The sequence below is a fragment of the Gopherus flavomarginatus genome, chromosome 6 (assembly GCF_025201925.1).
Source record: "Gopherus flavomarginatus isolate rGopFla2 chromosome 6, rGopFla2.mat.asm, whole genome shotgun sequence".
In the NCBI taxonomy this organism is placed as follows: Eukaryota; Metazoa; Chordata; order Testudines; family Testudinidae; genus Gopherus; species Gopherus flavomarginatus.
This window is the reverse complement of record NC_066622.1, coordinates 5410112-5694446: the sequence shown is the minus strand read 5'-3', so window position 1 is coordinate 5694446 and position 284335 is coordinate 5410112. Positions and strand designations below refer to the sequence as shown.

At 43.9% G+C, this 284335-nt stretch overlaps 2 protein-coding genes across 4 annotated transcripts; both read right to left on the bottom strand.

Annotated features, from left to right (window-relative positions):
- Positions 1-52502: 52502 nt before the first annotated feature.
- SNTN (sentan, cilia apical structure protein) lies at positions 52503-58857 on the bottom strand. Its single transcript, XM_050957607.1, has 4 exons — positions 58705-58857; positions 57375-57409; positions 56289-56428; positions 52503-52765 (listed from the first exon to the last, which is right to left on the bottom strand). The coding sequence occupies exons 1-4, from the start codon at positions 58812-58814 to the stop codon at positions 52607-52609; spliced, it is 444 nt and encodes a 147-aa protein (XP_050813564.1). The 5' UTR covers positions 58815-58857; the 3' UTR covers positions 52503-52606.
- A 14129-nt stretch (positions 58858-72986) lies between these two features.
- SYNPR (synaptoporin) lies at positions 72987-255327 on the bottom strand. Of its 3 annotated transcripts, XM_050957535.1 has the most exons (7): positions 255134-255327; positions 254970-255035; positions 161326-161426; positions 118833-118958; positions 90733-90931; positions 76352-76543; positions 72987-74845 (listed from the first exon to the last, which is right to left on the bottom strand). In XM_050957535.1, the coding sequence occupies exons 1-7, from the start codon at positions 255149-255151 to the stop codon at positions 74561-74563; spliced, it is 987 nt and encodes a 328-aa protein (XP_050813492.1). In that variant the 5' UTR covers positions 255152-255327; the 3' UTR covers positions 72987-74560. The 3 variants fall into 3 exon arrangements, with proteins under 3 accessions (XP_050813492.1, XP_050813490.1, XP_050813491.1); XM_050957533.1 differs by lacking the exon at positions 161326-161426 and having other exon boundaries at positions 118833-118957; positions 255134-255323; XM_050957534.1 differs by lacking the exons at positions 161326-161426; positions 254970-255035; positions 255134-255327 and adding an exon at positions 147400-147678 and having other exon boundaries at positions 118833-118957.
- Between the last annotated feature and the right edge of the window lie 29008 nt (positions 255328-284335).

Below are 284335 nucleotides of genomic sequence, written 5' to 3'. Positions count from 1 at the left end.
GTTCAGTTTTTTAATTCTCAAACTATGGTCCTTTGCAGCAGACCTCACTTGAGCAAATTCCTAAACTATGGGACTAAGTAAGGAAGGTCTCCAGGATTAACATCCTAAAATAGAGTGATGTGCTATTCAATGCGAACATCAGCCTCTGGGCCAGCGTGAACACCACATTTCATGAAACTATGGAAAAAACAAACAAAAGCCAAATCAAATCAAATGCGTCATGACTGATTTCATAGAATACAAATTCATGTCTTAGTACAGGCCACTTTGATTAGCTGCTGAAAGTATGGCTTGAGTCCTGCCACTTTGCAAAGAAGGATGGCAACGAAAGAGAAGCAGGGGGCCTGTTTGTGATCCTATACACTTGTACATGGAGAGTGTATTAGAAAAACCTGGTCTTAGCAGAGCTACTAATGACAAAGAAACCTGTAATACAGTTGTGTACAGTGTATTTGTTACAACAGATCTGTGGGTTTGGGGATTTTATTTTTTGGACCTTTAACTAATTATGATTTGAGGAGACGCTGCTAAAGACAGCTAAAGCATTATTAGGCTAAGTAGGCAGGGTTGTGAATTTAAATCACGCATAAGTTCCACCTCCTGAGTCAGCAAATTTTATCTGCTTGTTTTCATAAGCACAAAACAATGACAAAGAACTTGATTCTCTGCTCACTTACATCAGGGCAAGACAGGAAAAGCCCATGTAATTCCAGTGGCTTCAATAGAATAAACAGTCAGTGTAAACAAGAGGAGAGCCAGACCCCACGACCCAAACTCCAGATGCAAGAAATTCGCAGGACTTTAGAAAGCAGCCAGCAGTTCTGAAGTGCAAGAACTGGCTTGAAAAATCCAATGTATGTACTAATGTATAGGGCATGTATTCCCTAAAAGAAGTCCCAGTCCATGCCAGGTGGCACCGTATCACCGATTACATAATCCAAACCTTCAGGGTTTGTTGTGTTCTTTAGTGTTACTTTTAGAATAGCAATAATGACCTCACCCAAGGCCAATCCACAGGGACAAATGGCCAACTAATGAATCAATTAATGAGCTAGTAGGATTACCAGCTCCTCTCAGGCCACGTCTATACTACAAAATTACGTGCACCAAACTTACATTGGCATTCAGCCACCACAGTTATTAAATCGCTTGTGTCTGTGCACACTTGGCTCCCTGTGTTGGCAGTGCGAGTCCTCACCAGGACCGCTTGTACTGATTGTAGTGTCAGTAGTGGGGCCTTGTGCAACAGCTCCTGAAAGCCGGTTACAGTCAAAGCAAACAATGCCATGTCTACATGGATACTGCATTGACCTGTGACTCTAAGCCGCTCGGGGAGGCAGTGTTATTAGGTCAGCGTAGAGAGAAGCTTATGTTGGTGGGAGCCAAATGTAAGTGAAGACACTTCCATAGCGAGGCTGACCAAACGGTGTAGTGTAGACCAGGCCGCAGTCAGTGATTAATTCCCAGAAGTACTACTTCCTTCTGCAAAACCCTGGGAAATATTCTCAGTTTGATCTTCAGGAAAATCAGTCTGCAATTATGACGTGATTAAGGGCCCTCTAGCAATGAAGACATGTGACTAAGAACCAGTTTTTACCTCACACCTCTTCCCTGTGCTCTCTCCATTTCCTATGACCATGTCTACACTAGAAACTAGCACCTCTAACTATATTGCTCTATCGTTCTGTAGCTATTCATGGAAGGGAAGAGAATAAGCTATATGGTACACAGCATCTTTTTCTCAGTAAAACTGTGCCCACACTTGGAGTTCTATTGTCTACCTGTAACAATAAAAAAGTCACATCCCTAACTGAAATTGTTATTTCAGTACAAAAACTGCAAGCAAGCAAGGTTAACAATGTTTTAAAATTCTATTCACCTACTCTATTTTAAAACTCATCTGTACCACAGAAACCAGCCTGTTGGCTGAATCCTAAAGTGATTTACTGCGTATACAATAATCACGGTGAATGGCATGCAATAAACATCTTGTCAGAGGTTTCTTCGGTGAGAACTGATGGATTGAATTAAACAGAAGACAAAACTAGTAATTGAGGCTGAACCTAGTAGTAAAGGGTACCACTGATGTATGGGGGTTGCATAAACAGCTAGTGAAGAAGGAAGCAGGAGCAGATTTACCATGAAACAAACCATGTGGTGGCACGGGGCCCCCAAAATGCAGGACAAATCTCATCTGACAAGCTGCCCCCAAGTCCTGGCTGATGGCACAGCAGGACTCAGACACACAGGCTGCCTACATAATCTGGCTGGTGGCCCCACACCGCTCCCAGAAGTGGCTGGCTGCTGACACATCTGTGCGTGCCCCTGGCGGAGGGGTGGGGGAGGCGGCTCTGCATGCTGCCCCTGCCCTGGGCAGTGCACAGAGACCTGCTGCCCCCCTCCCACCAAGGGGTGCACAGAGACGTGCCAGCAGCCGGGAGCAGCCAGCATGTCCCTGTGGCCCCTGGGTGTGTGTGTGTGTCTCCGCACACTGCCCCGAGTGCCAATTCCGCAGTTCCCATTGGATAGGAACTGTGGCCAATGGGAGCTGTGGGGGTGGTGCCTGTGGAGACCCCCTAGCACCCCACCCAGGAGCCACTGTCAGAGGGGTACGTGTGCCGGTCACTTTGGGAGCCGGGCCCCCGACTCCCTCCCACACCCCAAGACCCATAGCCTGCACCCAGAACCCAAATTCTCTCTCAGAGCCTGATCCCCGCACTCCCTCCTGCACCCCAACCCCCTGCCCCAATCAAGGTACCTCACTTTATTTTAAGTTACTTCCCATTACTTATAATATAGGAGGAGGATGAAGAAAAAAAAAAGAGTGAAAAACAGGGGAGAGCTAAGAGAGACTGCTCTTTTTCTTGGCCGGGTCCTGAGAGGGGCCCCCAAAAATGAAGCTGTGCACAGGGCCCCACTAACTCTAAATCCGCCACTGGAAGGAAGAGTGAAAAGATTACGGAACACAACCCAGTATAAAAACCCAACCAACTCCACACCCTGACGGACAGAAAAAGGAATGGTGTGGCAGGAACACAGTTTTCGTAGACTGTAAAGACAGAAGGGACCATTACATGACCTCTGAGCTCAACAGTGCAGCAGGTAAAAAGTAGCACAATATTTCTCAAGTGCATAATGGCCAAGGGGAAGGGACAGTGGAAATTGATGGAGGTGGGGTGGGAGGATCTGTTGGGACCTCTCCTGGCTCCTGCTGGCGGCTTCTGAGCTAACGTTAGAGCTGCGTCATCATGTGTATCTGTGCGAGATGTGGTTCTGGTGCAGGAGTTGGCTAATGCCATGCTCCCGGCAGTATGTACTGGCAATGGACTAACCATGACATTTGCACAGAGCAATGGGCTGGAGAATAAGGTGCTTTTGGAGCAGTAAGAGGGCAGGGGCAAAAGTCTTAAACATTTTTCAAATGAGCTTTTTCCCAGTTCTGGAAAAACCTAAGTGAAAGGAGACAAATAAGAAGGATATTTACTGTCTGAACTGATTCATCCCATGCAATGACTTATGGATGGAAACGTTGGCCAAGATTAAGAAAAGGAAACCTAAAGTTAGAGGTACCTACATAATTTGCCCAAGTAATGAACACATCGTAGCTTTCAGTGGACACTGTTTGGTTTTCAGCACTTTTGAAAAGTTATGTAGGTCCCTTATGGGCTAGGTGCTCAAAAGGATTCCCCCCTCACACACACACACACACACACACACACACACTACTCCTCACAACTTCTTGTCAGCTGCTGCAAACGGACCATTTTGATTACCACTACAAACAGTTTCTCTGTCCTGCTGGTAATAGCTCAACTTAACTGATCACTCTCGTTAGCGTGTGTATGGTAACACCCATTGTTTCATGTTCTCTGTGTATATATATCTTCCTACTGTACTTTTCACTGCATGCATCCGATGAAGTGGGCTGTAGCTCACGAAAGCTCATGCTGAAATAAAATTTGTTAGTCTCTAAGATGCTACAAGTACTCCTGTTCTTTTTGTGGATACAGACTAACACGGCTGCTACTCTGAAACCTGATCCTAACTTTAGGCTCCCTTTTTAAAGATCTTGGCCCAATGTTTAAGGTGCACTTTCACTTCAGGAAAGCCAGCATTAAACTCATGCTCTAGTTTGCTGCAATTTGTCCCCATAAAATTGCTAAATAGTTGTATTTGGCGGCTGTAGGTTTTCTAGCATTGCTTAATTTAACTAGAGCAAATCCTCGGCCTCTGGCAGAAAATGCACCAGAGCATACAGGAGTTAACACCACAATTGTTTAGCCGGAGAGATGCTCATTGTTAATAGTAACCCAGTAGTATATCCATTTATTGGAATTCCCAAAGCTACAAATCAATGGGAAGCATGTATGGGTGTGACATGTATATCCTGGGTACTATGTCATGTTGCTCTTGCTTAAAAAATAGCTCAATAACTACGTTGCACTTAGAGCTGGAGAAATTTATTTTTTTTTTTGGCCAATGGTTTATTTGCTGTAAGTTGCTCTTTGAGGTCAACCAAAACTGTTTGCAAACATGGATTGAATTCAGCGGACTGAATTCAGCAGATTTCCCCCCCCCTTTTTGGCAGAAATTTTCAGAAAAAAGTCAAACACATTTGTATTGACATTTTCAAGAAGTGAACTATTTTGACTTGTTTCAAAATGATGTTTTATTTAAAATTTAGCTCGATTTAACAAAAAAAAAAAGCAATAAAAGCCACCTACAAACAGAAGAGTCAGCTTTTGTTTCAATGAGAAAAAAAAAGTTTAAAAAGTTCATTTCAGCTTAACCCAAAATGATTTTTTTCCTGGATTTTTTGGTTTGACCAGCAAACACACAGAGCAATGATTCATCAAGCTCTACTCGTACCATAAGTTCAGGTCAACCCTGACGCATGATTTAAATGGCCAAGGAAGCAAAATAAAGTATTTTAGGGTCACCAGGTTCCAAACCTGCAATCAAAGGAGCACCTATCAGAATGAATACAAGAACATGCATCTTCTGCTGTCATGTTTCCTTTATCATCTCGGTAGCCACTAATACTCTGTGACATCAGTAATGATACATGAACACACCAAATGGTCACTAAATATACGCTGTTGGGAGAAACTGAGTAGATTTCATATAAATCAATTGCACAAAGAAAATAGAGCTAAAGAAAGTGAGCAAATAACCCCTGTAACTATTTATCTTGACATTTCAAGATGAGTTAGAAAGTTAATTTACCTTCCTATTTTTGTGTTATCCTATCATTATCCATTGTTAAGTTTCCTTCCTTTGCTTGTTTGCTTTACAATTACTCATCCAACTGAGGAGGGGGAATTGGGCAGCCAGTCAAGCGAGAGAATAGCAATTTCACAGAGAAACAACAGTAATGGACTGAAATGAACTGATTATATAGATACATCAATGTAAATGAGACAAGAAACAGTCCAGTTATATAATCTTCAAATTGCTACCTGTCTGTTGCTCTGACTGAGATGAGCCACGTACGTTGTACTGAAAATACAGAACGAGAAAATGAACTGAAGAAGCCCATTTTGGATCCAATCCTGTTCCTATTAATTTCAATGGCAAAACTTTCATTGAATTAAAAAGAAGCAGGTCCTTTGTGTTCGCTCTAGTACTGTAGACCACACTGGCCATGGACTCAAGCCAAATAAAAGGTGAAGGAAAGCTCTTAGTTTTCTGTATATGGAATTTCAAAATATAATTTCCCTGTCTTTCCTGTAAGGTTAGGTAGAAATGCAGGAGGTCAAGATTTTAAAGAAGTACTCATAGCGCAAAATACATTACTTGATTTTAGTGTTCTTATATTATACCTCTTCACTCTTGGCCAGTTAATCACCCTAACTGGATTTTGAAACAAATTGTCCTTTATCTTTCACCAGCACTAGATGTGACTACTCAGGGAAGTTCAGCTTCTTGGACAATCTTTGTTCAGATTGTCAATGTCGACCTGACCAAAGTATGAAGAACTTACATGTAACGTTTAATAGGTGTGCATAATGTGGTTGCAATGAGCTTGATTCTGATCTCACAAATCAACGATGTTCACTGGCTCTCAGAGTCCAACAATAATTTGTTTGGAATAAGCAAACACACAGCAAGTTTGTTCCTTACCTGAAAACTGGTGTTCTGCAAAGGACTCCCCCAGTCAGGAATGTTGGGCTGCTTCACTGCTTACCTTTGACTCAGGTTATTCATCCAATCAATCCTTCTGAAGTTTTGGCACCCAGCATCACCATAGCCTTGATCATACTTCCCTATCCTTTAGAGGGCAAAGTTGGAGATGCTTTCCCCATAAGGAGTGTGTACGGGGGTGGGGGTTGGGGATGATGCAGATGCTTAGTTATTTAGATGCTTGCTGTTATCTTCTGGCTCCACAGTTTATATTTGGGTCTCTGCAGACTCTGGAATGAATGCTGGAGCTGACAAGAGACTGTGCATTGACCCCAGGACTAGGATGAAGGCTAAGAAGAGTAGAGGTTTCACTACACCACTAGGGAACTTCTTTTGTTCCTGATGGCTTTAACTAGGGCACTGCTGTAGAGTCTCTCTCTCTCTTCCTCCCTCCACTGATGGAAGTAGCAACAAGGCATGACTTGGTCTGGAAGTCAGTTTCTCTTGTTTGAAGTCAATGTCTCACAACATGCAAGGTTATTACTCAGGGGACAAGATGCTGCATTTGCTCTGATTTCTTGCATCAAAACAAACCAGGCATCACCCATAGGGTCTGAGAAATATTCTCTCTCTGACTCTTTGGGCATATTCCCTTGCATGTCCTTGGCAAGCCAAACACCTGGGGCAGTGCAATTCTGGCTGTTGCAGAGCTATATGCCATGTGTTTCAACACAAGCTGACAACTCCTTGAACAATTGGCTCCACATTGCACTCATGCATCTAAGGCATATTGTCCTTTAGAACATGTGGCTCCTGGTCAGTCCCAGGGAGCACGCCCCATAGTCTTGAGGCTAATCACGTCATTCTCATCAATCCCTGATGGTCTCTTCAATATCCAGATCAGTTTTAACACAGCCTCCCTCTACCTCCAAGGAGCTGGAGAAACCCCTGGTCCTTCTCTAGGGACCATGGCCAGCTGCTGGGAAGAACAGAGGGGCAAGTGACTTTCTCCAGTGGAGAGTAATCTTTCCATAGGAGTGCTCCATGAAAGTTCTGTATGCAAGGAAATGGGCAGGGAGCGAGGGGAAACAGGAGAGAGGTGCTGGTACAGGAGATGGGATAGCAGTGACCATGCAACAGCTGTGTGCCTCTACCAAGGTCTGTGCCCAGGAGAAGGAGTCTGGCTGGACAGCTAGAAGGGGCTGGGAGCCCATCACATGCTTACTGTGGTGTCACTTGGATGCTGGTTTTATTTCACACCAAGTGCCTGACCAGAGAAGCACAATTGATTTTTGGCATCAAGATGGGCAGAAAATGCTGGCAGATGATGGCAGTTTTAGCAGGGATTGGTCCTACTTTGAGAAGGTGTCATAAACAGATAGTTAAGGGTTAATGTCTCTTTTACCTATTAAGGGTTAACAAACAGGGAACCCAACACCTGACCAGAGGACCAATCAGGAAACAGATACTTTCAAATCTTGGTGGAGGGAAGCCTTTGTTTGTGTTTTTTGGGTTTGGCTTTGTTCTCTCTGGGATCTGAGAGTAACCAAACATGCTACAGTCTCTTATATATTTAGAATAGTGAGTATTAGTATAACAGGCAGTTATAGACTTTTTAATTGGTTTTCTTTATTTGCAAATGTGTATCTGGCTGGTAGAGTTTTAATGTGTATTTGGCTGAAAGTATTTTAAATTGTATTTTTGCTGGAGGAGGCTTTTTCTCCAATTTCTATAAGCTGACAGACCCTGTAACTTTTACCATCTAAATTACAGAGACACCTGTTACTTTTTCCTTCCTTTTTATTAAAAGTTTTGCTTTTAAGACCTGTCTGATTTTTTCCCCTTGTTGAGGCTTAAGGGAATTGAGTCTGTACTTAACAGGGAAGGAGAAGGGAGGGGAGAAGGGTAGAATCCCTTTGTTTTAGATTCACGGAACATGAATCTGTCTCTCTCTCCAGGAGACCTAATTTCTCTGTGTTGTGATTCAAGGAGTTTGAATCACAGTAATCTTCCAGGGTAACCCAGGGAGGGGAAGGCTGGGAAAGGCAACGGTGAGGAAAGGGATTTACTTTCCTTGTGTTAAGATCCAGGGGGTCTGGGTCTTGGGGGTCCCCAGGGAAGGTTTTGGGGGGACCAGAGTGTATCAGGCACTGGAATTCCTAATTGGTGGCAGCTTATCAGATCTAAGCAGATAATTAAGCTTAGAGGAATTCATGCTGGTACCCCAACTTTTGGACTCTACGGTTCAAATTGGGGAAAGATACTATGACAGAAGGGGGCTGGACTAGATACCTCCCATGGTCTCTTCCAACCCTGATATTCTATGATTCTATTTTGCTGCTTCCGCCAGCTGGGCCTTCTCTCTTCTCCTTCGGGCCTTGAGAACAGCTACAGCTCTAAAACAAAGCCCTGCAGTGGGCGAGCCAGCTGGAGGCACAGCTCTGAGTGCTGGAAGGAAATGCTGGTAGGGTCCTAGGCCACAGATGGACCCACCTGTTACCCAGATTGTGGAGGTCCTGTGCCCAATTACCATGCTAACCCTCCTCAATTGATGGCAATCGGTATAGCTGGTTCAGTGAGGCTACGACAGGTTGCATCAGCTGAGGATGTAGTTCATTTATTTTCAAAGTAAACCCAATAGCTATACAAGTCTAGGAACTCTGGGCTGGTATTGCAATTGGATAGGCTATCTGACAAGAGGCACTGAAAGATGCTAATGAATCTAGCCCTGTCCATCTCCTTTAATTTAGCTCATTGGCTGGACCCTATCACACTGATTTCCATTAGGCAACTCTAAATCTCTTTGCTGAAACACATGCTTTCTACTGTCCACTGCTGACCTGGCCACTCCATTCTGCACCTGCACCAGTGTAGGATCACATGCTCCATTCTGGCAGCTCTTCCCTGGCTCCTTGACACTACTTCTCAGAGAAGCCACAGACCAAAGATCCTCTCTACTCTCTCAACCCTTCCCAAACCACGACCACCTGCACCCAGCACTTTTCCCCCCACACAGCTCCCTGCTGGCCCATTAATTGGCAGTCACGCAGAGGTATACTACATGAATCTTAGTCATGGAGTAGTTTTTATGAAGCAACGCTGCTAGATCTATAGAGAAGGTATTGTCTGTCTGTGCAGTAAGTGCACCTTATTAAAAATGGATCATATTGATAGCTTATAGCATTTTCATCTTCTCTGTTTTTAAATATACACTAAGTGCCTGATCCTGCCATCAATCCACACTCAGTGCTTCTGTAGTCCTGAGCAGGAATTGCAACTGGGCACACAGGGTACGTCTACACTACGGGATTATTCTGATTTTACATAAACCGGTTTTGTAAAACAGATTTTATAAAGTCAAGTGCACGTGGCCACACTAAGCACATTAATTTGGTGGTGTGCGTCCCTGGTCTGAGGCTAGCGTTGATTTCCGGAGCGTTGCACTGTGGGTAGCTATTCCGTAGCTATCCCATAGTTCCCGCAGTGTCCCCCGCCCATTGGAATTCTGGGTTGAGATCCCAGTGCCTGATGGGGCAAAAATCGTTGTTGGGGGTGGTTCTGGGTAAATGTCGTCACTCATTCCTTCCTCTGGGAAAGCAACGGCAGACAATCATTTCATGCCCTTTTCCCCTGGATTGCCCTGGCAGATGCCATAGCACAGCAACCATGGAGCCTGTTCAGCTTTTTTTTTTTTTTTTTTTTTTTTTTTTTTTTTTTTTTTTACTGTCACTGTATGTGTATTGGATGCCGCTGACAGAGGCGGTATTGCAGTGCTACACAGCAGCATTCGTTTGCCTTTGCATGCTAGCAGAGAAGGTTATCAGTCGTTCTGTACTGTCTGCTGCGCCATTGTAAATTGGCAATGAGATGACCGTTATCTGTCATTCTGTACCGTCTGCTGCTGTCATGGGTGCCCCTGGCTAAGGTCGGCCGGGGGCGCAAAGACAAAAATGGGAATGACTCCCCGAGTCAATCCCTCCTTTATGGTATCTAAAAATAGAGTCAGTCCTGCCTAGAATATGGGGCAAGTGTACTAGAGAACCAGTGTATCAGAGAGTACAGCCGCTCCGTGTCAGATCCTGCAGAAATGATGAGCTACATGCCATTCCCGGGGGGTGCCCTCCTCCCCCAACCTTCCTGGGCTACCATGGCAGTGTCCCCCCCATTTGTGTGATGAAGTAATAAAGAATGCAGGAATAAGAAACACTGACTTGTTACTGAGATAAAATGAGGGGGAGGCAGCCTCCAGCTGCTATGATAGTCCAGGCAGTACAGAATCTTTTCTTTACACATGAAAGGGAGGGGGCTGATGGAGCTCAGCCCCCAGTTGCTATGATGAGGACGGTTACCAGCCGTTCTGTACCATCTACTGGGAATGACCGGGAATCATTCCTATTTTTACCCAGGCGCCCCCGGCCGGCCTCACCTGAGGCCAGCCAAGAGCACTCACGGGCTCATGACCAGGACAGCTATCAATCCTACTGCACTGTACCGTCTGACACCGGGGAGGGGAGAAGAGAGGATGCTACTGTTTACTGCTTCAGCACCGTGTCTGCCAGCAGCATGCAGTATACATAGGGTGACATATACAAAAGTCAAAAAACTATTTGTCCCCCTTTTCTATCATGGAGTGGGAGGGGTGGTAAATTGACGAGATAGACCCTGAACCACCCCAGACAATGTGTTTGACCTTACAGGCATTGGGAGCTCAACCAAGAATGCAAATGCTTTTCGGAGACTGCGGGAACTGTGGGATAGCTGGAGTCCTCGGTACCCCCTCCCTCCCTCCATGAGCATCCATTTGATTCTTTGGCTTTCCATTATGCATGTCACGCAGCACTGTGCTGTGGACTCTGTATTATAGCCTGGAGATTTTTTCAAATACTTTGGCATTTTGTCTTCTGTAACGGAGCTCTGATAGAACAGATTTGTCTCCCCATACAGCGATCAGATCCAGTATCTCCCGTACAGACCATGCTGGAGCTCTTTTTGGATTTGGGACTGCATCGCCACCCGTGCTGATCAGAGCTCCAAGCTGGACAAACAGGAAATGAAATTCAAAAGTTCGTGGGGCTTTTCCTGTCTACCTGGCCACTGCATTCGAGTTCAGATTGCTGTCCAGAGCGGTCACAGTGGAGCACTGTGGGATACCGCCCGGAGGGCAATACCGTCAATTTGCGGCCATGCTAACCCTAATCCGATATGGTAACACCGATTTTAGTGCTACTCCTCTCAGGGAGGAGTACAGAAACCGATTTAAAGAGCCCTTTATATCGATATAAAGGGCCTCTTTGTGTGGATGGGTACAGAGTTAAATCGGTTTAACGCTGCTAAATCGGTTTAAATGTGTAGTGTAGACCAGGCCACAGGCAAGGATTTCAAGCATTGCTGCCTAGGCCTGGCAAGGAAATCCACAGATGGTCCTGCAGTATGATTGCACAATGGTGCATGGTTGATGTTACAGTATCTTCTCTTCCCATGCCTCCCTGTCTGCAAGTGATATACAGTGGGCCCTGACTTTCCTCCTGGAGGCCTTTCACAGCTAGGAAGAATCACACTGAAGCACTCCAGGAATTGAGAGAGAACGTGACACTGAATCCTCAACTGGGCCCACGTCATTTTTTACTGTAGTTGCTGAAGGTGGTATTGCAGAGGGTCTCCTTGCCACTAGTCATTTTTACAGCAACCACCCTGGAGCCAGAAGCAGCTGTTTTAAAGATAATTTACAGGAACTATTTTGAATGAGAAATTAAAATATACTGAAAGTGATGTTACTTTAATGCAGTGATTCTCGAACTTTTGCACTGGTGACCCCTTTCACATAGCAACCCTTTGAGTGCAACCCCTCCCCCCATAAATTAAAAACACTATTTTATATATTTAACACCATTATAAATGCTGGAAGTAAAGCGGGGTTTGGGGTGAGGCTGACTGCTCGTGACACCCCACATAATAACCTCATGACCCTCTGAGGGGTCCTGACCCTCAGTTTGAGAACCCCTGCATTAATGTGTTTGTACTTACAAAGTTTGATCCTGCAGTGAAATATTTGTTAAGAAATAGACTTGTGGCGGATAATGTCCTACTACTGCTGATATTTTTAAAATATGGATCATCAGTGCCTACCTCTTATAAAGCACTTATCAGTAGATTCCAATGCACGATACAAAGGAGGTCATCATCATCATCCCTGCTTTACAGATGTGGAAACTGAGGCTCAGAGAGGGGAAACCTGACTTGTTCAAGGTCATCCATCCGATCAGGAAGAACTGAGAAAGATGCAAGGTCTTCAGAGTCCTAGTCTAGTGCTCTGACCACTAGAACAAACAGCCTCCAAAGCATCCAAGTAATAGGGGCCAAATCTTGCAAGCAACCACCTCCTCATCCCCTGTGAGACTAGGGGCCAGGACTGTAGGATTTAAACCAACAAATTTAGGATTCTACCCTCCCCTTAATTTAGACAAAACAATAGAGAGATTAAAGAAAATCCTTCTAGCTGTTTTGCAATTTCCCCACAGGATAATGGAAGATGAATAGAATGTCGAATGAAAAAGAGAAACCCAGCTCTTATGCCAGTTTAACTCCACCGATGTCCATAGAGCTATCCTCATTGCCAGTGATGTGAGAAGAGAAGCTGATCCGTAACGTTTCTTGGGTCAGATCCTCGACTGGCCTCAAATGACTTCAGTGGAGCTATGCCAATTTGAACAAGATGGGTATCTGACCGTGCAGTTTCTTTCTTACTGAGAGAGATGTCGTATTTAACCAGAACCCATTGATTAATTGCTTAACCGTGCATTGTTTTAAGCACTGTGCATTTCTCTGGCAGGTAGACTGACGGGGAATGAAAAGATCAAAATCTCATTGAGAATATTTTTCTGTAGGATCTCCAAACAAAACAATTAGTCATGTTCTTCATCAGAAGGCTAAACAATGATATAGTAGTGAATGGTACTGCAGCATTGCCTATCATTAAGGAACTGTTTGCATTTTAATTATTAACGGCTATTGTCAGATGTTGATAATTCAGCTGTAAAACAAACATTAAAGCAAGTTTGGCAGTTAATTTTTCATAGAATCAGAGAAATACAGGGAAGGTACCTGAAGGAATTGTCTAGTTCAGTCCCCTGCTCTGAGGCAGGGTTAAGTATTATTCTAGACAAACACCTGTCAGGGAAGGTCTAACTTGTTCTTTAAAACCTCCAGTGACGGAGATTCCACAGCCTCCCCAGGTAATTTGTTCCAGTGCTTGTCTACAGTTAGGAAGTTTTTCCTAATGTCTGACTAAAATCTCCCTTATGACAATTTAAGCCCATTTTGTGTTTATGCGCATGCTTGTGGCTTGTGCCTGGCTTTTTATAAACTTTGGAGAAATTTAAACTAACCTCCCCAGTAAGCGTTTGGACAGAACATTAGTCTGAGGAGTAATGATTCAGAACAGTGTCTGTTTAAGTTTGCATGACTCCCTTGAAAAGAAGGTGAGTCCAGTTCCGCTCTCCGTTACAATGGTGCAAGTGAGAGGAGAATTGGTGCCAGTGCGACTCAGAGCTGATGCCAAATACAAGTGTCTGAAAATTACCTTAGTGTAAACCTGTGGTCCCCCCAACTGTGAGGCGCACCCCATTAGGGGGACATGGAGGAATGTTCGGGGGGGGGGCATGGCAGGGCACGGGCCAGCCCCATTTGTGGGCAGAAAGGGAGCACCACTCTGCTCCTAGCTCTCCCCCGGCCCTACTCACAGCTGTGGCCCTGTTCCTGGCCCTGTCTCCTGACCTGGCTCCTGTGGGGGGCCTGGACAGAGGTAAGGGGAGGCACAACATAAAAAGTTAAGGACCGCTGGTGTAAACCCCAAAACAGCAAGAAATTCAGCTAAGACTGAAAGTCGGCCCTGACTTTATGGGATGAATTTTCCTCTGACTGTGAGCACAGGGCAGCACAAAATCTGACCCTACAGTCTTCATTTATGGAATTAACACAGGAAAAAGTAAACAAATAAAAGGGTTGATCTACTAAAGCAGAAAATCCATACTAATCCTATGGCCTTCCCACTCGATTACAGTTGGCTAGGTTTCATTCTGAGCGGATCTGAACACTGGGCCACATTCTGCAATCTTTTACTCAGGTGAGTAGCCTGAAAGGAATTATGCATGGTCCAGGGTTGAAGGATTGGGCCCATAGGCCAATTACAAATCATGTAATATAAAAGCACTAGGTATCTCACCCACAAGATGGCGTTCAAGTTCATAGCATACATTCATCAACAATAGCTTTTGTTAAAGTTCTCTATAGAGCAGAGGTGGGCAAACTACGCCTGCGGGACTGTCCTGCCTGGCTCCTGAGCTCCTGGCCGGGGAGGCTACCCCGGCTCCTCCTCTGCTGTCCCCCTTCCCCAGCAGCCACATGGCTTGCACTTGCCCACCTCCTAGTCTTTCCAATAAACTTGTCCTGCTGCTCTGAACGGCATGGTAAGGGGGCAGGGAGTGTGTCTGTGGGGGGGTTGTGTAAGGGGCAGGAGGTCCCGGGGGCAGTCAGGGGACAGGGAGTGGTTGGATGGGGCGGAGGTTCAGGGGGGAGGTGAGGAGACAGTGAGCAGGGGGCGTTGGATGGGGGTGGGGTCCTGGAAGGGGATGGTCAGGGGAAACAGGGGAGGGTGTATGGGGGGTGGGGTCCCAGGAGGGGGTGGTCAGGGAACAAGGGGCAGGGGGGGGGGGTTGAATAGGGGGTGAGTTCTCAGGGGGGGCGGTTAGGGGCAGGGGATACTAGGAGGGTGTGGTCAGGGGACAAGGAGCAGGGGGATTTGGATGGGTAGGGGATTCTGAGGGAGGCAGTCAGGGGGCAGGCTGCTTGGGGAGTCACAGCCTTCCCTACCTGGCCCTCCAAACCGTTTCACAACCCCAGTGTGGCCCTCGGGCTAAAAAGTTTGCCCACCTCTGCTATAGAGCCTCAAATGGTAATCATGAATACTTAGTGCTTCTCTAGCATGTTACATCTTCAAAGCACTGAGCAAACTTAATTCAGGTAATATTTAGACCACTCAAGTCCCATAAATGTCACAAGTAACAGTGGAGATTTCATGTAGTTAGTTACTACGTTGAGATCTGAACAGATGGAATATATTCAAAGCTGTAATGTTGTTTAAAAACTAAAACAGTAAAAACTTTTGCTAATTCAATTATTCACTTTCTAGCACAAAATCCATAAAGCTTGTCACAAATGACTGGTATTGGATAACTCTTAAATCTGAATATTTGCAGAATCGAACCGTTGAATGACAAGAGTAAGCAAAGAAAGAATACTGATTTTTTAAAATGCATCTCTGCAGAGAATAAATCAATTTGGAATATTTGTTTGCCTAAATATTTACGTCCTCTAAGCATACTCTCTGCAATGCTACTAAGCATGCAAGGAGCAACAGCTAAGAAGAAAGAACTGACCTGCCTGTATAGTCAGTGACAGAGGACATTACTTACTCTCAAAGCAAGGTTTTATCCTAGCCTCATTTCCAGCAAGTCAGCTTGGGGTAGACCAGTGGTTCTCAACCTGAGGCCCACGGGCTGCTTGTGGCCCAATCAGCACAGAGCTGCAGCCCATGTGACATCCTCAGGGCCATACAGGTAGTATTGGATGCGGCCCACATAACACATTATGGGCCATATATGCAGCCCACAATGGCAAATAGGTTGAGAACCAGTGGGGTCAACACTGCATAGGTAGTTCTGTCCCTTTAAGCCTCCTTAGCTCAAGTTTAGGTTAAAAAGAAACAAAAATTGGTTGAGGCTCTGTATGAAAGGAGAGGCCAACACCTCTTTAGCTCACTTGCAAATCAAGCCACGTGTGACCAGACACTGGGACAACGGTTATTCATTTGCATTGAAGGCTGCAGAAAGATCATTTGCATTGTAAACCACAAGAGACTGCAAAATTAACACGGTTTCCTTACAAGCTCTAGTTTCAATCCAGCAAGACACCTTTAAAGAAAGGAGAGATCCCATTGGACTTTACTATATTAGGTATTTAGTGCTGCTCAGATTTAAATAAGAGTTCCCAGGACTAGCTGGCTTCACCCACAGCACTCTGGGTTTGTGCATTGGTCAGGGACTCCTCTCCCTCCACATGTGGGGAGAATTCTAGACAGGTCAAAGGCTTGTCTCAAAGCTTTTGTTCCATGGAAGCTAAGTAAGGGCAGGGAAAGGGATGCTAAATTCCCGTTAGAAATTATTGGGGAATAGGCTTCCAAATACACTAGATGCCTTTGGAAAAAACCTCACTCTCAGCTTGTAGGTGATAATACGCTGGTCTTCGTATCTACCATTGCGCATATACCCAATACTTTCCCTCAAATAAGTGATCCCATTGCAGAAATAATATCAAGGAGCAGACATGGAAGGATCTTGTTACTGTCAGCAGCCTGCTGCATAAGACACAAAGGAAGACATGTTTACTGCCCCAAGGAGTTTAACATCTATACAGTCTATTCTTCCTGCTGAACGAGAGCATAGAGGCCTAAAAGGTCACATGGACTGAAGGCCTGAACTAGAAATAGGTTTACAGTCTTATTACCCTGCATCTGGCCTGTGGGAAAACAGATCTTCAGCGTTGAGTGTACTGATTCCTGAACAATATACTGGAAGGAATCACTGACTGTTACTGGAGGTGGCATTTTCAGTCCTCACGTGGGCAATCCCACTGTGGAGTTCAGGGAGCCTGGGAGCAGCCTCTAGGATGGATAGCTCAGTGGTTTGAGCATTGGCCTGCTAAACCCCAGGGTTGTGAGTTCAATCCTTGAGGGGGCCATTTAGGGATCTGGGGCAAAAATCTGTCTGGGGATTGGTCCTACTTTGAGCAGCGGGTTGGACTAGATGACCTCCTGAGGTTCCTTCCAACCCTGATATTCTATGAGACATGTAAGGCCTTGATTGCTGGGAACCCCACTTCCAGGCACTGTTGACATTCACACTTGGCGATCACAGGGTGGTTGGCCAGCTCAGCAGTGACTGCAAGCCCCACTTAAGATCACTCGTTAATCTTGTGATCATTCATTCAAGTAGCTTCTTCAGCAATTCAGCTGCCTCCCAAACTCTACATTGCCTAGCAACCATGCCAGCCACACTGCAGATGTCAGAATGTAACTACCAGCAAAATTATTTGTATAAGATAAAAAATAAGGAAAAAGCTGTGGCTATAAACTCAAGTTCCCACCTCATTTTACAGAAACAGTGTCTGGAGTTTTAAAGGTATATAGATTGATTGCAGGATAGGTACCCAAGTGTTTCTGCTAACAGAGCTGCACAGGTAAACTTGCTCCCATACGGAGCTATGTTGACTTAAATGGGACCCCCTGCTTAAAACAAGGGATTCCCCATGCAGAGATGATTACAGGACCAAGGCCTTCAGTGCAAACTGGCATGGCCCCACTGGAATCATTAGAGCTACACTAATTTATACCCACTCAGAGTAGCCCCTCTACAGAAAATGGAATTGAACTATTCAATCAAGCAGCAAGGTGGCAGAATCTAGCCCATAACAACTAAAAACAAAGCTCTCACTACGGGACTAGTGACTGGTTCCAGCAATTTCCCCAACCCATCCCAAGGCTATTCCTTCTCCCAAGGAATTTTATGGGAAGGCAGAATTTCACCACTCTAACCCAGGCATCTGGAAGTATTTCACTCCATTTCCAGTTAAGTTACTTGGGGGGGAACGGGGGGAAGAGTCTGTCAGTAGATTGGTTTAACAGAACCAGCCACTCATCGACTAAATATTAAGACAGGTCCACCTTAAGGGCACTCATTTTGGTCTTGCTTATATGGGTGCCCCCCCTGGGGAGGTTAGCAGGGGCACTGGCACCCATACCAGAATCCAGCACTGGTAGATGCTGCATACTCACAGTGGGAGCTGAGAAGGCACCATACAGGAGCACAGAACTGGGTCCAAAGGTTTATTCCCCCTGACCCATGTGGGTATTTATAGAGTGCATCCTGGTATTAAGACCATCAGCCACTATCCAGTTTAACAAACTGGACACAATAACCACTAATATCATTTCTCATTGTCTGGAGCACTGGACTGGGTTGTATTCCTGGCTTAGCCACAGACCTTGGGCAATGTCCCTTCCTGGCCCCGCACCTCCATTGCTCCAGCTGTAAGGAATGGGTATAACAATACTGACTTCCTGTGTAAAGTATTTTGAGATCTACTGATAGGTATTAATAATTAGTTCTTAAGGAAAACAGAACTTTTTATTTCTACTTAGATCACCTGATCTGACCCCCTTATGCACTGAATCTGATCCCCTTATGCACGCGTAACATCTTGCTCCATGAATAGGTGCACTGAAGGTAGTAGGATTGTTTGTGCAACAAAGCACAAGTAAGGAAGGATTGAACAATCTTCTCCTGTATGAGTCAGCGTTAACCACTGATTTCTTATTACTGTACACAGCCAAGGGATTTTACACAAATCATTTCACAACACCACATTGCTACAGCATTTGCCACCAAGTTTAGTTTTTCATATTATTAGAACTTCTGCTGTTTTTAGTGAAGAATTTGCTTGCAGCTTAGAAACAGGGCCAGTGACCCTGATAACTAGATACGTGCTTTTAAAGGGTACATTTTATTAAATAATATATCATGCTATTTAACTCTCTGGAACGCAGTATTAACTTTGGAAAAAAAAACCCTTTTTTGGACATTAAGGAGTGTTTGTAATGCCTGTTTCTCCCCTAATTGTCTAGTACCACACCAGAGATATTACCAATGGGCCAAGAGTTTACTATTGAGGATGCTGAGGCACCTTTTGATCTGGATTGAAGAAAGAGAGAAAGAGGTAAGCGGAACTATGCTAGGTACAATATTGCTGGCCAAAGCCTTTTTTCCAGCTTCCTTCTCATACAGGAAAATGTCCACTGAATGAAAGCCTCAGGATTTGGGTCTGTGTGTCTATCATCTTTTCTAAAACGCCTTTTTGGACACACACTATGGTACTGGTACCACCAAGACATGGAAGGACACACTAATGGTCATACATTCTCACGCAAGTGGGCCCAGTGTAGGGCAGACAGTAGCAGAGAAATCATTTGGCAGGATGCCTCCCACAAAACTACTTCATACAGCCCATCTGTGGCTCAGGCCCAGAGCTTTTCTGCCCCACGTCATAGGTCAGTCAACGGCCCAGCCAGGTCATTCAGGGCAGGGGCAGCTCTACGTTTTTTGCTGCCTCAAGCATGGCAGGCAGGTGGCTTTTGGTGGCATGCTTGCGGGAGGTCTGCTGGTCATGCAAATTCGGCAGCTTGCCTGCGGGAGGTCCGCCAGTGCTGCGCCATTGGCGTCCCGCTGCTGAATTGCCGCCGAAGCCACGGGACCAACGGACCTCCCGCAGGCATGACACTGAAAGCCGCCTGCCTGCCGCCCTCACAGTGATCAGCAGGCCGCCCCCCATGGCTTGCCTCCCGGTTTGCTGTGCTGGTGCCTGGAGCTGCCCCTGGTTTAGGGGCAAAGGGATCACTCCAACACAGAAGGCCCTTTGTCTAGCCCAACATACATATAATACAATAACTATAAACACCCTTCCCCCATTTTTATGTTACACATGGATAGGGCCAGATCTTTAGAAATAGGATCATCTTTGCCCTACCTCTATGTCACCTTCTAGTGATGAACCACGCATTAAAACTCAAGGGTTTTTTGCAGCAAGTCCTCATCTAACAAGACTGTGAGACATTGTTCTGTCTTCCCAGCTACGATCTGGAATTTATTTAAGCTGCGCTGCAGTGGAATCTTCTTTTTGGGAAACAATTCCCCTCCCCATCACAGAAGGGCTTCATGTTAAGTGGAGAATCTCTATAAGCAGGTGGGTAATTTGCACATTGCAGTGCATGAAGTGATTCAGGACTTTCATTCTGCTTCACTCTAGGTGGATATCGCAAGATAGTAAAGAGATTAAATCTTTCCATGAAAGATTTAGCAAAAATTTCAGCTCTTCATCTCAAATTGGGACAGTCAAAGTTTTCAAACTCAAAAATATTTGTGTGATGGGAAATCCATTTCCCACCCAGCAATAGTGGCTTGGCAGAACAAAACGGCCATAGTGGATGGCAGCAATCCTACCTCTATTCTGGTAGAATTTGGAACTCAAACCTAGTAGAGATTAAAATACTCAGACAAAATTGTTCCCAGTGCCAATATATATACACTCAGTTTATGCATACCTACGAAAGTATCCATTCCAATGATAAGACAGTTACCTTTTCTGTAACTGGTGTTCTTTGAGATGTGTGGGTCATGTCCATTCCATATTAGGGGCGTGTGTGCTCACCACGTGCACTGGTGCTGGAAGTTTTTCCCTCAGCGGTATCCGTAGGGGACCAGCTCTGGCACCCCCTGCCGTGGTGCTCATATGATGTGGTATAAGCCTCAGTTCCTTCTTGCCTCTAGTGACAGTGCTTTGGCTAGCACTGACTCCCTCTCTGTTCTTGCCAACTTTGAAATCCTGTGAAAATAGTTATACATAGTTAGTAGTTTTCTTAAGTTACCCTTAGCAGTAGTTCTCAAACTTTTCGTTAGTCAAAAGTTACCCTTAGCAGTAGTTCTCAAAACTTTTCGGTCCCCAGGCTTTAAGCTTTGCAATCACTGCAAATAGCCTATGATCCACATATCAGCTGCCTCAGGTGCTTATGCAAGGGGCACATAAGCGACAAGTGCCGTATCTGCAAGTCCTTCAAACCTAGGGCAAAGAAGGAGCACAATATCCATTTAAGAGCGATCCTAAGGGAGTTGGTACTCACTCCGGCACCAGAGCTGCGGTGTTGTTTTGGACAACAATAAATTCACGTATGTTAATAACTACATTCAAAATAGAACAGCAGCTCTCCTAAGAGGTGTGTCACACTAACCTACTGTGCTGACTATGACACTTGGAGGGCTCACGTGTACGGGACTTCCTGTGTTGCTGGTCAAGTGGGTAGGAACACTAATGAGATCATCAGGTAAACGTTGTTTGCCATTTTATTTTTTATATTCAATTAGGAATGTTACTATTTTCCATTGAATAGCGTTTGGTAAGATTTGGCCAAAAATCTACCCTTTTGTTGCTCTTGGAAAGACTAGGTTATTTTACATCCTCATAATCCGTGTTGGACATTTGCTCCATACCAAATACTGCAGACAATGAACCTGGTTCTCCCCTAGGAACACTGGTGTAAGGTCCTAACGCTGCACAGAGCGTGTGCAGGTAGAGGCTGCCCTGAACTGAGACATCAGGGCTAGATGCTATACCAGGGGTGGGCAAACTTTTTGTCCTGAGGGCCACATCAGGGTTGCGCAACTGTATGGAGGGCGTGGTAGGGAAGGCTGTGCCTCCCCAAACAGCCTGGTCCCTGCTCCCTATCTATCCCCTCCCACTTCCCATCCCCCAACCGCTCCCCTCAGAACCCCCAACCCATCCAACCCCCCCCAGTCCTTGTCCCCTGATCACCCCCCTGAGACTCCCACTCCCTATCAACTACCCTCTGCTTCTCATGCCCTGACCACCCCCTCCTGGGACCCCTGCCCCTAACTGCTCCCTGGGATCCCACCCCCTTGTCCAACCCACTCTTCTTCCTGTCCCCTGACTGCCCTCCTGATCCCTGTCCACATCCCTAACCCCGACAGGTCCCCCGGGACTCTCACTCCCAACCCTCCCTGTTCCCCATCCCCTGACCGCCCCCCCACCCAGAACCTCTGCCCCATCCAACTGCCCCCTCCTCCCTGACTGCACCCCAGGAATCCCTGCTCCCTTACCCAACCACCCCACTCCTCGACCCCTTACCAGCCGCAGGCACTTAGCTTATAGCATTTTCATCTTCTCTGTTTTTAAATATACACTATCAATATGATCCATTTTTAATAAGGTGCACTTACTGCACAGACAGACAATACCTTCTCTATAGATCTAGCTGTGCTGCTTCATAAAAAATACTCTATGACTAAGATTCATGTAGTATACCTCTGCGTGACTGCCAGTTAGTGGGCCAGCAGGGAGCTGTGGGGGGGAAAAAAGTGCTGGGTGCAGGTGGTTGTGGTTTAGGAAGGGTTGAGAGAGTAGAGAGGATCTTTGGTCTGTGGTTTGTTTTCACTGAATGAGTTCACAACATCTTTACTCATCAGCTGAAACAAGCTCTGGCTAACTGGAGTGAGTCGGAAAAACATTGATAGAACAGTTTTCTTTTGTAAAATGCAGTTCCATCAAAATGGAAGTGCTTCACAAAATCATGTTAATTTCACTGAAATTTTGTTTTAGAAACAAAAAGGATGAAAAAGTTGAAACACCCCTGTGTCGGCTGGATCACAGAAACCCCTTGGGAACTGCCAACTAATGTGCCAAGACTACTTCTGCCCCTGCCTTCCTGCCCTGGCAGCTTAGGACTTCAGTGCCCTGCCTGGTTTGAGCCAGACCCGCTAGCCTGCATCAAATCCAGACCCACGGTCTGGGCCACGTCCCCTAACAGCTGTAGGCTTAACTGAAAGCAACTTACAGAAGTGTGTTCCTGTCTTTAACACTCTGATGCCCAACTCCCAATGGCGTCTAAACCCAGATAAGTCCATTTTACCCTGTATAAAGCTTATACAGGGTAAACTCATTGATTGTTCACCCTCTATAACACAGAGAGAGATGCACAGCTGTTTGCCCCCCTCAGGTATTGATATACATACTCTGGGTTAATTAATAAGTAAAAAGTGATTTTATTAAATACAGAAAGTAGGATTTAAGTAGTAACAGACAGAAAAAAGTGAATTACCAAGCAAAATAAAATAAAAACATGCCAATCTAAGCCTAATACAGTAATACAACTGAGTACAGATAAAATCTCACCCTCAGAGATGTTTCCATAAGTTTCTTCCACAGACTGGATGCCTTCCTAGGCTGGACATAATCCTTTCCCCTGATACAGTCCTTGTTACAGCTCAGGTGGTAGCTAGGGGATTCCTCATGATGGCTCCTCCCCTTTTGTTCTGTTCTGCCCATTTATATATCTTTTGCATAAGGCAGGAATCCTTTGTCCCTCTCTGGGTCCCCCCCTCCTTCTCAATGGAAAAGCACCAGGTTAAAGATGGATTCCAATTCAGGTGACATGATCACGTCACTGTAAGACTTCATTACCCACTTGCCAGCACACACGTATACAGGGAGACTTACAAGTAAAACAGAGCCATCTGCAGACAATTGTCCTGGTTAATGGGAGTCATCAAGATTCCAAACCACCGTTAATGGCCCACACTTTGCTTAATTACAATAGGCCCTCAGAGTTATATTTCATATTTCTAGTTTCAGATGCAAGAGTGGTACATTTATACAAATAGGATGACCACACTCAGTAAATTATAGGCTTTGTAATGATACCTTACAAGAGACCTTTTGCTTGAAGCATATTCCAGTTACATTATATTTAAACTCATTAGCATATTTTCATAAAATCATATAGAGTGCAATGTCACAGCCCCATTGCAAAGCTTTCAGAGCCTCAAGGTCTATTTTTTTCTTTCAAAATGGTTTTTGTTTAGGTGTTTTTTAAAGTTTGTATTATAATAAAATTAAAAAAGCTCAATTGAAAGGAGTTGTTTTGATTTTCATCATTGTTACTGTCAAAATAAAAAAACCACTGAGTTGATCTGAAATGAAATTGTTTGAAATGTTCTGTCACTGAGAATTTTGAAATTTTGGGGTTTCATTCTAAACTAGAACAAAACTGAATTTCAAGCTCTCAAAATACTCTAAGAAACAAAATTTCCAAAAATATTTTAGTTTTTTAAAGTAAGAATACACAATTGTCTTGTACGGTGTCTAGATAACGAAATAATTTTAAACAATTTATAATGATCTCAAATATTGAAAGTAATTTTCTCTGATGGAGTTTGACAGTGTTGTGGATCCAGAGTTGAAAAAAGCTTTTGAGTGAAAAAGAGTTCTTTAAATTGCAAATATTTTTTCAGAAGAGCAAATTTAACACACAAACTAAAGTTCCTTCACATTGTGCTGTAAATCACAAGGGAAGCATAATTCATTTACAATAGTTTTCAGCTAGAAAACTTGGCACTCTTTCAGCAAGTTTCATAATTGCTCTGTTTTAGACTTCATCTTGAAGATACTCAAGATAGCTTTTCGTTTTATTGAAAGGTTAATTTCACACCTACAGAAAAATTTCTGCTTCCCATTTGATTTAACAGGGTGTTAAATGTGAAAATTACATAGTCTCTGTGCAACGTTTGTTGCATTTTTAACCCTCGTTGCTTTTAGACTTCCGTAGGAGAACTGAGGAAGAGTAGGCAGTACTTATCATTATTGGCAACAAAGCTTGTTGCTCATATTTTGCAGTGAGAGAATGTTCCTATACAGTTTAATATTATTTCTTGATGGAAACTGCAAGATGATGTCAGTACATGATAATTACAGCACTGACAGTGCAGAGTTGTGGGTCTTAGTAACAGGCCAATGAAAAGTCCACAATACAAAGTGATGCTCATGCGAATCCAAGTGGTACAAAGAGGGAATGTGAATCCAAATTAGAACAGAATAGGCATGAGCAATTTCCCAAAATACCAGTACTAGCTGGCAATCGTTTTGGGGTTCACATCCTTTGGCAGTGTGAGGTATCAGAATGGATAGGGGTTCACTGGATTCATCTCAAGTGGTTCTCTCTCCAGGTCAGATCTAGGCACATTGGTGAGATGTGGAGTTTTTATACTACACTAGTTGTGCCTGCCATACATGTTACATGTGGTACTTGCCATTGGCAGGAGCAGAGCTGTCCAGAGGGGCAGGGAAGGGAGGGAAAAGGGGCAGGCTCCCCCATCTGACAGAGCTCCCAAATTGAGTGGCACTGTAACCCTGTGTGCTGGGTCACAAGGCCAGTCAATGAATTTCAGTCAGTCAGTCGGCCCCTCTGTCGCAGCCAGGGCAAACCCGGGTGGTGCCGTGCTAAGCGAAAGTGGTTCAGTTGTGCATGCCATGTGAAAAATGTCCAAGGGCGCCCTTGTCCCATGCAATCCCTGTCATGTGGATTTCTGTTATCAAACCTGTGAAGCCAGCACTTCCGTTAATTCTTATGGAAGGAGTTGTTGTTCCGGATGTTCTGCTATGTCTGAGGCAGGATTTTCCAACCCATGTCAAAGTGAGTGTGTGTCAGTGCATAGCTTTCTCCATGTGTCTACACAACCTCGGGTGTGTGGCAAAGATGCAGTCTTGCCACAGCACTATTCTTTCGGGTTATCGACGGAGTATTAGGACTTGCTGCTCCAACGTTGGAATCAAGATTTGTCAAGAAGTTTTCACCAGTCAAGACAACGCCGACTTGCTTCTGGGGAAGCAAGAGAATTTCATCCTTGCCTTCCTGGACTATGGAGTTGAACATCTCCAGGCAGAAGAACATGGTCCAGAACCTCAGAGCTGAGCCACTGTGATGGGGTCCACTCACTGAAGGTTTGGCACATCCTCCTGACCATTCTGGCAAATAGCTCAGCAAGTCAACGCCCTTCCTCGTGGTTGCCCCCATCAGTTTCTCCTCTGCAGCTCCTCTGATTCCAGGAACCAGTGTCCTCTTCATGACTCTGCCCTCCGGCCAGTCACTACTGTGGTTTCCCCTTCCAGGGGAGAGTGCATTAAGGTTCCTGCTCTTCAGCCACCTCAGGCAGTCCTCTAGGTTTTCCAGTCTCTTAATTCCCTCCTCCAGGGAGTTACTTTAGGCAACTCATCTCTGTAGCCCCCCACAAACACTCCTTCCTTCTCCCAGGGAGGGACTGCAGACTACTCCATGCCACCTCCTCTGCTTCCAATTTCCTGGCTTTTGCAGAAGCCTTGTCTGTCCTCTCTAATCAGGTGCTTCCAGCTAAAGCTCCCCTGTTTTCAGGCTACTTAGCTCTTTCAGGGGCAGTGTGGGAAGCACACCCCATCACAGCCACTGGAACCCCTGGTGCAGGTAAGGTCAAATACCGATGGAGAGCGAGAGCGTTGATGAGTTCATCTGTCTAGTCTGCAAGCAGAGTTCAAACAGTTGCAGCAAACTGGAAGGTCTCCAATGACTAGTTCTCGTTACCTTCTGCATAAAGTCCATGTCTCGCTTATGGACTTAAACATTTTGTGCTGAAACAGAGTTCGGGATTTATCAAACCTGTGTACTTCCTGTATTTCTATATGGGTCAGAAAGCTGGACCTTCTTGCCAGCAGACATGGAATGCTTCTAGCCGCTCCAAATGCCTGATCAGAGCCAAATCTTGAGCATAAAAGTGCATTTAAGTTTGATTCATTCAGGGATTGTTGCATTTCAGCCACAGTACCATCCTGCCCAGCTGCTTTACCACACTTGGTACTTTTTAGCACTCTTTCTAGTTCCTAAAGTGTAATATGGGGTGATTTTCCTTCTCTTCCAATTTTTCAGGAGAAATCAAAAAGTTCCTTCACACAGTCTATCCATCTTTCCAGGATGCTGTTTGGTTTTGTCACCTAAATGGCTAGAAGATGCAATGAAATGGAAGAATTTGAAGTCAGACAGAACCACAGAGAGATTCATTGCACCATAAAAAGAACCATGAGACAAATAAAGAAAAAATTCCCTGTATTAAAACTGACGATGGCAGAGAAGAGACTGGGTGGCTGAAAATGAGCCAGGAAAGTGAAAGGGTTAGAAACGAAGGAGAGAAGAAGAGCGGAGAACTAAATGGCAGAGGTCTGGGGGAAAGAGAGAGAAGGGGCGGGCAACTTGATAAAAAACCATAATGGTAAAGAACCAGGGACTTGTGTGGAAGTGAAACGAGAAGGAGCAAATGCCAAGAGCAAGGTGGGCTAAGATGGCAGACATGGACGGGTGGCTGAGGAAAGGGAAAGTGGAGGCAGCTGGTTAGATGAAGCAAATCACCTCTTGCTAGCTGGCTATTCAGTGAACAGCCAGCCACTGAATTCAACAACAGCCTCTGTGATTTCACTGGAAGAGGACGCTGGCTTGCCTTGGAGTGGCTGGTAGCAGAGGGATGATTTAATTGGCTTTATTTTGCTTACTGGTAAAACTAATAGCCAGATGAGTCAGGATAGGAGCCAGGGACATCTTGGGGCAGGAGGTGTTTATGCATGCAATGAAGGAGGGGGAGGGAGCATCTATGCCGTGTTCCTGCACTGCTAGGGGTGAGTTATGGATGTTGTTTCTTTGGGAATTAGCAAAAACTCCCTGTGTGGCTGTTACTATTTTCAAGTTACGCTGGAAATAGTCTGTGCTTATGCTATAAAAGAACAGTTTGGACACACCTGTGAGCTTTTACTGCTATTGGTGGGATTGCACTAATGTGAAACCATGTGTGAGGTCAGAACAAGGCCCATTCCATCTACAGCATTTTGTGATTCTTGAGCACAAGAAGTCTTCCTGAAGCACTGGGCAGCCCAACAGAAATGTTTCAGCTCCAAATTACCCAAATCCTTCCCCTAGTTCAAAAATTAACAACCTTTTCCCTCAAATACAGACACTCTACCATTGGGGCTGCCACAATTTTCATTCAAACTTTGCTGGGATTATGTTAACATGTCATGTTCAAACTGCTGCCGCTCTCTTTGTCACACATCCATAAAAGTGAAGTTTGAACATTGTTATTTTCATGAACAATTGATCCGGCTTTGCTATCTGGTGAAAACTGCTGCATAAAGGTACCCCATGTTAGTGCAAAAATAATTCATCCTGTAAAGTGCATAGAAACACTGGCTGTCTAGTTTGAGAGCTGATATTCAATCTAAAAATGCTTCGCTTTCCAGTATTAATCAATCACACTGCCTCATGCAGTCCTACAGGGACAAAGAAAATCAACAGCAGACAAGTTACTTTCAGTGACATGACACAACAGCCAAATGAGAGCTGTAATTTATTGACAGAACTTGTGTTCTTTTCAGAACAGATTACTGCTTCAAGGTGGGCAGCCGAGGATTTGATCCAGAATAGATGCTGGAGGACTAGACAAGTACAGACAGCCCAGCTCAATGATTTCAGGAGATAGTTTGACTCTTCTCCAATGACAAGGAGACGACTCATGCTAGTCTGCATGACACAGGCTCTGCCAACACAGCCATATCGGCAGACTCCCCAGTGTAGAGGCAGCATCTGCCGACAGGAGATTTTCTGACTGTGTCAGAAAACCACCTCCCCAAACGACGATAACTAAGCTGACAGAAGCACTGAGGGTTTTACTAACACAGCTCTGTCAGCTAGGGAGTGTGGGTTTTCCCACACTTCTGACTGATGCAGCGATGCTGCCAAGATTTGCAGACCTTGGGATATCTTAGGGCTTGCCTACACTAGAAGCACTGTGCCACTGTAGCGCGTCTGAGGGAGACACTCTATGCTGACGGGCAGGAGCTCCCCATTGGGGCATAACAAAACCACTTCCATGAGTGCCAGTAGCTATGTCAGAGGAAGCAGCTCTCCCACTGACACAGCACGTATGGTTTATTCACACTCCTAAGCAACATAAGCTGTAATATAGATATAGCTTAGATCAGGGGTCGGCAACCTTTCGGAAGTGGTGTACCAAGTCTTCATTTATTCACTCTAATTTAAGGTTTCGTGTGCCAGTGATACATTTTAATGTTTTTAGAAGGTCTCTTTCTATAAATCAATAATATATAACTAGACTATTGTTGTAGGTAAAGTAAATATGGTTTTTAAAATGTTTAAGCAGCTTTGTTTAAAACTAAATTAAAATGCAGAGCCCCCCAGACCAGTGGCCAGGACCCGGGCAGTGTGAGTGCCACTGAAAATCAGCTCGCGTGCCGCCTTCGGCACCTGTGCCATAGGTTGCCTACCCCTGGCTTAGATCCTCCCCATTTGGAAACAGCTGGCAAATGTATCTTAGAAGAGCAACTACTTACAGCCTGTTGAAAATAAGCTTCCTCTCTGAAAGCTATCAGCACTGCAAGACTCCTAGCAGAGACAGAGACTGAGCTTGGGAATTGTGCTTTTGGACAGCTGCCTGAGTGCTGAATAAAGGCTCCTGTAATTTGGCTGAGTTAATAAAAAGTTGAGGAAAGTTAAATCATCTCTCCAGGGTATTCTTACAGGAGACAAGCACAACAGGGTACCCTGGTGAATGTCGCAGGTGAAGCGCCATTACTCATCTAGGAGGCAGATAACCTTTATATTTCAGTCTGACATTCAGTCACTGACATTTTAGAATCATTGATACTTTTGACTTTTCACTGTGCATTTGCACACTGTTCTCCTCGTTTGGTGATATTCTAATTAAGAAAACTGCGACAAGCCACTAATGATGGCCATCACACATTTCGAATCAATCCTGTTCCACCTGTCAGCACGCAGTGTTGCAGCTTACATATCATGGAAAGGGCCCTGAGCCAGAGAAAGATACAGTATAGACTCCACTGACCTCCTGTCATTAAGCACAGCTAAAAAGTTCGCAGCAAGAACAATCAAATTCATTTGCCATCAGCCTCGTTTCAGAGCCTTTAGATTCTGATGTGGTTCAGTGGAGTCCCCCTCATCTGGTTTACCCCTAGCGATTAAGCACATAGTCATTGTGGAATCTACCATGCCCATTTCTCAAAAAAAAAAAAAAAAAAAAAAAAAAAAGTGTTACCTGCTGTAGAAATTATTGTAAATGTCTTTGGTACCAGGATGACATTATGCACAACAGATTTTTTGGCCTTTGGGTAACTAAGGACAAATGTTTTTGATATTTGTACAGGCTTGAAAGTTGAGACCTCTACATCACAGCATCGTCCATTTCAGCTAATAGGACAGGGAGCTGGTAAACTCCCTCAGGGAAAGAACAACCAGACTGGAGAGATTTTAATCACTGGAAACAAAATGGAGGAATTAACAATCATCCGGGGCAAACCTGCCTGAATAAGCCCAGATGTAGGAATTTGCAAGTATTGCTGAGGGATCACAGTTGAGGGAAGTTTATATATATTGTGATGGGGCAAGACCAGATGGCTACAGTAAAGTACTGAGAAACAGGTATGTTAGCCCCAGGCTAAACAAATCCCTAGTACCCTGGTAACCAAATGGCAGTTGCTCCAGGTTAATCAAGGCACCTGGGGCCAATTAAGATCTTTCTAGAAGACAGTGGAGATAGCTACTTTAATTAGAACACCTGCAGCCAATCAAGGCAGGCTAATCAGGGCACCTGGGTTTAAAAAGGAGCTCACTCCAGTCAGGCGGAGGTGGGGTGGGGAGCCAGAGGAGAAGGAGCATGTGTGAGGAGCTGGGAGCAAGAGGCGCAAGGAGCTGAGAGTGAGAGGCTGTGCTGCTGGAGGACTGAGGAGGACAAGCGTTATCAGACACCAGGAGGAAGGTCCTGTGGTGAGGATAAAGAAGGTGTTTCGAGGAGGACATGGGGAAGTAGCTCAGGGAGTTGTAGCTGTCATGCAGCTGTTACAGGAGGCATTATAGACAGCTGCGATCCACAGTGCCCTGGGCTGGAACCCGGAGTAGTGGGCGGGCCTGGGTTCCCCCCCAAAAACTTCCCAACTCCTGATCAGACACAGGAGGAGCTGACCCAGACTGTGGGTTCCACAAGAGGGGAAGATCACTAAGGTGAGCAAATCTGCCAATAAGTGCAGGACCCACCAAGGTAGAGGAAGAACTTTGTCACAACATATAATCTGTGGAGTTTATAAATTCCAAAAAGCCATAAAAGTTGGTGTCAATATAACAAGCTACTGACATGTGCCCAGAAGTTTTTATATCTATAGTCATAGCCTGTTTTTCCCCTAAATCTAAACTCTAATGTACAATTGTTGGTTGGCCATAAAGAGTGTAGGATGGCTGAGCACCTGTCTGTACTAACTTTTGACAGCAGATGTTTCAGCCTTTACACTGCATTAATACCCGTGATAATGTGGCTGTCAGGGTTGGAGACAGTTTTGTTGGCTAAACCCCATTAAACAGGATCTGGTGATTTCAGTGTCTCCAAATCAAAGGCCTCATACCCAACTCCACAGCGTCACCTCTACGGCCCAGAATGAACTAGTGTTGAGGCAATGGGTTCCTCACTAACCAAGGCTCCCATATGCCCCTGCCTCATGTAGAGCCTGACCTGGAAAGCCTCCATGAGTAGAAGAATGGTCTGGTCCCTGCCCCTTCACAATCTGTGTGACCTTGGGCATGTCATGTAGTCTGTCTCTGCCTCAGTTCCCCATCTATAAAGTGGGCACAACAACACTCCCCTAGTTCACAGGGGAGAGGATTGTGAAGTGCTCAGGTAATGAGAGCTAGATAAGTACTTAAGACAGAGGTACATGTAGGCAGGAGGAATGGTAGCACATGGTGGGTCATTCCTTCCTTTCCTTGCTGGGCAGGAGAGACACACAGTGCAGCTAGGCTATAGCAAAACTGCAGTCCCTACAATAACTTGCTTTACAAAGCTCGTATGTGGCCTGGCCTCAAGCTAAAAAAAAACTCTTCCCATCATTTAGAAATTCAAACAACTTTTTAAAGCAAAACCTTTAATGCACTCGATTTCATATTATACAAGAAGTGCAAGCTCCGAATGGCCTGGCCATGGGCAGTGCAGCATTGAAACTGGCATCTGCAGTGTCAAGAGAAGAGACGTGTCAGCTTGTAGCATCATTCACAGGTATCCAACTAAGTAGTAGATAGTCACACCAGGGAGTTAAGCTTTTAGCCATGCAAGGCCTGTGAATTACAACTTTTTGCAATCAGTGAATCTACCAAGATTATTCATGTTGTCTACAGAATATGCATGGTGCACAAAGGCAAATCAAACTATAACTACAGTATGATCTACGGGCTCATTCAGTTTTTCTTCAATCCTTGAACAGGTTACAATCAACACTGAAGAAAAGAATGATCGACCGCCAGCATGCAGGTCACCGGGGCCGGCTCCAGGCACCAGCCCAGCAAGCAGGTGCTTGGGGCAGCCAACGGAGAGGGGCAGCATGTCCGGCTTTTTGGTGGCGGGTCCCTCACTCCTTCTGGGAGCGAAGGATCAGCCGCCAAATTGCCGCCAAAGATTGAACCGGCGGGGGTTGTGCTGCAGATCATGATTGTGGCTTTTTCCCTGCCCCCTCCCCTTCTTATTGCTGCTTGGGGCACCAAAAATCCTGGAGCTGGCCCTGCAAGTCATCTATGGATAATGCAACTGTCGTCAACAAAAAGTTACTTTTGGGACAAACAGCAACACTTTTTGGCTTAGTTGCCATGACACAGACTCAAGTGACCCTGCAATATGGTTTGGGATAGTATCTGATAAAGGCTTTTTTATTTGCTGCAACTTGTGACTCAGCTACTGATTGCTTCTAAAGGAAGCAATTATACCTTTTCTATTTCAAATGGTAATGTTATGTTGCCTTTCAGAAAATTAAAGCACTGCAGATTACTCCATAGTAATAGTGCTAGTTCATTTCCTCTATATTATCTGTATTTATTGATGTTCCCTTTGCCAAGCATCTGAGGGCTTGTGCGTCGTTTATACATAGTTAACATTAATCAGTTCCCAATAGAAAGCCTTCAACAGGCAGCATTTGGAGATATTAGAGAGGACACCTTGTGGCAATCATGATATCTTCCCCAAGCCAATGTTTGATGTAAAAGACAAGGCGTGCTACAGTCTAATGGCAATGTGTGTTGCCAAGTATCACAAGTCTAAAGTACTAAACACACATCCCACAACCCAAACACATTCCTGGAGGTCCCCATCTCAGTTACAGGTAGGAAAATCCTTCCCAGACACCTTCCCTCACATAGCTGGAGGTACAGTGTCTGCAGGCTCCCCTTTTCCTTTATGGATTTCAAGTGATGTCAAGGAGTCTTTCCATGCACTTTTCTGGAAAAATTCCTGAGTTCTGGATGCAACACACAAATGCTTCTGCTTCATCCACAAGCTTCAAGGAGAGACAGAAAACAGGCAAAGGAAATGCACGCTAAACCTACCAATGATTATTTTATTGACTCCATCCTGTATGATGGACGTTGGCTTCACTCACACCTTTTATTGTCATCGACACCCGTGCAGAGGGGATGTAAAATGCTACAGCGGTAGAACGGTAGCACCGGCCATCCACTGCACAGTGGCTTAAGTGCCGGTGCAAGGTGCAGGGCAATGAAGAATCAGACTCTCTCGTTACTTAACAATCTTTAAAAGATTGTTTCTATACTGGATATTCACCAAATGAATTTTCAGATTTAGGGACTAAACAGAAAGTTTTAGACTTACAGGATATAGTGTATTGTGGACTTCAGGCTGCAGGAGACAAAAATACATCACAATATGCTGAAGAAAATTAAAGTTCTGAAGAGATTAATTTTTTCCCTTTTAGGCAACAGGAATGATCATTTTGCATTTGTCCCAGCTCAGGCTTCCAACACACCTCAGCTAATTGGAAAAAAACACTTAGCTGTGGAGCCAAGGCTGAATTCTAGCAGCGCTATCGCCTTGTGGTTAACATTGTTGATGACAACTTGTACAACATGACAGCTGTCCAGCCCCTGACAGGGGCTGTCTTTATGGACAGACGTGATTAGAACTACTACACTGCCTCTGCCAAGAACGAGTTTTGAAATAAGAGCTGGTGACACTTCATTGTAGTACAATAGCAACACTGGACTTCTGAAGGATTTGAAAGAAAAGTGACATTACCAAGGGGAAAATTGTTTGATGGGCTAAATATTCTTGAAAGGAGCAAGGAGTCCTGTGGCACCTTTAGACTAACAGACGCATTGGAGCATGAGCTTTCATGGGTGTATTCACCCATGAAAGCTCATGCTCCAATATGTCTGTCAGCCTATAAGGTACCACAGGACTCTTCGCTGCTCTTACAGATCCAGACTAACACGGTTACCCCTCTGATACTAAATATTCATAGGGCATGTCTACATGGCCCTGCAACGCAAAGGTGTAATTTTTAAGCACTCTAATTGATCCTTGTGGGCCCAGCTGGGGCACTTTAACAGAGCTCAGTTTCAAACAGTGCTACATTAAAGAGCACTAGGAAAGCTTTAGTGAACACCAACAAAGTCTACACAGACCAATTAGTGCCCAACATGGTAGAGCACTTACAAATCATCACCTCTGTAGTGTGCATTGTTGGTCTGTGTAGACAAGTCCTTTAGTCTCGAGTTATCAGACAGGGTATCATGGAGCAGAACAAGTTCCATAGCAAAGGCCCATTCAATGATGACTACGGAAGAGAGATGGAGTCACAGATTTAAAAAGACTGCATATGTTAAACATAATTATTTGTATTCTGATATTGCAGAGTGGCCTCAGCTCCATTGTGCTCAGCAAACCACACACACCTTGCCTAGAGGAGCTTACAGTTTAGGTACAAGAAAGTGTTTGCTGAAGATACCAGTGATCACAGAGAGTGAAATCCAACCCTGTGTAGTGCATCAGCACAAGGCCTAGACATATGAGGGGCGTACGTGGGTCTTTGGGGGTGCACAGACCTTGAAATTAATTGGCACAGAGGGTGCATTTCATACGTCAAAAAAAAACTGATTTGCTGCTCTGGATGTTGAATGCCTCAGGTACCACATCGAGCAGTTATGGGTTATGTACAGGGTGCTCCACTCACTTCTGAGCTGGCACCTCCTCCTGGTCACTCTGGGGATTAGCTCTCAAGGCCGACACCCCCGTCTGCAGTTTGCACACCATGACTCCAACTCTGGTCTGCAGCTTCTCTTGCTCCAGGACCCTCAGCGTCTCCTTTGTGACTTAGCCCTCCAGCTAGATGGCTCAGTGTCCCCCCTCCTGGGGTACAGTCCGTCACCAGTCCTAGGCAGTCATCCTGTTCACTGCCTCAGTTCTATGCCGTGCCCTCAGTGGCTGGTAGAGGGACTGGGCCCAACCTCTCCCCTGGGTTCCAGTCCAGCAACACTCAACCCAACAGTTCTGGGGCTTCTTCTCCTAGCCCTCACTGCTCCTTCCCTGGACTGCTTCTTCACTTCTGGTTCCTCTCCTGTCATGTGGCGTACCAGCTCAAACCTTCCTCCCTCTTCCCAGGAGCTGACTGCTGCCTGCCTTCCTGCAGCCTCTCCCAGCAGCCCATCTGTTGCCAGCTATCTGGCTTTATACAGGCCCCACCTGTTTCTGTACAGGTGAGCCTGTTCCTCTAACTGGGGCTCTCTTCTCAGCCTTGAATCTAATCAGGTTAATTGGCCCATCTGGCCTCCATTAACCTCATCACACCCACACACAGGGCCTAAGGGGTTAATACGGGCCTGAGAGGCCTGTTAGGGTACTGGACTGCACCTGGAGGGAGAGCCAAGCCTAAACAACAAGAAGCCCAGCTGAGCAGCAGTAGGCTGGATTATAAAATCAGGACGTTTGCAGCAGAAGGGAGCTCCAGGGAAACTGACTGCAGTCAGTCTGTGGAAGCAGAGAGAAGGGGAGGTGTCAGCCTAAGAGGAAATTAGCCCTGGAAAAAGGGTCAACCCCAGAGGAGTTGTGGGGAAAAGGAAGCCTGAGAGGATTAGGTAGGAAAAGCTCAGAGAAACAGCAGCAAGGGGGTAGGATTGGGACATGTTCTTGAGCACCCTTGTAGCAGGGTGCTGGTGCAAAGGCACTTAAGTAGCCCCTGCCCAGCCAGCCCCAATCAGGGGGAATAGATTGGGGCTGGGGAGAAGCCTGGTGCCTGGCCTTTAGAACTGGCTACACCTGTGGGCCTGAGGATTCAAGGGCTATAAAGGCTGGCTGGCAGCCAGAAGAAGGGGGAATGGCCAGAGGAAGGTCAGTCTCCAGACTGAGGGCAGACTGTTTAGGAGAGGAGATTATCAGGCCTGCAAGCTCTGTATATAGTATATCACTGGTGGTGGGAGAATATTGTGTAAATAAAGCCACGGGTGCTGCAGAACTAGAAGCTTCTCTGAGCTTTATTGGGGCAGCCAGTGCGTCCCAGGAAGAGGGGTGGGCAAAGGACTTGGCACAGCCCTCTATTAACTATTTACATAAAAACTTAAGTAATGCTAGGGAGTTGTCTAGACACACGTCTCATGTATCGATCACTCCTGTACACATTACATTTAACACCATACCAGGGCACTGGTTCAGTAATAACTCTGAGGGAAAAATGGCACCTGCTGAAACACCAAAGCCATGTATTGCAGTCTCTCCTTGGAGGTCTACTGCAAGAACTGATCAGGCCTGAGTCTAGTTAGCTGATGGGGGTTCTGAAGGACATACAGCCCAAGGTGACATGGCTGCCTGCACATTGAAGTAGCCTCATGGCAAAGATTTACTTCAAAGTCTGGATTATTTACCCTTCCAACGTGATCAGATCAAAAATAAAGATCTGAAATCAAGTCTGAGTGTTGTGGGGCGAAGTCTGTCATGTCTATGACAAAGATTTCTATGGATGATTTCTCTAGGTACGATTATTTACTGTAGTTGGGTATGTTGCACTACACTGTTTACATTAGAAACCTGCTCAGACTGAGCAGGGAGATTTTGACTGGACATTGAAAAGTCTAGTCACTGAGCATCACCTCCAAGTAGTAACTGGCTGTTCAGTTCTCAATTTGTAACATCTTTTTATTCACCACAGAAACGTTATACACGTTTACCCACTATGCATTTAGATTTATCTTTAAATGCTAAATTCATTATGTGGACAGCCAGGCATTTGCTGACAATATATTATTTTCAAATAATAGGAACACAGCAATACTGCGCTGTCGAACCGTCTTTCTAGAAATGCAATTGTCTTTGGATTACTGAATCTCAGTTTGCACTATTTAAGAACATTCTGATAAATAGTTAAATAGACAAATTGACATTTTCATTGCGTTCTTAATAGATCATCATCATCACCACTGATACACATTCCCAGAGGTACCTCAGGAAGCTGTCCCATGTAGTAACCAAAAGAGAGACCTCATTTCTTGATAAAATGAACTCATTTCACATTCATTCAACACTGACCACTAGTCCAAAGACAACACTCCTTTTACACTGAGTGCAGGAAATGAGATGGTAGATGGTCTGCAAGTTAACTCAGCATCCAAATAAGAGGAACTCAGCATTTTACTCAGCCCTAGGTCTGGTACTTTAAATTTGGCAACCTGGGATTTCCTTAAGGGAATACTGGGCTCTCAGGGCAAGCAAGTCACAAGAGGAGATTCTAGCTCAAAGCTATTTTTAGTTTTAGACCTGAGGACTACAGGCTTGATCCAAGCAAATATATTTTTAAACAACATAGGACTTGATTTTAGGGTATGTTGCAGGTCACACAATCTACTAAGAAATCTTCTCTGATGTAACATCAGTCAAAGAGTGTTAGGCTGGATCCTGAGTTAACTATTCATGCTGCCTCTGGAGCAGCCTGGGAAGGAGATGGACTTGCTGTTACAATCTTCCTGCTGCTTGAGGAGGGGATTTCTGCCTGGCTCAGCACATGACTGACGTGCTGGCACAGCTGGGCTGCCCAGATGTTGGGAGGGTAGAGCTGAGGCTCCGCCCTTTTTTCCCACCTATGCAAAGTGGTGGTGGTGGAAAACATTTCCTCTGCAGAGCCATCTTCCTCTCCCACAGGTGTATATTATATATTACAGCACATGACAAGATGGGAGTTGCCTTACCAAGTGGAGGGTCAGTGCTAACGAGGCCAATTCAAACTGGGTGGAGGTAGCCTACTCCCAACAGTTGACAAGAAGGGGTGAGTATCAACAGAAGGAACATGCGTCTGACGAAGTGGGTATTCATCCACGAAAGCTTATGCTCCAATGTATTTGTTAGTCTGTTAGGTGCCATAGGACTCTGTTGCTTTTAACATAGGGAAATTTACTTTTTGTAGTGACCCAGCCACCGCCAGTCTTTATTCAGGCCTAATTTGATGGTGTCAAGTTTGACAATTCTAGATCTACCGTTTCTGTTTTGAAGTTTTTTTGTTGAAGAATGGTCGTCACTTTTAAGTCTGTTATTGAGTGTCCAGGGAGACTGAAGTGCTCTCCTACTGTTTTTTCCCCTCTGTTGATACTTGCATCTTCTTGTCAACTGTTGGAAATGGGCCACATCCACCCTCATTAGCACTACAAAAAGCTATTTCCCCTTTGTTGATATTCATCCCTTCTTGTCAACAGTTGGGAGTAGGCTACATATACCCTGTTTGAATTGGCCTCATTAGCACTAACTCCCATCTTTTCATGTGCTGTAATATATATATACGTGCCTACTGTATTTTTCACTCCATGCATCTGATGAAGTGAGTTTTAGCCCACAAAAGCTTATGTCCAAATAAGTATTGCAGAGTTTTCCCAGCTCTCTCTCAGACATCAATATACATGAAGGGCTATAACAGGTTCTGAGTGCTTTGCTATGAGCCATGAATGGAGAGACAGTTTCAGAATAATTAGCATTTCATTTCCCGTGCAAGTTCTCTCTTTATTTTAAATACAAAGAACTGGCTTAACGTTCTGACACAAACTGACCAATGCTAGGCTGTTCAAAGTCAGAGCACATGGCCTCCTTAACGTTAACCTTCATGCTATGTTAGCAAAGTACGATTTAAAAGGCAGGGCACCAGCCTTTAGTCAAATGACTGAGCTTTTATCACACTGAGCATTTTTCAAATTTCAGTCATTTGCTCTGCATTGTGGAGCCCACTGACAACACACAGGTGACAAACGGTGACAGACAAAACGTGGTACTAGAGTGAGATGAAGTATGGACATAAGAAAGCCATGTAATGGAGGCCAGAGACAGACGGGCAGAATGGGTGGATGGTACTAGTGGAGTGATGCAGCTGTACAGTCCATCGCACAATGGCAATAGCACATAGGCACCTTTAAATGGTGTCCTTTCCAGGGAGATGGACAAGCTGAAAAACTGATAAAGATAAAGCCAGGAGTTAAAAACAAATACACTGGTCTGTGCTTCACGTCCTATGTTACATTTAAGAGTTGAAGTTCAAAACTAGCCACTCAGGATTTGTCTCAGACCGACACTGCCACAGGCTCCCTAGCATCTCAAAGGTATCATTTCCCTGACGATGGGCCGTCATCAGCTGGCATGGGTCCTGGAAGCTGTTAGGTTATTAAAGCCCCATTACAGCAGCTCACATTAACCTAATTAACCACAATTATGACCCCAGATACTTGCTTGATTAGACAGCAAAGCCAGTTTCTCACAATTTTTGAATTCATTCCTGGGCTGTCCACAGAACCCCCAACAGTTCACTCTTCGTGGAGAAAGAGAAACAGTTTGGTAAGTTCTGATAAGCCCACACCAAAGGTTCCCATTTTAGGTTTCTCATTTTTCCTGTAGGCAGAGGTGGGGCTTTAGTTTTATTTCCTCATAGCTTCAGGTTGCTGACTGCAGCCCCTCACACCCAACCTGAATCTACAGCCTTCAAGGCCAACATCCATGTCACACGAGTTATAATAGTGTCTCCTCTGTCATCGCAGCATTGGCATGACCGAAAATACAATCAGAAAGTTACACCGAACTACTTCAGGCAGCACACGGTCTATTCAGGTCGCCTGTGAGCACTCAGTTTGGTCAGACCAACATAGCAATGAGCAATGGGTCACATTTCATTCAAGAGAAGAGTAGAGAACAACATCCAGTCTTCTGACAGTGGCCAATGCCACGAGTTTCAGGGGAATGAACAGAACAGGCAGTCACTGAGTGATCCACCTCGTCATCCACTCCCAACTCCTGGCAGTCAGAAGCTAGGGACACCCAGAGCATGGGGTTACATGAATTGTACTACTGGCAGATGATTAGCATTAGAGAACTTGGAGAGAGAGAAGATATGCTTGCTACTCAATAAGCCCCATACCCATTGACTGTTGCATAAACAGCTCGTTAGGTCTGGTTAGGGTACAGCAGTCACACAGGGATATTTAGTATTCCCTGGATTCAGCAGTTGCTCATGTTATAACTTTTGACCGCAGGTGACTGAAGTCTTTTCTTTTGATGTTTCACTGGGATGTTCTGCCAGGTAGCTCTCCACCGCACTCCTTGGTGTCCTCACTCCAGACAAATTCTGGGAACACAACTGATAGGCAAAAGACAGTGGAGTCCCCTGTTAATATAGAAATGTGACTGCCAACCAAACCACAGAGCACATGACTTTCCCTAAGCATTCTGGAGACAGAGCATTCAGCCACACAGGGAGAAGCCGGCTTTCTTTTTAACATTGGTTTTGTAAGTGTAAAGTACTGATTAGGGCATGTCTACTGCTGCCTTCTACTGGATGGACTCGGAGCTGCTCTACTGTGTGTCAGCCCTTAAGTTAACACCAAGTCAATGTCCTTTTATTCAAGCAACAGACCTGTACTTTCAGAGCAGTGTGATCTGTATTGTCTCTTCTGAAGTGATGTGCAACATAGTGACAACCCAGAACTTGCAGGACACTATTTTTTGTTAATTCTTACAATGATAGTGTAATGGCTGCATTGTGTCCAGCATAGACAAAAAAGATTCTCATTTTTAGATGCTAGATATTCATCATGCACCAGGAAAGTGCAAAACTGGAGTGGCACAGACCCTTGCCCCAGGCTGCTTGCAGACTGCACTAGTAAGTAGAATGGTGTAGCCAAGCTGCTGTAGGAGAAAACATGACTATGTGGTGTGGAGGGGTTTAGGGGCCTCATCCTTCTTCTAACCTCCTCCCTTCAGCATGGCATGGACCTATAGGGTACTGGGAGTGAACAGTCCTTATGCTCAGAGACAGTGATTGTACATCGCCCTGGCACAGATGGGTGAGGGGCAGCAAAAAGCAACTGGCATCCTCCTCAACAGAGCTGCAATTCAGTCCATGGCTAATAACCGCTGATCATTTTCAGTTTCATGAGTATCTTGACGAGTCAGCGCTAGCCTGCAGAGATTCAGTGATGGGAAGATGCCTGTAAGATTTACATTGTCAGTGATCAGCAAACTAAAGTGTTCCTGTGTGTGCGCGCCTTAGCTACCGAATTGCCATTTATTACATCAGTTCATAAACGAAAGTGGTCCCTAGTAAGGCTCAAACACATCTAGCTGCAAGACACCATTAGCTATACATCATGACTTTCTTTTCATAGGTTTACATGATTGTCAGACAAGACAGTGCAGAGAGTGGCACAAAGACATTGTACTCAAATCCATTGGGCCAGTAAATCAGCACGGCTGCATCGCAGTAAGGAAGCATATTGCGTTACAGCAGCTGAGGACCTGGCCCATTGAGGGAGAGGGAAGTTCAGCGGTAAGCTGCACTTGAAGATGGGCTTTGTGAAGGGATAGAGGGTTGATGATATATAGAGGAGTGATAGAGAAAGGCTTCTCTAAAGAGCAGGTGCCGGGAAATATTTGTACAGCTTTAAGCTATTCTAGAACTGCTAACACAGTTTTCAGAGGGAGAGCCATGTTAGTCTGTATCAGCAAAAACAACGAGGAGTCTGTGGCACCTTAGAGGCTAACAAACGTATTTGGGCATAAGCTTTCGTGGGCTAGAACCCACTTCATCAGATGCATGGAGTGGAAAAGATAGTAGCAGGTATAAATACACAGCACATGAAAAGATGGGAGTTGCCTTACCAAGTGGGAGGTCAATCTAATGAGACAATTCAATTAACATTAGGATACCAAGAGAGGAAAAAAAATATCACTTTTGCAGTGGTAGTGTTCCTCCTACAAATTGGAGCAGGATCTGCAGTGGGGACAGCTCTCACCACAAGAGCTGTGAGATGCTGAGAGAATGGACTCAGAAGAAGAGGGCCAGTCTTAATGCGCTATTCACTGTATCTTAAAGGAGGATACCCAGCAATGTTTCACAGATACGAAGCACAAGAAGAGCAAGAGGCATTGCAGTTAAGGCGACATTCTTCCCTGAACCACTTCCCCCCACATTCCCCTTTAAAAACAAGTTCTAACAGTCCTGTAAACCAAGCGCAGCTACATGCTTTCCCATTGCACGGCAACCCTGGATGTCAAAGCTGATCCCTCGCAGGGTGCACCTCACCAGTGATTCACTAACTTTCCCTTCCTGGCTCAATGCCCTGGGACCTCTCTTTAGCCTCCCCTACCCCTTTGTCTAGAGCTATCACAAAACTCATTATTTTCCACTGGGAAACAAATAGAAGGAAGAATTGTATTGCAATGTTTTTCATTTAAAATTCATATTTTGATTTTTGAAAAATAACCTATTGAGTTTTAGTTACTGGATTTTTCCCTTCCCTCTTCCTTTGGCCCCAAGTTCAATAAAATGTATTAAGTCCAAGGTAAGGCAGGTTCTTCACTTTTCCCACCCTCTCGAACTTCTCCAACTCTTATAAAGTTACAGAGCAGCAAGAGGAAAGCAAAGTGTTGTGGTTCAAAAATTCCCATTGATAAATCGAGAAGTGACATTTTTCCCCTTAAAAGTGTCCTGATCAATGAAACTCCATCTATTGACATGAAAACTCGTTGACTGAACATTTTCAGCCACCTGTTCACTTGACCATTCCACTCAAGTCCATCACCTTGTGATAGTGGACAAGACTGCTGAGGCTGTGACCCATTGAGAAGGCTCTGATTTGAAAACATTCTCACCCTCTAAACCCTTCCTTTGACCGGAGCAAAGATGCTTCCTCAGACCAGGCAGTCTACCATACTCTTACTAGCATAAGAATCTAAAGCACTCATGTTTGGTTCTCTTTATCTTTCCAGGTAATTATACAAATCCCAAGTATCAGAGGGTAGCCGTGTTAGTCTGGATCTGTAAAAGCAGCAAAGAATCCTGTGGCACCTTATAGACGAACAGACGTTTTGGAGCATGAGCTTTCGTGGGTGAATACCCACTTCCTCAGATGCATGTAATGGAAATATCCAGGGGCAGGTATATATATGTGTGCTAGCAAGCAAGCTAGAGATAACGAGGTCAGTTCAATCAGGGAGGATGAGGCCCTGTTCTAGCAGTTGAGGTGTGAAAACCAAGAGAGGAGAAACTGGTTCTGTAATTGGCAAACCATTCACAGTCTACAAATCCCAGACCCCTCCCTGAAGAGTCATTAGCTAATTGCTAACATATCTTATTTTGGAGATGTGTGCTAAAGTGAGCTGAAAGCTGCATCATATGGGGTTGCTAGCAAATATTTGGCTCTCACAGTGTACACCTGTTACAGGTTGTCTCTTGGGAAGAACTGGATCATTTTTCTGCAGTCATAATCCTTCTCTTGATGCAGTTAAAATTCAGCTGCTTATTACAGACAAAATGGCAAAACAGCAAAACTAATTTCCAAAAAGGAACACTGCTGTTTTTATAGAGAAAACAAACATCTTTCTCTTACAATAAACTCACTATATTAAAGGAGGAGATATTGGGAGTGCCGGATAGGATGGAGAAATCATTCAAAAGGCACCTGCATGGGCTGGAAACTCTGATTTTTTAGTGAACTTTGTTTTTCAACTTTCTGGTACCAGCTGAGGGTATACAGAAATACTAAGATCTGAGCAAAGCTGATCTTATGGCATTTCCAGCTGGACCAACATCTAGTGCTAGAAGTCTCATGAGAGAAGCAACTCTTCAAAGATTTTCAGGCTAGAGCTGGAAGTCCTTGGAGACTTCAATGTTCCTGCAATGAGTCAATGACTCTTCAAGTTAGCCCAAGAACGGGTAGTTTCTGGCTCAACAGGTAAAGTTGGGCACAGTCTGGTCATGCCCTGGACATGGAAAATAGGGATGATACTGAGCATGATAACCATGTTATTTCCTTTGGTTTGAGGTCAGCAAGGCCCACTTTTGGTCCTGTTAGGCAGACCAACCATTTTATCGGTTCACCCTTTTATTCTGTCCAGAACTGTCAATACAATAGCTCTTAAACATACACACACTACTCCTAAGCAGTGAAATCCTGGTTCCAGTGACTTCAAAACTCCCATTGTTTTCACTAAAAAGCAACAAAGAGTCCTGTGGCACCTTATAGTCTGTTAGTCTTTAAGGTGCCACAGAACTTTTGCCTTTTTTTTTTTTTTTTTTTTTTAAAACACACACAGATCCAGACTAACACGGCCACCCCTCTGTTTTCACTGAGGCCAGGAATTCACCCAAGGTGGGTGACCCATGACAGGTGAACAATGAAGGAAGGAAGCTAAGGATCCAGTGCCAGACATTATGGGCTGAACTTGCCCTCATAGTGTATAGAATTTTGGAAGATTTATGCCAGATATTCTAGGGGCATACAGGGCAAAGCAGCCTTAATGGGCACTTATTAGAGTGGCTGGTCTCCTCACTTCTGGTCCGATTTCACTCTCATTTACACCAGTCCAAGCCAAGAGTAGAGCCACTGAATGCAGCAGCAAGCAAAGATGGATAAAAGCACTTTGGTTTACTGCTGTTACATGGATACTCAGAAGAAGCCAAAGATTTAAAATAATCTGAGAATTGTACTAAAAAAAAAAAAAAGCCTCCCCTAACTAAATGGGCTGATAATCACACCCACGCCTTCCCCTCCCATCACTTCCTTGATACCACAAACCTGGTTCCATTATCTTCCACACTAATGTCACTGAGAGCTTGGCCCTAGTGGTAGTACAATCATCTCTGTGTAGGTCACTCACATGGCCCTCCTCACCACAGCGTCAATAATTCAAAACAAACAGATCAAGTCCCAGATTTTGATCTGTGCAACTACCATGACAGCTGGACTCATCTGGGGCCATGCAGATCTTGAAGACCAGGATGTAGCCTGTGAGAGCTGGGAAACAAAACAGTCTCAACGAAGGGGTTCTGGCAATGGAACAACCTTCCAGAGATGATCAGATTGGATTAAACTGATCTCCTTTAGGAAACATTACAAAGCCTTCCTCTTCGAGAGAGCCTTTCCACCACAAGTGACCCACACAATTCAAACACTGCTTTATTCTTAGCCCCCAAACAACCTATTCCAAGCAGAGTTCTAGAAAGAAGAAATGCCCGAGATGCCTTTAAATCCACTTGGAACTTTGCTATTGATTTTACATGGAAGGCACTCAGCTACCATTGGCCGTTATCTCCATAGTACCTGTGTGAAGCAGAGAAACATTATACCCATTGTACAGATGGGGAACAGAGAGAGGCACAGGGCAGGTTAAGTGGCTTGCCCAAGGACACAGATGAAGTCTGTGACTGAGATGGGAACTGAACTAGAGAAGGGCACTAGATAGCTCTCTCTCCCTGGAGTTCGGCTCTGAGACGTGACCCTGTGGGAGGAGGGAGGAACTGTACTGCTGGAGAAACGGCAGTATAAATGCTATCAGGCACAAGGAAGGAGGTCCTGAGGTAAGGGTGATGTTGATGATGTGGGGCCTGCTGTGGGGAAGTGGCCCAGGGAATTGTACTTGTTCTGTTTCAAATAGTCCGCTACCAATAGCTGCTACTATTAGGGTCCCTGGGCTGGAGCCCAGAGTAGAGGTTGGGTGTGGGCTCACCCTCCCCTCCATTCTCCCCGATTAATCACAGAGACTGTGAGACAACTGAGACTGAGTGAGGGAGAGTTGCTTCTTCCCACTTCCCTTGCTGGCTTATGATAAAAATGGCTCAGTAGGCTGAGAGAGAGAAGAGAGAGAGAGAAGGGCTATGTGGAGGGTCACCGCGAGCTTCTGAGGCTAGTGAAATTTGCCAGGAAATGTGGGACCCACTGAGACAAGGTTGGAGTTTTGCCACACTACTTAGCCCCTCTGTAAGTCCAAATCACATGGTAGCCAGGATTGCAGCTGGTAGAGCTGCAAGGGTGAGCAGCCCATCAGGAAAGTGGTCCTGGCATCCTTCTCCCCAGGAAGAATGGGGTCCTCAGCATACACAGAGTGTGAGAGAGACTCAGAGGAAATAAACAGAAGAGCCTGGCTGTGGCTTGCCCTTTCCCCTGGCTGTAAGTGCAGGAGCCAGGCAGCTGCTCGCTGTCCTGGTGTGGTCAGAGGGAGAAGAGTGCAGAGGTGGGCCTAGCTGTCTCCCCTGCTTTCTAGAAGGTTCTTAATTAGCCCCAAGTGACTTGATTAACCTGCAGCAACTGCCATTTGGTTACCATGGTAACAGGGATTTGTTTTGTTTGGGGCTAACATACCTGTTTCTTTCTACTTCCCTATAGCCCTCTGGCCTTGCTCTGTCACAGTAGCCAGAAGACAGCCATGGGCTTGCAGGGAAAGCCCTGCACTAGGCCGATGCAGAGCTGCCTTCTGTTCTCAGCTCAGCTATAGAATCCCCAGGTGTATAGCTATACTATGGGGATGACAATCCTACCTTGCCTATTTAGATTGCAAACTTTTTGGGGGCAGAGACTGCCTCTCCTTATACACACACCAAACACGATGGGGCCCTGTCTCCTGTGGGAGCGCTAGACATGACTGCAATACACACCATAATGAGGATTAAAAGATACTCCCTTGGCCCTAAGAGGGTTTGTCTTCACTGGGAGGGAGCTGCCTGGCCTGGGTAGACAAACTCAGGCTAGTGTGTTGAAAATAGCAGTATGAATGGTGTGGGTCAGGCTCTGAGTCCACCCAACCCCATAGACTTGTGATGCAGCATCCCCACGGCTATATTTTAACACACTAGCTTCAGTCTGTCTATCCAGGCCTGGGGGGCTCGCTCCTAGCTGCCGTGCAGACATACCCCTAAGGTCTCAGCCTGATGGCTCATGTGTCTGACTGGCAGGTAAGACAGACAGGATGACTGATCTGGCTGGCAAGTGGCAGGCTGCTGCTTGTCTTTTCTGGAAGTGCACCCAGAGCCAAGACGATCAGCCCTTCTGGGGGTAAGGGACATCTGGAGAACCACGGAGAAGAGACAACTTTATGGCCGCACTGCAAACTGGGAGAGCTTATAGATGTAATTAGATTCAACACTAGCATTACCAGCAAGCCAGCAGTTCAGAAAGCACTAACAACCCCCTCTCTTATATAGTCAGCTGTCTTGGCTGGTCATGAAGCAGATTGACAGCTAGAGCTTTTTCAAGCCATCATTGCTGAGTGCACCTTTGGGGCTCACAACAGCCTCTAAAGCAAGGGTGGACAAACTATGGCCCGAGGGCCACGTCCAGACCATCAGATGTTTTAATCTGGATCCCTCAAGCTGGGGAGAGGGGCCTGGGGCTGGCTTTGCACAGCTCCTGGAAGGAGCAGCATGTCCCTCCTCTGGCTCCTACACATAGGAGCAGCTGGGGGCTCCGCATGCTGTCCCTGCCCCAAGCACCGCCCCCACAGCTCCCATTGGCTGGAACTGTGGCCAATGGGAGCTGCAGTGGCAGTGCCTGTGGACCGGGTAGCACACAGAGTCACCTGTCTGCACCTCCACATAGGAGCTGGAGAAGGGACATGCCGCTGCTTCCGGGAGATGCTTGAGGTAAGTGCCACCTGGAGCTTGATCCCCTGCCCCAGCGTGGAGCCCCCTCCTGCATCCTGAACTCCTCATTTCTGGCTCCAGCCCAGAGCCCTCACCCCCTGCCTGCACCCCAACCCCAATTTCATGAGCATTCATGGCCTGCCATACCAATTTCCATATTCAGATGTGGCCTTTAGTATAAGACTTTGGGAATACTGTAATTTCAGCACAAAATAGTAAGCTTATAAGACAATGGACTACCCATGCTGCCACCTGAGCTATTCAAATGCTCTTGAACAAAGTCCTTAAAATGAAGCCAGGGTTTAAATGCTGCCCACGTTGCTTGAAAATGTGAGCTGTAGCTGCACTGTCATCCTGCTCGTTGCACGACACGGCAGAAGATGGCCAGCTGTAGTCATCCCTGTTGAATTCATGCAGCAAGAAATGCACGTCTCAAGAAAACACAAGTGCAAGCTGTTATTGTGGGAGTGTGTGTGTGTGTGGTTTCTCTTTTGCAAAGAGCAAAGCATGCACTTGCAGCCCAGATGACTTTAGCAGTGTAAGGGGACTTAAACTGGGTCTACATTACATTTACACCTTCATCCATGTCCTTAGACTCTCTCGGAGTGGTATAAAGGAGAATCAGACTTCTGGTGTTTTATTAGGATGAATGAACATAAAGAAACTAATGACATGGGTTGCTCCTCAGCTGTCTTAGCTCTATTGACTTCAACAGAGCAATGACAATTTGCACCAGCTGAGGATTTGCTCCACTGGGTGAAATCCTGACCCCCACAGACATCAAATTCCCATTCACTTTGATGGGGCCAGGACTGTATGTAATCTTACTTGAATCTCAGAGAAAGAACTTCTGCTGTTTGGGTAAAATAAGACATTGGCATTACAACATCTCCCCAAAGATTAACCCTATTTGAAAAGTACTGCCTAAGGAATGCAGTTGACTGTGTTACAATAAGCTTCTCCAGCTGAAGAATTAAACTCAGGTAAAAGCGCCTCAGGTAACCACCCTGAGATATGCTAAAAATAAGCTGAGTTTTCCCTTGTGGCCACTGAAACACCTGGGCATTTTTTTAGCTACACTTACTGACCGAGACCCTGAGTCCTTTGTCATATGAAAATGTGAACAGAAAACTATTAAGAAGCAACGTTTGTAGGAGAAAGATGTCAGACAAGAAGTGCCTGCAGAATAATGCACGCCAGTGCCTGCATTTGTCTGGCTGAGTTTGGTGGAGAAAATAGAAATTCTATTTTCCTGGCAGCCAGCTGAACACCTGAAGTCTGTACTGTTACAGGGATTAGTATCTGCTGCTGTTACAGACTTAGCAATTTACAACAGCTCAGAAACCAGCTAGGTAATGAGGAGGGTGAGAATGGATGCTGTTCCATTGATCAAATATTAGTAAGTGGAAGATGAAGATTTGGGGCAGGAGGGGTGGAATTTTTAGCCTAGTCCTAACCTAACCCTTACCTTGAAAGTGCAAATAATTGCAGCTATAATTTAGACTTCTCGGGGCAGTACTTAGAATCAGATCCAACTCCCACTGATGTCAGTGCAAAGACTCCCGTTGGCTTCCTTGGGAACTGGATTGATCCCTTTAACCTTCCAATGTCCTAAAATTGTGGCTGCAGTTATTAACATCAGCAAAGTGCAGTTGCAAAAAAACAAAAACAAAAAAAAACAGGTCAGGTTTTAAACATCTGCTCAGAACGCTGCATGAGCCTCCTTTTACCCTAGTAGGTCTGGAGGGATTCTAGACTGATGTGATATTGACAAAGCAGAAGAAGCTGTAAATTACATCCACTCAGACCCTCTCTAGATTCCCTAGCACTTACTTGGGTTTACTTAGTTTAGAATAAATGTATGGGCTCTAATCCTCTGCCATGTGAAATCAATGGCAAGACTCCTATTGTCTTCAACAGGATCAAGACCAGATCTTAAATGAAACATGACAGGAGCCTTTTAAGCAAGATAAGCTTTTAAGCAGTCTCCCGAGGATCCAGCTTCATGCACTGTGTGTGTCAGGTCAGGCATCTAAGCTGTCAGACTGGAGTGCTCTGGGCAACCACAAAAAGTCCAATTTCACACAAGCACATCATCTAGAGCAAAGCTGCATATCTGCCCACGGCCCTAATTGTACTGGGAGTGTTAGCTCATATGGTCGGTGGGCATCACATATGAATGGACATAGTGGATCAGACCAATGGTCCATCTAGCCCAGTATCCTGTCTCCAACAGCAACTGGTACCAGAACTTCAGGGGACATGTACCACACAGGGCAGTTGGAGAGATCCACCCCTATCTTTCCCTTCTACTTTCTGGCAGTCAGAAGTTCAAGGTCACCCTGAGCATAGGATTGCATCTCTGACAACCTTAGGTAATAGCCAATGATGGACCTATCTGCCATGAGCTTACCTAATTCTTTTTTGAACCCAGTTATACTTTTGGCCTGCACAACATCCCCTGGCAATGAGTTCCACAGGTTAATTGTATGTTGTATGAAGAAGTACTTCCTCTAGTTTATATTAAACCCTCTGCCTATTAATTTCATCAGGTGACCCCTGGCTGTATTGTGGGAAAGGGCATCAGCCAGGACTTCAGTGCGGGATGCATAGAGCCAATCAATCACATGATAAGTCCCATTCTCTTCAGTAGAAAGGCCTTTATAAGTTATTAGCTCCACAAGCTTTCCCTTCATGCCCTGAATCCATCCTGACAGGCCAGCGGATAAACCACTGAACTGGGTTTATTCCCAGTTCTAGTCTTACCTGCTGAGCTTCGTTTCAAAATTAAACACTCTCATTTGCATTGTCTCTTTCAGCTCTGCCCCATGTTGCAAGAGCCCACACTCATGTGAGATCAGGATGCAGCCCTACCCCTCCTGAAATGACTGATCATAGCCCCTCTCCCCCGGCAGGCATCTTTCGTCTGCAGAAATGTCAGCTGTGAAAAATCCTGTTCTTTCAGTGACCTAAACCTAGTTCCTAAGATCATATTTTTTCTCCCTCTGTTAGAACCAAAGGTCATCAATGACTGTGCCAGTTTTTGCTCTTTTTCTGCCTAAAGAAAGTAAGACCAGGGCAAGGCTAAATCGTTATCTCTTGTCTCTTCCAGATCTGGAAAGAGAGAGGATTTGTTGGCTTTGTTACCAGAGTGCTCTTTTAAGGGTATGTCAAGATCTCATAGAGAAATCTCTTTTGTTTCCAATTCCTCCTTTAGAAACTTTCCCCATGTAAAAATTGGCCGTGGAACTGGAATTTGGATGTGTTTTCTGTACCCTACCAGGCTGTTTAAAAAGCTGTGGATTTTCTAAGGTGTGTGGGTGTTTTAATAGGCTATATATTGAGTGTGAACTAGAGCCTGAGCTGGTATGACTCAGCACAGAAACATCCTTATGTTGAGAATCTGGCTCTAATTAAGCACAGAGTTGGGTGGTTGCTGTCAGTTTCAATAGACAACCCTTTAAAGAAGCCCTCCCCCACTCACTTCTTGGGCAGTTCTTAGCATGGTCATTTTCAGATCATAAAGCAACTGATTTAAACTCAGTTATCATTCTTGAGCACATAACAACTGAGATGAGACAGAGCACACCGTGAAAAGTCAGGCTATCTGGGGTCCATTTAGGACATTAACCCTGTTTCACAGTGCACAATGGAATAGGTCACCTGACCTCTCCATGGGCTATTTTTCCCCACTGAAGATAAGAACATAAGAACAGCCGTACTGGCTCACACCAATGCTACATCTAGCCCTGCGTCCTGTCTGCCAGCAGACCAGTGCAGGATGCTTCAGAGGGAATGAACAGAGCAGGGCACTTATCAAATGATCCATCCTCTGTCATCCTGGATGGCTGAGGAACACTCAGAGCATGGGGTTGCATCCCTGACTATCTTGGCTAATAGCCATTGATGGAGCTATCCTCCATGAACTTATCTAGTTCTTTTCTGAACCTTCACAACATCCCCTGGCAACAAATTCCACTGGGTTGACTGTGTGTTGTAGGAAAAAGTACTTCCTGATGTTTATTTTAAATCTACTGTCTGTTAACGGCATTGGGTGACTGCTGGTGGTTCTGTTACGTGCAGAGGTAAATAACACTTCCTAATTCTCTTTCTCCACACCAGAGGTCCCCAACGCGGTGCCCACGGGTGCCCTGGCGCCTGCTGGGGCGTCTAAGTGTGCCCGCATAGTGGCTGGCAGATAAGCATCCGCTGAAATGCTGTCGACAAGCTGCGTCATCCAGAGGCATCACCGCTGATTTTTGGCAGTATTTCGGCGGCGACGCCTCTGCATGACGCTGCTTGTCGGCAGTATTTTGGCGGCGATGCCTATTGATGTTGCCTCTTGTCGGCGGCATTTCGGTGGATGCTCATCCACTGCCACAGTCCTTTGTGGCTTGTTGTCTGGTGCCTGCCAGACGAAAAAGGTTGGGGACCACTGCTCCACACCATTCGTGATTTTATAGACCTTTATCATATCCCCCCATTAGCTTCATTTCTAAGCCGAATAGTCCGTGTCTTTTTAATCTCCCCTCACGTGGAAGCTGTTCCATACCCCTAATCATTTCTGTTGCCCTCTGTACCTTTTCCTGTTCTAATATATTTATATATTTGAGGTGTGGCAACCAGAACTGTACATAGTATTCAAGGTCCAGGGGTACCATGGATTTACACAGTGACTTCATGAGAATTTCTGTTTTATTATCTACCCCTTTCCTAATGGTTCCTAACAGTTTGCTTTTTTGACTGCCGCTGAACAGTGAGTGGATGTTTTCAGGGAACTATCCGCAATGACACCAAGATCTCTTTTTTGAGTGGATAGTGCAGGTCCATTAATTCCAAGCCCTTTGATGGAAGGTGCTATGTATAAGTGCTAAGATTTTAGTCATTATTATTATTACATAAATGATCAAATGGAAATTCATTCTAGGCTTTTAGGAGTGGAAGGTTCTACCATGTGTAAGTTGTAGAGATAGTTGGAAAATTATGTTTTCTGTGAATTTTTGTTAAAGTAATTAAAAGATGTTGGGGGAAATTCTCAAGGAAATTTTCCATTTTTTAAACAAAAAAATTGAAAATGGGTCGTTTCCCCAAATCTGAAAAAATCATTATAGGTATTAGTGCATCCAAATATTTGCCATTTATTCCTGTTTTCCCACTTCTGGCTGCTCCTTCCCTTATGTACATAGTTCTTCCTTTCAGTCTCTGTGGGGAGGATGGCTCACTTCGTGGTTTTGAGATTTCTGATCTCCTGCAGGAGGTCTGACATCAGAGCGAGGCTGAGGAGCAAGATCATGAAATCTTCAAAATCAATTTTGTTATCTTTGTCCTCATCAAGGGCAGAAATGATTTCCTGGTATTTTGGTTTGCTTTCTTGGCCCTGTGGAGAATTTTAATAAAAAAGATTTAACACAAAATTCCTTTTTCTAACATCTTCTCAAAAATAGCAAAGTACTTGTGATGTAAATGTTGATATATTTTCCTGCTGGTATGACTCATCATAGAAACATCCTTATGTTGAGGATCTGGCCCTAACTAAGCACAGAGTTGGGTGGTTCGTGTCAGTTTCAATAGACAACCTTTTAAAGAAGGCCTCCCCCATCCACTTCTTGGGCAGTTGTTAGCATGGTCATTTTCAGATCATAAAGCAACTGATTTAAACTTGTTTATAATTCATGAGCACATAATAACTGAGATGAGATGGAGCACACCATGGAGAGTCAGGCTATCTGGGGTTCATCCATCCCTCCAGGTTCTTATAACTATACCTGTCACTGAAATTTCTGATTGTCTCACAGGAAATTAATACATTATAACGCCAGAAGGGACCATTGTGAACATCTAGTCTGACCTCCAGGGTAACACAGGCCACAGAACCTTCCTTAATTAATTTCTGTACACACTATAGCAGGTCTTTTAGAAAGACAGCCAATCTTGATTTTAAAATTTCCACTGATGCAGAATCCACTACAAAACTTGGGAAGTCGTCCAGGGGTTATTTACCCTCGTTGTTAATAATTTGCACCTTATTTCTAGTCTAAATTTGTCTAGCTTCAACAACCAACCACTGGATCTTCTTATACCTTTGTCTGCCAGATGGACAGGCTTGTATTGTCAAATTTCTGTTCTCCGTAAAGGTACTTATAAACTGCGATCAAGTCACACCGTAACCTTTTTCTTTGATAAGCTAAATAGATGGCGCTCCACCAGTCTTTCCTGATCTCTGTGGGACCCTATTTGAACTAGACCCCCCTCAGTTATTCCCCCATTACAATTAAATATTGAGGCATATCAGTTAGCCTGTTTTCAAGACGTTTAATGTGTCCCAGGTTGATTTTGTATTATTCTAATTTATTAATCAAAATGTTGAGTGGCACTAACTCAAATGCCTTACAGAAAACTAAGTACGGTAAAAGTTGTGTTATCTGGCACTTTACCGACCAGAAAGTTCTATAAACTGGCATTTCTGATCTTCATTGAAATATTGGTTTATAATCTAGTTGGTGCAGGGCCAGCAGGCTCCCTACCTGGCTCTGCGTGGCTCCCCTGAAGTGGCGATATGTCCCTGCTGCTCCTAGGCAGAGGAATGGCCATGAGGGGTTTGGGGTGAGGTGTGGGGCACAGGCTCTGGGAGGGAGTGTGGGTGTGGGAGGGGGCTTGGGGCAGGGGTTGGGGCATGGAAGGGGTTGCAGGGCTCGGGGCACAGGCTTGCGGTGCAGGAGGGGTTTCAGGGTGCCAGATCTGGGGGGCGCTCACCTCAGGTGGCTCCCCCCAAGTGGCGACATGTCCCTGCTGCTCCTGGGTGGAGGCACGGCTAGGTGGCTCTGCGCGCTGCCCCTGCCCCCCAGTGCCAGCTCTGCAGCTCCCATTGGCCAGGGACGGTGCCTCTGGGAGGAGACAGCACACACAGCTGCCTGTCGCACCTTCACCTACGATCAGCAGAGACATGTAGCCATTTGTGGGGAGCTACCTGAGGTGAGCACCACCTGGATCTGGCACCCTGAAACCTTTCTTGCACCTCAACTCTCTGCCCTGAGCCCCGCACCCCCTTCCACGCCCCAACTCCCTGCTCCGAGCCCCCTTCCACACCCAGACTCCCTCCCAGAGCTCATGCCCCACACTCCCTCCCACGCACTAACCCTGAGCCCCCTCCTGCACCCAAACTCCCTCCCTCTTCGTTAACCAGAGATTTTTACTTGCCAGCACCCCCATTCTCCCAACATGCCAGATACCAAAGCTTTTACTGTATATTACATCAAAGCTATTACTTTTATCAGCCAAACTTGTAATCTCATCCAAAAAATGTATCAAGTTAGTTTGATATGATCTATTTTTCATAAACCTGTGTTGATTGGCATTCATTATATTATTCTCCTTTAATTCTTTATTAATCAAGTCCTGTATCAGCCTTTTCATCATTTTGGCCAGGACTGATGTCAGACTGACAAGCCTTTTTAACCTCTTTAACTATTGGCACATTTGCTTTCTACTGGTCCTCTAGAACACTCCCATTGTCCATTGAAAAATTCACATTAACAGTCCAAAGAGCTCTGTGGCCAGCTCTTTTAAAACTCTGCGATGCAAATTAACTGGATCTGCTCATTTAAACATTTCTGACTTTAGTAGCTGCTGTTTAACATATTCCTGAGTTACTGTTAGATTTGAAAATATTTCATCATCATCATAGGATACGACTACATCAACCTGCCTATTCCTAAATACAAGATAGAAATATTTGCTGAACGCTTCTGCCTCTTCTGCATTATTATTGACAGTTCTACTATTTCTATCTAGGGATTTGCCAGTACCATTGTTAGGATTCTTTTGTTCCTAATATATTTAAAATATTCCTTTTTTTTTTGTCCTTAACTTTGCTGGCCAGGAGTGCTGGGGAAAATCCAATCTTTGTTTCCTAAGAATGGATAATTCCTAAGTAGTGCATGTTAGAGCAGCCTATTGGCTGCTCTAAATGGTGCTCAATACTGGCACCAAATGGAGAATCAAGAAGCTGTATCTGGCTCTCCAACAGCCTCTCTTCTCTTCTGCACTCAATGGAAGTTGTGTTCATCATGGAATCAGGCCCTATGTATTTAGAACCCATATGAAATAATATATTCTTCCCTTATTTCAAACTCCAATGCGTTCCTTTCCTTGTCTCATACTGTGTTTATATTCCAGACAGAGCTAGGAAGGTTGGGATGACAAGATCCCCTGTGGAGCTGTCACTAACACTCTCACAAAGAGGTGCTGATAACATGGTGCTTTCAGCTCTCTGGCTGCTAGAGACATCATTTATGCCTCTGCAATTTATCTGGCTTCAGCTGCCTTGGGGGTCCAAGTCTGATTCTCATGTCAGGTGTTTATGATGTAATGGCAGGTTCAGCATTAAACGCATGTGCATTTCTTCCTACCACAAATACACAGTATACAGTCTTTGTATGAGCCCTTGTAATTGTGGAAATGCAGGCAGATACATTAACAGTGGTTTCTCAAATTCTTGACCTGTGTTGCATACGGAGGTGGCTAGGAATACAGACAAGGAATCCATCAAGAATTTATTTACATAGTCATTAAAATCTCACTGGGGATTGGCAAGGCGACAATATGTATGTTGTATCTGCAGCCTCCAAAATACCTTCCCAGGCTGAGGAATAATTTGGTTAGTCATTAGGTGAAAGGCAGACATGGGGCAAGGGTTTGCACTGAAATGAGTTTGGGAATTGGATAGTTCAGTCTGTGCAATGCATGTTTCATACCTCCAAGTATGCAAGAAAGTCTGCTGCGACTGCATGAACAGTGCACAATGAAAACGTCTTGGGTGGCAATGACAAAAGGTGCTGACCCGTCCTAGAGGTGAACTAGCACGAGGCTTGGCTCTGGACACCCGCTCTACGTGCTCTTACCTGTATGAAATTCATAAACTGGGTTTGCAGCAGGGTTTTGGTTTCAGCTTTGCTGAGTTTGCCCTCGGGGTCAGCAGAGTTGTTGTAAACCAAGGCTGCGGTAGCAAATGCTTTCTCCAGGTCTGAGCCTTTCCCTAGAGCTACGGGAAGAAAGCGTTGCATACAAAGGTTTGCAATATTGTGGAAAACATTGCACTAGAAACAGCCCCAGTGTCAGGAATGAGGCCTGCAGCGGTGCCTGCCCAATCACAAGTGATGCTGAGCCACAGCTGGGTGACCTGATTGGCTAAGGCAGTCAGGTGGCTTGCTCTTACGCCCAGCAGCTGCTCAGTGCACACCTCTGTAGAGTCTTTGCCATCCTGTGTTTGCCTTACTCCAAGCTCTGCTCCTGCCCTGCCCCAGCCTTGTTCCACTCCTGTCCCAGCACTGCTCCCGCCTTCCCTGACACCACGTAGTCTGGGTCTGACCCTGATTCCTGGCTCCAACTCTGTCTCAACCCTGGGCTCCGATATTTGGACTCTGACTATGGTTCTGACTCTTGGTCTTGGTTCCTGGTTCTGACCAGCAGGCCTGACTCCAGCTCTGACTTGGTGTCAGCTGGTGTAAATCAGTGTAGCTCCCTTACAGTTAATAAACCTCTGAGGATCTGGCCCAGAATTTAGTACAAGCGAGGTACCAACGTGCACTATATGCTGGGCCCTGCCAGTAACTCAGTGCACCCTACCACTAAGAGTTCATGCCATGAATAAATACAAAACAAAAGCACCAACAAAAAGTGAGCCAGGTATAACCAACGCTGTGGGTCTAGCTCACTGGTTCTGTTAGTTCAAAAATGCAGTAGACTTAAACGTTAATCCCTCTAAAAGGGGCATCCCCGGGGAAAGCTGCTGTCTGCAGAAGCCCCGGCAGCGAAGGGCAGAGGACTCGCTCACAGCAATTCCCATTGTAGTTGCCATTGGCTGTGGCCTGAGCAGTGGGATTTGGGGGGTCTCCACTAAATTTCCATTATTTCCTGCTGTTGATGTTTTTGCCTTGAAAATCAGAACCCGAAAGGATTAAGAAAACACGTGGCGTAGGTCACCTTACCTTTCACAGAAGCCAGCTGCTTGGATATAGGTGTGCTAGTCACAAAAGGGAAGAAATGCAGTTATACTGGTGAGCCTTGTATGTCCAGTTCCTTCATAAACAAATCAACTCATTTGTATTCATTTTATTCCATTCCACAGAAATATTCCAGGGGGCTCCTCAAAGAGCAATGAGTTTCCTCCACAGTGGAAAGGTCAATATTCTTTACAAGCTACTATCACAAAATAATCCAGCAACAATGGACTTGTTCTGATGCTCAGGCTCAGCTTCCAGCCCACAGATTGTATGAAATATGAAAGAAGTGGAACTAACTGTAACACAGTGGCTCTCAACCTTTCCAGACTACTGTACCCCTTTCACCTGACCTAAAAACGACTTGCTTACAAAATCAGACATAAAAATACAAGTGTCACAGCTCACTGCTACTGAAAAATTGCTTATTCTCCTATTTGCCACGTAATTATAAAATACATCAATTGGAATATAAATATTGTACTTATATTTCAGTGGATAGTATTTAGAACAATATAGAGAAGTCATTATCTGTACGAAATTTTAATTTGTACTGACTTCACTAGTGCTTTTTAGGTAGCCTGTTGTAAAACTAGATAAATATATAGATGAGTTGATGTATCCAGAGCCGGCTCCAGGGTTTTTGCCCCCACAAGCAGCCAAAAAAAAAAAAAGCCGCGATCACGATCAGCTCTACTGCCGCCGCTTCGGTCTTCAGCGGCAATTTGGTGGCTGGTCCTTCCCTCCGACAGGGACTGAGGGACCCGCCGCTGAATTGCCGCCGAAGAGCCAGATGTGCCGCTCCTCACCATTGGCCACCCCAAGCATCTGCTTGCTGGGCTGGTGCCTAGAGCCGGCCCTGGGTGAATCCCCTGGAAAACCTCTGTGTACCCTCAAGGAAGCACATACCCCTGCTTGAGAACCGATGGATGCTCATTTAATATCATTTGTTTAATGACATTTTCAAAGCATGAAACTACTACAGGAATTGTAAATGCTCAAACTTGGTTTTGAGTGCACCCTGGAGAAATGCAGCAGGTCTGTGCATTTTCCACTCTCTACCATTCCCACTTCTGGAGTGCAGCATATGTGGTTTTTATTTTTACCAGAAGTCATTTTGGTGAGAAGGGCTCTTCCTACATTCTATTAAAATTTAAAGCATGATTACTTTTGCTAAAGTGCTGGAAACTAATTATAGACCAGCCATCATGCTGTGGAATCCATCTCCTGTGATGGATACAGACAAATCTGTCTGCATAATGAATTTTAAGACAAAATGTCAGATTATTAAAGAGTAAAGAACAAAACATTCACTTACCGTTTGGGCATGTTTGCAGTAGCTGAAGTTGTTTTTTGAGTCGAAGCAGCACCGAGTTGATTCACAGAATATAGTTTTGAGTTCTGAGTGCTAGAAGTGCAGCCACACATCCTTCACAATAGCCTTGTTGTTTATGATCTCTAAGCAACTCAAGTAATTGCAAACAGATGAATTCAAACTCCCTGTTGTGAAAGGGAAAGAGATCACAGCCTGGCTTCAGCATGCCCTATCAATAATGTAAATGCCACTTGCTGAACACGGAGATAGCTAAATAAATCAGTCTGGAGCAGCCTGGTTGAGAGGATGGAGAGGTATCGGAAGGTAGAAGTTGCTGTTTATTTTACGTAAGACTAAGAGGAAGTGAACTGGATTCAACTGGGGCCTGAACCATGGGAATCTTCCCATGGACTTTAAAGGCTTTTGATTCATTCTTTTAGTACTGACTACATCAGTATGAACTAGATGCCTTTTTGTTTGCGCCAGCAGGCTGTATCCGGGGGAGTTAGCGCACTCTGCAATTCACAACCCCCGTAGATCAGTCCACAGCACTGTGTAGACAAGCTGTAAGTGTTAAATGCCAGGCTTCAATTGGACCAGCTTAGCATGAGTTAACCTATACTGCTTTGTCTACACTAGAGATTAACCAGGTGTTAGCTAACACCTTGTAACAACACACTTTTAAATCCTAGCCAAGACAAGGCCACAGACTTTTCTGCAGCAGGTCTAATGTACAGGTGCCTTTTGAACACTTACAGCAAATGTGTGTGTAGGTGCTTGTCATGCCAAGGATCAGCACACACACACTCTCCAGGGATGATCAGACTCTTAGCTCTCCTCCTTCTTTGGGAAAAAGTTTCCAGGTGATCTGAAACTAACTGACCAACAAGCTCTCTGGAGCTATCCTGCGTGACAGACACCATGTCAATAGTTACTGTGCTAGCATGAAAAGGAATGAACTTGGCAGTTGTCAGCACACCTGCCATCTACTTGACGCGCCTCCTGACATCCTAAGTGCAGGTTTGACAGCATCGATTTACCACAAAGTGTTCCCTCCTCACACACGTGCCACTGAAACATCTTCCTGAAATCCTCTTGTTCTCCAGAATAAATTGGCACCTGACTGGTCTAGCCTTTTAAAGTAACAGTATTCATGGGAATGCAGTCCTTTGTGTTCTCAAGGAGCTGAGCAAACATTACCTGGTCAATGCTAACAGCACCTGCGAGGCAAGTAAGCAGGAATCATGGGCGTGATTCTCTGCTGCCTGCAGCAGACCCTGAACACAACACACAGCAGGAGGACCAACATGGCACCAGTTCTGACGTCTGGATTCTCTGGCCTAGTGCAGGTGAGAGCATCCTGGTGGCTGCTCCAACTTGCGCCAGCTGACAACAGTATCTAAGGGAGCATGCGCCCCTGAACAGCACGTTCCACCCATGCTTCCTCTCCATTTCCTGTCATGCCCCCGTGGTAGGGGCTGTGACACAAGTGGAGTAGATACTGTTAATTCTCCATCTGTGCCCACTAGGGTCTCCCCCCACACTGAGAGTACCCCCAGCAGGGAAACTAGGGCCGGACTCTGGCCTTTTGTGCACAGGAGACAGAATAGGTCAGAGAACCTCTTTCATTACCTCCATTTCCCAAACAAGGAAACCAAGCCATGGAACCGGTCAGCTGCACTTCTTATGGACACTGGATAATTTTCCTAGTGTGGACAAGGCTGGGGAGGTTAAGTAATTTGTCCAAGGGCACACAGTAAATCATTGTCATACACGGGATTAGACCACTTCCTAGGCCTGTCATAACATATTCCCAGATTTGGACTTTAGCGTCCAAAATATGGGTGTTAGCATGAAAACCTCCAAGCTTAGTTACCAGCTTGGACCTGGTAAAGCTGCCACCACCCAAAAAATTAGAGTGTTTTGGGGCACTCTGGTCCCCCCAACAATCTTCCCTGGGGACCCCAAGACCCAAATTCCTTGAGTCTTATAACAAAGGGGAATAAACCATTTCCCCCCCCTTCTCCCCTCCAGGTGTTCCCTCCCTGGGTTCCTGGAGAGATACACAGAAGCAAGCTCCGTGAATCTAAACAGAGGGATTCCACCCTCCCCGTTTCCAGTCCTGGAAAACAGAAGTACCGAGAGCTAATCTCTCTTCCCTCCTCACCCAGAGGGAATGCAAAGTCAGGCTAGTAAATCTAACACACACAGATTTCCCCCTGACTTCTTCCTCCCACCAATTCCCTGGTGAGCACAGACTCAATTCCCTGGAGTTCCCCACTAAAGAAAAACTCCAACAGGTCTTAAAAAGAAAGCTTTATGTAAAAAGAAAGAAAAATACATAAAAATGGTCTCTCTGTATTAAGGTGACAAATACAGGGTCAATTGCTTGAAAGAAATATGAATAAACAGCCTTATTCAAAAGAACACAATTCAAAACACTCCAGCAACTACACACATGTAAATACAAAATAAAAACCATATAAATCACTATCTTATCTTTTGTACTTACAACTGGGAAACAGAAGATTAGAAAAGCAGGAGGCAGAAAAATCCTCTCATAGCCAAGAGAGTACAGGCAGAAGACAAAGAACAAAGGACTCACACACAAACTTCCCTCCACCCAGATTTGAAAAAGTCTTGTTTCCTGATTGGTCCTCTGGTCAGGTGTTTCAGGTTACTCCTTTCCAAGTAAAGAACATTAACCCTTAGCTATCTGTTTATGACAAGGCCAGTGATCGTCCCCTAGAGCATGCGGCCTTTCTAATAACTTTTTCCACCCTGTAGTAGGAGGAGGTGTTCTGTCTTTTCTCAGGCTTCCAGCAAAATAGCATCCAAGAATAATCATTTCAACTGTGGTGGATGGTCTCTACTTCCAAAAAATCACAGAGCCACAGGACAGCTCAATCCCCACTCTGAGAATGCCTCTGAACTCTGTTGCGTCTCAGCAGGACAGTTGATATTTGAAAATACACTGGCACACATTACATATTTCTTCTCAAAATTCTCTGAAAATTGCTTTTCGCATGGCTCTGTCTGCTTTACCTATGAGCCTATAGGCTTATACCTGGAAGTCCTGTTGGTCCCTTTCCTCCCTAAGGCTGGACAGTGAATAGGATGGCTTCAACAATTTCCAACTCACTTTTCCTGCTAACAGATACAATACCAATGACAAAACTACCCAGAGTGAGACTTTATGGAACAGGACACTCAAAGGAGACTGCAACAGATGGCCTAGAGAATTAAAATGTTTTCCTCATTTAGTAGAAGCTAAATTACTGAAGGCTAATGACTAAGGATGTTCACCACCTTTCTGTTCTTGGAATTTAATTATCTTAAAAAGCCTGGGAAAAGAGAACCCCTAATTTTCCATCTAAGAGTGTCATTACTCTGAGCCTCTTTTGAAAGGTTTAAGTTGTCTTAGCTCTCCAGTGCATTCTTCGGGATTGGCTCATGAATAAAACAGAGCCGTAATTGCAGTGACGCAGCCAAAACACATATAATCAATGCTCATTATCCCATCAATTAACACACTAAAATTAAACAAGAGTTAGGGTTTAGTAATCTGCCATCAATTAAAAAAAAAAAATCTTTCTCATGGCGAAGTGATAAGTCGCTTTTTCATCTCCAGGACCATAAAACAAAGCATCAAATGTTTTACAGCTTAGTTAATGTGCAAGAATTTAAGAACATTTGGTCTTGGAGTCCAGGGCAAAAATGTGGATGGAAAAGGGAAACCTGATGCACGGATCTCAGCTGCAACAAGCATTGAGAGGTCTGGAGAGCAAAGGCAGCCCTCTGCATGCTAGCTTTTTGTAAGGTGTGGATTTGACTATATATACCTTGAGGACCCTCATGTGTATTACCTTGGCTCCCCAATCCTCAGGATGATCTGAACTCTAGCAGTGACTTTCTTGTCGGGTGAGAAATGAGTTGAAACAGACATGAGATATGTTATCTGGGTAGAAGGTATCAATAAGCATGTGCACCTTTTGAACAGGAGTCTTAGGGTGTAACTGACAGAGTAGCACAAAGGGTGAAATTCGCCCCTGTGCACAAGGCCTCCTACGCAACACCTCAAAACAGTGTTGAAGTTAGGGTTGCCAACCCTCCAGGATTGTCCTGCAGTCTTCAGGAATTAAAGATGAATCTTTAATTGAAGATTATGTCATGTGACGAAACCTCTAGGAATACGTCCAACGAAAACTGGCAATCCTAGTTGAAGTGGGATATAAAGGGCTAGCCCCTGCCTGGAGGTGAATTTCACCCCAGATGTGCAACAACAGACCCCCAGAACACAACTCTGATATGCACCACTTCTTGCTACTCATTCCCTGACCTGCACGGCTTCATGAAAAGGTTTTTTCATGACCTCTACTTGTCATACTTGCACATGCGAATGGGCTGTTCCCATAGGCTGATCATGCATTGACGTATGCTCCCAATGTACCCAGTGCAAACCATGCCACATGCAAACCAAAGAAAAAAAAGAAAAGCATGTAATAACTCCTGTGATTCTCCCTCTACTTCTCCTGCTTACTCACCTTCCTCTGTCTCAGAGCAAGCAGGGCCCAAGTGAGCAGTGTCAAAACGCTGCTTTCTACTTCCACTGGACCCCAAACCCGAGACTGATTCACCCACTGAACTCTGTTTTCCCCCATAATCACAGCCCCTCTCAAATTCAGGTAAAGTGTAGGGGGGAGGGGTGTGCACTCACCCACAGCTGCTGCCTCATTTGGCCTGGGAGGGCTTCTCCACCACCTGACACAGGCCAGTCAACATGGCACTGGCTTGCACATGACCTAATTGGCTCTGTATCAATCTGACAATGGATGATGCGGCACCAACCTCTGAGCTCACCTTTCCAGCGTATTTGGTCCATCTCTTCTACCATGCTGTCTCTAAAGGTAGCCAATGCCAGTCAGATGAAAAATCTCTATAATGCAGCAACTGTGCCACATTGTATTTGGGTGAAAAATCCATTCCTGCATGGCGCAAGCCATCAATTCATATTCTGCAGCATGAGATTTAATTACTCTTTGCATAGAGTAGCTGCAAATGTTGTTAGGGCTCATGGCACTTTCCACCTCTACTTAAAATTCAGCCAGAAGTAGCTGATATTTTGTAAACACATAGCTGAAACACACAGATAAACAACTGAAAGAGGGTGACTCTGTGCCCCAGGCATGAACTATCAGGTTTTTTTTCCATCTATCATGTCTGTGATTCTGTGCTAAGGATATATATATATATATATATAACACAAGATTTGTGTTTTCTCTTCAATATTTAAGTTTTCATATATATATATATATATATATATATATATATATATGAAAACTTAAATATTGAAGAGAAAACACAAATCTTTTTTAAATGATTAGATTTCACACTATTACGCAACTTTCTGTTCGAGTAGTATTTTGCTCAGGCTTTAAGCCCAGATATATATACACACACCCATACGGCAAGTAAGAATAGATTTGTGTACATATACACATTGTTCTGTTTTACATATCTATCTTGATTTCTAGCTAGAATGTGCAAATCATTCATTATTATCGACTGGACAAGTTTTAGCAGATTTCACATGCCCACAATGATGGATGCACAAACATGTGACTGTATAAATTATTCATACAATCATTTAAATTAATTGCAGCTGCAAAAGACCAGGCTATGAAGTTTCTTCTTGGCATTCTCCCAAAGGTGTTTCCTTTTTTATACACTAAAGCATTCCAAAGCTTCACGTTGGTTTACATTTCTAATACAATATGTACCATGTCATGAGATTACTGGGTTCTATGGCGATGGACTCAACAGTACCCATAAACATGCGTGGGCATGCCCAGGTCTGGGAGGGAGTATGTTAGGAGTGAAGACTAACAGCTTAGTAGATACCATTACAGCTACCACTAAAATGTAAAGCCCAAACAAGCATAATGGATTTGGCAGTTACTCTTTCCCTAATGCCTTCAGACTTTCCAGCCCTGACATCTCTTCAATTAAACCATTGTTGTGTAGTGTTATGGGAGCAGAAATGTTGCTAAATTGCACTCAAGAAGGTAATAAATATATTAGGTTTTTTGGTAAGGGGAAATTCTCATTCATTCTCATATGAACAAATGAATTCTATTAGTGTGAATGATTAAAAATGAATCATTGTAAAGAGTAGTTTGATTTTAATAATAATTGTGGCTATTTAAAATAATCTTCCTTCCTTTCACTACTAAAATAAATACAAGGATATAACATTATTTTGCTTAGGTCATCTCTTGGGTTGATGCTTGTAAATACTTATTTACAGGTGCCAAAGTTGATGTCTCTAATGTAGGTCCAAGTCTTCCTGAAGTTTGTGTAGTTTTCTAGATAGGGTGTCCAGGTGTCCAGTTTTCAACCGAAACACCAGTTTGAAAAGGGGCCCTGGAGGCTCCGGTCATCACTGCTGACCGGGCCATTAAATGTCCAGTTGGCGTGGGGCTGGCAGGCTCCCTACCTGACTTTGTGCAGCTCCCTGGAAACGGTGACATGTCCCTGTGTCCCCTAGGCAGAGGCATTGCCAGGAGTCCCCCTCGTGCTGCCCTCGCCCTGAGCGCCAGCTCCGCAGCTCTCATTGGGTGGGAACTCCCCCCCACATGCCAACCCCCTGCTCTAGCCTGGATCCCCCTGCCGCACCCTGAACCCCTCATTTCTGGCCACACCCTGGAGTCCACACCCCCAGCCAGAGCCCTCACTCCCTCCTGCACCCCAACTCTCTGCCCCAGCCTGGTGAAAATGAGTGAGTGAGTAGGGGTGGGGGAGAGCAAGCGACAGAGGGAGATGGGATGGAGTAAGTGGGGGCGGGGCCTCAGAGAAGGGGCGCAGCAGGGGCAGGGCCTTGGGGAAGGGGTGGGGCAGGGGGTGAGGCAAGGGTGTACGGTTTTGTGTGATTAGAAAGTTGGCAACCCTCTTTCTATAGCATTCTTTTTATACATTTACCAAACATTTGATCAACAGATTTTTTAAAATGGAATTAAAAAAAAATTCTGGTGGAAACTGTTTTGATAAAACAAAATTCTCCTGCATGGTTTGCGACCAAAGTATTGCAGCCAAAGCATGCAAAGCTGAAAGTGATATTGACCAGAGCAGCTACACTTAATGGTTCTATTACTCTACACTTTGAAATACGTTACATAGCCTTAAAATTGGAAAACCATTAGAAGTAGATCTTTAAGTGCACCCATTATATAAAAACTGCTCCACTTATCCCAATGCTCCAGTATATGTCTTTAATCCCTTCACCAGTGTGTACATCTACCCCTCCCCTTTGGTGAATGGAATCAGACCTGCTAAATTATTTGTGAATTTTCGCATGTTCTGCTTCCTGGCCTAAAAGGAGGACGCAGGACCCAATTCTGCCAGCACTAATGGTGATTTGCCTTTCACCCATGTGGTTGAGCCCTATGTTACTAGACCAAACAATCCAGAGGCCTGTCCCTAGTCTGCATACATGTAATTTAGCTGATGACCATTGCACCTATATGTACATAGTCACAGCTTGTTACACTCCCAGTGGCAGCAAAGCACTAAAGTCTGTATCCACTGCCTTTCTGGTTTCCCCTGGAATCAAGCACAGAACAACTGGAGTCAGAGCTTTGATCAGGTATAGTCTGAGCCCCGGCTATGGGGATCCGTTCTTGGCTGGAAGCTTAATCTGTTCTGAATTTTTAACATGCGTTTGATCAGCACATGCTAGTTAATTTCAAAGGGAATCTACACATGTGGGAAATTCTCACTGACATCAATGAACGCTATTCAGCAGGAGAATGGACACCCTTTTAATAACCAGATTCTGCAAACACAGACATACATAACTTTGCACGTGAGTGGTCTTACTGAATGCACTCATTCACCTTAGCTACCACAGCCTGGATAATAACGATTGAAGTCTCATGACTGTATTAAGGTAGTTGTGTGCAGTGGCCTAAAGAAGTGGTTTCTGAGTTGATTTTGGGAATAGCAAGTGCATTGTTGAAAGGTTTGCCATTTTCTTCCATCCACCATGAACAGACACATTATATATCTCCATTGCAATGATCACTCTTCTGCATAAACCATCTTCCCTTCCGATTGAAACATGCCCTTTCTGAAGTCATGCAACTCAAACTTGGCAGTCAAATCCTGGTAGGATGGAGTCATGGTGAGCATGCGTCTCTCTTAGAAGTGACAAAGTCTGCCGTGGGCTGAAATACTCTTCTAATGCTCTTTGGTTCTCTTCTATAATCTGGTTAACTCTAGGTCTTCCACATTTGTTCCATGTTCCAGAAAAAGAACTTTCAAGCTTGTTCTCACTTCCCAAGCGTAACGGTGCTCCAGTATTTACCTTTTGTGAACGTATTCTGGTGGCCTTTGTGAGGGGGACCACTTCACCCAAGGGCAATAGAAATGATTGTGCCACCTAAGACAACCGGTGGGGCTGTGCATTAGGAATCAGGCCTGTTTGGGATTAGGGGAGAATCACACAGTGTATCAGTTGAGCACCTTTACCCCACACAATCCTCCCTGAATTCGCTCTTCAGAAATATGTATGTGCAGTTCTGAGAGTGGAATTTAGCTCTGTGATCATTAATGATTCAAATATTAATGAATCCCACTGCAGAAGTCAAAGCAAGTGAAATGTCATTTTGAAAAGCTATTAGAATCGGTCTCTGTCTGCAGGGAAAAGTCATTTCTCATTTCAAGTCCAGACACCTTTCAGAATATGGCATATCACTTTGGACCAAATTCTGCTCCGTAACCCGTGGTTGTGGAGGGCTCTGACCTATGGAGCCGGTGTAGAAGCCTAATGAATTCAGGCACCAAACTCCCTTAGACTCATTTGAAAATATCAGGTGTAAGGTGTAAATGCACACACCACTCTTGACAAGTATTCCCCATACCACTAAAACTGAATGTTGATGCACTGAAAACATTACACGAGATGTCTAGTTCAGATAAGGAAAGATGTGTCAAGCTGCTGTCGATATTAATATTGAAATGTAGCTTATTCCTGATGTTGGATCAGTGTTTCCTCGAAGGAAGGAATAAAATATATGTTAGGGGAACGTGTAAGTTAAGGAGCACATGGGTTCCAGAGAGAGACTTTTGAATCAATATGGTTTAAAAGTAGACTGAAGGCCTTAAAGGCTCATGACACAGTGGACTATAGAACCACTAGATAGGTATACAATGAAAGGGAAATACATCTGAGTCTGTTTCACGTCTATTATTATTTGGACTGTTCTTCTAAATCTCTAATACTAACCGTGGTGCTCTGGAGATACTACATGTGGCAGAATGAAGAGAGATGTGATGAATGTTGCATGCAATGGCTGCTTTCATCAATCACTTTGCCAGGCATAAATAGATCTCAGCTTTAAACAACTTTTTTTAATTCATAGGATATTCAAATTGGAAATAATTAGGCTACTCGGGTCAAACGCTCACATGATGAATGCATGCCACAGAACCTCAGCATCTCCTTGTGTATTGCTTGTTACCAAAACTTTATGATTTATCATAGGCCAACTCCGTGCCAAGCAGGAGACAAGATATAAACATTGATCTGCAGAGACTTATGGGAAGAAAGAAAATATCCAACCAGGCTTATGGGCTGCCCTGCGAATGCAACAGGCACAGTTGCCCTCCTGGTTTTTTTACTGCTCCGGGAAGTAAATTCCATGTCTCTGCCAGATCACAATATACTATGGGAGAGGGGTGGAGCCAAGCCTCTGCTCCTTCCTCCCTCCAGACCAATAGTACTAGGGAGGGGAATGTAGCAGCTTTGCATAACCTGCTGCCCCTGGCATGCCAGAAGCAGTGGTACAATGTACCCACCCACAGAATGTGTCCCTAAAGGGCAGCAAAAGGCCATTGGAGCCTTGTTCTCTCTTTGCTTAGCTTTACAGTTGGTGGACAATATAAATATTGGAGAATTTGCATGGGAAGGACAGGCCTTGTCCAGACAGGGATTTTAGCCACCTGGATTCAATGGAGTTACTGCGGATTTATACCCATCACAATGAAGAGCAAAAATCAGGCCTTATACATAGATTCCAAGGCCAGAAAGGACCATTGTGATCATCTAGACCGAGGTAGGCAACCTATGGCACGCCGCCTTCCGAGCTGATTTTCAGTGGCACTCATGCTGCCGGGGTCCTGGCCACCAGTCTGGGGGGCTCTGCATTTTAATTTAATTTTAAGTGATGCTTCTTAAACATTAAAAAAACCTTATTTACTTTACATACAACAATAGTTTAGTTATACATTATAGAAAGAGACCTTCTAAAAATGTTAAAATGTATTACTGGCACGCGAAACCTTAAATCAGAGTGAATAAACGAAGACTCGGCACACCACTTCTGAAAGGTTGTCGACTGCTGATCTAGACTGACCTCCTATATAACGCAGGCCAGGGAACTGCCCCAAAGTCATTCCTAGAGCAGATTGTTTAGAAAAAAATCCCATCTTGATTTAAAAATTGTCAGTGATGGAGAATCCACCATGACCCTTGGGAAGCTGTTCCAGTTGTTAATAACTCTCATTGCCTTATTTCCAGTCTGAATAGTCTAGCTTTACCTTCCAGCCACTGGACTGCATTAGCCTCTGCCTGCTAGACTGATGAGCCTATTAGTAAATATCCGTTTCCCACGTAGATACTTACGAGGGGCGACTTGATCACAGTCTGTATGTTATCTCCTTACAACTCCTGCACTGCATGTCCTGCTGCTCCAGCGTAAACCAGGCCTGCCCTCGAAGTCTGTGCTGAAATCCTGGCATAGACAGAGCCCCAGGAATCCGCTGTCTCTGGGTCTGCTCCCCATGCTCCAGGCCCCACAGCTCCCACTGTCTATGAGGGCTGGAAATAGGGCCAGCCCAGCGTGAGGCAGGGGAGATGCCCATCACTCCCCAGCTGGAGGGCTAACGCACCCAGGGATTACTCTCTGCAGCTCTTCTTTTGCTGGGATAACCTGCTGTTTAAGTGGATGTGTGGTGGGGGGAAGGGAGCAGCTCTGGAAGGCAGTGAGCTAGGCACAGCCGCAAGGTGCTCAGGGGTAAGTATCGAGGCACACCCGTGTCTTTGGGCTTAAGGAGCACATGAAGCTTCAGGACACAATCACTGCCAGCTACCTGGGAGGAAAAGCTTCAGGACACAATCACTGCCAGCTACCTGGGGAAGGAAGGGGATAGAAGCCTCCACTGATTGAATATCTAGTAATACCAACACATCTAACCGCTAGGATAGCGGAGAAATGAGCTACAACGAGAAATACCCGGGAAGGATTACAAATGAGCAAGAAGGACTGTCCTGAACATCAAGGGACATATATGCTTCAAGGTTGACCTAGTTATTTAACTAACTAGCAGATATGCCCACTAATAGCGCAGTGGGGAAGAAAGCCACCTGCCAGCAGCACACAGGACTTTGGAGAGGAAGCTGCAGTTTACAGAGCCATTATTTGCCTTACATCCGGAAACACCAAACTCAGGATTTTTCCTCCCGATGCTCCCCTGTGATGTAATCGGCCCTGTACCATGACTTTAACACAAAGGGAACGTTCCTGCATATTCTCCAGCTGTTACATATACAAACACATGCATGGATTTTTGTTTTCATTTTTGCAGTTGCTATGTTATCTTCATCAGAGAAGTTAGACCTTCTAACCCACATGCCTGTCCGTGAAACTATAGTCCCCAGGCAGAGGATGTATCAGACACCAATCAGCTCATTACTGCTAAACACTACTAACGAGCCTGTATATCCTACTCCTTCCTTGAATATATTACTGTATAAGTTCTTTTTTGAGAATGGGTATGTTGCTTGGTTCTATTACTAAGTCATTCCCTCAGTTCTGTTTTTCAGATGAAAATGTTTTCTTAAACTTGAAACTTAATGATGCCTAGCTCTTACATGGCACTTGTATCCACAGATCTCAAAGCATGTTATAGGGGTCAGTATTATCCATATTTTACAGATGGGGAAACTGAGGCACAAAGAGGGGACGTGCCTTTCTTAAGGCCACCTCTCAGACTAGGCACAGAGCTGGGAACAGAACCCAGATCTCTTGAGTCCCAGGTCAGTGTTCTAGCCACTAGGCAATGCTGCCTCCCATTTGTGCAGAAAAATAAGAACATAACGGCCATACTGGGTCAGATAAAAGATCCATCTAGCCCAGTATCCTGTCTTCCAACAGTGGCCAATGACAGGTGCCCCAAAGGGAATGAACAGCACAGGGAATCATCAAGTGATCCATTCCCTGTCACCCATTCCCAGCTTCTGGCAAACAGAGGCTAGAGACACCATCCCTGCCCATCCTGGCTAATAGCCATTGATGGACCTAACATCCATGAACGTGTCTAGTTCTTTTTTGAACCCTATTATAGACTTGGCCTTCACAACATCCTCTGGCAAGGAGTTCCACAGGTTGACTGTGCATTGTGTGGAAAAAATACTTCCTTTTGTTTGTTTTAAACCTGCTGCCTATTGATTTCATTTGGTGGCCCCTAGTTCTTGTGTTATGAGAAGAAGTAAATAACACTTCCTTATTTACTTTTTCCACACCAGTCATGATTTTCTAGATCTCTATCATATCCCCCCTTAGTCATCTCTTTTCCAAGCTCAAAAGTCCCAGTTTTATTAATCTCTCCTCATACGGAAGCCGTTCTATACCCCTAATCATTTTTGTTGCCCTTTTCTGAACCTTTTCCAATTCCAGTATATCTTGTTCGAGATGGGACGACCACATCTGCACACAGTATTCAGGTGTGGGCAAACCATGGAATTATATAGAGGCAATATGGTATTTTCTGTCTTCTTATCTATACCTTTCTTAATGATTCCCAACGTTCTATTCACTTTTTTGACAGTGGTTGCACGAGTGGATGTTTTCAGAGAACTCTCCAAGACCTTTCTTGAATGGTAACAGCTAATTTAGACCCCATCATTTTATATGTATAGTTGGGATTATGTTTTCCAATATGCATTACTTTGCATTTATCAACATTGAATTTCATCTGCCATTTTGTTGCCTAGTCACCCAGTTTTATGAGATCCTTTTGTAGCTCTTCTCAGTCTGCCTGGGACTTAGCTATCTTGAGCAATTTTGTATCATCTGTAAATTTTGCCACCTGTTTACCCCTTTTTCCAGATCATTTATGAATACGTTGAAATAGGACTGGGCCCAGTACAGACCCCTGGGGGACACCACTATTTACCTCTCTCCATTCTGAAAACTGACCATTTGTTTCCTGTCTTTTAACCAGTTCCTGGTCCAGGAGAGGACCTTCCCTCTTATACCATGACAGCTTACTTTGCTTAAGAGCCTTTGGTGAGTGACCTTCTAAAAGGATTTCTGAAAATCTAAGTACAGTTAGTCCAAAACACGAGTTGATTATGTTATTCATTTAGACCCAAATCCTACACTGGGATTTGCAAATGCAGACCCTGACAGTGCTGTCAACTTGCAATTTTATCATGAGTCATGAAAGCCCCAGCTTCTGGTGAGCTGTGCTTATGGGAGAAACTCAGCTTGTATTTAGAAAAGTAAGTTTCTAACCCTCATGGTTTTGGAGAAAAGCTTGAAAACATGATCTGAGTGCCCCCAAAAGGCTCAGAAAAGAGAAGGCAAATAGAAATAACCTCTCTCTCTATATATATATTTTAAGCCAATCTAATGGTTTTGGGATCCTGACTCATGATTTTTGAATGCTTGGAGCTGGCATCCTGGTGGAGTCCCATTGCGGTTCACAGGCTGCAAGGTTCCTGGATGCTGGGTTGGGACCTGTTACTGTGGAGAGAAAAAAAATGGCCATGTAAAAGAAGAATGCTTTAAATTTAAGGCAGGTCAGAACAGAAAGTCACAAGACCCTAGAGAAAGTCTCTCCCCCAGTTCAAGAAACCAGGAGGCATCAAACGAAAGGGGCAAAGCTGGAAGATAAGGATCCCCCTCCCGCTGCAATTCTTTGTTTTGTTCTGGACAATTAAACAACACAGTATTGACGTATTAATACTTGGAGAGAGAGAGACAAACACACAGAAATTGGACTGTATATGTTAAAATTGGGTATTTTTATCTTGTGACACTGACTTACCTACTAGAAATGAATCACGTCTCCAAATATATGTCTGTACAATCCTTGTAAAAATCTTGGAAAATACTCAAAATGAGGATTATAAGGTCAAAACATAGTTGTTAAAATATTATCAACTTTTTGGTTTAGCGCAGGCTTATTTTACACTGTTATAATATCATCATACTCTTCAAATGTACATTGTATGCAATAACTTTATTAGGGTCAAATAGATATCACAATATAGATCCATCCACTGAGTAGCCATAAATTGGTTACAACAATCATATAAGACTATGTTGTTTTATGCTAAGATGCTTTACATTACAGCTCATACAATATTATAGACGGATACACATTTATTTAGAAATGCAGATGATCAGTTTCAATTATGATGCTGTGTTTCAGGCTTCAAACTGAGTAAGAAAAGCGAATTTAAGCTGACCCTTTTGGCTACACAGAATCCCATGTACTGTAAGAAGCAAAGTCCAAATCTTCAGTGAAGCAATGCCAATTTACACCTGCTAGGAATCTGGCCTTTATATATTTTAAGATGAGTTTTTTTAGATTTTGCCATCTTCCTAACATTTCCTGATAGCACCAAAACTGTTATTCAAAATCAGCATTCATCATAATGATGGAATAGAACTGTCATTTAATGATTTTCAAATAGCATAGATGGAAATATTTCCATCTGGAATAAAGGAATAATTACGCTTTATAATGTTGACTAACAACAGTCTATGTCGTTGCCATGTTCTGTTAAAATTACACATGCGACATGTGGCATATTTTTCACATGGTTTTGGTTACTGATATCTGCACCTCTGTTATCCTAATAAAATAAATACCTTTGTAAACATATAACACAGTTACTTGGTCCTTAGTTTTCACAGCTCACATTAAAAGTTTCACAAAACATCAATAGAAATAGTGATTTATAGAATGAATACTTAGCCTAGTTAACGGAAATAAACATTGCTCAGGTACCGTTTATGCTACTGAATGCTCTTTCAAGGAAAAACATTTTAGTTACAAAGCATTCAGAACTTGGGTAAGCCATATACTCAACTCTGCAAAATATATATAATATACATATGTTTTCTTAAACATACATTTAATAAAAAAAAAGTAGTGGCAGAAATTGAAAAATTCCATATACAGGGTCCAAAACATTCTGTTGGTGTGAAACTGCTTATTCATGCACTAAGTCACATGGGAATTAGTTAATGAAAATAATAATTAAAAAAATCCTCTGGAAAAAATATACTAAGAACAAATGCTCTAAAGCATCACAAACAGGCAGTCTTGAAAATTTGGGAACAATGTTACATGCATCGTGATATAGTGAATAATCTTTAGAAATCAGAATAAAACACTTCTGTTTTTCACCAAAATGCAGAAGAAAAATTCCATTCTACTTCATTATGTTATGCATGTTACATACTACAGACTTGAGGCTACAAAATGCTTCTACCATTTTAGTACACATAAAAACTACCATAAAGTTATCTATACAATACATACAACAATACTTACTCCAGTTCACCGCCTGTGACGAATACATCATCATCAGTTGTCTAGTGACAAAAATAACAAACAAGCCACCACCATCTGCTTCAATAGGTATCACTAGATCTTTGATTTACATTACATACTCTCATGGAGTATTACTTTATTTAAACTTTCTTTACAAATCTGGTGCCACTGAAACCCAGTGTTGTTACACTGTCTACATATAAGGGGTATAAGAATGCAAACTTTGTGAATGCTAAATCTGATTGGCAAATGAGGTGGGCCCACTTTGACTATAGCTCTGCTGCTGGCCATATTCACCCACCTGGCCATAGTTAGCTTGTTGGCCAAAGCCTGCAGGTTGGTTATATCCTCCAGCTGGGCCATAGTTGTCTTGATTATAGCCACCTTGGTTATAGCTGCTTGCTTGTTTCTCCATGGTGTCTGGAGGGTACCTCTGGCCTGAGGAATGCCACCCAGTTTCCTTAAAAACAAACCAAATATTTCCTGCCCAGAGAATAAAGTTCAAGAATCCAAAGACCTAAACAAGAACCAAAGCAATTCATCAGTACAAAGGCCTGACTTTTGTGGCCTAATATATATATATATGTTCAGCTTTATCCAATACACTTTTAATTAAATGAGCCTAGGCTATTTAAAGACAACCCTTCCCAAAAGGCTCAGGAAGCTACATGCTCAGCTGTGAAACAAGGGTTCCTGCTTAGCCCAAAATAGTCAGGGACAGTGGCTGCAAAGCCCATCTTTTTGCCCAAGTAGCTAAACCAGTTTGGGTTTGAAGGGGATGGTTGTTTATAGGGGATGGGAGTTGCCAGAGAAAGCCTTGACTATTTTGTTGTGTTGGCGGTTGAAGGTTTTGCTGTTGTCTTTGTAATATTAATTAGTGTTAGAGGCACTCACGATTTGCTGAAACTTAAACTTTTCACGGGAACGAGCCAGTTTGACAACTTTCAATTCTTTTTTAATTTGTCAAAATGTTTCCCCCCCTCACCATTTTCTAAATGAACAGTTCTGCTTCTGGCTTTGAAATTCCTTGACTTAGATATTCAGAGTAAAAATTAAGTCAAAATTGAAACAAAATTTCAGTTGACTCAACCTGAATATGTTTGGATTATCTGTTCATGAACCTTGAGATGTCAACTTTTCAGCTCTATGTGGAGTGAGAAGAAAATGTCAAAATCTTGAACATTTTTTGTCAGGTCAGGAAGACTGTTTTCCTCCTAGCTCTACTTAAGACAAACACAGAGTGTTTATTTTTTAACACGTGATGGTAGATTCAAGCTGAAAGCAAACATAACCTTTGCTGCACCCAGGAAGCACAGTGCAAACCTGGCACAATACTAATTCTGGTTTCTGTGTGTCTCATTCTGATGCTGCCGCTGCGACCACCTTTGCTGGGCTCTGGTGTTCCACCTGCAGAGCTCATTGCCGCTGAAGAAAATGCATTTGGAGGAGACGGCAATACACAAGCAGAATACCGAATTATAGGTGGGGTGTATGGGAGGGTACTCTTATGGGCGGTCTGGCTTAGATCCTGCATGGATGGGGATGAGCATCCAGATGGAAAGATAAGCAAAAGCTGGAGTGTCAAAGGAAGAGAAATGATTTGTTGGCAGCTCAAAGTTTAGCTAAGCATTGGAACCTTGGCCTGTAAGATCTTTGGTACAGGGACCAAAGGCAAAGGCATAAATATTCTGCACATTAGAGAACCATACCTATGGGAGATACATTCATAAAATCACACTTGTTTTATAGGTGTGTCCTCAATGTTCACTTTGAAAGTGAATTGACTGTTGAACGAAACTACTCATGAGTCAGTCTACAATTTTTCTCCATGGTAACTACCTCAGTGAGGCAGCATTTTCAGTCAAATCATTGGCAATGTTTTAGGAACTTCCAGAGAAGTCAGCAGACCTACATTGATTTACAGCAGCTGAGGATGTGGCCCAATCGGCATATTCAGAGAGCTGAAAATAGGTGCACACACTTTCATTGCCTTGCAGAAAAAAAAATTAACAGATCTACTTACAACCGAAGTGTTTAAGCTTGACATAACGGGGCTGCGCACAGGCATGCATTTGTTAGACTGCTGTTTGCAAGCCGACATCAGTAATAGCACTTCGTCTGGATCAGTAGCAATCTTTACATCAGACAGTCCCTTTGCCCAAGCAGACGAACCCACCAGCCACAAGAAGGAGAAGACCACTGTCACGATGAAGTCCTGTAAAACCAGATGAGACAAAAGCATTAGATAGATGTGTCTACTGGGCAGCGGAGCATCAGAGGAAATGTATCAAAAATCAAACTTCAGACTACCAGACAGAAAGAGAGCTTTGTATTGCCTGGCAATAATCTGGTGGTCTTAAGCCACAGCCAGAATTTTCAAAAGTGCTCAGTGCCCCCCGTTAGGTAGAGACTTTCAAATGAGCACAGATCTGATTTAAGTTTCTAAGTAAGTGGCCAAATTTTCAGAAGAGTCCATCCAGCCTTCTGGATGCTGAACTGTCTTGAAAAATCTGTCCCTCAGTGTCACAAAGCAGGCTGCTGGGAGGTGAGTGAATTTGTAAATCTGGCCCTTATTTAGATGTCTAGGTAGGAGCTGAACTCTTGACTGTCTGGCCACACAAGCAGTTCCACACACGCTTAATTGTAGCTCAGTTTCCATTTGCTGTGTGCTCAGCAGCTGCTTTGCAAAATGCTGTCACTGCGCATCAGTATTTCAGCCGAGTGCCATCTGAAACTGCCTAGGCCTTCACTACTACCAGCAGCAAACCAAACAAAAACATTCCAAGGGCTTGGTTCTGCAAGGTACCACACACCATTACCTACTTCTTCCTACCAATGTGAAGCCCCAAGAGAACGAACTTCAGGGCTTTATGAGTCTAACAAACAACCGAAACTGCGTTGCTCATTCTCTGTTACAGACATGCCTACACACACCTCTCACTTTTTACAGGAACAAGTGACCAACTCTATTGCTACTGTGTGGGCCTTGAGAGGAAAAAAGTGTTATTTTTCTAGCTTTTTATGTCCTGCTAAAACTAAGGAGCCATTTATCACTCTTCATCCCATCTGTCAGTCTGCAGCAGATGGTTGACGTGTTGCAAGTCTAACGCGCCACTCATTACATGATTGTGTCTTGGTATCCCACCATCTCCCATGCAGGCTGCTTTCCCTCTCTTGCCCTCACCCCCCTCACACACACTTTAACATATCAGGGAGGTATGCTTGGAAGTGAAAGAATGCAGTACAAAGTGCAGTATGGTGGGCTGACATGCAAAGCATAAGTGATATTTTAAATTTAGAGGAGGGTCATCACCTCAGTCCCCCCCCTCCTTTTGATGCTGGAAGCCACTTAAATCCATAAGCCACCCTTACAAGAAATAATTAGGAAGTGATTTCTTCACCCTCACAAACAGGATTAAATTTACTGCACCTCAATAGAACGCCAAAAGCTCGCTACTCTCTTTAATGGCAAACCTCCCTGACACACAGGGCTGCAGCAGCTAAATGGCCATGCTATGATGCTTTGATTTACACTGACCTCGTTTCTTGCTACCTAGAGGAATTCTCTTGAAGCTTGTGTTATGGAATTGATGACAAATATATCAACATCCAAGGGCTTCATGGTGGGTAAAAACACTAGGCCTGAGTGCAATTCATTTAGTCTCAAGGACACCTCCAATGAAAAGATATTATTCTTTGAAGCCTTCACAGTAAAAAAACTCCAAATCCTAGCTCCTACGGATATGGTTTAACAGTGATAGGATATGATGTCGAGACTTGCGCGTGAATTGGATTAAAGTGAGGGAGAGTTGCGCGACGTCAACCTCACTCTCTCTTCCCAGTTCCTGTCTGTATCCAGTGGCAGGACAAGAGTCGAGACGGCTGGAGACAGGGCAGGGCGCAGTGGATGACCAGGACGCCTACATGTCTTGTCGTGCTCTTGAGCGTTCCACAACGCTTGCTGTCACCGCCTTCCTCACCGTTGAACCAGGTTTCCTCAGTCAGCCGGATCCAGCCTTTGCATGCAATGGGTAGACAGGCCCTAACTCACCGAGGGTCTCAGACTCATCGGCTACCCTCACCTGGTTTACCCCGCCAGTTGAGACAGTTTCCGGGGTGAGGCCACTGTCGCATGCTGACAGCTACTTGGAGCCACAGGTGAGAGCTGGGTGTCAAGTGGGGACCCAAGTGGATGAGCTACAACTAGGAGTACGACTGCCCCCCCATCAGAGGTACTACTCCTCCCTGACAACCCTATAAACCCTGTCCTGGATGACGGTGAAACACCTGTAGCCTTCCCGGTCACCAACGGCGTCAAGTAAGGGTGTGCTTTAGCACCCACTTTGTTCAGCATGATACTCTCTGCCACTCTGACTGATGCCTTTCAACACTGCACTGAAGTACAGAACTGATGGGAAACTATTCAATCTGAGGCGACTGCGTGCCATCACCAAGGTGAAGGAAACTGTACTTCGAGACTTTCTCTTTGCCGATGATTGTGCTCTGAATGTTAGTACAGAGCCAGAAATGCAAACCAGTATGGACAAGTTTTCATCTGCATGCAACAACTTCGGTCTCACCATTAACATCAAGAAGACTGAGGTCCTGCACCAGCCCAGCTCCCTATGCTCTGTATTCAGAACCGTCCATCACTGTAAATGGACAGAGACTTAAGGCAGTGGACCACTTCCTGTATCTGGGCAATACCCTTTCCCAAATAGTATCAATCGATGATGAAGTAAATTGCAGAATTGCTAAAGCCAGCTCTGCATTTGGCTGATTGCGCTCCAACATCTGGGAACGTCGAGGGATCAGCCTACCAACGAAGCTGAAGGTTTCCCGAGCAGTGGTGCTTTCAACTCTGCTGTAAGCCTGCGAGACGTGAACTGTCTATCGGAGTCATGGACGAAGGCTCAATCACTTCCATATTTCCTATCTGCGAAAGCTTCTAAAAATCAGATGGCAGGACAAAGTGCCTTATACTGAAGTCCTTACCAGAGCCAGTCTGCCGTCAGTTCACACACTGCTGATGAGAGCCCAGACCAGATGGCCGGACATGTCATGAGAATGTCAGATGAGCGCATTCCTAAACAGCTCTTCTACGGAGAACTCACCCTGGGAAAGCGCTCCCATGGAGGACAAAAGAAGCAGTTCAAGGACACGCTGAAGACCTCTTTAAAGTCCCTCGAGATCAACACCACCACATGGGAAACCCTCGCACTGAACCGTCCAGCATGGTGTAGCCTCATTCACACGGGCAGTAATACCTCTGAGGCAAGGCGTACTGCTGAGGCTGAAAGAAAGCATGAGCTGTGCAAGTCCAGAGCTGCCCGCACAACATCGAGAGTGCCATCACATCTGCTCGACGTGTGACAGGATGTTCCATGCCCGAATCGGACTGATCAGTCATCTTCGGACGCACAGAGCCCGGTCATCGAACGAATGAGTTGTTGAGGTCTTCATCGATAATGATGGATGATCATCATCATGGTTTAATGGCAAATATCTTCCTGAAAAATCATACCTGGGGCTGAAACTGCTGAGATAATTGCTAAATTGACATTTAGCACAATTCACATTTTATTTAGTGAGGTCCAGTCTTACAAGGCCTGGCATGCAATCTAATTGCACACCACCACTGCACATCAAATGTCACATGGGTTCCAATCCAAGCCTTTTTTATTAAGCATAATTTGTTTTTCTTAATTCTGCCAGAATTTTAATAGCTTGGAAATTAAATCAAGCTGAGGAAGTCAAGGCTTTTTTTTTTAATAACACTGGGTAGAAATTTGAGGTGGGTAGAAGCAAATTGAGTGAAACTAACTTGATAATGAAGATTAAGCTTGCTAAGAAAGGAAAGCTTAACAACTGGCAAAGCACTTCATGCAGGTGCCTCCAGCCGGAGACTTTTCAGAGCTAATGTGGTGTTCACTATGCATTAGGTGTGTTGGCTAATCCCTTTCCTTTCTCTAGTATCATTTGGAACAAGAGCGGACAACGCAGTCAGCTGAAATGTGCTGGATTCCTGGGCTTCAGTTTGTCGAATCCTGTGTGATTGTTGTGCAGCTGCCCTGATGCTTTGGCTCTGTTTACAGTTGGGATGGGACTGTATTAACACCAACAGGTTTCAAGTTGGTGCAGGCTAAGCGTGGTTTGGTCAAACGTCACTCTAGAGCAGGGGTACAAAGGGCAAGGCAGTTCAAGGTTGTAAAATGAGACCCCGATCTAGGTAGAGGGATACAGAAAAATGCCACTCCAAACTGGGGCACAGAGCACGGGGAGAAAACGTACAGGAGAGCAGGCACAACACGTGTCTCCGGCCAGAAGGGAAATGTCAGAAGGTGGGGCCTCTGGGAATCAGGATACTGAGTCAAAACCCCTGCCCCATTCTCAATACCAGAGAAGGTGGATCAGGCCAGAAGCCAAACAGTTGTCTACATTGCAGGCCAAAAGAGGGTAATACAATATGAGTTTTAATTGGCACCTTTAGCAGGCCACAGAAGAGAGGCAGGTCCCAGGGTCCCTGGAGACCAGGATGTAAGGTCCCAAGACTTTGAAGGCATGAATAGCTGGGTAGAAGGGAACAACTGTGTGAGAACAAGCTTATGTCTACCAAAGGTTTGTCAGTCTGGGCTGACCTGTGTGGCTTTGGCTAGAATTTGAACCCACTTTGATTTCAAGTGGGTTTGGGCTTCTGGCTGAATGTTCCCACAGCTCTGGGAGAAGCAGAGCTACAAGATAACAACGTGCTGAAAATAAAAGAGAATTTCAAGCTAAGTTATTCTGGGGTTTAATTCTTAGCATAAGGATTTCTCCTTGGTAGTGAAAGCCTGAGTTTCTGTATTCGAAAACAAATCATACATTCTGAATGTTTAATATCCCCTGAGCAATTTTTTTCTTTCGAACAAAATCAGCATTTTTAGTAGCTATCCCTCACCAATGTCTATGGATCACTTCAACGTGTACTGTTGCATGGTTACTGCTCACTTCTCACTGCAAAGTTTCTCTCTCAAATCTCAGCTCACACACTCTGCTCTTTTCCCACAGGTGCCATTGGAAAAGAGGCAAGAGCTGCACGTTCAGGGAAAGCACAAATCTAGATTTGAAATAACTGTGCAGATCCAAGAGGGTAATGTTAAGAATTGTATTTAATATTCATAGCAAAATAGTTTGTTGTCTGTTTTTTGAGTTTGGCAAAAAAATTCCTCATTGGAGCACTTTTATGACATTTTATTTTTTTTCCCAATGAAATTTTACATGATTTTTCTTTTCTATTATGACTGAGAAACATTTTGTTGGTGTCAAACTCGTGCTGCATTACTGTTTTTCAAATTTCAAGCTGCACTTGTAGTTGTGAAGATTGTTGCCACCTTCCACACTTCAGTGTTGTGGGAGGTCACTAAGTCAGATGGCATCAAGGGATACTTTGATGAACAGTAGCAACATTTGTACCTATGTATGTTAAGATAGGCACAATCACATGGCAGACTTTAGAGCATATGCATAAGAACGTCCATACTGGGTCAGACCAAAGGTCCATCTAGTCCAGTATCCTGTCTACTGACAGAAGCCAATACCAAGTGCCCCAGAGGGAATGAACAGAACAGGTAATCATCAAGTGATCCATCCGTCCTTGCCCATTCCCAGCTTTTGGCAAACAGAGGATAGGGACACCATCCCTGTCCATCCCAGCTAATAACCATCAATGGACCTATCCTTCATGAACTTATCTAGTTCTTTTTTGAACCATGTTGTAGTCTTGGCCTTCACAACATCCTTTGGCAGAGCACAGCAGGGCTCCGGAAACAATCTCTTCTCCTTCAGCTGCATTAAAAAATGGCAACAAGCATTATAGGGATTCCTCTGGTATTTCTATAAGGTATTTGCTACCGCTGGAGGCAAGTTCCTAATTTTTGTAACCCAGCAGTGTGACTGGGTATGGACACCTCTACATTTGGAGAAGGCTCAGGTCCAGATATGTGGCTGTTTTTCCAATCCAATCCTCCCAGTATTTGAAGGGACCCATCAGAACATTTTAGATTAAAAAATGCTACAGTTTTCATGGAAATATAATTGTGAATTTTTAATTATGTACCAAATTAACATTAATGAGCCACAAACCATCAATTCCCCATTTCTTTGTAACATCCCCCAGATGACTGATTGAATGAAGACATTAAACGTTTGCTCTGCCTCCTTCAAAAGAACTGCCAATCATTTCCAGAATGCGCACTTTCCTTCAGCCATACAAAATGCTCCTTGTCTGAAGACAAAGTCATCTCTATATTAGCATGTTCCAGTTCGGGGTGTAAAAGTTCTCCTTCGGTACAATGGGGATAATAGTATTAGCCTTCTCCCAGCCTATGTCTTGTGTATTTAGACTAAATTCTTCAAGGCACGGGCAATTCCTTATGAAATAAAAAAGTGTAGCACCTAGCACAAAGGGACCCTGATCTTGGTATCATGGTTGAGGCCCTCTAGGCACCACTGTAATTCAAATGAATGAAAAATAATAATGCCTACCAGCATTTATTTCCCTTTGAGATGCTCCTCTTTACAAAAGATTTCACTCAGCTTTAAATTATAGCTAAACAATTAGAATTGGACGTTCCACATTCTCTCTCATTGTTCTTAGATTCTATAAGGAAGCACAATTTCAGCCTCTACTGAACGGTTTGCAATGTGCTACATAACTCGATCAATTTTTCAGACTACTTTATGAAAAATGTTAACAGACCATTCAGAAAAGAAATGTACAGCCCCCTAATACATGTGATCACATTCCTCAATGCCAAAAGTCACAGCTATACATGTCTTCACCTTCCCTTTTGTTAACTTTTAAGAGAAGGAGGTAAGCCTATTTTTTTCAAATTTCAGGTAGTACATTGGCTACTTGTTTTGTCTCCTGTCGTATAATACTGTTCTGAAAATACTTCCTAGATTGATGAATTCCCCCCACATAAATCTGACCATGCTGGAGAGACATCACTTCTAGATCAGGCATAAGGTTTTGTCCAAGATTTATATGCTGAGGGATAAGCAAAGGCTTGGAGCGGATTTGACAGAGTCTGAAAAATGATTCCCTCCGCCAGTCCGAACTGATGCCTGTCTGTTTATCAGCAAATTCTACGGATGAGGAAGCCCCTGAACCAGAGTATAAAGTTAAAGGAAAAGAAGTCCAGGGAGCTGGCTGTATCCTTATTGCCTTTTCACTGAAGGAGCCTGCTAGCAGGCTGCCATATTCAGGTATGGAAACTCACAAAGTGCTGAGGGATCAGCTAAGAGGAAAATGAAGAATTTCCAGACTCTGCCTTTTGCAAGCAAGATGGCCATTTTTATGTTCTTTCTCTTGCCCCTACCCAAAGTAAATCTGCATTTTACTTGTTTTAAGCTATGGCTAACTGAAGCTTGGACAAGAATGTAACATCTTTGAATAGTAAAATAAAATACCGGTAATACTTCAGGTGTGATGGTTTAGCTTTAGGATGAACATTAAGAATGTGACAGACACAGTTGGAACCTTCTTGGTTCAAAGAGACAATGCACATTCTATTCTAATAAAGCATGAAGTAAAACAGTCTTGTGTTTTAAAAAGGAAATCATAGAATATCAGGGCTGGAAGGGACCTCAGGAGGTCATCTAGTCCAACACCCTGCTCAACGCAGGAGCAACCCCTAACTAAATCATCCCAGCCAGGGCTTTGTCAAGCCTGACCTTAAAAACCTCTAAGGAAGGAGATTCTGACAAATGTGGATTGAAAATGTCACTTTGAAATGCACAGAATCCTTAAGATTATTGGTAGCTTTCATTTTTCTTTTAATTGTAAAGAGGCAGTCATTGTTCTGTATATTTGTTCTCTGGATTTTTATGAAAATTCTTATTGTTTTCTAAAATACAAAAGGAGGACAAAATTTAAAAATATGCAGCAGAGGATATCTTGTGAGGAAGAGAAAAATAGATAGGATTGTTTTAAATGTACATATTTGTAATTGTTACATACTATATGTAGAATACCAAATAACCTCCTGTTTGTTTTAATTATTCACTGAATTCCAGATGTTAAGGAAAGACTTCATCCTTTTACATGCGTATTTTCAATGAGATGTATCCACTGATCACTTTGCAAGTGAGAAGTTTCTCTTCAATTTTGTAGTCATCAGTATCAGTTTTCCAATGCTCTTATTAATTTGTGCCGTTATTGAACTGATTTGAATATTAAAGTTACACTCAATAGTAATTAAGTTATGTGATTTTTCACGATGACCTATAAATCTCCCCCAGAAAACAATAAAAGCAGATGAAGGCACAATGTATTATAGCTGTCACATTACATATTTTAAGTGGGGTACACATGGAGAAGCTTGTAAAGAAAAACAAGACGATGGACGATATGTACTGACTGACGCAGATTATGAATGTTCTCCCAAACAGTTTCCCATTCAGTACGTGATGGAAATATCCCATTGCCTGCCCCACATTCCCAAAAGCTTTGTATGGTTTAATTGGTTTGGTTACTATCTGCTTGCCAATGACTGAGACAATATAGCTTTTCACTACATTATTGAAATAGATGAGGCTGGAATGCATTAAGGTTATCCAGTCTGATTCTAATCTCAGATCAGTGTAAATCAGGAGCGACTCCCCAGGAGATAATGGAGTCACTCCACTGTAATGTGCTCAGAAACAGGGCCATCGGCCTCAGATTAGATACCTGCCCTGAGTAATGGATGTCTCAGAAAATGACTTATTTTTTTTTGGTAAACCTCAGAATTAGACTCTATGTCCATTAGAGTCTAGGTCACCCATGTAATTAATTCCTTTAAAAATATTCCTGTCTGTTGAATACTAATCCATCACTTGAATAGTTTTTTATTTACATTTGTTCCCCTACTTTTTCATTCCTCGAGATGGACCCAGATTTATGTTTAGAATGTGCATGTTGTTTAGGACTTTGAAATAAAACAAAGTTCAGCTACAGAGTCAAATGTGACTGATACTTAGAATTATTATTAACAAACAGCTCAGTACATACTGTACATACATATTACATAAAAAAAAACAACTATGTTAAAAGAACATTATGGTTGCAAAGGGAAGCACCCAAAAGTCAGGAAATGCCAAAATTAAGATTGCTCTTGTCCCCACTTCCCCGTCTTCTGCTCCCTCTGCTCCTGTCCCCAAGTCCTGGCTCTCCTTCCAATCCCCACTCCCTCCTACAATCAGCTCTCTCTCCCCTTCCTCTTTTTCTCCCATCTGCATTAAAGTCAGGTAGCTCCCGCCTTCTCTGCCACACTGCCTGGGTGGGGGCCTGCAATGAGAGAAAGGAGAGACAGGCTCCCTGCTCTCAGTTCCTGTGACGGCTACCACAGAGGCCAGCAGTCAGAGGGAACAATTACAAGGGAAGTCCAGCACAGCCTTGGGCTTGAGCCTGCTCAGTGGTTCTGTGAGGATAAGCCCAAGCGGGTGGTCAGTATGCAGGAGTGGAGGGGGGATGGAGCATACTTAGTGCAGAAGGAATCTATATATAAGATTCCAGGATTGTCATTGGGTGTCGCTCTGAAGCCCAGAATGCCTGGTGAGTCAGCGTGCAGAGATGAAAAGCACTGCAAGCTTGGCCGAGAACAATTTTGTCCAGGTTATCACCCGGGTTATCATCCCCGGGACTCGCAGTCTGTTACTCTCCCATTTTAAGTTATCAGACATTTTGCCTTTACAAATTACACGTGTAGATGGTACAGCTACAGTAAGGTATGTATCTATTCTATGCCACGAGTCTTAGACCACTCAGAGATAACTCAGTCAATCACACCCTTACTCTACAGCTAATATGCAAGCAACAATTTCACTAGCTGTATGAAGGAAACTGCACAGATGGTGGATTACTTTGTGCCTCTGCCACACCTGTGTGTGACAGCCCAGGCTTTCAGATACTAGCCTTCAGACAATTTAGCTGTCAAGCGCTAACAAGTCTCTACTGAGTAGGTGCAAACAGAGATTTTCCAGAGGTTTATAACTTGGTCCAATGTGGGCATATCATCAAAGGCATGACAAAAGCACAATCATGACTCCAGGCAGTGCTAGAACATCTCAGTAAAATGGCGATATGGATTTTTTTTAACATGGAAAAACAATGTATTTTTCCATAACATCGATCTCAGAAGCAATTGAACCATTAGCGCTGACACTTTTCAAAAAAGTTCAACCTTAGGCAGATGGAAAATTTCAACCTGAATGGTTAAAATTTGGTAGAGCAATAAGTAACTGAAAACAGGTTCTTATAATGGAAACTTTACTGATAGGCATCACTACCTGCACTGCCTTTAGCATCATCATCAGACTGGCGGCAGAGGGAACTGAAATCTTTTGTTATTGGAAATATTTAATCACAATAATGTTTGATTTCTTACTGTTCTCTCCTTCTCAAGAAAATATAAGCTTCAATTAAAGTGTTGTTCATTGAAAACCTTAACACACAAATGTGTATATTTGTACAAATAATTTATACTATCTAATGATTTCTGGGTTGTCACAGTAATAAATATTGCCTTTTCATACTATTTAAAACCTTTAATTACCAAAATATACGTTATATGATTTTCTTGTTCCTGCAAGGAATTAAAATGTTGACTTTGTTCTATTGATACTATACTTCACATTAAATTAGGCTCAATGCGATTTGATTCACTGGCAGTGCTCCTATTGTCTATTTCAGGGTTTCTGTCCTTTTTTTAAATTTCAAGTGACACAGCTTCTCTCCCATTTTTCCTATAGAGTTTACTTTAAAAATCCTGGAAAAAGCAAAAAACAGCTCCCTGAAGCATGAAGTTTAAAGGCGGGAGTAATCATAGAAGGAACAAATGTTAATTCAAGAGTGAGAATGAAGTTTAAAAGGGGTGGGGCTTTTTGTTCAAGGTCAGCTTGGGATCAAGGACAAGAACAAAGTGAAGACTGAAATTGTGATCATCTTCTACGTAATGATTCACTGAGGAGCAGGAAAAAATGCATTATAGAAATGGCACTAGGAGTACCCATCCCCAGTGATTAGAGGAAATAACTGACAATTGGTCTATGTATCTCTAGTGCTGTGAACAGGAGGCCTCTTAGATTGCTTCAGCGCTGCCCAGAACATTCCAGAGTTGTAGAATAACTTTCTTTGGGAGGATCAGCATCTCAGAGATCAAAGATAGGTGTGTTACAGGCTTTTCACTGCCAGTATTTCACCGTTACATGGGCTACGTGGACTTGTGCCATACAGGATGCTGGTTTGCACTTTTAATTTTCAGATTGGGAAGTAAACTCAGATGATATGGGCCCCTGAATGAGGTCTGGCTGCACCTGCTTTTTCTTCCTTTGTAGATGGGGTGAAGGCCTGAAGGTGAAAAGAAAGGCGACTGACAGGCCACTTGATTGCCGATGTTTTCTGCTTCTTTGTGCCTCAAAGCTACACTAACTCTTTCAGGTAGAGACATTTTAAATTACTGGGTCTCATAATCACTTCTCTTTTCCACTGGGCTTAGTGACTGAGGCATTACTCTCATTTTCTCCCTCTCACGTGGAGAAGTGGCAGATTCTCCACAATTGACGAGGAGATGTGTTTCTAGATGAAATGGGAGGGGCAGGGCTACTCGGTGTCCATTTGTGCTACCCATGTTATCTCTGTAATAGAGATTGGTCTCTCCAACCTGAAGAGAAGATTAAGTTTGTTTTCTTTGAAGAAACCGCTTCAAGAACTCTCTATTGCCAGCACCCAAACGCTTCCAATGAATCTCGCTGCATGTACAAATTATTAATGTTATTATTTATTTATATTATGGCAGTGCCTAGGAGCCCTAGTCTTGGACCAGAGCCCACTGTGCTAGGCGCAGCACAAACACAGAACATAAAGATGGTCTGTGCCCCAAGGAGCTGGACAGATGGATACAGACAGACATGGGAGTACAAGTACTCAATGAGATCATAATTGTCAGCATAAATTGTAATGGTCACTATGCTCCCAACCATGCTGTGTAAATGGATAGGCCAGTTAAAAGTTGCACTGAATGATATTTCAACAGAAAAAATCTCAGCAAGTTACTAGAAATTTACTGAAATTTACATGTGTATTCATTACTAAGACACCCAGCAAGATGTCATGCTACAATGACACTTCATAACCATAGTCAGCACCAACAGCTGGTTACATCTTTAAAACACAGTGCAAATAGATGGCTTAATATTCAGAACACCCTTATGAGTAATGTAAAGGATCCTTGTTTTACAGACGGAAAAACTGAGAACAACAACATTAGTCACAGAAGCCTATTAAATTTAACCCCTGGACTCAATTACAATTGGTTAAAGAGAACACAGTGAATTAATACTACGCTGTTACCTGTGACGACTGCACCATGGATTTTGAATGACTTTTGGAAGCAATGTGGCAGTAATATTCTTAACAGTAAAATATCATGTAATAACAAACTACATGGTATTCTGAGATTTTAGTATCATTTTTCCACTCTCCTTATTGTAAGTTATTTCCTGCAGTGATTGCAGTTGGTCCAAAAAAAAAAACAACTGAATTCTTTTCCACAAAACAATTGAAACCAAAATTTTTCATTTTGTTCAGCTTTTTTCCTGTGGAATATTCAGATTTTCTGATTAAGCAACTTGAAATAAAAATTTACTTCATTCAACTTAAATCAAATGGAATCAAAGCAAAAAAATTGCGTATTTCACTTTTTTAGGGATTTCTCCTCTTTCTCCCTCACCTTTTCCAGTAAATGTTTTTCCCTCCAGTGTGAAAAGCGAAAAAAGGAGACAAAAACCCCAAACCCAAAACATTTTCTTTTTATTTCATTAGATGGGAATTGAACCTATTTTTTTTAAATTTTAAATCAATTTGTCATGTTGGACATTCTGAATGTTGCAAAAAAGTTGAATAGCTCAAAATAGACATTTTTTAAAGAAAAACTTTTCACCCAGCACTAAAAAGATATTTATGCAACCTTCCCATTTTTCTTCTTTTATTACTTTTACTCTAGACATTTCCCTCAATAGGTACATCCCTTCTATATTGGCAATTTATAGTATTTTGCTTTTGTTTACCTTGTGTTTTTATTATGCATGTAAAACTATGAGTCATTGTAGAGACAGTTCTGAACCAAATAGACTGGATCGCCCCCCTTTCCCCCCGCCCTAATGAACTTTGGGGTATTTGAAATCCAGAGCTGAATTTCTCTTTCCCTTAAGCCCTTCTCTAATTGAATTGTTCTCCACAGCCCTATGTTTCGCAACTCACCCCAGTGTATCCTTTTTCTCCTCTACAATCTTTGGAGGGAAGAATTCAATATGTGAATAAGGAGACAGGACACAAGTGGGTTACTGTAAAAACGTGCACATTCAGAGAACCAATTAAACACAAATGTAGCATGAGACTCAAACATGCCGAGATTATCTGAATAAACAGACCACAGAGCATCTCATGATTCATGATGCATTCAAGTGTGAATGGAACCCAGGAAGAAAAGGACCCTAAAAGACTGATTTATAATAAAGTGGCTATTTAATAGCCATTGATTTTTATTCTGACCTCGCAAGACTCAATCTTTGTAGAGAAACAACCACAGCTACAGTGCACTAAAGCAGGAGCTGCACAATGCTATTACCTTAAATAGTGGGATAAACTAATACCCAGTGCGGAACTGTGCACCCACAGGGAACTCAGCACGGAGGACAGTGTGATGCTGCAGAACCAGCCCCAGAAACATTCCACAAATAATGTGACAAAACCCCATCTCAGGGAGCAAAATATTTCTAGCTGACTACACAGTAGCTTAGGCCCCTGTGGCATCTCAACAAATCTACAGCAGATAATGGTCTAAAATTTAGATGTGGATGTAGCTGCTAAATCAACAAACAAGCTGTCTTCAGGGTTAAGCTTGGGCTCCAAGGCATCATTTTAGTGGCCTGTTAGGGTCACTCTAAGATCTGTATTGCTCCTAGAGATTTCTCTTCTCCCCCTGCTTTTCCACCTGCCTACTTCTTCCCGGCCTCAGCAATCTCTCCTTCCCAGACCATCCATTCGTCACTTTCCCACATTCCACCAGTAGTTTCACCAGTAAAGATCCAATCCTGAAAACACTTACAGCACAATTCAAAAGCCTCATTGAAAGTCAATGGGCATAATGTACCATATATACTCACAGGATTGAGACCAAATTATATTTATACGGGCCATGTGGTTTCCATCATCCCTCTTCTCATGGTCCTAACTGATTAAATCAACATTAAGCATGGAAGTACCAGAGTCAAGAGCTGCACAAGGAAGTGGGACACTCATCAATTCTCCAACAAGACAACAAACACAAGCACCAAAAATCCAATAGGAAAAAGACACAAAAGACACTGAAAATTCCCACTTACAATTAAAGGCCCCCTGTTGTTTTCACGATATTTGTTCTGGAAGAAAATGTAAACAACGGTGGCTGCCAAGGAATAGAGGAAGGCAAAGACCGCGATAGTGACGAAGAATTCCGCAGAAGAAGAGAAGTCCCCTATTAGCGAGAGTGTTTCTCGTCGTTTGCCTTCACAGGTGGGAGCATCAAAATTCACCTGATGCAACCTAAAAAATCCAAGACAGGAGAGGTGAGTTGAAAAGGCCTAGGGATTTGTTACCTATTAGTGATATGTTACATCTGAGCTGTGTTCTCATTGCTTTAAATGCTGACATATGTAGGTCTCAATCCTATAAACCCTTGTGTGTGTGAGCAGTCCCGTTGACTGAATTCAGTGGAGCTAGTCACATGCTTAAGGTTACTCATATGTGCAAGTGTTTGCAGGATTGGGAACATAATAACCTAAATTAAAGCCTTTAAATCAACTGCATCATAAACAAAATATTAGCTTTAAGTAAGACCATTTCAACATTTTTGCACAAACATCTGAGATAATGGTGAAGTCCTGTAGGGAAAAGTAAAAATTACACTTGCTCATCTAAGCAAAAAACCTCAGATTTTTCACTTTTACAATAATTAAGGGGAGGAAACATTACAAAACCGGGTGACTCTTGATTTCTTGAGAACAATTAATTCAGCACAAAATTGCTTGCAATCTAATCCAGAATGACAGACAAAGACCGTGAATTTGCTGGTTTAATAAATCATTAAAGCAAGCTCAGGTCTTGCGTAAATTGCATAGTGCCTGGCTTCCAGTAGATCTTTAACTTATGACTGTGTGGTATGTGGCACTTTAACATAAAAGGCTTTCGAAATGTGGTTGTAGTAGAAAATCCGTGTGTGTGTGTGAGAGAGAGTGCACGAACCAGTCACTGCTGACTCAGCTTTAAATTGCACCAGCATTTCCCATGCAGAGGTTGTCCCCTCTGTTTAACCAACACCAACTTCCCCGAATCATGTCATGGAAAGATGTTTGCAAGCCCAGGAAGAAGCATATTGTGAGCCAACACTCCCTCCAGCTTGATACATTGGGTTCTGTTATCCACCACTAGCATGAACAGAGGTTAAGATTGGGACTGTGGGGGGTGGGTATTTTTAATATTAAAACTTCCCAACAAATGCCAGTTAAAAGATCGCCCCACGGTTTGGGCAGCCAATCAATCTCCCCTCGCCATTCTGCTCCAATATCATCTGTGTCATAGCTGATCTGGAATGCTGAAAAGTGTCAACTGGCACTCAACTCCGAATACTTATGTAGCTGAAGCATCACCGCCCTGTGGCAAGGACTCGGGTACCAAGTATCTGAAGAGATTCCATTAAGCAGAAAATCCAAGCATCGATGCCTCCATTGGCCTGGAGTGGCGAACCGTGGCCAGTGGGAGCTGCGATCGGCCGAACCTGTGGATGCGGCAGGTAAACAAACCAGCCCAGCCCGCCAGGAGGCTTACCCTGGTGAGCCGTGTGCCAAAGGTTGCCAACCCCTGGTCTAGACAGAGACCTAATCCCGTTAACTCAGTGTTTGATAGTAACTTGGAAATCAAACAGCATTAGAATGCAGGAACAGAGCACCAGGCAGAAGTGATGCTGCATGATGAGCAGGCACAACCATGTCTGTAGGCTTTAGTCTGTTACATTTATAAATATCAGGAACAAAGGGGGTTCTGGGGTGATAGATATTGGGCAGTTAGAAAAGCGAATCTAATCAACACAATCGAGGAGCAGATTAAGGAGGGCATGACCGAGGTGCAGATACAATGCTGAGGATCTAAGGAAGGTGGAGGTGACAGAGCTATTGGAGAGGTAGCAGCGATTTCCAAAAGCGATTATGATCTGAAGCTAGGAAAGGGCTGAGCCTTATGGAAGACATTCCTTAGCACAGAGGGCAAGTAATGTGTGGAACTGAGTGCCAAAGGTAACAGCAGTCATGAATATATTTCTAACTAAAGAGAATTAGGCCCTTAGAGGAAAGCCAAAACACTCTAATTTTTTGAGTGGTGGCAGCAAGTACCAGGTCCAAGCTGGTAACTAAGCTTGGAGGTTTTCATGCTAACCCCCATATTTTGGACGCTAAGGTCCAAATCTGGGACTAAGGTTATGATAAAGATATTCACAGTATAAATGTCACAAGGTAGAGTAATGGACATTGGCGGATTGCATGGCTTTTTCTTCTTCTAAGCCAAATAGAACCTAACTAAATGCACAGAAGGAACTCTCTCATTGGCCGATGCATAAAGATATTTATTTGCTGCAGACATATTCTTCAATGAGCTCCTGCTGCTATATCCTTGGTATAGCTAAAATAATTCATTTGTCTCCTTAGATTTCAGCATTCTGGAGATGTACAGTAACAGACGCTCTTGTCCCCGATCAGCCAACAAAGTCTGATTAAAACTGAACATATGAGAGAGATACTGAACATATATTCAGACAGTTATCTGACTTGGTTTTAAAGCTTCCTGTCTCTATTATGCATACATTTTTCATCAAGGCTTATTGTCTTCCCATGGAAAAAGAAAAGATCTCCTAGTGCCTGTCTCTGGGATTTTGCAAGTCCTGGAGACCAAAGGTTTTTTTTATTTTTTTTAAATATAATCAGGGTAGAGTATTCCAAAGGTGGCCTGGCCATGGACAGAAAAATAATCTCCTGCCAGCAATCAGCAAGGAACACTTCACTTGCACACCTTTGCTTATGTACCGTACCGTACCTATCCAGAAATAAGGATTGATTCAAAGCCCATTTGAATCAAAGGGAAACTTTGCATTGATCTCAGTGGGCTCTGGATGAGTTATTAAGCATGACCATCCTCTGATTCCACAAGCAGGTTAATTACATTTGTTAAAAGTGGTAGGCTGACATTCTTAGAGGGGAAATCCTTTATTTATCCATGGAACAGGGACAGCACAGTTAGCTGCTCTCCAAGCTTCCTTGATTATATTTTGCCAATGTATCTTAATTCTGATCTATTCGGGGAGAACCACCACTAGGAATAGTTCACTCTCCAATGCCCATTTGGTCCTCAGCTCCTCTCAACCTGACAGCAAAGTTGTCAGTTATTTATTTAAGCTCAGTTTCCTGAATGCTTCTCTAGGAATTTATGGGTCTGAAATACTGCAGGAAATATTGTTACATCTCAAATATGACTCTGAGGCAACTGTGGCGATGTTTTAATGGCAACCACCGTGGGAGTCTGATGCATATATTTACCAGCTGGGCAGAGCAAAGGCTTTGTCCTCTAATGGGGAAGAATGAAGTTATTAAGAGACTGGCTTTGCTCTGAGGATCAGAGCCATCTGGGCAGTTTTTATGTTAACACCTGTTAAACAGACTTGCAAAAACACAAGACCATGACTTGTAAATTTCACTTCAGGCCCAGCATTAGCTTTTTAAGAATGATGGAACTGTGCTTAGTTAAACCATAAAAGCAATGAGGTAGAAAAAGAAAGAATAAAGAGGTAATATTAGGAGCCTGCCCACATTTTATCATTTTAAAATCTGTTTCTAGCCCCTTCTTTTCCTCTTGCAGTCCTGAAATAACATTTTGAGGCAATTAATGTGAGTAGCAAACAGCTGATCAAAGGTAAAGTAACTAAAGGACATGATTTTCATCACATTTAAGGGGCAGACTGCAAAGTTTTCTCCAATGCATCTCAAGTTGGGTGCCTGATCCTCAGCTGGTGCAAATTGACTTCATGTCACTGAAGTCTGACGATCTGGCCCTGAGTCTCTCAAAATGATTTTTGCAAACCTGATAGGATATTTGAAAACTAATTGATATAGTTTCTCTTTTCTACCCTCCATTCACCCTTACTGTGTCCTCAGTTCTGACCCATGATAGGCCTGAAGTTTTGGTTTTAAATTTCTAACCCCTGGATCTCTCTGGCAGTACCTTTCTGGCCAAGTGTCTTACAGGGATACTGGATACATTGTGATTACATGGGCCTTCTTTTATTACATTATTTTTACTCATGAGCATCTATGTTTAGATTTTTCCAGCCCTTAAGTGAGGCTGCAGTAATTGGTGCCACTTGTGGCCACCTCACCTCAGCCCAAACAATCTATAGATTAGCTGTGCAGAAGGGCTCAAAAATAGGGTATGACTCAGCCCTAGCAGGAGGAAGATAGATGATCCTCACATACAGGTGGTTAGGCAGGATTACTACCATTGCAGGATTTGTTCTGGACGTTCAAAATCAAAAAAGAGTCCTAAGAAAAATGGAAAGTAGGTCAAATTACAAAGTATGAATATAAACAATTAACACGAGTATGTAGGGAGAAAATTAGAAAGGCCAAGGCACAAAACGAGATTAAACTAGGTAAGGACCTAAAGGATAACAAGAAAACATTCTAGAAATACATTAGAAGCAAGAGGAAGACCAAAGGACAGGGGGGGAAACTAATAACAGAAAATGTAGAAATGGCAGAGATGCTTAATGACTTCTTTGTTTCAGTTTTCACCAAGAAGGTTGGTGGTGATTGGACGTCTAATGTAGTGAATGCCAGTGAAAATGAGGTAGGATCACAAGAGGCTAAAATAGGGAAAGAACAAGTTAAAAATTACTTAGACAAGTTAGATGTCTTCAAGTCACCAGGGCCTGATGAAATGCATCTTAGAATACTCAAGGAGCTGACTGAGGAGATCTCTGAGCCATTGGTGATTATCTTTGAGAAATCATGGAAGACAGGAGAGATTCCAGGAGACTGGAAAAGGGCAAATATAGTGCCAATCTATAAAAAGAAAGATAAGGACAACCCAGAGAATTACAGACCAGTCAGCTCAACTTCTGTTCCCAGAAAGATAATGGAGCAAATAATTAAGCAATCAATTTGCAAAGATTTAGAAGATAATAAGGTGATAAGTAACAGTCAGCACGGATTTGTCAAGAACAAATTGTGTCAAACCAACCTGATAGCTTTCTTTGACAGGATAACAAACCTTGTGGATGGGGGGAATTGGCAGACGTGGTATATCTCGATTTTAGTAAAGCTTTTGATACTGTCCGACAAGACCTTCTCATAAATAAACTAGGGAAATGCAACCTAGATGGAGCTACTATAAGGTGGGTGCATAACTGGCTGGAATACCATTCCCAGAGAGTAGTTATCAGGGGTTCACAGTCATGCTGGAAGGGTAGAATGAGTGGGATCCCGCAGGGATCAGTTCTGAGTCCAGTTCTGTTCAATATCTTCATAAATGATTTAGATAATGGCATATAGAGTACACTTATAGAATTTGCAAAGCACTTGCAACCCCTCCAAGCTGGAAGGGGTCACGAGTGCTTTGGAGGATAGGATTAAAATTCAAAATGATCTGGACAAACTGGAGAAATGGTCTGAAGTAAATAGGATGAAATTCAATAAGGATAAATGCAAAGTACTCCACTTAGGACAGAACAATCAGCTGCACACATACAAAACGAGAAATGATTGCCAAGGAAGGAGTACTGCGGAAAGGGACCTGGGGGTCATATTGGACCACAAGCTAAATATGAGTCAACAGTGTAACACTGTTGCAAAAAAGGCGAACAACATTCTGGGATGTGTTAGCAGGAGCGTTGAAAGAAAGGCACGAGAAGTAATTCTTCTGCTCTATTCCAGTCTGATCAGGCCTCAGCTGGAGTATTGTGTCCAGTTCTGGGAACCACATTTCAGGAATAATGTGGACAAATTCAAGAGAGTCCAGAGAAAAGCAACAAAGATGATTAAAGGTCTAGAAAACATGACCTATGAGGGGAGATTGAAAAAATTGGGTTTGTTTAATCTGGAAAAGAGAAGACTGAGAGGGGACATGAGAATAGATTTCAGGTATGTCAAAGATGGTTACAAAGAGGACAAAGAAAAAATGTTTTTCTTAAACTCTGAGGACAGGACAAGAAGCAATGGGCTTAAATTGCAGCAAGGAAGGTTTAGGTTGGATATGAGGAAAAGCTTTCTAACAGTCAGGGTGGTTAAGCACTGGACTAAATTGCCTAGGGAGGTTGTGGAATCTCCATCATTGGAGGTTTTTAAGAGCAGGTTAGACAAACACCTGTCAGAAATGGTCTAGATAATTAGTCCTCCCACAAGTGCAGGACACTGGACTAGATGACCTCTCGAGGTCCCTTCCAGTTCTATGATTCTATAATTCTACGTTTGTTAAACTGGGACAGGTCCCAGGTGAAAAATTAAGAACCGGGGTTATCAGCTAGGATCACCATCTACCCACTCTTTAATGACATTTTCTTGTGTTAGGCTGGGAGCTCCAAACTCTTCTCTAATGTCCTACCACTGCTGGATGCCTGATTCAGCTTTTCTGGGAATAACGTTGCTTGTCAGTGACTCACAAAGACATTTTCTCCATCTCTTCCTTTTGCTTTTGCTGCACCTCTGCCTGCCCTTCTGTTTTCTATTCATCCCTCATTGTTTCTGATCTCCGATTTCCCTACCCAGCCCACCTCTCTCTTTTCATTGGTCTTCTCCCTCAGTTCTTCCTCCACTCAACTGCCCCTTTGTGCTTTTTACAACAATCTCTTGCACGTTACCCTCTCTTGTAACTCTCTTGTTGCCATCCCCTAAGTACAAGGAGCAGCTCACTAGCAGCACCGGCAACGTTCAGTGCTACCTGTCTTAGTAAGTCAATGAGCCAAGGCCACAAAGTCAAGTTCAACCTGGCATGAATTTTCCGTGCAGACATTAGTATAAGCAGCTGTGAACAGCCCTCTATTTTTCTATGACAAATTTGTGTTTGTTGACTGCTGGTAAATATATGTCCAAAAGGGAAAACTTCACTGCACGTGAATTGTTGCTCATACACCTATAGAATAACACTGGATGGGAAAAGGAGATGGCTGAGAGAGCCTGTAGGGAAAAAGAATGGCACAGCAACATTTCTCCTCTTCTCTTTCTATCCTCTGAGTCCTTAATTTCTGTAATTCATTTTTTCTTTCTGCTCCGGCAGTGCTAATAAAGTCCAATGAAACACCAACACTCCACACACATCAAACTCAATAAACGTAGAGATGCCGATAAAAGACACATCCCCAGTTCTGTCTTGCAAAGTCCCAGCAACCTCCCAATAAATTCCTTCCACCCAATGTTGCAAATTCACGTGAGCAATTGTTTTTAGGCAAGGGATAGGTCTGAACTGAATCCCCAGGTCCAAATGCTCCTAAACGTTGGTGAAGTTCCAATTCATACCTGGACTTAGCATCCAGGCTTCATTTCTAAATGTGCTGACCTGAAAGCCCAGCTCCAACTACTCCTGAAACTTTGAGGCTTGGACTTATCTTTCTTTCCAGCGTATGCTAAGTGTCCTCCCCTGCAGTCCCTATGAAGGAAAATCTCCAGCTGTCTTCAATAGTTTTGCCCAGAGGATCAGGCCCTTAAGTGTGCTGTGTGGAGTAAGAGAATCAGAAAAAACCCAGGTTCAAAGCCTGCCTATGATGAAGCAATGACAAATTTCAGACTGTGATCCTGACATCACATTGACCTGGCTCTTTCGCAGTTTAATCACTCCGTCACTGTTCAGCGCCACAGTCCATCTTTTATTTCGTTTGAAACTTCATGACAATTTGAGGTTCATCTCTCGTGCGTGCACGTGGGCTCGTTCTCTCCCTTTCAGAGAAGAGAGCTCTCCAGATTGCAATTTGAAAATATTCACGGCCCCGATAACTATTCTTCGCAGTGTCTTGCGCTTTCATTAAACTCAGCACTGAATAAAATCAGGTATGCTGCACTGCTTAGTGAGTTTGTCAGCCCACTGACAGCAATACAGGTACACTGGTTTAAAACTTGTGTGAGATCAGACACTCAGACCCTACGTTTTATATCCTTTTTTCCCCTACAGCTTTGCAAACTAAGTTGTCATGAGAAATGTGATGACAAGACAGCTATAATGTCGAGCTTGACAATATCATAAAAGGGCCCTTTGGGTTTTTTGGATTCTGCCTTGTGCTGCAATACTAAAGCACAGCTGTCTTTTCAGACACTCACTGTATGTCCCTAGGAAACAAGAGTTTGGAGGTAGGAGCACAGAATAAGGGTTAGCACTGCTGCACACAGTTTGAGGGAAGCCTGTGAGATCCTTCCATTTGAATACCCCCTTTCAAGCTGCCTTTGCATTGTGAGGTTTCAAGACACCTTCAGTGGGGAAATGGCAGCATCAAAGGGACCCCATTCCTTATCTAATTGCAGGCTGTGTTAAGGTGAGTTGTCCCCTGCTCATGAATGAGCATCTTCTTGACATTCACTGTTACTGATCTCCTTTATAACTGATACACACATGGGAGCTGATTCAGGAAACATCCCTGTTCAGCTAAGCATCTAACCATGGGCTTAACTTTGATGCTGAAGGCACTGCAGCATGTGCTTAAAGTTAAGCATGTGTTTAGGGTCTTTTGCTAAATACAGAAGAATCTTAAGTGCTTTCCTGAGTCAGGGCAATGATCTGTTCCTGGTAAAAAGAAAAAATGTGAACCTTTTTCTGCATGGGAAATTCTGAATGAGGGGTATTTCTCCATTTCATTACTGGAAATGAGCAGAAAAGCAGACACTTCAATACAAATATCTTGATGCCACTATATACTTTGGTAAGTTGTCTTATTTTCTTAAAATAACAGCTTACAAACTGGTGACCAGATGACACGTGACATCCACACACGCAATGTGACACCCTGTCAAAGGGAGTGCCTGCTCTGTTGCGCCTCTTGGTGAGTCAGTGTGGTGCTGCACATACTTCCTGCCTCAGTGTCCCTTCTCAGGAAGCCAATAACTCCAGCTGAGGTACTCTGGATGCTTGATTCAATAATATCCTCTTGTTTATTACAAATACGCCTATGAAAAAAGGGTCATAACGAAGAGTCCCAAATAACAAAAGGTAATTCTGGGTTTCAGGGATCCTCCCACACCAGCTCTCTAAGCTCTGTTCCCAATCCCTTTTCTCTGCCTTTAAATCTCTCCTCACGCAGAAGCCTAAGCTCTCCTCCTGGAGCTGGACTGCAATTTATCAACCTCTGCTAGCCCCACTTAGTGCTCAGGCTCAGAAAGGTTGCCACTTCTCACTGCTGGTGTATGCTCCCTGCTAACACAGGTGGTACAGGAGCCTTCTTACTCCCGTCGGTGTCTGCAGGCATCAGCCCTGCTGTAAAGGAGGAGGCAGCATTTATACCGGATCCTCTTCCTAGCTCATTCCTTATTAGCTGAGTGAGAAGAAAGCTCAGCACCAGTCCTGCTGCAAGGCTCCCGGGCCCAGGCCCTGGTGATTCCTTCTGGATGCCAGGTCTTCCTGGACTCCTTTCCCCTCTCCCCACATTTCCACAGGCTGTGTGTATCAGACCACCCAAACTCTTGAAGACCCATGCCATGTGTAAGACTGACCAGTAGACTGTACTGCTCTTAAAGGGAAGACTACCCCATCACAACCCACATATTGTTCTTGTTCTGGTCCAAAAATCCCCATGGAAAAAACAATATTAAATTTTCTTCCTTGCATTTGTGCTTTATTTCCCCCATTTTTTGTTTCTATCTGCTACACCCATTGTCAATTTTCTTTGCCGTTTTAAGGAAAAGAAAGTATTAACAGCAATGCGACCAGAACCACCACCAGAAAAAGTGTGTGTGTCCTGGAAACTCATTACTGCAGTAGCAATTCTTGTAGGAACATGTGGTGAAATGTTTCCTTTAGGCTGGTAATCTCTAAAAAGGGGAGGTGCTGTTCTGAAATACAAAAGTCATCTCCTGAGATGAATAGAATCCATACAGCTTCCAGTGACTGGTGAGATAAGAGACCAAAAAAAAACCACAACACATTTTTAATGGTCTATGTTTTTCCAGTGAACAAAGTAAGGAAACTTCTTTTAGATACATTAGGAAATAATTAAGTTCCCAGCAGTTCTTCCTGAGCATGCTGATTTGTTCTGCAGACAATGGACTTCAGCCATTCTTTCTCTGGGAAATTGTGCATATAGAGGAGCAGTGCATCTTACAAAGGTGCTGAATATTTAATCTTTCATCAACTCCATTCGGAGAACGTTTACAGGTGTGGGCACATGCTGACTTTACACCTGTTATCCATTCCTCTAATGGACTAAATCATGTTCCCAGAAGCAGCATCTCATATACACTACTTTGATGAAGGAAAAGTACTTTAAAAGTGTTCCAGGATCCTTAGTCAGAAGGGCAGATCTGTCTGGGAAGGAATGGTCTCCACTCTTCTGAAATCCCCCAGAATTTATTCTTTTCCATAGCCAACATCTTCTGAAGCACCAACATTTCCCACAGCATGGTTCTCCAAAGGGAAAGCAAAGGGGAGTAGTTCTTAACCAAGCAGGAAAGTATGTTCTTCCAGTGCTCGGCGTCTCTGATTATTTAATGATTAAATCCTTAACATCTGAAAGGCTATCCAATAACAGCAACCCATGAAGCAGGTTCTATTATAGCAATCAGGAGAGTAGATGGAGCCGGATAGTTGCCACTGATAAGAGGTCAGGTGCATCAGCACTGTGACTCATTTGTCTGTGCTATATTTATTGCGATTATTATCTGGAGTTTTTATTAACCCTGTTGGTTCCTGCAATTAGCCATATTAGGCTCAGGGTTCCTCTTTTGTGGAAAAGTAACATCTGAACAGCAACAAAGCTGGGAGCTTTTGTTTGCTATGAGTGGAATCCCTAGCATACACCTCACTGCCGTTCTAAAGCTGACCCTTTGAAGAGGAATTCCTTACAATGGGGGAAATCTTTATTTGCAGAACTGAAGCAGTAATAAGAGCTTCTGGAAGGTACTCTTAAATAATGTGGACACTTGCAAGTGGAGATTTACTACGAAGTGGGGACGATTCCATTGTTTCTACCATTCTATGTCCACTTCTCACCAATTCTAACCTTTATCCAGTGACTTCCACTCACACCACTTACTTCTCAGGATCAAGAAGCTGTTGAGTAGGATCTATTTGCAAAGAAAGATGATATGTTAATACTGCATGTGATCTTCTCAAAGTCTTTCAGAGTTAAAGTTCTCTTTGCCCTTTCAGGGTCAAACATCTACAATTATAAGATGGAATGGAGGATTCTGTGAAGGTGTGGTGTGGTTAAGCAGACAGATGAAAGATAAAAAGTGACCTACAGGTGATTTCAAAGGATACACCATTTTGCATTTCCTCCTCCAACAGTCATTACATCCCCTTCTCAGAAATATGCCCTTTGGGAGGTTCTTGGAAAGGAAGAAAACTTTCTCCAAATGTGCTAATTAAGCTATGAAACAATTTTACGCTGCCACCTCTAACCCTGTTCTCCTGTGTATCTTCTGCTATTTTTTCCAGATAAAACAATTAACATTTGCTTGAATGTTCCTCTCCCCCATGTTTGCCTACCTAACTTCAATTTGATATGGATAAGACCGCCCTTCACAGCACAATTTGCAGATATAATTCTTCACCTGTAGGCGTGGAGTGTTTATGTATTTATTCAGTACGGTTTATGCTTTCACAAGTGTCCAAGAAATTCTGGGGACCTGTATTGTAGGGGACTCATCTTGAGACATTAGGCCTGATTTTCAGAGATGCCCAGCACCTAACTCCTTTCTTTGACTTACCCCTTCTGCTGTCTCTACCGCAGGTACAATCCAAAAAAGGCTCTCTTGTACGTGAGTCTAAGGGAGTCTAATTGAGTGTAAGGGTGTATCTTAGGGTGGCCAGGTGTCTGGTTTTTGAAAAGGTCGAAAGGGTCAAAAGTCGAGTCTGTGGTGCAGTGGAGCTAAGGAAGGGTGCCTGCTGTGGCTCTCACAGCTCTTGCCCCAAGCGCTGGCTCTGCAGCTCCCATTGGCCGGCAGACAGGGCAGTGTGCAGAGCCCAGAGGGAAAACATGCTGCTGCTTCCGGGAGCTTCTTGAGGCAAGCGGCGTCCAGCGCCTTTGCTTCTCCCCGCACCCCAACCTCCTACCCCAGCCCCGTTCCCTTCCCGCCCTCTGAATCCCTAGATTCCAGTATGAAGCACCCTCCTGCTCCCCAAACCTCTCATCCCCGGCCCCACCCCCGAGCCTGCACCCGCAGCCAGAGCCCTGACTCCCCCGTGCCCCAACCCCCATCCCTTTCCTGCCCCCAAACCCCTCACTCCCAGCCTGGAGCACCCTCCTGCACCCCAAACCCCTCATTCCTGGACCCACCTTACAGCCCACACCCCCAGACAGAGCCCTCCCCATAACCTCCAGCACCCCAATCCCTTGTCCCAGCCCTGATCCCCCTCCCACATCCCAAATCCCTCATCCTCAGCCCCATACCAGAGCCCGCACTCCCTCTCATACCCCAACCCCCTGCTCCAGCCCAGTGAAAATGAGCGAGTGAGTGAGGGTGGGGAGAGTGAGCGATGAAGTGAGCGGGGGCAGGGCCTCGTAGAAGCGATGGGGCCTCAGAAGAGGGGCGGGCAAGGGTGTTTGGCTTTGTGTGAGTAGAAAGTTGACAACCCTTATCTAACCCTATGCCATGTACACATCACTGCTAAAACTGGCCCAATGCCTCTTGTGAATACAGGACAAAAAAAATAATCATCAAGTGTCACTTAAGATCTAGATACTCACAAAAAATCAAGTGTCAGTTGCTATAGATTTGGCCCCTTGTATTTTTTTAAACTGATCGCTGTCCAAGAGATGTTCACTTTTAAAATCCTTTCATAACTTCCACTAAGGTCTTCCTAGGGATACGCAAAATCACAAGTAGCCCTGCTTCAGACATCAGCTTCACTATATACTTGCACATATGCATCACACACCTGCTGAAATGTTTGTAGGGCCAGGCCCTAACACTGATCCTAAAAATCTCATTCTTATTACAGCTGTCTTCAGGGATTTAAAAGGGTTCCACTTCTCTAGAACGCTGTCAGAACGCACCTGTGGGTGTAATTCCACAGCAGACATTATATAAAAAAATGTAATATGCCACTGGCAATTTATCTGGAAAAGCTTTACTAAAAGAGTATTCTCTGGTGGGTGGTTTCCAGTCAGAATACTGGAAAATATTTTCCTCTCTCACATGTTTTCAGTTTCCTGACTCATTAGTAAGAATTTTTGTTGAAGTTCTGTTTTTAATGAGACAATCTGTTATTCACACGTTCTGCGCTGTATATGCTGCTGTGAGATAAACTACTTATTTCTGTATAAAGTCAACGATTAAGCAGTGGGCAGGCTGGGACTGTTGTTTATGACATGTCATAACTATAAAGAGAAGGATAAATACTATAAAATCCCTCCTGGCCAGAGAGACTAAAATCCTTTTACCTGTAAAGGGTTAAGAAGCTCAGGTAACCTGGCTGACACCTGACCCAAAGGATCAATAAGCGGACAAGATTCTTTCAAATCTTGGGGGGGCGGGGAGGGGGGACAGGTAAGGCTCCTGTTGTGCTCTTTGTTTTGGTGGGTGTTCGCTCTTGGGACTAAGAGGGACCGGACATCAATCCATGTTCTCCAAATCTTTCTGCACAAGTCTCTCATATTTCAAACTTGTAAGTAACAGCCAGGCAAGGCATGTTAGTTTTATCTTTGTTTTCTCAACTTGTAAATGTTCCTTTGCTAGAGAAAGGTTTATCTCTGTTTTGCTGTAACTTTGAACCCAAGGCTAGAGGAGGTTCCTCTGGGCTCTCTGAATCTGATTACCCTGTCAAATTATTTCCATCCTGATTTTACAGAGATGATTTTTACCTTTTCTTTTTAATAAAATCCTTCTTTTAAGAACCTGACTAATTTTTCCGTTGTCCAAAGATCCAGGGGTTTGGGTCTTTGATCACTTTGTTACCAATTGGTTAGGACATTTCTCAAGCCTATCCAGGAAAAAGGTGTAAGGCTTGAGGTGATATTTTGGGGGAAGAGGAACTCCAAGTGGTCCTTTCCCTGTTTCTTGTTAAATCACTTGGTGGTGGCAGAGTACCAGGATTTAACCTAAACTGGTAGAAATAAGCTTAGGGGGCTTTCATGTGGGTCCCCACATCTGTACCCTAGAATTCAGAGTGGGGAAGGAATCTTGACAAAGGGTCTGCCCAAAGTGCCACAACAGTTACCTAGAAATCCAAGAGCAGTGCTACATTCCATAAAAGAATGTGGCCATATTAGGAAAGATCACACAGACACTCCCAGTAATCTGTTAACTGTGGATAGCAATAGTGATATTTTTCACTAAACCATAGGCAATTTAGTTCAAGCCTGAGCCACGGGTAACAGCAGAACAGACAAAAAAAATCTTGTGAAAGCTTTACAAATGGATCCGTAGACTTGTCTAGATTTGGAATTAGTATTCTGGAGAAGCCCTGTGAACACGTATTTTGAAGGAAGATTAAAATGGGGGAGAATTTGTTCAATTACTCACTACATTGACACTACATAACCTCAGTGGAAATTCAGTCAAATAGCAACCAAAGTAAAGTAGGTAGGAATGTTTTTTGCATTGGCTGCCTATGTTCTGGCACTGAAGTCAGGGCTTGAAATTTTCAAAAATATTCTGGAAAAGAGTAGCATTACAAAGTGCAAAAAAAATCTGCAAGAGAAGTAACTTTGAAAAAAAGTCTTGCTTTCAGAAAAAAAGTTCTCATGACAGGCTTAGATAAAAACACCACGACATGCAGAATGCCACAGAGACCCTGCATGAATGTATATTAAAACAGAAATGGGGAAAGAGCTGAATACATTAATAAATCCAAGGATTACTTACACTTAAAGAATTCACTACGTGTAAAGCATTAGTGAAGATTCCTCTGGCTCCAAAACAGGGTAAAGAAGCATAAAATATCACGTCTATTAAGAGAGAGAAGCCAGTGTGGAACAACAGTGTCCCAGTTCATCAAAAATGCAATTGCTGCAGACGCCACAATAAAGGAGCCTACAGTTTAGTGCTGATTTAAGAACCCAAATGTTCCTTCCTTTGCAACAAAACATGACCTGTAGAATGTTGCTACCCCTTTCCTTCCCATTCACTTCAGAGCCAGTTACGTGTCAGTGGACTCTCCTGGGCATATATGTATAACACCAACAGACTCCAGTTGTTGCCAGGAGGGATTGAACCTGGGACCTTGGGAGGTTAGTACATGAACCTCTACTGCATGAGCTAAAAGCCATCTGGCTGATGGCCCATCCAAGTTACAAGTGGGGACTTGTCTGGGATTTCAACTGGGAAGTCTCTGAAGCTTGGGACATGCTTCTTCAGCCAGGGGAAGTATGTAACCCACACACCTCCTGGGTGCGGTGTTCTGTCCCATCTAGCGGCACCAAGACCATTTAGAGAGAGAGATTAATGAGCTAACAAATAGAGGATCATGTATTAAGTGCCAGAGGTCCAAGGTTCAATCCCACCCGCCAAAGACTGGGGTCTGTCAGTCTTACATATGTAAATCAAGTGACACTCTTCATTAGGCTGCTCTTCAAATTTAGTAGCAAGACAGTTACTGATGAGCCTTAGAGCTCTGTAAAGCACAGACAGCCATGCTCCAATGCAGCAAAGCACTCAACTCACATGCTTAGCTCTTAAGCATTATGCTTAGCTTGAAACTACCCTGATGTTCAATACCCCTTAGCCTCCAGTAGTTTAAACATCCTCTTTCCTAGAGCTCCAACCTTGTCATTGCACTGACCTCTTCAGGGAAACTTGACAGTGAAAGCAAAGAGACACATGGGCTTAGTAAGGGTTCCCTAAAACCAATCACTGTGTACTTTATATCGCATGAGAAATATGCAGATCTAGACTGAACAATTAGCCAGCCATATATATTTGCCTGCCTCAGTTTCCTCATGCTCTAGAGCGTTCTTTGGGCTGAAGTCAGAGTCCTCTTCTGCGCATGGCTTCTCCTCCGAATCATGGAGACTCCCTCTCTCCTGGGCAGCCAGTCTCCTCCCTCTGCACCAGGTCCTGCAGTTCAAAAGGACGCTTCTGCTATGACAGTATGCCTCTCTCTTCCTCCTTCCTGGCCAAGCTTCCTGTGTCTGCGAGTCCCTCAGGCCCTCTTTGCTCTAAATCCCTTCCCCTTTCAGCTACTTGGTCTGACTGGTTTCTCGAGGCTTCAGCCATCCATTCTCCTGAGCGGCTTCCACTTGACCCATCAAGGTTTAATGATGCTCCATTTTCCCTGTTCTGGAAGACACTCTACAGACTTGACAGCAAATGGTGGTTTCCATACACACTGAGGCATTCAATGGAACAGCAATTGTACATCCAACAGAATTTATACATTGTATATAGACAGATTCCTCAAATCATCACAGTCAAAAACAAAGGGCCAGCTTCTCAGTTGGTGGAAATCAGTGTAGCATCACTGAAGTCGATGAATGTTGACATTGACTTCAAGAGAGCTATGTTGATTTACATGAGTTGTGAATCTGACCCCCAGGTTGTTGTTTGGCTGTACCCACACATGGAAAAACATGTCAGCACTTTTAAATGTCCTATTTTAAAAAAATGAAACCTTTCCCTCTTTCCAATAACACCATACATAACCAAAATATGTGAATCAGAGTTAAATGAAAAGAAGTATAAACTAATACTTATGTGTGAAACCAAGACGCTGAAGACTCAAGTTAGCTTTGTATTATTAGGCCACATTAAAACGAAAAGGGAATTGTTAAAATGTCACAATTAGAGCAGCATGCACCCAGAAGGATTCTCCTCCTGAACTTGGCACAGTGGGATGCCACATTATGGTCTTCGTTCATGTCACTTCCAGTTTGTACTACAGCTATTAAAAAAAAGGCCTGTTTAGGCAAATCTGTCCACAGAGGGCCAAAATTAGGATAAAAGGCATTGCTGAGAGCAGGATACGAAGCAGCATGGTGGATGAAGATAATAAAAGCAGTGACCTATTCCTAAGTGCCTATACTAACTGTATCTAATTAATCAATAGAGCTCAAGATCTCCAGCTTTATTGATCTATTATTGAACACAAAGCCTTAAAGGATTGGATACTAACCCTGTCAATGGGCATTGTTCAGAAGCGATAGGTAAGGAGGTCACACCTTGGTAAGCAGGTTTAAAGGAGACTTTTACAGATTGATAGAGGCTAGAAGGAACCATTATGATCATCTAGTCTGACCTCCAGCATAGTGCAGGCCAGAGAGCTTCATCCCATGAAGTTCCTACACCCAGCCCAATAACTTGTGTTTCTGCTACAGCATATCTTTCAGAAAGAGATTCCACATTCATTTAAAGACTTCAAGTGACAGAGAATTTACTACATCCATTGGTAAGTTGCGCTAATGGTTAATTACCCTCTCTGTTAAAAAAATGTATTTCTAGTCTGAATTTGTCTTGAGGCTGGTCTAGACTAGGACAATGTGCACTGGTGTAACACGACACCTACCGTAGAACCACTGCGCCAGTCAACTACTGCGGTAAGCCACACCGATGGAAGCCCCACCATACACTGGCACTGCTCTCCCAGTGAAAACCCCTCTCATCCCCCTATCCCCACTACCCCTCAAACACTGGGCCTTAGCACAAAAGGCTCGATTCTCCCCTGCCTTGAACAATCACTTCAACCTGTGCAAAGTGAGTGACAAACATCACCATTCTGATTTGGTATAATGCCTGCACAAAGTACAGGGCAAATGAGAATGAACCCAAAGGTAGCAGGAAGAGTGAGAGTCAAAACAGTGGGTGGCCTACTTGAATGTACACTGCTAGTTTTTCTACTTCTACAACTCTCTCTTAGGGTCCTTCATCCTGTAAATTACACTAGTTAGACATATAATTTAGACATTCTGTCTTTCATCATTACTAATTGACACTGTACTCACTAGGATACGGGCTTATATCATTACTTACAGAAGGGGGTGCCACCGTGATACAAAAAGCAACGTTGATCATGTCCAAAGGAGGTAGAGTTACTGCAGCCTTCAAGTTTGCCAACAGCCAGAAAAATACATTTTAGAAACAGAGGCGGATATCGCCTTAACAGAAATGTGCTCTATTAAATCACAGTACAGTGGCTAAATCTAATCCCATACGGGTTATACAAGCAAGTTAAAGACGTATGGGCTGGATGAATGGACTACAAGGTGGACAGAAAGTTGGCTAGATCGTCAGGCTCAATGGGTAGTGATCAATGGCTCCATGTCTACTTGGCAGCCAGTATCAAGCAGAGTGCCCCAAAGGTCAGTCCTGGATTTGGTTTTGTTCAATATCTTCATTCATGATCTGGAGGATGGCGTGGACTGCACCCTCAGCAAGTTTGCAGATGACACTAAACTGGGAGGAGTGGTAGTTATGCTGGAGGGTAGGGATAGGATACAGAGGGGCCCAGACAAATCAGAGGATTGGGCCAAAAGAAACCTGATGAGGTTCATAAAGGACAAGTGCAGAGTCCTGCACTTAGGACAGAAGAATCCCACAGACTGCTACAGACTAGGGACCGAGTGGCTAGGCAGCAATTCTGCAGAAAAGAACCTAAGGGTTACAGTGGACGAGAAGCTGGATATAAGTCAACAATGTGCCCTTGTTGCCAAGAAGGCTAATGGCATTTTGGGCTGTATAAGTAGGGGCATTGCCAGCAGATCGAGGGATGTGATCATTCCCCTCTATTAGACATTGGTGAGGCCTCATCTGGAGTAGTGTGTCCACTTTTGGGCCCTACGCTACAAGAAGGATGTGGAAAAATTGGAAAGAGTCCAGCAGAGGGCAACAAAAATGATCAGGGGGCTGGAGTACATGATTTATGAGGAGAGGCTGAGGGAACTGGGATTGTTTAGTCTGCAGAAGAGAAGAATGAGGGAGGATTTGAGAGTTGCTTTCAACTACCTGAAAGGGGGTTCCAAAGAGGATGGATCTAGACTGTTCTCAGTGGTGGCAGATGACAGAACAAGCAGCAATGGTCTCAAATTGCAGTGTGGGAGGTTTAGGTTGGATATTAGGAAAAACTTTTTCACTAGGAGGGTGGTGAAGTACTGGAATGGGTTACCTAGGGAGGTGACGGATTCTCCTTCCTTAGGAAGTTTTAAACTCAGGCTTGACAAAGCCCTGGGTGGGATGGTTTAGTTGGGAATTGGTCCTGCTTTGAGCAGGGGATTGGACTAGATAACCTCCTGAGGTCCTTTCCAACCCTGATATTCTATGATTCTAAAGTATTTGACTAATAAATGGAAGATCTATTTTACAGAGATGTAGGGGAAAATATTACCCTAACCCCTCTTCTTCTTTCACCATTATCCTGCATGCTTCTTGCTGGTACAATTTAGTCACTTAAAAATCAGCTTCTTCTTTTGCTTATTAATAGATTTAAGCAAATAATTGAATTTTCTGGAAAAAACCCATTTTGTTAAAAAAAAATTCCAAGTGAAACACTGCAATAGTTTGTTTTCAGAATATCAGAATGAAATGTCTAGACATTTTCAAATTCTTTTTCCTGCTGAAATTATTTGCCAAATTCAGCCCAAATGCACAAATCGTTTCAGTGTGCCCCCCAAAATGGGTTTTTTGATGAATTGACTATTTGCCAAAAATTTCCACCCAACTCTATGTATTAAGTGCCATCTCCCTCATCTCTACCCATGACATTACCGTTATGGCTAACAGCTCCTTTACACTGCCCCGTTCTCTAAACTCTGCCACTATCCATCCCTTCCCCTCTCCCTGCCCCAAACCCTAATCCCCAAATGTTCACTGCTCAGCAAAGCGGTTGAAGAAACAGCCATTTCTTGCGGCTCCAGTTACCATTACAAACCACTCCCCCTTTGGAGTCATGGTGGGTGCAGCGTTTGGTTTCCTCCGCCTTTCCATCGAAGTCATCTTATTTCTACCCTCAGCCCTAACTACCACTTTAATGTTGAGGAGGCTCAGCTGTACATCAGGATATACTTTAACCTCTTCGATAACTGTCCACATTCACCCAAACTGCTCACACTGGCCAATCAAACCTGTGGCTTCATCTCAGATACCTTCAGCTTCAGATGCCTCAAGGGCAGAACTGCTTCTCATCAGCAAGAGGAATGTCTTCAAACACTATTAATTAACCCTGAGGCTGTTCTTATTTGGACACCAAATCCCAATCAGTCCTAGAAGTGGGGGAGTGAAAAGGTGAGACACAGTCACATTTGCATGTCTGCTCTAGGAACATGCTGAGCAGAACTGGGCCAGACCCAAGGACTGGTCCCAGTGCATTAATACCATTGTCTTCTGTCATTTATACCACGCAGCCCTCACCACTTTGCACTTAATTCTATAGGACATTTTGCGGCACCCTTTGTGTGAAAAATGCTATATAAAATAAGAGCGAATTGTTCAGTCAACAGCTAGTTAGATACTGTAGTTACAGGGTTGGCCAGCTTCCCACAATGAAATACCTTGCAAGATCTTGTTAAAAGGGCAGAAAACAAACCTGGGAGCTCAAAGTGTAAATTCACTGTGATTCAAAGGAAAGGTTCCAGAGAGTGTGACACCAGTGGTATCTGTTCTACCACTAACGTACCATTCGCATTACACCTGGTTGACTGGCAAACTGACAGAAATGCAAGATCTCCAGCTGGCTTCCTAGACTGGCATTGTACTGTCTGACTCTCATCCCAGAATATAATTGGGGCTGGAATGTGAAGAAGAAAAAAAAAAAGCATAGAAGATAAAATCAGACATTGGTTGCTCTGAAATTTGGCCCAGAACCATCCCCAGTTGAAATTAGGGATAGTCTGATATGTTCAGGTATACCATGTGCCCTCGCTATTTGCTATACCACTCAAGAGTGCTGCTTTCCTGTCTCGTTCCATGCATCCTCAAAAGCGAACTATGATTGGAAGATGCTGAGTGTAATGAGCAGGTCCTAGGCAGCAAGCTGAAATAATGAGAACAATTTATTCCTCCATATCCTCCTGCCCAGGCTACTTCTGTTCACTGGATAACTCTACCCCCTAAAGACATAACATCTTAATTAACAGAATGTGCAAGCTGCCACATGGGTTGTAAAAGCTCTTTGGGGGCACAGACAGTTTCTCTAGCACAATGGAGTCCTGGTCCATGATTATGACTCCTAGGTGTTTCAATAATACAAACAATAAATACTGTTCTGCATGTCCTTCCTAGACTTTTCTCACAGAGCTGGGAGTTATCAGGTGTGACTTCACATCACCAGACAGCCCCACAGTATCTGTATAAAGGTTTTGCACTTGTTTCATTCATTTGTCATGGTTCTAAATTGAGACAGACAAGGTGGGTGAGGTAATATCTTTAATTGGACCATCTTCTGTTGGTGAGAGAGACACACTTTTGAGCTTCGCAGAGCTCTTCAAAGAGACCAGCAGAAGTTGGTCCAATAAAAGATATTACCTCATCCTCCTTGGTTTTTCTCATATCCTGGGACCAACACGGGTAAAACAACACAGCAAACATGCTTCTGAAGTGACATTTCTGCAACTGTTCTCTCAGTGGCCATGATCATACACTCAGAAATAATTCTCTGCAAAGAGAGACACCTCTTAATTTTAAAAATAATAATTTAGCAGGTCAAATGCATCAAGGCCTTTACGCAGGTCTTCTAGAAGCCCACAGATTAGCAGAACAAATGATCCCCTAACAATCTGTCAAATTCAAAAGCATCAATAAAAATGCCAGAGTTGGGACAAAGCAATGCTTTCTGGTGAATACTGAAAATAAATTCTGAAAAGGTAAGAAAAAAAACTTTATAAAAGGGATTTGGTTTGGAAGAAGAGAAACCTAAAAAAAAAAAAAAAGGTTCATTTTGGGACAGAAACAGGATTTTTGAACAGAAGATTGTTTAAAAATGCATTGGTCTAGCTATGGTTTCCCTAATGATAATCTGTGGCTTCTGATCTGGCAATCAGGCCTGGGTTCAGTAGAAATACTAGTTCAGCCTTTATGTGCCGACAAGCTTTAACTTTAAGCAAGCAAACAATCAAACTTTAAAGGAATTTTTTATTCAAATGAGAGACTCAGAGAGAATGAACGAAAAAGTCCAATCAGACAGAGCTTTCTGTTTTTTGACTTTATAAACTGACACAGGATTATTTGGAGAGGCATTGAATATTTCACTGAAAAGATACTGAGGTGGTAAGGACAAATATTAATGCTTGTTTTGTTCACTGCGGTGATGCACAGAAACAGTAATAGAAAAAACATCATATTCCCCTTTCATCAGCTTCTTAGGCCTTCCACAACAGTCAGGGGACAATCAACATCTCCATCTCTCTAGTAAGTAAGGCCTGACCCTGCAAGCATTTATGCACATGCTGAGCTTTAACCTTGACTTCAGTGGGGCTACATGGATCAACATTCACTTCGTACTCCCCGTCAGTACCTGGCCCGGCCCAGAGAAGTGAACGATCTAATCAGCGGACTAAATCCGGTGACGAATCCTGATCACATGCCACGGGAGGTATGTTGCACATATGCTAAGACAACGACTTGTGTTGAAATTTAAGCATGTGCTCCGCTGAACCAATATTTTCAACACCTTGCAGGATCGAATTCAAGTGCAACGAGCAGGTGCTAAAATAAATTTCTATACACTACTTAACTCGAGGGTGTCTCTGGATTACAAGGGTTGGGCTACTGCAATCCTATAGCGGAAAACAAAGAGGTTTATAGGTCCAGGATCTGACTCAAGGGTTAACAGGCAGTCCCTTTAAGTTATTATATTGAAACAGATCCTCCCTCCTCCTTAGGAAGGAGCACCCCCCACTCTCACAATGATGATTTGCAATATGTTTCATTACATAACACATTATACTCCTCTCCTGCTTTTCCTTTGTGCCTTCTGATAGAGTGGTTTTTTTTCCCCCTATTTCGAAGTTTTATTTTAAACATTGACTAGGGAAGGGCAAAAGACTCTTCCTCTATCAGAGCAGCTAATACTGGGGGCTGGAGAGAGCTTTTCAAATAAACAGGATTGAAATTAAAAAAGATTTAGCCCACAGAGCAGCAGCTTCCTCAGAAGAGCGGCAGATGGGCTGAGGGTGGACTCCTGAGAGGAGCAGAGGTGGGTGTCATAACAGGGAGGTAGGAAGGAGAGGACGCCATATTTGTTGTGCACACCGGAATGTGGCGTTTTGGTTCAACAGCCAATCATTTTGCATGGAACGGCTGTGCAGTTATTATGCACAATTCTGCATTCTGATTGGCTAATGACCCTTAGCTAGCCAGAGCACAGAGATTTGCATATTATATATTTATTGAGATATAACCACAGTCATGATTCAGGTCAGTTCCCCATCAGCCACAGTTCTGGAATTTGAATAAGTGAGAGATGATAATACTTTTGTGGCTTATTAACCCCTAGCATCCCTGTACTCTGACTGGCTGAGATAATGCCATTTTAGTGTAATACATATTATGGCATAGCATTTTTGCTATGAGAAAAGTTTTATTGAAATCAACAGCTGAGAAAGCCTGATAATTTCAATGCAACTTTGCCACTTAGAAGAAAAACACGTTCAGTACATTTTATGTGGACAGTTATGAAGTAACTGTGTTCAGCACAAAGGCAGCAATTCAGAAATACATTATGTGGGTGACAATGGGTGTAGCAACTTTGAAAGGGCTTCATCTGTACATAGATCAAATGCACTCTAAAACCAGGAACATCAGTAGTAAATATCTGCCTCTCAGGGCTTTTTATTCATACACCAGATTTCAAAGCGACACTGATGAATAGCAAAATGCATTACAAAATGGCAACCTTGGCAGGTTCTTAGCTGCAGAGAACTAGCATTTCCAGGCACCAGGATAATTAGATAAATCAAAACTGGAATGATAATCAGCTGCTTAGACTAGTAGAAATAATTCTGAGTAGGTGGTTTGTAAATATCAGGGAAGAGGTCCTGCTAGGGATGTCAAAATGATAAGAATCTGTGCTGAAAAGTGTACCTAGTGTTAGTTATACTTATACAGTACTTTTGTACCTTGTGTAGCATGGCATTGTATGTAAATTCTTTTTCAGAAATGAGTTTTTAAATCTCTGGAAATGCACAGATGTGAACCTCTGGGGGTAATTCATGTGCGAAGTAGATGCACTGTTAATGTAGTTTCTATATTTCATTTCCTGGTATGAAAACTAGACTCCAACAAATTAGTTTATTGTAATACGTAGCATGGTGAACAGAAATCAACTGTGTGTGGATAGGATCCCCAATTCATTCCATGGCTCTTAACAGCTACAGCGCCTGGCAAAGAGTCCAAGAGGGGAAGTAGTCTTCAGTTACTCCATGGGAGGAGGGAGTTTGGCCAGTGAACTGGGGGCAGAAGATAGAGAAGGGAGTCGGAAAGAGTCTAGGGAAATAGTGACAGGGTCTGGGAACCAGCAGACTGTAGTTGCTGGACATCGGGTCCCTGGGCTGGCACCCGGAGTAGCAGGTTGGCCTGGGTTCCCCTACCAGCTGCTGGGAAAATGAGAAAGAAGACTGTCTGGATTGGCATGCAGACAGCTGAGCCAGTAGGACTTTGAAGCCATGGAAGGGGAGGACTACAGTGACCTGGTTGGAGGGTTGAGTCATGAAGAGGAAGCACTGCAAGTCATGGAGAGCCAGGAGGAATGTGGCGTGATCAACAATCAGAAGGGGAGCGTCAGACCTGAATGGAGCTAATCCCCAGATGACAAGCCCTGGGTTTGCAGTAGTTCTGCCTGGGTTCCGTACTTACTTCTAAACTTCCTACTCACTGGAGGGGAGTGGTTCAGAGGCAGAAAGGGGAGTTAGATGCATAACTTCTGGTGCATTTGGGTACCCAACTCTCTTTTGCTTCTCTGAAAATCTTCTGAACCTGCTCTAGTGTGAGCATGTTGGGAAAAAATGTCAAAAGCATCTAAGTGGCTTAAGAGCCAAAATCTCATCCAAGGGGCCTAAGGACCAGACTTCAAAAAGGTATTTTGGCCTCTAAGGATGTAGCTAGGCACCTCAAAGGTGGTTTTGAACATCCCACTAGGTGTCTATCTGCATATTTAGGCAGCAAAGGCACAGATTTTGAAGGGTATTTAGCCCTTGCTACACTAAACATTGAAACACCAGCTGATTTAGGAGACAGTCTCATTTTCAAAAGTGATTTAGGCACTTATTCTAAATGCCATAAACTGACAATGGGATTTTGGCTCCTATGTGCCTAAATCCCTGAAGAAAATGAGATGTAGGCTCCTAAGTCAGCTACGTGCTATCACGCTGAGCACTGCACCCTTAGTGCCTAAATCACTTCTGAAAATCAGACAGGCCCCTAAATCAATTGGGCATTTTGAAGCTGATAAGAGGATAACATTTCCAAACCACTTTAATACATTTACAAAACTTGTTATGCTGCTTACGTTGAAATCTCTTCTTTTCCAGTGAGAAGCTGGCCAGCAGACCCTTGCAAAGCCAAATCCTGCTTGCTTTTCTTGGGCAAGGAGTCTCAATTTTTTTTTGTTTAAAGCTGTTCACATTTACCCATTAAAAACTCAATGGTCTAAACCTGGTTGCTGTAACTTCCAAGAAAAACAGTGAGAAATCCTGCAGTGCCCATAGCAATAGGAAGGGAAGCATCCGCTGAGCCCTCTGCATGTTTCTGTATCTTCAAGTTAAGTTGCAAGGCAGATTTTTAAAAAGACAGCTCTCCCCTATTCAAATGCTCCAGTTGACAGCCATGACAGCTACAAGCATAGCCAGAATCTGTGCGGCTCCTCTGATTTCTGATTTTCACCCACACCTCCTTCAGTTTTCAGCCAATGATCAGAAATCAGAAGGCAGCTTGATAAAACTGCTGTGTGACTATAGACTTACAAACAGTGGGAAATTCACTCTGCTTGCACAAATGCCACGTTCTTTGGGGTGCTGGTTAGGGATCCCGAAGTAAGATTTGAATGGGTGGACCCCTACTGAGTCCCACAGAAGTTAGTGGTCAGAGTTCTGCCTGTGTAGATCAAACCGTAGAATCAGGTTTGCCAGAGAATGGAAGAGAGCCTTGAAAATAAGTGAGAGCTCAGAAAGCAGATTGTTTGCCATTGCTTCAAGAGTTGCATTAGCCAGCCTGTACAAAGGCACCTTATCTCATCGCTTGACATGAGCATTAAAGAGAAAGGAGAAAGGAAACACTTGTGAATAACAAGCATAATAGGAAAGACTAATTAAGTGAAACATAACTGACTTCCAGTGGAAGCACAGGGACAGATTTTCAAAGTTAGTAGATGAGACTGTGTGTGTATGTTTCTGAGTACTTGATCTTTGCACACAAATGTCTTATTTGCAAAAACACTTTGAGTATCTTCAGTATCTGTCCTAAGATTCTCCTTTGATAATATCTCCCTTCTGATGTGGAACTATACACTTGTAAGTCTTATAATGTAAGTAATTCTGTTAGATTTCCTTGCTACAGCGGCATCGCATTGACAAGTTGTCCTTCATATTTGTTAGAAACGTACAATTACCCAGTAGTTATTTGTAAATTTGTTGCCATTTCCTAATGAACAATAATACAGTATACCTGGTTGTTTTCTTTCCAAAGCAATACTCTACGTTCCTCGTACAGTGCCAATCGATACTTAATTACCATTTAGTGTTAACAACTTTTAAAATAAAATAATGTTTTATAATAATTTAAATTAAAAGCTCTTTACTACAGATACTTCTATAATAAATGCTGGTGAAATGACATATTTGAAAGCAAATCACATTATAAATTCACATAACTCCATTTGCAAAACTCATCTCATGCATACTAAAGAGATGTTAAAGGCTGTGCAGAATAGTAAAATAAAAAAACCATTTCTATAAAGGAAATATGATTCTTTAGAGTAATATAAATATACCATAAACTAACAGCAATTCAAGAAATCACCAGCAGTGTGCATAGTTTGGAAGATGTTATATTTCAGTTAGTGCTGTAAAGGCAAACACATTCTTCCTGGTCTATGCATAATGAAATCATAAGCAAAACAGCATATGATTTCTAGAAGCAATATAACAATATCAGATAGGGTCATGGTGTACTTCATTTGAGACTGGGCTACACAACCTTCATTGTTTTTTGCCATCTCAAGATTTCTTGAAGAGTATAGTTGTACAGAAATGCAGTACGGGTTCGTAGACTGGACCTCGTTCATATTTTAAAAGTGATGCTGAGGGTGTTATTTTCACTCAAAGTTGTATAGAATTAGAATCCTTAGCAGCAAATGCATTTTTTCAATTTTAATCTTTTTTTTGCCCCACTATGTCTTCTTCGGCTTAGAGTTTGCAATGTTATTGTAGCTGTGTTGGTCCCAGGACATAAGAGAAAGAATGTGGGTGAGATATTTTATTGGACCAATTTCTGTTGGCAGCAAAGGCAGAGAGAAGCTTTCAAGCCACACAAAGCTCTTCTGCAGCTCAGTGGAGCTCAAAACCTTGTCTCTGTCTCTTCTGGTCCAATAAAAAGATTATCTCACCCACCTTTTTCCTCTTATATTCAGGGCAAGATTTTTAAAAATATCTAAGTGATTAGGGAGCCTAAATCACATTTTCAAAAGGGATTTAGGGCCAGATTTTAGGTGCCTAAAGATGCCTTAGCTGCCTAATGGAGTTGTCAGAAGTACCCAAGCACCTAACTTCCATTAGAATAACCTGTTCGCGTGCTTTTGAAAATTGCCATTAGGCACCTAAATACCTTTGAAAATCTGGCCCTTTGGAGCTTTAAGCTCCATTGATTTTTCAGTGAGTCTTAGGCTCTTAAGTCGCTTTTGAAAATGGGACTTAGGCTTCTATGTCACTTAAGTGCTTCTGAAAATGTTACCCTTATTGTCCAAAACTTTTTGAAAGAGATGCCCCATCCAAAGCCCATTGTAATCATAGAATCATAAAAGATTAGGGTTCGAAGAGACCTCAGGAGGTATCTAGTCCAATCCCCTGCTCAAAGCAGGACCAACACAACTGAATCATCCCAGTCACGGCTTTGTCAAGCTGGGCCTTAAAAACCTCTAAGGATGGCGATTCCACCACCGCCCTAGGTAACCCATTCCAGTGCTTCACCACCCTCCGAGTGAAACAGTTTTTCCTAACATCCAACCTCGACCTCCTCCACTGCAACTTGAAAGTCTCAATGAGAGTCTTCCCACTGTCGACAGTGGGATTCAGATAAGGTCCCAGGTGAGCTGCATCCTTGAATATGAACAGTCAAGAACCAAAATGGATTACCTGAAAGGATAGGCAAAGGCTACGTCAATGCTGAGGTCGCTCTCTGACTTGTTTGCACAGTCCACGCTGAGCCGCAGGCCTCCAGAATAACCACCACATGTTGCAAATGCAAAGATCGCAAAAAGCTGTGAAAAACAAACAACATTTTAATTTCACGTCAGTGGCAAGAAGAAATGGATCTATACAGCGGGTTTCTTGACTGAGTCAGAGGGCGCTACCAAAGTAACTCCCTCAGATTATCAATAATGCAGAGTAATCAAGAACAGTTACTACTTCGAGCTGGGTTTTAATACAAACAGACTGGTTATTCCGAATAGTAATAGGACGTGAATTCCATAATTAAGAGGCATAATTATGAGCTTCTCTTGCTCTCAGTGCCAAAAATGACAACCAGGCAATTTAGACCTTAGTTTAGATTAGGAACATATGGAGAAAGAATGAAGATTGACCAAGTACAATGGACCATTTGAAATCTTTAAATGTAAAATCACTGCAAAATGTTATAAGGAGCCCGTATAGGGATTTCGAAGGAGTGACACAAAGGCAGACACATGGTTCATTGACACAACATGCAAAATACGTTATCACATTATCCTTCATTAGATTTTAATGAGGCCACATATGACTTTGAATAAAAGATTAACACTGTTTATCAGTTTTTGGAATCATTACTGTAATCTTAGACAGATGAGCAGATGCAATAAATCAATGCTAAAGTCAAAGGAAAACAAAGCAAGTTACAGAATAAATTCAACCATCAAACCAGACATGGGCAAAAATTAAGGTGGTTCAAATCCAGGTTCAACTTCATCTTAATTCCCAAAGACACGTGCATATCGTATGGCGGAGGTGGTAGTGCTATTGTTTTTCTTTTTCGCTCTAACACTGTTTTAAACACAGGAGGACAAAGCTGGCATTGGTTCTGCAATTGTCCATTTAAGATGCTTTGCAAAAACAAAACTTGACATGAACATGCGTCAGGCACTTGATTCTACTTTTGTAACTTCTATAAAAAAATCACACACTGGGCCAAATTTTGTTCTGACTCGCACCAGTATAAATCTGGAGCAATTCCACTCATTTTAATGGAATTACTCCAGAGCTACACTAGTGTCAATGAGAGTGGAATTTGGCTGTCTAGATGATGTCATGTTCATATTAACAATGAAATAAACGATGGGTCAGTGAGGCAGGAGGAATACAAACATAGCACACACTTCAAGTAAAGAAGAGCCTGTCCTGAAGCACTGGAGGGACATATGTGAGCAGCAACAGGAAAAGTAAATTTGAGGCAGAATGAAAGAACAACTGCTGCATTAAAGATGGAGGAAACAGAAAACTAGAGCATACTGTAACCCCTCCAAGGCACAAGACCCTAATAAGTGCTGTCAATAACAGCTGTACACTGTCACCCCACCAACCACCCCACTTCATGGCACAATCACAGCCAAACTGGGAGATGCATTATCCTCCTCTATCTTCAGGTTCCTTAATATACATGTATATTTTTGCCAGCTGTTGCCAGGTTACCTGGCCTGTTCCTGAGCACTTGGAACGGAAAAAGCTTTTTGCTGGCACAAGATGATTTGCTGGGGGTGACCCAGAACAAAGCCAGGCCACAGCATTTGTACGGGCACTTGAGATTGTATGGGAAGGAAGCACTCAATGTGAGAGGAACAGCAAGTGGAGAGGAACAAAGCAGAAGACTGCCTAACTGCAGGCTCCAAGTAGAGGCGGGGGAGGAATGGGTACACAATCCGGGCCCGGTCCAAAGGGGGCAGATAGCCAGAGGGCCACAAGCCCATCCCATGAGAAAAAAAATTCTGGCCAAGTTGTGGCCATTTGAGTTTGTTATTTATATAATTGGAGTATGTTTTCATGGAGGACAGGTCCATCAATGGCTATTAGCCAAGATGGTCAGGGACACAACCCTATGCTCTGGGTGTCCCTAGCCTCTGACTGTCAGAAGCTGGGAATGGGCAACAGGGGATGGATCACTTGATGATTATCTGTTCTGTTCATTCCCTCTGGGGCACCTGGCATTGGCCACTGTTAGAAGACAGGATACTGGGCTAGATGGACCATTGGTCTGATCCAGCATGGCTGTTCTTATGTTCTATCTGTGTGGGATGGGGGTCCGTGTTATGAGTTTGCCCTGAGCCCAGCATAATGGGTCTAGTCTCCCAACAAACCTAGTGTGAAGGCTTAGCACTCTTAAAGTGAGAGCTCTCTGGGGCGGAGACTCTGTATTGTTCATTTGCACAGTACAATGGAGCCCTGATTGTAGTCTTTAGGTGCTATCCCAATAGAAATAATAAATAAGGCATGATCCCCACATGGCAGCATCTATACAACACACTTCTACTTAAATGTTAGTGGGATTTCAGTCAGCGATGGGTGGGAGCTGAAAGGAAAATCTATAAGGGGCAATGATAATTAAAATCCAGAGAAAGAGTTTAAAGCCAAATCGAAACATAAAACTCCCCAGCTATAGCAGGTGGCCTTCCAGTAAATTTGCAATGTGAGAATGGAGTCCTAATAGTGAAGGGATGAGACATTCTCTTCATGCCAGTGTGATGGCCACCATCTTGGCCACCACAACAGGAACTGAACAAGGGGCCTCCAGAACTAAACCCACAAGCTGCACTAGTTTGAGCTAAAGAGCCAGGGCTCCCTAGCTGGGCTTGTAGCAGGCTCCTATCTTCGATGGGCTGTGCACAGAGGGAAACCCGTAACACTCATTCACAGGTATCCCAGTGCTAGCATATACTATGTTCTTCCCTTTCCCCACAGCATTATCAAGTACTTGTCGGTACAGAACACAAAGGACAGACAAGCCCTACTCAGAAAGCTTGAAATCAGTGGGAGTTAGATGCCTAGGCACTTTTGAAAATCCCACTAAACATCTACCTACATCTTCAGGCGCTGGAATTTAAAAATCTGGCCCTTGGCTCCTCTGTCTTAGCTCCCCATCTGTAAAAGGGGGATAATGGCATTACCCTGTCTTACAGGGCTGATGTGAAGATAAATACATTAGAAAGATTATGGGACGTTCAGACACTAAGCTAATGGGACCATATAAATGCCGCAGATAAGAAGATAATTTTAAAACAATATTATTAATTCACTTCCTTATGAGCAGAGTCTGTAGAAATTTACCTCTGCTATGATGCCTACAGAATCCTGTCAGTTGACAGCAGATAGGCTAGTGATGAACAACTACTATTCACTGTACAACATTAGCATATGCTGCCATTACCTTGCCATGCCCCCTGCAATTCTCTTACCCCCCTCTTATCTCTTGATGCAATATTATAAATGTTTTGGGGCAGGAACAGGTTTTTTTTGTTAAAGTCCTGTTAATAGGGTGACCAGATGTCCCAATTTTATAGGGACAATCCCAATTTGGGAGTCTTTTTCTTATATAGGCTCCTATTACCTCTCACCTCCTGTCCCAATTTTTCACACTTGCTGTCTGGTCACCCTACCTAGTCTAATGGAGCCCTGATACTGGCCTCCAGCGGCCACTATGTTCTGAATGAACAACAGTAATAGAAAGGAGTAATACAACATTTATTCCATGTCAGGCTGGCTAAAAACCTAAGCAGGTAAAAGCTGAGATTTGCTGTGTATGAGCTTGTTAAATATTTATCCCGAAACTATAAATGTTGCTACCGTAACTCAAATAATAGGCCTTGATAGTAAATGAGGCTCAAACATTTCCTTTGTAAATAGGAGTTATTCTGCACTTGGAACTAATTGAATTCCATACAGAATCACAATGAAAACTGGTATTAATCATTCTGTTTTAATTTGTAAAGGCAAAGTCAGAAAACAATATATTTAAGGAGAATGGGAAATACTGGAGCTGAGCAGCTTTCTGGCCTAATTAATGGAGTTGCAAATGCAACTATTTTGCAGATATGCAGGGGGCCACAAAGATTACTAGGCCATAACAAATAAAGAGGGCGCTAAAGGCATGCAGGAAGAGATAGCCCTGCTATAAATACACAGTAGCATCTCCTCCATTTCCCTGGCAGCTGGGCTGCTCTGTATTTGGGGCACGGTGTTCAAAGAAAGGTACACATTGAAGGTACTTCAGTTTTGCTAAAGCTTTATAATATAGTATACACCTATGCCATTGAAACTCAAGGAGCTCCTTTTAATCCAGGGAAGACTTGATGACAGCCTATAAGTATCTACAGGGGGAGCAAATACTTAATAATGGGCTCTTCAGTCTAACAGACAAAAGGTCTAACACAATCCAATGGCTGGCAGTTCAAGCTAGACACATTCAGACTGGAAATAAGGTGTACGTTTTTTAACAGGGAGAGTAATTAACCATTGGAACACTTTACCAAGGTCACTGACTCTTTTTAAATCACAGTTGGATATTTTTCTGAAGGATCTGCTCTAGGAATCATTTTGAGGAAGTTCTATAGCTTGTGTTCTACAGGAGGTCAGACTAGATGATCACAATGGTTCCTTCTGGCCTTGGGATCTATGAAACTATCCATCTCTTCATAAAGAATTTGCCACAGCCACAGTTACTACTACTCAGGAGGGAGCAGTAACTTTCCTCTTCCTCTACGTTCTCTCCTCTCTTGTTTTGACATCTTTTCTTCAGTGGGCAAATCAGCCTAGGCTACCCCTATATTTGTGCAGCCTCTTTAAATTCCTTATCCAGCCATGGTCTACATCCAGCCTAACAACACTGCATGCCCGATCCCATGCCCGTATGTCACATCCAGCAGCCTTCTGGGCTTTCTCAGAAGCCTGGGGAAGGATATGGATGTGGGCTCTTGGCTAGAATTGAAAAGACGGCCGGAAAGGGCTCTGCATGTCTGACATTACAGAAGGCTCTGCAAAAGCTGGGGCTTGCCCTGGCACTGCCAATTGCTTTGTCTCTTGCTGTGGGAGGGTCATCGATAGCAAACACTGAACTGATAGAAGCTAACAAAAGCACAGCTGGTCTGGTGACAGCAGCAGAAAATACACAAACAGTACCTTTTGGGAGAAGCTCCACATGTCACATGGCAGAGGGGAAGAACAGAGGCTGTCAACAATGGATATTTCCCCCTGGATTTCAAGGCAAACTTGTAAGCATTGTTTTCTTTTTGTTCAAGCAATGCTGCTCTGGCCAGGCGCCCTTTTTGCTTTCATTGCTTTATGCTGTCAGTTGAGTATATAATGTATTAAACCAAGATTTACCCATCAGGTTTTGCCTGTGCTGTAATTTTGCAAGGATCTTATATTTTACTGTAGGCAGATTTATGTAAATTGCAGCTGGAAACCCCGCAATGGGAACTTCATGGGCCAGATTTAATAAAAACTCCATCTGGAAAATAATTTGATGGAACCTGGCCCCTCTGAAATTGAAAAGTTTATTGGTAAAAGTCATGTTTCGTTATGCTCCTATTTACTTCCTACCATAAATCCACACTTACCGATATCCCCATCTGTGCCATGAATCCACACCACATTTCCTTTTAAAATTAAATAAAACTTCTTCCAACCACATAGCTGCTGTGAGCCACTATGGACTAGACTGTGTCCTTAGGCCCAGCCCTGAGCAAGAAGCGCTGGGGGAGCAGTACTGCTCCAGGAGGAACAGTGACTCGGAGGGTCACACACCAGGCAATCACTGAGTACAAAGGGGGTGACTTACTGCTCAGCTTGTGCCCACTCTGTCCAGTGGTTGATGCATGGGAGAGATGAGGCTCCACCCATTTCTGGCAGCTCTCCACCTCCTCCTCAATTGCTGTGTGTGAAGGAGCCGCTAGAATGCTGCACCACACAGGGCCCGGCCCTCCCGGGTGGGGAGGTCATTGCCTTAAGTTTCCCGTGGCAAAGGCAGCACATCTTTGACGCTCAGCGAGGTGGTGGTTAGAACATGCTTTTATGAGCCTCCCCTTTCCTTTGTTTTGTCACCCCCTCACTCCCTCCACAATCTCAGGCCTTCACCTGTGTAAACCCCATTGTACATATCTCCAGGTAGTGACTATCTTATGTTATCCCTGGAAAGTGTTATGACACTATGTAAAAGGAATAAATATCTGGTGCCTAGTGAACAGTCTGTAATGCACAATACACTTCCAGAACTCATTTTACTCCATCTTCTAAAGATTCATTTGTTACTAATTGCTGTGGGGGAAAAGCCACACAACAGACCACAGTCTCGCAGTCGTATTAGGACAAGCATAGGAGATGCCAGGGTGCAATAGCTGACTTACTTCGATCAATTGGAGGCACTTAGAGTTTTCTTCTGTTTTGAGATCAGACCATATCTTCAGCAGGATGACAATTCAGGCTCTAATTTTGCTCCTGCAATCCACTGCACTCAGGTTTACATCATACTGAGAAATATTATTTGCCAGTGAAATGGCAGATATCAGCTGGCGATCAGTCTGATTCGGGGACACAAACATTTGCAGTCGCAAATCGGTTAAACTTTCTGAAAGTTCAGAATTTCAAATATTTGATTCGCAGCAAGAGAGGGCAGATATTGAAAATTTAGGTCTGACGTCCTAGCAGTATGTCAGAAAGTTAGCATCTCCCTATCATGTGACTCCCTAAAACCCTCACAGTTGCTGTGATATATTACCCTGCTTCAAATCAATTTTCTTCGAGGTTTGCTGAATTATATGGGCTTTTTTTTCATTGGCCATTAGAAGATGTAAAAATGTCCTATGTGTCTCAAGTTAAAAGGCTTATGTAGAGCACGTGGCAGCCAAAACATCCTATTATGAAGCTAACTGCCATTTAAAAATTGATGAAACATTTATATAAACCACTGGCTTTTTGCACACATATGTTTATGTTATGCAAGAGTCCATGTGATAGCTCTAACTTTGACTGGTCTTATCAATTGTGTGAGATACAACATTTAGTGATGGAGCCCTGCCCACATTAAATGTGAAGAGGAAAGCAGGCCTCCGTACACACCCAAATTCCTCCCAAGAGGAGGTAAGTTTCCAGCTTTATCTGCTAATCTTGCCTTCCTGCTATTCCAGGAAAGCTAAAACTCTCATATTTGACCTTAAGGTAGTTTAGCTTCATCTAGACTAGGGGAATGGCTCCCTGGCATCTTCATTCAGTGCCTTCTTCATTAGACAGCATGTTCCTAGGCCACTCTTCTTTCCCAACGCTTCAGTTGATCACAGCCTACCTCTCAAAATGTTTCCGGCTGTGGATTCCTACTATGAAGAGCTCTGCTAACATCAGGGGGTCATAGACCACTGCCTGAGAACTCTAATCTGAACTGGATGAGGTCCACATCAAGCTATGCCAAGAGGTACTTACTTCTTCAGAGTTTGAATTTAAATGAAAAACAGAGATTACAAGCAACACAATAACAGTCATGAGAACCATCAAGTGCTGTTCCCCCCACCCCCACACACACACGCTCTGATCACACTGGTACAGCTTTGGCACCACTTTCACCATAACAAGACTGGCCTTTAAAACTTTGACTTTGTGCTAAAGGAGCTAAAATTGAACGAAATACCTTCCAACGCGATTCCCCTTTTCTTAAAACTGAAAAGCAAGAGGGGCCACAGGCAATTTTTAATAGCAACATATTAAGTATTTGCACTTTTTAATTAGCGATTTTTATCGATTTAAAGTGTTTTACAACAAACACACTTTCTAGCATGATGATCAAATATTTCCTTTCCCCAATTCTCTATAATAAAGAGATTGCAAAATGTTTGGCAAATTTTATACTGCCTAACACTTTCCAATAGAGCTACATGAGAACAAGGCAGAAGAGTATATGGCTCAAAAAGTTGCCCTTTGTACATTGGAAACACTTAGCTCTACCGTACGGCTTTCAGAGGACACAGTATAACGGTGTATCTTGATTATGTTATGATTTGTTTAAAGTAAATATAAAGACAATTCAACTGAAGATAGTAATGTGAAGATTCAAAAGCACTGAACAAATATATGGTGAAACATTTAAAGCAGAACTGACATCCCAAAATGTCCCTATTGATAGATTAAGGAGCGCCTTCTGATCTAAATCTCTGCCTGTTCCTTTTTTTAAACGCTGGCACTTTTCCCATGCCAATCTTAGATGTGCGCTTTCTGGAATCACTTACCCCACAAGCAGGGCAGATGATCAGATTATTGACTTTGGGATTCCTAATTATATAAACTTGACTGGTTGATAAATTAGAGCTAGCTAACATAATCACATTAGTTCAGTGCTAGGAAGGGGATGATTGGTAAGAATTTTCTTCCTCCCCGTTATCCACATAGATTGCTGAGATAATTTTTATCCTAGTGGGAAATAAAGAGTTACAGCAACTGTCAACTAAACGCCTGGATTTAGCATGCCATCTTTAAACAAACAGCAACATTATGGACAAAAATTGTTTTGGTGATAGCATTGGTCTGAGTAACTCTCAATTAATGGGAATTTTCAATATCAGGAGCTTCATGAATCTAAAACAATTGTTTTATTTCATTATTTCATAATGACCCATATCAGAGGTTCAAGGACCCTCCTCTGAAAATGCTGCAGCTGCCCATTGTTAGAGAGAGAATACAGGACTAGATTGTCCAGTTAGCTGATCCCATCTAGCAATTCTTATATTTCTATGATCATTCTATTGCGGGAACTGCATTAAAACCACTATAGTAAATCACTCTAGAACATGTGTTAGGTTAGGTTTAAAATAAAAGGCTAAGACTTTCCAAAAGTGAGACACCCAAGCATGAAAAAACCAAGCATCCAGAAATGGAGGCATGAGAAATCAGTCATTTTTGAGAATCTTGGCCAATAGCTTTAGAACAGAAGCGCTTTCTATAGAGTAACCCAGTCTCCTGTAGATCCAGGACTCTCAGAAAGTCGTTCTCACATACTAACCCAGGGTGAGATAAGCAAGGTCATGTTTCATCAGGGTACATTTAAACAGATTCCGATTCTCACACTAACAAGTTACAATTCACACATGCTGAGGCCCTCTACATTGCCAGGGAGTGTTAAAGTGGCCTTAGGAAAAATGAGACTCGAGTACAAAGCTCCAAGATAATAATATGGGGCCAGATCCTGAGTGCTGAGTGTCCTCAGCTCCCATAAGATCCCAGTCCCAGGTCATTGGGAAGTGAGTGCGCTCAGCATCTCAAAGGAGATGGTCAAGAACTTACAAAAAGGTCCATACTGGGCTGGATTGTCTCCTATACCTGTTAGCTTGGTGTGGGCGCTACTCTAGGGGAACATGTCCCCAACTCAACTCCTTTTGTGCTCCAAGAGCCGACTCCATTGCACGTTCTTCCCTCTCTGCCTGGAGCCCAACCGAGGTTCCCCACCTATGAGGGGGCAGCTCTGTGGACAACAAGGATCCGAGCAGGGCAGCAAAACCCTGCCAGCCTACTGAATTCAACACAGCTTGGTGCTGCACTAACTAGGTTACATCTACCCTTGGAGCTAGGGGTAGGATTCCCTGCTCGCATGGCCATACTCGCACTAAATAGAGAAGTGCAGCCGCGGTAGCTCGCCAAGACTAGCCATGGCAGGTAGAAGCCTGCCTGGATCCCATGGATACATACTCGGAGTGGCTAGCTCGTGCCGTGGCTCGTTGCTGTCTCTACGACTGTGGCTATACTATTTTTAGCGAGCTAGCACAAGTATGTCTACATGGGCTGGGACTCACACCCTAGCTTTAAGTGACCATGTAGCTCATGTCCTTGGTCCTCTCCCTAGCTGGGGGACCTAGCTAAAGAAGCCATGGCCTCTAGGGGGCAGTGGAGCTGTGCAACAGGGCAGAGGCCCTTCCTTCTAGGTATCCCACAAGGCTGGGAGAACTTGCCAGCTGCAAACCCTGCTGATGGTCATTGTCAAAGGCCCCGTATGTCAAAACAGTGAGTCATGTCTTCATGCCCAGAGAGGAGAGAAAAGTGCCCACTTCTTCATCCATGCAGGATACCTGTATTGCAGGCAGCAGTATAGGGGACAGTATAATTTCTGCAGGGCTATTTCTCTCCCTCCCATATAGTAAAGCCTTAATCCCTCCCTCCCTCAACACACAGGCCAGCTCTACTAAGTCAGCACAAATGTCTTAGGACTGGTGCAGATTACATCCCTACTGAGGCAAGGGACCATTTCGTGATCTTAATGCACCCCTAGTGCATGGAACTACAATACTATCTCTGAGCTAACAACGTGCTGCCCCTTACTGCAGCCCTTAGTGCTGCACATTTTAAAATGAAAAAAATATTTAATTCAGTTCTTAATGGAAGGATTATGGGACTGAAGTTGTGGATGGTCTAAGTGAGGAAAGATGTTACAACAATTTAGCTTTACTATACTTTAATCCCAAGGAGAGAATTTTCTGTTTTCCTTTGAAGAAAATCATCTTTCCTAATCATCTTTCATTGATTATTCTAAAAAACCCATTTAGCTCCCCCACAGAATGATATACTAGTCCTGTCTCATTATATTTTAATAGAATAAAACCCAGCTGTACACTAGGAGATTAGATACGCAGTCTTTGAGGTAAAGAATATTGTTCCTTCAGATGGCCAGACAGAACTCTCTGTACTGCTTTTCCTATCAAGTTCAAAATGTAATGTAAGCTAATGAGATATATTTCATCATTCTGTGTTGGATGGGCCAGCCATAAAATTGAATGCTAATGCTAAGGTGGCAGCATACACAGAAGAGTTAATATGCAGACAATAAAAGCACACTTAGAACATATCTTAAGAACAGCTTCTTGGTCTTAGTGAAATTAAAGGTTGTCATAAAACAAACCTAGTTAAATTACACAATATGTATAAAACGATAAGCTGTTTCAGTCCTCTCCATAGCATACATAAAATGCTCAGGTTACCTGAAGACTTGTAAAAGCTACAAGATTTTCTGTGCTCCATTTCCTTCCCTTTCCTGCATTAGTGGCTTTCTACCCAGACACCAAGACACAGTCTTCCAAAAACCCTAAATCTATTGACACCCATTGTAGATACATTTATGAGTACATGAGATAACTACCATATATACAGTGATTCCATTTGGTAACTATGCTGGGATATTCCACAATGTGTTGGAATTCAAGTGTTCAAAGAATGAAATTTTTTTTCCCCCAGGACATGAAGCACGGTAGAAGTTACACCTCTTCCCATGCAATCATTACAAGCACATCCTTGTGTACTGTTCTTTTAAAAAAGATGAAAGCAAGGGTTAAATGTTGGCGATTTGCACAGTTAGCTGCTGAATACCTGAGGTCTTGATGCACACCAGGAGTAGGAATGCTCTGGTGGAGCAGTAAAATTATTCTGTAAGCTGAAAACTTTTCCAAGCGCTAGTGCTAGACCAGTGACCCAAAAGAAAAAAATAAATTTACATTGCTGGAATCTGTGTTAGAGCTAAGTCTGAAATATTGCACCTTCTATCCCACCAAATCTGCTGCAACGGGGCTATTTTAGGGGTGGTGTTTTAGTGCAACCCCCAAGTAGCAATATTTGTCCATTTGCAGTTACTTCCGATCTTCTGTTGTTGTATTTAACATGCACATTCACTACTTTAAACTGTCCAAGTAGGCAGCCAAAGGTAAAAACCCTCTGAATGGCTAGCATCGTCCTTCTGCACATATATTAGCCGTAGCATGAGATATTAGCCTCCCATGCACCACATGCAAAGTCTCCTAGGCCATTCACAGACAGTCACAAACTCCTGGAGCCTGAACTGTAAATGGAGATCTCTCTCTCTCTGCCCAACCCCCCTTAAAAAAAAAAAAAAGGACTGCTTTTTATCTATAGATCGCCACATAAAGTGACATACAGACCCATGCTGCATGCAATCCAAGTTACTTCTAGTGTATAGTGTTTTCTCCTTCTAGGGTGGGGAGGGATAGCTCAGTGGTTTGAGCATTGGCCTGCTAAACCCAGGGTTGTGACTTCAATCCTTGAGGGGGCCACTTAGGGATCTGGGGCAAAAATCAGTACTTGGTCCTGCTAGTGAAGGCAGGCGGCTGGACTCAATGACCTTTCAAGGTCTCTTCCAGTTCTAGGAGATAGACTCATAGACTCTAGGACTGGAAGGGACCTCGAGAGGTCATCAAGTCCAGTCCCCTGCCCTCATGGCAGGACCAAATACTGTCTAGACCATCCCTAATAGACATTTATCTAACCTACTCTTAAATATCTCCAGAGACGGAGATTCCACAACCTCCCTAGGCAATTTATTCCAGTGTTTTAACCACCCTGACAGTTAGGAACTTTTTCCTAATGTCCAACCTAAATCTCCCTTGCTGCAGTTTAAGCCCATTGCTTCTTGTTCTATCATTGGAGGCTAAGGTGAACAAGTTTTCTCCCTCCTCCTGATGACACCCGTTTAGATACCTGAAAACTGCTATCATGTCCCCTCTCAGTCTTCTCTTTTCCAAACTAAACAAACCCAATTCCTTCAGCCTTCCTTCATAGGTCATGTTCTCAAGACCTTTAATCATTCTCGTTGCTCTTCTCTGGACCCTCTCCAGTTTCTCCACATCTTTCTTGAAATGCAGTGCCCAGAACTGGACACAATACTCCAGTTGAGGCCTAACCAGCGCAGAGTAAAGCAGAAGAATGACTTCTCGTGTCTTGTTTACAACACACCTGTTAATGCATCCCAGAATCACATTTGCTTTTTTTGCAACAGTATCACACTGTTGACTCATATTAAGCTTGTGGTCCACTATGACCCCTAGATCTCTTTCTGCCATACTCCTTCCTAGACAGTCTCCTCCCATTCTGTATGTGTGAAACTGATTGTTCCTTCCTAAGTGGAGCACTTTGCATTTATCTTTATTGAACTTCATCCTGTTTACCTCGGACCATTTCTCCAATTTGTCCAGATCATTTTGAATTTTGACCCTGTCCTCCAAAGCAGTTGCAATCCCTCCCAGTTTGGTATCGTCCGCAAACTTAATAAGCCTACTTTCTATGCCAACATCTAAATCGTTGATGAAGATATTGAACAGAGCCGGTCCCAAAACAGACCCCTGCGGAACCCCACTTGTTATACCTTTCCAGCAGGATTGGGAGCCATTAATAACTACTCTCTGAGTACGGTTATCCAGCCAGTTATGCACCCACCTTATAGTAGCCCCATCTAAATTGTACTTTCCTAGTTTATCTATAAGAATATCACGTGAGACTGTATCAAATGCCTTACTGGCACAGATAGGTAAATCTCCACCCACCCCTTTTTTTTTTTTTTTAATACTTTTTAGGATGTTTGTAGGGATCTCACATTACGGCAGAATTGAATCCACAGCTTGTGAAACTCCATAGGTGCTTTGGAATGAAAAGTACGATAGAAGGCTAAAGGATGATGATTGTGGATGGCTAGCACAATGCTAAGGGCTGAATGAAAATCAAATATATCCATGTCCTTTCTTGCATAAATCCAAAACCCTTGCATGGCAGCTGGATGTGACAGCAGTCTGTAAATATCTAAAGTTGTAAAAGCTGGAAAGGCATAAAGCACTGGTCAGAAAGCCACAAGAAAGGATGAGGAGTAATGGTATCAAATTGCTCACAAACCTTATCTGGCAATGGAGAATGAAATAAAATATTTTCTTGTTATTATCTTAAGAATGTGACTTCATCTACCAAGAACAATTCTGGAAGCTCCATTACTAGGAACGACAAAAATAGGCTAACTAAGGCACTCGTTAATCTCCAGGAAGGAGAGTGCTACATAGCGCAGAGTGGAGTTGGACTCACTACATGACCTATCAGCTTTTTCCCATATCTAGAGCCATGTTTCCAAAACATGGTTGCAGCAGTTGCGCCTGCAGGAATGAGTGCATGCCAGTTCCATCTACCAAATCCCTCATTTTTGTGCACAAATTGGCATCTGCACGTGAAGATAGGGAGTTATGCAGGTAGTTCCCAATTTGGGCATCTGATCTGTGTGGCAGAAATGGGAGGTTGAGGGCACGGCCGCTCTACCAAGCTTTGGGAATACAGCAACGGTGTGGGTTTCTTTAGTGTTGTACAGCTGTGCTTTTGGAAAGTCTGGTGGGCATTTCCAGCCAGATAATGTCCCCAGGGAATGAAAGCTAATGGGCGCTGGAATCACTTCATTATCTGTTTTTCTTTGTTCTCTCCATTAGCTTCTTTTCATCTTGCCCAGCATCATCTTGTAGTTTTGTTAAAATTTTATACCAGCAAATGTACAGAGCAGAAATGATGGGCAGTGTTACATTAACTAGAAATTGCAACACTACTAATCTCTGATGACTATAAGACATCGCATGGGTGAAAGAAAGAAAAACACTCCCAGAGTCCCAATGGACTAAAAATTATGATTACAGGAAAGGCCACTGTCCTTCAATCACAGTGCATTATTTATGATCTAATTATTGCTTATTGGCAACCTTAAATTATACTTCAGCAAAGATGTTTCTGGATGAGTGAGAGGAAATTAACCTCAATATTGTCCTGTCAGACCACCATGGCAGTGCATATTAGAAGCCACTAATATTTCCTTTTAGCTGTTAGCATTACTGAGTCAGACAGCTTAGTGGCTTGGTGTTGTTTGCTTTTCTTCTGTTTTTCCCCCCATTTATCGAGAAATTTATCATTTGACATTTTTTTCCATTTATCAAGGAAGCTTACGACAATGTATGTAAATTACACATATAGGGTCAAGGAATCTAGAACTATATTAAAATGCAGTAGATGACCTCAGTATAAATAGCTTTGTGTTAATAAAATGGTACTATAGGTACAGTCCCTTTTATCTGAGGATCTCAAAATGCTCTACAATCATTAAAACAATTAGGCTTCCAAACAGCCCTGACATACCTGCCAAGATTCATAGATTTCAAGGTGAGAAGGGACAGCTGTGACCATCTAGTGTGACCCCCTGTATCACGCAGGCCAGAAAACGTCCCCAAATTCCTAGAACGTATAGAAAAGCATCCAGCCTCGATTTAAAACCAGTGATGGTCAGTGATGGAAAATCCACCCCGATCTTTGGTCAATTGTTCCTACAGTTAATGACTGCCATGGTTAGAAATTTACAATGTGTTACCAGTCAGAATTTGCCAAGTGACACTCACCCTCTAGTGACAGTCCAGTTGCCAACTCTGGCAATGTTTTCATGAGTCTTACAATAGCTGCAGGGATGCCTGAGTAAAGGAATGTGTATTAACAGGGTGTGCTGGGACATTGCTGAAAGAGGGCAGAGTTAAGACTGCCTGTGCAATCTTAACTTTCATTTCCTGGTTTTCAGAAGTTTGAGTTTTATTCTACAGGAGGATGACATACCACCAAAGCAATCTTAACTCCGCATTCATGGAGTGTTTTGCCATCTTGCCACCCTCTAATTATCCCTCCCCTCCCAGGAAGCATTCACATGTCTAATTCCCCCTCCCCCAAGGACTTCAGGGCGGTGCAGGGGAATTGAGGTTGTGGGATACTCTGCACCTCCCTCATCTGAGCACCCAATCTCTCCCTTATCACCCATCCCAACTACCTTCCTCACCTCACTGCAGTCTGTAATGGTGTGGCCCCCCACCTCTCGTGAGCACCCCCTTCTGGTCGGGTGTGTCTGCATTACTCTCAGTATATTGTGACCCATTCTGGCAGTTTCTAGGGACTCAGCCTTCCCGCTGAGTCACTCACAGTCTGTACAGAACGTAATTCAAAACAGACCCCTTTCTGGGTATTAGTCCAACAACGTCTTTAAGTGCTCTTTGCTCTGGTAGGTGGCCATGCAGTAAGGAGCTGTGCCCCCAGGGCTTCCTCCCTAGAAACTCTTTGCCACTTCTGGTTTCTTCTGGCTCCAGCTGGGCCTCCTAACATTTCAGATCCCCTTCTGTAGATTTATCACTCTCCAATTGCAGGTCACTTCCCCAGTGGCTTATGGGGGTACCCAGGCCTGCCCACGACTCTGGGTCCCAGCCCAGGGACCCTAACAATAGCAGTACATGCTGCTGTGTCCCTTTAACTAAAGTGCTGTCAGTTCCCTGGGCCACGTCCCTGCAGCCCCGGCCTTCACCAGTGCCTCACCATTACCGCAGGGCTCTTCTGTTTAAGCCCAGAAGCTAGCCAGGAGCTCTCCCCCACACCCCTGGAACTTGCCAGCACTGAGCTGTCCATGGTGCTGCAGTTCCCTTTGGCCAGCCAGGAGCACCAACTGCACTCCTTTGGCTTCAGCAAGGTACTGAGTCTGGTCTGCACTGCAGCTCCCTTTTTTAAGGTCAGGCTTGACAACCCCCTGGCTGGGATGATTTAGTTGGAGTTGGTCCTGCTTTGAGCAGAGGGTTGGACTAGATACCTCCCGAGGTCCCTTCCAACCCTGATATTCTATGATACCTTTTATATTAACCTGCAACCCTCTGATTTGTTATCCCCTTGCAGCCTCTCCAATCCCCTAGATTGTCTGCTTCCTGCACAGTCTCTCTAGGGCACTTCAAGGACTTAGCTTCACTGCTCCTTCCCTGGGATGGGTCTGGCAGGACCTTGAAGCCTCCACTAGCAGGTCTCTGGTCCTTAGCTCTCATACAGCCCACATCCCTCTCTCTATGTTCCCCCACCCCATATTACTCCTCTCTTCCCAGAAAGCATTCACATGACTAGTTTCCCCCCAAAAAATGCTTTGATTATATTCCCCCCACCCAAAGAAACTAAAATTGACGCTCATAACTCATGAATTGTAGCAACCTCAAGTTACTCAGTTCAAAACACCTTTTGTCTTGTCAGGTGGGATTTATGACTAATTTGTCCATAGGTTATGTCTACACTTAAGGTATTACAGCAGCACAGCACTTGAGTGCAGCCTTGCTACAGGGACAGGAGGGGTTATCCCATTGCCAAACTAATCCCCCTCCCCAAGAGGCAGCGGCTAGATCAACAGAAGAATTCTTCCATCAGTCTAGTGCTGTCTACACCAGCGACTAGGCTGGCACAACTATGTCACTAAAGGGTGTGGATTTTGGGTGCAGCTATGCTGATGGATGTTTCCAGCAAAGAACAGCCCTTAGATGTTAACAGGAAGGTGAGTTTACAACAATTAAGAAGACTGTGATTCATCCAGTCATTTGTACCTCTCTTTTAACAGTATAACGGCTGGTCTACACTAGAAAATTAGATCAACCCAGCTATGCTGCTCAGGGGTGTGAAAAATCCACACCCCTGAGAGACACTGCAATACAGATCTAACTCCTGCCAGTGAGAGAGCACTAGTTTACCAAAATAATTCTTCTGTCAACCTAGCTACCCCCTCTTGGAGGAGGTGGATTAACGACAGCAACGGGAGAGCCCTTCTCATTGCTTGCAGTGAGCGTCTACATTGACATGCTACAATGGCACAGGTTGCAGCCTTTTAGGGTAGACAGGCTCAAGCAGCAAAAGTAAACTTGGTGGAGTGGGGGACTCTAACTCAGAAAACCCTGGGTGAAATGACCCATCTTTGGATCACAAACACTACCCCACACCTCCATGACATACTCCAAATTTCAAAGCAATCTGATTAACCGTTCAGATTTTAGCGCACTTAAGAGTCAAGCTTTAGTTTTAAGCATATAAAATGGCGGAAATGGAAATCCTCTCGCCATTTGTCTGTATTGGCAAATACACAGTGTAAAAAGGAACATTTTATTAAATGTAGTTTTTAGTTTGGGTCCCCCAAAGATTTAGTGAGTGCCATTGTCATAAACGGATAGTTAAGAGTTAATAAAACAGAAGTACTTCATGTCTCTTTTGCCTGTAAAGGGTTAACAAGATCAGTGAGCCTGGCTGTCACTTGACCAGAGGACCAACCGGCGGACAGGATACTTTCAAATCTTGAGGGAGGGAAGTTTTTGTGTGTGCTGTTAGATTTTGGTTGTTGTTCTCTCTGGGTTCTGCGAGTGACCAGACATGCAACCAGGTTTCTCTCCAATCTCCCTGATACAGGTTCTTATAGATTCAAAAAAGTAAGTACTAGGTGATAAGGCATTAGGCTTATGTTTGTTTTCTTTATTTGCAAATGTGTATTTGGCTGGGAGGAGTTCAAATGTGTATTTGGCTGAAAGGATTTTAATTTGTACTTGTATACTTAGGCTGGGAGGGTATTCCCAGTGTCTATAGCTGAAAGACCCTGTACCTATTCCATCTTAAATTTACAAAGATAATTTTTACTGTTTTTTCTTTCTTTAATTAAACGCTTTTCTTGTTTAAGAACCTGATTGTTTTTTTTTCTGGTGTGAGACCCCAGGGGATGGGGTCTGGATTCACCAGGGAACTGGTGGGGAGAAAGGAGGGAAGGGGGAGAGAGAGATTAATTTTCTCTCTGTGTTAGGATCACTTTCTCTCTCAGGGAGAGTCTGGGAGGGGTAGAGAGAAGGAGAGGGGGAAGGTGAATTTTCCTCTGTATTTTAAGATTCAAGGAGTTTGAATCACAGTGATCTTCCAGGGTAACCCAGGGAGGGGAAGCCTGGGAAAGGCAACAGTGAGGGAAAGGGTTTACTTTCCTTGTGTTAAGATCCAGAGGGACTGGGTCTTGGGGGTCCCCGGGCAAGGTTTTGGGGGGACCAGAGTGTACCAGGCACTGGAATTCCTGGTTGGTGGCAGCGCTACAAGTACCAAGCTGGTAATTGTGCTTAGAGGAATTCATGCCGGTACCCCATCTTTTGGAGGCTAAGGTTCAGAGTGGGGAATTGTACCATGACAGCCATGAACTACCTTGGGTAAAACTCAGACTCAGACCAGCTTGTCCCATAGCTCATCAGTAGTTTGAGCTCTAGCTCAGTGGGGGAGGGGAAGACAACTAGAAACTTTTTTTAAAATGGTTATATTTCCAGAACCCTTCAGCCAACTGACTCCAAATTTGGGTCACTAGCCCTACCCTGAGCCCTCCGGAGGAACACCAAATGTCAAAGAACTGCAACTAAGAATGTTGATTTTATTAGAGGACTGATAAAGGTTGACCTTAAACAGATGTCGTGATGCAACCTTAACTACAGAAGCACTCCCACACCACTATAATTAGAGCGGTTCTCTAGCAGATGATTATGATCAGCTGAATTCCACCCTAAGGCTGAATAACAGGAGATGCATGAAACTGCCCTGACTGTCTGAAACCAAACTGGGAACAGTCAATGAAGTTATTTCAAGTGTCCAAGGGCAGTGAAGGAGTAACAGAACACTCTTCTTGTTCAGACTGATAGCCAAGTTCATTGCTCCTCAAGGACAATGTGCTGCCATCAATGCAGCACATTGACATCCCATTGATGTCAACAGACGTTATATGTACGGAAAAAGGATATGATTGTAAACGCATAAACACCCTGAAGCAAACCCCAACTACAAAGCCAAATAAGCAGATGCCACCATTATTTTGAGGACTTCTATTTTAAATAAGGGTTAAGGATTTCAAACGGCAGGCCCAAGTGCTCCCCCTCACAGTGAACACAATGGGTCTAATTCACTGACTCCTTTTCCAGCACCCTAGATCTTTGTGAGAAGGGTCTCATCACTCCCTGACGTTCCTTTAGCTCTCTTCAGAAGAATACCTCTCAGGACAAAGAGTTCTTCTCGAATCCAAAAAACAGCTTGAAAACATGCCTACTGCGCAGACCACCCTCATGAATGGATTTCCCCGTGTGGTTGGTTTGAAAGACGCTCACTGTAAGATTATCGCCACCATGCCCATTATTAAGCCAGAGAGGTTAAATCTAGAGGGGTGCAAAACATCCAGCATGAACCTTGCATTCACTCAAGATCAGCTTGATTCCAAGTGAGACCTCAGCTCAGCAGTGCGCCCGGTCTGGGAGCATCTCAGCAAAGCTGCATATGTCTTTGTTCTGTCTGCAAATGTTCTGAGGTTGCCTTCTCATGGGCAGCAACGTGGCAGAGTCCAGAAAGTTGCCTGAGATATGACCATTTCCCTTAACTCTGGAGAGCTGAGCCTGGTCCCAGGTGCTCTGGGGGCTCACTGGAAGCCATGTGACAGTCTCTGTCACAGAAAGGCTGGATTTAGTTGATCTCTCTGATCCAACTGAAAATAAGGAAGTGAACAGGTTAAACCAGAATGGGTAAATTATCACACAGACAAGAATGGTTGTGTGTGCTGGTGAAGGACGGAGAGAGAGAAGGAAAGGGCAAAGAGTGAAGTGCTCTTTTGTTTTTTGCCTCTGGCAAAATCTCCACAACCAGCTCACTCAAAACGGAAGCAATTTTGCAGGGCACAGGCCATGCATAGAAACTCAGCAGCAGACAGCTTGGCATGTGTGTCTACTCATGGCCTGGTATTATTAATTCCACCAGTAAGTGAACACACGTATACCACAGAGAGCGCTCTGGTGATGTCCATGCTGCACCAGCATTCCCATGACATAAGGAGCACCTCTCCATTCTGAGTTTAGAACATGGCCTTTGTCCTGCCCCTCCAGATCAGCTGAACTGCAGGGTCAATATTCACAACAGCCCTGTGTTGGGTGCGGGGAAGGACAGAACCGAAATCTGCTAATACAACACAGGAGCCTGAAGCCACTCACAACAACATTAACCCACTATAAAGGCTTGGATGTGATCATTCCCCTCTATTTGACATTGGTGAGGCCTCATCTGGAGTGCTGTGTCCAGTTTTGGGCCCCACACTACAAGGAGGATTTGGAAAAATTGGAAAGAGCCCAGCAGAGGGCAAGAAAAATGATTAGGGGGCTGGAGCACATGACTTATGAGGAGAGGTAGAGGGAACTGGGATAGTTAAGTCTGCAGAAGAGAAGAATGAGGGGGATTCGACAGCTGCTTTCAATTACCTGAAAGGGGGCTCCAAAGAGGATGGATCTAGACTGTTCTCCGTGGTACCCGATGACAGATCAAGGAGTAATGGTCTCAAGTTGCAGTGGGGGAGGTTTAGGTTGGATATTAGCAAAAACGTTTTCACTAGGAGGGTGGTGAAGCACTGGAACCTGTTCCCTACGGAGGTGGTGGAATCTCCTTCCCTAGAGGTTTTTAAGGTCAGGCTTGACAAAGCCCTGGCTGGGGTGATTTGTTGGGAATTGGTCCTGTTCTGAGCAGGGGGTTGAACTAGATGATCTCCTGAGGTCCCTTCCAACCCTGATATTCCATGATTCTTTTCTGTATCCACACTGTGCTTAACATAGAACAACCTCCTACACCACGGGAACTCCCTGCGGGCCAGCAACGACCTGAGCCGTGCAAAGTGACAATCTGGGACCAAGTCTTTTAAAACCTTCCTCAAGAGTTTGCCCAAAGTGGGCATCAAATTCCCCCGCTCTCTGCAGCATAAAGGACCAAAACCAAGAGCAAGTGGCATAGTGCTGGTGATAGTCCTGCTGCTCCAACACAGAGAGAGTGACTAGGCCCAAGACAGCTGTCTTCAGTGGTGGGTAGAGGGCACAGGATTAGTATGCTTGGAACATCCCTGTATTCCATCTGCTGCACATCAGTCATGACGCAGAGGTGTCCAGCACAGGGGTAGGCAACCTATGGCACACGTGCCAAAGACGGCATGTGAGCTGATTTTCAGTGGCACTCAGACTGCCTGGGTCCTGGCCAGCAGTCCGGGGGGCTCTACATTTTAATTTAATTTAATTTAATTGAAGCCTTCGAAACATTTTAAAAACCTTAACTTTACACACTACAATAGTTTAGTTATATATTTTAGACTTATAGAAAGAGACCTTCTAAAATGTTAAAATGTATTACTAGCACGCAAAACCTTAAATCAGAGTGAATAAATGAAGATTCGGCACAGCACTTCTGAAAGGTTGCCAACCCCTGGTCTAGTGCATGCCTGTTGCATGATTCCTCCCTTCTCGACACCGAGGATCATCATTAGAACGCATTAAGCACGTTCATGGAATGTGACTCCAGCCCTCCCATCATGCTGGCACCAAGCAACACTAGCAAAGGAGTGCCAGATTTTGGGGAGTTTTCCCTAGGTTTTACAAGCAAAGCTTCCCTGGCTCCTGGCTTTGTATACCCATAAAACAGAGCAACAGGGAGGAGAAGCTTGTGACTTGAGACAGCAACTCAGTGCATCATTATTAATACCTTCAATTAGGGGAACCTATTTTAATCTTATCTCATTCTTTTATTTTTAAAGCCCCAAAGGCACTGATTTGTGGCAATGACTTCCATAGGTTAATTGTGCATATGTGAAAAAAACCCCTTCCCTTTTAGCAGTTTTCACAGAGTTTAAGGTCAGAAGGGACCACCAGATCATCTGTCTGATCTCCTGTATATCACAGGCCATTGAATTTCACTCATTTACTCCAATATTGTGCCCAATAACTTGAGTTTTGGTTAAAGCACATCTTCCAAAAAGGCATCTGCTCTTGATTCAAAGAATCCACCAATTCCCTTGGTAGTTTGTTATGATGGTTAGTAAACCTCACTGTTAAAAATTTGTGCCTTATTTCAAATTTACATTTGTCTGTTTTGTTTTGATCTTGCCACCTTTCAATTTCATTGACTGTCCCCTTGTTCTTGGGTGAAGAGAAAGAGTCTTGAGCTACTTCCTTTAAACCATTCATCATTCTGCAAACTTTTATCGCAGCCCCTTCGGGGGGCATGGATCAGCGTTCACAGTGCACTCTTTGTAGGTACATGGCCTGGCCCAGGGAAGCTAATGATCCAACCTGAGGACCAAATTCGGTGATGAATCCTGGTCATTAGCCACTTGAGGCACGTTGTGCATACGCTAAGATGACAACTGTCCCTTCGAATGGGAAGCTCCAATGAAAGGGCCTGTGAATCTGCCCAAAACCCACTGTCATGGCCAATTCCAGACCCTGTTTAGAATTGAACCTGGAAGGATTCACTCAGCTCTAGTTATAACACGGCTATAAGAATTTACTTCATGCTGAATCTTGATGCACAAATTCAAAACAACATTTTCTGGTATAAATAAAAAAAATGAAATAGCTTGGCTTATACAAAGCATTCAAAAAATGATGGCTTCCAAAATAAAAAATTGCTTTTTGTAAGCTTTGGAATCAGAGAATATGTTTCAAGCAAAGAAAATTTTGCAAAATTAAAACTTTTTCCCTCCTGTATATCTCAGCCCCTCCTTCATCTATTCCCCAAAGAGATTTTCATTCTTTTCACTCTTAATATTGCCTTGTAAAGCTCAAAACTGGCCTAATTTTTAAGCAGAACGATACTAAGAATGGGGTTCTTAAAAATTGGAAAAGTTCCTTTTATCCCCTGCTTTTGAGGCATTATATACTGCCTGCTTACATCACCCCTATATCCTCCACGGCTTCATCCTCATGACTTTTCTCTTAATACATCTTCTTGGCCTCTTTCTCTTTCCACAGATTTTTATTCAGGTTTAATATTTAAAGTCGGGGGAGGAAGAAAAATCCTGCAGCTACTGTAGCTTGTGAACATGGGAAATACGGCAAACCTCCCACCCTTACTTGAATTCTCCCTAATTCTATTATAATTTTTACTTTGTTTTGAAATATTTGGAATCTCAAATTATTCTTACTGCTAACGGTCGTGCATTTTCTTTGCTGCTGCCTGATAGGCTTCAACTCTTGCCAGATACAGGAAAGAGCAAGAACTTGTTTAAAACCAAGAATGCATCAATGTGGGCTTGTCTGCAACTGAGCATTCTATAAATTCAGAAACAGATAAGAGCTAATTACAGTGGTTCTCAAGAAATGATGACAGCCAGAGAGACACTTATTAGCACTTATTATTTGCCTTATGGTACCATCTAGAGGCCCTGATCAGGGACCCATTGTTCTAGGCACTGTTCATACTAAAAGATATTACTATGAAATGGGCCCATTAAGTGAAATGTGCAAATACGTGGTTTTTCCTCCATCAGTTTCTGGTTTGTTAATGCCACAACAGAGGGCTGAGTTATCTATCTAATGCGGACTAGCTAGCCTGATGGTCCCATGGTCAGGAAGCACAGAGAAAGGGTTAAAGGCACCTAGCTGGACTGGGTGCATAAATGCCAGAACCCTAGGATCTGCACACAAAATGTATATACTGACAGTACCATTCAACACTCAGGCGAAACTCCAGCTGATGCCAACAAGGATTTTTCCTACACACCGACTCTATGCAAGTGTCATCTTTTTAATTAAAATACATTTTACCCTAATCTTCCAACTCCCTCAGACGAAATCAGTCAGTTAATGAGTTGTTGATGCCCAGATGTTAAAGGCTTGAGTCTATTGCAGTGCATCAGTTTTGTTTATGCCAAAGTGCTTGGGAAGGTTATTGACAGATGTGTTCATTTTAAAATTAACTCACATGATAAACATACCAAGCTTCCAACAGAAACCCTTAAACGATGTCTCAGGCCTTCGACACTGTCAAAAGGCTGAGAAGAAAGGACAGAGCTCGGAAAAACACACCACTGAGAAAGCAAACTGTGGAGAAGAGTATGTGCACAATCCGCAACCACCCTCTCCCCATCTTGTTTTTGCACAGTGCAGTTTGGCCCATGGCTTTTTTGCAAAACTGGGATGTTGAACACGATGAAAGGGGAAAGCAGAAGGGAGAGGACTTTTGTAGCACCCTGTGGTCTCTGTGGGCCTGATCCTACACTCCCACTTATTGATGTCAGGAGGAATTCAGGAGGGACTTAAGGACTGAATTACACCCCATGGGATGCGCACTGTCCACCTTTGCAAATGAAGCTCAAGTGGGTGTTAGAAAGAAAATCGAAACAAAACATGAAAACAACACACAAAAATAAGCAAGTACGGAACAGTTCTACTAGTCTAGGTAGGTATGTGTATACACACCGTTTGTGTGTATATCATACACACAACACAGGGGAGCTCCTGCAGGGCCAATGCTACTCTACCTCACACCAATATATGGGGCAGGAGATATTTGCCACGCCTTCCCCAGGCTGTCTATAGCGTGTGTGTCGTGTATGGCTGGGGTGAGAACGCACATGATGGGGAGTTGCCAGACAAACATTTTATCTGCATGCATCTGTGACAGCTGCATTACTCAGCAGTAATGGAGCCAGGAGTGAATTATGTTCCTACTCCCATATAGGGACCCATGAAACCGTAATTGCACACAACATTCCTTCTCTGTGTTGTGGAAGCAATTAGAGGGCCTAGCCAGAGATCGGGGGCTCTGTTGTGCTGGGTGCCAAACACACACATAGTAAGAGACAGTTCCCAACCTGAGATCGCAAACCAAGGCCTTGATCCTGTAATGAGAACTCCATGTGGGTGCAGGGTCCATTCATTTAGAAACCATGCAGGATTGGGGTCTAAGGGCCCAATCCTCCACCGACTTAAGCATGTAAATAACTTACCCAATACAGTAGTCCTACCAATTTCAATGGGACTAATGCACAGGAGTCACATCACTCACCTACCTAAATGTTTCCAGGATAAGGCTTTGTCTGCTGTGTATACCTCATATTCTAGGCAACAATTATCTGAGGCATTGTTTAGCTGAATGTTTTGCTATTGGTATTGTTTGCATCTCTCCAGGCTCCTTTCGTTACCATGCAGCCGGCTGGACAGGGATCAGAGGAACAGAAAAACCTAACTAAACTTTAGAAACCTCCACAAATTTCCCCAATACTTCTCCTCTTCCCCCATGCAATGGTACCTCTTCATCTATCAGCGAGAGGAAGTGTGACTCTTACAATCCCAGTGGCATAAAATTCACATTTCTATCCTGGATGGACTGAAGTATCGAGTTGTTAAGCTGGCCCTGATCTAGGACTGAATCCTGATCTGCACTTCAGCCCAGGGGAATTTTGGGGGAAAGAAAGTAATATTTTTCCTGGCAGCTGCTAAAAACCACTCAGAAGCTTGAAAAATGAGAAGCATTTATGGCAGGGATAGATTAGCGGGAAGCAGACCCAGCCCCCCAACTGTTTGCCAGTAGATACAGATGAAGCACTGTCAGAGATTACAGTGGCAAGAATAAATGTGCTGGGCCACACAGATAAATTAAAGGCTGAGCAACAGGTCACTAGAACTGGATATTACGTATCCAAGAGCGCTGAAGGAAGGGAAGAGCAAAGCAGCTGAGCCATTAGCAAAACTATACAAATCTCATTAAAATCAGGCACTGTGCTGGAAGAATGGATACACACACATATGGTTAGGTATGCACACCCATCATTATACATATATGTCTATATCTCCATCTCGCGCTCTATAATTCTACAGATCACCAGAACCATGTGTGAGCGAGTACATGATGGCGTGGAGCGCTGTACAGGTTTTAAAGGATGAATTTGGGATGGTAAAGAATGTAGCGACCAACCAAGCCATGAGTGAGCTGTGCAAGCCGTCCGAAAGCGGGCCAATAATACCTCTATCGGATTCCACTCCATTATTCAGGATATGCCACATATCTATAGAAACACTCACTTAGCACAGCTTTACAGACTTCAAAAACACTGCGTTGGACCACTTCTTTTGAACCCCAGCCCTTGGAAATCCAGGTGGCTTAGTAGCCAGCTGTAAAGGGCTCAGTGAGAGCCACGAAAACCAACCCAGAGAGCTTTTCTGTACGTAAACTCTCATGACTTTCACTTCATAGAGAAGCCAGTGGCTGAATAGGAATTATCTTTTCACTCCTACATATATCCCTGGAGGACAGGGCTGCACCGAATTCACAGAGCATACTCTAATGCTAACCCCACTACTGCTGTTCTATGTACAGAGATCCTCAGAGTCCAGGGCTCTCAATTGGGTGTGTTTCATGAGCCTTATATTCAAAGTAAAGGATAAGCTGAGAACCCCCGCTGTGATGAGATATTAGACATTTGATCCTAAGCTCTAGATATGCTTGCTTCTGAGGGTATTCAAAGTGCCGACCATGTCTGGTGTTTCACATCACCAAACCTTTCCCCCTCGATTGCCACCAAATGGCCTCTTTGAATACTGCCTTTTTGATTCACCTGGCTTTCTGCAGCTTGTGCTTGATTTGTGCTACCGACTCTTCCCTAGCAGAAGAAACAATGATTCTGAAAAAAGTGACTGGATATTTATTTTGATATACACCATCTTCTACAACCTTAAGAAATGAGTCTTCTTGTACAGAAAGAGTACAGTTATGGGAAAATGGGCAGCAGGTATTAACGTACACAGTATTTATAACAGGCTAAATATTCAAAAGTTACTAAGAATGGTATTTATTGGACCATTTTCAAAATGAATCAAATCTGATTGGATTTGCCCAGCTTTTGCTTGTATTTTTCAGGGTCCTACACACTCCATCATTTCTCTTGTTAAATGTAAAGTAATGTGTCCTTACAGCTGCTTTATTCCAAATCAATGTTACACCAATCAATAAGCAAACCCTACAGCTCTGAGTACAAGTGGCACAGTGGCAACCTTAAGAAATGAATATTGATTTCTGCGTATACAGGGGAACAAGGGATGAGTAACTAATTCATCTTGAAAAACACTGAAATAGCTTCAAAAACAGATTTTGAGATTGCAAAGCATTTATTGCCTAATTGAATTTCCTTTCTGACGGAGCTCACCTGAGACTAATAGACACAGTATCAAACTTTCACTAGAAATACATAACCTCACCTATCTTTTTCTGACATCCCAACAAACTGTGCTTTCATTCCATTCCCAGAATCCCCCCATGACTGATATTGTGATAGTAATGAGCTTATACCAGAACTAATATTTTGATATTAAAAGCAGGTATTTCTTCATACATGTTCTTATGACAGCAATCAGCCTGTAGCTGTATAACAATTATCAGGACTTTTTAAGACTTCTGAGACACTAAGCATCAAATGAAGAATGACTCATATTTAGCTAATTCTAATATGAAAGAGTCATGGGACCAATGTATGAAATAACTTAATGCTACAAATTCAGAAGTTTACCATGCAACCTCATCAATCCAATAATGGTGAACATTTTTTTTGCCTTGCTTAGGTACATGGGTATCAGCACTGTTCATACTGCACCATCCAAGTGCATGGCACTTTACAGACAAATAAAAAGACAAAGTCTTATTTACAGGTGAACAAAGAGGTATATGAATAAGACAGAAAGCCAAGGAATGAGGTGATCATTGCTCTATACAAGCAAGATGGAGCAAGGAAAGCAACAGTATACCAACTTGTGTAATGACCTTACACTCTGCAAGAAGGCAGCTGTCTGGCTATTTCCTCTAAAGATTACCTCAGTTTTCATTAATACCTTTGCAAAACCAGCAACACCTCCTTGCTAATCAACAGTATTTTTCTTACATCTTCATAAAAGTCCAGTCTGGTATTCACATGCTTCAGTTCAATCAGTATTAAACAGTTTCTAATGGTTTAAAAAAAAAAAAACCTCAACCACAGCTGCACTATTTTTTAAAGACTCTCTGATTTGAAATGCCAAAAGTAAAATGATCAATCATAATCTCTTCCCTATTACAACCTCACTCCCTCCACATTATAACGAAGTGCAGAATAAGTTTTCCAACATAGTTTTCCCCACTATGAGAAGCAAAATATAAAACGGAAATAATCTTCATGTACATGAATTTCAAGAGAAACACAGCTCAGTGGGGGTCAGAATGTGAATGAAAAGAAAGCACATCTGATATAACTGGAGATTTAACAGTACAGTTACACACACACATTTATATAACTTACCGGAGCAAATATCACCATACACATTTACAAAAGGATTTATAATCCAACTTCCCTCTCCTGAAATAAAGCAAAGGTTGTCTCATACTAAAAATAAAGGCTCCCAAAAAGCTTCTCAGCAGAGAGAGCACCAGCTCCTTGTCTCTCTTTTTATGAAGCAAATCAGGAGAGCAAGAAAATCAATGCTGAGAGAAAGTGAGAGGATATACCAATCAGGCAGCAGCCTCAACCTTATTTGCAGAGGGATGGCAAAATGGTCATATTATTAGACAATGACTACGCATAGGCTAAGCAAAGAAATTGAATACTTTCCCCTTGGTGAGAAGAAGAATGCTTTGTTGTGGTGTAGTTACCACTATGGTGTGCTATAAAATGTAGTTCATTACTCAACACAGTAAATGCAGGATTGCTTTTTTTTTGTTTTTATGAACACGCTATAGGAAAGAAGCCTTCTCTCTTCTCTGCTGGGTTTGTGCTAAGCCTAAAGATTGATTCAGATCAATGACATTTTAAAAAGAGCACTTGGTAGGAGTCAAGATGCTGTTAGTGGGGCAACACTCATCTTTGGGTATTTACTGTATGGAGACAGATCTGTATTCTGTTGATCTGCACGGATTCTCATGTACATTAAATTCATAGAGAAGCCCAGCTGCGAAAGTGTTGAGTGCCTCCAATCCTCCTGAGCTTTAATGGGCGTTGAGGTTGTTCAGTACGTTATAGGATTGATTGAACTTATTTTTTCTTGGTGGCTTTTCCTTGGTATAAGGAAAGTAGGAAAAAGTTCTAGTCAATTCATTATCCAAAACCTGAAATATCAATCCTGTACCTGTGCCAACCAGATAAAGGGAGACAGATAGTAAGACTGTATATTAATTACATCTGACAAACACAGAGACCAGCTCACAGGTTGGATACATGGGATTTTTATAGCACTTCCGTGGAATTCTCTTGGAAAGAGGAACACGATGTACATCTACACTGCAATAAAAAACCTATGACAGAACTGCAGCTGGCCCAGGTCAGCTGACTCGAGCTCGGGCTGTGGAGCTAAAAATTGCAGTCTAGACATCTGGGCTTGGGCAGAAGCCCAGGCTCCAAAACCCTGCAATGAGGGTGGGTCTGAGAGCCCAGACTCCAGCCACGCCCAAACGTCTACATTGCTATTTTTAGGCCTGCAGCCTGAGCTGTGAACCTGAGTCAACTGACCTGGGCTCTGAGACGTGGTGCCACAGGTTTTTTATTGCAATGTAGACATACCCATAGTTCCCCAAGCCTTTCAGCACAGGGCTCAGTCCCTCCATAGCTTCCCATTCTTTGACCTAAACATCAATTCCTCACATTTGTTCCCTCTCCGCAGTTAAACAAGTGGCAAAAAGAAAATCAGCCCATATCAGCTCAACTTTCCTACACTGAGCATTTCATTTTGTCCCTTGTTGGTTAACCTTTGACAGGCTAAGTATAAAGCACCCCTGTATCTTGTCTTTTTGGGCAAAGGTCTTGGCTCATTGCTTAGTCTGTGGGGATGATTCTTCACCCGTTCACCTTGCGTTATCATTTATACCCATGCATAGCGGGTGTAAAGCGCTCGCAGATCACAACAGTGGCATTTGGCACCGACTCCAATAGTGAAAGGCCCTTTTTGTTTGCTTCTCTCCCATCTCGCACATGGGCCTATCACTTTGTACATGAAGTCTTCATTGTATACCGCAATAAACATATGCTGACACACGCGCCTGTGACTTTACAGAAATACAAGAAAACAGTTTTATTTGAGGACAAGAGATGTGCTGTTATATTTCACATAGAAACATCAATGTGTGACGACAAGCCTGCAAAGCTAGATTGAAACCCATTTGCTTTCAAAAGTGGGACAGGAGAAAGTTCCAGCACAGGGGAGGCACTTGGCCAGATTCTGTTGTGTTCCACCAGTGCAACTCGACTACTGAAGACACTGAGAGCAGAATCTGAGCTACCGTACTTTGGCCGATGATTTTACATCAGTATAACCCCACTAACTTCCCAGGGTGGGTTCGGATTTACACTGGTAGGAATGAGAAGAGAAGTGGGCCTTCTCGATATTGGGACATTCTAGAGGACAAAAATGAAGGAGGTTGCCCCCTAACTGGATGATTAGATTTAAGATGCTCCAGCCACACACACTCACAGGCCTGATCTTAAGTAAACGCTAAACACAGTGGATACCGAAACGTTTGTTGTAAGGTAGGTATTTTGCCTACCACACTCTTCCATGTAAATGTGAGCGATGCTGCACTCTGTGATGTTGCCCTTTCAGCAAGCCTGGCCCATGAAGCACTTCCAGGTTGGCCAATTACATTATTATTATTTATGGGAAATATCGTGTGCAGAGAGTTCTCTTGCAAGAGATTTTACCATGCAGCTCCAGTGCTTGGTGTATTTAAAAGGTAAGTGAAGTATTTGACCAATGCAATGTAGGGTGGCAGTTGGTGTCCCAGGCATCCAGATTAAACAGCAATCTCAACTCCTGTGATCTGCAGCACTTTGGCGCACTCAAATTCAACTGCATCTTCAATCAGCACATTGAACAGCTTTCTAATCTGGAGCAACGCATTACATACTGAGTGAATACAGTTTCTGACAAGGACCTGAACAGTGCAAACACAGAAAGTGCATTCTTACTTAACTAGACAAGTGATCATTTTAGGACATGAGAATAGTGGGTGTTGGGGAACAGTTCTTTCCTTTCCCCTCCACCCACAGGAGTTTGGGGCTTTATCACTTCTCTGTGATTCAGAGACGGCAAGGGGGAAAAGAGAGCGGGAAGGAGAAATTATATATAACCCATTTTGTATGAACGTAACCGCATGGAGGCGCAGTGCCAATGCGCTGTATCAACTAACGAATGCACACTGAACAATACACAAATGACATCATATATAGCATCCGAGATGGACTGAAAATGAAGCAGCTTCCCTGCGATATGAACAGCACAGTAACAAAAGTGCAACACAGGGATATTCAATACGATGTGAAAAGTTGACCCAGGAACACATAAAACTTACCATCCAAAATCCCCACTGTAACTGAACAGGGACTAGTCCCTGTCCTTCCATTGCTATTTGTAAGGCTCTCTCCACCACTCCACCTCATACACACCTGTTCAAGGCTTTTGGAGGATACCCAGTCTCTTGGGTTCATTGAGCTTCCAGCTGAGATCTCTTGCTTTTGTACATGTTCTTTTCCACCAAGATCATGAACAACTCAGTTCTCTCGCTAGTGTGAAACCTGGCTGCATTTTAAAATGCTTTGGCACATATTACAGCTTGACTCCTGTTGCTTCATGGAAAGGTGTAAGAAACCTCATAATGGACAGTTATGGAATGAGCTGTTTCTAGAGAAAGGCCTTCCAGCCCCTGCCAGTTAGTGGCTGGCACTATATTCCTTCTCAATAGCCCACCGAAGACAACCTTAGCTGGAAATAGTGCGAGAATGCTCTTCTTTAGATGACTTCTCCAGACAGAGCCAGGAGGGACTGGGGCAACTGCCCCGGGTCCCGTGCTTTGGGAGAATGCCAGGGGGAGGCCAAGGTGACCCAGGGGGCTAGCCAGGGGCCTGGTGCCAGCAGCAGAGGTCAGGCCTGTGGCCTGCACTCACCGACCCGGGCATTTATTACTTTTCTTGCCTGCAGCCCATCGGGCTCGGAGTCAGTCTCTGTGGCAGCAGCAGTGAGCGACCCAGCCCTAGCCCGCTCCAACTCTGCTGCCTCCTGGTGTTGCAGGGTCCTAGCGCGCCTCCCGCCCCAATCACTAGTGCCAGGACAGGCTGACCCTGTCCCTGTCCTTCCACCTCAAATGAACCCTTCCCTTTTCCGGCAGGACTCTCCACCAGCACAGGGAGCCCCCTTGCTCCTAGCACAGGTGAGTGCCAGCCAGCAGTCTCCATTGTCCCTCACCCATCACTGGTGTCCCCTCAGTGCCCCACACCTGCCCCTTCTCCCCTCTCCCAGCATTGGGTGGGATCCTCCAACGCCACCTCCAGGCCAGAGCCAGCCCTTATCACCCCCCTGGCTCAGGGTCCTCCTTGCCTTGCAGCTCTCTAGCCTTGGGGTCCCCCTCCCCGCAGTACCAGGACCTGGGGTACCGTAACTCTGCTCTCTTCACCACCCACCAGGACTGGGGTCCTTCATCATCTGCTTTTCCACCTTTCCCCCCTCCCCAACCCCCAGAGAAAACAGATCTTAGAGCCCCTCCTCCATGCTGGAGGGTCCTGGGGTCCCCCAGCACTAGGGCACATATAAGCCATCCAAGAGCCACCCAGTTCCTGAGACATGGGCTCTCAGTGTTGCAAATGTGTAATTATATTTTTAATAAATCCGCTGAGGGTAGCGAGGCCATATGCATCTGGGAACTGAGTTTGCTGCAAGGAAGTCCAGGAAGGTGGATTTCAGAATGTAAGCGACACGACACTAATCGTGATTGGTGAGTTGTTTTTTTTAACTATCTGAACTTCACTATAACTATAAAAAAGAACTATAATACAATATAATACAACATTATAAAGATACAGCTGGGCACTATCAATATTTCACCTGTGGCCAGGAGCTGCCCTTGAAGTTAACCATAACCAGATTTTACCTGTATGAAAAATGGTAAGGGGGGCCCCATAGAGGCTGATTTGCCCCAGGCCCCGCACCCTCCTAGGTACAAACCTGTCTCCAAATAACATTATGTTCAGGACAGATGCCCCAGAAAAAACACAAAAACACACACACACACACACAGTTAAGGAGGCATTTTTCAACGGCTTCCTCTTCCCCAATTTTAAGTTAAACTGGACGGGGTGGGGGAACCCATGAAACTCCATTACATTTGAAACTTCAAGCCTGAAAAAGCTCAGACCCATTCTTGTAACATGATCCCAACTCAGCATCAGTTTCCCCTGGGCCGACAGGTTCCCTTGCTCTAGGTTATTTCACAAGATACAGATCAGTATTAGCACAGGGAAATTCTTGGGGCAGAAAGTTTATTTGGACTGTAAGCTCCTTATTTAGGCCACAGTCCTTTCAGTGAATCTGCTATCATGAACCCCAGCACCCAAGCAGAGTCTCACTGAAACTCCCACTTCAGGATGGGGAGCCTTGGATGGTAGGTTCCTTGGGTCAGTTACCATAAACCTAAAAATGCTCCTCTTAAACTCACTGGGAGCTTTGTCACTGGGGATAACACCCCTTGCCTTGTTCCTGGCCTGTGCAGTACCTAGCACCCTGTAGGTGCTCGGCTATTACTTCAAAATATTACACGATCTCCTTGACTTTCTGGATCCACTGTGTGAAAGTCTGAGATACCATGACTCAAATATATACAAACACAGAGATATTTTCCTCGTAGGGTTAAAGGAGGTTGCAGTCTGCTAAGAGAATGGGCTGATGTCTCAGCCTCAGCCACTAAAATAATGGGATGAAAGAATTAGTTTACCGAGAATCGCTGGTGCAAATAACTTGTGAGTCTACAGAATATTAAAGCAGATTCTCATCATGGTGGGATGCATTTTCATATTTCCATTTTGATTTTTATTTAAATTTTGCAAAGATGTTAAAATTAATTATGTCTGAGATACAACTGGAAATCATTTGCCTTTCTGTTGGAAATGGGATCTTTCTTAAGGAACATTCCCCCATTCGTTTCTATATGCAAATATCACAGAGAGTTGATCAATTGCTAGCTTGTTTCAGAAGTTTGCAGTGCTAATGAGAAAACCAATTTCAACATATTATGCAAGCTGGAGTCTGCGGTGGAGATTCTTGGCATGCCAGATGTAAACACAGACACCCTCCTGCATCCACTTTAAAAGCATTTGCAAATGAGCATGTTGCATGAGCATTAGGGGAACCAATTCAGTTGAATTGAGTGGAGTTACTCCTGATTTATACAAGTGAAAGAGAAGAGTCAAGCCCTAGATTCAAAACAGCAGTGCAGGGGCAATCTGAGAAGTGGCCATACTTTCGTTATAGATGGTGCTTGGAGAAGTTTTTGCTGACAATCTAGAGCAGGGTCAGCAACCTTTGAGAAGTGGTGTGCCAAGTCTTCATTAATTTAACGTTTCAAGTGCCAGTAATACATTTTACATTTACAGAGGCTCGCGGATGGAACCCCAGACTAGCAGCGCTGCCGGCCTGGGGTTCCATTCATCCAGGCAGGTAGCAGGCTGAGTGGGGCCGGTGGTTGGGACCCTGGCTGGCAGCAGAGTGCCACTAAAAATCAGCCCGCATGCCGCCTTTGGTACGTGTACCGCAGGTTGCCGACCCCAATCTAGTGGATCACATACAATTTTACAAAATCCTTTAGGGTACTTATATACTGCAAAAAAACCCAAATCCAAACTACACCTCAGCAGCGAGCCACGGAGCCTGGATCTACAGCTCTGGGCTTGAGCTATGGTGCTAAAGATAGCCAGGCAGATGTTCCAGCTCAGGCTCTGAAGCCCAGTGTAGGGGGGTGGGTGTCAGAGCCCAAGCTGAAACATCAGCAAGGCTATTTTTAGCAGGGTAGCGCGAGCCCCCACAAGCTCAAGTCTGCAGACTCAAGCGTCGAGACTTGTTGCCACAGGTTTGGTTTTGTTGGATTTTTTTTTTTTAAACCAGCCTAGACGTCCCCTTAGAGTCTGCCACCAAAAATCCTGCCAAAAGGACTTGGTAGTAGAATGAATTACTCTGAGGGTATGTGAATGCAGCAGTTCACTGTGGTTACAAAGAGGACCTGGGGGGAAAACATTTATTTTGAGATTTGCTCCTTGATCTAGAGCGAGGGGCAGGAAAGTGAATTAAAATCAATGTGCATCGAAAAGGACCTACTTAAGTTGAATTGGATTTAATGGAGGCAAAGGGGGTTAAAATCAAATCTCCCATTTGCACCATCCAAACCACTTACTGTGGCCAAAAAATGGTATACTCTTGCCAACATAAAAAAGTAGGTGAAATGTATACCTGCATGTACCCTTCCCCATACCTCTGATTCAGAGTGACTCCAGAGTGACTTGCAGATTTAGGATTAAAACATTGATTTAAAATTGAAACCTGAAGCTTAAGAAATGGAAAAGAATATAAATAACTTGTGCTATATTGTCACACTCATGGATACCATTGAAATTGGGAGAGTGCATCTTGATCAGAATATTGGCTGCATGTGTCAAAGATCCTGTCAGGAACCACTCAAAATGAGACCTGGCAGTTGATCTCGCAAGTATCCTATTGCAATGTCAAGTACCAAAAAATCATTCATCACATCTGGTTCTTCTGTGTTATTCAGCAAAGAGGGGGAAAATACTTTCAGCCTCAAGCCAGCTATCTTATCATGAGCTTTAAATCTTGATAGCAAGCCTTCCAGTCCCTTCCCTTTATACTGCTTAGTGCTTTCAAGTTATAAGCCGCTGAAATGGCACACGTGTGCTGGCTCATCAAGTTCTGCTCTAAGTTCCAAACTATGCAACTGTTAAAATAATTCATGGTTTTAATACTGCTACTGGTACAAGAGAGAATTTAATGTCGAGACACAAAATATTAAGAGAGAACCCTTAAGTAACAAGGAGAGCAGCCAAAGTACGGGTATCACTGGGGAGAGAAAAATCACAGGAAGAGGAGACGTCTACATAGACTGCATATTCTTCAATGCAAACACCACAAAATTCAGTCTCTGCAAGAAAGCAGCAGTTGTTTGGATGGGGTTATAAAGGCAAGGCAGCAGCCCTGGCACTATTGCAGATATTTCTCAGTCAAGGAATGACCTGGCATTGAGACGTGACTGGGCATAAGGTACGAGGCAATGCTCTGGAGCGTGGCACTTTTCTTGTCTCCTACAAGCAGAGGAAGAGCTCTCATTCCTTTCCCTTGCTGAGGGGAGGTACGTTCCCCAACTTCTCCCACACTTGCTTGGATAGTGTGCGGAGAACATCTTCATCCGTGGTTAAAGTAGATGGAGACTGGACCTCCGCTTACAGGGAGCGCCGCCAGGATCAGAGAGAGGCTCATTTATGGTCAAGTTCAACACCACCTGTGCTGCCTGCATCTGCTCATGCTGTTCTGTACAGACTGCAATCTCCTAAGCCATCAATCAGGTACCTTTCGACAGCACTAAATTCACTGCCCCTCTAAACAGGAAAAAATCATCCAGTTCCATTAGTGCACTGAATTTAATTGACATAGGATATGTGCAAGGAAGGGAGCTAACTTGTAGCCTACAAATTCTTGAACAGAGGACAGTCATGCCTGACTAACCTAATTGCCTTCTATAATGAGATAACTGACTCTGCAGATATGGGGAAAATAGTGGATGTGTTATTCCTTGACTTTTGCAAAGCTTTTGATACGGTCTCCCACAATATTCTTGCCGGCAAGTTAAAGAAGTATGGGCTGGATGAATGGACTATAAGGTGGACAGAAAGCTGGCTAGATCATCGGGCTCAACGGGTAGTGATCAATGGCTCCATGTCTAGTTGGCAGCCGGTATCAAGCAGAGTGCCCCAAAGGTCGGTCCTGGGGCCGGTTTTGTTCAATATCTTCATTCATGATCTGGAGGATGGCGTTGACTGCACCCTCAGCAAGTTTGCAGATGACACTAAACTTGGAGGAGTGGTAGATACGCTGGAGGGTAGGCATAGGATACAGAGACCTAGACAAATTAGAGGATTGGGCCAAAAGAAACCTGATGAGGTTCAACAAGGACAAGTGCAGAGTCCTGCACTTAGGACAGAAGAATCCCATGCACTGCCACAGACTAGGGACTGAATGGCTAGGCAGCAGTGCTGCAGAAAAAGACCTAGGCGTTACAGTGGACGAGAAGCTGGATATAAGTCAACAATGTGCCCTTGTTGCCAAGAAGACTAACGGCATTTTGGGCTGTATAAGTAAGGGCATTGCCAGCAGATTGAGGGATGTGATCATTCCCCTCTATTGGGCATTGGTGAGGCCTCATCTGGAGTACTGTGTCCAGTTTTGGGCCCCACACTACAAGAAGGATGTGGAAAAATTGGAAAAAGTCCAGCAGAGGGCAACAAAAATGATTAGGGGGCTGGAGTACATGACTTACGAGGAGAGGCTGAGGGAACTGGGATTGTTTAGTCTGCAGAAGAGAAGAGTGAGGGGGATTTGATAGCTGCTTTCAACTACCTGAAAGGGGGTTCCAAAGAGGATGGATCTAGACTGTTCTCAGTGGTACCAGATGACAGAACAAGGAGTAATGGTCTCAAGTTGCAGTGGGGGAGGTTTAGGTTGGATATTAGGAAAAACTTTTTCACTGGGAGGGTGGTGAAGCTCTGGAACCGGTTCCCTAGGGAGGTGTGGAATCTCCTTCCTTAGTGGTTTTTAAGGTCAGGCTTGACAAAGCCCTGGCTGGGATGATTTGATTGGGGATTGATCCTGCTTTGAGCAGGGGGTTGGATTAGATGACCTCCTGAGGTCCCTTACAATCCTGATATTCTGTGATTCTATGACAGACTGTAAGGGGACTTGTGTACTAACTCCTGGCAAAAAAAAGGGTATTTAGGAGGCTTTTTAAGGAGTTCCAGAAAATCTCATTTAGGAGCATGGCTAAATTCTCCACTTATTTTAATGGATTTGGAATTATTTTTGTGGCACATACCCATCAAAACCTAGCAAGTAATCAGTGTCAGTAGATTTGAAAACCTATCCATGTCAATCTGAACCTCCACTGTATTTCTGAAGTTCAAAGCAGTGCCACTGACACCTCATTATTATTGTTTTGCTAAAAAATTTTGCCTGGCCCGTTCCCATAACTAAGTCCCTGTAAGTCTTAAACATTTGGCATTTTAAAAAACAACCTGGAGCCCAAACATGCAGAGGGCGGATGAAAACCATGTGGAATAAGAATTAATCAGATCCATTTCTATTGTATTTTCCTGAAGGTATTTAAAAGTTAAAAATCTAATTACTGTCAACTGTACTTTAAGTTTTCAGCGATGTAGCCAGCAGAAAGCTGTTATTAAAACTACTGGATAATTGCCTCTTGTACTCTGCTTCCCACATGAGCAGCACTATTTTACTCACAGCTAAAATCTCACAATATTGGCTTCATAACAGAGCCTGTCAATCAGATTCCACCAGATGATGACAGAAAAAAATAACTAGCTAGAAGCTGTGTCTCTTCTCCCCTCTGTGTCTCTGATCCCCCATGCTATTGGGGCTCAGTCTTGCCTTTTATACAGCCACTAGCACCCCAGCTCAGCAATTCACTTATGACTGTGCTGAAGTCCTACTGACTCCAACTGGACTTCATTTTAAGCATGGGCTTTGCTGAATCAGGGCTTATGGGGGGGAAAAAAGGAGGGTGTTATTCCCTCCTGATTAGAATAGTATCTCACATACAAAACCATGCTTAGGATCTGAATCCAAATAACGGGCCTGAAATCAATGTGAATGGTGTGCGCTCAGCATCCCTGGAAAACAGGCCACTTATTAGGTGCCTTTGTGGTGCATTAGCTCTTTACACATCCCAGTCTGAAAGTCATGGCCCTTGTTTAGAGTCATGCCTGCTTTTTACCTTTTAAATCAGCCTCTCTCCCACTGCTAAATCTCAGGCCTACAGTTCTCGTCCAGCAGGAGGAGCTTTTGCTGCTGTAAGCCAGGAAGTCTTAGCTCCAGTGGACAATATTATATCTCCTTCACCCTAGCCCTGACCCTTCATTTCTTGCATGCTCAAAACTCACAGCAAAACAGGTGAGACAGATTGAGCTGGGCTGTGGCTCCCCAAAGAGATACAACAGCATTCTAGCTGAGTGCCCCCTGTGTGCAGAAGACAGTTTTTGGAGTCATTACTCATTGGAAAATAAGAGTCCTCTCCGTTCGCTGGGGTGATACGAGAACACAGAAGATCAGAGTCTTGGTCTTATAACCAAATCTATATCTTCCATACGATGCTGCTTTTATCTGCTCTGCCTCTCAGCTATGCCATCAGGTAACCCGACTGAGTCAGCGTTCCAACTGTCTGCACACTGCTTCGATTAAGACAACAACCCTGTACTTGTGTTGCTCTCTGGTGGCACAGAAGGAAATTACTAACAAATCATGACGGAGGAAGAGAAGGCAGAATCTCCAGCAGATCGGCATCACCTGCCATGAAAGCACGTCGAGTCACCGAGCAGAGTGGAAAGTCAAAGGCCTGAGCTCGAGAGAGACACTGGCGTGGCCAGTGCACACATTGCTTCATGAATGTGGAAGGCTCATAGCAACAGAGGGAGAACTAGGACATGATGATTGTCTGATTTATCTGTGGGGCCACAACAGGGTAAGGGCAGACCTGGCCCAGGCCACCAGGCTTTTATCCAGTCAGGGTCCCAGGTGAGGGGGCCAGTTTATCAACCCTTGCATGAGATCAGGACGAGCTGGAAGAGAGCAGTTCACTGTGTCAAGCCAACACCTCTCAGATGGGGCAGGTACGAATAATGAGCCCCATGCATCTCTGATCTCCAACGTGGGGAGAGGAGAGGCATATCCCCCAACCCACAGCGGAGGTTCAAAGAAAGGAGATCTGCACTCTTCCACTAGCAGGGCAGAAAAAGAGGAACTGGGAGAAAGGGCAGGAACTTCCCCCTCCCGGCCCATCCCTGTTAAAAGGAGCCCTTGTTCTTTGCTTTGTGTTCGATGAATGGTTGAATGAAAAAGGGTCACCTGGCCTGGAGCCTGGCTGCTGCTGTTTTGGAGCCCCCTAGTAGCCAGTGCACTGGAGCAACTGCCCTGCAGAGATCCTTCATCTGGAAGATGGCAGTGCTATGCTGTCAAATGAACAGCTTTGAATGACGCATGGAACCGGGACAGAGGTTAAAGTCGCTTTGATTTGGCTTACTCTGAGTGGGGCAGGAGTGACAGAGCCCATCCCCACAAAGAAACGAGGCATCTTGCATCCATTTGCAGGGGCAACATTTAGAAAAACTTCACCCAGCTTATTAAAAAGTTTAAGTCAAAGTCCCTTATGCTGAGTGACCAGCTCTTGAACGGTCGCACCGCAACGGGGTACATGCCTTGGCAGCATTAAAGGAGCAACTGATTCATGAGTGAGATGGAGCTATTCTACAGGATGCTGGGTTAGGCTCCCATCATGCAAAGCGTTTTCCACACACTTAACTGTGTGCACTGTGAGTTGCCTCAGTGCAGACAACAGGATGACTCTCGGTGTATAAAGTTAAACACGCACTTGTTTGCACATCCACAAGTCTTTGCAGGCTTGGAGCCTTACTCGCTCTTAGCTTCACTCCCATATTACACACACGCTCTTTCCAGCTCTTTTTCTTTCACTGAGTTATTTCTTCCCCTTCCCAGTCCCCACAACTTCTTATTTTATTCTTTGCTAAAAGAATTCCGCTCTCCATGTCCACCTGATGTCAGTGGGACAGGCAGTGGGTTGCCCTCAGGTACACCCAGGCAATTCACAATGGCTACAACTGGGACTGAACAGGTGAAATTAGCCTCAATACCATAGACATGTACAGTCAGCAAAGCATTCCCTCCAGCGGCTAAGCGCCCCATGCACATGCACATCGCTGAAATGAGGCCTGTGACAGATATGGCAATTTCCTGCTAGATCCTTGAAACTCTTAGTGAATTAAATTTAAATCTCTTTGGAGTCCATTGTATTAAACGTAAAGGTTCTGTATACTGGGGGCCTGGACTGTAAGTCATTTCTCTGGGGGAGGATGGGATGTGAACCCTGGGAAGCTTTAACAACATCAAAAGGACTGTACTGAACAATGGGCCAGACAAGAATGGACTTTTGGGACAAACAGTGTCACACAGTTTGCTTAGGAAATCTTTAGGGGGAGGTGAATGCAAATTACCCACCTCTGGTTACACAAAAACCTAGCTTTGGAAGCTATGCCCTGAGGAGAGGGTCACTGGCCATCGATTACCTGTTCCCAGAGTCTGACGATCAAAGATCCAATTGTATAAAGGAAAGACTGAATATTCATGGGCTGCTAGTTCTGACCTAAGGCTGTTGTGAACTGGTCACCACAGCAAAAACATTCTGTGGGATTTCAAGGACTGCCTCCTAGCAGAGCCCGGGTGAAGCTGGGGGTTATCTCTGGCAAGGTTATTAGCATATGTGTAGTTTCTTGTGTGTTATTTTGTGTGTTTTCTTGGTAACGCTTTTACCTTAAGAATAAACGCACTTGCTTCAGAAGGGCTGCATGGTAGCTTGTGACTGCTGGCACTCACAGCTCTTCACAGCCTTCAGCGAGAAAGCAAAGTACAGGCGGTTCGGCCTGTTGGGGAACAACAGAATGTGGATAGGGAACTGTGCAGCCGGGAAAGACCCCGGTGAGGAGGGAGAGAGAGACAGATCTCAGCCCAACAGAGGTGACAGCTGAGAAGCCTGGTGTGGGTGCCCTCAAGGGACCACAGAGGAGGAATACCAATGCAGTTGCCCTAACCTGTGACATGGCAGCCCCTGGACAGATGTTCCACCAGCTGAACCAAACAAGAAGAGCCCTCTGATTGAGCCGACAGGGCCTGCAGTCTTGTCTCAGCTGGGGCTACATCTAGCCTAGAGACAGCTGGGGCTATATCTCGCCCACCACCTGTCTCTGAGGAAGAATGTGATACCTCCTGCCTCCCCCCTGCTCAGGACAGCAGGGTAGGAAGCTGCAATCTGTGGTCTAACAGAATGTCTCTCGTGGGCCCGGCCCAAAGCTTTCAGCATCTAGAATTTTATCACAGACCCTAACAGTGCAGGTTAACTAACCCACAGGTTAAGGCCTAAATATGTCCTTATGCAACTGACAAAGATCCCTACCAGGACAGGCGTTCTCAACCTCCACCCCAAGAAAACCCAACATGGTTTAACCCTTGCAGGCTGCGTTAGGATCAGGATCCATGTCCCCTCCCCACTCCCTATTTCCAGACACCTGCAGCATTTCAAGAACTAACCTCAGAGATGGTTACTTAGAGGTCCCTCAGGAAGGACTGGCTGCTGAGCGCAGGATGGAGCCGAAACACCCAGCAAGTCTGCAGGAAGAGCACCGCATGCTTCTCTGCCTGTATGGGTTTTCTGTAAAGGTAAGTTTGGGGGTATTTAAACTTCAGCGCTTCACCACGTAACTAACAAAATGAACATTAACGGATGTGGCCCATGGATCCTGCTCACCAGGAGTTCAAAGCCTCACACTTACCTTTCCAAACAACTCGGACATTGAGCTGCCAGGGGCAGGCACGGCCATACCACCTGGCTTCGGCATACTGACATCACTATCCTGCAAGGGGGGAGGAAGGAGGAGGGTTGCCACTGATACAAGCAGCAATTACTGGCTGTGAGACATAGGGACGTTCTTTGGACATTTGTTGGGATCCTTTGATTCTCTCCCAGGTCAGAGTATCAGGTGGGGGGAAAAGGAGGAGGAGAGGATTGTTGGGGAGGAAAGGGAAAACGGGAGCAGCCAGGGTACCTGGATGGCAACAAGAGGATGAATGGCAACGGCTGGGCTGTAAAAACTAGGCAACAAAATCCACATAATGCTTGATGATTTGGATAAGCCTTTTCTAAAGGGGTCACTGATGCTTCATGCTCTGTTTTTGCCCAAGCTAACCATCAAGCTGGACACACAACCATGTCTGTGGCCACTTTGGAAAACGCTGGCCTTAAGGTATGAACTGCATACACCTTGGGGCTGGAAGTGGTGAGCACTTCTTGAGAGGTCCTGATTCCTCCCACCTCCCACAGGCCTTGGGGTTTGCATTGTGCCCATGCAGATGAAAACGCATCTTCATGTTCTTCTGTGGAGTACCTAGCGTGCTTGTCTGCTATCTAGGTAAGAAATAAAAGTCCCCGGCTATCCCTTGGTGCCCTTCCTGTTGCGGCATCGTGTGTTTCAGGAACTCCCTGGCATTCAGCAGCAGATCCTTACAGAGGAGCCTGAAAAGGGAAAACACAGTATCTGTAACCACCAGAATAAATCAGAGTCACTCTAACCACAGGCGTCAACTCCGTGGGTGCTCCGGGGCTGAAGCACCAACAGAAAAAGAAATCAGCTCCACCCCCTTCCTCCCCAGCACCTCCCACCTGTTAGTGATCGGCTGTTTAGCGGCGTGCAGGAGGCACTGAGGGGGGGAGGGAGGAGTGAGGCGGGAAAAGGCAGGGACGCATCTTGGGGAAGGGGTGGAATGGGGCAGGCTTGGGGCAGAGTGGGGGGAGGGGTTGAACAGCCCCGTGGAAATTAGAAAAGTTGGCGCCTGTGATCCTAACCCTTCAAATTTCTTTGTAAGGGCTTGAGCTTGTATGAAAGTTTGGATTGCTCTGACTTTACCTATGCCAAGAATTAAGTCTTGCAAAGGAAATGGTGAAATGTAGAGGCCTATTGGGACGAGGTGGGGGAGGTAATACCTTTTATTGGATCAGCTTCTGTCAGTGAGAGAGACAGAAAAGCTTGTCTCCCCAACAGAAGTTAGTCCAATAAAATATAATACCTCCCCGCCCTCATCTCTCTAATGTTCTGGGACCGACATGGCTACAACAACACTGCATGCAACAGTGTTAAGACACTGTTTCAGTTGACATGTTAAACGAAAAACAGTTCACGTTAAGACTAAATCTAGTTCGAGCAGGGATTATGAACATGAAAGCAAAACATTTATCTTGCCATATGCTTTTCATTCAACCTTTCAGAAGCAATAAAATAATCCATCTAAGACAGTGGTTCTCAAAGCCGGTCCGCCGCTTCTTCAGGGAAAGCCCCTGGCGGGCTGGGCCAGTTTGTTTACCTGCCGAGTCCGCAGGTTCAGCCAATCGCGGCTCCCACTGGCTGCAGTTCGCTGCTCCAGGCCAATGGAGGCTGCGTGAAGTGGCGTGGGCCGAGGGATGTGCTGGTTGCCCTTCCTGCAGCCCCCATTGGCCTGGAGTGGCAAACCATGGCCAGTGGGAGCCGCAATCAACTGAACCTGCAGACGTGGCAGGTAAACAAACCGGCCCGGCCCGCCAGGGCTTTCTCTGAACAAGCGGCAGCCCTAGTTTGAGAACCACTGATCTAGGAGACTATCTTTCCTGGATGGAAGGAATTAGGAAATGTTGTATTTGAAGCTGGGCAGGAAACCTTTGCCATTGAGCACCCTAGAGAAAGTGGGTTCGTGCCTGAAGGAGGAAGGGAAGTAGGAGTGAGGTAATGGCTAGGACATCCAGCAAAAGGCTTGATCTTTCTAGGAAGCAGGCAGATGGGAGAGTGGCACTGAAAAGCCATGAAAGACCTGAGGTGGATGCAGGACCCGGACACAGCAATGAGTTAGATGTCTATTTCAATGCTATGTATGACATCACTGCCCTATATATTTTATTATCACGAAATACAAGGGTGTGCGGTAATCTCGTAGGGCGGAATCCTGTACAGCGCTGACATATGCGAAACCCAACAATCTCCTGGAGACAGAATAATGTGACCTGGTCAAAAGAAAAGAAAGGCTATATCTGGTCATCAACAGCATAAGCCTCTCAAGTAGTATTAACAGTAGGATCAGAGGCAGGAGACCTGTATGTCCCCTGTGACTGAAGGCAAATGACGTGATTTCTATGTTTGTGAGATAGCGGTGGTACAAGTTCTTAAGGGAGAACATTTCCTGGAGCGTCTTTTTCCTACAAAACAGTGGGTTTGTCCAAGTTCAACCATCATAGATTTTCTATGGAAATCATTTCATTGGTGTTAGACTTGCACACATGTTGTTAGGTAGAATATTTAAGAGTTTCCTATTATTTCATGAAGATAGGGACCCTGAGAAAATTCACAGTATAGCACTGGGATTATAGGGACCACCACATTCCAAGAATCCCTGTGGAAAGATTTTATACTGTGAAAGGACATACAATATATTAGATCTGAGCAAATCATTTACAGTATAATAACGTAATCAACACATTGTTCTTTTCTACATGTGACTTGCCAGTGATTTTTGTGATTTCTTATGCAAAACTATATTGCAAATAATTCTTGGCCTAGAGATTACTTGGGAGCTGTTTACTCAGATTATACGATAACCCACACCTCGCACATTTCAACTATGTTTGATTAGACACCCAGGTTGTACGGTCTTGATTCTATTCCCTGACTGTATAAGCGTAACTGTTAGTCCTGGTCTACACTTAAAAATTAGATTGACCTAGCTACATCACTCAGGGTTGTGAAAGATTTCACACCTTGAGTGTCATAGTTAAGTCAACCCAATCCTCAGTGTAGACGTGGCTAGGTCGATGGAAGAATTTTTCTGCCAAGCTAGCTACCATCTCTCAGAGAAATGGAAAAGTCCTTCTGTCAATGTAGGAAGCATCTAATGGTAGTGCTGTAACTGTGCCAGCATAGCATGGCCTCAGAGTCTGGTTTAGGGTGTGAAATATAAAATTCCCTTTCTGCTCATATTATCTCAGACTCACTCAAAATTCTGTTTCCATGAACATTTCTGGCAATGACTGTGAAAAGCAACACCAAATGCACCTGAAAACAAACAAAGCAAATTCAAAGTGGCTTTGAAAGGAAGGACAGGCTTGCGTGCACCACATCTATCTGTGCCTCACTTTCCCTCTGGTAAACTGGGGATAACAATCATTATTCTCACCAACTTTTGCCAGTCTATATTTTGAGGCTGGGACTGTCTCCTACTGTGTGTCTGTGCAATGTCCAGCATGATGGGCCCTTGATTTTGGCAGAGGCCCCTTAGTGCTACTGGAATATGGCCAATAATGTTCTTTGATTGAATGTTTGCAAACAGTTTCGCTCAGCTCTTCAAGACATATAGAATCCGCACAGGTTATTTTTTAGGCTGTATAAACTTTGACAACATTCTGTGTGGTTCATGTTAAAGCCTATGGTTTGCTTTTCTCCCAAACAAAAGGGTTTGTACATACAGCACTAAAGAGCATCTCTTTGTCCTCTCTGCTGTCAGAGGAGCAGCCCAGTACTTCCCCTCAGGCTAGGAGCAGAATATGTGGTTTGTTCAGAGACTGCTGTTTATACTGCTGTGTTGCTTGAGCTAGAGGCATCTACTCATAGTGGAGGACTGTTTTTTTTGTTTGTTTTTTTTAATAACTGAACCCCTCACCAGGAGGCAGTAATATCTCATAGGATTCAGCCTTACAAGAATATGTTTCCTTTGTGACATAGAATCATAGATTATTAGGATTGGAAGAGACCTCAAGAGATCATCTAGTCCAACCCCCAGCTCAAAGCAGGACCAATCCCCAAACGGTCCCCTCAAAGACTGAACTCACAACGCTGGGTTTAGCAAGCCAATGCTCAAACCACTGAGCTATCCCTCCTCCTGGTGGAGGTCTGTTGAGGTCATCAAAGGTGTCCTCTCCATGTTTATTCTCCTCTGGTCCAGAGAACTCCTCTAATGAAGTCTCCTGCATCTTACTCAGATATATATTATCACTGCAAACAGGATGGACAAAAGTGTTTGGTTTTATTTTTTTAAAGAACTGTATTATTAAATGTTATTAATCCAACTGATAAAGTTCCCATTGACAAAATATCCAGAACTAGAAAGGAAATTCTGGGTCTGTTAATGCTTGTTTGAATTGAATATTTAGTTGGAGAAGTGTCTCTTGAGTGTTAGCTCCAGGAGGGCTCTGCTGGACTCTGTAAGATTTGGAAAATGAAGTGTTCATTTCCACACGATGTCTGGTTTTAAAGTACTGACCTGTTCTGAAGATTGACAATGTAAACTGCCATCCTTTTACTCAGTAAACTGTTCCCTAGGCATCTTCAGAGTCAGTGGAGTTACTTTACTAAGGGCCCAATCTTACAAACACTTACATACATGAATGACTTTACTTGGGCAAGTAGTACTGTTGAAGTCAGTGCAACTGGTCACCTGAGTAAAGTCAGTCATGTACAAGTTTTCAGTATTAAGCCCTAAAATTAAAGTTTTACTCCCACCAGGACTATAGAACAGAGACCAGCCTGGATCCTTTTCTGCTCTGTGTGCTATACACAGAACAGTTAATCAAGTAACAAGTGCAGACTCTTTAATGGTGTTGTGCATGAGCCAGAAAGACTGAAGCTGGGCTCTTTCAGATCCCTGGCTGAATGTTTGCAGGGCTGGATATGGGAAGGCTGCTTTTCACTTGTTAACCGTGCGTGTGAGATCCGGAAGTCATGAAGACACAATGGTCATGGATCCGCCAATGCTTATTAAAGCTGAACCCATCTCACATTATCGAAAAACCGTGCAAAAATGGACACCCTTCCATGAGACATCAGATGATAACTAAGGAATACAGTAAAGCAGAAAATATTGCAGCAACACCAAAACATTTTCCCCTAATTTCTCCAATATGCAGCTACTCAGTAATTACATTGAGCCACTTTTGCAGCTAGGGTGACCAGACAGTAAATGTGAAAAATCGGGATGGGCGTGGGGGGTAACAGGAGCCTATATAAGAAAAAGACCCAAAAATCGGGACTGTCTGTATAAAATCGGGACATCTGGTCACTCTATTTGCAGCTCTTTTTAGCCCACTGTAGCTTTGTTTCACCAGAATTTCTTTAGTAAAACAAAGTGCTTTCCTTTTTCCCTTAAAGCAATTAGCATGTCGTTCACATTACCCTTTGGATGTAAATCGAGCTATTCCCAACAGCTACTCAAAAAGTACATAATCACTACAATTACTGCTGGCATCTAATTAACATTCAACTTCCTCTCTACAGCAACTACAGCTGGACAACCAATTTATTTCAGGCTAAAACTAATAGTCTCTATTATTTCTCGCCACACTTAGCAGCCCACCTGTGTCCAAATTAGCATGTTTTAACTTGGCAAGCGACAAAGACACTGATAGGTTTCAGAGTGGTAGCCACGTTAGTCTGTATCAGCAAAAACAATGAGGAGTCCTTATGGCACCTTAGAGGCTAACAAATTTATTTGGGCATAAGCTTTTGTGGGCTAAAACCCACTGCATCAAATGCATGAAATGAAAATACAGGAGCAGGTAGAAATACACGAAAGGATGGGAGTTGCTTTACCAAATGTGAAGTCAGTCTAATGAGATAAATCAATTAACAGCAGGACACTAAGGGAGGAAAAATAACTTCTGAAGTGGTAAGAGAGTGGCCCATTACAGACAGCTGGCAAGAAGGTGTGAGTAACAGTAGGGAGAAATTAATATTGGGGAAAAACCACTCCCATCTTTACTCAGGCCTAATCTGATGGTATCCAGTTCTGCAGCTTCACACTGGAGTCTGTTTTGTTGAAGAATTGGCACTTTTAGGTCTGTTATTGTTAAAGATGCGGAATGAGTCGACCCTCCCCCCCTTAAGTTTCTGACTGAAACGGGTTATACAACAAATATGAGCACTGATACCAATTTCCACTAATTATAGAGCTGCTTGTTAGATTAGTTCCCTTGACCATGCCTCTGAAAAAGTAAACAGATGTGCTTACACTGAATTGCCCATTGCCTTCTTCAATACTCAGGGCTTGATTCAGCAGACTGCAAAATACGGCCTTCTGGGCTGCAGAGAGTGCTGAGTACCGGGGCAAATACATCCAGGAGAAAGGTCAGTCTAACTGGAAGACAACGGGGGGGAAGGATGTGGGGAGGCGAACAGAAGAGCACTGTACTGGGAGTTGCAGTGCTGCACATGGAGGGAGAACAGAATGTAAATATGTATAACCACTTCACATTCTAAACACACTCATTTAGCACTGCATGATTGCAGCTGGGCAGGAATTCCTATGGCCCAAATGCTGGAATAACTCCCCCGCACGTCTCTCTAAGGGTACAGCTACACTGCACTTAGACACCCACGGATGGCCCGTGCCAGCTGAGCCCGGCTCACAGGGGCTGTTTAATTGCAGTGTAGACACTCGCCTGAACTCTAGAACCCTCCGATCTCGCAGGGTCCTAGAGCCTGGGCTCCAGTCTGAGCCTGAACATCTACACTGCAATTACACAGCCCCTTAGCCCGAGCCCCGGGAGCCTGGGTCAGCTGGCACAGGCCAGCTGCAGGTTTTTAACTGCAGAGTAGACGTACCCTAAGAAAAGATACAGACTGAGCCAGGTCTGGCTCCTGCCTTCGTTTTCATTATACTGATAACTCCCCTAAATCAATGGGCTCCTGGAAGCAGAGGGACTCCACTAATGGCTGCCTCATTTTTAGAGCAAGATGAAAGTTCTCCTTCGCCTAATAATAACAATGCCCTTAGCACCTGTATGGTCAGTAGCATGTCCACAACCCCTCCCCTGGACTGTAGCAGCAGCAGGTTGGTGAGCTGCCTGGGTTTGAGGTCTTTTTCTTCCAACCACGCGTAGCTCTTATGGGCAAGGCATTCTGAACACAGGCTTTGTTTAGGGGATGAGGATTTTGGTCTTTGGGACATTGCTGCATACTGAACTGCGAAGATGGAGACATGAACGAGGACAAAGACTGTGCCTGGGTGGTACCCATATGTAAAATGGGCCAGCAAACATTCGTTTTCAGCTTACAAGGTATATCCCTGGTACTAGTGGAAAAGATAGCTCAAAGGATCCACCCATTAGGGAACTGTTGGGTCCTGCCTGTTTTGACTGCATTAATAAACCCGGTGGGAGGTTAGAGGCCGGTAGCACGATTTGGTAGTATTTCAAGGGTCCCAACTACTCTGATAAGACTCACAATGTTTAACTGGGGTAAGAGAACAGGCATTACTGTGCTTATGTGGATCATCCAGCTGGTGGAAAGGGAGGTAGGAAGAGGTGACAAACTGGGGAGACACATAGGAGCAAAGTGGGAGAAGCAAAACTCAATTCCCTTTTCAGCCTCCAGCTAGAATATGGCAGCTCTGCATGTAGGATCTACTTATGCTGAGCAAGATCCTTGGAGGCAGGGCTCCATTAACATTGACGAGGCTATGCCAACATCTACCAACTAGAGATCTGTCCTACTCCACTTGCCTATTTTTAACTGCCATCAAGCACAAGAAACCAGGTCTTCCTTCCCACTCCCTGGTCCAACTCCCGTAATGCCACGAGCTGATGCGCTTCTTTGAATGGAAAAGGCAGAAGGCCAGTCACCACATCTCCTTGCTGTCTGTACCTGGAGTGTCCTTGTGTGCTCTACTGCAGAACATCTTCACAACAAAGCACCTGCCTGGATCCAGAATGCGCGTGACGGGGGTGCAGGGAGAGGAGAGCTATTGTGGGGACCTTTGAGTCAAAACTAAATGGTTCTAGTTGATGCTTAAGGACAATAGGACTCACAGGAAACACAACAAATAACCCAGCAGAATTAAGTCACTCTCTCCAAAAGCCAAGCAGGTGGCAGTACAACTCCACTGCCACTTCCTACACCAGTTAGCACTCAGGTGGATATGGAAACTCACTACTTCTTAGTTTGTCTCACTCCCATTAACTTGGAACCTTACCGCTCTGACTTTCCAGCTCCAAACAGTGGTAGCTACTATTTTATTCACTGGTTTCGGATAGTGCATTCGGGTCACAAGTTTCATGGCATTTGTTCACATTCTTCCACAAGCTCTTATTTATACCACGAAGAATTATTTATGGGGATGAAGTAGCACAGTAACTGAAAGGCTGATGTAGATTGCTCATTATTTTGGCCTCATAAATGACTCCCTGAGGCATTAAAAAAATCTTAGAAAAACCAACAAAACACTAGAACTTGTGCACACCCCTAGAGTGGTTACTGGAGTAAAAAGGAAAGGACTGTATTCAGGGATCTCCAGGTTAGAACAGCTTTCACTGGCTGGTCTGTTCATTCCAACAAATATACCAGACTTTTCTGGCTACCCAGGATGAAACTGGAATGCTTCTACTGGGATATTTCCACCAAAGACCATGACAATTTACAACAGGCCAGTACACTGGGCCCCCTGCTCTAGTCATCGGGGCAAGAGACTGGATATCAGGACTCTTGGATTCTAGTCCAATTCTGCCTCTAACTCTCAGCGAGATCTTGAGTAAATCACCTAACCTCCCTCTGTGTCTCAGTTTCCTCAAACGTAAAAGGGGTACGCTGTGCAGAATGATTGACAGGTAATGTGCTTTAAGACACTGGATGATAAAAGCAATTGTGAAGACCCTTGGAACAGCTCAGCAGCAGTTGCTGAATCTGGACCCTTCAGCATAGACCTGAGTTTTGAGTTAGCTTCGTTAGCTTCATTTGCTAGTGGCACTAATGACCACAGGGTTGACCAGCCATTAGAGGTTGATGCCACACACATTGTCAGTATGTTAATACTTTACACGACTGGTTATCAATATTGTGAGTGTACAAGAACAAAGGGGGAAGGAATTGACACAGTTACACAGCATCTAGGATACTAAACCTGGTTGTTTTTGATAGTCTGGCAGCTTCACTCTGCACAGGCATCACTCATACAAGCAATAAGTCGAGCTGACAACTCCACCCAATCTTTGCACACGGGGCAGATTGAATGATTAGGACAGCATATGAGATGAAGATGCTTTTCTTCAACATCAAGCCTCTCTCTTTATTCATAAAAGCTCAGGGCAGCTCTCATCGTAAGACAGAACATAGAGCCCTGCCTTCTGAGCAGGGTGGGACGTGAATCCCGGACCCGTGTTGCATGCCACCCGCTGGCTCTGGCTACACAGTTGATTTGAAGTTCTGTTCAAGGTGCTAAGAGCAATCTTCACAGTCCAGGGCCTCTTTTCCCTTCTGTCCCGTCTCCACTCTCATTACCTGATGGGATATGTTGATCGTCAGAAGCTGGAGCCCAGCTTTCCTGGGTCAACTGAAGGGTGATCTCAAAAAATTGCAGATTCCAGCACTTGCTCCTTCTGCAGAGCCAGAATCCAGTAAGCTGCAGTCATGCTCCAAGGCTTCTGACTAATCCAACTTTCTTTGACTAGACACTTTGAGTAGGCAAGCTGCGATGACAAATGGAACACCAGACGCACATTTGTTGTCCTGCATTTTAAAAGGATTGCACCGTGTTTTATCACTATTGTGGCAGGCTCTACATGAAATGACAATACAATGCAATGATTTTTCTTTAGAGAGAATTGGTTGTAATTAATCTACGGTAAAAATCACTATTTCAAGTGGAGCCCAAGCTCTCTGTGCTTCCCTGGCGCTGCCCGAGTTTGGGAGCTTGTAAACAGGAGAGAGACACACAACTCAAGGCCAGCAGTCGCTGCTCGGATCCGCAAGACTCCAAATATTCAGGGTGCTGGGGATGGACCAGGGTGCATTTAAAAGATTCTGTTACAACAAAGGATTAAGGAGCAAGAGAAATAGCTAGACAGATATCCTGACGGTATTCTAAAGATAGCACTAGTTTTAGGAGTAAAAACGTTTGCTGGGTCAGATTACAAAGGAGGCTCGTGTGGTTAAGAACCCTTCCTTTCACTCATCCTTTGTCTGTCCTGTCTACCTAACTTGCAAGCTGTTCAGGGCTGACACTGTTTTTCCTGGTGTGTCTATACACGGAGCACAACAGAGCCACCGTTATTATTCATTTGTAATACCACAGCACTTAGGAGCTCCAGTCACGGAGCAGGACCCCATCTCAGTTAGTGCTTCTAGGTACTACTGAAATATAAGGAATTAACACAAACTGCCTCACTCGGCATGGGAAGGATACATACAATAGAAAGCCTTTTTTTTACCTTCCATCACACCCTTTAAGGAGCTGTCCACATTCGTGCAATTCAGCTAGCCAGAAGCGAAGCAGGAAGGTATGCTGAATGTGGAGGCTCGAGGCGGCTAACCGAGCTGGTACTCCACTGCCTGCTCTTGTAGCTAAACATCTCACCAGCTGCAAAAGTTCATTTCCAAATGGACAAATGTGCCATGTAGATTTCTTCACTTCTAAACAGACACTCAGCACCATGGGGGCTCCCCCCTCCCAGGGAGTCCATGGAACTCCCATTAGCTACAATGGAAGTCACATGGGCAGATCTGATGGGATAATGGAACCCTTAAATGACTTGCACTGACTGCAGTTTACAAACTTTGCAGGTTTCTGCTTCTGTTGTTTAGTTCCTCATCTGTCATCATGTACAAAAGCCGGGCTCCCGCTGCTAGCGGGAGTGTAACATTTTTATTGCAACTTCGTAACGTGCTTCCTGTTTAGCATCATTCAGCAGTTGGGGGTCAGATCTGCAGCTAACGGAGCTGTGCTAATCTGGCCCCCTCCCCAGCTTCAAATCCTACTCCTATCATTCAAAACTCCTTTATTCGTCTTCCCAGGGCAAACAATGTGCTTTATCTTATTATTAGTTTATTGTGCAAGTCTGGCTAATGATGAGAAGTAGAGGAAAGATGCCTTATGTAGAAAAGTAACTGTCCCAGAATCTATCAAACTCTTTCAGAAACAGCACACTGCACTGTGCAATGAACACTTGGCCCCACATAGCTTGGTCTGATGGTTCTTTGAGACAATCTCTTCTGAGAGAGAGAGAAAAGAAGATGACTCCAAAGCCTAACTCAGAACACAACACATTAATGGTTTGTGCTAGAATGTTTGAGCAGTGGATTTTCCATGCAGGATAAAAGCTTAGTCAACTTTTTTGCAAAAAATCTTGAGCAAGTTTTAGGTTTGCAACTAAAACTGTAAATAAACGAGTGAAATTTTTATAAATTGTGGCACAAGGGCCCACCCTTCCACGCTGGTTGGTGGAACATTAAGTCTGATGTCGCATCTAGTTCCAAACTAATTTTCTTTGTAGAGAATCAGCTACTGCACTGAGATTAGATTCATGTATTTTACCAGCTGGTAGATTACTCTGACTGCTGTAACAGCTGTCGAGGTTACATGTCACTTCGGGTTGGGCCATGGTGACAGGCCAGTGGAGAAAATTCATAAAAAGTTACATGAAGCCAGCAAAGTCATCTGATCATTTAGAAGAGAACTCATTTCATCACTGGAGCTGGTAAATCTCTGTCACTCTCAAAAAAAAAAATCAATGCTAAGAAAACAATGAGTCTCAGATGATGGAGGGGTATGTGGGTAAGCAATAAATGTAAAAAATAATCCAAATATGTTATCACCTGCCAAAGATTAATTCTAGCCAAAGGAGAAATCACAATGCTAGTATTCACTGTGTAACAATTTAACAAAAATAAAGCCTAAACAACAAAGAACGTAACAAACCACTGAAAACAGCAGCATTAAATACCAAGTTTTCAGCTGGCCCCAAACTGCCCTACATATTTGAACACACAACAGTTCATAGGAACAACCCAAAAGAACAGGCAAACTCTGCTCTTGCGTACTTGGATGAACACATCGGGTAGCCATGTGCCTAAATACTTACTTTGCACACACAAATTCCCACTAGGAATCACAAATGCAAGATTTGTATGAGGAACTTTTGAGCATGGAGTTTAGAAGCTTCAGCTGAACATTTGCATTTTAAAATTGAGATGGACACTTCATTCTTAAAACTACCCTGTCAGTCCAGGTGCTGAAGCATGTTGCAAGGTGGCATGTAATGCAACTTTAAAATCACGAACCGCCTGAATGGCTATGAAGTCTCCAGGCATAACAAGGGTGCTGACGGGTGAAGTTAAGACTAGCAAGAATGTGGAGTAATAAAAAAAAAAGAAAAATAATAACTGAATATGCATAAGGTGCAGGTCTAAGATATAAGAAGGTGCCATTGTCAGAGTTCTGTTCTCATTCCTGCACTTCCTGATCTTCCAATATATATTGCTTTATGTTCTGCAAATGAAATGTCCCATTTCCACAGAGAATAAGAAGTTATTTAGTAATCCCAAACATTTAGTTTTCCAACTAATAAATAAAGGTAAAGTCACATCTCAAACATTTTTTTAATAGCTAGAATGGCTTGTTGGTTGGTTTTTGCCAGACAATGGACTTCAAACATGGTCTAGTAAAGACCTTTAACATTTCCAACTTCTTAGCTTCTGCTGTTACACAATATCCTGCAACTGCCCTGTCATGTTCTCATTTATATCTTTTTCCCTATTTTCATTTTTTATTTGATTTCAGAGAAAGCTAAAATGAGGCATTAGATTAAAGGAAGTGATTTCAATTGGAGAGGATAGGTTTTGCATAGCTCTCCAAACTTCTACTGTTGCCTGAAGATATTTTACTGTAGGAAAGAACTTTACGTTTCTAGGCTGTCAGTGTCACTTACAGTTGATAATTACAGTTGTAAGAAGGACTTTCAGGTAAGAACCAGAAATGACTTTCCAGCATAAAACTTAGTTGCATCATCTTAGTGTTGTGCATCAGACAATTCAAGGGACTTTGAGGTATGTTTGGAGTCAACTATTGCACTTGGAATAGACACTTTCAGTATGAACTACTCTGAGCTATTGTGTATATCTGTACAAAAAAGTTCTTAGCAAAAAGGAAAATAGAAAAATCTTGGCGATACTCAACATTTCATTGAGTCATGTAGTTCACATTCATTTGGCCTTTTCTTTAAATGCTCTTATGATTGCTTTTAAGTACAAATCACTGGCTCAGAACATAACTCAATCACACAAGAAATCTTTAACACCACAAAGTTTGATAATATATTATAATGGTAGGAGGTTATTGTGATGGAGCGTCTGCCCCACACTGGGCTCTAAGAGGTTAAAAGAAGCCCCTAGGGAGTGTGCACAAGAGGCAGCCAGTCAGAGAAGGGCTGAGAGGAGCAGCCAGTCAGGGCCCAGCAGGCCCACATAAGAAGAGCTGCAGGGCAAAGCAGCTTGAGTAGCTGCCTGGAGCTGGAGGAGGAAAGCCTAGGCTCCTAGCAGTAGGACGGAGTGCAAGCACCCTGGACAGAGCAGTGCTGCCAGCAGAGAGACCTCCTGCCTAGCTGCTAAAACTGGCAGGCTGAAGCCCTGAGGTAAGGATGAAGAAGGTGCTGAGGGCCATGGGGAAGTGGCCCAGGGAAATGAACTGAGGAGTCAGAGGGGACGCAGCAAATGGCAGCCATCTACAGGGTCCCTGTGCTCGGACTTGGAGCGGTGGGTGGGCCCAGGTCCCCCTCCACCGTTGCCACTGAGGAAGTGGCCAGACAATGGGCTGCAGTTGCCACTAAGGGAAGTGACTGGACAGCGGACTGCAGATCCCCCAAAATGCAGGGAGAACGGAAGCGATTGGACAGCGGACTGTGGGTCCCCAAAATGCAGGGAGAACTGAGCATGCCACAGACGGAGGGCTGTGTCCTGAAGATGAGGCCATGGTCCTGGGATGCAGAAGTGACAGCACTGAGATACCACCAGAAGAGGGGCACTGGCTAGCAGCGCTAATCCCCAGGACAGCTAGCAGGAGGTGCTGCTGTGGTGAGTCCTTCCTTGTCACAGTTATCAAGCAGCAGTTCTAGATGTGCTCACAAGAGATGGGCCCAAGTGAAAAAAAAACTGGATCCATATTTTGTCTCCTGTAGTAGATTCCCTCCCACTCCATTATATAACTAGCAGCTGGTAGTGAAATTCTGATACCATTCCAGATTCCAAAGGTCATCCCCTTCCCAGTTCAGGGGAGTTTGATTCTAGAGTTCGTTTTCAGCCATCTCTAGCATTAATAGTTGCATTCCAAATAGTAGGTCAAATTCACTCAGATGCAGAGAACTAAAACAAGGCCTACACACCACTTAAGCCCTAGTGACTTAAATGAATCTGGCTAAACAAGGGGTGCAAAGGCCTTTTCTGCCTTCTGCACATAAAGGGTGAAATTCACCCTTTATGAACAAAAGTACTGAACATAAAAACCAAGTGTCACATTATGTCTTCATTACGACATACAGCAAGTCTTGGGCGATGAGGGACGAATATACCAGCAATTACGAGACATATGGTAAAAACTGACCAATTAGCAATATACACGATACTATAAAATTAGATGCAGAAATTTTTCCATTTAAACATAAAATGGAAACAAAAAGGATATTCAGTGAGTAACATTTTCAACACATGTATAAGAGCTTCAGGCTATTTAATATTGCACAGCAAGTTAACAAATTAACACTGCACAGGATGGGGAAAACTGGAGCACAAAATACCAGTTCACATAAAAGCCTGTTAAATGAAGAATTCAGATTCCATCCACAGGCAGTATAACACGCTTTGTAATTCTTTAGTCAGTTAGCCTATCAGAATTCTCGGACTCACTTCTTCCAATTCCTGTTTTGATTTTCTTTGGACAGCTGTTATCCTGAAAGGGCAAAGTTCAGTTGTTGTAACCAATTTGAGTTCGGACTTGCGTAGTGATGCTTCAGCAAGTTCAGCAAAGACTTTAAAAAATAAGATTCTGTTCTTTCATTTTCAGTTATGAGTCTCAAAGCTCAGAAAGGAAAATAGCTTTAAAACTCTTGTATTTGAGGTTCCTCTCTAGAATTCTGTTTTGGATAAATTTTCTGTCAGTCATAGGTCAGGAATCTTCACTTCTGCCAGGAAGGCTCTCTAAATCCAGCCAAAAGAAGAGGTAATTCTAACACTTGCACTACTATTTCTTCCATAAATAGAATGGCAGAATGCTCTTTATCTAGCAAGATTCATCCAGAAATCTCACATTCCAACAGCATAAAATCATAGAAATGTAGGATTGGAAGGGACCTCGACAGGTCATCTAGCGCAGTCCCTCAGAGACTTTCAAACATTTCAACCATCCTTTTAAGACTGGAAAATCTTTTACCTCTAACTACTCTTCCACACTCCCCGTTATGCTGTAACCTGTACGTTCTAACTTGTTTCACCAGCCGCATCACACGTTGCTCAGGGCATCTTCTTGACATACCACTATGTTAGCTCTCCCCGGCAACACTGCAAACTTTAGCTCAGAGCTTGAACAATTAAATTGCAGGCAACCTATTTTATCAGGAAGGGATTTCAACCATTTCTCTAATAATCAGCTAGGTCTAGTGTTAGGGATGGGACATGCTGTGGCCACAGAAGGAACAAAATGGTGCTTTCAGCCTGGCCCGAGTTCTTTGATCAGTGGATTTTTTTAGGTCTGCCTCACTCACCTTAGGCTTAATATTTAGGCATCTCCAGCAGTTTCTGTTACAGTATTTTATCATCATTTCTTCACTTGGTATTTTAAACACAGAACAAAGTAGGATCTTCTCCAAAGACCTGATCCTCCCAGTAGTGGGGAACACCCTGCAGCCTCATCCTTAACCACCTCACTCACTCTATTTCAGGGGTTAAACAGTTTTAAAATAAACATTACAGCTAGAATTTTCCAAAGTGCCTAAATGACCTAGGAACTTAAGCCTTATTTTCAAAAGTGACCAAAGGGCATAGGAGCTCATGAAAGTCAGTGGGAGTTAGGCTCCTACCTGCCACATCACTTTTAATCATGGGAAGTAGGTGTTTTTTAATAACGTTACTGGAAGGGTGAAATAGACCTCAAGTGATGCCTAGTCCTTGGGCTGTTTTTGGTGAAAGAAATCCTATGACTAGAACAGAGATAAAGGAGTCGTAAGCTAGTTAAATGGGGTGGTAATATGAGTTACACTCTGCTGTGGCCAGTGCAGGAATGGGGGCCAGAAACACTGGCAGCAGGACACCTGCTGGTCTGGACCGATTTCCATATGAGGACCAAGCTGTAGAGACCACTTTGCTGCTCCTCTGAACAGAAGCTAAGCCCAGCACCACTCAGCACTAGCTACAGAGCACAGCATACATGCTGGGTGAGGGGACAGACTTGTCATCCAATCCACAGGCTGTCCCGTCTTGGGCATATGCTGTGCAAAAGGACTTTAACCAATCTCTAGGCAGTTTCTTGACTTGCAGCAAGATGCTCCCATACAGTGTGAATACGGGAATGAAGTTTCCTGCTACTGCCCCTCCTCTTTGGCACATCAGCACAGGGAGAAGCATGCACTCAGCCTGTCTATAGGATGCTGGTATGTGGACATACAGCTTTGCGGTCTGAGTTGGAGCTTCAGGTTACTACACATTGGGTTTGATCGTGTACTAATGAAGTCAATGGGAGCTTTGCCATTGACTCAATGGGAGAGTGAGCGTGCACTCAGTCAGCAGAGCATGCAGAAGGTAATACAATAAGCTTTTTTTTTTTTTTTTTTTTTTTTGCAATTAACTAATCCTTCAAACAAAATGGAGTCTCAGCTCAGCACCCTATGTCAGTTTGCATGTTAAGACCCCATTCTTATAAAGATGCTGGCTGAGCCGAGTTAATGCATCAAAGAAGCGGAAGGCTCTCTTTCAGTAAAAAGCCAAAATAGTCTGTCTTGAGAAAAATCTGTCACAAGAAGTAGGCATCTTTGCAAGCTCTTTTTCCTCAATATTTTTCAGGATTTGGTTTCTCCTTGAGCTCAACATGCAAGCATTGACTGTATACAGGTTAATGAGCACTAGAGGTAAGGCCAATTAAAATGTTTCTGCTTCCACAGAGAACCAAATGGATTCGTCATGACTCAGCCTTCCAGCTCTTTTGTTGACGTAATTATGTAATGAAAATATTTATGAACTCAGCACAGCCTTCAGTATTATTTTAGATGACCAATGTTGCTACTCAAACAAACAAAGGCATCATGAGTACAATATGTGGCACTTGCAATAGAGCCTCCCTTCACTTACTCGGATTGGAAAGGCTCACAGAAGTAGACTCACTGAAATGTCGCAGTGTGTGTTTGTTACTTCTTGCCCGGTTCGACAAAGGATTTTGAGACATGGGGGGATAATGTTTGACAATAAAAATACACAGATAAACTTTTCAGAGCTATATCAGACTTATTCAATACATAGAAATATATTCATTACTACTAATTATTTATATCCTGGTAACGCTGGGGGTCCTAAACCAAGATCAGGGCTCCATTGTGCTAGGTACTGTTGTGACAATCACAATGCCTTGCTGGAGTAGCTCCCACCTGGGCCGCTCTCAAACAGCCTTATAGCAAGCAAGCCACACTGATGCGTGTCTGTGTGTAGCTGCAGCCCCTCTCCTTTAAGGGAATAATATGCCAGTTTATTACCTTAAACAGAGTTACCCAGACACTTCAGCTGAAACACACTGGATTAGATAAAACAATAAAACAAGTTTATTAACTACAAAGATAGATTTTAAGTGAGCACATACAATGAGGCTTAAGAGTCCCAAATGGTTATAAGAAAATAAAGATAAATGTTTATTAGTATTTACTTAAGAAACTCTCTTAGTTGCAAAACAATCTCACCACATGCTCTAGCAGATTACTGACCAAACTTTCAGGTCAGGACCCCTCCCCCAGAATCCAAGGGCTGGTTCCTTTAGTCTTCTCAGGTGTGGAGAATGAGGTGGGCAGGGAGAGGAGGAGGGGGGCCCCTTGGTTTGTCCCTTTCTTGAAAAACATTTCCGTCTGAGACTCAGGAGACAGTCTCTGTAGAACGATATTCCCTGCTGGGTTTTTTTTCTCCTCACCTGTTTGAGCTTCCTTTGTTTTCCTTCCTGCTTGATGACTTTGTTTATTGCTTAAATGCAAATTAAGGCAAGCACACATTCCATCCTTCATTCAGGACACACCTGACTTCTGCCTGAGCAGGGCAGTGGGGTTTGGAACATGTGTTAAACACGTCATACAGGGAAATCTTATCACTTCACATACAACGTTGCCACACATTACCAGGACAATACTGAAAAAAGCAAATGATGAGTTTTCAAATGATACAAGGCATCTTCTGCAGTGTAGTTGTTGCCATATCGGTCCCAGGATATTAGAGAGACCAGGTGAGTGAGGAAATATTGGACCAACTGCTGATCAATAAAAGATTATCACCGACCTGCAGGAGCGGCGCCAGGCTTTCTGGCGCCCTAGGCAGAATTCGGGGGGCGGCATTTTGTGCGCTCCCCACGGGGCACATAGGAGCTTCCAGTTCCACTCCCATTGCACCGGCGAAAAAGGACCCTCCGCCGAAATGCCGCAGGAGACAGCGGCAGTCATTGAGCGGCTCAACTGCCTGCCGCTGTTTTCCGCGGCAAGTTGGCAGAAGGTCTTTCTTCGGCGGCGCGACTGGAGCGGACCCAGAAGCTCCCATGCGCCCCGTGGGGAGCTCACAAAATGCTGCCCCCCGAATCCCAGTGCCCAAGGCGACCGCCTAGGGTCGCCTAATGGAAGCGCCAGCCCTGCCTACCTGTAGCTTCAAGGTGTACATTGTTCAAAGATCATTACAATAGGCTGCAGGATTTGAACAAAGGAGTGTATTTCCTCACAACTGTAGAGAAAGTCTCTGCCCTAAAGAGCTTACAATCTAAATAGACAAGACAAAGGGTAGAAGAAGAGGAGGAGGATTTATCATCCTCCGTTTTACAGATGGGGAACTGAGGCAAGGAGAGAAGCAGTTACTTGCCCAAGAATTGTATCCAGATATCCTGAGTGCAAGCTCAGTATCTTAACTGCAAAACCATCCTTCCTCTCAAGAGAGGGAGCCACAGAAGGATAACAGCTCCAGCAAATGGATTCTGAGGAGAAAATTAAACCCGGCAAGTTTTAAAACTGCTTTCAAATATTTGTGATATCCACTAATGCATGTTGATGTGAATCTTGCCAGATTTGTTGCCATGCATATTTCATTTTAATACAGATAAACAAACACCACCTCCTTTCAAGGTCTGCAGAGGTGTGAAGAGTGGTATGGACTTGGTATGGACTTCAACTTCTCGGTAGCTTTGTGCAAACTACAATACCAAATGGCAATTTCATACAATCTCCCTGAATGGAAAACCAGAATGACTGTTTGGGAACTTTTCAGCAAACTCCTTTGAACAACAAATACATTTTTTGCATTCAAGGATTACAAAGGAATTGGCAGCACTGCTATTACAGATCAAGTTACAGCAATGTCTCACATTGGTACTATGAAAGCTGAGCGTTCCTTTTCTGTATCATCTGCAAACTCCTATACCAAAGAGCTATAGTAACCATTGCAGTTGTGTTGTTAAGTATTTATGGTTTTAACTGAAAGTTAAAATGTACTATACATGCACGTGATGTATAGTTAATTATGTCCAGGCTTGGCAGAATTTCATTTTTTTTAAATATAATTTCAATGGATATCAGTTTATTTTTAAGCATTTTACCTAGTTTTATTAATTTAAATTTTCCCAGTTGACCAAAGTCATGGTGGGGCACTTAGACAATAGGGGGCAGAGAATCTTGTAATGACAGTAGATGCTGAGATTCAAGAAGTTAAAACTTTATAACCGTTAACACAAATTGTCAGCATCACGGGTCAAAATATACAAAGTAAATGTCCTTACATCAAACTCCAATACGTTCAAACAGCATTTTTCTTACTTTGCCTACTAGTACATTTTTTATTATCAGTGGAAATATTTATGTTGATTTGTTTGTGTACAGTGAAATCAAACATATACTGATCATCTAATCTTTCCAAGCCTAATGACATCTGTGCACACTATGCAGAAATGTTTAAAACCTTCTATATGTCGAGAACTTCAACCCAACCCTGATGGGCCCAGATTAAAAGTGTCAGGTCTGGGGTATGGTAGGATAGGAAAATAACCAGATCCACTCAGGTTTGGATCATCTCTCCTCCTGTCCTTGGGGCTGGCACTAAGACTGCATGCCCTGCTCCTGCCAGCTGCTGCCACCTCTGTGCTGCATGCACACACACTGAGTTGAGTTGCAACACCTGTACTCTGTAGCACACACCGCACACCAGGGGTGGCAGATAGCAGGAACAGGGTATGCAGCCACTGCAATGCCAACCACATGGGCAGGAGGTGGCAGTGCTGACTCAGGTTGGGGTTAGATTGGAAAACAACTGGATCCTTTCAAGCTTGGATCTGGGTGGGTCAGATCTAATAATTAGGCCAAGCAGACTTCTATTTTAAGTGAAAATCCTACATGCTTTATAATGATATTAAAATAAACTAAATGGAAACCAATGTTCTCAGTCTTGGCCTACAAGTAAACCTCATGACTCACAAGAAAGCAGACAAAGCTACTGAGGATCTGATGGACAGAATCAAGCTACTCCTTGGTTGACCTTATACTTCTCCAAATGAAGGTCAAGAAAATAACACAGAAACCAGAAATCTTTCATTAATTATAAGTCAGGTTGTAAGGAAATACATCATGTACACTGGATTTTTAAATAATCAAAATTAAAACTACCCCACTTTTGACAAGAGTACCTACAATAGTTAACAAGACCACATGTACACATACGTCGCAAAATGCCAGAAACTAAGTGGCAACATTATTGTAGTTTATAATTCTCTGAAGCTCAGTTGTCACTTGAATATTCATAAGTGAATTTTCCAAGCATCAAGTGGGAAATTGCAAGTGTTCTGTTAATGTCAGCTGGATTTCAGGGTAGAACTCCACAAGGTGCCACTTTGATAACCCACCAGTCAAACGCCGTTAGTACAACGAAACACATTTGATGTGGCTCTTATCAGAAAAACACTCAAAACACAATTTTCGTAGCCTCTAAAACCATTTTATGTTAAGTCAGGAGTTAATAGCTGCCCATAACACACACAACATTTTTGATTAAGAAAATTTTGAGACACCTGCATGTACTGCATCTGAAAGGCATCTGTGACCTCTGCTGGAATGTGGGAAAACTACAACTTTAAAATGAAAAAAATATTTCATCACAACCGATTAAAACACACAGCAGTTACTTTTGAAAGTCATTCCATCTAGATTTTTTCAAATAGTTACAGTGCCAGAGTGCAATGAAGTGAAGGTAGATTATCATTTGTGTTATTATAATATGAAGGAGCCCAGTCATGGACCAGGATCCTATTGTGCTAGGCACTGCACAAACAAACAACAAAAAGATCCCAAAGAACTTACAATTTAAGTATGAGAAAAAAGATGGATACAGACAGATGGGGGAGTACAAGGAAACAAGGAATGAGAATGGTAGGCAGTGGACGCTGCACACCAGCAACGTAACGCTCGTGGAGTTCTTTTGTAGGCTTCACAGCAAAGGAGCCAAACTAAATGTCAACGAACAAAATTCACAACATTACATTCAGCATGTGATGTGCTTAGGTGTAAGGGACAAGAATGATATTCCAGCCAGAGAAGTTAAAATAAATTTAGGTAGGGCTGAATGAGAGTTTTCCATCGAATGTCCTTTTATAGAAGCATCGATTTGAGATTTTGCTGGAATGAACTTTCTGCAGAATTTTTTTTAAACACAAAAAACTGAAAATGCTCAAAACAAAATGGTTTGGGCAAAACCCAAACTAGTTTGACTGCAGTGCCTCATGCTTCTGTTTTCCTCAAGGGGAGAGCACCTTGGCTAGACCATATCTCCTGCATTGTGCCACTCCCTCTCTCTACGAGAGACACGGTCTAAACAGAGATATGGCCTGTAGAGAATGACAGCTGGAGACATCCCAGGTACTACTCCCAGGATGCACTGCAGCAGCACTTCAGAATCAAAATATTTAGGATTTTAGCCAAAAGAATTGGTTATTTGAATAAGAAATCCACATTTTAAAGACAGCTGTACCCCAAGCTACAGTTCACTTTGAGACACTTTCTTTAGCGCTGGCTTTAACCCACTGGGAATCCAGCGTAAGAACCAAGTAACTCAGAGCACTTGGTAAAAGACAACACTAAAGACCACAGGCACTGACTTCATCTGTTCCCAGGGGATGCTCGACCCCAACTCTGCCCCAGGCCCCACCTCCACCCCCACTGCACTCCTTCCCCCAACCCCCCACCCTGCCTCTTCCCACCCCATTCCTCCCCAGGCCCCGCCCCCACTCCACCCCTTCCCTCAAGCCCCCACCCCACTCTGCATCTTCCCACCCCCTCCCCCCTGCACCTCCTGCACACTGTGGAACAGCTGATAATGACAGGTGGGAGACACTGCGAGGGAGGGGGAGGAGCTGATCAGCAGGGCCCGCCAGTGGGTGGGAGGCACTAGGGTGGAGAGGCAGGTGCTGAACTGTGGGGCGCCAGTGGGTGCTGAGCACCCACCATTTTTACCATGGGTTTTCCAGCCCTGGAGCACCCACTGAGTCAGCACCTATGCTAGAGACCCTTCCGGCTTTCAGCAAACAGCGGGAGTGATGAGCCCAAGTGCTAAGGTGGACACCACTGCAGCAGCTTCTCCTTTGTTTGTGTAGCTGCATCCCAGATCAGCCATGTCCTAGGAGGGAACCTGGACTTTCCTGGTAACCCCTTACACACTGGGACTCAAGTAGTACGTTTACACCTGATCACACAGCACCGATCAGTTCCACACCATATACTTCTGTAGAGTCCAGGGGCCGAGGCAGGCTAGGGGACAGTCCCGAGCAGCGGTCAGCTGTGTGCAGGTGGTCGGGTAGCCAGCTGGTTAACCCTTACTAGAGGCAGCCCAGGGCAACGGTTGGATTTCGTGCAAGGGTCAGTAGCTGGAAGATCTATTCCAAGGGGCCAGGTTCAGCGGGTTGAGGAGTCAGGTGATGCAGCAGGCGATCGAGGCAGCAAGCACTGGTATGTTGCTCAGACAGCTTCCTCTTCCTGCTGCAGTCTTTATATCGGCGAGGCATGCAGTGAGAGCACTGTCCATCCAGTCACGGACCTGGGATGTGGCTGCTGTGGGCCCAGAGGCCTTTAGCACAAAGGCTGTTGGTTAAGGGCAGCAATTCAGTGCACCACCATGGTGCAGCGCCTGCTGACTTAGCAGGCCTGAGCTCAATACTGGGGTCCTGACACCAGTCCTTTCTCACTGCCTAGAGGAAGCAGATCTAAGAGGAGGCCTGTGTTTATTTAACACAATCGACCGAATGGCTTGTACGTGATTAGCCGAAAGCCCAGCTCACACCCTGTGTCATACTGCCACAGCTGCGTATACTAGAGCCCCACTTTTATAAGATTGAGGGCAGCTGGCTCTGCAAGATCCCAGCAGCCTTCAGCTCACTCCCTCCTTAGTCCAAAATGGCCTTAATTTATTTCCCTTCATGGTACTCTACAAGGCCCATTTGCTTTCTTTGGCTGTGAGGGAACGGAAAGGCTCTGGTGGGAGATCTTAAAAATGGTGGGTCATTGTTGGCTGCTGTGGCTAATGAGTAAAGGGTTTTTACAGGAGTGGTCTAGTTTATGCTTTTTTATATATATACACACACACACACACACACAAAATAACCGTCAAGGACCACCTATGGTGAGATGCCTTTAATGCATGTGTGTAAAGACTCCTAAATAAAATAACTTGGTATATTCCAAAACAGTGAAAACAATTCAAAGGTGGCTTGCCAGCCAGATGTGCCACCCTGATTTCATCATCAGCACCTTGGGAAGTAGGCTCTGCATTACAGCTAAGAGATGTAGTTATAATACAACTTTGGAAATACGGGGTGGTTTAAAGGAGTCAGAGAGCAAAGAGACTTGCCCTCCAACAGAAAGGATATTCTGCTATAGCAGAAGTGAGACTCCTAAGTGAATCTGGAGTGTACTTGTAATGTCAATGAGAACCGCAGATCAGTCCATGCTCTCATATTCTTTTCATGTTGTATATTAGTCTTCACTTAATTCTTGCACTTCATAACGAAAAAATAACCTCTAGGTTGGCTTAGTGCCCTAGCTGATGTTGTCATGTAGTCCCTGCTGTTTGGGATAGCCACCCTGAAAGGGAATTTCAAGCTCTAATACATATGGTTCACATGAGGGAGAGGGGATTGCAGACGTCACATGTTCAGGATTAGATTTTCACCTACAACTAGGGCCTGATTTTCAGAAGAACTCAGCTGCCCTTTAGGCACCTAAAAGGCAGCCCAATTTCGGAAGCTGCTGAGTGCTGAATTCTTTTGAAAGAGCAAGTAGGGCCACAGAGTCCTTCTGAAAATTCCAGCCTCAGCATCTGCGATCGGCTTGTAAGCACCTCGCTGCCAGAGTATAGAAAACAGAGACATCTGATGACCTCCAAGCAGTCTGGCAGTGTGTGTGGCATGATGCAGCGATGGCTATAAACATCAGAGAGGGAATTTAAGGAGCCCTGCTTAAAGCACCTCCATCCAGTCATGTCTTAGGACCAGGAGGGTTTTGGCAGGGACAGACACCTTCAGCAGAGCTGACTGTAAGCGGAGCAAAAAGAGAGAGAGCAAAGCTATTGGGAAGTTTCTTACCTTCATATTGTTCTTTTCTGATATATAAAACAAGGTTATTCACCAATCCTCCATCCACAGTATGTGTCCTCCCACGTGCCACCATGTGGAAGGGCTGACACACTCATCACATTGTCTATCATGTGATCAACCCTTTATTGTCTATCATGAATTATTCTATACGTCCAGTGACTGATTTGGGTAAACAATCAATTTGACCAACAAATTTCAAGTCTTTCTGTTCACAAACACGATTGTGACTGTTCTAAATTACTGGCAGAATGATGAGTCCAGCAAGTTATACTTGGCCTGTAATCTGTTCATGAGCATTATGTTGAGACCATATAATATTCCAAATCTGGGCTATGTTGGTTGGACACAAGGTCTCCAGTACATTTCTCTTCCCTAATTTGTTTTCTAAAAGCACAAAATTAAGACTTAACCTTCTGTGGGAACACTCCAAACATATGACACACAGTCCTCCTTGTGGAATATTGCAGTAGGTTATCACCTCAGCACAGTTTTGGGGGTTTTGTTTTGTTTTGTTTTCTTTAAAGTTACCTGGACCAATTGTCTTCTGACAGAGTAGGTCAGGCTCTCTTCCTTTTATTCCTTGAGATTTTCATGTTGAGCCTCATTACACTAATATTCTGTCTGAGTTGCTGAGGTTCCTCAAATGTCTCACATACCCTCCTGGTGTGCAGTCAGGCCTCATCTCTCATGGTGTATTAGTATTATGTTCGCACCCATTGGCTCCCAACAAGATTGGAGTTCCATTGTGCTGGGCGCTGCACAGAGAAAATCCCAGTACTGAGAGGGTTACATCTCAGGTAGGAAATGTACTTGTTATCAACCCTTAGTGATGCAACAGGAAACTGCTCAGAATGGCTTATCCATTTTGGCCACACTAATTTACCAGCACAGAGAAACTTTTGGGAAGAGTTACAGGGAAAGTTAGCTCCACTGCTCTTCAAAAGAAATGTCTGTTCCTTTACAAGCACTTTGTTTCAGTCTTTTTCTTCCTGGTCTGTTCCTTCAGTGCAGCTTGGTGGGGACCTTGGGGAACAGATGAGTGAGAGGAGGGAGAAAAAGAATTAATGGCTCTCTGATGGGTGCTGCAATAGGAAAATGCAGCAGATGTAGGGGTTTCCTCCCTTCTTCACACCTTCAATGTACCCCATGGGCTATGGCATTGGTACACAGAATAAGATTTGTCCAGTAGCAAAGCTCATTTTTCAGAGACATCTTCACTATAAGCATCACTTGCAACATGCATCTTGCAATGCACTGAAAGAAAGTGGGGTCTTTTTGTACTGTATTAAAAGCTATTAAAACATCAACATTACTCACAGTCTGCAGGAGTATTTCCTAGCCTGCGTACAGGGAAAACCTAAGGTTCTCAGATGCTGCTGTGGTAAGCGCAGAGGATGGCAATCTGATTTTGTAACGGGGGGCATTACGCTTCCACCACATGCGTTTCCCCATATCCAAGTTCATTGTAAGTGGGTTTTTATATACTGATTGATGAAAACAAATACTGCTTTGGTTACATATTTGGTCAGCTCTTTTATGATGACAGGCTCACATTCACAATGCAGTCAATTCATCCCACTGATGACATCAAAATTATTTAGGAAAAAACACCAAACCACATATTCCAAACTGAATCCTGTGGCACCTTATAGACTAACAGACGTTTTGGAGCATGAGCTTTCGTGGGTGAATACCCACTTCTTCAGATGCATGTGGTGGAAATATCCAGGGGCAGGTATATATATGCTAGCAAGCAAGCTAGAGATAACGAGATCAGTTCAATCAGGGAGGATGAGGCCCTGTTCTAGCAGTTGAGGTGTGAAAACCAAGAGAGGAGAAACTGGTTCTGTAGTTGGCAAGCCATTCGCAGTCTTTGTTCAATCCTGAGCTGATGGTGTCAAATTTGCAAATTCAGGATTGAACAAAGACTGCGAATGGCTTGCCAACTACAGAACCAGTTTCTCCTCTCTTGCTTTTCACACCTCAACTGCTAGAACAGGGCCTCATCCTCCCTGATTGAACTGATCTCGTTATCTCTAGCTTGCTTGCTAGCATATATATACCTGCCCCTGGATATTTCCACCACATGCATCTGAAGAAGTGGATATTCACCCACGAAAGCTCATGCTCCAAAACGTCTGTTAATCTATAAGGTGCCACAGGATTCTTTGCTGCTTTTACAGATCCAGACTAACACGGCTACCCCTCTGATACTTGATTCCAAACTGAGAGACTTACATTATTCATATGTTCCTTCACTGTTTAAAGTGATTGCAAATGAAGCAAGAGCAAACAGAGTGTCAGAGAAACAGATAAACCTCCTAATGGCCGACATCTGTGAAACACCCCTCAAATTAAGACTTTGAGTTTGGATCCATTTACATCACGACAAAGTATGCAATTATGACTTGGTTGATTTCAGCACCAGCCTACAGCACATGGTTTTCAGAAGCAAAGGTTTCTTTCTTTGGAAGCTTTCCAGAGTCCTGATTCACCATTACAGACATCTGTAACGTATTAAACTGTGCATTTGTTATCCCCAAGCACTGAGAATAATGTCCTCTGTCTAAACAAATCTCTCTTTTACTTCAAAAACACTACAGAATAAATATTACATATCCAAACTCCGCATCCGAGCAGCGATAGCACTCCTAAGGGAACTGGATGGGTGAGTTTGGGGAGATATATGGGACCAGATTTTTAAAATATCTCAGCTCCCACTTAGCCCTTCCTCCCCCCAAAAATGGATAGATTTTTAAAAAACTCCAGCACATTGTCACAATGGAAACTGGACTCTTGAAAAATCTGGCCCTGTTTTCTGAGTGCCAAATATTTGAAATTCTGGTCCTTGGATATTGATTCAGGCCTCAGATTTGTAATATTTGCTATGGACAACAGTAGGCTTTGCATGATGGCTACGTTTATATCGGAGGTTAGCAGATGCTCTAAGCAGTTTGCAATTGCTTTAAAGCAATGTTGCAGAGATAATAATGATAGCTCAGGTATTTTCAGGTAATATACGCAGCCCAGCCTAGGGAATGCAGATACTTTTTAATGTGGCTAATAACTCAGTTTACAAGTGGATAAACAGAATCCATCATTCACTGTAAACAGGGCCGGCTCTAGCTATTTCGCCGTCCCATGCACGGCAGCACGCCGCAGGGGGCACTGTGCCGCTTGCCAGTCCAGCGGCTCCGGTGGACCTCCCGCAGGCGTGCCTGTGGATGCTCCATCAGAGCCGCGGGACCAGCGGACCCTCCGCAGGCACGCCTGCGGGAAGTCCACCAGAGCCGCCTGCCGCCCTCCCGGCAACTGGCAGAGCGCCCCCTGCGGCATGCTGCCCCAAGCACGCGCTTGGCGCGCTGGGGCCTGGAGCCGGCCCTGACTGTAAATGTAACAGCCCTCTGCAGGGCTGGGATCGGAACCTGTGGCTATAGGGGAACGGAGGGGAGCAACTGAATAAAAAATGCTAAATACACTCTCCGTGTCAGAGAGCAGCCACGCCATAGCCAAGCTGCATGTTAAACGCATGCTGCAAGCGGTCCTCCCCTCCACCAGAACTTGGCAGAAAAATACCCAACACCCTTTTCATATTCACTTTGGGTGCATCTCTCAACTAATCTGTTTACCAGCAGGCACAATGGTGGAAACAGTGAATATTCACTGAACAGTGTAGATAGCAAGTTTTAAACTCAGAATCGCTAGTATGTGCGGCAGATGCCTGGTCCCTGAGGAGCTGAGCAGCTATTAGCTACTAGTGTATGCTTGCCCCCAGCTTGCTCCCCAAGCAGCAGATTTCCAAGAAGAAATAACCTATTACCAAGAAAAGCCTGCCACCAAGAGCTGCTGCTCCCCAGTTCTGGCCCTATGCTTCCCCAGGGCCACAGAGCCCCAAAATCAAAGGATTTGGAGTCATGAGGAGAACATTGCTTCCTCCCTTCCACTTGTTCATGGCAGTGACTGCCAGACATTGGGTCTCTCCCCACCATGTACAGGAGGGGAGCAGGGGGCCCTACAAATGGGCATTATTGGTCATTATTATTATTTGAATTGTGGCAAGGCTTGCTGGCACCTATCAGGATCAGGCCCTCCTTAAGCACTACCTGGATTCCACACTGTAATGCCCATGAAGTATGCAGCGTGGAAATATACCCTTCATATGTAAGAAACCATGAACCAAATTAGTCCTCCCCCCAAACCAACGCTTTTAGCATCAACTGAGTCTGTTAAACTTCAGGTTGTCCCAAAGAATCATCTCACTAACCTTCCCCCAAGCTCTAAGGGCAGCTCTCGGATAGTGGACGGACAGGAATTGTTTATACTGGGGTGAATGGTTGATCGGGCAACTTGTTTTTCCACAGGCCTGTTCAAAAGTCCTAAAAAACTGTCCTCATCTGGCTGTGCATTAGGAGAGCAAAAATATTCTACATATAGGCAAGAATTGTGGCAATTATATTCTGCTTTAAAAAAAGAGATTCTGTACAAGCAGGATGGGTTTGATTACTGACAGCATAAAAATCCCCAGGACGCTCTATCGGAGTACAAATACTAAGACAAGTCAAATTCAAGGCCTACTCTTCTTGACTGTCTCTTTTCACCTCCAGGCAGCTACAAACATCTATAGACTCCCCACTCCCTTCCCAATTTTCTCTCTTTTGTGGCTAGAAAAATGTAAGCATCTTAAAAAGGTTACATAAGGCAATAAATATTCATTATACAAACATTTGTTTTTGCATGTTTTTTACATAAATACAAAATGTTTGTAGACAGGATTTTCACATTGAATATTCTTAACGACTGAGTGCTAGTCTCATTAGCATAATCCAACTCTGCTCTGCACATGCAATACACATCAATCCACTTTACATATCAGATTCTGATAGGGTGAATTTCACCTCTGGGCAGTGGACTACCACAAGGCCTATAGACCATTTAAATCCCACTTGGGTCCACAGGTCTTCCAGTAGGACTTAAGTGGGACAAGATGGGGCCCCTTCTACATAGGGCTGAATTTCATCACAGTGCATGCATGCTGAATACTAATGGTTATATGCACCTTGAAAACAGACTTGATTGTAGGGGGAATCCAATCGTCTGTCAATAGTTTTGAGGTGTCTAGACACCTCAGCAGGCCCTATACAAGGGTGTGAATAGTACAAAATGAGATTTTTTTTTCAGTTCTTTGTGTGTACTCCCCACAAAAATACAAGCAACTGAATTTTACCAGTTGTACATCCACAGTCTGTACATCCACAGTCAAACACACACAGATAAATACAGAATGTTAATGTTCTGCCACTAAGCACTTCAACCCAGTCTTCTCCATTCATTGGTGGGTGGGTGGGTCCATTATGTGTGTATGAGTTTGTGACAGCTCCGCATGAACAGGGTGTGTCAGGGTCTGAGGGAAAATGGGAGACGTTGGAAACATTCTCCCAGTAAGTAATTTGTTTCAAATTATGCACTCAGCTCTAATCTCTGCATAGGTTGTTTTTATAGTCTCGTTATTAAACCCCTCCCTCTTGGGTCTATTTAGGGTGACCAAGTGTGAAAAATCAGGACACTTCTTTGGGGAAGGGAGATAGTTGTGTCTCTAAGACAAAACCCCTAAGGTCGGGACATCTGGTCACCCTATGTACATAAGCATAGCCAGGGGGGAGGACGGGGAGTCTCCCATATATTCAATCCATGGTTTTTTCAAAATCTGACATTAGTGTCTTCATACTGAGATATTAGACTTCAGGGCCCTGTCACTGCTTTTGTATCAGTTTGCAGAGACATAGCTACAGAGCCTTTATATTCCAGCACAAGGACGCTCCCTGAGCGGTTAGACACTGACAAGTGTAGCCGATCTTAGGGGATGAGCATGCTATTATTTTTAAGATAGCTAACACCCCAATATCTCCCCCAGTAGAATTCATAATTCACCACTGAGATAAATATAAATGTGATTTATCTATGCCAGTATACCTCTGGTGTTAACATATCTGAGGTTAGACTCAGCTCTGCGTAATTCTTCCTTTTACAGGAAAGACACTCAAAGAGCAACTAGAGTGCTCATCTGAATTCAGACAACTAGAAACATGCATGGGCAATCTCAGATACATAATCTTTCCTATGCACACAGTATAAATAATCATGCAGAAGTCAATATTCTGTTACTGCTACCTACCATTACCTAGCTCTCAAAACACACCAGGTTTTGCTTCTGCAAAACTCTAGACAGAAATATCATTTACTTCATTTGATCCTCACCGGTAAACAATAATACATTTTGTGGAAGTGAATGCAAAGGGATTCATTAGCAAAACTGGGTCAATCAAAAAGTATACATGTTTTTCTGAAAGATAACTATTACCGGGCATTATATAGTCTTCCACCAGGTGTCACCAAATTCTTGAATAATATAGATCAAGCTTTCTAGTGTGTCTTTACAGGAGCCAGTATGTCAGGTTCTTATTTGCCACACATACAAATAGCAAGCAATAAAAGAAAAACTTATCTAATTTAAGAATTGTCGGGGTTTCCAGAAAGTTACTTTATTGGCTGTTTATTTTGTTCATGCCCCATTACTCTGATTTTTCACCATTTATAAAAAGAATAAAAGAACCAATGCATTTATTTTAGTTACCTCCCGGGGCCTGAGGAAGCTCAGCTAATTATTGGAACACACTATGTCACAGTTTCTAAGTGAGCGTAATGGAAAACAGAGCCCAGGTTTCATGGTTCTGACTGATGTCAGTGTCCCCAAAGTTTTCCCATGCACTCATTGCCTATTTCAAAGTATTTTTGTTGTTGTCATCAAGGCATGCCCTTCCCCACAAGATGTGAACACTCTAACCTCTTTATTCAACCATACTTTTTATCTGGCTTGCCTCAAAACTCTCCTGTGAGATTGGCAAGAATTATTAACCCTGCTTTATGGGGGAAACTGAGGCAGAGAGGTTACGGTTCAGATTTCCAAAGGGCCTCATTTTGGGTGCCCACTTTTAGAAGATTTTTCAGAGGTGCGGAACACCTACAGCCCCAGTTGTGAAAGTTGGGTCTAAAGCCAGGCATAACACCCTACCCAGAAAGTTAAGGGGCACTTCAGAAAAAAATTGGTGTTAAGTGACGAACTGTCCTCAAATCTACACTGTGTGCAGTCATTGCTACTTCCAGTGCAAACCAAGCTTCAAACCCGAAGAGCCAAGACAGCAACAGATGGGATCCCTGAATACCAGGAAAAGCAACAACAGGAAAAGAGAAAGTCTCTTTTGGATATTCTTCTGTACTAGTCCACATGTGATCTTTCTAAAAACCAAACCACAACATCAACTGAGGAGACGGTATTATTGACCTCATGGGTAACCTGCAAAGAATGATGTGCCAGGAGGTAAAATTTTCCAGTCAGTACTAGCATGGGGAGAAAAGAGGTGTCATACATGAAAGAGGCCCCATGGCACTAACTCTGGGCATGCTGCCATAGCACTAGATGCCTAAAGAGACAGCCACACGGAGACTATTTTGAAGACAATCAGCAAGGAAACATTTTTGCAGTATCCTGACTGTCTTGTCAGATGAAAAATGCTCCCTGTAGGGGCTCAGAACTATATGTTTGTTAAGTTCCAATCCGAACTGCCATGGATAAAAAAAAAGTTCATCTGGGACCATAACTTCTTTCCTGGTCAATAATCCCTACGTTCCTTTGCTGAAGGGAGTGAAATCTTGCAGAACAGTTTGTGCTAGGACAAACCTGGGACACTGGAATATGCTAATGTTTTTCCTCCCAGAAGCAGTTTTTTTTTTCTCTTTGAATAGAAATCCTGTCAGCCTCAAAGAAAATAGGCTTGTCACTCATCTCCTGAGTGAGAGTAAACTTCTTGCTGTGGTGAATACTGCCACATTTAGGCTTAGAAGGATCAGATTTTTATCAGTAAAGGTCAGTAAAACACAGACAAAATATTTCCACCCATAGAAATTTACTGATAGGCAAAAGAAAAATACTGCTTGAACGCACTGGAGTTCAATTTATGGATACTGATCTTGTATAATTTTGACATGTGATGTTGACAATTTGTACATTAAGTTATAAGAACTTTAGCTTTTTGAATCTCAGCACCTGCTGTCATTAAATCACTGTCTCACTTCCCCTTTGTTTTAAACCCCCACCATCAATTTTGCACCACTGTCACATTTACATTTATAAAAATTTTTAAAAAAAATGCTTCACACACAATCCATGAAAATTATAAAATAAAAATCGAACTCTGCCAAGCCTAGCCATGTTCTTTGCTACTGTTTACGCAACACACAAAGCTGCGTTGCTGGTGAAAAGCACTGGTAAGGTCAGGAGCAGTTCTGCCCACAACACTTTAGAAGACACATCCACGGACACTGGACATTTTTGCAGACCTCACAGAGAGATGGTGAATTACTAAACCAGATACGAAACCACAAATAACCGAACTATGGGTCACTGCCTACAGAAATGCTTCCCTTTTGGGAGGGAAACTTGACCAGCGTTCCCAAGCTCTCTGCGATGAGCTTAAACTAAGTTCTACACCAAGAGCCTTGAAAATTTCTGCAATAGCTGCATGTACATATAAAAACTTCTGGAGATTTTTGTTGAATTATATATGGAAACGAGTAATTCAATCTGTTCAAGCAATAAAAGCTTGCGCTGTGTTCATTGTGAAGACGTTATGCAGGCTCAAAATGTGAATCATGCTATCGGCATTTGCAATACAAACGCTGAAGCTGCATTGTAGAAAACGTTGGGTGGGAGTGGGGTACTGGAGGCTCGCGTTCCTGAATGCCAGAGCTTCCGACAGCCAGAAAGCCATAGACGGTGGTGGTGAGTGATTGTAGGAGAAACGTGTTCGCTGAATGGTAGCAGTGGTATGGATAGCAATGTAGTGATCCAGTATCAACAGTTTCGGTTAATCTATTGTTAGGTGTTAGAGTGTGCAGTCAGACAAAAGCGTGCAGTTACACTTGTTTCAGTCAACCTGCCGACTCGGGAATGTACTTTGGCTACTTCTGCACTTGGAAGATTCTCTCACAAACCCACAAAGGGCTAGAAATATTATTGTAATGAAACGTGAGACTCTGCTGCACCAAGTCTGCAGCAAGATGAGGATTCCACAGCAACCAACACTCCCCTGGTGTCAGGAACTAGCTGCCACCATGACTTTGGCTGTGTCAACACGTGTGGATGATGCGAGAATCTCCCAGATTCTGCCCCAGTCCTGGAACGGTTTGTGTGTGGGAGCACTGCTGGACCTGTGCGCAAACAATTACAGGATTGGGGCCTTGGTACACACCAAGCATATAAATTATTGAACAATCTGTTCGGAGCAAATTGCTTCTCCAGATTCACATCTCAGTGTGTTCTACATGCATAAAACAAGGAAATAGGGGTTTCATCTCAACTGGGGCCTCTCAATCCTACTGGAATACAAAAATAGATCATAGAAGATTAGGGTTGTAAGAGACCTCAGGAGATCATCTAATCCAACCCCCTGCTTAAAGCAGGATCAACCCCAACTAAATAATCCCAGCCAGGGCTTTGTCAAGCTGGGCCTTAAAAACCTCTAAAGATGGAGATTCCACCACCTCCCTAGGTAACCCATTCCTATCGACTCCTAAATCATATTGTGTTCAGTTGTTTTATTGGTGCTGTGTCATGTCAAGCCAAGCACTGTGATAATATGCTCCTAAATCAAACAGCATTACAATGTTATTGGGTCAATCTAACATACGACAATAAAGCAGCTTTAATATGTTAACAATTTGGAATTAGATTAATGTTGTATTAGTCTAATAGTGTTGATTCTGATTAATCCAGATCAATTGCTCAGCTCCATTACTTCAGAATTTTTTAAATTTGATCCATAGCTAGTGAGTGGAACATCCCACACTCCAGGCTAGGGACTCAGAAACCCTTTCAAATACTCAGGCTTGTGGATAAATTGAGCACAGCTTAACCAGCCTGACTGTACAATGCAAACTAAACCCTCTAATCCTGTATGATGAGATTTTTCACGCTGTATTAATATAGGGGACGCCACAAGAAGAGAAGCTGCATCTGTGCGGCAGGGTCCCGAAGCACTTTTCCACGTGTGAAAACGCCGGCAATTCTTAAATGGTTTAACACATTGAGGAACATTTTTAAACCATGCACCCAAATGACATCTGCAAAATACATGTCAGACTGCACAGGAGGCTGCCGTTGGGGATGTTTGCAAAAGTGCATGCTTCCAGCTGGACGAATAACACCTCTTGGCCATTATCTGGTGCCTGCCTCGCCCTGTGATTTTGAACATCTGGCCTTGTGTACCCCACATCAAGAGTGCTGCATGGCACGACTTAAACATGCACATCTCCTAACAAAGCTTAAAAATCAGCTCAAAACACAGGGTTGTCGTAACACTGAGGTCTTTGAACTGAGTGATTATAGTTTCTCTTTATCTCCAGCCTCCACAATGTTTCTTCCAGCCGGAAGCTGTAGGCTTACCCTTAAGGGTAGAACACACATGGGAAAACAAAGAATCTTTTATCTTGTTACTGAATGGAGCTGGGATTGAATGTAGCCAGTAGTTAGCAAAGTCCAAGTTGTTTACACTCTATCAAACTCAGCCTGGCAGAGCTACAACAAATCCACAGTGGAGCAATGGCTCTCCAGGGGGCAATTCCATAAACGCTTTGAAACCCAAAGGTGAAATGTTTAAGTTTGGGGGCTTACGCCTGGGCATCTGAAGCCATGTAAAAAGCCAATGGGCACTCAGCGTCTCTCAGAGTCAGTCAGTCTGCTTAAATACGGCATATGCACCCCGGTCTGCAACTACACTGAACAATACCATGGTTTGCAATGTGAAATAGGAGCATGATGGTAAAACTGCAGAAGATAAGGGGTGGGGCAGGTGAAAAACCAAGCTGTACATCAGTGGGAATATTGCATGCAGGAAGGACTCCAGAGCTTGGAAGAAGAACGCGTGGTCCAAGCTCAGAACAGGCTGGTTCAGCTTTCATCCCACACCTCTGTAACTGGGGAAGAAACACAGGCCTACGATTAGGGATGAGGTCTCCAGTAGCAGATGGCCCACAGCAGAGAATCTGCAATGCAAGTCTCAAAGTCAGCTAAAGGAGTTAAGGGCCTAATTCCCCCAGGCTTTCAGGGAGAGCTGAGCACCAAACTCCCAGAGATGTTTTTGAAAATCCCTCCCTTGGAGTTTGCCATATTCCAACCAACACACCTTTCCCTTCTGGCTTAGGCTGCTAATTTAGATATCTTGGCAACAGTCTGAATTCATAGGTCCTTTTGGCGTCAATGCCGTTGCTTGAGCAGACTGGTTAAGCAACGTGATCTGGATCCCTTCCCCAAAGCAACTCGTATCAATGCCAAAAAGCTGCTCTAAGTTTTCCAATGGTCTAGGCATCCGAAGTCAGCGCCTAAACTGTACTGGTTGGGAAAAGCATTATAACTATGGCCTGAAATGATGCATCTTAGTAGCACATGGGCTATTCACAAAGCTTCACAGTAAAGGGCAGAGATGCCAGAACATATTAATGTTTTTTAGCATTACAGATCAAAATGCTGAAGAATTTGCTGCAAAAGGCAGCTCTATAAGTTATTTACCAACCACAACTCCAATAGGATCTTCTGTTGAAACACTAGACCTTCGGGAATTGTGCTACATCTGCCTAGTTTAAAAACCAACAACAAGGGGTGTTCCCACTGACACCCCCATTCTGGCCCACCTTTACAGTACAGATCAAGAAAATTGAATTTCAGTTGATCCCATCACCATTATTACTAACGTTAGGACAACGGCCTGCCACCACACAAGCTGATTGCTTTCTGCAAAGCTTCTGATTTGTTCTGCTTAAATTTTCACATAGAAAAATGCCAGGGCAGAACCATGAGATCAGTGTTCGCTACTTAGAAACACAGGGCGGAATTGTCAAAAGCACTTTTTGATTCCAAGTCACTTGAGGGCATTCAAGTTGAAAGAGATGAGGTAAATCAAACTAAGAATGTCCACACCTTTTTACACCAGACGACGTTAACCTTTTAAGCAAATTTTGAATTCAACTGGTGCAGCTCTGAATATGAACAAAGCCTGCTGTTATTTTCTTAAGCCAAACCTTCATTCAGCCAGGATGAATAAACCAGTGGTAGTCTGGACTTCCATCTTCTGACTAGTTACATGTTCTGCTACTGATAAGACACCCTGCTACTAAGAAATAGCCATTTATCAGTGTTTGCTGGAATATTTTAATTCATCGCATGCTTTTGGAGACCATGTAGGGGTTCAGAATTCTGAACACCCTAGTCACATGACATTTTGCCATACAGCTGCTATTTGTGGTGAACTGTTATCCTCAAAACTGCACTGGGCCTTGAGCTAAGAAAGCATAAAATCCATTTCCACGCTGCTGATGGTGCCGGGGGAACAAAACCTCTGCTCAGAAACATTGCAAGCAAAATGTCATGCAATGAATTGCCTGTGATGAAACGACATGGAGCTGATGGATGTTTAATGCTGCTAGTCACAAAGTTAAATACAAATTATTATAAAAATGTTGGATGCTGGTGTCTTTTCAAAGGATGCAGCTCAGAAAATAAAAAGTCACATTTATCTGCTTTCTATGTAGATCAAGCTAATTTTTTTTGTGAAGCTTTCAGTAATATATAGATCAGTATTTAAAATTTATACAGCATGTTATATTAAAGAGAAATTAAATCTCAAGCACTGTACAAGCCCATCTTAACATTAGATCTGATGGAGTAAAGCACAGAAGAAACAAGCCATAAATCTCTTCATTTCTGCTGGTATTTACAATGGTCAATAGCAAATGACATGAAAACCATGCTCACAGAAACTTACCTTCAAGAGCAGATCCAGTGGCATTTTATTAACATGGATTTGCTGTATGATTTAAAACCAAACATGAGACACACAAGTAACAGCTGTGCTGATACAGTACAGCAACCTATCCATGTTTACATGGATTCTGACAGCTTAAGACAGTGTCCTCTAAGGGCTAAAGTATGATTTTGGCACAGAAACTTTTAGTAAATTTCCTGATGGGTGTGGGGAAATAAAAGGCATGGAAGACTCACCTGCCACACATTGCCCCCCTCCCCGGCACTGGGGGCTCCTGTCCCACAGGGTCATGTCCAGTTCCCTGCTGAAGGTGTTGCAATCTGGAGCACCAGGTCACAGAAGAGGTGAAGACGCACCAAACCTGAGTGGCGCTGTGGACCCTTGCACCAAGTTGCAATGCCCCTCAGTTTGGGGGTCTAATCAAATGTGGCTTTTTACAGCCATTTCCAAGATTCCTCTGATTTTATTCTAATTCATGATTTCTGGGACCACTGTGACAGAATTAAGTACTGGGGACAGCCCTGTTAGTCTCTATCCACAAAAACAAGGAGTCCGGTGGCGCCTTAAAGACTAACAGATTCATTTGGGCATAAGCTTTCAAGGATAAAAAACCTCACTTCTTCAGATGCATGGAGTGAAAATTACCTGTGACGGAATTGTAGCTCTACTAATTGCTACGTATACAACCTGATTTATGAAAATTCAATTACAAAACTAATACTATAGTAGGGCTATATACAGGTGGTTTACTACGAAAGACAGTAGGGAACCTGAGGTGCTATTTATGAGCTGGGAATATTCATTACCTAAAGCGGGATTTTTAAAAGTGTCAACCGATCTCTGCTTCCATTATTATTAATCATGTCTATTACACTAGTGTCTAAGGATCAACCAAGAATAAGGCTCCTTTGTGCTACATGCGATACAAAGGAGTACTGAAGCCAATACCCAAACTCCCTTTGATTGAAACAGGAAAAAGCTAAATGCTAAGTGCTTTTGCAAAGTCACACCCTGAAGCACTGCCAACCCTTCCGAGAACTGTTCACAAATCCATGTGTGTTCAGAACATGATCACAAGGGTGGTGTCAGGCCCTGAAGTTACAAAAGATTCAGAATCCAGTTAACCCGATTTCCCCAGCGCTCATTTTGTGCTAAATTAAAAGCAGTGTTAGCATGAGAGACAAATTAAAAGTCAGCCCAGACACGTTTCAACCTCTCCTTATTCTGGGCTCAACTTGTGACCCTTTATATGTGGGAACAGTCATGCAGGCTAAGGAAAGAAAAGTTTCCATAGTGGGACACTGCTTCCCATATTTTTCATAGTAATATTAGAGTAATAGAATATCAGGGTTGGAAGGGACCTCAGGAGGTCATCTAGTCCAACCCCCTGCTCAAAGCAGGACCAATCCCCAACTAAATCATCCCACCCAGGGCTTTGTCAAGCCTGACCTTAAAAACCTCTAAGGAAGGGGATTCCACCATCTCCCTAGGTAACCCATTCCAGCGCTTCACCATGCTCTTAATGAAAACGTTTTTCCTAATAGCCAACCTAAACCTTCCCCATTGCAACTTGAGACCATTGCTCCTTGCTCTGTCATCTGCTACCACTGAGAACAGTCTAGATCCACCCTCTTTGGAACCCCCTTTCAGGTAGTTGAAAGCAGCTATCAGATCCCCCCTCATTCTTCTCTTCCGCAGACTAAATAATTCCAGTTCCCTCAGTCTCTCCTCGTAAATCATGTGCTCCAGCCCCCTAATCATTTCTCTTGCCCTCCTCTGAACTCTTTCTAATTTTTTCACATCCTTCTTGTAGTGTGGGGCCCAAAACTGGACACAGTTCTCCAGATGAGGCCTCATCAATGTCAAATAGAGGGGAACGATCACGTCCCTCGATCTGCTGGCAATGCCTCTACTTATACAGCCCAAAATGCCATTAGCCTTTTTAGCAACAAGAGCACACTGTCGACTCATATCCAGCCTCTTGTACACTGTAACCCTTAGGTCCTTTTCTGCAGAACTGCTGGCTAACCACTCAGTCCTTATTCTGTAGCACTGCATGGGACTCTTCTGTCCTAAGCGCAGGACTCTGCACTTGTCCTTGTTGAACCTCATCACGTTTCTTTTGGCCCAGTCCTCTAATTTGTCTGGGTCCCTCTGTATCCTATCCCTATCCTCTAGCGTATCTACCATTCCTCCCAATTTAGTGTTATCTGCAAACTTGCTGAGGGTGCAGTCTACGCCATATAATATGATTGTGTCATAATCATAGCATATTATATGCAAGATAGGTCATGTGAGGTATCATTGGAAAGGTTATGATTTACTGAACATGATTATCCCATTTGTATGCATCTATTTTTTTTTATCTAAAGTTAGAAATATTACTATATATCTGCACTACAAAAGTGTTTGCACCTGGGGAATGCCTACCATGCAGAATGCAATCAGTCTGCCTGGCGATCTTGAAACAAGTCAATGGACCGTTAGGGAGAATAATCGGTCTTTGAAGGTGCTAATCTCCCATCTTCCTGGGAAACCACCTCTGACTCATGGCTACTTTGACAATGCAGGGTCATGTGGTATTCCATCATGGAGTCCAGTACCACATATTTTTCCACCGAGGGTCGGGGGGGGAGGGGGGGAACCACCCTGGAAAACAAAGGGTTCCCGTCATGTGTAAAACCTATTTAAGGCAGGAGAGGGACATAATCAGAGGTCATTCTTCACTGAATCCCTGCCCAGGATGACTGCTGTGAACATCTAAGAAACCAAGACCAACAGAGGGAGAAGGACTGAGTCCAGAAGGTGTCTGTGAAAGAAATACCTGGAGTTTTAAGCTGCAAGCAAGAGATGCTTGCCTTCAAGAACCTCAGCAATCTGCCTAAAACATCATTTCGGGTGAGAAATTACTACCTGAAACAGATTTCTGTAGTATTTTAAGATATTGTGTTTTTGTTTTATTTGCTAGGTAATCTGCTTTGATCTGTTTGCTAACCCTTATAATCACTTAAAATCTATTTTTGGTAGTTAACAAACTTGCTTTCGTTTTCTCTAAAACCCGTTTGTGGAATTCCTGTGCATATCCATCATAAGAATAGCCATACTGGGTCAGACCAAAGGTGCATCTAGCCCAGTATCCTGTCTTCTAACAGTAGCCAATGCCAGGTGCCCCAGAGGGAATGAACAGAACAGGTAATCAAGTGATCCATCCCCTGTCACTCATTCCCAGCTTTTGGCAAACAAAGGCTAGGGATACCATCCCTGTCCATCCTGGCCAGTTGCCATTGATGGACCCATCCCTCCATGAACTTAGCTAGTTCTTTTTTGAATCTGTTATAGTCTTGCCCTTCACAACATCCTCTGGCAAGAAGTTCTACAGGTTGACTGGTTATTGTGTGAAAACGATACTTCCTTTTGTTTGTTTTAAATTTGTTACCTATTCCTCCACATTAAGGGAGGGAGCAAATTTTAGGCGCTTACTCTCTACAGTTCTCTGTGCAGTGCAAGATGATACAATTTTGGGTTTGCACTCCAGAGGGGATGTGCATTTGAATGCTGGGCAGTTCCTTAGCTAAGCTTTCCCATGCAGAGCTGATCTCAGCATCTGTGTGAAATTGCAGCTGGGTGTGTTCCAGCCTGTGTGTGCTGGAAGGGGGCTTGAAAGCCTATCACAGCAGCACAGAGTGGGAGGAACCCAGGCTGGTGAGTCAGACGAGCTCAGTGGTACCCCACTAAGGGCACCTTGGAGGGAACCCATCACACATAGATTCTCTGAACCGTTTTTTGATTTTGTCCTTACATGGTTCCATAGTTCTTTGCTGTTAAGCAGATTAAGCCATATAACTGTGACAATAGTGTCATCAGCCCATAATCTGTCAATTCCCTCAAACTTCCTTCAAGTTGCTTTTGTAAATGTAGTGCCTCTCTGCAGTCTCTTTTTGTGTAAGACACGTGCTATGTTTTGATCAGTCCGCCTCATGCTTAGTGCAAATTTAAACATTCTTATGCTAATTGGATGCAGATGTGGAGAGACAATTTCCTGAGATTCTACTAAGTGTTACCGCAATGCTAGGCCCTCAAATCCTCCTTCAATCAACCAAATAAGAGGCTGATTGACGGCTGGCTGTGGAATAATATTTTTTTTAATTTTCACAGTAGGCCATAGGGCTGTATTAGGCAATTTATTTCTCAATACTATTTAAATAGTGCTGTACAGCCATATTTAGGACATTTAGAATTACTGCACCTGAGAAGCTCTCATCGTCCATGGTTTATTTTTGTCTCTGAGGAAATGGCAAACATTTTTTTCTTTACAGTCTCTAATCTTGGACAGCATCATTACAAGTTGTATGCAATATTCTGAGACTTTTTTCAGACACCTCATCAATAGCATTCAGTTACTGTTCGTATTTTGTAATATGGATGCCTCTGGCCACATTCAGGTCATTTCTTATCTTCGTTTAGTTGTTCCTTCAATTTTTCAGCTATTGCTTCACCTGGTCTTCAAACTCAATCTAGTAGTGGATCTGCAAGTGTAAAGCTGTCTGGAGAAGTATGTTGAGGGCAAAAGGGTGTTTTGTTGATTTCTTTACTGTGATCGTGCTGTGCTGTACTGAAAGCAACGTGGATAGCACAAGACACATGAAACTAGAGCTCTAATGTCAACAACTTTCAAACGAATGTTAAGTTCATGTAAATATTGTAAAGTTTAAAGAAGATGGAAAAAGTGGTCTGGGTTCCCGCCCCTTTAAAGAAGGAACACAGGATTCTTCTTCTAAAAACCCTTGCTATTTGAGCACGAGGCAGGCTCATGAGAGAATAGAAAACAGATTTCCACCATTGATTTTTCCATCCACAGGGAGCACAATTACAATGATGTCTCTCATTCGACTCTACTAGGTAAAGCTTAGTTGCTTCTCCTGATCATAGGGGAAAAGAAAGTTCAGACAGTCAGGGACAAGGAAAATACCATCCAACTTGCTTTTACATTCTCTATTCCAACTAGCCCGGCTCAAACTTGAAATGTACTGCAGCCCTCAGAGTTCAGAGTCGGAGTAAGAATTCAAACGGCCGCCTGCATTCTCATCAGTGCAGCACAAACTCAGACTCTTCCTCTTACATTTATATTTGAACTTTAAGGTTTCATAATTACTCTGAAATACTTATACATATGTTGCTAGCCTCTGTTTAATTCTAGGGGACTGCCATCACAGTAGCACAAGAAAATCTATAACCAAACATTTGTCAGTACCATAGTTTACATTGGGAACCTTAGCTGGAGTCAGGAGACATAGGCCTTGTTCTCCGCTCTCTCCTACATTAACTGCGTGAGCCAAAATCTCTGTGCCTCACTTTCCCCATCTGGAAAATAGGAATAATAAGGACCTATCACATAGGTGTGCTGGGACACTTATTTCGTCTGCAAAGTGCTTCAAACCTGTTGGATGGAAGGTGCTAAAAGAACAGCAAAATATTAATATTAACCCTTACTGCAGAGTTCTCATCTGCACCTTACTTACAAATGAAGAATTTGCAGCCTGTTTTGATACCTGTACCTTTCGAATGTTGAGAACTGTACAACAACTGCACAGGCTGTTCTGTGGTACCCAGCACATGAATACTAAAAACAAAAATAAATAGACAAAATAAATAAATTTCCTTGCAAATGCTGCAAGCCTGAGTCAGCGCTCTTACAGTGACTGTATAAGATTAACCAAAGCTCTGAATGTCATAGGTTAGCTTCTCAAATGCAACAGTAATGTTTTCTAGGAAACTGCAAGTATGGCCATAAATCTGTACCACATAATTTGATTCATAATCAAATATATGGAGATGGGTTAGCATTATTGACAATTCAATCATTTTGACATATTTGTAATTCACAAATAAATGCAAAGACATTATAAAATAAATGTTCAATTCGGAGAAAGACCACAGTTAATTGCTCTCACTAACCCCAGTTGGAGGCATTACATTGCCTCAAATACAATATTTATCTTCAGGTTTCTAAATTATTCAAGGTTACTACTGTTTTTCTGAAACCCCAGCACAGTATTATTTTCAGAATTAGCAATTTCTTTTCTTAGTTACCTGCAGTTGTCTTCTAGCACCGACCCTCTTGTACGTTACTGAGAGTAATGGAGCCAAGGCAGGCAACAGGCACTATTTATTATTTGTATTAAAGGAGCAGCTAGAAGCCCATACTAAGACTGGGGTCTCAGTCTGGGCACTGTACTGTTACCCACTCAATTTATACCTTACCAAGGGCTCAAGGCGAGACCCATCTATGTAGGCACCCCCACCCTTTCCCTTCCAAGGGCTCAGGGTGTAAGGCACCCACCCTTAACCACGAGGCTCAGGAAGAAACCCAGTCAACTTATGTACCCTGCCCTTTTCCTCGGGGCTCAGGGCTCTACGGGTCTGTGGAAGCTTTTCCCACTGAAAGAGCCTTACACAGCTGGGCTCTAAACATCTATTTATTAGCAACACACATGGAATACAGATACCAAGCAAATCTCTTATGCTCACCACTCCCAATATACAGACAAATTTCACCCCCTGGCCAGTCAGGATCCATTCATCAGGGGGTTCTCGGCAATGCCTCTGCACATCACGGTCATTCAAAGGGGTCAGAGTTCCAGCAGCTTGATGTTGAACTGCAGTTCCCGGCGAGCACTGTTTTTCATTTACATTAGATGGGTAAAACTAGCTCCCTCCTTCAAACTGACTAAACTGATCACATTATCCCACACTCCTAAATAACCAAAATCTGAACCACTTACACACTGACATCTCTGTGTCTTCCTTCCTGCCCAAGTTCTTTACATTTTATCTTTCATGCCCAAACTGTAACTTAACTGTGACCTTCTCTATTTGTGCAGATGGTCAGCATAAAAACACTGATCAAAGCTTATTTTACCATTTGTTGAGTCTCTTTCTGTATCCCCCCTAATTTCCTCACATCTTTACCACCAGGGTGGTTACATTACTAGGGAAAATCCTGAGGTGAGGGTGCATGATCAGCAGCAGAACATTATTTTTTCAATTTTAGGAGTGAACTCCCGGAGTTTCACCCAAAGCCAATTAATGCAGGGGAAGGGGGGAGGGGATGGAGAGGAGTTGATCAGGTCTCAGGCCTACAATACAAACATATGGTAAGAGATAGTCCCTGTCCTGAATGTCTACATTGGCAAGACAGAGGGAGGGAAGCGACCAGGGAGCTTAGCGAACAGGAGCTGCTAAGAGGGAGTTTTGCAAGGGAGTTTGGAAGGGGAGTAGGAAGGGAAGGGGGGTCCCTTGTCGGTCTCACCTGTGATCCATTCCTCCCCTGAACCTATAAACTGAGCCACATCCAAAACCTTTCTGTTTACAGCAGAGCAGAGCGGACAGGGAGCTGTAGACGGGAATTTGAGAGAGTTTGACAGAGGGAGGCTTACAATGGTGAGGAGGACCCGCAACACCTGTGCCAGCACTGCTTCTGTCTCCTCCACCTGCGCCTGTAGCCAGACAGAGCACCAAAGCATGGATGCTTTTACCCAGATTCTGGTGTGGGCTTGCAAAGACTGTAATTTGCAATTTCCACTTACTGATATCCAGGCAAGATCAAACCAGTATCTTAGATGCCTATATACAAATGCAAGAAGTATGGGTAATAAGCAGGAAGAACTGGAAGTGCTAATAAATAAATACAACTATGACATTGTTGGCATTACTGAAACTTGGTGGAATAATACACACGACTGGAATGTTGGTATGGATGGGTATAGTTTGCTCAGGAAGGATAGACGGGAAAAAGGGAGGAGGTGTTGCCTTATATATTAAAAATGTACACACTTGGACTGAGGTGGAGATGGACATAGGAGACAGAAGGGTGGAGAGTCTCTGGGTTAGGCTAAAAGGGGTAAAAAACACAGGTGATGTCGTGCTGGGAGTCTACTACAGGCCACTTAATCAGGCGGAAGAGGTGGATGAGGCTTTTTTCAAACAACTAACAAAATCATCCAAAGCCCAGGATTTGGTGGTGATGGGGGACTTCAACTATCCAGATATATGTTGGGAAAATAACACCGCGGGGCACAGACTATCCAATAAGTTCCTGGACTGCATTGCAGACAACTTTTTATTTCAGAAAGTTGAAAAAGCTACTAGGGGGGAAGCTGTTCTAGACTTGATTTTAACAAATAGGGAGGAACTTGTTGAGAATTTGAAAGTAGAAGGAAGCTTGGGTGAAAGTGATCATGAAATCATAGAATTTGCAATTCTAAGGAAGGGTAGAAGGGAGTACAGCAGAATAGAGACAAAGGATTTCAGGAAGGCGGATTTTGGTAAGCTCAGAGAGCTGATAGGTAAGGTCCCATGGGAATTAAGACTGAGGGGAAAAACAACTGAGGAAAGTTGGCAGTTTTTCAAAGGGACACTATTAAGGGCCCAAAAGCAAGTTATTCCGATGGTTAGGAAAGATAGAAAATGTGGCAAAAGACCACCTTGGCTTACCCTTGAGATCTTGCGTGACCTACAAAATAAAAAGGCGTCATATAAAAAAATGGAAACTAGGTCAGATCACGAAGGATGAATATAGGCAAACAACACAGGAATGCAGAGGCAAGATTAGAAAAGCAAAGTCACAAAATGAACTCAAACTAGCTATGGGAATAAAGGGAAACAAGAAGACTTTTTATCAATACATTAGAAGCAAGAGGAAGACTAAGGACAGGGAAGGCCCACTGCTCAATGAGGAGGGGGAAACAGTAACGGGAGACTTGGAAATGGCAGAGATGCTTAATGACGTCTTTGTTTCAGTCTTCACTGAGAAGTCTTAAGGAATGTCTAGTATAGTGAATGCTTATGGGAAGAGGGTAGGTTTAGAAGAGAAAATAAGAAAAAAGCAAGTAAAAAATCACTTAGAAAAGTTAGATGCCTGGAAGTCACCAGGGCCTGATGAAATGCATCCTAGAATACTCAAGAAGTTAATAGAAGAGGTATCTGAGCCTCTAGCTATTATCTTTGGGAAATCATGGGAGACGGGGGAGATTCCAGAAGACTGGAAGGGGGCAAATATAGTGCCCATCTATAAAAAGGGAAATAAAAACAACCCAGGAAACTACAGACCAGTTAGTTTAACTTCTGTGCCAGGGAAGATAATGGAGCAGGTAATCAAAGAAATCATCTGCAAACACTTGGAAGGGGGTAAGGTGATAGGGAATAGCCAGCATGGATTTGTAAAGAACAAATCGTGTCAAACTAATCTGATAGCGTTCTTTGATAGGATAACGAGCCTTGTGGATAAGGGAGAAGCGGTGGATGTGATATACCTAGACTTTAGTAAGGCATCTGATACAGTCTCGCATGATATTCTTATAGATAAACTAGGAAAGTACAATTTAGATGAGGCTACTATAAGGTGGGTGCATAACTGGCTGGATAACCGTACTCAGAGAGTAGTTATTAATGGCTCCCAATCCTGCTGGAAAGGTATAACAAGTGGGGTTCCGCAGGGGTCTGTTTTGGGACCGGCTCTGTTCAATATCTTCATCAACGATTTAGATGTTGGCATAGAAAGTACGCTTATTAAGTTTGTGGACGATACCAAACTGGGAGGGATTGCAACTGCTTTGGAGGACAGGGTCAAAATTCAAAACGATCTGGACAAATTGGAGAAATGGTCTGAGGTAAACAGGATGAAGTTCAATAAAGATAAATGCAAAGTGCTCCACCTAGGAAGGAACAATCAGTTTCACACATACAGAATGGGAAGAGACTGTCTAGGAAGGAGTATGACAGAAAGAGATCTAGGGGTCATAGTGGACCACAAGCTTAATATGAGTCAACAGTGTGATACTGTTGCAAAAAAAGCAAACGTGATTCTGGGATGCATTAACAGGTGTGTTGTAAACAAGACATGAGAAGTCATTCTTCCGCTTTACTCTGCGCTGGTTAGGCCTCAACTGGAGTATTGCGTCCAGTTCTGGGCACTGCATTTCAAGAAAGATGTGGAGAAATTGGAGAGGGTCCAGAGAAGAGCAACAAGAATGATTAAAGGTCTTGAGAACATGACCTAAGAAGGAAGGCTGAAGGAATTGGGTTTGTTTAGTTTGGAAAAGAGAAGACTGAGAGGGGACATGATAGCAGTTTTCAGGTATCTAAAAGGGTGTCATCAGGAGGAGGGAGAAAACTTGTTCACCTTAGCCTCCAATGATAGAACAAGAAGCAATGAGCTTAAACTGCAGCAAGGGAGATTTAGGTTGGCCATTAGGAAAAAGTTCCTAACTGTCAGGGTAGTTAAACACTGGAATAGATTGCCTAGGGAAGTTGTGGAATCTCCATCTCTGGAGATATTTAAGAGTAGGTTAGATAAATGTCTATTAAGGATGGTCTAGACAGTATTTGGTCCTGCCATGAGGGCAGGGGACTGGACTCGATGACCTCTCGAGGTCCCTTCCAGTCCTAGAGTCTATGAGTCTATAAGGGAGAGAGTTGAAGTGACCTTTCCTTGGTCATCCAGCTGGCTAACAGCAGAGATAGGATATGAAACTGGAAACACAATATCCATCTCCTAGCCAATGCCACCAACTCACTTCCGTGTGCACAGAAGAAAGCTTGATGGGGTGTCTGAATATTCTCCTGACCAAGGATTGCTGGCAGAAGTGAAACGAAGGGCTTTGTACAGAGCTCTCTCTCAAGCATCACAAACAGGTAATCTACTTCCCCTCAGTGGGGATGGGATCTTTGTACGACATATTATTGCAATGGCTCCTCCCCCCTGCCCCCCGCTGCATCCACACTGGCTGACAAAGCCAGGTTAGAAAACTCTGTCTGGAACCATATTTAAGTAGAGCTGACATGTTTGTCTATAAATAGGTCAAAGGCTCAAGGTAGACAGGACTGAAAATCTGGCCAGCATATGAGGGCAAACATTTACCTTTAAGAAAAGGGCCAGAGCAGGGAATATCGAGAGAGCAGATAGGAACCTTGGTTGCTTTTCCAGCTGAAAGCACCTACGTAGAAAGCTGAATGGTCTTCAATTTATCTGTCTTGGAAGAGAAATGGATGAACTGATGCTACTGAGAACTGAACCAGTTTCTAGGAAGTCAAATTTTCCCATATGCTGTGATTAGCCCACTAAGCCGTTCCAACACATTAATGTAGGTCTGCTATATTTCACTGAGAAAAAATGTGGTCCTAATTAGGAAGCGCTCTGTGTTTAATCTCTCTAGCTGGTTGCCACAAATTCTTCTTGTGGTCCACACTATTTGCCTGTACCTTAGCCACTGGATGGACCTCTTGGACATTATATCCAGTTCTGAACTATTTACCAGCATTTAGGTTCCTCCCCCTTAACTCCTTAGTTGTTAAATAATTGGTTGGTAGTTAAATTGCTACAGCAGCAACCTCATCACGTCTTAAAACCCATCAACCCCACTGACTCAGATGCTATTCAAATTTTATTCCTCTTCCAACATAAAAGTATTTTCATTGAATGCTGTGGAATGATCTGGCGGAATCTTTGAACAGCACAACACTAGCCCAGCATTTCCACTGGCGTTGAGAGTGTATTAAAATGTAACTCAATAACTGATGGAAACAGCTAACAGAAAAAGTTAGACGAAGAGCTACTCAGCCTTATAAAAATACCCAGGGTCTGAAGGCAGTTTTAAATCCAGATGAGAACTAGCCCCCAGATTGGGAGAGTTTATCTTTTTGCTTTACTCCTGTCATACAAGGTAGATGGGCTGATCAGAGTTGTAGAGACTGCCCCAGGGAAGGTGGTGACCACAGGCAGCCGTGAGATACTACTCTAGGTATCACACTGCTCCCAATTTTGAGAAGTACCTTAATTGGCAGCCGTCTCCCTGGTCAGAAGTCACAGGGATACCTTTTCTGCAGGGAGGGTGAGACAGAACGTACCTGTGTGTTCACCCTATTGTAATAATTTTTGTATGGAATATGCCTTGTAAGATATCATTTCAGAACTCAATTGGCTGGTCAGTATTGTCTTGGTAAAATGTGTGGCAACTTTGTATGCGATGTTAACACCACACGTTCCAAACTCTACAGCCCAGTCCAAACAGAAGTTAACAAAGGAATATGTAATCTGCTTATTTTGCATTTAAATGGGAACCAGAGTCATCATTCAGGAAAGGAAAATAAAGGAAGTTCAAAACAGGTGAAAACAAACAGACAATCTCTTTCCACATGGACTCTCTCTCCTGGGTCTCAGCTGGAAGTGTATTTCAAGAGGGGAACTGAAGTTACAAAAAGGAGGGGAAAACACCGTAAGGCACTCATACTCCCCACCCTTGCCACCCACTGCATTCACTGCATCTGAAGCAGCCGCTGGACTCTGGGGAAGGGGTCCTAACCTAAGGAGTGCTCAGTCAGACTGCTGACAGCATACAGTGAGAAAACTTTGCTTTGAATCCAATCTAGTTTGTTAAGTTAGGCAACCATCAGCATTTTCATCTCTCTTTTTCTTGCAACTATTTCTGCTTTTTATACCTCACTGCTTGTATTCACTTAAAATCTCTGTAGTTAATATACTTGTTTTACTGATTGATCTAATCCAGTGTGTTCAGTTTGAAGTGTCTGGGTACTTCCATTTGGGGTAACAAGTTGTATGCATATTATTCCTTTAAAGGAATAAGGGACTTATCCTATTTGTACTGTCCAGCAGAGGTTCGGCCGTACAGGGGACAGTGTTCTGGGGGAAGAACTGGGACTGGGAGTGTGTTGGGGACACCCTGCAGCATAACCCAGGCTGGTAAGAGCCAAGGTGCGGCTGGCTGGCTGCAGCATGCACAGATCTAGCTGAGAGAGACTTACATGCCGGAGGCTGTTTGTGAGCAGTCCCGGCTGGAGGCTACAGCAGCAAGGCATTGTAAAAAGCACCCCAGTTTTAGGGCCTGGGTGACACCTACTCACTGTGCCCTGGTATGTCTCAGAAGGGTCTTTCAATGGCTCCATCTTTTTCCTGTAAGAGGGAAGTTCTTGGTTCTCTTCCCCAGGGTTACAAACATAGGCCCAGATCCTGAGCTGTGTGGTTAAAACATCTTTGTACCCAGAGTGACCAGATAATAAGTGTGAAAAATTGAGGGGTAATACGTGCCTTATAAGACAAAGCCCTGAATATATCAGGACCGTCGCTCGGACATCAGGACATCTGGTGACCCTATTTCAACCTCCCTTTGCTCACCCCAATCTTGGGTCCTCCCGGCAAAAGTCCAGCTCAGTGCCAAACCATCAGTGCAATAGTATTTTGGCTCTGTCCAAAGTTTTCCTACATTTCCTCAGAGTACATCTACAGGGAACCATGACTCCACTTGCTAGAGGAATAAGGAGGAGAGTTTTTGCAAAAACAAAACAAAACCGACATTTGAATTTGTAATAAGCGGCTGTACCTTTTGCTGTCAAATCTACAGGGAGCATATGGCCATCATGTTTCAATCTATATTCCTTTTACCCACGTGTCCATTTTTATTACTTCATAGCTATTAAAGAAATACAGGAATTCCAAGTTCAATAAACTTCCACATAACCTTGGCAATGCTGTTAGCCTAAGGAAAGGCGACACTTGACTCCCATGTGTGCAATTCATTTCAGCACTGCAGAATCAACACTCTGTCAACCAATTCTATAATGTATCACAGCATTTGAAACAATTAGTCACACCTACAATCAAAAGAGCAAGGCTTTGCAGCAGAATATTTAGTAAAGATGTCTGTTTTAAGTCAAACTAGCAGCCATATTTTATTTGAAAAGCAAGTAAACAAATCTGGCACATTCATTATAAAAAAAAACCCCACAACTGTGTACCTAGCATGTTCATCATATTTAATATATTTCATCTCTCTCCCCCCATGCTCCATGGAGACAAGTTAATCACAGCTAACCATCTGGTAATCCTCAGAGCAGTCTGCTACAAAATGCTAGGTAGCAGCTGCAGTCAAAGCTCCGTTTTCCATTCACACTAAATAGGAGGCAGGAACAGCTGCTTGGGCAGCATTTTTCAGTGTAGTCTCTCTCTTTTTAGTATTCCTGGCTTCTCTTTCTCGTCAGCTCTAGATTTTTGTACAAGTTAATGAGATTTTACGTTGTCACTTTTAATCCCCCCCCCCCCAAAAAAAAACCCAACAACGAATAATTAGTGAAGCCAGAAATGCTTCTTCCAATTGCCAGATGTTTATATGGTGTATTTGTTTTGAGTAACCTCTTTGAGGGCAGGGACTGTGTCCATCTCTATTTGTATTGTGTGCTTAGAATAATGAGGTCTTGATTCCTGACTGGGACCTCTAGGAGCAACACAAATATCAGCAAGCATACCTATATGACTGCATTGTCTTCCTACCCGTACACGATTGTAGAATGCCCACTCAGTCTCAGGGGTATCTGAGTGTCAGGGACTATACTTCTGCAGATTGTGGAGGGATAGTTCAGTGGTTTGAGCATTGGCCTATTAAACCCAGTGTTGTGAGCTCAGTCCTTGAGGGGGGCCAGTTAGGGATTTGGGGCAAAATCAGTACTTGGTCCTGCTAGTGAAGACAGGGGGCTGGACTTGATGACTTTTCAGGGACCCTTCCAGTTCCATGAGATAGGTACATCTCCATATATTCAAAGCATGTAACTTCACTTTATGGCACACTGGCAGTCATTAAAAAGTCAACATTTACCAAACATTACTACACCATTACTACAGAACTGTCTTTAAGAAAAGAGGGGGAAACGGTGGCAATCTAAGATACTATAAAAAGCTAACTTTTAAAAAATGACAACCCCTTCATGCCCTACTCTAGGATCCTGATGTCTAGTAGTGGGTATTTAATTAATCCACATTTTGTATGTGGCCTTTTCCAATATTTAACCGTGAACCTTCTTCAGCTGAAGCAATGCACTACTTTTGTAAGGCTGTTCAGAGTGCTGTATGCAACAAAATTCCCAAATGCATGTATCCACATACTGAGTAAAAGAATCTGGCATTTTAAACCTAATAATCAGGAAATGTTATATATAGTGAGTGCTGCTGAAATGGACATCAGCCCACTAACACTGACAACATAAGACTCATATTTGACTCCCGAAAGCAAAAAACCCCAAATCCAACATGATAAAATAATAAAATGTTAAAATTATTAATTATATAGTTGCAGAGAGGTAAAGTATTGTCTGTGCAGATCAGTAATTTTTCCCTAATGGAAAGATGAGAATATTTTCAGTACACAAGAATGTCAAGAAAGGCTTAAATAATCCCACATTTCTAAGCTACCATGAATTTATCCATTTAACTTCCAAGCATCTGCCATGAGCCAAAAAAATTAAAAAAAAAATTAGATGACAGGTCAGAATTTAATCTAGAATAGAAGAAAACACAAAATATATCAGAGTGTATTTTTTAAAAGATTCAAAATGGTATAGAAATGTGATTAAAAGACCCACTAACAAAATAGCTCTAGGACAATCAGTGCCGTCAAAACGATATAGTTCTTTTCTGCTTTGTCTTATGTATATACATGCATAAAAGTATAACATGCTGCTTTTAAGACCTTTTAGATGAGGAGCAATGCAATTTCCCCTGATCCCTGTAACATCCAATGATGACTGGAGAACATTATTTTTTCAATCAGCAAATTAGAGAATAAAATGTGCCCACTTGAATCCATCTTTTGAATACAACATCTGAAATCCCCATGTAGAGAGATGAGCAGACACACATCCCCAAGTCAACAACCAGGCAGGAATTTTACCAAGACTGTTCTCATCTTGAAAATGAGAACAGGAGGGAGAGTGTAATTGGCATGCCTAGGAAGGAGCACTGCGGAAAGTCAACAGTGTAACACTATTGCAAAAAAAAAAAAAAAAAAAAAAAAAAAAAAAAAAAGCAAACGTAATTCTAGGATGTATTAGCAGGAGTGCTGTAAGCAAGATATGAGAAATAATTCTTCTGTTCTACTCTGCTCTGATTAGGCCTCATCTGGAGTACTGTGTCCAGTTCTGGCCACCGCATTTCAGGAAAGATGTGAACAAACTGGAGAGAGTCCAGAGAAGAGCAACAAAAATGATTAAAGGTCTAGAAAACATGATCTATGGGGGAAGACTGAAAAAACTGGGTTTGTTTAGTCTGGAAAAGAGAAGACTGAGAGGGGACAGGATAACAGTTTTCAAGTATGTAAAAGGTTGTTATAAGGAGGAAGAAGAAAATTGTTCTTCGTAACTTCTGAGGATAGGACAAGAAGCAACGGGCTTAAATTGTAGCAAGGAAAGTTTAGGTTGGATATTAGGAAAAAAACTTCCGAACAGTCAAGGTAATTAAGCACTGGAATAAATTGCCTAGGGAGGTGATGGAATCTCCATCATTGGAGAATTTTAAGAGCAGGTTGGACAAACACCTGTCAGGAATGGTCGAGAGATAATTAGTCCTGCCACAAGTGCAGGGGACTGGACTAGATGACCTCTTGAGGTCCCTCCCAGTTCTGGGATTCTATGAGGGCAAATGAGGGTGAAAGGCGGTAAGCAGAGATGATCAACTTCATAAACACTGAAAATGCTTTAAAAACAGAATTCTGCCCTCAAAGTAATGAGAGGACAGATTCTGCCACCATCACACTGACTAACACTTCATTCCTATTGGACTAACTGCAGACTAAGGATACGATCCAGCATCAGTCAGGGACACACAAACAGGCCCTATATGGGGAGCTTATTCTGTTTGCAGTTCAGTACTAGATTCTGCAAAATCTAGTTGAAACATTCTTTGAGTGCATCATTTTTTCCTGCGGTCCACCTGCTCAAGATAAAAAACTACCCATTAAAAATATACAACACTGAACAACAACAAAAACTTCCAAGGCTCGAGGAGCTAATCGGGTTTTATGCTGTGTTACAAGTAAAAGTAACCCAGTTGATCCTTACATTATATAAATGGCCCTTGGCTCTCAAAACGTCTGCCCTTTTCCAAATCTTCAAACCGCCTAAGAATTAGGGTGTTCCACGGTTCAGTGCATAACATCATATATATTACACCACCATTATATGCCAAAGCTGCACATGAATTATTTTGATCCAAGCTACTATGAGCCAAAATAATGGCAGAAAACCTTTTATTCTACTGAAGCGAAGAGATTTTTTCCAATCATCCAGCCCCTATGAACTTGTGGGTGCAAAGCTAAGCCTTAGAGCCAAAACAGTCAAACATTATCCAGAGAAATAGCTAATGTATTACTCTAATCATTGGTCACTACTTACAGAAGAAGTAAAAGGAGGACTAAGAACAAACTTCTCTGCTGCCGTTTCACTACAGCACACTACACAGCCTTGTGCCCAGAGCCAAAAGGACAGTCTCTCTTCTGCTAAGGAAATGTTTCCCAGAATCTTTAATTGTCCTCCAACACAAAGATTCAAGTTGTGTTACATTTAAATCATGGACAGTGACCTACAAGACCCTGTTACATTTAGCAAAACTTGATTTCACTTTAAAACCTTTATATCAGGTGAAATCCATTGTTTCACAAAGCATTGAATTCAGTGTAAACTAAGATGGATGTACATATCAGGCAGTACATGCACAGAAGTGAGCACGCATCAGCACATGCACTTGTCAAAATGTGAGCCTGGTGTCATATAAAAAGCAAAATTTCCAATATGCAAACTTACGAGCTCCAAAGCGTGTATGACAAAACCTAAGTAACTTAAGATTTCAGCTCTTGTTTTGTCGCCAAACACCTAGTCGTTTGGCTACAAACCTTACCTCCCGAATGCTAGGATGGTAGACATTTACAGTAATGAGTCAAGGGGAGTTTTGCAGAATTTGGCCCAAAATAAGGAGTTCACTTATCTCAAAACGTAATATATAAGTAACAGCTTAACTTCCATACACATCCCACTAAACAACAGTGTCAGCCAAAATACCAGACGTGATGCATAGTGATGTTTTTTGTACCCAAGTTGCTCATTCAGAAACATGCAGAATAAATAACTTCATCAACCTTATTTGACCAAGGCAAGTGAATGTGTTACAAGACTCAAAATGCAATTTGTGACTGGCTTTCATATACATACTTTATCAGTTTTTGAGTCACATCTACTAATTTGCTATGATTAAGTGAGCATTTGTGCTCTTTATGTACCTTAATGTTGGTACTATACGATTTTTTTTTAGGATTGCATATGGATCTATAATAGAATGTAGAAGATGGTAATCAGCCTTGTTATAACCTAATCTATCTTTTTTCTTTGCCCAATACAAAGTTAAATATCTTGATCAAATGTTTGTGTCCTGGCTTGTAGTCTCTGTACACACCCATGATACGAACTCTCCCTTGCTCTGCAGATTCAAGAAGACAGAATCAGGAGCAGCCCTAGGCATTTTGCCAGCCAAAGCAGAAAGATGTTTTTGGTACCTCCAAGAGCAGCTGAAAAAAATAATTAGCTAAGCAGTACAGTGACCCTGGAAGTTGACGCCAGGGCAACCGCCCTGCTTACCTGGCCCTAGAACAGGTCCTGCACAGGACACTGAAGGATGGATCAGTTCCTGGTTAACTTGAAAGGTTGCATGGGACTGAGGTTGGGAAGAAAGCCCTGGAAAACCCCTACAATCACTCAGTCCATCAGACGCTAAAGAAAATGTCACCGGCAGGAAACTCCTGCTTGCACAATCCCATACAACACCAACAATTCTCTGTCACCAAATGGAGACGTTTCTGTCCTGCTTCTACCTGTCTCTTCCTGAGCATTAGGCTACACAGGGGGCTACTATTCCACTGTAGACATGCTATGCTGGCACCTAGACTAGGAAAAGGTTTAGGCTCCAAAAGGCTCATTAATGAGTTACCCAATTGCTCATTCAAAGGTTAGTTGCTCCTAGCACTGAAGGAGTAAAAAATACACACATACTCCAACCTCAAGGCCTGATGTTGCAAACTCCCAAACATGCACATCCTGCACATGACCCCATGGCAGTCATCAGCAGAAATCAAACCCAGGACCTCTCTTGCTACGGTCATGAGCTACAGGCCTGATGCAGAGTCCATTGAAGGGAAAGGGAGTTTTGCCACTGACTTCCATGGGTCTTGGATCACAGCTGCAGCACACTCATTCACCTGCCAGTGGACCAGTCATTAAAGGGGGATGCCTCCTATTGTGCTACCTCTCCTCCATGCATCCCCAAGATGCTACCACGACAAGGGAGCATGTTTGGGGAGGAGAGTGTGTGTCTAGGAGGAAATGGACTCAGCCCTGGCTGCAACATCTGTTTCTGTAACAGACTTTCTTCTGCTTCCAAGTAGGGTTAAGGCTCCTATTCACCTCACAGCCCTGCAGGCTAAGCAGTGAGGAATGGAGTATACAAACAGGACAACATGGTATATCCCTACCCACCTGCCTGCCTCCTCCCAGGCTGATCTGTGGATTTGGTCAGGTTAGTTAACCAAGAGCATGCCCAGTTCAGGGCTTCATGCCCTGATCAGCTCAGCCCTTAAGCAAATGAGTCACTTGAATACCACTGATGTCAGCGAGACCCACTCTCCTGCCTAATCGCATGTTTAAAGTTACACACATGCTTAAGTGCTTCGTTGAACTTGGGCCCCAGAGAGAGCGCTCGTGGACTGTAAGCCAGAAGTCTGCCCCATATCTTCAGCTGCTGACCTGTGCAAAAAGCATCACACAGCCAGATCCACATATTGGTTACATCTAGGAATTGCTACTTGTAAGGGAATTTTCTTTGCTTAACCATTTTTCAAAGTCCTTTCATCAAGCCCACTGTAGGTTGATGTAAAGTAAAAAGAACTAGTATAGTATAGATTAGCTATTCGGAAACACTGTATCTGAACTAACTTCCAATAAGCTAGATATTGGAGAAAGCAAGACAACTTAGCAATAATCAGAATGTCTTCTTAAAAGAGGGTAAAACTTCTTGGTATCATCATGACCTATTATTGTGCAAGGCAACCCATGAAATCCAAATCACGAGTGTCAAGGGATTAAAGCCTTGACAAACAGTCATAATTTTAATTACATTGTTCCATTCACAATCACATTGAAAACAGTATGGGCACTAATTAGATCAATAAACAAATTCCTTTCAAGTGGTATGAGTTGCATATTCAGCAGGACAGGAGTTCTCTGCCCCAGGCAACAGAGAAAGAACTCACTAGCACGGTTTGTTATCAGATCAGGATCACCCTCCAATTGATTCAAGCTTTGGATCATGGTATTGCCAGTCCACTGCTCCCAAAGACTGGCTACAGAGTATAACGCATTTTCAAATAGCTTCCATACCCACCACAGTGGGCTTCATTATATTCAGCATCTGAAGCATAAAATATTTAAGGAGATATTTTAACTCCTAAAGCCAGTCAATTACGTTTGCTGAATTAGATGTTGCCACTGCATTTGCTGGAGCAACTGAGGAATAGTGGTGAACAAAAATCTTGTTTTAAATAGGTCACTCCTACAAAATATTTTATAATTACATACAACAGATATGCTTGCACATCCAATGAGTAATACATGTTACTGGCAATGAGAGCACCTGAATCTGCTTAATCAAAGCTTACTTTATCACAGCAAAGGCTAATTGGCTTCCATAATGCATCATCTAGCAGAAACTAACATTACTGCAGGCTTCACCAACCATTAGTTGGCAGAAAATCCCAATTTATTCTGATAACAGAGGTTTTACCTCAGGGTTTTCTTTGGCCACATCATCAGGTGATTTATCAGTAGCCCATCCCATGCCCTCCAGTTATGGTTGCCATGGATAAGAAGATGGATAGCCAAAGGGGACATGAATGGACCATAATTTGATAAATGTTTTTTTTTTAACTGAATGACACAGAATGAGATTTATGGGTTGTTTTATTTTTGAGATAAAGTATAAAACAACTAATTAATAAACAACCGTGACTAATGCAATCCAAATAATGCAAAATAATTGATGGAATCAAGCACTCCCCCTTAGCTGGCTGTCACTCTGTTTTGCAAAACTCAAGGCTGATTTCCCCATTGCTACCCAAGAGAAGAGCCCTTCCTAATCTGGGCTTCATGTTTTATCTGGTGTGTTTATTCTACACCGAGGGGAAGGCGTGCCTCATCCTGCAGCTCATAGATGCAATCTGCATCTGCAAAAGTGTGCTGATATTTTTAGGGAATGACACATACAAATGTTAAGAGGTGACAGCATCTGATTTTTGCACCAGTGCTCAAGTAGACATGTATTCATGCAATGATCTGTGAGCACAAAAAAATTACAGACACAAACCAGACTTGCAAAGGAACTCTGGCATTTTGAAATGCTCCCTTGAATTCTGTCACTAAGCAGCTGGCCTTAAATTGTACATTTGGCAGTTGAAAGACCAAAACTTAGCTTTAAGGCTGGATCCAAAACACAGTTGAAATCAATAAACAGACTTCAGTGGGATTTGGATCAGCTACTTAAAGCAGATGTTCAAATTTGAATATTTGAACGTAATTTATATAGATCAATACAATACAGCAATATTACTAATGATCAGCCAGTAATGAGCATAATATTTAAAAAGTTGAGCTCTAACCCAAGTGAATTACAGAGGGTAATTGGTGATATAAGAAATTAATCTAACTGGGCTGGGAGAACCCTGAAAATGAAAAAGCCACAAGTTTTTCCCAGTGTTTCCACAAATCCCCTTCTGTTAATATTCTAACAGAAAAGTGCAGCTAGCTGGAATGCTTATGGAAATGACAGAATATTTGTGGGATGAGAATTTTGAATGGAAGGGAAACGATTTGTGCCAAATCATAGAAAGATGGTGATTCTCAACCTGTGACATCTGGGACATGAAAACCTCGTCCTGTTTTCTTGGTTCTTCTTCCTGTGAGGAGAGGATGAGTGAACAAACACGTAAAAGATGTCCAGTCACCATGCTTAATGTGCTAAAGAAAGGTGCTCAGAGACTACACTGATGAGTGCGGTATATGAACCTACGTGAAAAAGAATATTGTGCAGGTGGCACTTGGCTCCTGACACCCATGTACTGTGCCTCCCTATATTACATGCACACAAAGGGACTCGGATCTACACCTTCAGGTGCTGCACCAACAATTAGCCACGGTTCTGAAGTAAATGCTGCTAGAAGGTCCTGCTTCCGAAAGGTACTTAGGTTCAGGGCTCTCCGGGGAACTGCACGGGGAAAGGAGCAGAATGTGGGGCCACCAGGCAGCCCCATGCCAACAGCTGTAGTACCCCAGCCCTCTCCTCCGATGCAGCTGGCTGCGGTACAGACAAAGGAGACCCTGAGTGGAAGGGCTGTGGTCGTGGAAGGACAGCTGCACCGGGAGGAGGACAAACAGAGCCCCCTCCCTCCCCAGGTAAGGGAGGTGGATCAATAGGAGGGGATGGGGAGAGTGTGGGACCCTTGGGCTGGGGACAGGGAGGAGTCCTATGGAGGGTCACATGAGGCGGTCATGTAGCCCCGTGGGGGGACGTACCAGTAAGAAATCGATTCCACTCACACCACTGGATATGCACATGCTTAAAGTTGCACACCAATTTAAGCTTCTCACTCAACTGATGCCTTCAGGACTCAGCGGTGATCAAGTCAGAAGGGCTGGACATCACACTATCATGATATAAAAGTAATTTAACATTTTTCTATGAGCCATACAAATAGATCCACAAAGAACTGATTCTGAGCTCATTTATACAGGTGAGAGCCCTGAAGGACCCATGCCCTATGGTTATCCACAGAAGGTGATCAATGGCAGTGCAGGTCTCCCCAGATTGGCCTATTTATTGCTCTTTTTGAATGATTTGTACTGAAGTAGTGCTATCAGAGTCACACTGAACTAAAGATCTGCCTCAGAGAGCTTACAATCTAAACATTAACAATGGGAGGGGAAACTGAGGCACAAAGAGGCAAAGTGACTTGCCCAAGGTCAGCCAACAGACTGATGGCAGAGCCAGAAATAGAACCTATCTTCTGCATGTCTGTCCAGTGCTACACCCACTAGACCACACACCCTTCAAGCCTACACGAAGGGAACTGCCTCCAGAAGTCAGCAAAACTCACTGCCAGTTCTTGCAGCCATCTGTACCCTTCAACATTTGTGGCTCAAAGCTTTCAACTACAAAACCAAGATGAAGTGGTTAAAAATAAATGAAACAGTCTATTTTTATACGACAAAAGACCAGCTAAGTAAGAGTCCACTCACTGCCTATAAATCCACGAACATGCCAGACCTGTGCGATTAAGACCATATGTTTGCTAGACGATAAGCCTTTCATTTTTTCTAGGAGACATTGGAAATAGAGCACAGGAAGATTAATCCTCCTTGGAGAAGTGAGAGACTGGCTAATTTCTCTGCATTTAGATGTAATAATTGAGCAGACCGATTCTTTCACTTTGTTTCTGACCATTATAATGAAATAATTAAGAAAACTTCAACAAAATATTTTTGAAAAGCTAATTTAGCATTGTTTCATCAAATATGTTCCAGCTGAAACCCAGATACAGTTTTAAGCAGCAAACACATACACACATACGCACCGTTTTTCATATTTATCTAAGCAATTCATCAAACAGGAACTTCTGGCTATAAGAAGCTGGCACTGTTTCCACTTCATCCTCTGCCAATCACAATTTTTAAAAGCAACATACATGAGAAATATTTGCTGGGCCTGGTATATTAATTCCTTTATTATGCTTTCATGTCAGGTGTGCTTCAAAGGGCGATTGTGGAGAGATGAATGCTTCTAAAAGTTAAGAACAACTAAGGCACAATTGTAATTCACGTCACGTTGCACAGGCTTTTAAGCATCCTAAAGGCATGCATGAAAAATATTTGGTAGATGAGGCATTATTTCTGATTAAGAGCCTCCCATTTAGAATTCATGGATGATATTGCAGCAACACATTACTCAACTCTATTCTAGAGCATTGTGAAAGGACAACCGTGATTTGTGTCCTTTTATATAGGAAGACGACCAAAGGTTTTGATAGTGTAAAATTGTACATGAAGGGTCCAGTCCTGTCTCCGGCTCTGCCCAAGCAGAGTTCCACTGAAGCCAATGAGACTCCTCACATGTGCAGGGGTCTGCCCAAATGGATCAAATTCCAGAATCAGGGCCTGAATGTTGCCATGTTGGCTGACATACCAGGGATCTCCAGTGCTAAAAGCATGAGCTGCTGCAGCTTGAGCAAAAGCACCATATCCTCTAGAGACCAGGCACAGAGAGGGATCTGTAACACACACACTCACCAGTGGGTTACATATGCATAGAATCAATAGGTTACTCTGCATTATGAGCAAGATGGAGATCTCTCAGCAGCCAAAGCATAATATTTAATTGTTTTAAAAGGGTGAATGAAGACACGAAAAATGTGGGCAAAATTATCCCACAGAAATACCTTTTAGTCATTTAAAATTGAAGAGCATCCCCTAATGGGATTTTATTAATTCTCTAGTTTATCACAAGGCTCTGATCTCTGCAGCATGGGCCAGATTTAAATAATTTTTAGCACTTATGTAGTAAAAGTCCCTTTTAAAATATTAATCCTGTATAAACACTGGGAAACTGTGATGATCAGACATTTTAATGTGCACTTGCTTTAAGAATTAGAAGATGAATGTAAGTTTCCATCATTCTGCCTCGCTGACCCAAAAGCATAATTTTCTACCTGCTGAGGGGAAAAGGAGATAAAACCCCAAAGCAAAGAGCAAGAAAACATTGCAAACATTATAAACACTACATATAATCCATTTCTTTAGCCGATTGTTCCATGATTCTCATTTGTGAGAAACAACTTACAGCACCAGATTTATGAAATATATGGGTGTTTAGGTCTAAAATGAGGCATATCCTTTCTAAAAGGATGACCATTTGCTACAGATTGCAATCAGTGGAGCACCTGGACACACACAACTGAATTTTAGCCTTCCGTGAATTTCTTTTTTCTTTTACAGAGGAAAATTGGCCCATTACCATTTACTTATTTCTACATAGTCTATTAACTAGTGACATTTAGTAGTCCATATGTTAGATCTCATGGTGTATCTGACAATAGGGACTGACATTTATGATTAAATACTTCGAACTGAAACCTTAGATGTGTCTACCTCTTGGGAGGAACAGACATCTGAGGAATGAACGTCTGTGATCTTCATATTCTCCTTAGAATTAAAGGGATAAGGAGTTGGTTTGTATGAGTCACACACACACACTTTTCACTTGCAATATTTTTAAATCCTGAGATTTAGCATCGATCTAAGTCCAGAAAGCATGTGGGCCTCCCATCCTACTAAAAGACTACAGTATACAATGGCCTTTTGATATGAAAAGAGAAAGCACACCCTGCACTTTAAAGAAGCGATAGATGGGTAATGCCATTCCTCAAAGTTTACTCAGGGTATGGCTACACTTGAAACTTCAAAGCGCTGCGGGGCAACGCCGTGGCAGTGCTTTGAAGTGTGAGTGTGGTCGCAGCGCCAGCGCTGGGACAGAGCTCTCCCAGCGCTGCACGCACTCCACATCCTCTACGGGTGCAGCTTGCAGCGCTGGGAGCCGCGCTCCCAGCACTGCGGCACTGATTACACTGAGGCTTTATAGTGCTGTATCTTGCAGTGCTCAGGGGGGTGTTTTTTCACATCCCTGAGCGCGAAAGTTGCAGCGCTGTAAAGCGCCAGTGTAGCCAAGGCCTCAGAGAAGTGGAGGGTTAGGGAGAGGAACTTCTAGGCACTCATAAAAGGAAATAAGATTTATAAACACCTACCATATCCCCTTATTACATAGCTGCAGGAGTGTGGCAAAGTGAAAATTTAGCAGGTTTACACAAATAGAATATACAGACACCTTCCCCAGGAAAATAAATTACATGTTTCAAGCAACAACACACTAGAGAATTTGTCTTATAAAAACAAATGGTAATCAAAATTAAAATGCTATCTTTTCAGAAATTTAGGACTAGAACTGGGCAAAATTTGTTAGACAGATTTTTTTCATTGAAAAATACCAGTTCAGGTTGATGTAAATATTTACTAATTTGTGGCAAATATGCCAAATTGTTATCAGGGGCGGGGAGGTTTCAGAAAAAAAAAATTGAGATTTCATTTCATAAGTTTGTGTCAAATTCTAGATCAATCTTTAAAAAGGTTAAAACAAAACTAAACATATTGGATTGAACAAAGCTTCTTGATCAACCCCAAATTCCTTTAATGTTTCAGTTGACCTAGCTACCACAAAGTCAGTTATTGGCACAGCTCTATTCAGGACCAACTTAAAACTCTTAACAGGAGTATGCATTTTAACAAGAACAAGCAATTCGATGCTGTCAAGGTTGTTGGGCCATAGACTTAATCCATCTTGACAGCAGCCACTGTCTGGACTGTAACCTTGTGTTTCTTCTTGCAACCAAACCATTCCAAAGTTTATTAGCAAGCCTGTGTGTCAGCTTAACAAATAAAAGCCTGCACATGTGTTCCGGCCAACAATTGGCCAACACAGAAGGGACTGAATGAAGGCCCCCCAGTGCCAAAAGTACAGGTTGCTATGGCCTGAGCTAGAGTGCCAGGCACTGTAGCTGGTCTCCAACGTCCTCTGTGGATCAGGCAAAGTAATTCTCTGTGAATTTCAGAGTAGCAGCCATGTTAGTCTGTATCCGCAAAAAGAACAGCAGTACTTGTGGCACCTTAGAGACTAACAAATTTATTTCAGCATGAGCTTTCGTGAGCTACAGCCCACTTCTTTGGATGCACAGAATGGAACACACAGACAGGAGATATTTATACATACAGAGAACATGAAAAGGTGGAAGTATGCATACCAACAGGAAGAATAATCAATTGAGATGAGCTATCATCAGCAGGAGAAAAAAAACTTTTGAAGTGATAATTAAGATGACCTATAGAAGGTGTGAGGAGAACTTAACATAGGGAAATAGATTCAATTAGTGTAATGACCCAACCATTCCCAGTCTCTGTTTAAGCCTGAGTTAATTGTATCTAATTTGCATATTAATTCAAGTTCAGCAGTCTCTCTTTGGAGTCTGTTTTTGACTTTTTTTGTTGCAAAATTGCCACCTTCAAGTCTGTCACTGAGTGGTTAGAGAGGCTGAAGTGTTCTCTCACTGGTTTTTGAATGTTATGATTCCTGATGTCAGATTTGTGTCCATTTATTCTTTTGCGTAGAGACTGTCCAGTTTGGCCAATGTACATGGCAGAGGGGCATTGCTGGCACATGATGACTGACCAGCGGTCACTCTTCTTTCATCAACTACCCAACACGTCCTGGCAATTTATTGTTGATGGGCCTTAGCACTCTCCTATGGTTGTAGATAAGGAACAAAATTGCATTGGGACAGCAGTTACCCCTCTCTGTACAACTGCACATATCACCTCCTCAGAGCTTACTTGCTTCCTACCCCTCCATACCTCGAACTCAATACAGCCACTGTGTAACACAAAGGGTGCCCGGGATGCCTTGAGCACTGGAGTGGGGGGATAGCAGTCACTAAGCAGCATGCTCCCTTTCCATATCTTAAGACATACTGCAAAAACTAGGCAGTAGTAGACTCTCCTTCTGCAGCTTCCACACCACTGGACAGAGCATGAGTGCTGGGCAAGGATGGGGACTGGACCAGTGCCATTCTGGCACGAGAAGCAGTCTTGCCATTGCTGGTATGGGTGCTGGGAAGGAGCCTGGATGGGCTTATTGTCCTTCTGGATCCGCCTTGTAAACACAAAAGGGAGAGTTTCTTTGATTATTTTCTGCCTTTGATTTCAAAAGGCAAATTAAGGGTGATTGATCAGTTATGAGAGGGTAAATTCTGACAGCTTCCTAGATTATAAGGCCCTGATCCAGCTCCTTTTAAGTCAGTGGGGGCTGGATGGACCCCTGGAGTACCTAGAATTCCCCATGAAAGTGACTTGGGTTTGACAGCACAGAGGACAGAATTGTAGCCCCAGAAGCCTCCAAACTGAGCTGACCTAAATTGGCAGAGAGCACTGCAGCAGCACCCTTAGCCAGCGCGGAATTGGTTTATTTTAGTTCATTTTCCCATTCAGCCAAGTTATATAATAAAAAGGTCCTTTGAAAGCCTCTTTCCACAGTCCAGTATTTATTTCCTTCAGCACCGCACTTCAACACAAGGCCCATCAGCAAATAGCACGAGAACAAATTTGCCCTAAACAAAACCTCTCCAGCTCCAAAGAAAAAGGAAACACACACTGCACTCTGTTTTCCTTGCAATAACCAAGAGCTATGCAAGATATAAAATGTAAATCAGTTTCCATTTGGATATTCCTATCTGTTTCCCCTCAGCAGCTTTCAAGAGAGTTATCCTACAAGTGTAATTTCAAGACATTTCTTCCCAGCTTTCAGTGCCGGTGCTACCATTTAGGCCAACTAGGCGGTTGCCTAGGATGCCAAGATTTGGGGGTGCCAAAAAGCGGCACCCCCAATTTTTTTTTAAAGCATTTCAGCGACCGCTGCCCTAGGAGGGAGAGGGAGTCTGAGCCACTGGCAGCCAGCACAGGGGTTCCCCCGGGTCAGCACGCTGCAACCGGCAGCCAGCCCAGCGGTTCCCCTAGGTCAGCGCGCTGCCGCCGGCAGCCAGCCCAGGGGTTCCCCTAGGTCAGCGCGCTGCCGCCGGCAGCCAGCCCAGGGGTTCCCCTAGGTCAGCGCGCTGCCGCCGGCAGCCAGCCCAGGGGTTCCCCTAGGTCAGCGCGCTGCCGCCGGCAGCCAGCCCAGGGGTTCCCCTAGGTCAGCGCGCTGCCGCCGGCAGCCAGCCCAGGGGTTCCCCTAGGTCAGCGCGCTGCCGCCGGCAGCCAGCCCAGGGGTTCGGGCTGCCGGCGGCGCGCTGACCCAGGGGAAGCGCTGGGCTGCCTGCCAGACTCTCTCTCCCTCCCAGCGCAGTGGCCGCTCCATCCCATGCAATTCTTCCCACTGCCGGTGGTGGAGCCGGCGGCTGGGCAGAGCTCCGCAGCTCTGCTTAGTGCATGTGGCATGAGCCCAGCGACGGGCGTGACAGCAGGGCTTCTGGAGCAGAGGTGAGCTGGGGTGGGGAGGTGCTGCACGGCTCTCCGGGGGGGGGGAGCTGTCATGGAGGGGGCACCTCTGGGCAGGGGGGGAGCTGCCATGGGGGTCACCTCAGGGTGCAGCTGCCGCAGGGTGGAGGAGCAGGGGGCGCAAGGTGGAAGTTTCGCCTAGGGAGCAAAAATTCCTTGCACCAGCCCTGCCAGCTTTCAATATACAGGCATCATAGAGGCCACCAGCAATTTCCAGTTTGAAGAGCACCTCCCGTTCACATGCCAGGCTTTGACTCCGGCATTAAGGTTACTTTATGTTGCATTATACCGTGGCAAATTAAGCATCCATAGATCCGAAAGCATGCTGCTGTAGCAGTAGGAAAAGCTGCTTCAAGGAAGGCACCAAAGTGCTGAATTAGGTGCTTCAGACGGGCTATGCACTTTGCTTCAACAGCTGCCCCCCAATGGACAGTCTCTGGGACAAGTGCAGGGGGTGCTACACCACCAGCCCACAGCTGGGAAGCCCGAGAAATACCAGCACCTGAGAGAGTCCCACTCTGGGAGTCAAGTAGCCAAGCGGCTGCAGTTGACAAACACAGGTGCAGTGAAATCTGTACAAAGCGCTTCTGTCTTGAGAACACCTGTAGTGGGTGGGTTGGAGGGAGGGAGCCTCACCCCACCCCACCCAACCCCAATTTGGGCAGCTTACAGAGTCCATCCCCAGTCCTTCCCACAAGGGATTGTCCAAACAAAACCAAACACGCCCCACCGTCCCCCCCTTACCTGGCAGAGGGAGAATCAGAGTAAAAGAAAAGGAGAAAGGGGCAGTCTTTTTGTCACCCCTTCAGGGTTTGGCTTATCTGCAGGCTCTAGTGGCCCTGATCAGAGTTAGGGTCTGCCTCCAGCCTCTCCTTTATACCCGGTCCATACAATCTCATGGGCAGCAGGGTCTGCAAATGTTTCTCTTCACTGAGCTGTCCCTGGAGCCAGTAGCCTTCCCCCACTCAGGCTTTCCCTTTTTAAGCTTCCTCTCTCCAGACAGAGTGATCCTTACAGGTGTGCCTTGTTAGTGCTGGCTGCACCCATGAAAACTCATTGTCCTGTTCTCTACTGTTGTGAGAATGTGTCCCCTCACACCACCCCAACATATCTCAACGTGGACAGAGCATATTTCCACTCTGTTATCCTTTGATCTTATTCCTACAAGTGGTCGCTTAACAGAGATTTTACTGTGGGCTTAAGCCAGTTTGCTCTGCAAAGCTACCAAGTAATGTTAACCACAGACACATCTGGCAACGGGTTTGCATCCACCCTCCCACTTTAAAAACAGAGCTATCGAAGGCTGTCAGTGTGTTTCAATAACCACTGGTTTCAGAGTTAGCAATAGCTGTCAATGTAGGGTGAATTTAGACAGTCATCCTCCAATCTCCCTTGTCTCTTTCTGACAACACTCTAGTCTAATCTCTAAGGGAGGAGCTGCAGAAGATATCTCCCTCGCTTGACTCTCTCCTGGTGTTATGTACCCTGCACACCCTGTGGTCAAACTTTCACTACCTTGTTTTCTGGGGCGAGAAATGAAGCCAATTGAATATGATGTGCTAAAATTCTAGAAAAAGTTATTTGCTAGTTGTTAATCTAAATGTAACAAAGAGTCAGGAACAGTCTCAAAATGGAAGGGAACTAAAGAACTGACGAGATAACAGGCATTTTATCTTTGAGGCCATATGTACTTTTCAGAAACACCATTCCCAAGTAACATATCGGCATGCCAGTGTCTAGCAAATATAGTACCAGAACAATACTGTAAGTGATGCCTTTAATACTTCTGCTCCGCACATCATCGTACAAATTTGTAACAGTAAATGGAATCTAACATTTACCTAGAACTGGATTGCTATCTGCTACTCAGCCAATATTTATAACATACACACGAGTAACTGCAGGCAAAGTGTGTATAAATGTTAAATAAATGGCACTGTTAGGGAAACAACGACAGATGTAATGATGCTGAAGAGTGTAATCTATTCTAATTTATGATAATTTATTTCCTTCATCTGGAGGACTATTTAGCGGAGAAGGTTGAAAACATACCAAAGTGCTTGGTGGGATGTGAAAATCACTAGAATCTCTTTCAAACTAAGCAGAATGCTCTCATACCCAAAGCAGAACCAATGCTTTAGAGTAGGTGGTTTGGCTTTTTTTCCAGTTGTTTACTTAGAGAATGCTGGGCAATAGAGCAAAGGGATGTGTAGGTACAACCACATTTCTTTTGCTTTGCTTTAATTTCATCATACTTTTTGCTGGTAAAGCCTGTGGAGGCTTTTGGTGACTTTAATGCTCTCTGGGACAGAGCCCTCACAAGCTTATAATGCAGCAATTTCCAGAAGAGTAAAGCAAGTGTAAATGGAAATATTCCTTCTGTGACTGATCTAATTTTGGCATCAGTGCCAACTGATAGAGCAACTGAGGGAACCATAAAGAGGGTTTTTTTGCATGTTCTAAGCCTTAACTTGTTTAAGATCATAAACTCCCTGACCACTTGAACTTAGATGTTTAACTCTAAGTGTTGATTAACAAAGCCTACATATACAATAAGATCATAGTTACGTTTATGCGCCTAAAGAGAGTCCAACTCCAGCCTTGCCATGGAATCAGCTGTTTTGCATATGAGCAATCTTAGGAAACAGACCAGGAGCCCCTGTGTTAGGTGCTGTACATTCAGTGTAGCAGCTCTGTGCCCCCTCCCTCTCAATCCCTGCTTGGCTCTAGAAGGCCTGGCCGAAGGAGCTCTGCACTCCAGCAATCCCAAGCTACTGGAACAGCCCTTTGCAGGCTGTTGCAGCCTGCGCAACTTAGAGCAGCCCTCAGGCTACCCCTATGATGCTTGGCACATCAAGGACCATTTTCATGTCAGTTCTGATGGCCAGATGTAAGAGTGATGAGGTTCCGTCGCAGGCCATCTTCTGTTGTGTAACTAGTTATAACTTACCTACCTTTATCTAACTCCTTCCCAGATCCTAATATACCTCATTGTGATTCGTTGCTACCTTGAGACTATTAGAATATTCTTTTATGTCAAGCAACATACCAATGGACTCTTGCAGCCTGTAGTTCTGCTTCCAAATGAGATGAACATGTTATCGGATACCACGCAATATTTTATTGCTGCTAACAGAAATCATCATTTAAAACCATGTAAGGAGCATATATAAAGTCACTGACCTGTGGCCATAAAATAAATTAAATGCAATTCAGAGTTATATCGTGTATTTTGTTCTACCTATTGGCAGTAAAGATATATGGTCCTCCTGCCCTACATCAAACTAGCAAGGGCTATCACACTGGAGAATACGACAACTGAAGTTACACACCTGCTGGACTAGGATATGTTGCTGTCTCTTTAGTTTCATCCCTCATACGGCAGAGCCTCAGAGTTCCGAACACCAGAGTTACAAACTGACAGTCAACCACACACGTCATTTGGAACCAGAAGACCCAATCAAGAAGCAGCAGAGACCAAAATAAATAAATAAATAAATAGGCAAACACAGCACAGTCCTGTGTTAAATGTTAACTACTTAAAAAAATAAAGGGAAATTTTACTGGAGTAAGTTATCAGCCCCTGATAGATCCTGGAAGAAGCCTGAGATGGAAGGAAGTCAAGGGACAGGCCACAACATTCACATTTATACAGATGCGATTCATAGATTTTCACTTTCCTCTCAGCGTGGGGCACGGGTCATTTGCTGGAAGATTCTCTGCAGCTTGAAGCCTTTAAACCATGATTTGAGGACTTCAATGACTCAGACAAAGGTTTGATACAGGAGTGGGTGGGTGAGATTCTGTGGCCTGCGTTGTGCAGGAGGTCAGACTAGATGATCATAATGGTCCCTTCTGACCTTAAAGTCTATGATTCATAGATTCTAGGACTGGAAGGGACCTCGAGAGGTCATCGAGTCCAGTCCCCTGCCCTCATGCCAGGACTAAATACTGTCTAGACCATCCCGGATAGTTCCAACACCAGATCCCACCAATGCAGATGGGCGGTAGTTTGACAGAATTGGTAGGAACTGAGGAATGTGTAAATCCTGTTCAACAGCTGTGGGTTGTGGGGGCAGAAAACCTCAGTGTCCCTGCCCCTGCCCCTCCCTTCTCCATCCACAAAGAGCCGGAACACCTGGGTATCTGTAAGAGGAATGAATTTCACCCTGAAAGCATTTGACTTTTATCTTGATTCTAACATATAGCAGCACTGACTATGGCATGCAGCTTTGTAACAAAAGCGTCAGACTTCCAAGGCTGCCACCTCTCACAATTCTATCATGAGTCACCCAATGGCTGGCGTGTTTCTTAATGCCCCACCTCTTGGAGGCATATTATTAGGTGAGAATTCCAGCTCTCTTTTACATGCATGCTCTTCCAGCCCTCGTGGCTGAGAAAGAAAGCTTGGAAACAGGACCCAAACACACTCTGAAGAGTCAAACCCAAAGGCAAATAAAGAGAATGTAAAATGGATTTTGTTTTTAATCTCAAGATTTTTAAGACAATCTCATGGTTTTTAACAATTGGGGTTGGTCACACTGGACTTCCCCTCCATCTTTGTGCCCTCGTTTGTAAAGGTGGTGACAACTGGGCTGTGGGACACAGGAGACAGCACACACAAGAAAGACCCACATGAGACAAATTAACCACCAGAACAATTTACCAAGGGCCCTGGTAGATTCTCCGTCACTGACAATTTTTAAATCAAGATTGGATGTTTTTCTAAAATATCTGCCCTAGGAATTATGTTGGGGAAGTTTCTATGATCTATGTTCTACATGATCACAACAGTGTCTTCTGGCCTTGTAATCTATGACTATTGTGTGGGCAGCTGTAGGATATGAGGATTCTCCAGATTCCACTGCCCTGTTTTTTGTAGTTCCACTGAGTGTAGCATGGTTTAAAAAAAAAAAAAAAATCAACAAATATCCCATGCAGTTCCCCCAGTGAGGAGTATGCTTGTCCTTAGAACAGACACTAGCAGACTGCAGACAGGGGGCTCATTTATGTAACATCTCCTCTCCATAGGAAGCTCTGTGACTCTCTCTGAAGCAGCAGAATTCTTGTTATGTGGCCAGCTGAGCCTTCCCTGCATATGTTGGCCCGCCCTGAAGCCAGCATCTGTTGTCTTTCAGGGCTAGACCAATATGGAAACACAGATTCTGTGCTGGATCAGGTGCTCTTATTGTAGAGCGAACTGCCGTGAATGAGAGCCTAACACTGGAGCAGTGGGAACATAGGAAACCCAGTAAACTGAGGTAGCAGGTCAAGTAGTGCATAACACAAGCGACTCCCTTCTATTGACTTTGAATTATACTGGATCCATAATGCTCTGAAAAACACCTGCTCTGACCATGTAAAGGGTGGGCACATATTACAGTCAAAGATCTAAAGCATCTGAATGCAATTCTCCCTCATAGGCAGCTGTCCCTAACCAGACTACATCTCCCATGGTGCACCATGGCCAGGGATTTCCATGCTATACCACAGGGATCAGCAACCTTTCAGAAGTGGTGTGCCGAATCTTCATTTATTCACTCTAATTTAAGGTTTCGTGTGCCGGTAATACATTTTAACGTTTTTAGAAGGTCTCTTTAGTTATATATTATAGATTTCTAGAAACTATTGTTGTGTGTAAAGTAAATAAGGCTTTTAAAATGTTTAAGAAGCTTCATTTAAAATTAAATTAAAATGCAGAGCCCCCCAGACTGGTGGCCAGGACATAGGTAGTGTGAGTGCCACTGAAAATCGGCTTGCGTGCTGCCTTCGGCACTCGTGCCACAGGCTGCCTACCCCTGATATACCACCTCCCTTCACCAAAAAAAGGAAGCCATGGTGCATCATGGGAGATGTAGTCCAACCAGGCAGCCCACAGAGAATGGGAACATGACACACTCAAACTATGAGACCCACCGCAGCCGCATTCCCAAAGTAAAATATTTCAGTTTTGGCTGAAACATTCTATTCCAGTGGAAATATTTTGGTACGCCAAAAAAACTGAAGTTTTCCATGGAAAATCTAGACAAAAAATTAATAAATGTTTCAGTTTGTTTAAAATTTTCCCTGTGGGGGACGGGAGAGAGAAAACATTTACCAACATCCCATTTTAATCCAGCTGGAGCCTTCATGCAATTGTGTCTGTTCCCTAAGAGCTTGTTACAGGCTATATCACCCCCGCTTACCCTACTCCACTCCCAAGAACTTTCTTCAGTTTCTACATTCTCCACTCCCCTGCCTCTCTCAAACCCCAGCCACCTGAACCTAGCTCATGGAAACGGGGAAGCCCATTATAATACAGTTCTTTTCTATTAAAGTTTAACACGTTATTGGATGGCGTATTTCTCTTCCTTTATTTGCACAGCCTGCTCATCAATGGAGCTGAGGGTGTACACATCATCTCCAAAAAGATTGAGGTTTTTACTAATTGGCTTACAATTTGAAGTAGCCAGATTAATTTTTCTGTGCGAACAAAGTCCAGACTGTGGAATACTCTCAAACTGTTGACTCAGAGTATTCAATAGAGACGCTGTTCATCAAAGCCACATGGTGTTGTTTTTGTTCCCCTGTTGGATGACCTGAATTTATAGGAAATGAATTTTGTTGCACAAATAAGTCAACCTCGGCTCTGGGCCTGAAATCTTTTCACAAATAATAGTATAAGCAGAACGTTACCTTTCAGCAACACTCATAAAAAAAGGAACAAATGTGGTCAAAGCAAATTTCTACTAAGACCTTGTCTACAGTTTTGTCAACAAGTCAGCTTTCATTGACAGAACAGTGGAGGTGTACACATTGAAATGCGGAGTCATGAAACTGACAAGAAAGCCGGCTCCCGGCTCCCCAGCTGGGCTGCTGCCGGGTCTCCGCTCCAATCTCGGCTGACGCCCACGTTCCTGGCTTGGGCTGGTGCCCAGACTCCCTGCTCCCCGCTGGGAGCCATACTGCCCACTGGGGTCCTGGCTCTCCACTCCTGGCTGGGAGCACGGGCAGCTGACCAGACTCTTGGCACAGATCTCTCTGCCGGAAACAAGAAGCCCTGGGCGGCTTCTCCCCCACAAGTGCCAGCTGGGAGCAGGAAGGCGAGAAGCCGAGGTGGGAGGCAGCTGGGCTCCTGGTGGGGAACAGCGTTGAACTGAGGGGACTCAGCCCCCACACTGCCCCTCTTCATTCGGTGGAAGCGCTCCTGGTGAGGATGCCCACCACTGACAGGAGAGTAGTGTGGGCATCCACCACTGCAGTAATTAATGCGGTGGCTGTAAGTCAGCCTAACATAGGTTGTCTTAAGACCATAGTGTAGACCTGGGGTCGGCAACCTCTGGCATGCGGCTCGCCAGGGTAAGCACCCCGGCGGGCCGCGACGGTTTGTTTACCTGCCATGTCAGCAGTTTTGGCCGATCGCGGTTCCCACTGGCCACAGTTCGCGGTCCCAAGCCAATGGGGGCAGCAGGAAGCGGCGGCCAGCACATCCCTCGACCACACCACTTCCCGCCACCCCCATTGGCCTGGGACGGCGAACCACGGCTCACCGAACCTGCCGAGGCGGCAGGTAAACAAACTGGCCCAGCCCACCAGGGTGCTTATCCTGACGAGCTGCGTGCCAGAGGTTGCCGACCCCTGGTGTAGATATAGCTTTAGAAATCTCCAAAACGTTCATGAATAGTTTCTCCGTATGCACCCATCTCTAGTCATCAGTTTGAAAGGTCATTTTGTGTTACATTCAATGCTTGGTAAAGTGTATCTTCTACACCTTAAGAACCATTCACACTCAAATGCATCCCTGCTTCTTTATGCAAGATTAGCATAAAATACTGTTCACATACTAAGCGACACTGCATTTATCAGCTCGCTGAGATCAAAGAGACACAGAAGCAAAGAATTTAATTAAAATGTTAAAATTAAGCAGGAAGGCGCATATTGTTTAATCTGTTGGCAGGCATCTTATTTGAAATTGGGATCAAAATTCAACTCATATGCTCTTGCCCTCCTTGCAGATGATAATCATGAGAGTTTTGCTGGATTGATCAGAAGCTGGATTTAAAAAACACACATTTGCCTTTGATTTTGGAGGGACATATTCAAATTACAGGTCTCAAATAATGAGTGTATAAACTGCCCAATTTTCAAACACTTTTCATTCATTAATAAACATTTATATGGTAGCAGCAGCTAAAGACTCCAAGGAAGATTAAGGCCCCATTGTGCAAGGTGCTGTACAAATACAGAGGCAGTCCCTGCTGCAGAGCATTTGGAGTCTCAAACATGGGGCTGTGACCCCACTGAATCTAAGTCTCCCCCACAATCTCAGGTGTAGTTCCCTCAAGATTGCCCCCGCCCTCATCTGTCCTTGATATGAACATCCTCCCCTGGTGGTTCGGTACAGTCCAAACTTCTAACCACATACCACTCTTGCTCTGGGGTGGAGTGTGGTTGTTGAATACCTCTTCAGATTCAACACTAGTTCACTGCCAGAGTAAACAAGTGATTTTTTTTTTTCTTTTAATCTCTACCTAAACACACAGCTAAATGCAGGAAATGTTATCCCTCAAGGCAGGAGTGAGCCTGGGTTATTTCTCCTCTTTGGCCCAACTCAGAAGATGTGTCCTCAGCCGAATAATTCCTCATCACCGAGGGCCCCATCCTACAAGAATCAAAGGACTCACTGGTTTTGGGGTGAGCCCCATTGTGAGCACCCACTCAGCACTCAAAGAAGTGCTCAGAGCCATCCACGAACAAGCCCCCAGTACAGACTGGGGACGTGCGTGAGGTCAAGGAAGTTGCTTTTGCTTACAGAGCGTGGGGGTGGAGAGGGTCATGGAGTGTCAAGGGTCCCTGCACAAGTTGCTCTTGTTTGCACCCCGGGCCTGTTATGCCAACTGTTGGTGAGGGAAGCAATGCCCTGAGGAAGCATTTCTTCACTTAGAAGTTTGAATAACCATGATAAAATCACTTTCACACGTTACAGCCCTGGCCCGGCACAGCCTTTACTGTCACATCAGAGCCTTATCCAGAATGTTGTCTGTGTTCGAGAGACCGCCCTAAATCCAGTGCAGAGTTTCATTAAAGTGAACACTAAGACAAAGGCAAAAGAACAAACAGCACGAATCAACTGTAACCATTGTGCTGCTGGTGAAGAGGAGAAGAAACGCTCATGGAGAGTCATGGATTTATGGCAGACGCAAACTACATCTAATGGCTAAAACTGGCTGAAGATGAACTACAAAGCAAAAAAAATAAGTGATTTGTGCTCTTTTTGTGTTAATTTATGGTGCAGGGACCATCAGACACTTCCCTACTCTGCCACCGACCAACTGTCTGATCTTGGGCTAGTCAGTTGTGTCTCTATCATTCAGTTTCTCCAGCTGTATAATGGGGACATTAGAGAGATAAGGTGGGAAAGGTAATATCTTTTACTGGACCAGCTTCTGTTGATGAGACAAGTTTTCGAGCTTACGAACAGCTCTTCTTCAGACCAGCTCGAAAGCTTGTGTCTCTCACCAACGGAAGCTGATCTAGTAAAAGATATTACCTCACCCACATTTGTCTCTCTATTATCCTGGGACCAATACGGCTCCCACAGCACTGCAGACAATAGTAATGGGGTAATGATACCTTCTGCCCTTTGTGAAGCATTTTAAAAACCTAAGGATGAATAAAGCACTATATAAAAGCACTTGTAGCCAACAAGTCAAAGTGAGTCACATACCCCTTCAGTGCCCAACACACAGATGTGCGTGTTATAACCCCCGCGTACAGAGGATGCTTCTTAAACTCTAGCTGTAGAGGCTGATGTGTGTATCCAACCCTGGGCATGGGCATAACAAGGCACTGGTCACACACAAACCTCAACTTTTTGTAATTTTACTTTCTCCATTTTTTTAATATTCAAAACATCAAACCTTGATTGCCGTGTTTTATTTTTGCAAGAGGATGCTTTGGCAGGTAGGAGGGACAAGGACAACATAAAGTAACTTCTCCAAACTGACAGGGGAGGTTGAATCCAGCACCTTCAGAACCAGAAGTATTAGTCTCTACTACTTAAGCTAAAGAACAAACTCCCTGCAGTAGAAGCACTAGCACATTCATAGACCTCTGATGTGAACTAGCCAATAGAGGAGACAGAAAGAAATCCACATTCTGTTAGTGCAACACTACAACATGACTCCACAGACTGAAGCCTGAGCCCCAACTATCCCAGTCCTCCTCTGAGAACGGAGAAGTTGTTTAGTCAGACTGTTTGGAGCCCATTGTTTTGAATGTGTATTTTAATTAAAAACCTCATCACCTCCAGTTCCCCAACAGTTGGGAGAAAAACTCTCTCTGAAAGATTCAGAAACCCCCAGGCTCATTTTGGGGGCAGAGAGCGCAGTGGCGCCTGCAGTTTCAATCCAGATAGATAAAACCATCCCACTCCATTTCTTTTCTTCTCTAGTGAAAACAAGGAAGTCAGGACTTAATATTGCCGATAGTTCTAAGGTTAAAAAAAAGAGGGAAATAAAGTTTGGAAAAAAACTTTTGAGTCCAACTTTATGCACTGTCAAGGGCATACTAAAAATGTTCATTTGCTGTTCACCTTCCAGCCAAGGAGCTGTAAACCAGTCTCATGCAGGGGGGTAAAAAAGCACAATATTTAGTGCCTGCCGCTAGAACAACTGCTGCTTCTTACCATCTGACTTTTATTCCACACCCCACATGCAGTTCCGCTACCACTGACAAATGTCAGACCAGGAGGGGCTGTGCTTGGAGTCCAGCGTTCCTGGAAACACTAAGTTTGTTGGCCATATAGGAACATCAAGCACAAGACGTTTCCTGGAGTATTACAACTTGGACTCTGAGCACAGAAGCATCATTAGCGGGGCAATAATAGGTGCCATCTGTCAGCTATGAGCCACCTACAGTCACAAGAAAATACCTGCGATGAAGATTGCCTGATTGGTTTTAGCAGAAAGCATCAAGAACACCCAGTGAGCAGCTTTTTACATATAGTTGTTAATACCTGGCACAAAGCTGACTGAGCCCAGAAAGGAAAAGACAAAGTGAAGATGTCTGGCAAATCTTCTGATATGGCATGTTTCCCAACTAGCTTTCCACCATACAAGGCAATTTCTGCTGCATCCCAGCTCAGAGATGCTGCTCCCATGAACTCTCCTACATCCGGGGTGTGACTCAGGAACCACACGCTTGCTTAACTTCTTATGGCAATAAAAAAGGATGATGGAAACAATCAATATGTAACAAATACATACAGCCAAATACTGGGTCCCATTCAGATAACCAATTGCTGCACAGCAGTGTAAGATCTGAGCTGCATTTTATAATTTCAAACCACAGAAATGGTGGATTTGTATCAGTCAAGGAATTTCACATTAAGGCAAAGCATTAACATTAGCAGAAAAGGAGGCTAAAACGCCAGCACAATATAACCAATTTTTTTTTTTTAATCAAAACTCTACTGAAGTGCCACTGTAGATCTTCCTCCCAGGTATAAAAGATCTCAAGGATTTTAGACAAGATTCCTCACTTTGTGGAATTTCGGGGAATTTTCTCCTTCAGTACTGTGCTTTCATGAATATTCATTTAGAAATACTACTTGAATGTCTGCAGCACTTTCTGGTATTTCTCATGGAATAAAGATCAAGTTGACAAGCCGGCAGTTTCACCAGGCAATCATATCCAATTTATTTCGAACATTGGTTCTGGATGTGTACACGACCAGTCTTCTGAAACTGTGCGCGAACCTAGCGAAGAGCTCTGTGTTCCACAGATTTCTGCTCCCACATCTTGGTCTAATGCTCCAGGTTAAACACCATGTCATTCTAGAGATACGGGGCCTGATTCCCCTTTCACATACACTGGACATTACACCTCCGACTTACACCTGTATACCACAAGCACCTTCTCACTGGTGGACTTGCTATACTTCCATTTGTTTAATATGGACGCACAGACCCTGAGCAATGTAAGCATGCAACTATTTAACTCTGTCTTGGAAATCTATGTGCAAGCGTGCATGAACCTCCAGGTGCATGCTCAAACTGGGCTTTGCACAGGTACCTGTAACCCATGTGCCTAATATGGAGATATCTCTTAAGAGACCCATTGTGAGGAGTGAGTTGTGTCTAGGTCATTGGGTTTTCTGGGGTTTTTTTGGTTTGTTTTTTTTACTGTTGCTAGGCAGATTAAGCACTCCACATCCCAAAGCTTCTGGATTTGGGTATGCTCCAATAGGTTCCCTGTTGCTGGGGCCAGACTCCATGACGGCAAGCGGTCAGGGCACCTACTTTGCAGGGGACTATGTGTCCTGTGTGAGTTGGGAGAAGCTGAGCCCAGGAACAGGAAGCCCAGCAGGCATCCCTAACTCTGAAGCATTCTGCAGCAGGGTTTTCTTTAAATCTATATACTTAACTGATTAACCAACTTTACTCAGTTAGCTGACTGCTAGCAGTGATTTCAGCAGAGGAAGAGTCTGCATGGATTCCAGCTGAAGATTCCTACAAACAAGTGGAGGAAACATGTTGTTTTAGACTCAGCAAACTGTACAGATTTGCTGATCAAAGATGCTAACTGAGACTTAGATGAACTAAACCGAAGCTTTGGGGAACTCTCAATTTCTTCTCACTGTGTTTCTGTGGGTAGTGAACTGTTCAGATTTTAATTAGTTTTCTTTATGTTTATGTATAACTGTGAAGATAATGTGTGGGTTATAAAATAGCTATGTTATGCTGTGAAATGAGATTATTTGTTTCTTTATCATAAGATTTTATAAAGTTATTTAATTGAATTCATTTCTTTAGTTCCTTTTGGGACTTGAATGTGGGGAGGTTGACCCTGCGCAATCCTTGCTGAAAATCCTTAGAGACTGAACTCTGGGTCTCCAGCTACTTTTCTATGGGAATTGGGGTTTTGGGGGCAATGAAGTGAACTCTAGCCCACCCAAAGATTACACACCCAGCTAGGATTAGGAATGTTATACATGCACACAAATCAGACACTCAGCTGAATATGCACAGATACCCATGGTCTGCTAATGAAGAAAGAGTTTATAGGTTTCAGAGTAGCAGCCATGTTAGTCTGTACCCGCAAAAAGAACAGGAGTACTTGTGGCACCTTAGAGACTAACACATTTATTTCAGCATGAGCTTTCATGGGCTACAGCTCACTTCTCCGAAGAAGTGAGTGTAGCCCACAAAAGCTTAAACAGTTTATAGTTCGTTATTTATACTGTGTGGTACTTCTTCAGAAAAACTTCCTTAGTTGAAAGTATCCTATTGCCAAACTTACTACAATACAATATTTTGCATCATAATTAGAGCCAATGAAAAATCCGTAATTATGCGCCCTATAAGCACCTGCTTAAAGAGGGTGGGCGGGGAAGTGCCGGTCATTCTGATTAAGAAAGTAAAATCTTTTGAATGTGAAAAAGCTCCTACTGATGAAATGGTGCCCACAATGGCCATAAGAGTAAATAATGCAGATTACATGAGGCAACAACTTACAGTTTGCCTATGTTCAGTACTCTTGTTTCTGCCAAATAAAAACATGCCGTCACCTTAGCAACTATGTCACATTTGCGGTACGTATGCCATTCTTAACAAGATACCTTAAAAGCAGCACATCCATACAGCATGTTGTGGGACCTTTGGTACTTGTTACAGTAATTTTAGACACTGTCGGAAGATTAAAATATACAAGTTACATGCACGCTTGTTTAGAAGTCATGTGACTGACCAAATAGAAAGGTGGCTGCGCACTATTTTATGTATTGTTTTACTGTCCTGTTACAACATTTAACTGCCTCTGGTGCAAAAGGGGAAAGGCTGAATTTGCATGCATGTGGAACTGAATGTTAGGATTCCCACAGTACTGTACCTGGGACAGTATCACATGCTTTCTGGACTACCATGTGATTGCTTCAGCAAAAAGTGACTGGAGGGTTCCTTTCTCTCTGGCAGATGTACGTACAGAGGCTGGGGGAACGGATGCCTTCTCTTTGGATTGCTAGGCGACTCGCCGCACAAAACATGTTAACGTAACCAGAGTTACCAGGGCCTTCAAGTCAGGGCTCCAGAACTCAGGTTTCAAATCGTAACAGTAGCAGTTTGCTCTTATTTCCCAGCCGTCCCCAGCCCTTTGTGCAGGATCTGCACCCACAGATGTCAATTTGCAAGGCTTTTTACCCAGTGGCTGAAATTATGCAGATGTCAATTTATAGGAAAGAAATGGCTGAAGCATCTCCCTGATACAAATTGGCAAGAATGCTTCTGATACAGTTCTCCATTCCCATGCCTCTTCATTGAAAGTCAAATAATTTTTGCTCTTCCCTTCACAGACTCTTGACTTGCATATATAATAAACATTTAGCATTAATCAGCCTCTCTCCCCAGCCCCTATTTTGAATGCTTAGAACGTTCACACACACGGCGATAATACCAGCTTTTCTTCCATCAAAAAGAAGCCTCACCAAAAACAGATCTCACCAGTTTCAATGACAAATTCCTACTGAAGCAAACAGGGACCACAAAACTCCAAAGAGTTTCCTATTTTGTGCAGCCATGTTGTCATGGTATATTTCCCCAATCTGACCCTCAGAGTCCAAAAAATTGGGGTACCAGCATGAATTCCTCTAAGCTTAATTACCAGCTTAGATCTGATACACTGCCACCACCCAAAAATATATAGTGTTTTGGGGCACTCTGGTGCCCCAAAAATCTTCCTTGGGGACCCCAAGACCCAAATTCCTTGAGTCTTACAACAAAGAGGAATAAATCATTTCCCCCCTCCTTCTCCTTTCTTCCTCCCAGATCTTTCCCGCCCTGGGTACACTAGGAGATCACCGTGATTCAAACTCCTTGAATCACAACACAGAGAAATCAGGTTTTTTTCCCCCTTCTCTCTCCTTCCCAGGCGTTCTCTCCTTGGGCTATCCTGGAGAGAGAGAGAGATTCAAGCTCCGTGAATCTAAAACAAAGGGATTCCACTCTTCTCCCCTCCCTTCTCCTTCCCTGTTAAGTACAGACTCAATTCCCTTGAGACTCAACAAGGGGAAAAAAATCAAGCAGGTCTTAAAAAGCAAAACTTTTAATAAAAAGAAAGAAAAAAAGTAAAAGTTGTCTCTGTAATTTAGATGGTAAAAAGTACAGGGTCTTTCAGCTTATAGACACTAGAAAGAAGCCTCCCCCAGCAAAAATACAATTTAAAATACTTCCAGCAAGCTACAAATTTGCAAATACAGAAAACAATTAAAAGACTATAACCGCCTTTCCTACTCAATACTCACTATTCTGAATATATAAGAGACTGTAGCAGGGAGATTGGCAAGAAACCTGGTTGCACGTCTTGTCCCTTCCAGGACCCAGAGAGAACAAAGCAAAACCCAAAAACCACAAACAAAGGCTTCCCTCCACCAAGATTTGAAAGTATCTTGTTTCCTGATTGGTCCTCTGGTCAGGTGTTTTTGGTTCCCTGTTTGTTAACCCTTTACAGGTAAAAGAGACATTTACCTTTAACTATCTGTTTATGACACATGTTTCTTGGCTCTGTGGTTATGGCACTTACTGAGATGGGGAGACTCAGATGAGCGTTCTAACCCTCTTCCCTTCTCCCCCAAATATACTTCATCCTGGACCTGAGAAACCTTCCTAATGGAAGATTCATCAAACCTGATATGCCCCCTCAAAAAATTCACAAACAGCTCTCTATATAAAGTTATTAGGAGTCACAAGAGGCATTATTATAGATGGTCTGGCTAGTTCCGTCATTCAAGGCAGGGAGTTAGCTATTCAAAGAAATGCTTATTATCAACTGCGATGCATTTCTTTTTAGATGCAGAGCACATCACCAGTAAAGGATGATCTTCCCTAGTCTTTATTCAATTGAATATTTCCTTAAGTATGTTGCTGCCTACAGGTTATAGCCACAAAAGCAAAGAGGAATGTAGCTAACTCTAGCAGACTGTTTGTCTAGGTTCTTCCATTATACTTCTTTTGACTTCTTTGATGAACACTATCAAAAACAGTTCCAAATACTTTGTATCTCAAGACAGAGAGACATACAGTAAACAACTATGTTCTCCACTGGTGAAAGGACTTTAAGTTCTCATCTCAAGACAGATGAAATAATATAGCAAATACTGAAGGGAAAGGCATTTGTACCCAGACATTTTTTATTTTAAAGTTACTGAAGGAATTAAATCAATACTGATCCCACTGTTTCTTGCCAACCGTACTTTTTTAATTAAACACTAAACACAAGACAACCATTCAGACCAGAAATCACATGCGTCCAATTTATGTTCAAGTCATCATCATCAAAAAAACCAAACCTTTGAAATCCATAAAGCCTATTTTGTCCAGGCTCACTTTGTAACACTAACTTTCAAACGAGAAAAAAATAGCACAGCTCTTACTAGCAAGGTCTGAGTAAAGTCCAACTTCTTCCCTTCAAGCTGATACACACAGTTAAACTAGTCAACATGTGCAGTACTGCCAGCCCCATACATTCAAACACCATGAGATTATCATAGAAAAGAGATTATACCACTAATGGATTTGAAGTTCATTTATTTGTCTTCTGGTGTTTGAGCCCTGAGAGTTCACGTCTTCAATTTTTTCTCTTCCACCATGAAGGCAAGAAATTTACTATTTTTTAAAGTGAAAGCTGAGAGTCTCATGTAATCACATGACTCCAGGAGCTGAGGCTTTAAGAAAAGCACTAAATATCCAGAGAATTGGCAACCCTGCATGTGTTCGTATTGCTTTCTATCTATGGACTGTAACAGCAACTTGTTCCATCTTGTCTTAAATTAGATTATGAGCTCTTCTTGGTATAGATTGTCTTTTTATGTACTTTGACACCACCCAGCATAATAGGGACCTGATTCTAAATGGAGAATCCAGCTACTCGCCCTTCTCAAATAATAAAAATAATACATGTGATAGAGTTTCTACCTGTGGGTCCCTGGGATCCTGGTTTGAGCTTCGGGTGAATCTATACACAAGAGTCACAGTGCCAATTATCAGGACTAAGTCTGTCCTTAGAGCCTCATGCCGCAAGAGGCTGAGTGCGTGGTTCGAGACATTCAGTGTGCTTAAAACCTATTGAAGTTCATGGGATTTGAGGTTTCTCTCACCTTTAATGGTATATATAAAGTTTCTGTAAAATAACTCAAGATTTCAGGGTGCTTCCGTAGCAAAGGGTGACAGTGCTGTCTAAATAGCAACAGCAGGTGGCTACTAGAACAATTGGGCTCAGTTCACAGCTCTACCAGTGACTTACCCTGTGACCATTGTCAAGTCATTTAAGCACACTATGAGAGAACCCTGAATGCTTTACAGTCAACATGACATTATGCCATGCTGCCTATAAGAAATCAACCAGTTAATGATGCTTAGAGGTCAGAGCAACTCATGTGACACCTACATAATTCTATTAAAATACTGTACGTGGTTTCATATTCACTTTTAAAACTGCACATTGTAACACTGGCAAACGAGGTGCCAGCTTATGCCAAGGTCCCCATGCCTCAATGTGGATACTGACAAACACACAGCTGGAAAGAGTCTGGCTCACTCGAGTATAAGGATTGTTAAAACAGGTATTAGAATTATAAAAATGTGCTCATTGGTTAGACTCGATTGAATGCTTTGTAAGCTGCTGCCTGCATTAATCTCACTTATGACATCTGTATCCCATGTTACAAGGTAATAGCTGAGCATTTGCATTGTAACCTCCTTAGCTGTGTGAATCACCAGAGCGGAAAGGGGCATGAATTAGTGTGAAATGCTGGCTTCCAATAGAAGGCATTAGGTCCTGCCCAACACAGAAGACCCATTCCTGAACATCAGAGGACAAAAGACATTGTTGATTGCTCTCCCCCCTAGGTGCCCCCAGCCCCATGAAGAGGAGAGGTGCAAGTGAATTCATCCCATCAGCTAAGTTTGCAAGGTGAAACTGAAGAGGGGAAGGAATAAAAAAGCCCCTGAATAGTATTGTGACTTTTGGTGAAAGGGATCAGCTCTCAGAGAAACAAGCTTACCTGCGTAGCCAAATAGACCGGAGTACCCCAGGTGACTGTCTGTGACCACTTTAAGGCTGTTATGGCGTGTGAGGGATTTACACTTGATAATTGGTTGGTGAAATCTACGTGTAGAACTCACCACCAGTTTAATGTTTATGCCCTGCTTTTTAACAGTCTACCCTGAGGTTGGTACACATGCTTTTGAGCCACTAACGGACAGCTTGACACATGTTTTATTCCATCTCTCTCCCTGATCCTGCCTGTGTCAGATCTGTGGGGCAGGAGACACAGCTTCACAACCTTTAGTCAGGGCCTAATTCCTAATGGAGTATCTGGCTGCTAGCGTAGTATAAGTATCACCAGGCAGACAACAAGGCTACGTTAAAACCACTGCTCTAAATGCATGAGGGGCAAATATCCCTCTTTTGGGATAGAATCAGGGGCAGCCGACTGCCTGGGTGCCAGACTTGGGGTGTGCTGGGCTCCGACTGCTATTTTTGTTGTTAGCGACAAAAGGGAAAATGGAAAGTTGGAAGTAACAGGTTTCCGGTATTCCATATGCGGATTCGTTTGTCACCAACCTCCTAGAATGTTCTGGAGCTTTGTAGAAACTTGTAAAACCTTCCAGACTTTGAGAACTACATTTTCCTTGAGCCTCCTAGGATGTTGTCAGCCAAGCCCTCCCAGGTATATAAGGCAAAAGAGCATCACCAGTCAGTCAGTGAGATATAAGAACGAAGCGAAGAGAGAGCCCAGCTGATGTATTATGAACCTTGTTTTATTGTGTAATTGTGAAAGTGTACTTGTGTTTTAAGACTTGAAGAGTATGAATAGCTGCTAATAAAGGACATATTTAATGAGACTCCAGAGATATCTATAGAACCCCTATCTATGTAACAGTATAAAAGAAATACCATTACTCCTTGGCATGAATAAATACAGATTAAGAGATCCTAGCATGCAAATGTATGGTCTTATAAGACAGAGATAAATCATGCATTTAAATCATGTAAAGTCGTGAAACGGGCTACAAATGCAATAAAAAAATAAGGTATTCAGAAGTTTAACATATGGAGCAGGGGGTGCTGACGATGCTCCTTGTTTGAAATGCCATTGAGTCTAGGGTCGGCCCTGGTCCCAACCTTGCACTTGGATCAACCCTGGCAAATCCATGTGTAGCCCTGCTGAGCTCAACAATGCTGTGCTGTGGGCCATCTGACACAGTTCCCATTACAGGCCCTCCATTTGTAAGTTCCCCTTTTGCACAGATCAGGTGGTTGGATATTTGCCTTATTGGAGGGCAGAAATCAAACTCGCACAGGGAAATGTAAAGGATGGCTTGAGGCTGCTTGAAAAATGATGGGTCTGTAATACAGTCTGTAGAATAACTTGCTATCCAGAAATGTCTTAATTAAAGCAGATGCTAACCTTCACTGTCACGACCCAAAGTATCCAGGGTGACGTGTTTTTCTAGGCCCATCTCTCCTGATGTTTTTTCAGGACACAGTTCTGATGTCCTTTCATACATCAAGCAAAACAATTTGACTAAAGCACTCTATGGGTCAACTGACTAACAGCATTGAGCAGGGCTTAAATTCTCAGAGTGTTTCCTGGGGGCCCCTACAATCCCCCTGCGCCCAGCATGCTATAAAAGCTCCACCGGGGTTGAAAATATTTACTGGCACTCCGCTCTGGCCAGCTCCAGCCGAATTTCCCTCTCACTGAGGCAAAAGCAAGGCAGTCCATCAAGAGCTTTGACTTCGTATCATAGATCTATGTAATGTTTGCAAGGCATAGTCAAAAGATTAAAAAGTCAAGGCAAATGTGACTCGTGACAGACTGACAGAAGTGGCCTTGCCCCGGCCCTGTATGCTGACCAGTCAGCTGACCTATGGAGTGCTGATGACGACTTGGGAATTGGAATGCACAATTCCCACTAGAAATTAGGCAGACCGGATGCCCAATTGTCCTTTGCAGCTTTGGACATCTCAGCCACATATAATAAAGATGCTCATATATAATGATTATCTGAACTCATAAATCCTGTACTTTATTTTAAAGATCTCAGGTTCACTAAGTATTTTAATGTCCAAATGCCCATTGTCTCGTCCAAAACACCTAGTGATCATTTTTCAGAACATTACAGCGCAGGCAGATTAAAGTCACAAATACATACCCGTTCTGATTTACATTGCAGGGTTTTCTGTCACTAATTAACAGGCTGTAAAAATACCGATTACTACACCATCGATGGAACCCCATCAGTGACAATGTTGGGAGGTGGACTTACATGCTGAGCACTTTTGAAAATCTGGCCTTATGATTTATGTAAATGACGCAGTCACTCCCTGATAAAAACAGCACCTGCTTACACTAGGGGAGTATCTCCACTAGGCTTTTTTTTTTTTTTTTTTTTTTTCCCAAAAATGGCCCCACTGTTGTCACCATATGAGTGTAGAAAGGGCTCCAGGCAGCCAGGTGCTGTCTATATCTTGTTCAGATCAGGAAGGTACTTAGCACCTTCTCTACAGTAGGGCTCTTAGGGTACATCTACACTTGCCGCGGATCGGCGGGTAGCGATCGATCTATCGGGGATCGATTTATCGCGTGTAGTGTAGACATGATAAATCAATCCCCAATCGCTCTCCCGTCGACTGCTGAACTCCAGCAGTGCGAGAGGCGGAAGCAAAGTCAACAGGGGAGCGGCGGCCGTCGATCCAGCGCCACAAGGACACAAAGTAAGTGATTTGGAGTCGATCTAAGATACATCGACTTCAGCTATGCTATTCTTGTAGCTGAAGTTGCGTATCTTAGATTGATTCCCCCCCATCCCTCCAGTGTACATCAGGCCTTGCTGGGGAAGCTGAACTGGTGGGAAAACTCAGAAATAAGCCTAGTGTAGACAAGGCCAACATGACACTTGATTTTCCAAACTTGAGTTTACTACACAGACTTTAAAAACAACAAAAACAATAGAAATGTGATGACCAAGGCAACTATAGCACTCTGGGCTCCTAAACCTGCGGAAATGTCACTATTTGGGTGTAGATATTAAAAATGATACTTGGATTCATACTTTTTTTATAGTTAGAACTATGAAAATGTCAAGAAGTTACGTCACATTTGAGGGTGAACATTTGCATGTGCTGTTGCAAAGGGCAGAGAAAAAGCAGAAATCCATCAAGGCTTGGCTAACATCAAGAAGCACTTTAAAAAAACCTTGTATTTACAAATAATTCTGTCTACAATCATGCTATATATTTTTGTGTATATACACATGCCCCATATATAGGGCATGTGTCTATATCTATATCTAGAGAGAATTCTGCTTTCCCTTGCCTCCTAACTTGTTTGTTATTAGCAGAAACACAGGTATGACAGCCATTTCTCAGCTGAAGTTGCAATGCTCTGTTTCTGACATCACAACTGGCTGCTGAGGCTTGCAATGAGAGAAATAAGCAGCAGAAACGGATGAATCGTTTAAGAAACAAATATCCTCTTTTCATGCAAATGTTTCTAACAACAAAGGGAAAAAAGAATAGCAGACAGAATTGCTTTTAGATAAGTCTTTCCAACATTTTGACACTAACTCAAAAAAATATGAAATATATAAAATCCAGACAGTGAAACTCTAATTGTCTTACTACACAAATAATTATAGATCTGTAAATGTTATCTGTTATAATGTTGGTGTTCTGTATTTGCAGTAATATCCACCTCCATTGCTTAAAGACTCATTTCTCATCTTTGTTTTATTGGACTTAAATCAATTTAGTCTCTAAATCCCTTGAATCCAGAATTTTGCTTGAAATGAGATTACAAAGCAGCACTGATGATGCACACGAGAAACATAAATAAAAATATATTACACACAGACTTGCATGGTTATCCAGAGAAATCAGCCCTTTTTAAAATGCTTCCTTTTAGAGCATTCTCTCTTTAGATGTTTGGTGGTGATCAAAAGATGATACTGGAAAACAGAGAGAAGCCATGCATCAGTACACTTTGGGTAAGTTTCTCCTGCATCAGTCTGCTAACACCCTACTTTTCAAGATCCTTAGAAAAGACTGGCATGTAAGCTGAATTTTGCCCAGCTGTGTGATGTTTTTTTGATGTGGACATAGTTTCACGGTTGTGACTCTAAACCCATTCCACCGATGACCTAGATCTACAAAAATTTGTGCTTACTTCTCCAGTGGTGATGGGTCTGTCGGTTTGCTAGCCCTTCCAAAAGCTCTGTTGCAATCAGTATTTACAATAAATATAGTTATTGATTATCATGAGTTAGCCTATGAGCCATTCTCTCTAGGACAGGGGTCTCAAACATGCAGCCGGAGTTACTTCCTGTGGCCGCCAAGCTCCCCTCCCCAGCCGTGAGCCGCATCCCCACTCCTCTGCCTACCTCCAGGCGCTTCCCGCTGCCAAACAGCTGTTTGGCAGCACTTAGCGCTTTCCAGGAGGGAGTGGGGGAGGAGTGGGGAGCACTCAGGGGAGGAGGCAGGGCAGGGATTTGGGGAAGGGATTGGAATAGGGGCAGGGAGGGGGTGGAGTTGGGGTGGGGACTTTGGGGAAGGGGTTGGGGTGGGGGCAGGGAAGGGGTGGGAAGAGGTGAGGCAGGGGCAAGTCCTCATGGAAGGGGTGGAGTGGGGGCGGAGCCAGGGGCGGAGGGGGGGGGGGCTTTTGTACCTTTATATGAAAAGGTGTCAGTGATGCAGCCCTTGAGCCAATGTACTGGTCCTGATGTGGCCCTCCTGATGATTTGAATTTGAGATCCCTGCTCTAAGGGCTTAACTGACAGATGTGAAAATGTGTGACTGCAAACTGTGAGACTGCACTATGTTTAAAATTTGGTCGTCTGAACTTTTGACTGCCTTACCTCACACGGTAAAACAGAGAGGCCTGTTTCTAAACATCAAGTGTGTTTAATTCCCTCTGTCTGCCGTAAGCTCAAGACAAGGTCATCCCAGTAAATAAACATAACACTTGGTGTTTCTATAGCACTGTCCATGCTGAAGGATTCCCAAAGCTCTTTATGAAGAGATAGACTGGACTGACTTCCTCTTTCAGTACATTATTCATTTCTTTATCATCTTTGCTGTAATAATCCAACCCCTTCCCCAGAATGCAGACGCTTCTGAGATGAAACATGGCAGCTGCTTAATATCCCACATTAACACACACAACCACTCAGAGCAGGAAGTGAAGAACACCATTTCTGCTAAGAAAAATCATATGCACAAATGCAATTTCTAACTCGAGTGGGACATAGTTAGGAGGAAAGGGAGTTTGGTATCTTTTTTTGCTTCTTTATGATGTATACAGAACTTTTCCCCATCTCAGTATTTTTCCTACTACTTTTTCACGTTGTCACTCCTTGTAACTAGAAAACTAGTGGATGATGACATCGCAAGAGAGGAACCAATGACAAGGGGAGTGATCTGCTAGTCAGACTGCTTAAAATTCTATTTTCGGAATATTTCTTTAAATAAAAACACACCTACTTGGCTAGTCTGAGCAACATTTTGGGAGAAAAGGATGTTTGTGGCTAAGATTCCAAGTGCCTGTTCAGTTCAATGGTGAGAAAGCACAGCACGCGCTTTTGAGACATCTGATTTAGCAAAGCCAGGAAAGAACAGACTTAACGTTTCCTAACATTGCTAAGGTGTAAAAAAAAAAAAAAAAACCACACAATCAGGAAAAAGCTGAGTTTTGTGGCTGCTGAGAAAAAGTTTAGGCCTTCTTTATACGTCATAAAGGAGTAAAAAGGCGGCACCAGAAAATTCTTTAAATTTTCTTTTGAAATCTTTAAAAAAAAAACAAAAAACTTTCAAGTTCAATTTATTGCCTTACAATTCCGCTATCAAATCTCCAACACACAACACTGGATAGGCTTCCTTATAGGTTCTGACTATAAAGACTGGAAAAAATCATCACTACCAACGTGAGCCGCTTTGATGAATTCCTCTGTGGTCAGCACTTTTTGCATAAAACAAAAATCACTCACACGCCATTTAACATCCAAAATGAAACAGCTGTAAATCCAGCAATTAGTGCTGTAATTTGACTGTTCTGATCAAGTGCACCAAAGGCTGCGTAGCCGCTGTGGAATTTGAGAGCTGCCACAGAATCTGCAGGAGTGCTTGGTTTTTTTAAAAATTTAAGTACTGAACAAATGAACATTCAGAAAAGGGGGAGAAAAAAAAAGAATGCAGATGTACTAGGAGAGCAGGGAGAAAGGACTGCAAGGGGAGATGAAGAGAGGAGGGAAAAGATTGGGGGAGAAAAAAGGCAAACCGGGAGAAGCTGAAAAATGGGTCATCTGAAAGGTTTTTTAAATCTTCCACACTCTTTTAGATATCAGATACTGAACAGCACTTTTAGTTTCACAAACATCTATTTAGAATGAACGGTTATTTCCCAGCCCTTCTAACATGGTAGCAAAATAGTTACAGTTTGCCCACTCTCTCTCAAAGCATAAAGCTCCCTTAATCCAGTGTGCTTCAATGGAGTCAAGAGATGTCTCTCTAGAACACTCATAGGCTGGCAAGCATACAGGGTTCGAGGCAAAGAGCTCCACACCCTTGTTTTGCATGTCACCCACGCCACAGGAGCTTGCTGTCATATGTTAGTGCTGGCTCGTTTGCCCTACAGAATGAAGTCCACTATTTAGGCACGGCACAAATACAGCACTGAAAGCAGCAGTGCAGCTTTCCACTCACTGTCCAAAGAACCTCATGGACTGAGGAACCACCTCGCAATGCTGGCCTAGAAAATGGGCCTCCCAAGTTGGTCCTTGCTTGGGATCTTTACTGAGACAGCCAAGAAAGGGGGGCAGGTTTTCCGATGTGGACACTTGTCTAGAAGGAACTAGACTAAGAGCCCCAACTCATTTCCCACAGACCCTAGACAGCCATCTAGGGTGACCAGATGTCACATTTTTAAAGGGACAGACCCATTCTTTGGGACTTTTTCTTATATAGGCACCTATTACTCCCAATCCCTGTCCCGTTTTTTCACAGTTACTATCTGGTCACCCTAGAGCCATCAGAGGAGGGTCATTTTGGTCAATACCACCAGGGAATCTATACGTTTGATAAATAGCTAAGCTACTAATGTTTCCAGTTCACAACTACAATAAGCTTTTAAAATAGGTCGTAATAGCTGAAAGCACCAAAAGCTTCCCATTGTTTATCCCCTGGCTGGCCTAAATTATCAATATAAAAAACGGGGCCAGGAGTGACATTATACCAGGGACACACAACAGCCTATTACATTTAATATCCATTCAGCAACAGAAAACACCCTCACCTTAAAAATTTCACAGGTGCTCAGACCCTGCTAACAAACTGATGCAGGAAGGACTCTCTGACCCTGCCATACAAAATCTGATGTTCAAAGTGCCCCAGAATTGCAGGAGCACTAATGCCTAGCATGGCTGTTACAGACACAAACATACAAGAGCACAGCACCTCTGGAGAATCGTCGCAGAGAATGCCTCCAAGCAGCACAGAGCAATCTGAACACATATTCTTAGAGCACATGCAAATGCTGGGCTCAGAAACACTACATCGAATCTTCAATTTGAATATAAAAGTGCATGAACCAGCAAAATATACCTCTTCAAACGAGAGCAATATGTCCCACTACGTGTTAATCTACACACACACATGTATAAACACACAAACATATATGTATCTGACATCATTTACCAGCCACTCAGCTTTAGGAGAATGTGATTAATCCTACATGACATGCTCTGAACTTTCCCTTCAGACAGTCTCTCCTCCTCCTTCAGACCTACTGGCAATGCGTGTCATTTGACCTGCAGATTTCACTCTGAATAACGATCAGAGAAACAGTGGCCGCTAACCCATGATTTGCCCCCTTTGCACTGCAGCTCAGCCCAGAGACAAATTTGCTAAATGCATAATAAGGTTTTTTTTTAATGGAGAATGGAAAAAAAAACAACACAATTCTCCCTCCCCTCCTATCTGTGCGCAAGGATCTCAGGAGGGGGGGGGGAAACCAGCCAAAATGGGGAGCCAACCAAAAGGGAGGGTGCTAGAAATCCAAAGAACTTTGCAGCTAGGGTGGCAGGGGGAAGCTGGCTGGGACGGTGGGAGCTACCCCAGCCCAGCCCCTATTTCCTTCCCCCTGCCTTGCTGTCTCTCTCCCATTTCCAGGTCTCCTTCCCATCTTCCCTTGTCCATTGCTACTCATTTCTTTAGCTTGCTGCGAGCGGGAACATGTGCCCGCAGCCGCCTGTCCTGTGTTTACACTTTGGGGAAGTCTCTGCCTCCACCCTCCCACTCCAGCGTGGCTGAGGGAGGCGATCCAGGCTGTGCCCCCCAGAGACAGAAGGGCTTCGGCGCATACACCCAGACCACGGCGCCTTCAGCATGGCCCGGAGTCCACCAGGAATCGGAAGACACAACCGCACTCGGCCCGCCAGGATCGCAGCTAGCTGATGAGCACCAAGCCCACCACCAGGCACGTCCCTCCCTCCCCAAGCCCTGGGGAAACGAGGGGACTGCGCCCGCGGCAGGGGCTTCTCCAGCAAACGCCTCGCCCGCTCCAGACTTCTCGGGGCACTTGGCAGTCAGCTGCAGCCCCCAGCCCCTCTGCCATGCGCAGCCAGCCCCGGCCCGCTCCTCCGACTTACCCATTCCAGCACCCGCAGGAAAGCCAGCGGCTCCTTCACCGCCCGGAAAGTGCCCGTGGAGGCGAGCTAAGGGGAGAGCAAACACAAGACGGGATCATGGAGCAGAGCGAGCCCCAGCCCCGGCCCGGGCCCCTGCCCCTGCCCCAAGCCCCCTCGCCCCGTACCTGGTTCACCGCCTCCATCGCTGCTCCGCCGCCTCCGCCCGCGACCCCCAAAGTTCACTGCCCTCCCCGGCTAGCGCGTCAAAGCGCCCAGGCGCCGCTGCGCGCAGGGGCCGCTTGGAGACGCGGTGCCTGCGCCGCTGCGCGCCCGGACAAGCCACCCAGGAGCCGGGGCTGGAGCTGGGCGCTGCGCTGCCTCCACACAGACACGCCGGGCTGTGGCACACGCGAGCCCAGAGCGCTGGGCGGAGGCAGGGGAGGGGCTGGCCGGGCGCCTCTGCCCCGCCTTCCCGGGCATGTGCGCGCTGCCCGCGCCCCTGGGCGCACGGCGCTGGAGAGGCCCTGGCGCGTCCCGGGGCCAGCGCGGGGGGCTGGTGGGGAGGCGAGCAGCTAAGGGCTGGGGGCGGCTCTGAACGGCGTGGGGGAGGAGCAGATAGAAGCAGGGGGACCCAGAAGGTGAAATGGGAGGGTCAGGGAGTGAGGAGCAGAGACTGGGGGAGCAGGGGGGACCGAGGAGCTGAGATGGGGTGGAAGAAGCAGGGGGACCCAGGAGGTGAATTGGGAAGTCAGGGAGTGAGGAGCAGAGACTGGGAGAGCAGGGGGGACCGAGGAGCTGAGATGGGGTGTAAGAAGCAGGGGGACCCAGAAGGTGAAATGGGAGGGTCAGGGAATGAGGAGCAGAGATTGGGGAAGCAGGGGGACTCGGGAGCTGAGGGGGGGAGCAGAGGGACGTGAGAGCTGACATGGGGTGTAAGAAGCAGGGGGACCCAGGAGGTGAATTGGGGGGTCAGGGAGTGAGGAGCAGAGATTGGGGAAGCAGGGGGACCTGGGAGCTGAGATGAGGGGGTAAGAAGCAGGGTGACCTAAGAGGTGAATTGGGAAGTCAGGGAGTGAGGAGCAGAGACTGGGGGAGCAGGGGGGACCGAGGAGCTGAGATGGGGTGTAAGAAGCAGGGGGACCCAGGAGGTGAATTGGGGGGTCAGGGAGTAAGGAGCAGAGATTGGGGAAGCAGGGGGACCTGGGAGCTGAGATGAGGGGGTAAGAAGCAGGGGGACCCAGGAGGTGAATTGGGGGGTCAGGGAGTGAGGAGCAGAGATTGGGGAAGCAGGGGGACCCAGGAGCTGAGGGGGAATAAGAAGCAGGGGGACCCAGTAGGTGAATTGGGGAGTCAGGGAGTGAGGAGCAGAGACTAGGGGAGCAGGGGGGACCCAGGAGCTGAGATGAGGTCAAGGAGAGAGGAACTGAGCTTGGGAGGAGCAGGGGCAGCCAGGATGTGAGATATGGGGTGTCAGTGGACATAGGGCTCAGAGGGTGAAGGAGATGAGCTGAGGAGCAAGGAAGCCAGGGTGGAGATGTGAGTTTGGGATGGGAAGGTGTTGGGTTATATAGCCTGCTGCAGGGTGGAGGGAAAGGCCCCCGCAGGGCTGAGAGTGGCTTAAGGGGAGCATGAGCGATGGGGGCATTAGGGGATGGGGTGCAGGGGACCAGCTGCCATTCAGAGGTGACAGGTTTGTGTAATTTTTGATGGTGCCCAGAACGGGTCAGTGCTCCCCCCCGCCACACACACACACCTGCCTAAGGCTCTAGGAGGAAGTTCGGGTGCAGAAGGAGTGCAGGCTCTGGGAGGGAGTTTGGGTGCAGGCTTTGGACTGGGGAAAGTTGCTGGGGTGTGGGCTCTGGGAGGGAGTTTGGGTGCAGGCTTTGGGGTGTGGGCTCTGGGAGGGAGTTTGGGTGCAGGCTTTGGGCTGGGGCAGGTTGTTGGGGTGCAGGCTCTGGGAGGGAGTTTGGGTGCAGGAGGGGGCATCTTCAATTGTTTTTCTCCTCCTTCACTGGACATGCATTTTTACTTGCAAAAGGAGAAAAGGGGAAGGAAGGGGAAAGTAAAAGGCGGAGGGAGGGGTAAGGGAAAAGGAGAGGAAAAGCAAAGTGAAAACAACCACTCTCTGTGAGTTTTGTCAGAAAGTCTGAAAATTATTTCTTTGAGTGGAAAATTTTCAAGAAAAACTGTTTCCAGATCTTAGCATCGTTCCACTATTTCTATCCATCGGTGTTAAATATCTGCAACCAACCTGCTCCCATAATGCACAATCTGACGTTTAAAAAGTAAGATGCAAGATAATTCCCCACCCCATAACACATTCTGCATTAGACCCTGTGAAACATAAATGTAGGTGGCAACAGAATTCTTGTGCCATCCTACCAGTTTCAGAGACCCAAATTGGCATTTTTGTAACATTTCCTTGGCAGCAGAACAATGGGTTTGGCACCATTTCCTGACATATTCTTAATACGATATCATTGCCATAGCCTCGCCTTGAGAGCATTTCCAACTGGTCTTTCCGCGTTTACATCATCCTCTCACACTGACAGAGTTTCATTTTCTTTTGACATGAAAACATCACAATGGGAACTTTGTGATGGAATTATGTCCTTCTGAAGTGAAAGATAAAGAGAAGATCGGGCGGGGGTGGGGGCAAAGCATCCTGTTACATAACGACTGCACATGCTCCGTAGCTAGAATTTCCAGGTTTAGGCCCCAATCCAGCAAACATTTATGCACATGCTTTATTTTACTACCACAAATTGTCCCAGTACAAATGATAGTAGAGTTAAGCACATTCGGTGTTTGCTCTGTCTGGGCCTTAAGTACATTTCCAAACATTTTCATTTTTTTAAATACCTGAAGCTGTTACTCCACATAAGGAACGAATCATGTACAAAAGTTTAAATCAGTAATTTGGTTAGCCTTTTTCAGCCTAGAGCTGTAAAAAGAAAATACAGAAACTGCATTTAAAATATGGTTTTGGAAAGTCTAGGAATCAAGAACAGTTTAGGGGGAACTGAACTGGTCAGAGCTTAATGGTAATTTTACACAGTCTTTCATCCAAAGGTCTTCAATTTATATCTGATCCAGATCAACAGAGGTGGAAAAATTAATTCATCAAAACTTTTTTTTTTCAAATGCAAAATAACTTTTATCCAAATAAATTTTTTAAAGAAATATATATATACACACACATCTCTTCTTTCCTAGGGAAAAAAAGGAGGAGAGAGTGCATGAGTGTGAGGGGTTAAAAACTGAAAAAGATTTGAGTTTTCTTTTAATAACAAAACTGAAAAATCCACTGAATTTTTTTTCATTCAAAAATTTTAATGAAAAATATATAGCATTTTTGACTGACTCTAGTGATCAGACATCATATGAGGGCTGTTTGGTGGCACAGGTGAAATGAATTAGTGGTCTTAAGCCAAAACGCACCATCACCACACGACATTCGTTGTTGGTAGTCTCAGTATAGCTGCGAAGGAATGAATGCGCAAAGAGATGCAAGTTATCCTCTGACTCCTAGCCATTGTCTCTCCAGGCCAGTGTGGAGGTGCTTTGGCAGATTAACATGAGGAGCCCTGCCACAGACCTGACAAAGAAATGGGGGCCGGGCCACTGTATGTAGAGAGCAAGCATGTTGTCCTTCTTCCTTCAGAGGTTTCCAATTCCATCCTGGGACCGTAGCCTAGATAATACCTCAGATGTCATCTGAAGATTTGTACTTAGTTTGCACTAATATAAATGACTGCCAGACTGCTAGTTCTTAGATTTCCATTCTCATTACTTACTCTTTAGAGTAGCTTTCATGGTACCTTTCCTTTAATAGAGTAGTTTTCATAGAGAGTAGTTTTTAAATTGGAGATTTGTTGAATCGATATAGGTTTATGTAATTCCAAAAATGAAGGATAAAAGTAATACTGAAATGTTTAACAGAGAGACAGTTGAAAATCAGGATAAACCTGTGATGGATACAGAAAGATCATTTCTCACAATCACAATTTGACCTGGGTTATTTAGGCTGGGATTTTCAAAGGAGGGAGTTAAGTGGCCAACTCCCATTGACCATCAGTGGGATTCAGACACCTACCTTCCTTAGCCTCTTGCAGAACCCACCCTTAACAGACACTCCTGTAAATTATTAGCAGTACACTTGGCTACAGTTTTCAGAGATTGTACATGGCACATTGAAAAAAAGCTGGGCCATCTTGAAGAAACAAAGGATTATTTTGCTTCCTGCTTTTTAAGTTTTTATGCTTGCGTTTTGATTTACATATGCAAGTGCCTTTGTCTTTTTCTTTCTTTTAATTTTCTTCCCTTCTGACCTAATGGCATTTGTGGTTCATGATCATTTGATGCTATTTCAACACGGAGCCTGTTCATGGTCAGATCTCTCTTTGAATGGAAATCCTCCGATGAACACGGCACCAATGGACCAGTCTGGTTTTGGATCAATATCTGCTCTATCCTTTATTGAGTCTTCCAGATGGTTGTTGGCGCATTCTGTCACACTGAAACACAAATGCTTTTTTTTGGCTTTCACAGCTGCTCTCTTTGCACACAAAACCTTAGACATCTTAGCAGTAGAAATGTCTCACTGGGTTTGAAGATCCCAATCTAAATCTTACTTTACTAATGACATCTCAAATTCAAGAAACAAAGACCCAAGTCTTTTGATACTACATAAAAAAAATTCTCAAACCTGTGTTCAAACAAGCAAATGTGCTAGGTCTGCAATTGGAAACTCTGAAGGGGAAGAGTAAGAATCTAGAGACTAAAATTAGGTTTGTGCTAAATTATATTCCACTGTGTCTTCACACCTGTATGACTGTGCTTGGTAAGCATTGCCCAAAAGAAATGCAGAAGAGATGCAATTATAAATCTTTGTGATGAATGGTAGAGAGACTAAAGAGGTTAAAATAATGTTTCAGAGGTTTGAAACCTCTTTCACCTGGTCATCAACACCACGGAGCGCACTTCTCAGAGATTACACTCACAATACAGGGACAAAAATTCTCCTGCTCCACCTTTCTCATCCAACCAATTCACTTATTCACTCCTTCACAGGACAGGGTAGTAAGAGAAGTGTCAATGCCAGCTCGCAGTTATCCTGGGTGTGAAAAATCACAACCGGGTCATTATTGTTTTCTTATCTCTGTTCTTTCTTTGAGTAAGAAATCAAGGCTAAATTAAAATGGCAGAATTGCTAATATTGGAAGTTTAAGAGTTAAACATACCAACTTAAGAACCACGGGATGCCATTTGTCTCAATATTATAGGGTTGCCAGGCATCCAGTTGGCATTGGGCTGGCAGGCTCCCTATTCGGCTCCACACAACTCCCCAGAAGTGGCAACATCTCCCTCTGGGTCCTAGGCACAGGGAGGGCCAGGGGAGCTTTGCGTGCTGCCCCTGCCATGAGTGCCAGCTCTGCAACTCCCATTGGCCAGGAACTATGGCCAATGGGAGCTGCAGGGCGGCACCTGTGGGCAAGGCAGCACACAGAGCTGCCTGGCCACGCCTTTGCTTAGGACCCAGAGGGAGATGTTGCCACTTCTGGGGAGCTGCCAGAGCCTGCACCCCTCCCACATCCCCAACCTCCCACCCCAACCCTGATCCCCCTCCCACACAAACTCCCTCCCAGAGTCAGCACCCCAACCCGCCTCCTGCACCCCAACCCCTGCTGCAGCCCTGAGACCCCCCCCTTTCAGCAGGGGCCAGAGTCAGGGCCTTGCATCCCCAACCCATGGCGTGGGGCCAGAGTTGAGGCCATGCATCCCCGATCCATGGCTCCAGTGATGGCTGTGAGCCTGTGGCTGGCCCCCTCCCCCCACGTGTCCTAATATTTAACTCTTGTGATCTGGTCATCCTATTCTTGACCCTGGTTAAATGAAGTGCAGAAAGCAGATCAGACAGGCTACCTAAGCAGTATTCAGTGTGTGATGGTATTGCGAGGATTATTTGGGGCTTGAGATATTTGGGGCACTGAGAGGGCTAACTAATTGGCCAGCATTTAGTGGGAGCTTAATTAGAAGCCTGCTGAAGTCTATCAGAGCTGGATCTGGGTTGGGACCCAAACTTTGGCAGAAGCCTGCTCCAGCTTTAGAAGACTTAGCCTGGAACTGAAGTTAGCTTCAAAAGGCTGTATTCAGCCTGGACGCAGGGCAGAGAACTGCATCAGCCGGGGAAGATTTTCTTTAACCTGGACATAGACTTATTCTAACTTACTTTACTGGGGAATCTATATTGTTTTGAAGTTCCAAAGGGAATTTTGGTAACATTAAAACACTGTTTTTGGACCTAACATTAAAAGAAGCAAATGTATATTTTTCCTCTATGCTTTACATGATCCTGAGGTCTTTTCTACCTCTTTTTTTTTTTTTTTTTTTTTTGCGCCTTTCCAGTGTTCTTGTATTTCCAGTATTGAATCTATGATTTGAGTGCTATGTGACAAGGCAAATACATCAACGATCGCCACCGGAAGACCATATGGTTTGTAGCAAGTTTAAGCTGACTGGTGGATGTAATGTCAGTGTTGTGTTGGGGGCAGTTGTGTGTGGGTCTGAGGTCTTACACGCACATTAGGGGAACCATATGGTGCTTAGCACACCAAATGGTTCTAGTGTAGACTAGGATTAAGTCTCACACTCTCCTTGTCACTCTTTTCAGGATCCATACTGATGAGGATCATTTTGCCCTTTGTGGGCCTCAATCATCAAATTTGATCACCATATATTACTTCTTGGTAGATGCCCAGGAGGGAAAAGGGGGTGGGGGGTTTGTTTTGTTTTTTAACGCTCTACATCTAGTAGCTATCAGAAGTGATTAGATGAAAATATTTCTCTGTGGCATGTTCTGCCTCAGCAATGGGCATGTCCGATCTTTCACCTCATGCCCCAGCAACGAACAGATACATTTGGACCCTGTTTGAGCCACTGGAGTTAGAGACTGATTCATAAATTGCAAAGCCAGCAGGGAACATTGTAATTGTCTAGTCCGGTGGTTCTCAAACATTTGTACTGGTGACCTCTTTCACATAGCAAGTCTCTGTGTGTGACCCGCATATAAATTAAAAACACTTTTTAATGTATTTAACACCATTACAAATGTTGGAGGCAAAGCAGGGTTTGGGGTGGAGGCTCGCAACCCTCCTTGTAATAACCTCACAACCCCCTAAGGGTTCCTGGAGAACCTCTGATCTAGTCTGACCCCCTGTATGATACAGGGCATAAAACTTTCCCCAACTAATTCCCAAGAAAAGGCCTGTTAGCTCTCTCACCCATCTGACTGTCTTTGTGGATTGTTTCTATGGCTTTGTTTTGTCTGACTGACAAGTCTGGTCCCAAAGCTACCTGCAGCCCTACACAAACATTCGCTTTTGGGGCAAAAGGCATTCCATCTCCAGGAGCCAAACAGAACACTTGGCGTGCTGCACAAGAGGTTGGGTAGAGACTTCAGTAGCATCTGCCCTGGTGGTCTCCTGCCACCCCCACACCACCCTGGGTGATTCTAGCCCTCTCACTGCAATCCAAGAAAAAGTCATGTGAAGGGACTTTGACCTGGTGGGAGCTGGTTATATCATGGAAGTGGCACTCATAGCGGGTGGAGGTTCTATTCTGCAGCCTTTCTTCATGAATGACCCTCTTAATGCTGTGCAAGGACAGGTAACGGTACAGTTGCCCATAGTATGAATATACTCTCTAGCTCAACCAGAAGTTATTGGGCTTGCCGGCTGAGTCTTTAACCTGTGCTAGGCAGGTCAGATTTAATGACCATAATGTATCTCCTGGGCTTAACACCTATGACCATACGAAATAGCAATAGCTGCTCCAGTATTTGTTTAAAGCGTCTTCCAGTAGAAATACAATGACTCCAGAACAGCTTCAGAGAGTTTTCTCTTGATGCCATGATTGCTAAGGCCAAATACAAGACCCTCCTTACAAAATTGGATGTGTTTTTGGCAACAGCTCTTGGTCATTCCAAGTAACTTTTTGGAAAATTAGGTGAGGAGCTGTCAATAGTTATACATTTTTATTCAATATGTGTAACACAGCAAATACCTGTGTAAAATAGAAGGTGTCTAACTATCACAGAGACAATCTGCAACACAAAATTTACTAATACCAACAGACATCCTGCAAATACTGAACTAGGAAGATGCAGATTTGCCAACATACCTCTAACAAAAACAAAAACAATCAAAAAACAAAGCCAAAAGACCACCAGCAATACAGATCTGGTAGCAAACCATTGTTCATTCCTCAGACATAGTCACATATCTCTGAATTTAAATAATTCTCAGTAAAGTGTTGTTTTCCAATAAAATGCTTTATGCATATAAAATGGGGTCAAGTGGAGACATTAACTGCCTTCAAGTGGAAAGGTGTCCAGTGAAGTAAGAAACCCCAAAGCATTGCAACGTAACAGCTACAACTTAGAACTAAAAACAGTTGGAACACAGAGACAAATGTTGGCTTTGGAGTAAAACATCTTGGAAAAAGGACAAACAGTTATTTAATGAATCGGTGGTTAGAATTCAAATGGGTTAAATGATAATTGTTTTGCAGCAGACGAGGAAAAGTCATCTTTAGCGTATGGCATTTGCCATTCTGCCACCTCTGGCAGAAACGAAAGCATTTAATTTTCATCACTATAATCAGTATAGTTTCTTTTAAGTAACACTACAGGGCAGGCAGATTTCACATGATGTCTCTTTATTCCGTTTCATGATGTGTTTACAGGCAAACACCATTGTTACAAGAGTCTCAGAGGATACCCAAAGCATTTGTAAAATTGGAGTCAGATGCTGTTGCTTGCTATTAGCCTTAGGGTTACCAAGGTATTTGGGTTAACAAGGAGTTGACTGTAAGCTCTTTGGTACAGGGACTGTCTTTTTGTTCTGTGTTTATACAGCACCTAGCGGCACTCCATGACTGGGGCTCTAGGCACCACAATATTATAAATAGAAAATCAGCATTTGAACCATACCCGAGTGCACCAGTTCAGAGCAAACATTTTAAAAAAAGTTATACAACAAAACGTACATATTTCCTTATAGCATGGAAAACAGACATTGCAAGTGAGATTAATGCATGCAGCAATTTACCAGCATTTCATAGAGTGTAAACCCTAAATATACTCTTATAAGGCTAATACCTATTTTGAGTAACACTAACATACAGGTGAACTGGTCTGGTCTCCAGCTAGAAGTGTGTCTGTTCTTAGCTAATGCCTGCAGCCTGGGCAAGAGCTGGCCTTTGGCCTGCCAGTGTCACAAGTAATCTCAAGATTTTTTCTTCTTCCAGCTGCATAAGAATACCTAGAATAGCCATATCATTTTTTCTTTGGTAACTCAATATATAGTTCACGTGAAATTAAGTGGAAAGTGACCCAATAAACCATTTTTCAAAATCCAAAGAAGGCTTCTTGAAGTTCAGTTTTGGACAAAGATTGAGGTCAATTTTATTTTTTTAATTCAATCTATTTCCTCTTCCCTATTAAAAATCCAATCCCTTGTCTAGATCAATCACATCTTTTTAGATATTAGCTTCCAGATTATATTATTCCAGTACTTTAAACAAGAGCATTCTGTAATTAGTAAATTTCAGCTAATTTAGCTGAAGAAATATCCCTCTGCTACTTCAAAGCAAAAATTAATTCTTTTTAGGCAAAATTTCAAAATAAGCAATCACAATACCACTGTATAATTATCACTTAATAAGCCGGATACCGCAAACACAATGTATTACTGTTAATCAAATGCCTTCATTAAAGGCACTAGAATATAATTGACCACCAGCCATATTTAAGTTGTGTTAGGGTTTTCATATCAGAATACAAAAAAACAAGAGCAGTATGTTTGGCCAAGCAACCCGTGAACGTAAACTCCAGTAACACAGGCAGTCATATTCTCTTTCATTCCAGAACGTTTCTCTGAATTCTCAAAGGGACTCTGTCAAGGTTGGTAGCCTCAAATGTGACCTACTTTTTTTGTTTAATCTCTTAGTGAAAGCAAAAGTTTAGATGCTATGTTTTCTTTAAAGAAAGAAAATGAGTTGCAGCAGACTAGCAGCAGATCTGATTGTGCATGCAAGCAGCGCCGGCGCTTCCATTGAGGCGAACTAGGCAATTGCCTAGGGCGCCAGGATTTTCGGGGGGCGGCATTTTGCTGGGGGCGGCAGGCGGCTCTGATGGAGCTGCCGCAGGCACGGCTGCAGCAGCTCCACCGGCGTCGCAGACCAACGGACCCTCTGCAGAAATGGCTGCGGCAGCTCCACCGGAGCCGCGGGAGCGGCGCGGTGAAATGGCCATGCACCTAGGGCGCGAAAAACTCTAGCGCCGGTCCTGCATGCAAGGGAGCAAAGAATTGTGCCTAGCCCTGTGCAAATGAACAAGAGGATGGAGAGTGCAAAGAACTTTGCATCCCTTGCAGTCATGCAGAGGCCAAGCATTTCCCCTCAGTCCTTGCTCACTGAAAACAAAATGCAACCTTGTGCAGGAAGCCAGCATAAGGCCTTTGCATTACTTTAGCACTGAAGCTGTGATCCTGCAAAGAGTTCTGCATGGTGCGAGCTGCACTCATATGTCATCAACAGATCTCTTCACAGGATTTGGGTTTAGGTGGTGGTGGTCCTTTGCACAGGGCTGAATTTAACGTTGGGAGTAGGACTGACTAACACTGGAGCAGCGCCATAGCCTCACCCTTTGCTCCCAGCTCTATCAAAGGGCAGAGCAACAGCCACTGCTGTGGACTTGTTCAAAGAATCAGACGCAGATAAAGCTGCACACCCTCCCCATAGCACCTCAAGAGGATATGTCTGGTGTCCCAAGCTGCGACCAGGGTAATCCGCCTCTGCCACCCCTCCCGTCTGTGGTTCAAAGCCAAGATCTATCCCCAAGATCCAGACTAGGGTACTTTTAAACCTTCCAGTTGTAGCAACAGAGTGAGAAGAGTCACAAATCGCTTGGAGTCCTTTTTGTTAGGAGTGCAGCGTGGCAAGCACACGAAACCTAGCAAGGAGTTATTGTATAGGAAGCTGATCTACACTCTTCACACGGGCAGACACCTGTGGTCAACATTCAGCTCTCTGTTACACTCATGCAACCCTGAGTCCAGTGTGATTCCAGTGGTGTAACAGGAAAATTGACGGACCAGTGCTTAGCCTGGCACTTGGGAGACCCAATTTCATTCCTTGCTCCTCAACAGATTTCCTGCATTACCTTGAGCAAGTTACTAAGGCTCAGATCATCAAAGGTGTTTAGGCTCCTAACATCCATTATTTCACTGGCATTAGGAGCCTAAGTGCTTTCAGCATTTGGGCCTTCATGCCTCAGTTCCACATCTGCAAAATGTGGATATTTCCCTACCTGTTGTGAAGATAGCTTGTGAGGTGCTTGGATACTACAGTAATGAAGGCCAGAGCAGTATTGAAGATAGGCAGGTAGAAAGAATTTGGCTGTTGTTGCTGAGTTCTGTTGTCCTCAGTAATTCTCAAATATAGCTTTTCAAGTGGCACAGGGCAGCACAGCAAATGGGCTGCAAAAGGGAAAAATCATGGATTTGGAGAAGTAAGGTTTCAAAAAGCTTGACAGGCATGGTAGGCACCCCACCACTGCTGCCTTAACTGTACACAATTACTTTGTTACGAGACAATGCTTCTATTTCTCATGCATCAGCTACAGTTTCTCCGCTGCATTCACAACTAAGCCTTTGGTTTCATGGTGCAACTAGCTGCTGTATGTCTTCAGGTATTGGTACGTAGCTCTGCTTGATTTAACTTCAGATTCTGCTCACAGGCTGAACTATTTGCCAGTTCATCTAGAGGTCAGATGATCAGCAGTGCGTCAGAACTGAAGACTTATTATCTATCATGGGGGAAATTACTTAACCAATGGACGGCTGCTAAAAAAATAACACAAGAGACATCCCTTTTCATATGAATTAAGGTGACATTTCATTCTCTCTGAACTGCTCATCCCTTCACTGTGGCTAAGCTATAATCCACTCAGCTCCAGGAGACAGGAACACACTTCATTTATTTACATTGTGCTTTTTTTAAACTGGAGTTTGGCAAAAAAAATAACAGAGGAAGGAGGGATAAGGCACTGGAATGGCATTCTGGGTTCGGGGTCCTGGATTTGCTACTGACTGTGTGACCGTTGATAAATCACTTTGCCTGTCCCTGCCTTTCCCCACTGGTAAAAATAGCGATAACACTACTTTGTTTCATCACATAATCTGTCTTGCTTTAGCTTGTAGACTCTCTGGGGCAGACACTGTCTCTTATAATATTTGCACAGAGCTTAGCACACAGGGGCCTCACCTCAGCTACTGTAGGTGCTACTGGAATTCAGATAATACCTTTGAAAGGTATGCACATGGGTTTGTCATTTGTATAATGGGTAGCAATATTTTTCTGAAGAACAGCAGTAGCAAGATATGGCAAGAGGTAGCACACGTGAAAACTAGTCCATGGCAGCAGGGAAGAGAGACAGCTTGCATTATCTGTGCATGTCATTTTACAAGCATGAGAGTGAGCAAGGAATCCTCAATTGCCCAACAAAACATTTTTGCAAACTGTAGAAAAAGAGGTAGAAAACTAGCATGATTTGCCATGTTAGTGGTTTTAAATGAAGGTGAGGCTCTTATTACAATAAAAAGACAAATAAAGGAAGATTAATCTAATATAGATCTAGTTAGTGCTCGTAGCACAAATGCCAGAGGGCTTATGGATGGAGGGGGGAAGGGGTCAAATTTTGCCTCATGCCTACTTAATGATCTAAACTCAGCCTAAGCTAGATGCTTGAGGACTGAATGCAGTAAGATGTGTTTGCGATACTGTGATCCAGCGCTGCCCTGAACCAGTATTTGTGCTTTGCCACAGCAACATTAAAGCCTTGCAACTGGTGCACAGGTTCACAAATCCTTCCCAAACTCAGCATGCCCAGTCCTTGCTCCACATGGTGCCACTGTCATAACTAAGGAAACGAGAATGGAACGTAAGTTGGGAAAACATTGAGGTGTGAAAGAGTAAGTGGCAATGCCTGAATTACTCTATGAAGGGGATTCGGGGCACACCGGCTCAGCAAGCCTTGAAAGATAAAGGGCCAAACAGTCCCCTCCAATGTATCTACTTACAAAGGGGCCAAAAGAGGAGAAAAACCTCTGTACCTTTTACCCAAGCTTTATCAAAGAGAGGAAATTTGAGCCGCCATCACTTCTTTCAACTTGCTGGAAGTTCTTTGTGCCAGCAGTGGGGCTTCAGCGTGGGGAGAGCAGTTGAGAGCCCATCATCTTCCACCAAACCTGCCCATCAGCATTATTATGGTGTAGACGTGCGGACTCCCCCTGTGGCGCCTCCTGCTGGTGACTTCTGGGAATTAGCTCAATTCAGCTCCGGAGTGCCCTCTGCAGGCTGGTGATCCGCCTGTCCTCTGGCCCCCATGTCCCTCCCTGGACCCCGGTGCCCTGTTACCTGGGGTGTTGCCCCCTGGCAGTAACCTCTCAGTCTTAGGGTCTCCCCTCCCCAGAAACCCCCACCCACTATCCCCACCTTGCCTCAGTATATGGCTACTGCCAGTCACTGTCTAGCCCCCTGCGCCAGACCACAGTATCAGCCGCTCATCACTGGCAAGGCTGGGTTTGGAACTGCTGCCTTTGCCTACCCCGGGCTGCCCTCTGCAACCCCTGGTGCCTGTTGGCCTTGTGCTAGGCTGCAGCCTGGAAAGCCCCAGGCTGGAGCTCCCCAGCCTGTCCTTCACCCTGCTCCACTCAGGCACTTTGCTCCAGCTCCCTGCAGCCAGGCCCATCTCCCTCTACAAACAGAGAGAGTGTGTTGGGCTCCTGGCTCCCAGCCTCTTTATACAGGCCAGCTGTGGCCTAACAGAGGCATGGCCCAGATGCAGCCGCTTCCCAATCAGACCAGCTTACTAGCTGCCAGCCACAACCTTCCCCCAGGCCTGTTTTAAGCCCTTCAGATGGCAACTAGAGGTGCTAGATGTTGTACATGCACAGCAATACAACCCCTCCCCTTCAGAGTTCATAAGGGAAATAGACAATACAAAAAGGTGGGGAAATGGAATCATTATCACTCCTGTTTCACACAGGGGAGCCCAAGGTCACACAGGGCAGAGGCAGGAAATGAACCCAGATCTCTCATGTCCCAGGCCAACGCCTGGCCCCCACAAAGCTGTCCTTCCTCTGTGAAACAGGAGCCTGGTATGAGAAAGGCCTTACTCAGAATTAGCTTCTTGATTCCATTAAGCTAAGTCAGTAAAGCTTTGAGGCTGGGATCTAATGGATGCTTATAGACATTTAAAAAACATAAGGAGAACAAACCAATTTATCACTTTTATTTGTCAAATTATAGCCAGATATTTGTAGCAGGTTCGTTGAGAGGGTGATTAATTAATCAAGCATACACCACAAGATTGTCCTTCAAAACACCCCAGCTGGCATTGAGCTAGATGGAAAATTCAACTACATGGCTCAAAACAGTTTCCAAAAGCCTTTTCCTATTGGTGGAAGCTCATCAGTGGACAGTCATTTGTTTAACCAGATTGAAAATGGCTTCTATGATTTATTTTGAATGGCCTCATCTCTGACACTGAAGAAAAAAGGATCTTACCTGGGATCCCATCTAGCTGCTGGGGGGGAGCCAGGGTGGTTGTTTAGAGTAGAGGCTGAGGCATTTGCAGAAATTTAACTCTGATGCCTTTTGGGGGATGCGGGGGAAGGTGTTCTGCTGGGACTAGGGTGGGAGGTACAGGAGTTCACTCTTCCCTCCCTGCTGCCGGCTGCAGCAGGAAAACTCTCCCCCCTCCCCTGCAGCCCTAGGGCTGGAGGAGTTCTGTGCCCCTGATTAAATGAAGCAAGAGATAATAGTACAAGGTCTAAAGGTGAGAAGAGAGACAAGTGAAGTGAAAACAAGGAGGCAAATGGATCAGAGATGAAGAAGGTACCAGTAGAGGGAGACTGGAGTAGAGGGAGAGGAGATAGGAATCAGGAGGAAGGCCTAGCCTAGGGATTGTAGATGCAGCCACCACTAAAAGATACAGAAGAGCTTCAAAGTGGAGGATGGAGTTTTATAAAGGAAGCTCCACCCACGGGCAGGGTCATGCCAATTAGGGGCAGAGTTAGGGACTCTACATATAGATCTCTGGGGAGGGTAACCTTTGGTTTGGCATGGCATGGCGGAGAATGGGGAATTACTGGGTGGGCTTGGAGAAGCTAGTTTTCAGAACAGGTACCCTGAATCCTCATAGCTGTAATTTTGGAGTGGGCTGTTTCATGGTCTGTTGATTGTGTATTGATTACCTAGGGCTTCCCATTCAACACTCAGGTTTAATAGGTTTTTTTCCCAAGATCATGTCCAGTCTTATTAGAATTTCTGTTCAGTTGGGAACCTCAATATGCATGATTGAAACACTCACACTCAGGAAAAGCCTTCTGCCTTTGCAATAGTTTTATTGACACAATAAAGTTATGAACATTCCAACCCAGCAACGTTAAGAGACAGTATGGAATGTGTGTCTGAGGATCCATATACTCACATCATACCTTCCAAAAAAACTGGAACTCAGCCTCACCATTATCACCAGTGGTCACCATCCAGGTATCTTCCCAAGGCACACTTGTTTGGATATAAGGTTACTAGGCCTTTTACCTTACCTTATTAGCCTATATGTCAATTAGTTACCATGGTACTCTTGTGGCCAGGTATCTGCTGATCTTCCTAACTTAAAATATCTCAAGCTGATATAAACTAGCATCCTGTAGTTACCTGTCAGCTGTTTAGTTATTACAGCATTATATCTTGTGATATCTTATGATTTAGAGTTACCTCTGATTAGCTGCTTATGCTGATGGTTTTGGGCCTTATGCCTAGTTTAGCTAAACTATTGTCTTACAGGCCTTGTAGGCTCATTATATTCCCGCCTTAACTTACCCCCAGGCCTCACCTAGCAAATACTTATACCTATAGGCTGCAGGTCAAAGAGGTGAAGACACAATGGACCAAATCAAAATACATCTGGATCTCTCAAGTGTCTCTTATTTTAGTCCCAGTGACACCCATTTCCCACAAATTTGGTATCAATAGAAATCATTTACCTCAGAAATAAAGAATCACAAAAACTGAGGCTCTAGAAAGAGTTAACTTATACTATTAGAGGGAACCGCACAGCATTTTTGCATGAATTTTTTTTTGGTCTCACTCTGAGTCTTTGTCACCCATTGCCTCCCATGTCTGGGCCTCGCCTTGCTGGGAGGAATGAAAAACATCTCACCTTCTCTAGAGCTGGATGGAGTCTGGCGGAAGGGAATTCCGATTCTAAATCTTGCAAAAACACCTCAGGATTTTCAGGCTGGTGGCTAATGCTATTATCACAGTATCTCAGTCAGGAGGTGGGGAAGATCTAGCTTAAACATCAGCATTTGGTGGGCCTGAGGGGACAAGAGAAAGGAAGGTCAGGGAGAGAAGGATTCCCTTCCTCTGACCCTTGTCAGCAAGATGCAACACAACACTCCACATCCTTGCAGGAGGTAAAACCTTCTAGGGCAGCCTGCTCTTTATAGATAAGAGGTCATTTCGGCTAGTCTATATGCAGGAGCCTCACAGCAGGTATAGAGAACTGTAGAACAGCCCTGTAGTTGATGCTGATATCAAGAGTTACAAAAGGAATGCCACATTTTGACACAGAACTTCTGGCTACATTCTGCTTCCGGGATTTCCACACTCCTGCTCTTATCTTTAGTTGAAGCCTCCAGCTACACAGTGTGGAGAATTAAAATAAGACCACCACGCTCACCTGTATGAACAGCTTAAGTCCTGAACCAATATCTCCCGAGAGGAGAGGCTAGAGCAAAAAGATGCAATGCTACCAAGTACCTGCTGCTGGTGACAAGCCATTGAAAGAAACAATTTGTTCATATAAGATTAATTCAGCTAAAAATTAGTGTAAATGTCAGCCTTTTTATGGCTTGAACCTTGATGCATGCATCTTTCAGAACACTGGCCTGTTCAGGAAGCTGCAGGCAGGGACTTTTTTCCCAGACTGGAAGATCGCAGAAGGGGATGTTGAAATGCCCATTGTGATCCTTGGAGACCCCACTTACCCATTAATGCCTTGGCTCATGAAACCGTATACAGGGAAGCTTGACAGGAGCAAGGAACATTTAAACTACAGGCTGAGCCGGTGCCGAATGACTGTGGAGTGAGCTTTTGGCCGTTTAAAGGGGTGCTGGAGATCTCTGTATGGGAAGCTAGACTTGGGGGAAAGCAGCATCCCTGCGGTTATATCCGCGTGCTGTACCCTCCATAATATTTGTGAAGGGAAGGGTGAAACATTCAGTCAGGCATGGACCTCTGAGGTTCAATGCCTGGAGGCTGAATTTGCACAGCCAGAGAGCAGGGCTACTAGAGAGGCCCAGCACAGGGCTTCAAGGATTAGGGATGCCTTGAGGAAGGAATTTCAGGCTGAAAACCAACAGTAATGTTTGGTGCCTTGCACGGGAGTGAAGTGCAGTGGTTACAATGTTAGTAGGAATCTGTTTTTCCTAAGCTGATTTGCAGTGCCTGTTTCTTTCCTGGGCTAAGGTATCTTTTTACTTTCTGCAATAATAAAGACTGTTTTCAAAGCCAAGAATTCATTTATTGAAAAGAAAATAACTTTATTGACAGACACACAACATTTTGGGAACCTAAAAGGGCAGGGGGGGTGGGGTGGGGAACTGTACAGTCACAGGTTTGAATATGCCCTGTCTGGAGTGCTGTGCAATGACTGCTGCACTTCAGGATGGCTATACTGCATGGTGATGGGCACTGAGTGCAGAGGGTAAGGGTCATAGTTCTCAGGGCTGGTTGGTGAACGTACAGGTGTTGGAGGCAGCTGGTGGTGGTGGTAAGAACCTGGATGCTGGGGAAGGGGGTTTTGAGCTGACATTGGGGCACAAGAGAAAGAGCTTTGGCATGGGGTGGGGGGCCGGCACGGTAGTGCTCTGCCTGAATGTCTACGAGCACCTGGATAGAGTCCGCTTGGCACGCCAGGATGCTTATCAGCTGCTTTGTGCTTTTCTTCCTGGCCGCTGCATTTCTCTGGCGGATCCTGCTTTCCTTTTCCCTCCAGTCCTGCAGTTTTTGATTCTCTCTGGCAGAGTGATCCATAACTGCTTGCAGCAGGTCGTCTTTGCTTTTTCGCGGCTTCTTCCGGAGGTTTTGGAGTCTTTCAGCTGTTGATAACACAGGCAGCTGAGAAGTCAAGATTGCTTGTAGAAAGGCAAAAAAGGCAACAGTTACCAGAGGCAGCATTGTTTATATCTCAGACAGTTATTCCCACACAGTGAAGGAGTTTACAGTCTTCACTTTAGCATACTTTTCCCATACCAAACAGAGCGCACATAATCCACAGGAGCCCCGAAATGGTGAGTAAGGGGGACTGATTGCTTCTGGGCTGTACTGAGGTTTTTGTGCATTGGGGAAAGCAAACAGGGGGCACCTACGCTGAACACTCTCTCAACATTTTCCACAGGAGTTGATCCTGCAAGATATCTCGCTGCTGCGGGTCACCTGGGAAGGGGGAATGATTGCTTCTGGGCTGTACTGGGGTTTCTGTGTGTTGGGGAAAGCAAACTGCTGCAGGGGGCACCTACACTGAACAGTCTCCCAACATTTTCCACAGGAGCTGATCCTGCAAGATATCTCGCTGCTGCGGGTCACCTGGGAAGAGTGGGAGGGTCTTCTACAGCAATGTGGATTCCGCCCTGGCCCCTATGCAGCTTGCCTGTGTGCAGCAATGGTCCCCCCACCCCTCGCGGCACAGTGGCGTGGACACATTAGCCTGACTGGGACAAGGACCACAGTGGCTCTCCCAATAAACTTGCACAAGCGCATTGCCCACGGTCTGGCTGAAACTTTTGAAGAGATTACCGAGGCCGATTACAGCGACGTGATAGACCACATCAATGGGCTATTCCACATCTAGGCATGCATGCATGCAGCCCTAACCCCACCTCCTCTCCCGAAACATTTCCATCCTGAAAATACAAGCCGCTTACCAGGAACCCACTCCTCTGCCAAGTACCGGCTGCTGCGACTGACTACCTTCCTCCTGGCTTGAGAAGAGCTCCTGGCTGCATGCTTCCTGGGACTCCGGGTTGTCTCCCCCCATCCCAGTACCCTCACTCTCGGTTTCCTTCCCCCCCCACCTCCTCTTCCGCCTCTGCCCCCCGCTCTGAAGAGTCCATCGTGGTCCTCAGATTGGCGGTGGGGTCACCCCCAAGTATCACGTCCAGCTCCTTGTAGAAACGGCAGGTCATGGGGGCAGCACCAGAGCGGCGGTTTCCCTCGCAGGCTTTGCAATAGGCACTCTGCAGCTCCTTCACTTTAACCCTGCACTGCAGCGTGTCCCGGTCATGGCCCCTTTCCGTCATATCCCTTGATATCTGCCCTAGATATCGTAATTCCTAAGGCTGGAGCGCAGCTGGGACTGCACAGCTTCCTCCCCTCAAACACTGATGAGGTCCAGCAGCTTGCCATTGCTCCATGCTGGGGCTCATTTGGCGCGTGGAGGCATGGTCACCTGGAAAGATTCACTGATTGCACTCCACACCTGGCTGAGCAAACAGGAAGGGGATTTTTTAAATTCCCGGGGCATTTAAAGGGCAGGTCACCTGAGGCCAGGGCAGTAGAGTTCAAACTGATGAGCAGAGTGACTGAACAGGCATTCTGGGATACTTCCGAATACCTCTGGAGGCTAATAACAGCGCTTTTGGTGGCCACACTGGCAGAGCAGCGCTGCATCACCAGCACTGCAGTCATTATTCCCCAGGCAGAGGTAGAGTACAGCCAGCGCTGTATCCAGGGAGATACAGCACTGGATGTGCCTTGCAAGTGTGGACGGTGTGTTAGTTGCAACGCTGTAAAGTCACCACCAGCACTGCAACTCTCCAGCGTAGCCAAGCCCTTAAGAAGGCTGCTAGAATCATGGTTGCAGGAAAGGTCTGGGGCTTTGTTTCAAGATGTAGAAATGTTAGCTTTGTTCTGCTTTCTTGCCACTTGTAGACAAATGGAGCTTCTCCACTTCCCCAGTATATTCTATCTTTAGAACAGTGTGTTAGTATCATGGTAAAGTCTTCTGGGAAGAATCTGAATTTGGGACTCTTTCAATATGTAGAGTTTTTTCTTTTTTCCAACATGGATTTTTACATGAATCTCCTCCTCTCTGTCCAGCAGCCTGCTATAGTTATTGTGAGCTAGTCATGCAAAATAGTCACACTTGAATGAAAACTTGCCTGGTTTGGGGTTTTGTTACAAACTTGAAGCTCAGTCCAGGTTAAAGGAAATTGAAGTGAGATAAGTGACCTCAGGACAATTTATAGTTTTGTCAAGTTGAAATTATATGATGAAATGTAGAACGTTCCATGATTTCACCACAAGGAAGTTTTGACTGTGTTTTACTGAGTTGTTAGTGTTTAAAACCAAAGCATGTGACCTTTTCATGGACAGAAACTCTGTATGTACAATCTACAAGGGTGTGTGTGTCAAATTCTGGCTACTACTGGCAATTCTGAATATTATTAATATAACAGTGTCACAAACATTGGACACTATATCACATGTTAGAGGGTCCTACATTTCCTAACCTGATGGTTCTATATTTCCTTAATATGGCCCTGAATTCAGCACAAAGCACTTTTGTGGTGTTTAGATGTCGCTTGAAATTATTAGAACTGGGAGCACTGGCTGTTGGGAGTCTGAAAGGACAGGAAACAGGAAGGAGGGGGGAGGAGTTGGGGAGGCTGAGTGAGAGTTACAGATGGTGCAGCAGCAGCTTGGTAAAGAGGTTTCCATTTTAAAAATAAAGTCCTGTTGAAGTTTGATAGTACCTTGTCTGGTTGATACAACAACTTTGTATTTCTGAATCCAAAATTATGTATGGGAAAATATATAGGGCCAAGTCTAGGATTCTCATTCCACCCCCTTTGTAGCACTCCTGCTGTGCAAAAGATTCATTTGGTCAGAGATTTTAGAGTCAGAAAGGACCATTGCAAACAAATTAATCTTTCTGCATTGTGTAACTGAACAAAATGGAAAAAGTTAAATGAGCGTAAATTAGATTTTTAAAATTCTTTGTTTTAACAAACTAAGGTATTAACAGCAACAAAAGTAAGGAAATGGATGCATACGTGTACATAATAGATGGAACAATGACAAGTAAAATGTTACTTTAAGTCCATAAGGAAAAATAAATAAATACTGACCTCTGCCAAAGCCACAGAGCAGAGAAAGGACTTGTACAAATGAGTTTTCATCTCCCACTCCATGTTACACTTCATTCTCAGGGCTTTTAAACTTCCCCACATACAGACTCTTGGACCACAGGACGTATTTCAGTTCCAGAGCTTAGAGATCATGGTAACTGACATGAAAAAGTTGACACAAAGTGCACGTTTGGTATGATTTATTGGTTTAAATGCACAGCAATACGTGCGGCTTATCTGAGAACAGAGAGGAGTCCTGTATAGTAGCTGTATTAAATGTTCTATTGATTTAAACAATTGGATTCATTTAGAAAGATATTGCTAAGGCAATTAAAAGCACCTTTAAAAATTATTTCAAAACATCTTAATTTTCCTTTATCTGAAATAACAGAGGACAGCTTGCTTTGTTTTAATAAACTCTCTGTCTTGAAGATTTATCATGCACTTTAATAAGCTATTAAGTGAAGAGGAGATTTTATTTTTCTTCAATGTTTCTAAAGGGTATATTGTTTCTTTGGTTAAACTCATTAACAATAATGGGAATTACATGCATGCAGTGAGAGAAAAATCAAGACATTTAAGGAGCATTTTGAGAACTTTCTACTCAGACTAAGATGAAAATCCTGTTTGTGGTATCAATAGGAACATATTATGGATTTTTTTCTTGTTTGAATACCTTAATAATAATAATAATTGGAGATATACCTATCTCCTAGAACTGGAAGGGACCTCGAAAGGTCATCGAGTCCAGCCCCCTGCCTTCACTAGCAGGACCAAGTCCTTGTGGATCTAATTTTCCCAGATCAGCTAAACCAATGTCGAAGTGGACCATGATTTTATTAACTGATGGAAAAAGAAAAACATTGTGGAAAGCAAAACAAAGAAACAAACCACTTTATCCAAGAGATGTGTTCTTTTTAGAAAAAAATAGTGTTACTGGAGACTGTAAGAGCTGTATTTAAGATATTTATATTTTAGATATTAATCCATGTGTCTTCAGAGGGTTTTTTTTTTTTTGCAACACAAATTTGGTCCATTTCCATAATCAAAACATAAGGTTTTAATATCTTGCGCTTACAACAAATCAATACCCAGGGCATTCTGAGTTGCTTTCTTCTGTCTGTGCCTTTTAACAATAATCCAAAATGAAGATGAAATGCTAATTCCATTTTAGCAATCAGCTATTGTGGCTGAGTCTTGTTTATGCTAAGGTCCCTTTACACCACCCTGGCAGGGGGCCTTTACTAGAACAGTGTAAAGGAAACCTAGTATATCAGCCCTTATAGCAAAGCGTAGCAGTAAGAAATTGTTCCTCGGTGATGAGAGTCATTTTTGCATATAATTGCCTGATTATATGCATATTTACATGTTAATCTGGGCTGGCAAAACCATCCAGTGTGCACAGTGAAAATCAGGGACGCCTAAGCATTTATAAATATTCATTTGCTGTTTGGAACTGGTATAATTTGTCATGGCGGCTATTTTTAGTTGAACTTCCTCTAAATTGACATCACATTGACTTGACAAGCCTGGCAACAAATAATCATTATCGGTCTTGTTTCTCTGTTGCTCAGTAAAACACTGCAAGGTTGGAGAGATGCACTTTTCACCTTTAGTTTCTAATGGTCTGTGTGTTGGGGGGGGACGACATGTATCAGAGAGGAAATTAAGAGACGGTATTTCCTAACACTGGAGATAATGAAAGCTGGGGCCGAGGGGTTGTCACACAGGGATCACTTTGCAGCAGTGTCCTCTGAGAAGATACGATATTGCTTCGCAAACACTGTTTTTAAGCTGACTATTAAGATCGCAATTTGCTATCACATTTCCCGGAGGGCACTTTTGGCTCTAGTCACTGCTAGGGTAGATGAAGGCACCCAGGGATCTGGATGCAAACACATTTCAGGCCTTTCCAGATACACTTCTGTCACTATCATGTCAATTTCACCAGTAAACCCCCCCCCCCATTGCCTTCACCTATTCAAATCAGGGCCGGCTCCAGGCACTAGCTTATCAAGCAGGTGCTTGGGGCGGCAACTCGGGAGTGGGGCAGCACTTTCAGGGATTCGGCAGCAATTCGGAGGAGGGTCCCTCACTCCCGCTCGGAGCAAAGGACCTCTCGCTGAATTGCCACAGATCACGATTGCGGCTTTTTTATTTTTTTGGCTGCTTGGGGTGGCAAAACCCTTGGAGCCGGCCCTGATTCAAATGCACCAGGGGCCTGATCCAAAGGCACTGAAACCAATGAAGTGACTCCCATTGACTTCAGCAGGCTTTGTATCAGATGCTATATGACCCCACCCCAGACCTTTAATTCATATTGTTAAAATCACAAAATTCATCAGGGTAAGGTATTTAGACTTTGAGCAATTAGGGTCAGGGACTGCCTCTTCCAGCACATTTGGACACCACTGAACACAATGGGGTCCTGATCTTGGTTTGGGGCCTCTAAGCGCATCTGGATTACAAATAATAGACCCCCCCCAATACACACACACACACACATTTTGAAAATAAACAGCTGTTTCCCTCCTGGCCCCTGATTTGGGCTGTTAGTAATTTGTGATGTGTAAGTAATTTGTGATGTGTAAGAAAATCGCCTCCATCCCAAGCTCCACGCCCCTTTGTTATCCTCATCAAAACCAAGAGTTTATGCCCTTTTGCTATGTGGCTGTGATGTGCGAGCAGGATGTCAGAGACTTTGGCTCTCCCTTGAGGATTCATAGTCTTAAGGAGACTCCAGTCAATAGTACACTGAATCCTGTTTTCTCCTGGGGAGAGTCTGCTCGTGTCAGCATTCTCTCGAGCCTGTTCTCTTGCTCTCATTCTCTCATTGCCGCTGTGCTGATGGGTGCAGAACCATAACACCAAGCAGAAGAGGCAAATGCAGCAAGGCCTGATTCTGATCCCACAAGGGTATAAATCAGGAGCATTTCCACTGAGATTAAAGGAATTTCACTGGCATAACAGCAGTGCAAGTGAAAGCAGATTGTCCCAGGCCTGCTGTCTTTTTCTCCAACAGGCAGTGGCTCCGTTATTAGAGAATGCTGCTGCTTGTGGGCAGTGCAGGCTTCTCTGTCCTCACCGGCCTGTTGCAAAAGCCTGGGCTTTGGAATGAGTTCCCATTCTGATCATTGCAGGGCCATCTGCTGTGACTAGTAGCCTTGTAAATTTGTATTCCAGTTTCAGTATTGCCAACCTGAAGTATTCAAGAACAATGAGTTGCAAAAATAAAAATAAACTGGAGGTTCTTTTAATTTGCCTTCTGGCTTGGAAGCATTTAGGATGCACTAGAGGTCAGGTTTTCAAGGTTTTCTTTGGCTCTCTCGGGGCTAGAAACTGAAAGTGGAGATTCTCATTGAAATCACTTGACTCCAGCATCCCGGGCTTTTAGAAAACATCAAATATCACGAGACTTGTGACAAAAGGGTGAAAAAGGAGTTCACAGAATGTTCTTGCCTGTGGTGACAGACAGCCCTCATGAGCACCTCCTGTTGGTTGGGTGTGAACCTGCACTCTTTCTCTCTCCTTGTGGTGTCTGCTGTCACCCTCGTTAGGCAGGTCTTCAGCCCTCTGTCTAAGTCACACACCCAAACGCATGAACAAACAAACTCTTTTCTGGGTAAAAAGTCCAACAGGGCCTGTCCCTGTGCCCTTGGTACCATCTGCAGCCCTGTTCTGGATTCAGTTCTCAGCCCCTTCTGGGCTAGCTCTAAGTCCGTGTCTGCCCTGGTATAGAGCAGTGCCCCCAGGGCTTTTTCCCTGGAGACTCTAAGTCCTTTAGCCATTCTCTGGTGTCCCTTTAAGACCTGGCCTCCACTTGGGCCTCTAAACAAGCCTTATCCCTTTCTTGGGGCTTTGGCCACCCTGCCAGTGGGGGGACCCGGGCCTGCCCACTACTCTGGGTCCTGACCCAGGGACCTATACAACACCACCACGTGCTGCTTCCTGGAATAGGTGCTGCAGCTACTTCTTGGGCCACTTCCCACATAGCCCCTTCCTCTTCTTGGGTTCTCTGTCTGTTCCCTGTTTGATCAGGGTCTCTTCCAGGTCTCCTTGCCTGGAGAGTTACTTAGTCTCTGTCCTGATTTCTCAGCATCTTCTCTCAGGCCTCTTTGCCTGCACAGCTTGTAACAGTCCTGTCCCTGCTTGAGCAGGGTTTCTCCCAATCTCTTTACCTGTGGAGTTTCACAGCCCCTTATTCCTTCTTCACCCTTCTGGTCCCAGCCAGCACCTGAACTGCTCATGCCCTGCAGCTCCTTTTAACTGAGCCTGTTGCATTCTGATTGGCTGCTTCCCTGCAGCCTTTCTAGGCAGGCCTGGAGGACCCACCTTCACTGCTCCTTTTCTGGAGTAGGGTGTGGTAGGACCACAATGCTTCTAGCAGGGGATCTCCAAGGGCCTGGTGGTACACCCCATCTGTCATAAACAGATAGCTAAGGGTTAATGTCTCTTTCACCTGAAGCACCTGACCAGAGGACCAATCAGGAAACCGGATTTTTTCAACTTTGGGTGGAGGGAATTGAGTGTCTAAGTCTTTTGTCTGCCTGCCTGTTTTCTCTGAGCTTTGGAGAAGTAGTTTCTACTTTCTAATCTTCTGTTTCTAAGTGTAAGGACAAAGAGATCAGATAGTAAGTTATATGGTTTCTTTTCTTTGGTATTTGCATGAATATAAGTGCTGGAGTGCTTTGATTTGTATTCTTTTTGAATAAGGCTGTTTATTCAATATTCTTTTAAGCAATTGACCCTGTGTTGTATCATCTTAATACAGAGAGAACATTTGTATGTATTTTTCTTTCTTTTTATATAAAGCTTTCTTTTAAGACCTGTGGGAGTTTTTCTTTACTTCAGGGAAATTGAGTCTGTACTCACCAGGGAAATGGTGGGAGGAAGAAATCAAGGGGAAATCTGTGTGTTGGATTGCTAGCCTGATTTTGCATTCCCTCTGGGGGAATAGGAAAGTACTTTTTGTTTCCAGGATTGGGAACAGAGAGGGAGATTCACTCTGTTTGGATTCACAGAGCTTGTGTCTGTGTATCTCTCCAGGATCACCTGGAGGGGGGAAGGGAAAAAGGATTATTTCCCTTTGTTGTGAGACTCAAGGGATTTGGGTCTTGGGGTCCCCAGGAAAGGTTTTTCAGGGGGACCAGAGTGCCCCAAAACACTCTAATTTTTTGGGTGGTGGCAGCAGGTACCAGGTCCAAGCAGGTAACTAAGCTTGGAGGTTTTCATGCTAACCCCCATATTTTGGACGCTAAGGTCCAAATCTGGGACTAAGGTTATGACACCATCAGACTACCTCATAGAATTGCAATCTAAGTATTTATTGGATGTCTGGCTGATTGTACCTTTAATTTTTCCTTGTCACATTCCCTTCATGTAATGATGCTAAGACAGACGGATAAAACAGCAGTATGTGAATCTCTGGCACAAGGACACTTGTTTCTGCAGGAATATGCTCATGTGTAAGTGAATTCCTGCATCCGCACAAGTGAAAGCTGTTCTCTAAACATTTGTATCAACAAAAAACGGTCGTACACATTTTTGTGGAAAAGCAGGTTTGAACATGGCTCGATCGGATCACGGTTTGGGTTTCACAAATTTGTATGTGCACTTAATTTCCTCACAATTCACCCAGTTCTAGCTACAAGTCAGCAACCTAGCCTTTGGATTTTTATCCTATGAAGATTCTGAAGAGCAAAATGATCATATATCAACTGAATTTATATCTGATGAGAGAGAGGAAAGTATAACAAATGCTGTCTGCATGAAGAACTCATTATTTTTCTTTATACGAAGCATGAATGATTTTCTTCAGACAATGCTCACAATCATACCGTTCATAGAGTCATGCTTTTCTAATATATAATTACACATTGTATAGTTAAGATCTTTTTGGAATTGTGTTTATAAAGACCACCCATTTCGCCTGTGTCCATTAATATAAAGAAGATGACTGCAAATATCTGATACATACCTCAGCCATATACCATAATCCAAAATCATGAATTTACATTGTCTAACCATAGTATTTCTGCACAATCTGTTGCACAACTGTTAATTCCTGATGTTTTCAATTACTGTATATATGAGTGAATTAAAAACATGACATTTGGTAGGATTGACTTTGTTGCAGGATAATGCCTTTTGCTTGGTAAAATGTCAAGGCAAAACTGGAGAGGTTTATTTTTAAAGCAGGAGACAATGCCAGAGAATCAGTGCTCTTGTTACCCGGGGTTCTTTCAACCCAAAGCTCTTGGTAACTTTGCTCTGTGCGAGGAGGTGTCAGGAAATAAATCAGAGGAGACACGGCCGTCTGACCGATAGATGGCTGGCACAAACAGAACAACACAAGAGCTCTTTCACTTAAAGCTAAACTTTACTTAGTCTCAAGCACTTACACACGTCCGCAACAAGTTAGTAAAACACCCCCAACCCTTGATAATTACTAAAGCTGAGTGTGGCTCTCGTGTGATACAGCGGCAGCCCGTCTGCTGCTGGGGAACACAAGATGCATCCAGAGGGAGAGGTCAGTCCCGAAATGAGTCCCACCTGTCTCAAGCTTTTTCCTCTTATTTATACATTAGTAATTAAAGAAATCTTGTTAAGTAAGCAGTTTCAAGCAAGAGGTTCCTTCTGATTATTGATTAACCAGGTGTGGGTTTTTCCAGAACTTGCAGCCTTGAGACCTCAATAGACATTCCTGGGGCATATCCTACTCTTTGAAAATGCAGTATCAGCAATTTTAACTCAGTTCTTATCAGGAAGGACGAGGGGTCAAACTGCTCTTTCGGTGGCACCCAAAACCCCCCTCCCCTTCTGCCTTGGTCAAGCTGAGACTTGCTTTTAACAGCTTGCTTACTAGACTGTCTTTAACAATAAGCCAGGCACTTTACTGGTTTGCCAAAGTTTTGCCGTACACTCTATGCCAAAGATTTTACTTCTGTTATACCAAGGCAGGCTGTTGTGAACTGTACAATGGCATTTTAAAGTGAAAGAGATAGGACAGTACTGGGTGCTTCAGTCCACAACATGAGAAAGGAAGATCTTGTGGTGAAGGCACTGGACTGGGATTCAGGAGATATCATTTTAGTTCCTAGCTCTGTCACATACTTCCTGTGTGATCTTGAGCAAGTCACTTAATCTTTCAGTTCCTCAGCTCCCCAACAGGGAAAATACTCCTTTTCTCCCACCCTTGGTCTGTTGTGTCTATTGAAACAACCTCTTTGGGACATGGGGTGAAGGGGACGATGCTCTATCTCATCCTATGTGTCTGTATAGTGCCTAGCATAATGGGATGTCTTCTAGGCATGGCTGTAGAAGTATTTGTTATGGCAGGAATGTGAGAGAGATCATGAAATATTCCTGTCCTTGTCATTGCTTTTATTTCGTCTGGAAGTGATTTTTTCTCCCTCTCAACTTTTTTGCTTATCATCATAGTCTCATGGCACTTGCTCTCATGACTGGGCATTTTGACAATGCTTGGAGCTCAGGAGCTTAATTATGTCTAAGGATAAGCCAAGCTCTTCGAAGGAGGATTTTCCCATTTCAAACTCCAACAATCCAGCCTGAAAGACGGATGAGGAACTGCTTCAATTTCCTACCCTAGATCTACTGCACCATAGAACTTATGTCTGTAACAGCATCCATCAGAAGATAGAGATTGCGGTTAATTCTGTTCATAGGAAACGAGACACGAGATACCTTGTCAAGGATAAATTACTGTGACTGAGCGATAATAAATCCTTGGCATCTGAGGTGGATGAACTGGACAATAAACCTTGAATTTGGTCTCTGTTTGTCTGGCTGGAGTCCCTAAAGGAGCAGAAGCAGTGAACTGAGAACTATATTTCGTTAACTCATCAGAGAAGATCAGTGCAGCTGAACCTTGCCAGAACACGTTTGCATTTGTTCTTTTGCTGGCCATAAGAAAAGTTCAATCCTTTATCCCACTGTGCATTTTTAGAGACTTGATATGTACTAGGCTGAGGAGTCTTGGGGTCCAATCCTGCTTCCATTGATCTTCCCACTCCTAAATGGGCCCTTAGTCTCAAAGGCACCAGGGCTGCTACCGATTTGGGATAGAGATTGAAAGGTGGGCCCAGATTACAGGCCTGCAGTGCT

Coding starts and splice junctions, on each gene's coding strand:
- SYNPR (XM_050957535.1), bottom strand. Junction 90,932..118,832: donor GCCTTTGCCTATCCTTTCAG/GTAATCCATTTT, acceptor TGGATTTTTTAG/GTTGCATCAGGTGAATTTTG. Junction 74,846..76,351: donor CAAGCTTAAACACTTCGGTT/GTAAGTAGATCT, acceptor GTTCTTGTTTAG/GTCTTTGGATTCTTGAACTT.
- SNTN (XM_050957607.1), bottom strand. CDS start 58,814: ATGTGTGGCTGCACTTCTAGCACTCAGAACTCAAAACTATATTCTGTG. Junction 57,410..58,704: donor ACTGCAAACATGCCCAAACG/GTAAGTGAATGT, acceptor TTTTGTGACTAG/CACACCTATATCCAAGCAGC. Junction 56,429..57,374: donor GCAGCTGGCTTCTGTGAAAG/GTAAGGTGACCT, acceptor TTCTTCCCGTAG/CTCTAGGGAAAGGCTCAGAC.